Consider the following 288358-nt stretch of genomic DNA (forward strand, 5'->3'; position numbering starts at 1 on the left):
GCTTATACAGTCTCGGAGCCTTTGTCTGGAAACCAAAGCCCCTAAAATTTCATTCAAAGGGGAATAACTCGTGAACAGAAGGGAATTTCTGAAATGTAGTACATGGTTTTAAAATTGTTCTGTAAAGTTTATAAACCCTGAACATTTGAGCAAAATCCATGCAGAAATGAGCGAGATATGAAGCTTCAAAGTTGGCGTCTAGGAAAAAGAAGAAAAGAAAAAAGAATAAGAAGAATAATCTTAACCAGCACAATCAGTAGAAGGTCTTCCATTGTTACGGAAGACCTTAACAATGCATATAAAAAAAACTAGGACTTCTAAGGAAACTCAAATTCACTTTATGTAGAAACAAATTATTTAAATTGTATATGACTTTTGTTAGACCTATGCTAGAATATGCTTCAGTCGTATGGGATGGGTGTTCTTCTGCAGAAATTGAAAAGTTAGAAAAAGTACAGCTCCATGCAGCTAGAATTGTAACGGGACTGCCAATTCTGGCATTTAAAGAATCATTATATCTCGAAACAGGTTGGGAACCACTACGTAAAGACGGAAAATCGCTAAAACAATGACAATACATAAAATTCACTCTAATCTTGTCCCACAATATTTAGGCGGTATCATTTTCTAAAGGATGCATCGCGCTACAATTCGTTACGAATATGACTATATACCTCCTAGAACTAAACAAGAAATATATGATAAATCATTTTTTTCCAGATGCCACTCGCAAATGGAACTCCTTAGCAAAGAAGCAAAGAAAACAACCTCTATCTATCAGTTCCGCCGAAACTTTCTAATAATATCAATACATCAAAAATGCCTAAACATTTTCTTCTTGGCAAAAGAATAGTAAATATAATTCACACTAAATTAAGACATAATTGTTCGCTTTGATAAACCATGATTTACACCGAAAAACATTGTCAATTCTACTAACTGTGATTGTGTATGAGAGAAGATGCATATAATTTTTTCTTTGCTTGTAAAAGATTTTTGTTGGTAAGAAATGTTATGTTTAACGAACTCTTTCAAATACAAGAATTATCTATTATTGAAACACGGGTATTCTTTGGGGCAGTGACAATTTGGGGTATACGACATTAACAGCAAAATCTTTTATGCTGTTCACAAATTTATATTGAATTCAAGGAGATTCTCATGATCGTAATTCATTCCATGCTATATGCACATTTATTTAGTTTGTCTATATACATATGTATATATATATATATATATATGTGTGTGTGTGTGTGTGTGTGTGTGTGTGTGTGTGTGTGTGTGTGTGTGTGTGTGTGTGTGTGTGTGTGTTTGATGACAATTGTTATCAATTACTCTAAGGTGAGAACCTCCTAAGTTGTAGGAACTTGTGTTCAAAGCTGATGTATATTATAACGTCAATAAAATATGTTCAAATCAAATCTAAAGTGCTTTTTGAAATAATTTGTAGACAGGTTTTAACATTTTCTCCAAACCAACAGTTCACTGTATATTTCACTATCCTTCCTAATTCACAATTAGTAAATTGAACTATTTTCAATAATTTGGAAAAAATTTAATTTCCTTATTGCTATTACGAAATCGACAGTAATAATTTTCAGCCTAATCAGAACGTAAATATTAAGTCAAATAAATCACGGCCGATGTCACGAAATTTTGAATGTGCCAAATCAAACTTTGAAATATGAATTTCTAACTGTATATTAAGAATGCATCAATGTCATGTATGGAAATGATATTTTAAAGAAATTATATGACTTTGGAGATAGTTTTATTGTGTAACAATTAAGTGTTAAAAGCAATGTTTTTTGGAAGGATGTTTTTAATGCTTGGTTTTTTTATTTGAAGACTAGTCAAAATCTTCCAAATATTAAAAATAATTTTCATAATATTCCAGTGTGGTACAATTCTAATATTTTAATTGTGGGAAAACCTGTGTTTTATGAGAAATGGTATGAAAAGGGGATTAAAGTTGTTCAAGATTTTTTTGATACTGATTGTAACTTCCATACCGTAGAAAAATTTCAGTGTTTATACAATCTTCAAGAAGTAATGAAATACAATAGCATTATTACTGCAATTTCAAAATATTTAAAATGTCTGTCAATTGATAGACACTCAACCAAACAAAATGTTAATCCATGCATGCCTATATTTTTTGAACCAGTTTTATTGCATGAAAGATGTTCTAATATTATTTACAATATTTTAAATGCAAAAGAAGATATCCCAACCTCTATGGGCAAGTGGAAAACTGAACTATCTTCATATGGAGTAGATTATATTTCAGTGCAAGATGTGTTTAAAATTTGTTTCAAAACATCTCGTGATTCTTCTGTTCAGTGGCTACAGTTTAGAATTTTACATAGAATTCTTCCTGTTGGTTATTATTTGAAAAACATTAGTGTTAAAACAAATGATCTCTGTAAATTTTGTACAAGTAATATTGAAACAATAACACATATTTTTACTTCTTGTAATAAGACCCAAACATTGTGGAGTGAGTTAAGTCTTCATATATATATATATATATATATATATATATATAGACAAATTATTTAAGAAAGAATTGGTTTTAATGTGTCAAATATAATATTTGGTGAAATTCCACTGTCTTTAAATAATAAAGCTATAACCTTTATAATTCTATATGCTAAACAATACATATTTATCTGTTTAATGCAGAATAAAGAACCAAATCTTGTTGGATTACTATGTCACTTAAAGTTTAAATATCATGTAGAGAAATATGCTGCAATTCAAACATTTAAAATACATAACTTTGATAAAATATGGATGAAGTGGGAAAATATTTTTGCAATTGATTAATTATTACTACATGTACTTGTCATTATTTTTAGTACATGTATTATTGTTATTATTATTATTTTCACTATTGTACAGCAAGTAACCTAAACCACAGGGAGATTGAAGCATGTATGCATGTGTGAAAGGTATGTTTGTGTAAGTGTCTGATGTATTGTATGTGACCAAAAAAAACAAAAAAAAATTATATAAAAAAAAATAAATAAAAAAAAAAAATAAAAAAATGCATCAATGTGAGAACTATGCAAATGTTTATCCCATGGAAAGCATTTGTCGAAAATTGTAAGTAATAATCTACGTCATGTAACTGTTTGTTTATTGAGTCTGAATAATGTCTGACACCGGTGTGTTGAGGTCAACTCAACCACTCCAAATTACAAAATATTGTTCAGGACAAACACGCAAATATTCAAATGTATTTTTTTTAATGTTTGATCATCATTTATGGAGAAATAGATAGGTGAATTTTTTCTGCATCCTGACTCGACAGTCCATAAATTATTACATTTTTGTGAGCATTTTCTTCCTGCACATGTAGCAGATAAAGTGGGCGTAAAGTATAATACGCACAACTCCTTAGTCAGGACCCAGACCGGGGTATATTCTAGTATAATACATCGTGACAGACACTGTGAAATCACAACTCCTTAGTCAGGACTCGGACCGACCACTAGTATGAATAATACATGTATACTGAAAACGAATCGCATCTTAAATTTTTTGAAAATCTGTATACTGGTATCTTGATATATGAAGGACAGCCTGGGTGTACCCTGTCTGCGGTTCTGTAAATAAGCTTTGGTTGGTATATAGCCTAGGCGTCATCCCATTTTACGTCGTCTTTCTTCTATAGTCTTGCTTGGTTACGGCCAGACCAATTTGTTCATGGTCCCAAACCAATCTCACATGACCATGTTTAACATTTCTATCCGAACTATAACTTTGTAATGAAGAAACTTATACTTAGCACAAAGTTTGTGCAAAGTTATGACCAAATACTGTGACATAACCTTAAGTCATTTGGTTAAACTTACCATAAGAAAACCCGCAAAGATATACATGTAGTTGGACTTAGTCTTCATTGTCATGCGCTCACATAGGTCATTTGGTCAAGGTTTCTGATAGAAAAAGATTTAATCATTTCTTTGCACTGGAAAGACGACGGAAGCCCATGTTTGAATCAAAGTTTGCTTACAAATATACGGTGTGTTATGATCCTAGACTAAGGTCATTTAGCCACTTGGCTAAATGACCTTAGTCTAGGATCATGAGCAAGGTCACTTGTATTAAAACGAATAAATAGTTGTTCCTCGTCATGACTTTGTAACAAGGTCATTTGTCTAAGATCAAGTTCATAGATCAAAAGTAAAATAAACATTTATTGGACCATATACATGTAAATTATGGTCGTCATTTTTTTTTTATTTCGAAAAAAAAATCTGTTTTCATAGTTTGAAACATACAAAACTGCGATTTCAAATTCTAATATTCATTTTGATTTAAAAAAAAAAATAGAAATGACAACTCTTTCAAATAGTTACAGTGAAATATGAAAGTCTCTATTCGTAAATGCCATTTTCCTTTAAAATAAATATTGCATAAGATTTCAAAATAATTTTTTATAATTAAAGTTTCTTTAAAGTTGTGTTGTATAGCTTTAAAAGTTATTTGTGTAATTCATTAGGTCGTGATTAATGTGAACAAATCGCAGGTCAGCATCACTTCCCCATACCGTGATTAATGTAAACTGTCCGATTATGATCCGCTACTGAGTAGTCTGCGACGAAAACGAGAGGAAAGTGTGGCTGTTTTTGAAAAGTAACCTGAACCGTACGTATCATTTTGCATCATGGATATTTCTAGATAACGAATCACCTTTATTATTCGGACAACAGAGTTTAAGTAGGCTGCAAGCTGGGCATATATAGGAAGTATTTCATTACTCAGAGATTCAATGAAAATGAGTAATTCGATCAGATTTCAATTCCGAAAATTGGAAAAAAGATGGGGAATTTTTGCTGTATATATACTAGCATATGTGGATCAGATATCATTGATTCACATATATCCGTCATTTTTTCTTGGTTTGTCATATCATTAATTATTAACTTATCGGCAATTCAAATGTCACTCGACAATTCTAGTGTCTGATTGTGTTGTCATGACGCAACATTTCTGAAAATAGTAAGATTTGTAAATCCTATGAAGGGCCGTCACGGGATATCGGAACTAGAGAATTTTGGAACTCTTCAGAAAAAGAAGTTACGAAAATTATGCGTCACTTGGGCCACTCTTGTATAAAAATTAGTGATGGCTAAAGACGACTCATTTCTGATATGAAAATATATGCCTGGTTTAAAGATTATTTTTCAGAATGTTGCAAGTGAATGCCCTTGTACTAAAACATGAGTTATTGGATTAAACTTCTGATGATTGGTAGCAGAGATAAAACAAAAGAAAAAGTATATTTCCTACACCGTATTCACTTGTATGGATATTTATTTTATGAGATTTTCTTGAGTCAATACAACTGACCGCTATGAAATGATATAATTAATCACAATAAATTATTTAAAAATCGATCTCCAGAAACGTACACATACATGCAGCCCCCCCCCCCCCTCACAAATCTGACTTCTGCCCCCCCCCCCCCCCCCCCCTCCCCCCGTTTTCCTCAGATTGTGTTAAATTATCACATACAACATTAAAGTTTGTTATTAGTACATACAAAGATCGAGTTATTAGCTGGTCACTTGATATAGTAGCAGTGAATGGTACTGGAATTGCAAGGTTAGATCGATGAGTTCAACTCATGAACTGATGAATACACCCCCCCCCTTTTTTTTTTTTCCTTTTTTTTTTTTTTTACGATTTAGGGGTTTGAGCAGAACTGCTTTTCTTGCTAACTAAGATTTTTCATATAGTATAACGGCACTTTTTTTCTTCACTTGTTTCCCATGCACCCCTCAACTTTAAAAAACGGTGCTAAAATGTGCCTGGATTCACTATATCTGTTAGTAACTTGCTAACTAAGGTTTTTCATATTACATGTGATATAATGGCACATTTTTTCTTCGTTTGTTTCCAACCCCTCAACTTTAAAAAACGGTGCTAAAATGTGCCTGAATTCACTATATATGTTAGTACATAAGTAAAATGTGCTTGTTTACTGAAAAGTTGCCCAAGTTCTGCGTGATCTAGTTGAACATCCTAAATATTAAAACCAGGACGGAATCGGAGACGAAATAATGGTTCCGATATTCCGTATTAGCATGTGCGCGAGAGGAATCCATTCCGCTGTTTACTTTACTGATATAATTTAAAGATTTCGATGATTTAAAAGCCTAGCCCTCCTCAACCTCGAAAAAAAAGAAAAAAGAAATGCTTCATTGGTTTTGAAATACTCGGAGACTCGAGTGGAGTTTATTCAGACATATCAGGGTTAGTAGAATATAATCATACAACATAGGAATTTTTCTTTTGGAAGTGGTTATCATAGTGAAAGTCCTACCCTGAATTTAAAAAAAAAAATCAATAAATAGGACTGGACAACAGTCTACCTAATGTCTTGTAAAGTTGATAATGACAATAGCACCAACATATCAGTTTGTATCTCGTTGTTTTATTAAGTAGAATTAGTGTATCTCGTTGTTTTATTATGTAAAATTAGCGTATCTTGTTGTTTTATTATGTAGAATTAGTGTATCTTGTTGTTTTATTATGTAGAATTAGTGTATCTTGTTGTTTTATTATGTAGAATTAGTGTATCTTGTTGTTTTATTATGTAGAATTAGCGTATCTTGTTGTTTTATTATGTAGAATTAGCGTATCTTGTTGTTTTATTATGTAGAATTAGTGTATCTCGTTGTTTTATTATGTAGAATTAGTGTATCTCGTTGTTTTATTATGTAGAATTAGCGTATCTCGTTGTTTTATTATGTAGAATTAGCGTATCTCGTTGTTTTATTATGTAGAATTAGCGTATCTCGTTGTTTTATTATGTAGAATTAGTGTATCTTGTTGTTTTATTATGTAGAATTAGTGTATCTTGTTGTTTTATTATGTAGAATTAGTGTATCTTGTTGTTTTATTATGTAGAATTAGTGTATCTTGTTGTTTTATTATGTAGAATTAGTGTATCTTGTTGTTTTATTATGTAGAATTAGTGTATCTTGTTGTTTTATTATGTAGAATTAGTGTATCTTGTTGTTTTATTATGTAGAATTAGTGTATCTTGCTGTTTTATTATGTAGAATTAGTGTATCTCGTTGTTTACAAGTTTCTTTCCTTGGAATACGTGTACGGATATACACGAAAAACATCAGCGTCAAAATGAAGTGCTCGCAAACTCGCCCATTTCTGATAAACTTTGAAACCCTCAGTCCACACGAAATAAATGAATTGTAAGATCCAACCATGTATTGTTTCGATAGATCGACGGCTCTTACAAAAAATGAGTTAATCGTATTAAAATTCGGGAAAATTGATGGTAAATAATCATTAGAATAATGGTAAATAGTCATTAAGATAATGGTAAATAATCAATGAAATAATGGTGAATAATCAATGAAATAATGGTAAATAATCATTAAATTGAACATGTAGTTAACTATTTTTTTCGAAGAGGAGTCAAGTGAAAGCATTGTTCTAGCGTAGATTGGAAAAAAATAATTACATTTGTAATGAATTTGTCTGATTTTGTCAGCATTGGGTACCATGATATACCCCATGTCCTAGCTATGTCTCTTTTGTATTATAATTTATAATTAAATCCTAATTCAAAATAATTTGTTTTGTTTGTCACAAACATCTTTTTGTAGAAAGACTCCATTAGATATAAATTTTACTAATTATTTTCCCTTTGTTGTCCTTGGGTATTATCAAAGTAATTACTGTATGACCTATCTTTTGAAATTATTATAGGTTAATCATCGAATACACTTGTATGTTAACTGCTGTTCCTGTATCGTGGTGTATGAGCTACTTATGCAAAAGAGTTGTTACAAATGAATTAAATCGGACCAAAGATACAACTGTAATATTCTAGGTCAAATGATAACAAAGGTTTCGAACAATTTGCCAGCTGGTGCTATACAGTCTATAAACACTAGGTAAAGCCCACCCAATGTCCCGGGGTTACACCGGGACGTTAATAACAGTCGACTGCGCTACCCACCAGATGGGCCGAGAGCTTTCTCTGGAGGTCCATATTTACTTAATTTTATAATAGTCCGATGGGAATTATTATTATTCTTGCAAGTAAAGCTGGTGGCGTTTCAACATTAATGAGAAATTCACGTGGAGAATAAAAAAAATTATGTAGATCTCTAATGCTGACTCAAATGTTTCCGGTCCCCTTTCTTTTTTACTCTCAAAAATGCACGCGGAATTTGAAGATATATGCCTATATATCTTGGCTTTGTATTGTCAGATGGTACTAAGCTCTGTTTTATTTATCAATGGAAATATGACATGTGCAATCTGGCTACGTCAACAAAACGTACAGGATTTCATTGAAATCTTCGATCACGAGCGTAACAGGTGTGTAACCGGACAAGGTGATGATCGATGCAAATCTGAATTCGTTGTTGGATAATCGATAAATCGATCCTCTATTTTTATACCTCGACCTATATTGGTCTTCCCAGCCACATGAAATAGTACGGAATATGAACATATTGAATATTTTCCTTGCATCGTTAGGGCTCGTTGATGCTGAATTCAGACGCCATCGACACGAAGAAGCCCGCCATTCCCCCGAGATAGGCAATTCCACAGTCTGTCATTATTATGTTATAATATGCATATATTGACGGTTTGAAAGAATACGTTTGCTGGTTGTATACATTAAACAGAGTCTCAATGGACTAAGGGCGCGATAAATGAACAGAAATCGATATCCTCTCTCCGACTACTGCATCCACAGAATTCGCCAATATCTTGACGTCACACACATCCTGCAAGATGATTGGCGGTCTTGACATAAATATTTAATAAGTGTCGCATAGCTAATGTCGCGAAATAGATTACCGATATTTCACGAATGATCTCAGCTACCGTTTTTCATCTCGCTGGAGGTCATTTGACAAAAATGAAAATTATTCAATATCAATAATAAGAATATTCTAAGCATGAGAGGGAAAAAAATGTAGAAAGTGAGGAGTAGTTGAGGGACGTCGCTCTAGCACCTCGCATCCTGCTTGGAGATATATTAATGTTGAATCTAGTGTTTCTAAGCTTTACATTCATAGCATCTGTATCGGGATTTACCGGAGGTTAGACCAAACTCTGGAATGATGTCGACCACCAGCAGGCGTCCCTCCCTGCCCCCGATGCCGGATCTGTCTCATCTAGACGAGGCAGAGAGGAAGCAAATCGAGGAGGTTCTCAGGAGGCAGCATGAAGAGGAGGAAAAGGAGCAGGAGATGATAAGGTGAGGAGAGACCAGCCGCCATTTTGTCTGCACTCACAGAATATAGACATTTGGTGTCCTCAGATGCCATAAGCATATTGGTTCACTTGGACATCTGTTAACATTAAATTCTTGTAATTTTTGGCATTTATCTAGTCGGGAATTTAACGAAACCGTATGATATAGGTTTAATTTGCAGGATGTATCGATTAAGTACTTTTTCCATTTCCAGGTCTATGGTACTATCTAATTTAGAGACATCTACATCTCAAAAGTGCAGACGTAAACTATATCACTGTGTAAAATAAAAATGCATGGGGCTATGTTTATTAGCAAACCTAAGGCTAAACACATCATAATTTAATCAACGTGATAACTGGAAATATTTTTAACCTGATGCAAATATCTCAAAAGACATTTTATTGATAACTGTTCTTGCAATAATTGATTGTATTTTTAAAATATCTACATTTTCGAAAAAGAATTATCATCAAAACTCTCATTGGTAACAATATGATATCCTTTTATAAAACGTTCCGATTACTTCCCTTTATTTGACTCTCTAGTTGGGGGAAACAACAAAAAACAAAAGAAGCGTTTTACGGGGAATTTTATGGCAAGTCAGTGTGCATGTGTCTTCTCAAACTACTTTGAACGTTCCTGTTTTGCTTCATGGACCTGTAAATCATGGTTCTTGCAGTGCAGATCAAGTCTAGATCTGGAGTAGAGCTGAGTGCGATTATCTTCGTCTAAAGACTTTTAAGCACTGGATTCACTCTGAAACATTTTATTTGATGATACGTTTTATCTCAACAATGATTTGATTTAGTATCTTTAAAAAGTTTACGAAGTTTTAGATTTACAACCACAGGGACATCTTATCCGCTCTGTTCTCTACCACACTGATATAAATACGCTTATATATTTGTGTTAGAGAACAGAGCGGATAAGATCCCCTGTGCTACAACCAAACACAAATGTTCCGTCATCAGTTGGAGTACATTCTCAAGATTTTTCGAGTATGCTTTGGAGCTTTCTCAGAGTTGTACTCAAAACAAACATGGCTGAGTATGAGTATGGTAAAAGTTTTATAACCTCTAGGCCAGAAATGAAAAATTACTTTTAAAATTGTGTAAATACATACAATTAATTACCGAGAGAGTATACCCTCTGACTTAAATGTATATAGTGTATCATTGTACTTATTTATTATAAAGATTGTGATATATATTCATATGAATTACTTATGCATGCGTGAATATTGTTTTTGAATGCATGTATAATGTATTCTCTATGTTTTGTTAACAGTGAATGAGAAAAATGAAACTTGAAACTAATTAAACTGTTTTAGTAAACAGAGTACTCTTGAAGCACGTTGGAGTATGGTGGTAAAATTTCATAATTCAATGCAATTTAATTGTTTATTCATATGCATATATTATATTACCACTTAAATAAACATTTTTTAATAAAATAATATTGCTGTATTTGTCAAAAGTATTTGTTTATAGCAATATAAATTGGACCAAACATTAGGTATCTATGGAATCCTGAAGTTTTTTATTGTTTTGTTTTGAGAAAGTATTGAAGGACATATTTCATCAGTAATTAATTTCATCTATGATTGATAGTTACTCAGATTTTAAATTCATGTAATTTCTTAAAAAAATTTTAACCCAACTTTTTGTGTGTTATTTATTCATTTATGTTTTGTTTATTTGGTTTTTAAAATAAAATAAAAGCATGATCTTGGAAATTTAGACATAATGCGCTAGCCTAGTATTTTTATGTGAATATGTATATACATATAGCTAAATTTCATCGAGATTGGGGTAAAACGATAAATTGTAACGTGAAACAATAAATTGAAATATTTCCTAAAATAATGAAAAGAAAAAATATTATACTCCAGATATATATTTATTAGATTAAACTAAAGTAACAACAAGGTCTACAAAGCAGTTTAATTCCATTGAATTATGAAATTTTATCTGTGTACTCTTTTCGTGTGACCGGTGAAATTGCGTCTGCTATTTATGCTTTAAATATTTTTGTGCCAATGGATTCAATTGCCCATTTTGATTAACTATATGTAACACATAAGTAAAAGTGTGAGATAAGTCCTAGGTGGAAAGTGCATACACGTGATCAGATTTCAATCAAGCTATGAAATCCAGAGAGTTATAGAAGTTTAATTTTCTGCATGTACGTGACATTTCCTTGACAGTCCAGAACCTTTCAAAAATTATTTATTATTCATCCTTGGCAGACAAAAACTGCAGAAATAATTTACTGCACCTGGCTTTTGTCCAGACACCTGGAATGACTGCTGGTGCTTGTTTGCTCTGTCACTAATGGTACGCATCTTTAACATTTGACTGCTTTGATGTTTTCCATCGATGGTCCCAGATGCATGGATTGGTGAGGCCATGGTGCACATGGCTCGTGGGCTTCATGTGTGATTGACATTGTTGGGGTGTTTTGATTTTTACATAAGTAGGACCGCCTACAATGATTTCACGGAGGTAGAATTAATGACCTCAATAGATTGAATATCATTTACAAATACTTTGATTGCCATCTTACGGAAATCCATGAGATTATTGTCTCATGCTGTTGGATTTTTATATCGACCTATTCGATTTTACTTTATATTTATTGTGAATATAAAAAATAGCATCTAGAAAAAACACCTCTCACTGAATGCATGTGTTGTTAGACTTTAATGGTTGAGAATGATACATGACTACAAATCTAGTAAATTTTAACTTCCACGTTTTTATAGCCATTCTACATGATGAAACCTTGAAGTATGTACCAAGACATTGGTGTGATGTCCTAACTGATCTGCAATGCATTAATTAATGTTTGGGAAAAGTGATTAGAGCTATATGGACCGTGGATATTGGCCTGGGTAGCTTAGTGTTTAGAGCCCACCTTGGGTCAATTATTGGTAGGGAAAAAACGAATGTAAACTTTCGACGTATAACTTATCGTTATTCAGTCATTAAATGTTATCACTACATGAAATTGACTATAATAACATTTTTTTTATCTTGTTAAAGGGTTTATATTACACATAATGATTTAAAAGTGGGTACGAATTATAATAATTGTTGATCATAATCTTGAGAAATCACTGAATGTCCTCCAAGTGTACAGAAACACATACATAATGTACACTGAATTTATAATTCACAGCAGAATATTGTACACATTGCATACCAAGCATGCCACACACTAGTGATGGGACATTGGTTCACTTTCATAATCGATCATCGGTTGGAATCGGTTGCTGCTTCCGATGCGATTTTCCGATTATAATCGGATGTTACATTTTTACTATATAAAGCATAATCTTGCAAGTTTTTTTTTAAAAAAAAATCTTCAATTCTATATCAATTAGCTAATATCAATAACTCAATATGATGTTTTATATGTTGTCTTGATGCTTTTGCACTTTCTATATAAGCACCTTATAGTTCACAATCACCTTAGCTTTGTGCTGGTTGGATAGTTGGATATATAACTAGCTCATAATTATGATGGATGCCATTGGAAGGTGAGATGCATATCCATATTGAATCTTACACAGAGATCAGAGACGGAAATTTAACTATATATTATTCAAAATTAAAACATAAAAAAGTACTAGTGCAGATTTGTTTTTTATTCAATACAAAGCATTACATTTCTTAAACAAATAGTTAACAGCTCTTTCTAGGAGAGAAATAGCAAGGTAAACTAAACACCAGTATGATGTAAAACTCAGCATTTTAATCTAAATCTCTACTGTCTCTGGCTTAAGCATAATACCATTTAATCTCTCACCAAAATTTACTCATGTTTTTGTTCAAGAAAATAAACAAATCTACATTATCTGCACTCAGCCTACTTCTCTTTTTTGACACCAACCCACTAGCAAGAGAAAATATTCTCTCTGATGGCACACTACTATCTTGAACACATAAAATCTTTTTTGCAAGAACTGCTATTCTGGGGAAAAACATTTCATTTTTCTGCCACCACTCTAGAACTGTGAGTCCTTTGTCATCTTCTTTCAGTGCCATCCCCAGGTAACGTCTGGTCTCTTCATAGGCCATATCATCTTGTGAAACTCTGCTTTCTCCTACGCACATTATATCACTAAGCCAGTCTTCTGTGTCTGCTGTTTACATGTATGTTCACTATCCAGATGTGCACAGAAATTTGTAGTATTTCCTGTAAAAGGAACTTATCAATTTACTAAGATAAAGGGAGTTATATTAAGAAAAAGATAAAAGATACTAGGTATTTAATACTAGAATATAGTAAAGTAAGTTCAAGAAAATTCGGAATTTAATATCAAGTTGCATATGATGCGATCGTAAGAAATGATAGTTATGGCACACTGAATAAATCAGCAACGTATATGATAGAAAAGATATTATACATTTGAAACAAGAATATCGTGCGCATGATTCTGGTGTGTTGCACTAAAAAATGCGCGCCATATGTCAAAGTATGAAAAAATAAACTTACCAGTGTTGGTGTATTCCTTGTAGCATATACGGCACACGGCTTTATTTAGATTTAGGTTCGTTTTACTTGGAGGTAAATTGATATCTACCTTCCGAAATCCGAAATACTTTCATACTTCTGACTTCTTTTTCATGCCCGGGTGATCATATATTCCATTGTTTGACGCCATTTTTGTCCCTGGCACAGGTAAAACGATAACGGAAATGGTCTAATTCCGGAATGCGCTCTATGAGATGTGTGGATCCGATGATCGATTATGAAAAAAAATAATCGATCATCGGAATCGGTAGCTTTTTTTCGTTGTTAATCGATGTTTTCTGATTATCAGTACAACACTACCACACACAAAATTGCAAACATGTATATATTCGCTGGGTTTTTGTGAGAAAAAGGGGATGATGTTGAAATTTTGCAAAGAAACATAAAGAAAACCCTGGGGAATGATGTGATTATATGAAAATAATTAGAAATTGACAACATTGGGGGGAGGGGGGGGGGGGGGGGTCAGTTGGTATCAAGTACCTTTTATCCTTATATGTGAACTCCTAGAGTTCCTCATTGACAATATTTTTGTGGTCTTTGGTGATCAGGTCTTCCAACAGTCTGTCAGAGTTTCCATGGGCACGAATTGCACTCCTTTGTTAGCTGACCTGTTTTTATATTTATATGAAGCAGAATTTACATGTATTCAGAAATATCAACATGAGAAGAAAAAATCTCTTGCTGTGGCCTCCAATTAAACATTTAGATATATCAACGATGTTTTATCTATTAATAATAACTTTCATTCATATGTCAATTCGATATATACCTGCGAGCTTGAAATAAAAGACACCACAGAGTCGTCCACTTCTGCTTCAGTCTTAGATATTTTATTGAAAGTAGATATTAACGGCAAACTAACAACTCAACTTTATGACAAAGGGGATGATTTCAGCTTCTCCATCGTCAACTTCCCATATTTATGTAGCAATATTCCATTATCACCTGCATGTGGAGTTTATGTCTCTCAACTGATTCGATATGCAAGAGCTTGTTCTGCGTATGGTCAGTTTTTGAATCGAGGCAAGCTACTGACAAGCAAGTTGATGGTACAGGGGTTTCAACAGTCTTGTTTAAAGTCAGCATTTCGCAAATTCTATATGGTCGTTATAACGATCTGGGTTAAATGCTGTCTGACGTGTTTCATGCCGATTGTTAGACCATTCGTGGCACACTGATTTTGACTACGGATAACTCCATTTACCTCATCAAGATATAGGGCTCACGGTGGGTGTGACTGGTCGACAGGGCACTTGATCCCACCTCTGGTGTGTCCAGGGGTCCGTGTTTGCCCAACTATCTATTTTGTACTGCTTATGGGATTCACCTTTCATGGATACACGCTACTGTTGTTACAACATGCAGGGTAATGAAATTAAAAGAAATATCATATAAATGGAATTTTTAGTGTGACACAATTTATGCAATTTTGCCATAAAAGTGGGTATCTATATTTAGCAAAACTAATTTTAAGCAACTTCATAATTCCAGGAAAGACAGCTATTACCTCCGATATGGAATAAATTGTTAGCGATATTCAGTTTTAGTGACCTCATCACTCTCGTTAATAATGACAAAATTAAATCCTCGCTTAAAATTCTGCTTATATGGTATGATTTGTCTACAAAGTAGGTCATGTTAATAACAAGGTTTCAAGTTTATGCTTGGTCTGACAATTTTCACTACATTGCAATGTTAGTTAAGAGGTTAAGAATAAGGAGGGGGGGGGGGGGGGGAACTAAATCACTGGTGGGAGAGATAAAAATAACTTTTTGAACCTCAATTTGCTAGTGGGATCACTTGCCTGCCCATTTCATATATTAATACTAGTATTGTGTTGCAAATGTTGCAGGCATGAAATGGGAAGTTTTAATTAGCAGCATTTTGTTTCATTTGATTCCTCATTTGAAACATTCAGGAAGTACTGGTGATGAAGAACTGGTTATGCAAAACACAATCTAATTAAAGATAAGATTAATTCTCTGATGTTGTCACTCCTAAGTGAGGGGACTAGGTGATGCGGTAGTGAGATGTTCCTTGCCTCAGTGATGAAAAGTATTAGTAATTTCTCAGTTGAAAATGAAAAGGAGAGTGTAATATGAAGGTCTGAGTGTGACGAGGTGAATGTTTTAAACTAGGAAGTGAAAAAGTGGTCAGTGACATGTGTACTGTACATAGTGGTCAGTGACATTCACATCAGATGATGCGTACTGTACATAGTGGCCAGTGACATTCACATCAGATGATGTGTACTGACTATAGAGTGGTCAGTGTATGTAGTGGGTTTTGTTAAAGATGCCAGATTTCATGGAGATCTATATTCTTTATGCATGCTATGAGTAAAAATTGTCATATGATTTTGTGGTTAGAATGAAAATTGGTATTAAAAAAAAAATGATGAAGTCTCAAGTATTTCCCAGAATTACCAAATGAAAAGTCTTTTTGCACTTCTATACACTTATCCTGAGTCTTCGACAAATCCCGTGTGCCCAATGCCCAGGACCTGGTAAAATTGGAAGCGGTCATGTGGAAATTGCATACTTAAAAGCCTGAAGGGCATGTATATTCCAAGGCTTAAACCTCCTTAAAATTTTATACCGGTGTTCAATGTACTTTTGCTTTTGATTCAAATAATCAATTCATTCATCAGATGTTTCATTTTCATTCGTGAATAATTTAACATATTAAATTAAATTTCATCAGCATTAGATATACTTAAAGTGTTCATTTATTTTATTCTTTCAAAGTGAAGCAGAAAATTTTAACGACATATTACTCTACCGCGATTTCTGAGAACTAGCTTTTCTGTATTGGAGACACAAAAAATGTACAATAGATGCTCTAGGAAATGTGGATTTCCTTGGAATTGAAAGGCAAATCAGAATAAAATTACTTACTAAAATTCTGGGCATGTAAATATTTGTTCCGGCTAGTAGAATTAGTGGATATACCTGCCTGAATGGCATGTGCTGAAAAAAGATCTGGTGAAGACTGCTTATCAGAAATACTTTAAGCAACTACTAGAGCAATATATCCTTTAGAATTATATATATAAAGAATCCATCGAGAAGTATTTTTATCTATAAGGCTTATTTTAATAGCAATAAAAACATATCTGAAGTGCTCCACTATTAAGTCTGAAAAATATGTAATTTTTTATAAACCAAAATATTTTGAAACTTTGGGAAACAACTTTGGTCCCTTTCGAGAATTGTTCACTCATATGGAGATGTCCCCACTGCCAGTGAAGGGTTGCAAAATTTAGGCCTATGCTCGGTGCTTACGGCCATTGAGCAGGGAGGGATCTTTATCATGCCACACCTGCTGCGTGACACGGGACCTCGGTTTTGGCGGTCTCATCCGAAGGGCCACCCCATTTAGTTGCCTCTTTTGACAAGCAAGGGGTACTGAGGACCTATTCTAACCCAGATCCCATGGGACTATTGTCTATTGTTTTATTGCATTTTAAGAAGAAACTATCAAATTATCAAATTACTTGGTAACATGTTTAAAAACATTTTGATAGTACTATCTAAGGGCAGGTAATCTAAGCACCAAAGGTACTTCAAGCAAATTCCATTGTTCCTGCTCTCTGTTTTTTATTTTAGAAAAATAAATGTCCCACTTTTAATGACTTGATATTAGCTAGGTAAATCTATTGTTTGATATGTAATGAAAAATACACTAATTAGAACTCTATAATGCACAATGTGTTAAAGTTTCTTAAAATTAAAGGACATTTGTGCATGATATTCATTATGAAATGGCAGTATGATTATCATGATGTATGTGTGCATTATGAAATTAATTTTTCTGATGTATGATATGCATTACGATTTTTGTGATGTATGCATGCATTATGAAATGAACATTTTGATAAAGATTTAAAAAAGGATAATGGAGCATTACCTAATTTTATTTTCTTCAGGAAAATGCAACATGAGTTTGATACTTACCGCCAGACTGTCGACAAAGTTAATGTAGAAGCCAAAAAACTAGGCCCACAAGCGCAATTAGACACGGGTGCAGTGTGCCAAATTTGTCACAAGACGAAGTTTGCAGACGGTGTTGGACATGTTTGTCAGTATTGTCAACTGAAGTCTTGTGCCAGATGTGGAGGAAGAATGACAGTCAAACAAAACAAGGTACAGCTAGGCCTTAATTATACTGCTATATGTAGGTGTAACTAGGCCTTAATTATACTGCTCTATGTAGGTATAACTAGGCCTTAATTATACTGCTATATGTAGGTGTAACTAGGCCTTAATTATACTGCTCTATGTAGGTATAACTAGGCCTTAATTATACTGCTATATGTAGGTGTAACTAGGCCTCAAACATACTACTATATGTAGGTATAACTAGGCCTTAATTATACTGCTTTATGTAGGTGTAACTAGGCCTCAAACATACTACTATATGTAGGTGTAACTAGGCCTCAAACATATAGTTATACAATATACACACCCTGTAGTTATACAAAGTACACACGCTGTAGCTATACAGTATACACACCCTGTAGTTATACAATATACACACCCTGTAGTTATACAATATACACACCCTGTAGTTATACAAAGTACACACCCTGTAGTTATACAATATACACACCCTGTAGTTATACATTATACACACCCTGTAGTTATACAATGTACACACCCTGTAGTTATACAATGTACACACCCTGTTGTTTTACAATATACACACCCTGTAGTTATACAATATACACACCCTGTAGTTATACAATATACACACCCTGTAGTTATACAATATACACACCCTGTAGGTATGCAATATACACACCCTGTAGTTATACATTATACACACCCTGTAGTTATACAATATACACATCCTGTAGTTATACAATATACACACCCTGTTGTTATACAATGTGCACACCCTGTAGTTATAAAATATACACACCCTGTAGTTATAAAATATACACACCCTGTAGTTATAAAATATACACACCCTGTAGTTATAACAATATACACACCCTGTAGTTATACAATATACACACTCTGTAGTTATAAAATATACACACCCTGTAGTTATACATTATACATACCCTGTAGTTATACAATATACACACTCTGTAGTTATAAAATATACACACCCTGTAGTTATACATTATACATACCCTGTAGTTATACAATATACACACTCTGTAGTTATGAAATATACACACCCTGTAGTTATAAAATATACACACCCTGTAGTTATAAAATATACACACCCTGTAGTTATAACAATATACACACCCTGTAGTTATACAATATACACACTCTGTAGTTATAAAATATACACACCCTGTAGTTATACAATGAGCATCTATGTACTCAAGCTATGTGTATAGATAGGTGATAATTTTTGTACGGGTTTTATGCACAAATTGTAGAGATTCTTTTAAGTACGTGACATGCATATAAAATCTTAGTAAGAATGGAACAAGAAGGAATCCATCCCCCCCCCCCCCCCCATCTGTGTTGGGTTGTGATAACTCTGTATAAACTTTGCACTCCATCCACCTGACTAGATGCTCAGTCTCAGGTCGAATCAGCTGATCCTTTCCATTAGTCACTGACAACCAAGCAGGGTATTGTAGATTGCACATCTGGGATGAAAAGCAATATACTGCGCTATTGTAATCCTGTGTAAGTTAACTCTCCGGATCAGCTGGTTAATAATGTATCCTAATATTGATAACTGTAAACTTCAAGCTTCAGCTACTCAAAAGAATTTATAACAAACCTATTTTTTATGTGTGCAATCAGATGTTGTCAAAAATCAAGGAATATCTTTGATTTTGTGTGGTGTTATCCAATACAATGTTTGACCATGCTGATTAAAAGACAATGAATTATAATAATAAAAAAAGAAAGAAAGAAAGCTATCTTCAAAATGATTTTTGAAGATTTTTTGGTTTGAGATTTTGAATGTGTGTTGTTTTTTTTAAAATTATTGTGAGGGATCTATAAGTCTAAAAGGAGCTGATCCCAAGTACACTGTATATTTGATTGTCTTAGAGCATGGTAACGAGATTTTCTCAGGTATAGAATTGGTTTGCTGGAGTTACAAATGGCAGACATTACATTCATGCATTTTGATATTTCATGGTCGTAGAGTCATTGAAGAAAGAGCCACTCGCACAAGGTCACATCTGATTAAACCCTAGTGCTTAGAACCCTGTGTTTGCTTACTGGTACGTTCACACTTGACGGACCGTTCTGAATGTTGGTTCTAGCTTAGCATATGTGTAACTGCAGTTATCTCTATTCAAGAAATTCTCCAATCAATATGACGCCATCCAGAGCGGTACACTCTGGGAGAGTTGGACTGGAGGACAATGCTGTGTGTTGTTTGGATAGTTAAGCAGTCTTGTAGTCTTGATGTTTTTAGTCCCATACACAAAGCTTAAAGCTCCTCTGTCTTAGCTACATGGCGCAGGTATAATCTTGTGCAATTAAAAAATTCCAAATTACTTTCTATAAGACCAGCTTTGTTGTACCTGCCATTCCCTGATGAGGGTCTGTCATGTTTTTGCTATTACTAGTAGATTGAAAAGCAAATTCTGTCAAAGGTCTCCCATCCCTCATTTTTATAGCCCAAATTTGTAGACCAAAAATTGATATCAAAGTTTATTACAACTCTTACAAACTGAATTAAGAGATGAAGTAGTTTATATATAACCTGAAGATTTGTCAGGGTCCAATTAGCCATCAGAGGAACTGGTGAAATAATGTTGTTGGGTACATAACTTTCCAGTGCAGAAAATCGGAATGGTAGGACCTGGTATGTATCGTGAATATTTGCTGAGAATTGGAGTGTTTGTCAAAATCTTCAGTCAAAGTCATTTTGAAAAGGTGAAGGTTACAAGGATTTCAGTAGAAAATTCTAGTGTAGAGTATTGTGATGTGGGGATTGTAGATGCTATTACAGATATAGGTTAAAGGTCATTTAAACAGTACAGGGCACACATAAAATGTTAAGTTCTAGCTTGCAAGATTACAAAAATGCTGTTTAGCAGGTGCACCCTCCCCCTCGAGTATTAACTTTGCTAGGCCAACCTCAAGAGTCTTTTAAGATTTCAAGCTGTCAGGAATAAATTAATAAATGTTCAATGTGCTTTTGTGAATATTTTGAACTGTTGCAGAAATATGGATTCTAGCTGTGTACTTTTTCAAGAAATTTGAAACATGATGCAGATTTAAGCGGTTTTTGTACTGTACTATCTTAATTAAGCTATTGATATTGTGAACACAGATTTCATTGTTCTAGATTTTGATGTAGGGTTTGTCGAGTACAGTTATCATTAGTTTTTCCATTTGTTCTGATTTGCTTTTTTCTGTGATGATGTACAGTTTTTCTTCCAAAATTCATCATAAAACACTGTGCAGATATGACTTATTGGCTATTTTTCAGAGACTTCAGTTATTTACATTCACAATGGCTGATTGGTGGGGCTTTGAACATCATCAGAATTGGATCAATACTTGTCATGCTTATGTTGTGTAGTTTACAGTGCAAACACTCAGCTGCACATGATCGTATCTGGCAGGGCTCCATCACATTAAACTTATAATCTGCATATATGACAAAATGATATAATATTGGAAGTATTTATATGACATTTGAATAATGTGAAATCAACCAGAGACCATCGCGTAGGCTTAATTTGACCATATATTTGGAATTTTTAAGCAATTGATATATACCATTTATAAAAGCAGTAATGACAGATTCTGAAAGCTATTTCCATATTTGTTGAAGTATTGGATGGTACAAGTAATAGGTCAAAGTTCATCTACAAAATGTTTCTTGTTTATGTTTTGATTTACATGCAGATCGCGATTTCTGAAAATCAGATCTGATCTCTATTGTGAAGGAGAATTCGTAAAATGTTTACCATTTATATAAATAAATCAATACAAGTGCTCAACTTAAAAATCACCTTAGGTACTAGACATCTATGTGGTTTGATAATCTGTGTAAAAAGTGGGTGGATTTTGTATGAATATGCACGTATCCAGCAACTTCCATTAAGTCCAGATTTGTGTGAACATAGCAGTACCAGTCCTCACTGCTGCAGGTCATTTTATGGAAATTCCTATTTTGTATTGAACAGCATTGTTGTGCTCACTTTGTCCTGTTCAAATCTATACTAATTGAAGTTTTAAAAGCAGTCATGAGCTGGGTTTAATCATTAATCATATTACAAAAATAATTTGGATACCACTGCCCACTGGTAAAGGAGTTTTCCCTGAAAGATTTTGTGTATTGTTCAGATTCAGCATCATAAAATAGACAGTGAGATTGTGAAGTGTAACAGTTGGTGAGGATTTGTTACTTGTTTGTTTGGATTTCATTGACAAGCTGTTCTTGTTGACTTTGATGCACAACTCTTCCAGTGAGAGTGCAGATAAGGCATGCTTCATGTGACAGTTACCAGTATGTAAGAGATACTTCGACATGTGTTTTTCAGTTTTAAGCATATATACTCACTGTAAATCAGCTTTTATTCGCGACAACTTTGTCTCGCAATTTACCAAGTGATAAAGACTTTACTGATTTTCGTGACCAAGAATAATCTTAAGCAAATACGAGGCATCAAAGGACTTATTCAAGGTGAGAAGAGGACGTTCTCGCAAACCTCAAGAAAATTTCTCCCATGTAAATAAATGTTGGTTTACAGTATTGATTTGTAAAGTATGTCAGCATCTAATTGGTGCCTTTCCACTAATTTAAGCTTACAGCTGCACGAGTTTGCTCTGATTGCGCAGGCGCGCAATGATACGGCAGTGTAAAATCGCCAGTCCTGCTAAAGTCAGGAATACTTGCACAAAGCCATGTCCCAGATTCTGTGATTCTTAGCAGAGAAGACATAGCATCCCAGGCTGATGCTTTCAGTGAGGACCTGAAACTAAATGCCGTTTTACAGTCAAGTGATGCGATGAAGATTCTTGTTTATCTAATCAAGAAATGCATGAGGGTATGAACTGCGATGCTTCATTAACCGGCATGCTTCATGAAGTGTGTTGGCGCGCCATGAAAAGTATGCCAGTGTGAAGCATGCAGTTCGTGCATACCCTCATGCATTTTCAAAAATGAATTTATATTACATATCTTCATTAGAAGATACTTTCATTTGTGTTGGAATTCCCAGTCGTTAAAATATAGGCACACTACATTTCATCAATACGCGCATTGTTCACAACTGCAGCCCATTCAAGAGAAAATGGCCACCATTACAATTTGTAAAGATACCAAAGGCAAAAACATTGGAAATGTGAATATATAAGATTGTAATAGCCATGATTTTTGTTGTCACTGTGCACCAACCAGTGATCTGTAGGTTAGCTGTCCTAACTGCCAAACCGCTGAGCCTTTCTCTCCTCCGTTCCGTCGTGGGATTTGTATCAGAGCTATGTTAATAACATTACCCAGAATTCCATCCAAAAACACCAGCATCTGAAGCCAACAGAAACAAATGTGTACATGTACTATATTACATGTATTTAGTTAGAGAAAAAAGGCAGTGTAGAGTTGTTAGTTTGGCGGATGCTGTGTTGTTTGTTGGAAGTGTACAGAGTTGTTAGTTTGGCGGATGCTGAGTTGTTAGAGTTGTTAATTGGAAGTGTACAGAGTTGTTAGTTTGGCGGATGCGGAGTTGTTTGTTGGAAGTGTACAGAGTTGTTAGTTTGGCGGATGCTGAATTGTTTGTTGGAAGTGTACAGAGTTGTTAGTTTGGCGGATGCTGAGTTGTTTCTTAATTGGAAGTGTACAGAGTTGTTAGTTTGGCGGATGCTGAGTTGTTTGTTGGAAGTGTACAGAGTTGTTAGTTTGGCGGATGCTGAGTTGTTTCTTAATTGGAAGTGTACAGAGTTGTTAGTTTGGCGGATGCTGAGTTATTTGTTAATTGGAAGTGTACAGAGTTGTTAGTTTGGCGGATGCTGAGTTGTTTGTTGGAAGTGTACAGAGTTGGTGAGATTCTAGGACCTATGGAGGCTGCAGTATTTTCTTGTTAAATGAAATACATATTATATCACATAACTTTTATACATTATGCATTGTCATTAAACCATGCATCTTTTGAACGTTTTTCTTGAATTTCAGTGAAATGTGTACATGTATCATGAATTTGAAGTAATAAGAGAGACATCAGATACTAGCTGTTTTACTTTGGTCTGCACACTCGGTATTCCATGTTATCCGACAACTGGAAATTCTGTAGATGTGTTACAAATCAATTATGGCATCAAGACTAGTGATCAAAGTATTGAATATAAGTTCAGGTTCACTTGTATGACCTTTAAGGAAGTGAAATGCATCATTTTTTGGTGTGAAATTTAATGCATTTTTTAAATAACGTCATCTGGTGTGTTGTGGTTGTGTTAATTGTCGGTATCTCGGAGCAGTGTGCTCTGTCAGAGAACGGATCAATAGTCTATATGTAGATAACAAAAGGAAGCGAAATTATGTGGTTGACTGGGTCGATGATGACACCATGCTTCTTATCGATCAATGCGGGGGAAGATCATCTGAAAACCGAGCACAGGTTTGGTTGCAGATCGAGACTCATCAGGTTTATTTTATTTCAGAGAAAAAAATCTACTGTTACATCACATGCACACCCCCACTGTTACAGTACATGCACACCCCCACTTTGCAAACTACACTGACGACCTGAGCTGTGAAGTACTACAAAAAAGTGCCAAAAACTTGTTTTCTATATGTTGTATTGTGATACTGCGTACACTGCAGTAGTGCGATATTGCCTTGTATATAATTGTCTATTTAAATGTTTCCATGCATATATTGCAATTATTACGAGATTATGTACATTTTATGCATTTCAAATCCTGCAAAAATTCTGACCTTGATGTTTCTTTTTCCTGTCTGTTAGAAATTGGATGATAAAACTGCGCCCCCTGTCAACATATCTCCTCCAACAGTAAGTGTAGATGTTTGTTGTAAAAGTAACTCTCATTGGTCACAATCATCATCATTACCAACAGGGGACAACTAACTTATGAATAATAAGATCATGCTAATACCCGCCCTTGATGAATTATGTGTATTTAGAGAGCTTATAGACATTTATAATGAACTGTTTATATCTGCAATCCATCAATATAATAATTGGCTTGATTTTTTATTAAATCTTAATCTGATTACAATGTATATGGCAAACAACTGTTTTCACGCCTCACTCAAAGTCGTGTATGACATCATACACAATGATACACACAATCTCAAGAGTAAAGATGCATATTGAAAGGTTTGGAATTTTTTGCTTTCGAAATCAAATGCTATTCAAAATATTTCCTTTCAAACATATTTAATTTTGGATTGAAAAGATTAATGGCATGGCATGCGTCATGTCCTTTAAATGCTCACTGCATGTGGGTTCAGTAAGAGGCCTTAATGTGAAGTGAAAATTGATGGGATTTCTCCTCCCCCTCCATCAAATTTTGGTTATTAAATATTTTCCAAATGACATGAACAACTGTTAAATTTTAAGATTTAATGCATGAATGATAAATTGTTATTATGGCTGCGCTAGATCCAAAGTCCATCACTCCAGACTTGTGTACAAATATGATTATCACAATTACCCCCACCCCCTTCTCGAATTGGTCATGCACTTTTTGACATGATTATTCCCAACTGAAAGAGATAAAGCACCTTTTAACAATACTTAGATGATTAAGTGTTGAATTATAATATCCTTGCTTCACAGTAACCGGTGCTAGACTTTACCTGTTGTGGGCATCTTCATCATTATTTCATCCATTAAATGCATGGAGTGTTTTGTTCTCATTTGCATTTTATAAAATTTCCTCTATAGTCTTAGATATGATTAACATGGCATGTTTAGTTGCTAACATGAAACAGCTTCCTTCAGGACAAATGGAGACTTCCCAGTTGGTTTTTGTGTTAGGAATGCATTGATTGATTGAATATTGTTTAACGTCCCTCTCAAGAATATATCACTCATATGGAGACGTCACCATTACCTGTGAATGGCTGCAAAATTTAGGCCTATGCTCGGCGCTTATGGCCTTTGAGCAGGGAGGGATCTTTATTGTGCCACACCTGCTGTAACACGGGGCCTCTGTTTTTGTGATCTCATCCGAAAGACTGCCCCATTTAGTCGCCTCTTACAACAAGCAAGGGGTACTGAGGACCTATTTTAACCCGGATCCCCACGGAAGAAATGCATTGAAAATTTGCCATTATGTAATACTACTACACAAGCAAAATTAGAGAATGTTTGTCATTTTCTTGTTGAAAACAAATCAAACTTTATTTAACTGGAGATTTAAGAGCTGTATGCATGTCCTTAACATGAGACTTTTATTGTTGGTTCACTCAGTATGGAAGCTATACAGTTATATGTATAGTAGATGGGGAATTTTTCATGAAACTTTCTTGAGATAGGCATTGTCAATTCATACACAGAAATTTTTGTAAGGAGTTGAAAGTGTTCCAGTAATTAACAAAACAACAGAAAATGGATTGAAGAGGATTAATGCTTTCTCCTTAATTTTATTATTTTTGCATTAATTTATAAGATAAAGTTCTCGTTAATCAAAACTTGAAATAGTATGAAACCAATGCTGAATGGTTTTCCTTTTATCATCTCAGTGATTCCCAGAGTTCTTACTTACAAAGAGACAGACTTAAAAGACAAAATACAGATTAATTGTATATTCAAGAGAATTTTTCACTCATTTGGAGACATCAACGTTGCCAGTGAAGGGCTGCAAAATTTAGGCTTATGCTCGGCACTTACAGCCTTTGAGCAGGGAGGGATCTTTATAGTGCCACATCTGCTGTGACATGACATGGGGTCTTGTTTTTTTTTTTGGGGGGGGGGGGGGGGGGGAGGGGGAGTGTCTCATCCAAAGGACCTCCCCATTTAGTCGCATTTAACGACAAGCAAAGGACATATAGAATTGACTCCTATATTCTCATCCAACAGACAGGGTATATATAGAATTGACTCCTATATTCTCATCCAACAGACAGGGTATATATAGAATTGACTCCTCTATTCTCATCCAACAGACAGGGTATATATAGAATTGACTCCTATATTTTCATCCAACAGACAGGGTATATATAGAATTGACTCCTATATTCTCATCCAACAGACAGGGTATATATAGAATTGACTCCTTAATTCTCATCCAACAGATAGAATAGGGACAAGATGGGATATTTAAGAACTAATTTATAAAGCAATGATAATGATATTGAGGGTTGCAATAACAGATAAGAAAAGACTGAGACAATAAAAATGACTCTTCTAGTTGAAAGGTACATACGACAACTGGATTCATAGAGCTGTGTTGATTCGATGTAGAATGTAAGAATTCCGAATCACATTGAAAGTTTGTATGTGAGTGGAAATATGAATCACTCAGGGAATAGTGGGAGGGGAAGTCAGTAATTGAAAATTTATTGGTTGTTCCTTCATAAAATATTCAAATATTGACTGTCACAGGAAAGCCAGCACTTATCACACCCACACCAATTGCTAGGCACTGAGCAGAGATATGCAGAATGGATGACAAGAAGTCAAAAGTACCAAATGGCAATATAAATTGTTCAAGGAATAGTGTTATGTCAGGCTTGGTGACATTTCATGGCTTCTCACTGGGTTTGTGTAACCTGTCCACCTTCCGAGATGTTGATCGGGGGAATTTGTTCTGTCCACTTAATAAGTTTCCTAGAAGTTGATTATATTCTTAGATTATTTCAAAAGAAATATATTTGTTACCAAGTAATGTTGAAGAAGTTTTTGTGCTGTGCATTGTTTTAAAATGATGCTTACCTTTTTATCAGCCTGACTGTATTGATACATAAGTATATAAGTTATGTCATCAATTGCCCGCAGAATTAACTGAGACTTGTCAGGTATGTATGTGTCGTCTCTTCCTTCCAGTTCAAGGGATCAGTCACATTCTGTGGATAAGTGATGCATAACGGTCAGAGACATTTGATTGCCCTTGATTAAATTGGCTGAGAACGGCTATACATAAGTAATTGCATCAATGTAAATTGGTTATGTGCTTTTGCATTTTTCTACTGTTTTATTCTATATACAAGATAAAAGTATTGTAAGAATTGCAGCAATTTGGTCTCACAAACTCAAGTGTTTTATTCTCTCTTCACAGACTGTGTGGGCCTGCAACCTTTGTCGCAAGAAGCAAGATCTGCTAGCAAAAACAGGGGCGTGGTATCATGGTGGAATGGCCAAACCTGTGCAGCTTGGTCTAGATACACAGTCTGGCAGCGAGACTGCCTCCATTAAGGCAGATATCAGTCCTCCTAATGAAAAACGACCAAAAATTTATGAAAAGAAACTGGACGGAATCCCATCTGGGTCTGATAAGGAGAATATTATAAATTCAGGATCTAGAGGATCACATGCCCACCCAAAGGAAGGCATTAGGAGGCAGTCGTCATTGGATACAGGAAGTGCACAACATGGCCGTGGTAGACTTAATGAACAGTATGGTTTAGCTCCAGAAGATGGTGATAAATTACGTGAACATGGACAAGTGACAGAGCGTGGACGAAATCGTGATCGTTCACCTGCTTCAAGAAGACATTATAGTGAAACTAGGGCATCAGAGACAGACAGAAGATTTGCTCAAGAATTCCGGCATGGTGATAGACTTGGAAGGGGGGAGGGGCAGTCTCGCTCTAGGGACCCATCCAGGGAAAGGGGAGGACCACGGGATGACATGAAGAGGGGGCGTGATACTCACTCAGATAAACGAGTTCGAGATGGACCCAGAGATCTCAGGTGGTAATCTACAAAGAACTTGGTTCACTGATAGCTTAATTTGGCCCAAATTCTTACCGTGATTTCAATACATGAATTAAAAAAAGGCGTGAAATATTCAAAACTAATTATAAGAAGTAGAGATAATATGGAGCACTTTTATCTAGAATATTTAAGTACCTCACTTCATGAAGGTTTTCCTTTATACTTTCAGAAAAAAAATCTATAGGTATATATATTGGCTTTAAGAATCTTTGAGAAGTTGATCCAATTAAAGTTAAATGTGAAGTATGTGGCATCTTAATAAATAGGATATATTTTGATTCTCTTCTTCAAACAGAGTATATTAGATATAAAAAGTTGTGTAATTTGAAAGTTTTGTAGTGTTTGCATGCTGCCACGGTTAAGTTGTCAAAAATATGCTGTTAAATTACACTTTCTGCAGCAAGTTTTGAAAATCTGAGTGTAATGACACATACAATTTAATTGTGACATCATACTAATACAAATAGGCATACATGTATATCGTCAGAAGCATGCAAGTTCATGGTGTTGATGTTCTTGGTTTCAGAGTGTAGTGGGAGTAGATTTAGAAGTATTGGTAAACATTGGACTAAAATAGGGCATTTGAGCCCTCAACTCTTTAAGTACTACTTTTACAATGCATGATGCCATATAACATGTGAATTTCCCACCATTTTGTTTTCAAATGGTCTTTCTTCACTGTTTTTTGAATGCTGTATGAGTTAATGTTCACTTTCAAATTAAGATATGATAATGTGTGCATTACAAATACACGAAACCAGTTATATATTAAGTAACATTTATATTACAAAAACATGAATCCAGTTTTCTATCTTAAAAATTACATGAAAAGTTTTATTTTTTGGACAAGATTTCAGGAAAACGATTTTAAAAGTGACAACTTGTGACATCATATTGTAGAATATGCATATAATGAAGAAGCCTATGACAAATTTATGCTTATTGCGAAGTGAGAGGAAAATGAAAAATATATGGAGTATAACAGAGCCTGATTATAATGAACTGTATTTTGCTGGCCCAGAGATTCGTCATAACCATGTTGTACAGTATTCCAAATTGGGAATTATTTTGCATGATTATTACTTTTGTCTGAATTGGAAATATTGATGAAGAAAAAAATGATGTAAGGTGTACTGATCTATGTGTTGGTGTGATTGCAGGACAGAATAGTGGAAGAGAAACATCTCTAAGAAAAAAAATTTTTTTTTCAATAAAACAATGTTTACATCAAATTACTAGCATGAGGAAAAGAAAATGTTAGATACAATGCCAGTTTCTTCTCTGACTGGCAGCTGAGTCACACCAACATCCATATATATACATACATGATACAATGAAAATAAGTCATCAACAGAACTGATAGTTATAGACTTAGTGGCAGATCAAGTAGACGAAGGCAAATAAAAATAGCACGATCAATATAATGCTGTACTTAATAATGACCATGTCTTATGATTTCCCAAGATGCAATTTATAGTCTCCATAGTTTCTTTACCAAAATGTAGTCAATCCTTTACATTGATTATAGTCTTGAAAAACATCACGATCATTTCATTACAGTTTTATCTGATATGGAAGTACACTTAGGGGAGAAAGGGAGGGGGGGGGGGGGGGGGTGTGTGTGTGTTATGGTAATGGATGTAATTTATCTTTTTAAATTTAAGCCATAAAATGTTTTTGGGACAACCTGTTGTAATGACAAACAAATCTGTTGACAAATAAACCTGTTGACAGATAGAGACACACACCCTTCAGGTTTAATTAAGTAATTCTACTCCTACAGGTAAATTTTAAGCATCCCCGCACCCCTTATCTTTATATATACCTCAGACTCTGGTATCCACTTGCTATTCTTTAAGGAGATTGTTATTACTGGATTTTGGTCAGAAGGATTTGTTGACAATCGTGTCTTACGTACAGTGTACCATTCTTTCGTACGTATATTTTTTTTTAACAAAGCTTAACATGTTTTCAAGTCAAAGTTTGCCTTCAGTGCTGTTATACATGGATTTTGAATAATTATTTTGTCTATTCACAAAGTTGACATTTTTTCCCACACATAATAGATAGATACATTACACTAGCTATTAATTGCTAAAATTTATCACCTATTTTCCCAGAATTATTTCATTGGTTTTATCAATTTACTGTTTACAATACTTTTAAATTCAAATTCATTTTTGAAAAATGTTTTTCAAAAAATTAGGTGTCTAGTAGGCTTATGACAGATGATGAAGTTATTAAAATTCATACTAGTATAATGTTCACAACTACAGCACATTCATGAGGAAATGCTATCGTTACAATTTGTAAAGGTACCAAAGGCAAAAACAATGGAAATGCAAATATATATCATTGAATTGATACTCCGGTATATCAATATCTCATATCAGTAGTTGAATAAAGTTTAAAACCTTACATTATATCAGTGAGTAGTTGAATACTGTAAAACTTCTCATTATATCAGTAGTTGAATACTGTAAAACTTCTCATTATATCAATAGTTGAATACTGTAAAACTTCACATTATATCAGTAGTTGAATACTGTAAAACTTCTCATTATATCAGTAGTTGAATACTGTAAAACTTCTCATTATATCAATAGTTGAATACTGTAAAACTTCACATTATATCAGTAGTTGAATACTGTAAAACTTCACATTATATCAGTAGTTGAATACTGTAAAACATCACATTATATCAGTAGTTGAATACTGTAAAACTTCTCATCAATATCAATGTCATCTTCTCTGTCACTTAAAGCAGGCTGCGTATGAATTTGAGAAAAGTCTGTAAATAGGCAACACTTGTAGCAGGAAGGGGAAAATGCAACAGACTGACAGCGGGCCCCCTGAATCTCTAGTCAGGTTCTTTACTAACTGAAGGAACTGGCCACCTGTCGTCAAACTTGGCTGGCCACACCACGCTGTTACAATACATATCATACTTTATAAGATGAAAATAATGGATTCCTTTCGATGGCGTGAATTAGTTGTTTTTTTTAAATAGATGTATTCATTTCTTCCATTTGAATTTAGAATTATAAAAGCAATAAAAGAATACCTGCAGGGCATGACATATCACGGCTGACAGGCTTTGTAGTCAGTGTTGCTACTGATACAGGTACTGATACTCAAATTGTGATAAAATTTAAAAGTCACCTGAGACACCTGAGTGATGGATTGAAAATTAGTTCAAACAATAAAAGCATAGAAAGAGCTGATAGAATAACCTTTAAGAGCTGCACATTATGTGTACAGAGTGTAATAAGATTGATTTTTAGGGTTAAAGCCACTGTTTCGCCTTACACCTTCTTCCCGCTAATCAATACGCTGCTTTTCTCTTTCCTACTTGAAAAATGCAACAACAAAAAATGAATGCAGAACTGAATCTTCTGCAATTAGAATGAACATTTTCACGAAATTCAATCTATAGTCAATATTTTCTGCCCCCTCTAAGTAAATATGGAGGATTTTATTTTATAGCTACAAAACTTTATTTTACATGTAATTAAGATTTTGCTGCTATCTGTTTAGAGCAATTAAGTTAACCATTTCAATAGAAATGAATTTCATCGCACAAAAATTGTCATTTAATACAATTATCAAAAATCAAGTCATCTACTAAGACTTTGGATGTTAGCGTCTATTATTGGCTTATATCCATGCTATTAATGTAATGACACTTCCTTTTAGAGTCCAACCCCTTTATCAACAGTGAACTTGATAATTATGTTTAGAGGAGGTGCAAAAAAAGGGGTTTACATGTAAGAACAGAATGATGGTAAAAAGGATGAAAGAAAGGTTGACTGTAGGCATGAATGGCCACTGGAGGGGGAGGGGGGGGGGTATTTTGTAAAAGTGCAAGATTTCTGTGTTAGTTGATTAAAAATGATATAGGTAATTTTACATTGGTGGAAAAGCAAAGTTTTTCAGTTTATATTTTATTTATTCATTTATCATTTTGTAGAGATGAAAGACACCGTGACTCTCATCGAAGTGAGCATGACATGGTCTATATAAAACGTAGCAAAGACCCTGATCATTACAGACAATCTCCGGTGGAAGGCATGAAAGGCCATGACTATGCAGACAAAGAGACAATTCGTGGCTCACGAGAGCGTGTGGACATGTTGGATGGTGATAAAAGACGCATGAGAGACCCCTCCCTCTCAAAAGTCAACAATATGCAACCCTCACTGGGAAAACTGGACCGGAGCGGAAGTGGTCGGTTAGCCCGACCTGAGCGGACACCTAGCAGTAGCTCTAGTCGCAGGTCTCCAACGACGTCCGAGAGGGAGAAAGGGAAGGAGGGACTAGAGCTATATCATGGAGAGTCCCCCTCCCCGCGTTCACCAAGTGTGTCCTCACGTCACAAAATTCGAAATGCATCCCCTACACTGAAGGATGAGAGTGGGCGTTCTAATGATGGATCGTATAGTTACTCAAACAGTGTCTCCTCCCACTTAGACCCCAGTACTGCTGGAAAGAACTTAAACAAAAACAATAACAACAATAATCGGAAGAAAATGGAGAACCTGCGGGCGGATTCACTCAGTTCTGACCCCTCAGACTGTGCCCGACCACCCCCACCCAAACCCCACAAGCACCGCAAGGGCAACAAAAAACAGAGACAGCATTCACTAAGTAGTTCAGATGATGAGATTAGATCCACACCAGAGAATTCCAGTTACGAAGGAGAGGAGGAGAGTGAGAGCATCGTTAGTGAAAAAGGTAGGTTCGTTTCTGGCAAAACAAATACATTTCAGCATTCTTTGCAAACACGGTATGTTGTTTATAACAGGAAGGATTAAATTTCAGAAGGTAATGGTATAGACAAGGTGCATTGTAAATTATGGATAATTGAAATAAGTAAATCTGTACATTATGCAATAGTTTATACTGGAGTGATTTTTGAAACATTCTCATGAATGAAATGTATGTTTGCCATCCATATACAACTTCAGTGTCAATATTCGAAAGTTCGATTAAATTGCTACCTCACTCAATATTAAGAAATAATGGGATTTCCCTGCTCTATTTCTTTTTAATTTCCTTCTGTTGATAAAAAAAATGATGAAGTTTTGCAGATGAGTTTTTGGATTCATGTCCTAAAAAGTCACATTTGACATACTATCACATTCATTTAAGATCAACTTCATGATATACGACAATATTTATTTTTGTAAAGTATCTGGTATTATAAGAAACAAAGTGCAGGATTAGCACCATCAGGCCTATTTATAACTTCTCTAAAGTGCAAGTTAATTTCCAGGCTGTTAGAATTCTCAGTGTATGAAAACTTTGCTGAAATATTTCAAGTACATGCATTCCAACAGACTGAATTGCTTTTACTGATAATAAAGAGAGAACTTGTAGAAATATGAATTGTGAATTCTCACTAATATTTGGCCCTTGTGTATACTCATGGCATTAGCAAATGTATGCCTTGGGGAGTTAGAGATGGGAGAGGAAAGATGGAGAAAGGATGAGATTTTAGCAGCTAAGATTAAAAAGTTTCTGTCGGTGAGTTTGCATGCTGTCCGTGTGTCTGTGCATAGACTGGTTGGGGTAGCACACTAGTGCCTCTGTTGCCATGCATTATCATATATATCTAGCTTTGAACCTGTATAAATGCTCCTTGCTGCAGAATTAAAGCTTCTCACAATCAGAGCTTAAGATATCTGCATAAAGGGGTTGTATGTACACTTAATGATTTCTGTATATATTCCACAAAAATTCATCATATTTCCTCATTTTGGGGCGAAAATGGATCAGGGCTACAGGGTCCTCAGTAGTACCTGCACAATGTTAAGGATGACCAGTATATGGTTTGTTGGGTTTGAAGGTTTATTGAGAAAGTATCCACTCTCGGAGACGTGCTGGTGAGTTCGTCAGCTTAATTACATGTACAGTACGTATGTTATTTGTATAAACTCAGTTGCATAGTAATTAAAAATACTATAATATTTGTTTTTATATTTATTCACTGTGAGTAATGACAGGATAATGGTGTATTGTCTAGACAGTAAGGATGGATGCTAGTAAACACTGGAGCACTTGTCTCTCGGGGTCAATGTACTTTGACGGTAGATTTTCCTGAAGAAATAATTAACATTATAGGTAGTTTGCTAGGATTGCAGTTTAATTGCATTTTAATGACAGTAAATGTTCAATCAAAGAGTTCTGATTGTATATGGTAATCAACATTGGACTTTTCAAAGTCGTGCAGGACGCTAATACATTTATATCATAAACATGTGTGGAAGTTGTCATTTCTATCATCAGGCTAGAACTTGTAAGTTTATCATTTTCACCCAATTAACTGCACATGCCCTTAAAGAAAATCTAGCTAACTTTACATTTTCCAATCTCATAAGGGTCCCTTAAAATGTATTCGTTTTTATACATTTGATTCGATTTTTCCAATGCTAATAACACTTCTTTTTATACCAGGAACATCTTCTGTATTTGAAAATGTGTTAAACATTATTTTAATTAAAACAGCGCTTATCGTAGGAAATTGCTGTACATATAATAAGAAATATCACACAACAATAAACAGCAGGGAGAACCAGACACTGTAGGAGTAGGCTGCAAATTGTAGGAGTAGGCTGCAAATTGTAGGAGTGGGCTGCAAATTGTAGGAGTAGGCTGCAAATCGTAGGAGTAGGCTGCAAATCGTAGGAGTAGGCTGCAAATTGCAGGAGTAGGCTGCAAATTGTAGGGGTTGCACAGTAAAACGGCATGTAATTAAGTCATCGGACCAAAGACAATACACAGTGTGCAGTGTATTGTAGAGGAATTTATAACAATATTTGAACAGCTATTGAATTATTAATGGAGATCCACTAGAACATTATTGATTTGCACATTAAATAGCTGAGACATCTTTGAAGCATGTATACCATTGGGTTTTGTTTTTGCTCACTCATAATGCATGATGTTACAAAGATGCAGTCATTAGATACTGGTTCCTCGGAGACAGCGTCCACTCAAAATGTCCCAGTTAAAATGAACTTGGAAAACACTGGAATTACACTGTGCTGTTCTAAGGACTTCTGTTTATACTTACCTCTTAAATACTGAATATAGAATAATGGTCTTTAGCAATGGAAGTACATTTGTACTGATTTATGTCTAAAAACAGCAGAGCTGTTTGTGCCGTTTTCTAAATCTGCAAGCAACTGTCTGAGCTTTTCCACATCATAAAATTGAAATATGAAATTACTTTTGCTTCTCTGTACAAAAGAGGGTATTTGATATAATAATGAGATGACGATTTTTTCCCTAACTGTGTTTAAACATTCACAGAACAGATACCATCCTCTACAAAGGTTGAGTAGATATGTTAAATGTAAATTTGATGAAAGTTTTCTGTCATACGCTTTAATCTCCAAGATAACAATTGAAAAGAACAGCATCAGTTGTATATAATACAGAGCGATGAATGCAAGATTTACACCTCTGTTGTTTACATTTTCATCAACAAATTACTGTCATTTCCAAAAGAGCATAAAAGGGAAAATGTTTTAGCAAAAGATGTAAACTATATGCTATTTCATATGCAAGTGTTCTACTTCCGTCAGAGAAATTAATGTATTGTCCAGATTAAGCGCAGGTATGCCCTGAGATCTTTCTCGTGGTAGGTTGTGTAGTGTGCAGCCAATCATGTATGTATTCACTTTGAACATTATTTTATTTCATTCTTCTCATTAAAAAAGAGGATGATGAAGACCGGAATCTGCGAAATGAGCTGTCTGATATATGTAATATTCCTTATTTAGTCCTCCATTTTCCTCTGACGTACAGATTTGGCCAATTCTGTATTCTTATGATCATCCATCATCTTCAGCTGTCATTGCAGGCCTGACATTACTGAACATTGTGTAAATAGACTGGAATAAGATCTGGGATATCGGAAGGGTTTGAGTTGCCTCTTCTGGTGGGCTCTTCCGGACATTGCAGCCTAAAATAAAGCCCAGTGAACTATCAGGGGTCTAAGCATTCCTTAAAGTCCCCAAAACATGAATTTTTTTGTCAAACATTAATTTTCCTGTCAAATTTTATGGGGAATATGATGAATTTTGTGATGGTGTTGGAACTTTACATATGACTGTGTTCGCTTTGTTGTTTCTTTTATTACATCTTCATTTTAATGGGCATTAGTGATTTTTTGGGTGCTTTTCTTGCCGTTTTTTTTTCCACTATTTTTAGAGCTTGCCATTTTTATGTTTCCAGGGGGAAATGAAAGCAGTTTAAGGCAAACTAATTCCACTGGTAGGCCTGACACCTATCATGGCTGTCAAAAATGTTGCCATGGCAATGTTTGCTGCAAGATGGCTGCTTATGAGACCGAGACACAGGTTTTGAAAGACTCTGGAATAGATACAGGGCACTCCAGTAGTAGCCAAACATTAAACGAAGACAGTTCCAAGGTACTAAAATTCCAGTGCCTCCTTCTGTATTGTGGGGCATCTCTCTTACATAGGCATGCAATTTCAACATTTTATCAAACATAACTTGTTGTCGTATGAATTTGGAAATTGTCACTAATACAATGTATCAAAAAATTACGAAAAAGTGACTGAAAGAGACTTTCAAAACTCTGTTTACAGAGCGCTCTTAATACAGTTCCATGTATTTGTTTTTGAACGGAAATTTGTGTAACAAACAGACAATTCAGAAGACACAGGAAATTTGAAATGTCAAGTTGTTTGCTAGTTGTTGCCAGGTCTGACATTATGACCTATTAACTTTAGAAAAGACGTTTTGAATTTCTTCAATCCAATAGTGCATTCCACACCAATTCCACTGATTTCATTGTCTTGTTAGCTGTTATAGTCTGTCCTAAGCGAAGACAAGAAGTTATGTTTCTATCGTCCCCCCGTTTTTGGATTTGTGGTGTCTGTATATGTATCTGTTACTAGAACATTTTTCTTGACAACAATATTTCACCATTGTTTTTACGAATTTCAATGTACATTAATATTTATCCTCTTTTCTTCTCACAAAGAACTAGGCCTTGTGCACCGTAGTTTTTTTTCTTGTGATATTTAGAGTTACTTATAAGTGTATGATGCACTGAAGACGAGAGATTTAGATCTAAAAAGTCCCAGACTGTGACTTGCAAGACATTAATTGTATAAGGTACAGACCTTGTAGGACTTGATCAGACAGTGAAATCTATTACTTTTTACCCCCTAGGCCCAGCATGCTCTGGGGAATACTCAACATTTCCTTTTTTTATCCGATGGAACTTCATAAAGGAGCATGACTTTCTGTGTGTGTAAAAATTAAAGGTGCTGATTAGCTTTTGTCTAAAGTTGTCAAAGAAATGGAAACGGAAAAGTGTTCCAAGATATATACAACAGTAACATGTCATGTAAACGTGGCATTTGATATATTTCATGTAAACTACCAAACGATATTGAAGACTTGAAACTGCTTTCAGGGGTCCCTTGATGTTGTATGGCTTTAGCTGGTATTCCGTTTCAGTGTTGTGTAATCTGTTGTCTGATTAGGCATGCAACATTTTCAGCTGCTTTTGGTGTTGTATTTGATTTGATTTTTGCCATTATGATGTCTGACTTATTTATCATATTTTGATATCTGTAAGTATATGACAAATGTTGGTGGTATTCTATGACAATTGTTACAATAAAAAATGTAGGATAAAAAATTTTACAACCTTTTTTTCTTTTAAGCCAAAAATTTCTTTAAATTTACAATTGTTATAGATTTTATAAATCGACTTTTAATATTGTAATTTTTTTGTTATGAAATGTGATAGATTATGTTAAGAATGTGGCAATTTGAAGACTTTTAGTCTTTATCTGGGCCATAGTCCAGTACTGCTTTCTTAACCTTTGAAATGAGTAGGACTTCAAATTTTTGTCTACGAGATTCCTTATAACCATATTTGACCTCTTGCTGGGATTTTAGCATCCTGTGACTTGGAAATTGTCATCAGATGGGTCCCTATATGTGGGTCACATGATTCTTAAAAAAACCATCGATGGAGCAAGACAGGATGACTGTGCGATTCTAGGTAAGTATTATATATAGCAAACATATTTAAATTAGCTTTGATATAACTGGTTTGGCTCTAAGTGGACATTGGCCTTAAAATCGTTGGGAATAAAGCTTCAGGGAGTATGGAGGGTTTGTGAGTAGGGCTACGTGAGCCAAACCAGAACCTGTTCACTTATTCACAAACTTCATCAGCTCATGTGGACCAAGTGTCTTCAATGTGAAGGACAAAACTGTAACCTTGGATTCAAACCTCAGACCTTTAGTTGACAGTCTTAGGTCCTACTAGGCCACTGAATCGTAATTTAGTTTTGCTTTGCCCAAGGACAAAAATAAGATGTTGCAATTCATACCAGTGCATCATAAACATCTTGATTTGTCCATTTCCATGGTGACCTTTTATAGTGGCAGACACATACGAAAGGATTTCAAGTTATGGCAATCAATCCTTATTTTACATCCTAACTGTTTCTTATATATATATATAGAGAGAGAGAGAGAGAGAGAGAGAAGAGAGAGAGATTCACTATTATATGGATACCCATTTCTGCCCCTGCCTGAGGTTGAACTCATGACCTGCGGAACTAAATCTCCTAGCAGTGTATCAACCAGCACACTAGACCGCTTGACCCTCTAGGCAAGCATATATATCTTTCTATATTAAAGAGCCATGCCACTACAAGAGTTGTTTGGAAATTATTGAGACACTTTATTTTCCGTTCTAATCAACGTTTTTGGATAAAAATTGAAAGATATGTTAAACTTACGCTAACAGTTACTGTAAATAAAATCAAAATTAATATAAGATACAATTTTTATTTTTTAGATCACTGGATAACAACTGGTGCAAAAATGTATATAAAATGTATATCAAAAGTGGGTAGCACGAATAATGTCCCCACTTAAACCAAGCATTCTTTGAAAAAAAAATAATAGTGAGCAAAAAACGAATAACGTTATAAAATGGTTTTACAAAGCCTGTTAATTGTACCGGGTCAGTTGACATATACAAGTTTGTATTAGGAGCATGACTTATGTAATGATGCAGTTAACTAGAAATTTGGCATATTTGTTTGAGGTGTTCTTGATTAATAGGTGAATTTTCATGAATGGATGTTAAGAAACTTCTCAACAATTTCCAAATAGTCCTTGAATTAGATTTTTTTTTTTTTTTTTAATACAATTTTTACATAACATATTGAATGTATGAGGTTTATATGTAATGTGACATAGAGGATGTTAATTAAGGACTTGACAGAGAAGAGATGATGCTTGTATAACCTTTTCTATGCTAACAAGACACGTATAATTTTGTACTTCAAATAAGAACAATGTAGGTGTTGATGAAGAGGGGGGCACACTTCGTGTTGACTTTCGCTGCATTGATTGATTAAAATGCCATTCACTTAATTACAAGGCAACCTTGATGTTGTTCTGTGATTAATCAGAGCTGGTACATACATCAAGGGAAACCTGTAGCTATATTCACGTAATGAGAGAAATAAAATGGATGGCAGGCAAACATATAGACAATGTAGACATAAGAAAGTTTCAATATTTCTTGGTAAAACATGCAAAATTGTGTCTTTGAAGAATGAAGATAAAATGAATGTTTTTTGTGGTTATTTTTGTTTTTCAGCTTGATTATCGGAGTTGAAAGCTAAATGTGTGGGCTTTCCTATCATCAAAGTGTATCAGTCGTCTTATCTGACATCTGAAAAATAGAAGATTCAATTTCGTTCAAATGAAGGGCTGTGGCCACTTCCAATGGGGATAATTTGGGAAGAACGAAAATAGAGTGGGTAGTTAAAAATACCATTGAATCAGGAAGTAAAACTTGCATGAAAGCTTCGTTACATAATGAAGGTATAAGATAGTTCAAATCATGACCCAAGATAGGCTTAAATAGGAATATATAGAAAATGAAGCTACACCTTTTCAAATTGGTATGCAAGCATCCTCAATAACACCCATAGTCTATAGACAATCCACAATTCTGGAAAATCTGCAATAACACCCATAGTGTTGACAATCTTCAATAACATCCATAGTCTGGACAATTCACAATAACACCCATACTTTAACAATCTCCAGTAACACCCATAGTGTTAAAAATCTCCAATAACACCCATAGTCTAGACAATCTGCAATAACACCCATAGTCTAGACAATCTGCAATAACACCCATAGTGTTAAAAATCTCCAATAACACCCATAGTGTTAAAAATCTCCAATAACACCCATAGTGTTAACAACACCCATACTTTAACAATCTCCAGTAACACCCATCGTGTTAACAATCTCCAATAACACCCATAGTCTAGACAATCTCCAATAACACCCATCGTGTTAACAATCTCCAATAACACCCATAGTGTTAACAATCTCCAATAACACCCATAGTGTTAACAATCTCCAATAACACCCATAGTGTTAACAATCTCCAATAACACCTATCGTGTTAACAATCTCCAATAACACCCATCGTGTTAACAATCTCCAGTAACACCCATAATCTAGACAATCTGCAATAACACCCATAGTCTAGACAATCTGCAATAACACCCATAGTGTTAACAATCTCCAATAACACCCATCGTGTTAACAATCTCCAATAACACCCATAGTCTAGACAATCTGCAATAACACCCATAGTGTTAACAATCTCCAATAACACCCATAGTGTTAACAATCTGCAATAACACCCATAGTGTTAACAATCTCCAATAACACCCATCGTGTTAACAATCTCCAATAACACCCATAGTGTTAACAATCTCCAATAACACCCATAGTCTAGACAATCTCCAATAACACCCATAGTGTTAACAATCTCCAATAACACCCATAGTGTTAACAATCTCCAATAACACCCATAGTGTTAACAATCTCCAGTAACACCCATAGTCTAGACAATCTCCAGTAACACCCATAGTGTTAACAATCTCCAATAACACCCATAGTCTAGACAATCTCCAATAACACCCATCGTGTTAACAATCTCCAATAACACCCATAGTCTAGACAATCTGCAATAACACCCATAGTGTTAACAATCTCAAATAACACCCATAGTCTAGACAATCTGCAATAACACCCATAGTGTTAACAATCTCCAATAACACCCATAGTGTTAACAATCTCCAGTAACACCCATAGTGTTAACAATCTCCAATAACACCCATAGTCTAGACAATCTGCAATAACACCCATAGTGTTAACAATCTCCAGTAACACCCATAGTCTAGACAATCTGCAATAACACCCATAGTGTTAACAATCTCCAGTAACACCCATAGTCTAGACAATCTCCAATAACACCCATCGTGTTAACAATCTCCAGTAACACCCATAGTCTAGACAATCTGCAATAACACCCATCGTGTTAACAATCTCCAATAACACCCATAGTGTTAACAATCTCCAATAACACCCATAGTGTTAACAATCTCCAATAACACCCATAGTGTTAACAATCTCCAATAACACCCATAGTCTAGACAATCTGCAATAACACCCATAGTGTTAACAATCTCCAATAACACCCATAGTCTAGACAATCTGCAATAACACCCATAGTGTTAACAATCTCCAGTAACACCCATAGTCTAGACAATCTGCAATAACACCCATAGTCTAGACAATCTCCAATAACACCCATCATGTTAACAATCTCCAATAACACCCATAGTGTTAACAATCTCCAATAACACCCATAGTGTTAACAGTCTCCAATAACACCCATACTTTAACAATCTCCAGTAACACCCATCGTTTAACAATCTCAAATAATTGTTCTAAGTATGGATGAGGCTATCGATGTTGGGTTCTGAGTTTTATTTGGGAATAGACAATTAGGAACTACAAGGTCTGGAATATAATGCTGTGTTGATTCAAACTGTATGTAAAATCTCTCTCGAGAGACCACTGTTTAAAGGGTTTATCATAATGTATGTTCAGGAAAAAACAACAGCTGCTCAGGTGAACAATTTGGCCCATGAGCCTCATGTTTGAAATATGAGAAACCATCAGATGCAAGCCAGTTCATTTGATGAGCATTAAATCAATATCAGGCCTTATCACAGACTGTTTTATTTCATCTGTAGGTCTGAGTATTGTGGGAGGTAGAGAGACACCCTTAGGACAGCATGGTGCATACATCACAAAAGTAAAAAAGGGCAGTATAGCTGACACTGTGGGCCATCTACGACCAGGTACCGTGCAACTTCAATGTCTGAATCGTTTAATTATGACCAGACACCGTGCAACCTCAATGTCTGAATCTTTTAATTACGACCAGACACCGTGCAACCTCAATGTCAGAATCGTTTAATTACGACCAGGTGCCATGCAACCTCAATGTCTGAATCGTTTAATTACGACGGGTACTGTCCAACCCTCTGTGTCAATGTTACATTTCTTTAATTGCAACCAAGTGCAGTTGAACGAACCCGTGGATGTGGGCTTTTTGGAAATTATTGAGACACGTACTCACAGATAAATTCCGTTATCGTCTGTACTACCGATAACTCATAATTAAAACACGAGAATTATGAAATTGTTATTGTCTAGGAACATATTAGCATGTATGATGACATGAAGGCTCAGAAATAAAAATGAAAGTGCGTAAATCAATGAACATGCAAAAGATGCATTGTGCAAAACATTTATACGTGTTCCTAACCCGAATAATTATGTAAATTATGAAGAAAATCCATTGATAAGAGTTATATTTAAGTAGGAAATATTGATAAAACATCACCTTCCCATGATATGCTGTCTCTAAATACCCCCAAATGACTATATTCTTTATTCCAGAACCTGTTAATTTAAACTGTTCCCGACTAAGTGGTATGGGATATATCCTACTCTTTATACATTATTCATTCCGTTTCTGCCTTGAGGGGATAGTTATATTTCTTCTTCAAGATAGTGGCTGCTTTTCTACTACAAAGGAATATATGAGCTCAGACTACTTTTGCTTCATCAGAAATGTCCTACGGTTTTTTGTTTTTCGTTTTGTTTATGCATAATCATAATTGGCTGGACAATTAAAGCATTTTGCATATTACCAAATACAGGTATGAAGTTGTAGTAAACCTAGGTCAACTGGTGCAGACACAATTGAACTTTTAACAAGATTTACCAGAAACAGTCACATGAAACATATTAGGTTTCTGCTGTTGGTGATGCTTTGAATGCGATAGCTGTGTCTCTGGAAGTTCATTGATTTTTCCTCCCATGTTGTATGGAGAATGGTATCTAGGCCAGTTTAATCTGGGGTTTCTGTGACAAGTTGTACAAATTGTGTGGAGAGGTCAGGTATCTGTGACAAGTTGTACAAATTGTGTGGAGAGGTCAGGTTTCTGTGACTTGTACCATAGTTTGGCGTGCTTTCTTTTGTTAAAAGTGTGGGTTATCTGTACATAACCCACACTTTTCTTCAAACCCCGCCCACATTCTCGAGAAAAAAAAACCCAACAACATCACTGTCCACTGTATGAAGTTCCTCCAGATCAAAATTGCACATATCAAACACGGATAACTGACTCAGACTAAGTTCTCCAAATACATTATAGATATTCGCACTGAATCTCACTTAAACCTTGATACAAGATAATATCCTCCATGGTTTCGTCCCAAAGACTTTTTATTTCCATATTCTCCTCAAGTCAAGAAACACGTGTACGTAGAAATATGGGTATCATTTGTAAAGAGTTTTATAAAAGACCCAGTCATGTGATAAGAACGCGTTTGAGAGATAAACTTGTTTATCGGACAGAGTGAATCAGACTTGTGTTTCTTTTATGGTTTCACATCTTACAAATAATTTTTTTTTCTCTCTTATGTTTCACCATTTTTTTTTTTAATCTGTTATATATACATGTAAATGTTTTTCCAGCCAATTTAGTCAAAATATGTATTTAGAATGAAGGATATCAAATAGGATTTTCAAAAGAGTAACCACCATCATCAGTTGAATATATTGCTAAAATTTTTAAACAGAAAAATGCACGAATATGGGTTCTTAAAATTTTATTTGAATTTTTAAATTTCAATTCTTTAATTTAGCCAATGCCGGTACTAAAAGTCGGAGAATGCATAAATGTTAAATAAAAATATCAAAACCAACAGTCCAAACATTTATATGCACTTTAAAAACGGCCTTAATTTTAAAAACAATTAATGAACATGCATTTTTCGGTGATAGAAAGTCATTATGATAGAAATATATGGTGTACAAAGTGTAATGTAAAGGCATAACAATTGTCATCATATTGTAAACAGGCGACCGCGCTTCCGAAAGCTATAATAAAATATAATGAATAATAGTAAACTATGGAACAAGTCACTTACCCCATATGATATTGTTGATTATGTGCAGATACCTGATGGGCATGGTCATAATGACCACACCCATCGGGTATCTGCACATAACCAACAATATCATATGGAGTAACTACTACAAGTTGTACAAATTGTGTGGAGAGGTCAGGTATCTGTGACAAGTTGTACAAATTGTGTGGAGAGGTCAGGTTTCTGTGACAAGTTGTACAAATTTTGTGGAGACATCAGGTTAATTTCTGTGACAAGTTGTACAAATTGTGTGGAGAGGTCAGGTTTCTGTGATAAGTTGTACAAATTGTGTGGAGAGGTCAGGTTTCTGTGACAAGTTGTACAAATTGTGTGGAGAGTTCAGCTAGGTTTCTGTGACAATTAAGTTGTACAAATTGTGTGGAGAGGTCAGGTTTCTGTGACAAGTTGTACAAATTGTGTGGAGAGGTCAGGTTTCTGTGACAAGTTGTACAAATTGTGTGGAGAGATCAGGTTAATTTCTGTGACAATTAAGTTGTACAAATTGTGTGGAGAGGTCAGGTTTCTGTGACAAGTTCTACAAATTGTGTGGAGAGTGGTATCTAGGTCAAGGTTTCTGAGACAAGTTCCACTACTTCTGATGTAGAATTGTGTTTTGGAATGCTTGTTCTCAGTAGGGAGTTTGGTTCATTGTCACTGAGTAACTGAGAGCAAATTCATTATCCTCAAGTTCAAAAACAAAGGAAGATAACTCTTTTTGAATTTTTTTCTTGCTGTTTAGTGAGAGTGTGAATGCTGTATCTGTATCATGTTTTGTCCGTCTGCCCTGTCCGTCTGTAACAACTAGATGTTGTTATGGTATATCTCCAATATCATTTTAGCTTTTACAATGAAACTTCACATACTTTATTAGAATGTCTCTAAATAATAATTTAGAAATAGAAATGTCTCTAAATAATAATTTAGAAATAGAAATGTCTCTAAATAGTTTAGAAATAATCTCTGTAATTGTTTTATGTCCAAAGGTCAAGGTCATTTTAAGCAAGAGACATCTGAAATCATTTCACTGAATTTGCTTGAATTTGTCTTCTGTTTTAATTACTGTGAAAATTTCCTGTTTTGGTTTTTGCTTTCTAGGGCAGGCCATATCCACAAATTTAAAGTCCTCACACTTGTGACAAGAAATTGCTACAGTAAAGAATAACAGTAAAGAATAACATGTTTACAACTATGATATCAAGTTCCCACAAACATGTTTCTCTTTCTCAAACCGTGAAAGTTTGACCTAAAAAAATAAGTGCAGACTCGATCCACAGTAAATACAAAATATTTCCACTGAAGAACTCCATTTTGAAGGTCAGGCCAGCTCAGTTTCTCAGAGAAACAAGACAGACTTTGCAATTAATGAACTGACTTATAAGCATAGATATGTTGAATGGTAATAGCATTATGTTTATTGCTCAGGTGATGAGGTCTTGGAATTCAATGGCAGGTGTTTACAGCGAGCCACTTTTGAGGAGGTTCGAGACATCATCATGGAATCTAAGCAGGAACCTCAGGTGGAACTAATTGTCCACCGTAATGTTGGGTAAGAATGCAGAAGCGTATATAAATACACAGTCAAGTTTCGTAATGTTGGGAAAGAATGCAGAAACGTATTTAAATACCCGGTAGTTTCGTAATGTTGGATAAGAATGCAGAAACATATTTAAAATACCTGGTATTTTCGTAATGTTGGGTAAGAATGCAGAAACGTATTTAAATACCCGGTATTTTCGTAATGTTGGGTAAGAATGCAGAAACGTATTTAAATACCCGGTATTTTTGTAATGTTGGGTAAGAATTCAGAAACGTATTTGAATACATGGTAGTTTCGTACTTCATTTCTTATGTCATGAATTTTATGAAATTTACATTTACATATTATTAAACATTTTATCCTCAAGATCATAATCGATGAAAAATTGTAACAATTGGTGGGCAACCTGATTATATAACATGATTTTCATTTGTTGTAAATGTCTGTGATATGACATTGATGGAAACAAAATTTTGCTAACAGGAAATTCAGTAACATGCTGATTGGTTATTTTGTGTCTTGTTTCTATGGTTATAGTTCTGGTGAAGTTCCACCAGGATTACAACAAACTGACCATAATACTCGCAGAAGTCCACTGAACCAAGACCAAAGAGGGAAGAGGGTCAGAGGTCAGTATGATTTTTTTTTTTACTACATTCCATCTTAATTTTGAACATAACTTTGGAGATATTTTTTTTTATTTATCATGCAATATCCATAAGAATAGACATGTTTCATTTCTCTGCCTTTAGATTATACCAATGGCCACACAAGGAGACCAAATCTGACTGAAACGACTCCTCTGTCTTCTAGCTCTAGGTCAAAGGCCCACGCTTCCAAATCTATGGGCAAAATTCAGGTAAAATTTGAATTGTTGGACATGATTTAGGTAAAATTAATTCAGTGCATGTATTTATTATATCATTAATTTCCAGGAATCTCTTCATGTTAGTCTGTCTCCATATGAGTGAAAAATTCTCGAGAGGGACGTTAAACAATATATGTCAATCAATCAATCATTTTTGTCTGATTTAGACAGATATCATATCAGATTCTGGATATATGAAGTAAAATTTAAGATTTCTGTATGGTTTAGATCCTAAGCGACAACTTTTTAATGGATATTGAATTAATTATTGATAATGAATAGAAATTCTTTAACATTCTTTAATTTTAAATGGCTTAGAGGATCTAGAAAATTCCCAATGTGCCTGCTATGATATTTTACATTATTTTATGAAAATCACCCAGAAGTAACTTCTAATTTTGATTTGATCACTGTTTACGACAACTCGTCCACATTTGAACTCTGGGATTATGATGACTTGTAGGTGAAGTTGTGGTATAATGTGAAGGGACAGGAACTGATAGTGACCCTCATTACTGCGACAAACTTGCCTACTACTACTAAAGGCCAGTTCAGACATCCCTACTGCAAGGTCTATATGTTGCCTGATAGGAGGTGTGTATTACCCCGATACGGACATTAATGAAACTGTTTTAAACTTTGGAATATTCAGATCGTTTTTCTTTTTAAGTTTTGTTAATGAGGAAGAGCTAATATTGGTCTTCAGTGGTGCCAGTGTGATTGTATCTGTCATACTCTGTATTCCATTGATATGGTGTGTTAAGGTTACGATTTCCAATTTCTTTCAGTGAAAAGAGTAGGAGGCGGACGAAGACAATTATGAATAGCAATGAGCCCACCTGGAACCAGACCTTCATGTACGACAACATCACGATTGCTGACCTTCGTAATTCATTGCTGGAAATAACCGTTTGGGACTATGATCGCATGGGGCCAAGTGAATTTCTTGGAGAGGTCAGTACAGCATGTTTGGATTAGAGTTCAGCAATGTTAGAATAAGAATGTGTTTACTGTGGAATACGTTTTTGGCGAGAGTCTAATTTTAGCTTCTTTTTTTTCGATGTAATAGCTATTGATTAATTCGCATCCTCCAGAAACAGGATCAAGTTTACTTTGACAAAGAATGACAACCCTCACACAATTTTAAGACTTGGGAACATGCTATTTTTTCCCCTCAAACTACCAAAATTTTACTTCCCAGAAATAAATGGTATTACAGAATATTTGTTACAAGTTGTCTATTGTGAGAAATCTGTTGACAGGTCCTACTTGATCTACACAATTCTAACCTGGAGGACGATCCCTTCTGGTTCTCTCTGGCCCAACACGATGAGAACAGTATTCCTCTTCCTCAGTCCTCACCCAGAACTGTAAGTAGTGTCGTCACCATACGAGCTCATGTTAGCGTTATGGGACCTATGTTCAACTTAACATTGAAATTAGAATTGTAATATATAGTTCTGCTGTAAATGAATGATTGAAATACAATGTAATTGAGGAATTAAAGTAATTTGTTTTCATTTTTTACAATATAAAGTTGGGGCGCAGTTTACGGATTATAAACTGCAATAGCGTAAACTGTTCCAACTTACTATACACTGTATGAAATGAGTAAAAATTACTTTCATTCCTTATACAGCAACAAAACGGAAACTGAACAGCCAAATGAAGTGAGACGTCATTTCTAGGACGTCATATAGTGGGACTAAATGACAACTTTGTTTATACGAGATAAAGAATGTTCAGATAAAGTCAAATCAACCAATGAAATTGTGTGTTACAAGTAAATTATTATGTCTTAAAATATTCCATTGACAAATCTTTGATTTGCAGAAAACCCACCAGGAAGCATATTATGGAAGGAAAGATCACCTCTCTCCTCCTATCGGTTCTCGTGGTCATAGCGACAGTGACATGTCCGAGTTTGATATGGACGAAAGGTTCATGGGAAATGTCCCAGGTAATCTGATTAATTTTGTGAAGAAGGCAATAAAGAATTAGATGACAGATTTATTCGCAACTCTTTTATACACAAGATTGTTTGTGAAACACTGATGCCCTGGATTATAACAAAGTGGAACCAGGTCAAAGGTCAATATTAAGGTCACCAGATCAAAGATTTTGGTGCCTATGGAAAAGTCTTGCCACAAGAAATACACATACAAAATATGAAAGCTCTCCTTCTTATGGAGTACAAGATATGACCATGGTTAAAGTTTTTGCCACAGACAGGCCAATATTGCCCCCCCCCCCCCCCCCCCCCCCCCCTTGAATCTTCGATTCCAGGGGCATAGAATGTATGTATCCTTTATAGCATGATTAGTCTGTCAAATGATTGTTTATTAAAATGTGCTGTGTTATAATTACAACAGTATATGCACCTTTAAATAGATTTATATCTTGTACAGTATCATGACTAGTTATTTTATATACACTTAATGGTTTAGCAATCACATGTATGGCACGCCAAATTCACAAAAATGAACTAAACATTGTTTCACAGTTGATAAACTAGGTTAACTATAATTTACGAACTGTAAACTATAGTTAACGATTCGTTAACTATAGTTTTCATCCGTAAAACTATATTTAACGGTTGTAAACTATAGTTTACAAATGCTAATCCAAGTTTATCTGTCTTTAAATAAACGTTAACAATAGATTTTGCTGATAAATACAGATTACCATTTGTAAACTATAATTTACATTCGTTAACTATAGTTCACAATTGTTAATCCTAGTTTCACAAATTGTGATACTATATTTATCAGACTTGTAAACCGTAGTTTACAATCGTGAAACCGTATTTATCAGATAAACTATGTTTTGCAATCGCTAATGATTGTTTTCATTGTTAATTATAGTTTACTCTTGTGAAACATAGATTATCTGTTAAATATGGTTTACAGATGTGAAATATAGATTAACGTCGATAACTATAGTTTACGGTCCGTAAACTATAGTTTACAGTCGATAAACCTAGTTTATCAACTGTGAAACTATGTTTAGCTCATTTTTGTGAATTTGGCGTGCCATACACATGTGCAGATCGTACATTTTTAAAAAATAATCACGGAACACTCACAGTTTATATTTCTTTATAAATTTGACCCTTTGAGAGCACTTTTGTGGGGTTGATTTTTCTCGGACTTTCCCGTCTCGTCATTAACTTAAAGTGTGCAGCTGTTGCAGCTCTGATCTATTAGCGCTGGATTGTTTACATGGAGGATTCTGCACTGTATCATTAATTACAAAGAGATTTTTTTCTGAACAGAATTTTGAAGTGATTCAATTAATGGTGTTATTATCATATAGGGGGAGTGTATGATAAAAGTAGAATACGAGTGTATCTAATTCAGAAAACAGCTGAAGAACATTAGCCACAATATGCAATGTGATACTAGCACAGGTATTGTATTACAAAAATTATGTAATTGAAATTAATTAATAATGAATTGATTGCATGATAGTCACATCACATTGCCCCAGGGCAGTATTCATAGGCCCCAAAACATTTCATGCAGGAATTCGCTAATTACCCCAGAATCAAGCTCGTTTATTATATTGAGAGCGGTACATGTTATAACAGTTACTATGTTCTTCATGTCTACAAAAGATATCACATGTAAGGAAAAAGCTAAGATTGATTATGATATTTCTATCTGCATATTATGTAGAGAGATCAATCAGATCTAACAGAAATGTGACTGGGAGAGACATGTGTTTAGTAACAAGATATATTGTGAAACAGCTGACGTCGGCCGTCGCCTGGATAAAACTAGTTCCTGCAGTTCACATGGTAGTTCAGCAGGCAGTGACGAATACTCTGACCCCACAGATTATAGATACTCACGTACACGCACAAGGCCCATACCTATTATTAAGAGTCCGTTCCGGCCAGCAATTTCTCCCCTGGCTCGGGAAGATCCCGTAGCCAGGCTAAGAGAAGCTATAGGTATTGTTCGATTTGCTGTAGCGCTGTATATACTATATTATGCACAAGGTGATGGTTAGAGATTTTCTTTGGTATATGAGAATAATTTAATTAGTTCTGTAGTCTCTTTGGGAAAACACTCTTCCTTACCTTACACACACTGCAAACATTTTCCCCTTAGGCTTAACTTTGCTATCCTAACTACAGAAGAAATATTGATCCTGGAATGTGTTGTGTAAGGAGTGTTATTCTTGCATGCTGGTGTTGGATATGGTGATGAAGTATGTAATTATGAAGGAAATTCTCATTTCAGTAATTCTTTCATGATGTTTTTTGTTGTTTTTTTTATAGGACAAATGCAGGACATGATTAAGTTTTGTTTTGTACAGAATGTTTTCGGATTATTTCAGTGACCAGTCGGGAGGAGCACGAGCGTTCTCATCGACACCCAAAGACTGCTGTTGAGAAGTTATCTGTTCCTGGGGAACAAAGTCTCCACCAGAGGGCGACTTCCCCCAAACCGCCAGACATCCACTCCAGAAATAGGTCAAGGACACCTTCCTCCTACCATCGTGTGCCTGAAAATGTTACCCGCTCACTGTCCCCACCAGACCTCAGGTACTATGATCGTCGGTCTTCACATCCCTACTTTCTTGTTACATACATGGCTTGACCACTGCATGACTTTTCCGGTCCTTGATACTGTAAATTAAAAAAAATTGATACTTCATGTGTTGAGATGCTCACTGTCGTTCATGTGGAGACTTGACATTTACTCACTTTAAAAGTTCTAGTACATGTGATTTATAGATATATTTCAATTGTAATGCGCACCTGCATGAGCAACAAACCAGAATATTTTCACAATGAACTCAGTCAAAAATCATTTTAACACTGAGGTGTATGCTGAAAAGATAAAAACTTTTAGTATTAAACGTGGCGTATTTTTTAGGAGATTTTGAAAGTCTTGGCTTCTATTATACAATGTAACCCATTGAATAGTACACATGTACATTCAAATACTATCTGAATAGTCAGGAAATTAGAACACAGCGTATCTAACTAAAACATTTAAACTGTAGTATTAGGTAAATAAACATGTAATCATTGTTTGTAGGAAAATGAAGTTTTAAACTACTAAAAGTTCTTTTTAGCTGACATTGTCAAAGAATGAACGTTGTTTACTTGTGTGCTTTACAGTTCATCCCCCTCACGACTGATGGCAAATTCACCCTCCAACACGCCCTCTCCAAAGAAGAGGCAATTGCCTGCAATTCCTTCTGATGCTCAGAGGGAAAGCAGAGATCGAGGTCAGATTATGTAATACATGTAGTGACAAAAATGTCAGTAACGTAAAACGTTTCAATGGGTGGTTGGGAAGGGGGGGGGGGGGGGGGTAGGGAAGACTGTGGAACATTTACTATGAAGTCTCGCTGCGTGTAGTAAAGAAGAATGAAAACAGCTACAAACCAATTCACTGGAATGTTTTTTAAGAAAAATGTTTAGAAGTTTTGCAATTTGTGTGTATAAGCACCTTGATCCTGGCAACAAAAATTGAATTAAGACTACTAAAGGGAAAGAATTTGAATATGGAAAACTAAATGCATTGTAAAACCAAATTTGAACCCAAATGCAAAAAAATGAAGGATAAAACATCATGAAGAGAGAAGTTTGTTTATATTTTAGTTGTGAGAGATTTAGAAGAGAGAGCTCGTCAGATAAAGAGTCGGATGCGACCGGGCAGCGTGACTCCAAATCTCTCCGACAGTGAAGCAATGAGGAGCCGTCACAGTAGAGCTTACGACAGATCAGTATCTCGAGAACGAGGATATCCGCCATACGACAGGGACCCCTCACGGGGACGTAGGAGAGGTAACAGAGGATTAGCAATCTTAGGACGGACTTTTCATGTCTTTTGAAATATACTAGTAGAAAAAAAATTTATGTCAATGTTTTAAAGCATTTCAGTGCATTGAATGATTTAGGTGAATGAAAGATAATGTTATATAAGAAACATGGTAAGATTACTCTGAGTAATATGTTTATAATTGATCTACAAAGTCTTTAACGCTTTTTAGATTTGGGCAATGAGTATGATATTCCTAGTGATGCAGATAGTGACATCTCTGAAATCTCCAAAGTCAGCACCATAAGTGTTCGCTCCACCCAGTCTGAGAAACCCCATAGAAAATTTAGGTCAGTTGCATAATATTTTATATCTGTTAAAAAATTCTGTTCACCTCACGAACTCGGGTTGTGATATTTTGCCTAAATTAGACTTTACTGGTTCCCACAGATGACTGTTAAATACAGGACTAGTTCCCACAGATGACTGTTAAATACAGGACTGGTTCCCACAGATGACTGTTAAATACAGGACTGGTTTCACTGTATAAGTGTTAAAAATCAGATGCAGCTAGATTTCCTTATCCTGCCTCTGATAAAAATCTTGGAATGGCTGAAACCAATATTACATACAACGATGTTATGTCTTTTACTAACCTAATATATTCAATATGCCCCTTCCACGTGGTTTACTGACCATATATGTGTACTATGACATCATGAGAATACATATACCCTGTCACTGGAGTCAGCGCATATTATGTCGTTGTAGGTGTACGAAAACAAATGAATTCATTTCTAAATTTACAGTTTGTTGAAAAACTTGTTTTTATCCTGTTGATGGTTTAAATGTTTTCATTGTTGTACGTTTGATAAAGTACCTCAAGAATACATATATTGCAATCATTTATTATGACAGTTGTCATGTACATTAGAAAAGCATCAAGAATGTACCTTTAATTAATGTATAGGTAAAATCATTGATAGGATAAATTCGTTGTGAAGACAGTTAGAGGGGTAATACGGAAATGTATGGGGTCCTTACGCCTCTCCCAATATGATTTTTTTCAAAGTGTCTACATAACTAATAATGTCATGCTATCAAATTAAAAATAAAACACAGGAACTTGCATGCACTGGTTTACCATTGTAGTACTTGTTGGATTGTAGTGATAGTACTGTATGTAACTAACAGGAGAGGGGAGACCACCACTTGTTATTATTGTACTCATTAGTTCTTCCATAACTTTCAGTCAATTTAAAGAGAAAATAAATACCAAGTCCACAATTCCCCGACAACAGCAACCGACAGTGCGCACCCCAACCAGTGATGGTCAAGGCTTCCAGAAACAAAACAACAGTGGTAGTATGTCAGACTCGGAAGTCGGGTCATGTGTCACGGAGGGTCGTCGACGGCGACCAAGTCTGGGTCACAAGATTGGGTCGCTAATCGGACTTCAGCGCAGAAGTAGCAGTGCTTCCCAACTGTCTGACGGAAAGAAAAAGAGCTCGATCCAGCGTAGCGAGGAGGTGTTGTCGGGGAGAGGCCTGGTTAAACAACCCAGTAAGGACTCCACAGACGGCAGCATTGGGAGCATAAGCAGCGACTCTGGCAGTGTGTAAGTGTGAGATATCAGAAGTCATAAGCAGCGACTCTGGCAGTGTGTAAGTGTGAGATATCAGAAGTCATAAGCAGCGACTCGGGCAGTGTGTAAGTGTGAGATATCAGAAGTCATTAAAAGCGACTCGGGCAGTGTGTAAGTGTGAGATATCAGAAGTCATAAGCAGCGACTCGGGCAGTGTGTAAGTGTGAGATATCAGAAGTCATAAGCAGCAACTCTGGCAGTGTGTAAGTGTGAGATATCAGAAGTCATAAGCAGAGAGTCTGGCATTGTGTAAGTGTGAGATATCAGAAGTCAGTTTGATACACAGAAATAATGAATGCCTGATGTGAAATGATACTAGGATGTGTTAAACACTGACAAGAGATAATTAACTAGAGTGCAAGAAATCAGTCACTGGAAAGATTGAGAATGGTACCCCTACAAGTGGGGGTAGTACTGGGTTTCATGAGTGTGAAAAATCAAAGCCTTAGAAAGTCGAGTATATGATGTATCATTGTAGAGTTGTTTAAAGACCCATCTCATGACCATATGGTCAGTGAAAATGTAGGCGGAGCCTAATCTAAACAGATGTTATTTACCTGGAGTGGCCAGGGTCTACCAAGGTGTTAATTGCTATATCCCATGGCACTCAAAGAAATACACAGAGACAGAACATGGTAGAAATCTACCTGTCCATGCTTTTTTTTTTAATATAGTTTTAATATACACAGGACCTGTCTCAGGGACCTCTGCAGAGTTTCTTTGGACATAGTGTTTGAATAATGGTTGTATTAATCCTAAGGGTAGCTGACACACATTCTACACCCACCCCCTCTTTCTCTCTCTCTGTCATTGACTCAATGAATAATTCCTGTTATAATATAGAGGTATCATAAATTGATGACAAATTATTTCAATAGGTTACAAGTTTTAGAAATTATTGTGCAAATTATTGTTTGGTTTTTGATTGTGTAATTTATAATACATATACAGGTATTTAGAGGGGGGAAATTACAATTACATTGAAATTGCATTGTTCAGGAGCCTTTTTAAAAACAATTGAATTACAAGAAAATAGCAGATGTGGACAGGTCATTGCTATCAAAACTCAGGTATACTGGGCTTCCTCAAGATCTAAAGAATGCCTGTAGATACTGGCTGTTATTGTTATCAAAACACCTCTCTGGGGTAGCCCCAGACCACAGTGTCTGCAGATGTCACTCCACCTGAGATCTATTGTTAAATGTTTGATTGGCAGGCAGCTTACAATTTGGGGGTGTCAACTTAAAATTGTATAATAGAAATATAGTCATTCTCAACCTAGACTCTGATTTCAATTATTCTTAAATGCCTACAAGAATGAAACCCAAGTGATGTTTTTGAAATAGTCATTACCTCATATCTCAAATGGAATACCCACTAATCTCACCAGCGACACTTCTAGTTTTAGTGTCTCCTTGTACAATACTTAGGTGACCATTAAGGACCATGGACCTCTTGTTCACACATATTTTGTGGCATGATTGTAGCTTTGATAATGTACTTTTATCTCCTTAGCCTCTGGCTGAATCCCACAGGAATGAGACTTGGACCGGAGGGACAATTTGGAGACTTCATTGAGGGTCTGGGGCCGGCTCAGCTTGTTGGTCGCCAAGTTCTTGGCTCTGCCTGTCTAGGGGAGATCCAGTTGAGCTTGTACGACAGGAAGCACCACCTGGAGGTGGAAGTCATCCGAGCACGTGGCCTCATTCCAAAAGCAGGAGCCAAAATACTTCCAGGTTCATATTTCATTATTTTCTACAAAACAGACTAAATCCATGATATGGTTTGTGTAATTCACTGATAACATACAATCTCCTTGCTTACATGTATCAAGAAAAGTGCCTCATTTCAAGATGTTAAAAGGTCAGGGTCTCCACATAACATGCCTCATTGATTTTAAGATGCAGGAACGTAACTGCATGTTCCTACCGGTTGCATGTTCCTACCGGTAACTGTGTAAACAATGATCAAGTATGCAGAAGTTTTTATGGAGAATTTTGTTAGGTTATCAATTCATAAACATTTTTATGTAAGAAAAAATTTCCAAATCTTCCATATTTAAAAAATTGCCATGTTTTGGACAGCCCCATACGTGAAGGTGTACCTGATTGACGGCAAACACTGCACAGAGAAGCAAAAGACAACGGTGGCGCGTCGCACCCTGGACCCCCTGTATCAACAACAGTTAGCCTTCACCGAGGACTACAGAGGGAAGATACTGCAGGTAAACACACCTGTCACCCAGATTCTTATCCCACTAGTTACAATTTAACTTCGCAGTTGTGTTAAGTAGGGCCATAGAAATATGTCAGGAAAAAAGCGTTAATAAACAGATCAATTTGTGACAAATTCTGTAAACACAACCCTTTTATACAAAAACAATATGTATATATCATTAAGTGCACATTGACCTCTTATACATTGTTCACCACACCGACAGTCTCTACATCAACTCTGTATCACGTGATCAAATATCAAGATAAAAACGTATCGTGTATGTATAAATCGTTGAATTGGCACGATATCCAGATATCAATGCAAGTTGAAGTTAATATAACTTCAAAGCATATTAATTTCTTAATTTGAAAAGTGCTGAGAGCAAGTTTATTGTGACTTGTAACATGTCTAATTTTTGCATTGAATATGCAAGATGCAGCGATTTTTGCACATACGAAGTTGAATCTAGCCTGAAAAACATATTTTCTGTTGAAGCCAGAACTTCCTCCCCCAACTTTCCTTTGGCACTGAAGTTCACATGTCACATAAATCAAACATCTTTCACTTAAAAACCTCGGAGTGTCGTGCCAATGATGAAATTTTTATGTACGGAAACCCTGTTTATGCAAATGAGTCCATTGTGAAAGTAACTATACGTGTAGATTAGGGGTGATATCAAGATCACAATATAATATGGATATTACTTTAGCATGTATGCTATATAAAGAAGAAATTGGAACTTTTTCAATATTAAAGAGAATTAATATAACGCATTTGACAGAAACTTTTATGCGGTTGCAGTTTACCGTTTGACAGCGGTGGTAAATAACGAAACAATATTTTGACATTTCCAACCACAAAAGGACTGTAGATATGTACGTCATGACCTTCGTCATGACGTAATTTTCATTGTGACGTCGTGCAATGTGTCAGTGCGGTAAAGTATATTTATGTACAGCACTGGTATTAAATTTTTTATAGGGAAAGCCTTAACTCAACCGCGTTGTGTATCTCGAACATCAATATCTTGAATTCTTTGGATATGTTGAAGTGAGTTGGAAGTCCCAACCTACATTTTGGTTATGTATTTAAACCTTAATACCTCAAACCCTGACAGAATATTTCGGTAGTATTTTTGGGGCCCCATCGAGTTTGAGATTGACTGTATATACAAATAGGGATGGTTTTAGTATAAGAAAAATTAACTTCTAGCAAAACTTTCTTCATCAAGTTAACTTTTAACCCTGAGCTGTCTACTGCACACATTATTTTGATGATAGAATTTGTAAGAAGAAATACGGCATTAAAACTGAGAAAACTTTGATGTTTCAGGTTACTGTGTGGGGAGATTATGGAAGAATGGATCGTAAAGTATTCATGGGTGTGGCACAAATACTCCTAGATCACTTAGACCTTTCAAACATTGTCATTGGCTGGTACAAGTTGTTTACCAGCTCCTCATTGGCTGGTCATCATTCATCATCGTCGACGATTGGTCATTCTCGTAAAGGCTCAACAACCTCCTTAGATAGTGGTTATAATAACAACAGCCCACGAACATAGCATTAGTTAGGGTTTAGTATGTTAACTTTCTCTATGTGATTAACCTTTTTCAAATTTATAGTAGAGTATGCAATTTTAAGTGAATGTATGGTAGAGAAAAGGGCACGTTACTCATGCATAAAGTGGCCTGCTGCATTAGTTGATAATTTAAATGAGACATTTTTGAATAGTACATTTAATCATAAATGTTTTCATCTAACTGTATTTTTCATGTCACACTTGTTCTGTAGAATGAGGTAGATTTCCAATTTTTAAAAAAAAAATGGAGGAAGATATGAAACAACAGTGTATGTAATATATCCCTCATTGGCTGTAGAAGCATGCATACTGTCTGAATGTGTTATATTGTTGTGTTCTCTGAATAGTGTTATATTTATGCATGTATCATGCAAAATATGCAAATCCTGTAAGAAATGTGCTAGACTGTTTCATGTAGTGCAAAGTATGCCCACTGACAGAGTGGAGCCTACGAAGTGACACCATTTATTTCAAGGATTTTTCAAAATTGAATGAAATTTCTGCACATTTTGATCCCACAAACAAATCAAATCTTTTTAAAAAAGGGAAGGATTTAGCTTAAATGGGCATTGAAGGACAGAAATTGATAAAACACAAGCTGTTTCGTCCTACCCATATAACCACTACATGTATATATACCTGAAAAAACTCCTATAGGCAAGACTCGGCATGTTATTTTGAATGTTTGAAAACTGTTGACAAGTTGATGTACAGATTTATCTGCACATGTTTGTAATGATAGGTTTTTACGGCAAGTTTTGTTACGTTATTAATTTGTGGACATTTTTATGTGAGTAGTTGTATTTGTTAACAATTATGCATAGAGTATACGTCAATGTTGTAAATTACGTGTAGTTAAAGTGGCATGTCATGCACTTGTGTTTATGTTAAGTTCTAGTCCAAAAAACGGTGTTAGCTGAAGTTTCAGTTGTTTTTATATTATGACTGTTTTTCCTTGTTATTGAAACAAAAATCTGTGATCATTTTAATTTTCCTCTTTGATTAGAAATATACATTATATATGGATAATATTTCTATATATTTCTTATGATACATTTACATGTATGTTGCATATTTAGAATAGGTATGTAATTTGTTTCCCCATAGAAGTTATAATTACGAAATATGTACATATGTTTTGTTGTTATTTATAGACTTTCTTAATGAACGATTGGTTTACATGTTTGTGAGTGGAGTGACAGAGGACAGGAATAATGACCTTAAGGACTGTAGTGAGAGTTTCTCAAGGCAGGAAGCTGCACTCTATAGTATATTTGCCTCATTCTGTTTCAGGTTTAAAATTATCAAAAAAAAAGTTTTACGATTGGTTTGGGATTTTAGGCCACACACATAATTTTTACCCCCTCAAACATGTTTGCATCTCTTAATCACAAGCGGGCACAGTGGTCTGTAGTGTTTCAAATCTAACATACCTTTTTCCAGAAACTGATCAGAAGTTTAAAAAAAACAACAAATCTGTATAATGGAGGTCACATTTTTTATACAGAGGACAACAATGTATTGGAGATGCTGGCGTACTTTCTGTTCACATACTTGGCATTGTGCCCCCGGACAGATCAAAATTTCAGTATGTCAAATTTGGGGGGGGGGGGGGGGGGGGGGGGGGGGGGGGCAGGGTCCAGACATTTATATACATTTATAAAAACAAAGAGATTATTACTTAACTGTAAATGTAGCAGGGTTTTTTTTTTTTTTTTTGTCTTGGATTGTACTTCCAGCTTAACATCCAAGTAGCATGTAGAGCAGAGCTTGTTTATCTTATTTTACTTACACTATTTTGCACATGCATTGTCAGAAGAGGAGCCAGTTTTTGTCTTCGCCAGATGTACAATGTAGAAGCCATGTCTACTCCTATAGCTATCATCAATTTTATACTCTAATGAAGTTGTACGTTGATTCTGTAAGGAATTTTACAGTTAATGTGTTGCTTAGATTTTCATACCACACAAAATCTGTCCCACGGGAGCACATTTCGGTCATTTCCACCAAAGCGTGCTTTATGGATCTAAGATAGACAGACTTTTGCTTATCATTCTGTAAACTGAATTTTGAGTAGCTGAAATTTGTATACAGTAGTCTTGGCAGAATTCAGTTTTGCTCTGAACAGATTGAGTTTTCTTTGTTACGACAATTTCATCAAGGCAAAGCACCATTTTGTTGACGTTAGGAATGGAATCAACTTTACACTGTTACAATCAAATAAAGTCAATATAAAATCTCTATGTTCATTTGTGAATTAATGTGTTACCAAGTACTGTATTGCAATACGATAATATATTGGGAGGAATAACAACGAATATTGAAGGCACGAAATGCGATCAGGACGAACATGTAGGACAAATCGTGATCAGATTCCTTCTGTTGACAAATTAATGAAATTCTAAATTCAATTTTTAAAACAACATGATTTGAGTGTTAGACCTTCAAACATACAGTATATGGATAATATTTCTATATATTTCTTATACATTTACATGTATGTTGCATATTTAGAATAGGTATGTAATTTATTGTTCTCCTGTTCTGTAATTTAGGGAGATCAGTTGTTCGGTTATTGTTTTAAAATAAATAGGTTTTAGATAAACTGCATTGCAAAAGCCTTAATTAAAATTACCATTGTGAAGTTAGTATATAGTATAGTAATATAAAAATGATTGATCTAGATATAGGACTCACGGCGGGTGTGACCGGTCGACGGGGGATGCTTACTCCTCCTAGGCACCTGATCCCACCTCTGGTATTTCTAGGGGCCCGTTTGTCCAACTCTTTATTTTGTATTCCTTTTAGGAGTTGTGTGAGATTGATCACTGTTCGTTATCATGTGGGTGTAACCGAGTAAACATTTTCTTCAGCCGTCTTTGCTTTGTGATAGCCGACGTCAGATCAGCCATATGTGCATTGTGATAGCCGACGTCAGATCAGCCATATGTGCATTGTGATAGCTGACGTCAGATGAGCCGTCTCTGCTTTGTGATAGCTGACGTCAGATGAGCCATCTGTGCTTTGCTCGTATGAATTTTAATTGATAAATATAGTACATATATATACGAGGGCTATTCGATATGCAATGTGTATTGTACCACAACGCGATAACGCTTTGCACGATTTCGTGGATGATGATACTCTTGAATTGCTCTATTCAATACCTTTCCAACCGTATAAACACGAGCCTTCAGTTCCACATAGTTTTAAGCTGTGGTCATTTCAATAGATCCAGTCGTTGACCACTTGTAAAAATGTGTTGAGAATATTGAAGAAATTAGAGCTTATATAAAAGTTCGCACAAAACTCGGTCATTCGGTAATGCAGCTTTTTACTGAATTGGGGGAAGTTTATGGGTCTGATAAAGTATCTTATGAGACAGTTCGTAGGTGGAAAAGAAATTTCTGACTGGCACAGAGACCGTCAAAGATGGAACAGAATCTGGCCGACCTGTGACTAACAGGCAAAGCAAATGTCTCAAAGGCAGGGAAATAATTCAAAGTGATGGCAGATACACGATTCGTGATATTGACAAAACTGTTGGCATATCGCTCAATCTAATTAAAATCAGACTTCTTAAATCCGTGCCGCACACTCTGCATTGCGATTGTGAACGTATACTAGGATCTGATTTTAATTAGATTGGCATATCGGTTTCGCGGGTGCATTTCATTTTGAAAGTATGAAAGATTTCTGCCAGATGGATACCACATATACTAGTATTGAAATATGACCAAAAACGGGTACGAGTACAAACCGCTAAGCAATTGATCAAAATGTTTCCCAAATTCAATCAAAGACAATTTGCAAACATTGTTACATGGGTTCACTATTTCGAACCAGTAAGAAAAATTGGAAACAAAATATGGCTAATTAAACACGGTAGAAGGCCTGTAGTTGCCAAAAGAACCATAAGCACAAAAAACAATTCCGGTGCCGAAGGGCAAAGGTGTTACAAGTCGGTATTACCAAGATGTTATACTTAGAAAAGCTCAAGAAATATTATCATAAACGACGCCCTGTGTCAGGATTTAGGCATGTTCGTCTACTTCATGAAAATGTTCCATCACATACATTTGAGTTTGTGAGGCAATGTTTGAAGTCGGAGAAGGTTACCTTCTTGCCACACCCACCATATTCTCCAGATCTAGCCCCATGCGACTTTTTCCGTTTTTCAAAACTTAAAAAGTTCCTATCTGGTCGTCCTTACGAGTCCCAACAAGCCCTTGGCTCAGCCACAGGGGCTCGGTTGTCAGTTATTGAAGTTTTGTATTATTTGTTCCCGAATAATAAATTGAAGTTTTGCATGATTTGTGTCCGAATAATAAATTATATAAATAAAACCCACCACCAAAATCCGCCTTTTTCGAGGTTTTAAAAAAGGTGTATCATGTGTACATTAAAAAAGTACTTTTTTTTAATTCGGGAACAAATAATACAAAACTTCAATATCTGACAACCGAGCACCTGTGGACTGGCCCCGTGAAAGTGGATTGTAAATATCATAGGATTAAACTTTCTTTAAACGAAAGGACAAGGGGCATTAAGGGCCAAAATTTGCCCAATGTCAAAACAATCTATTTTACTGTTATTCTGATCAATTGCGATTAGTGTCATCAATATTAGCCATCTTTAGATTGATTTTCGTACATTCTCTGAATTTAGGAGCAAAATAATGAAACAAGAGGCCAATGGGCCACATCGCTCACCTGAGTCACCTTGGCCCATATTTAAAGATTTTTCCTATATATTCGCATATAAAACTTTGATCCTTATTCTGGCCTCAACCTACCGCCAGGGGGCCATGATTTTTACAAACTTGAATGTGTACTGTGTCAGGAAGCTTTCATGTAAATGTAAACTTCTTTAAAACAATAGTTCTTGAGAAGATTTTTAGAGATTTTCTCTATATATTTGTATGTAAAACTTTAAGCCCCTATTGTGGGCCCAATCCTACCCCTGGGGGCCATGATTTTAAAAACTTGAGTCTGCACTATGTCAGGAAGCTTTCATGTAAATTTGTATTTTCCCAGCCCAGTGGGTCTTGAGAAGAAGATTTTCAAAGCGTTTACCTAGGCATTCGCATGTAAAACTTTGATCCCCTATTGTGGCCCCATCCTACCCCCAGGAGCCATGATTTTAACAAACTTGTGTCTGCACTATGCTAGGAAGCTTTCATGTAAATTTGTACTTTCCTAGCCTTGTGTTTCTTGAGAAGAAGATTTTTAAAGATTCGACCTATTTATTCCCATGTAAAACTTTGATTCCCTATTGTGACCCCAACCTACCCCCGGGGACCATGATTTGAACAAACTTAAATCTGCACTATGTCAAGAAGCTTTCATGTAAATTCCAGCTCCTTTGGCTCAGTGGTTCTTGAGAAGTAGATTTTTAAATGACCCCACCCTATTTTTGGCATTCTTGTAATTATCTCCCCTTTAAAGGCCTGTGTTAGAATTCATAATATTATAAAATTACACTGAAAAAAAATATGACCAATACTTGTGTTAGAATTCCTCATTTTGGGGGAAAACGACGGGTTTTTACAACCAAAAAAGTAACAGATTTCTGAAAACAATGAATAACTTTTATGTTAAACAGAACATGACAAAATAAATAATTCCATATTTTAGAATTCATCATATAAGATTACACTGAAAAAAAAATCATGGCTAATGGATGTGTTAAAATTCCTCATTTTAGGGGGAAACGACGGATTATTACACACAAAAACCACAGATTTCTGGAAACAATGAATGACTTTTATTATGTCTCCTCTCTTCCAGGGGAGACATGTTTTTGTACTTTCTGTCCGTCTGACTGTCACAAAATCTTGTGAACGCTTCTCCTCCTACATGGCTCATTGGATCGACTTGAAACTTTGTACAATGCTTCATTGCCATTAGCAGATGCGAATATTGTCGGGACAAGGGGATCCAATTATTTCCCTCTAAGTTATAATGGATCTAAGGGGGTGGACGGTGTAAAATAGTCTGTGAACTCTTCTCCTATGTAGCTTATCGATGTCCCGTGGGTATCCGGGTTAGAATAGGTCCTTAGTATCCCTTGCTTGTCGTAAGAGGCGACTAAATGGGGCGATCCTCCGAATGAAACCGCAGGTGTGGCACGATAAAGATCCCTCCCTACTCAAAGGCCGAAAGTGCCGAGCATAAGCCTAAATTTTGCAACCCTTCACTGGCAATGGTGACGTCTCCATATGAGTGAAAAATCCTCGAGAGGGACCTTAAACAATATACAATCAATCAATCATAATGTCTTTGTTCCTGCCCATTCTTTCTCCTCCATGCCATGCAGTATATTAAGGGGAGGTTTCATTTGTAGCACATCCAATTTGGGGATACGTTTTTTTCATGAAAACAATTTCTAGTATCAAAACAAAGAATTCCATATTTTAGAATTCATTATACAAGATTACACTGAAAACAAGTTATGATCAATAAATATGTTAAAATTCCTCATTTTGGGAGATAACAATTGATTTGAACACCAAAAAAAATCACAGATCTCTGGAAACATTTGGTTTCATTAATATACATTTAATACCTTAAACTAATGATGTTATGATTTCCACAACAATGGTTGAAAATAACGAAATGCTTATGATATGAAATTGAAACTGAATGCAACAGAAATCCCTTTGCCAAAATTGTAAATTTCATGATCCCAGGGTAGATGCAGATTAAAAATCGTTATTTTTTTCTTCAAATTTTGGAATTTTTAACCATGGCAAGTGGCAACCAGGACCCATAGCAACAACCAAAAAAAAAAAGACAACAGGAACCATAGTAAACAGTCATTGGTATATTTGGGGCATTCTTTATATGTTGACCGCAAAGATACATTGTGTATACAATTTGTATCATTCCAGCTTGTTACAAAGATGCATCAAAGAGTCAAAGGTCAAGGTTAGGGACAATGAACAAGGTATCGGTATATGTTGCGAGGGGATGCCTCTCAAGGTCATGCCCTTTGTTTCACAATTAACTAGAGATAGTAAAACTAAGTCTAGTTGGGTTTTGTTCATCACCGATTTCTTGTTGGTGGCCGACGATTGAGTCATCGGAACGGATGTTTTTGAAGGACGTAGTTTAGCGGAATGGTTAAGACTGATAATTTAGATATGACTACCGGGTTCATTTTCTTTTGACTAAGTCGAGAACAGTCAGCGCTCGGACAGAGGCCAACGACTGCTTATCTCGTGTTATCTGGATCGTTCTGACGACATTGAAACATTATCTTGTTCTATATAAGTCCTAGTAAAGACACCACGATAAAATTGCCGAAAGTAGCGGTTAGAATACCAGGTATTTCTTACTTTAAATCTGCAGGGATTAAATTCTAAGTTTTAAAAAGTGACCGATTTAAAAAAAAAAAATACAGTGTATAAACAATGGTTTGTGTTTAACGTTGGTACACAATGGCGGATCCAGAAATTTCTGACCGGGGTGAGTGGCAAGGGGGGGGGGGGGGGGGGTAAGCGCCCTATATCTACGCACTGAGTTGTGACGAAATTAGACGTATACATTTCCATATTTCTATACAAAAATGGATAGTACTTCTTTGAATAATAGTATTGAATACTTGACGTACACGTTATTTGAAAATAGGGTGGTACTGGATCCGTCACTGATGCAAAATTGATAATCTTGTTTTTCTTTTAGAAGTTCTTTGCATATCTAAAAATTGACTATCAGATCATAGATCTAAACATATGCATAATGTTGGATTCGGAGGTCCTCCTCTGATACGTCATTAGGTACATTTCCAAGTGAACAAATCAAAAAAGTATTTCTATTCTAAAAATAATGTCACAGTTCAACAACGAAGCAGACAATGGAGTATCAAATTAACAAAAGCGTAATTAATTCAAGATATTATTTACTCAATTGCGCGCGCACAATAATAAAATGGATATGCGCAATTATTGATTTGATGCGCGCATCAATTGAAATAATGCGCACAATAATTAAATTCATGTGTATCGATATGCATGTGGAATTATTGTTTGCAAATTTTGATTTGGAGTTCGGTATAAATGATTTGATGATCTCTTTAATTATTCACAGCAATTTTGTATTAAGGAATTAATGGGCGCATCAATTCTTCTAAAGAGTGCAGCAATTTGAATTGAAATACATGTATCATTAATCCAATTGTGGATATGTTGAATTGAATATATCTCTTATCAAATAATTGCTCGCTGTAAAAGAATTATTGCGCTCATCTTTAAATCAATTGAGGGGGGGGGGGATAATTCAATTATTGCTCACATTACTTCAAATAAAAAAGCCTATAATACTTCTCATTACCAGCACATTAGAGTTATCGCGCTTTGATGACTCTTGTGCGTCATTGGTAAGAAAATGCACAAGTCTCGCGAACAAGTGCGAGATTACTGGGACATAAACGAAACGTTCATAGCACCCCCCCCCCCCTTTTTTAAGTTAAAGTACATGGTGTACTTTTAAATAAAATATCCATTGGTCAAACTGCATTTTAAAAATATTCTAACACTAGTTTATCAAGGATGTTACATGTTTTTTTTAAACTCTACTACACCTTTTATAAAAATTCCAAACAACGATGTTCTCTGTCCTAAGTCAATCAATATTTTGTAATTTTCAAAATAGCTTACATGCAGTTTAGAAACGCATTTGTTGTGTTAATTAGTGTTATAAACGTCTAAAAAAAATTTGCAGTTTGGCAAATATATAACTTATTCTAAACAAGAGGTACTGTGAGCAATACTCACTAAGAATACCCGCCGCTCACCCCAATCTCCCAAAGGGTGTTGGTAATAGGTAAAACTTCAGTATTATGATCCAAAAGGTATCTAGGAACACAGCATCTCCATGCGATGAAAAAAGCCATTAAAGAATTTAAATGGAAACCATATTGCTACTTCGATGTCCAGTGCGCGTGACCGTTGACCTTTTGACCCCAAAATCGATTGGGTACATCTTCATCCCATGGGTAGTCCATATGTATGATATGGTGACTGTAGGTGGAAAGGATAACGCTTTAGAGCCCGGAAACCATATTGCTACTTCAATGTCCAGTGCGCTTGACCTTTGACCTTTTGACCCCAAAATCGATAGGGAACATTTTCATCCCATGGGTAGTCCATGGCATATATATGATATGGTGACGATAGGTGGAAAGGATAATGCTTTAGAGCCCGGAAACCATTGCGTCTACAGACGGACGGACGGACAGACAGACGGACAACCCGATTCCAGTATATAACCCCCCCCCCCCCCCCCACAACTTGTTGCGGGGGGTATAAATATTTGAAAATGAGAGAGAGAAAGAGAGAGAGGGGGGTACATTAACGATTACAAAGTCCATGCCATATGAACCTGTCCAAATTGTATGGTAAAATAGAATGTCTTCATAATCTGACAGAATAATTTTAATAATATATGAATCCCATTAATTACAAGAAAAGTTATTGTGTCGGATGTGCATATTGGTTTTTCCCTTCACAGTTCTTCTTGCGACTGATGCTTTATATCGGTCAGATTTGGCAGATTTAGTACCTGCACTCCTTTACATAGTTTAATAAGTTCGTCTGTTTTCTTGCAAGAATAATCAATTCCTTTTGCCTTTAGAATTTTAATCAGTGTCGTGGTTTGCAGTCGGTTATAATATGTATTCGATACCATAATTTATATTACGTATGCCTAAAGTAATGTTTACGTATGATGTCCCAGTAGCACGACTTTACGCGCCTTTAATTTGAAGAGTTCCACTAATGGAAATGATAAGTATTGGTATTAATTTGATTGATGCATGCATTAATTGAATTGTTGCTCTCTTCAACTTAATTATAGTGCGCATCAATTCACTTGTTGAATACTATCGACAATTCAATTAATGCGCGCAATAACTTAGATTTGAAGATAGCATTAATTATTTGAAGAGATCTTTAATGGAATATCGTTGCGCGCATCGAATGAATTGATAATATCTTCAAATGATTAAAGATATTTTCAATTATTCGAGTTTATGTTAATTTGGCGCTCCATAGCAGGCGAATATCACTTTTAGATCACCTTTCTTGGCCATGTGAAACAAAGTTATATTAATTAAATAACAGTTGTGTATAAGTTAAAAACAATGTTTCTAAACGTTTTAGGCTAACGATGTCTGTAAAAGTTTTTCTTGGAGTCCTGATGATGTCACTGGCTGTGGAGGTGATCCTAAGTTGCAGGTCAAGCTACCAACACAGTCACTACAAAGAGTGCTACTGCGCATGCGACGACAATCTTTTCAATCCATGTATTAACAACTGCACGCAGACATACGCTGCAGACGACCACATCCACCTCAACCACTGCAACATCCGGTGCCACGACCACCTGGCACATTGCCTCCATGTGTGCAACCACCCAGACCTTGTTGTTGGCTGATCATTCAGATCTGATTGTAATTGAATCTAGCTGCAATTGTATAAATATATAGCGGTGGGAAACAGTTATTTTTTATTTATCTTTTTTCGGAGCTTCTATTACTATGATGTGTTAATCCTATCAATCGACGTATCCGTGGTGTCCTTATTAAAGTGTTTCTCATCGAGTATTCAAACATCATTTCAATGGGGGCGCTAAATTAATGTAAACTCAAATAAATGAAGATTTCTTAAATTAGTTGAAGATATCATCAGTACATTTGATGCATGCATCAAGTCAATTTAAAATCTCTTAAAATGATTAAGGGTATCTTTAAATATGAATTACTAGCATTGTGCGCATGACTTGAATTGTTGCCATCATTAATTATTCTGCGGAATTGATGCGCGCTATAATTCAGTTGAAGAGAGTAATACCTCTATACAAAATATCCACAATTGAATTAATGTTCTCTTTGATTGAACTGTTGCCCATCTTTAAACAAAATTGATGCTGGCATTAATTTCCTACATAAAATAGTCTTCAACCCTGAATTATCCCGCGCATTACTTGAATTAATGATACCATTGATTGATTGAATATTGTTTAACGTCCCTCTCGAAAATATTTCACTCATGTGGAGACGTCACCACTGCCGGTGAAGAGCTACAAAATTTAGGCCTATGCTCGACGTTTATGGCCTTTGAGCAGGAAGGGATCTTTAGCGTGCCACACTTGCTGTGACACGGGACCTCGGTTTTTCGGTCTCATCCGAACGAAGGACTGCCCCATTTAGTCGCCTTCTAAGACAAGCAAGGGGTACTGAGGACCCATTTTAACCCGGATCCCCACGTGATTGATACTATTGATTCTTAATTCTTCTTAACTGATGCGCACTATTAATGGCAATGCCTTAGTATAGCGGCCCTTCACTTTGCACAGGAAGAAGAAGTAGTAAATAATCAAAGATATTTTCAAATGAATAAAAGAGATCAAGTCATTTTACCGAGCTCTAATTTTTAAATTTTGCGAGCAATAATTCCACCACATTGATGCGCGCATCCATTCAATATGATGAGAGCAATAACTAATTTGATGCGTGCATCATGCAGTTCAATTATTGCCCTCAATAATCCAGTTGATATGTGCATCGATTGAATTATTACGCTCAAGAACTGAATGAACGATTTGTTCAAATAATTAACGATATCTTCAATCATTATAATATGGCGCGTCATACATTTCTGGAATATATCCCTCAGATATAAATGTTTCTATGACATACAAAAGTTGCCTTAAAGTTTCCAGTTTTGTACTTAAATCCAAAATTCATTGAATTTGCCAATGTATTACCAAAATGAAAAACAGGTATAAATTTAAAGTTGAATATTGGAAGAAGAAAAAGTTTTGATCGTGTGATCTATTTGATCGTGTGGTCTATTTGATCGTGTGATCTATTTGATCGTGCGATCAAATATCTATTTGATCGTGTGGTCTATTTGATCGTGTTATCTATTTGATCGTGGGATCTATTTGCGCCTAAGGTTTAATTGAATCGACGTTAAAGATCTTTTCACACAAAAATTAAAACGTTTCTGAAAATTTCTCCGCTCTAGGAAATAAATGTAGTTTACTTTATCTTATTATGAAATTCAAAAATCACGAAGAGACTATTGGAGATGAATAGAGAATTCTGAAACGTATAAAGGATGAAAAAAATTGAACTTCTAAATTTACCTAAAATCAGATCAAGGTATTCAATGTACATGTATAACGACCATATTTGATATCTAGTAAATGGATTGCTGTAATCAGGATATAATTTTGAAGGGTTCATCAAATAAAAATAATCTACCATGGGAATATTCCAAATTTTGTTTACCGCTTGATTTATCTCACCTAGAATTTAACATTGAAGTCTATGGGGAGAGAATGATTTATCAAAATATTTTAAAAGAAATTTTATTTTCAAACAAATCTCTTGGTAGAAAGTTATCTATACACTTTCTCTTTATGAAAATATGAAATAAAATTAACCATTTACCACACATTTTTAGGTCACCTGAGTAAACTCAGGTGACCTATTGCAGTTTGTTGTCGTCCGTCGTCGTGCGTAAACAATTGCACATTTTTAACTCCTTGATAACTATTATTCCAATTCTTTTCAAATTTCGTATGAAGCATCTTTTGGACAATGGGATCATAAATTGTAAATTTCAGGACTCCTGTACCCCTGGGGCCTTAGAGGCGGGGCAATAACTGCCAAAATTGACCAATTTTAAAAAATCTTCTCTACAACCGCATATGTGTAAAAAAAAAAAAAAAAAAAAAAAAAAAAAAAAAATTTCACGATCCCCGGTGTAGGAGTTCTGACCCCAGGGCGGGACCAAACTTGGTATATAGTGTTTATGTGTAAACCACTTAAATAACATCTTCTTTAGTTCTATTGATACTAAATTGAAACTAAATAGATATTTAGAAAAAGCAGATAGTACTTTACCAAAATTGTAAATTTAATGATCCCAGGAGTATTGATTTTGATATCAGGGTAAGGCCAAAATGGTCAGTTATTAAATGTGTGAATATAGCATTTTTAACTTCTTGATAAGTACTATTGCAATTCCTATCAAATTTGTTTGGAAGCATCTTTGGGACAAGGGAGACATAAATTGTTTTCAGAACTCGTGCACCCCTGGGGCCTCAGAGATAGGGCAAAAACTGCCAAAAATTGACCAATTTTTAAAGATCTTCTGTCTGAGTATATTGGGATTGGATATGATCAATTGTTTTGATATGATCATAGATGCAAAACAAGGTGTCTAGCTTGTCATTTCAGGATAATAGTATTCCGGTGGTGTACGAAGGTAAATTCGAATCCTTCAGAGTGGTGGCTAAAGAAACAGTCAGCATACCACCTCGGAGTGAATTAATTGTACCAGGGAACGTATGCACCTTGAATGAGAGACAATTACAACCCAAAGGCATTGTAGAGTCTAAAGAAAGAGACCATACAAACAGACCATTGACCGCCAGAACATTTGTCCAACCCTCAAATGATATTGTACCAGTAAGGTTGTTGAATGTGGACCCTGAACCAAAGGTGGTGTATAAGAACACCGGGATTGGAAAATTCCAAGGAACAGATGAGGTAAACTCGGATGACTCCTGTTATCTAGCAGAGCGACCTGATATCGAACAATTGTATCAAGACTCCAACAAAGAGGCAAGCGAGGGAAGTGAAATCTTTTCTATGGAAGTACGCATCTTTGTTTGCCAAGAGTAACAATGATCTTGGGAAAATCAATGAGAGGTGAAGATAACGAACAGTGACCAATCTCATAACTCCTATAATGTGAAACTTATACGGTACCAATTTTGATGCACCAGATGCGCATTTCGACAAATAATGTCTCTTCAGTGATGCTCAACCGAAATGTTTGAAATCCAAAATAACAATGAAGTTTTAGAGCTATTTTAGGGAAAAACAGTGTGCTAAAAAAGTGGAGTCAAATTCGTCTAAGGATAAGAGCTATGCGTGAGGAAGATAATCCTTAATTTTGAAATGAATTTCTAAATTTTATAACAGCAATTAAATATACATCCGTATTTTCAAGCTAGTAACGAAGTACTTAGCTACTGGGCTGTAGAGACCCTCGGGGACTAACAGTCCACAAACAGAGGCCTCACCTATTGTGTTGGTGAAAAAAAAGATAATTCATAGCGGTTGTTTGCACAGTTAAAGGCGCATATCCTTTGCCCAGGATTAATGAATCCTTGGAAGAATTATCTGGATACAGCTGGTTCTCTACCTTGTTTTCTGGATATTGACAGGTGGAACTTGACCTTGCAGACAAACTTAATACAGCTTTTGCCACACGAAGAGGTATGTTTCAGTTCCGAGTAATGTCCTTTGGACTTTGTTGTACATCCGCCACATTCGGAATATTAATGGAAACAGTATTGGCTGGATTACAATGGGATGTATATGGAGCGCCAAATTAACATAAACTCAAATAATTGAAGATATCTTCAATTATTTGAAGATATCATCAATTCAATTATTGCTCTCTTTAATTGAATTAATGCGCGCATTAAATCATTTATTGCTCTCATCAAATGAATTAATGCGCGCTTCAATTCAATTATTGCTCTCATCAATTGAGTTAATGCGCGCATCAATTGAATTAATGAGAGCAATAATTGATTTAATGCGCGCATTAATTCAATTATTGCTCTCTTCAATTCAATTGATGCGCGCATTAATTCAATTAATGAGAGCAATAATACATTTGATGCGCGCATTAATTCAATTATTGCTCTCTTCAATTCATTTGATGAGAGCATCAATTTAGTAGAAATAGTGCTCGCAATAATTGATTTAGAGCTCGGTATAAATAATTTGATGATCTCTTTAATTCAATTGAAGATATCTTTAAATCATTTACAATGCCTTTGTATAAGGAATTAATGCGCGCATCAATTCTTTTAAAGAGAGCAACAATTCAATTAAAGAGATCATTAATTCAATTGTGGATATGTTGAATTGAAGATATCTTTAATTATATAGTTACTCTCTCTAAAAGAATTATTGCTCTCTTCAAATGAATTAAAGATATCATTAATTCAATTGAAGAGAGCAATAATTGAATTAATGCGCGCATTAAATCAAATATTGCTCTCATCAAATGAATTAATGCGCGCATCAATTCAATTATTGCTCTCATCAATTGATTTAATGCGCGCATTATATCAATTATTGCTCTCTTCAATTGAATTGTAGCGCTCATCAATTCAATTGTTGATATCATCAATTCATTTGAAGAGATCATTAATTCAACTAAAGCGCGCATCAATTCAGCTGAAGAATTAATGCTATCATCAATTCAAGTAATGCGCGCAATGATTCAGAATTGAAGATATCATTAATTATTTGAAGAGATCTTTAATTCAATTGTTGCGCGCATCAAATGAATTGATGATATCTTCAAATAATTGAAGATATCTTCAATTATTTGAGTTTATGTTAATTTGGCGCTCCATAGTATGGATGTATACCTGGATGATATCATCATAATGGGAAAACATTTGATGAAATGATGGTTAATTTAAGACGAGTGTTTGACAAACTTCAGTCAGCTGGGTTGCGATTAAAGGTCAAGAAATGTAATTTGTTCCAGCGATCTGTAAAGTTCTTGGGCCACGTTATTTCTGAGAAAGGATTGATTGTCACGGACATCGTTCATATAAAAGACAAAGTATAAATGATGTCACGTTTGATTCGCCTTTACCTTACGTCACCAGACAACTACGCCCACATCATATTCTCACAAAACTTTACTCTGTTCCATTGAGAATTTTAATACATTATTTCAAGAAGCCTTAGCTAGTCTATACTTGGATTTTCAACACCTGAATATCGACTGAACTGTATGATTATAGATGTTGCCAATCACAGGCTCTTTTGGCCACCACGGGTCATTGATGATATTCCTTCAAAATCATGTTGCCAGTTTCGTAAACAAAGGAATAGATGCCGTCAACATAAGCAACATTCTTAGTCATAAAAGAGTTCAGTCGTTCCAAGTTCAAATCTACACCCAGTATTTCCTACAGATATACTTCTACTATTGCATCCAAACTTCGTAATTATAGACAAGCTTTGCAGTGCCTAGATATAGACCATCTTGTACTTAATCCACCAACATGTTCTTGTTCTTCATCTTCTTTCAACTATAGTCCAGCTGGACATGTCATTACTGGTGATGTTGATATAGTTGAAAATGAGGACCTCAAACCACTTATTCTAAAAGGTCCTAAATACAGAGAACCTCAGTCTTTGAATTGGCGAGAGAACCTCATCTCTATTATGAATTCTGTCGAGGATTCTGCCAGACGATGGCTTAAATATGAAAAAGAACTTGATACATTGTCAGAGTGGATTAAAAGTATAAGAGGAATATTAAAACCCCGTATTAGAATATTACAACAAACATACGTACCATCTATCCTTCTGTGTTTAGTAAACCAGAAGTGATACAAGAATTAGATAGGTTACATGAGGAATATGTTTTGGTTCCAGCTGACAAAGCTAGTAACAACATTGTCTTTGTTAGTAAGACTAATCATTACAACTGTCTTTTAAACGAACGTTGCATTAATTCCACTTTTGGTAATCTTACTTATATTCCAACTGCCCTTTCAAAAGACGAAATTCTTCAAAACCATGCTTTGAACAGTATTAGACACATTTAATATCCCAGTCAATGGGTCGGGTGAATATGAGTTACCGTACCTATACTGGATTCCTAAACTACATAAAAACCCTTACAATAAGATACATTATTGGATCCAGTAAATATTCTACCAAGCTCATATCTTTGCTCTTCACGTAAATATTAACAGCTGTGAGGGAGAAACGTAAAATGTTCTGTGCGACTACATACATGTATGGCAGAAGTGGTGTAAATCAAATGTGGATCCTAACAAGAGGCCCAAGGGCCTAGAATCGCTCTTCTGATAAATTGTACAACCCCACCATTTCTATTCTTAGCCTCTTAGTATTCTAAATCTTTAGTTAAATCCTAAGAATTCAAAAAAAGTAGGTCAATGTGACCTACTTTTTGGTTTACACATTTTGAGAACCCAAGAAATATCAACTGACAAAGTTTGATGATTTTATGCCAATTAGTATCTGAATATTGAAATATAGCTGCCAAATTCCAATCGTAGGTCATGGTGACCTACTTTTTGGTCAGCGAACTCCGAACATGCAAGACCCATCAACTGACAAAGTTTGATGACTGTAGGTCAAATAGTATCTGAAATATATAAATATAGCCGTCAAATTCCAAAAGTAGGTCAAGGTGACCTACTTTTTCGTCAACACCCTTCAAACATGCAAGACCCAACAACTGACAAAGTTTGATGACTAGGTCAAATAGTATCTGAATTATATAAATATAGCCGTCCAATTCCAAAAGTAGGTCAAGGTGACCTACTTTTTGGTCGAAACCCTTCGAACATGCAAGACCCATCAACTGACAAAGTTTGATGACTGTAGGTCAAATTGTATATGAAATATATAAATATAGCCGTCAAATTCCAAAAGTAGGTCAAGGTGACCTACTTTTGGTCGACACACTCCGTTGACTCAAGATGCATCAACTGTCAAAGTTTGATGATTGTAGGGCAATTAGTGACTGAAATATATAAATATAACTGTCAAATGCCAAAAGTAGGTCATAGTGACCTACTTTTTGGTCGATACACTCCGAAGACTCAAGATGCATCAACTGACAAAGTTTGATGATTGTAGGTCAAATAGTGTCTGAAATATAGTAATTTAGCTGTCAAATACCAAAAGTAGGTCACGGTGACCTACTTTTTGGTCGACACAAACCGAAGACTGAAGACGCATCAACTGACAAAGTTTGATGATCCTAGGTTTTACAGTGCCCAAAATATGCATCTAAAATTGAAAATGTGAAATTTGAATATCTGCAAAATTCAAAAAGTAGGTCACTGTGACCTACTTTTTTATAAATATGTTTCAAGGCCTCAAGATGCATCAACTTACAAGATTTGATGATTCTAAACCTCTCGGTATTTGAAATAACAACTTAAAATATATCTATAAATGATAAGCCATAAAATTCAGAAAGTAGGTCACGGTGACCTATTTTTCAGTTGACGCATTTCAAGGTCCCATGATCCACCAACTGACAAGTTTTGATGATCATAGGCTTCAAAGTGTCCAAGATATGCATCAAAATTAATTTTAAAATAAATACCTGCAAAATTCAAAAAGTAGGTCACCGTGACCTACTTTTGAGACAACTTGACACAAGGTCCTAAGATGCATCAACTGTCAAAATTTGATGATCCTAGTCCTTATAATGACTAAAATATCTAAGATTTAAGGAATTTAAAAAATTTTTAAATTTAGGTCAACTTTGAAGTGACCTTGAGACCACGCCCTTTGCCCCAGGGTAATGCCTTGAACAATTTTTAATCTACAACATATCCTCATCCTTATGTGTAAGTTTGGTGATAATCTGCCCTGTGGTTCTTAAGAAGAAGATTTTTTAGCAACCACTACTTTTGTTTGTATTTTCCTGATTATCTCCCCTTGTTACAGGGTCACATCCCTCTATTTAGTATGTATGAAAGCCCTTGGGCCAATGATACCCTGTAACAAATTTGAAAAGAATTGGCCAAGGGGTTCTTGAGTTATAGCCCTTTTTCTAAAAAGTTTACGCACACCGCACAAATGGCCATAGCATTAGCTCTTTGAGCCTTTGGCTCAGAAGAGCTAAAAAATTCTAACGATCTTTTAGTTAAGTTGAAATCGCAAAACTTTTCTCAAATCAGCAACATCAAAACTGCTTACTCCTCCTAGGCTTCTGATCCTACCTTTGGTATATCCAGGGGTCCGTGTTTGCCCAACTCTCTATTTTGTATTGCTTATAGGAGTTAGGAGATTGATCACTGTTCGTTATCTTCACCTTTCATAGTGTGAAAAATTGGCCGCTCCCCACCAATGCAAGTGAGGTAAGATCTTTCCTTGGGTTGTGTGGGTCCTATAGGAAGTTTATAAAGGACTTTGCAAAGATCGCTTTGTGATTACACAGGTTGACTGTAAAAGGTAGGCCATTTGTCTGGGATAATGATTGCCTGGATACTTTTGGTTTATCAAAACAAAAGCTCATAATTTCTCCAGTGCATACGCCATGTTGATCGAACACCGACCTGGAGCGCAGCATCAAAATGCTGATGCCCAAAAGTAGGATACCGTGCAAACAATGTGTTTTATTTTCTTCTTAGGATTAAGAAAAATGTCTGGGCCTGTCAATACAATTAAAAAGAATGAGGATGAAACTCAATTACCAGAGAATAATTATTGTCCGAGTTATTTGAAGGACTTCAACAACTTTGCAGATATAGTATAAAATATAATAATAAATTACCCCATTTATGGCAAGAAATTATCCCATTAAGAAATTACCCCATATAGTAAGAAATTATCCCGTATATAGTAAGAAATTACCTCATATAATAGGAAATTACTCCATATATAGTAAGACTGGCTGACTGTATATTGTTTAATGTCCCTCTCAAGAATATTTCACTCATATGGGGACATCACCATTGCCGGTGAAGGGCTGCAAAATATAGACCTATGCTTGGCACTTGCGGCCTTAGAGCAGGGAGGGCTCTTTATTGTGCCACACCTGCTGCGAAGGACCGTCCCATTTAGTCTTACGACAAGCAAGGGGTACTGAGGACCTATTCTAACCTGGATCCTCACGGGATCCATATATACATGTAGTAAGAAATTACCCGATATAGTAAGAAATTACTCCACATATAGTATTAAGGAACTACCCCCATATAGTCAGTAGGAAAAAATTATCCCTTGTAGTAAGAAATTACCCCAATTAGTAAGAAAATACTCCATACAGTAAGAGATTACTTCATATATAGTAAAGATTCGCCCATATTGTAAGAAATTACTCCATATAGTGCAAGAAGTTACCCATACAGTAAGAAATTACCCCATACAGTAAGAAATTACCCATACAGTAAGAAATTACCCATTCAGTAAGAAATTACCCCTTATAGCGAGACATCACATCGGGACACAGGTTTGAGATCAATAATGGTGGTAATCAACTTCTCTATAAACATTTGAATTCCCTAGATCATTCCATCTTGTCCAAGAGGTTCAGAGTTCTAGAGAAAACAATTACCATCACACAAACATCCCAACTTTTAAGTTTTAAGAAAACGGGTACTTAAAGTTGGATTGTTTGTATGATGGTATGGTTTTTCTAGAATCCTGACCCTTATGGACAAGGTGGAGTGGTCAGGAGAATCAAAATGTTTATAGAGAAGTTGGTTACCACCATTATCTGATTGAAATCAGCCCTGATATTCTTTTATAAAGTGAACACTTAGTTTCTCCCACACAAATTAAGTCACAGAGGTTGCACTCAATAGCATAGACAACGTTAGAAGATTTACAGGTCAAATTCTTAACCGTTATGGTACAGAAACTATGTCCAGTGAGATTATTTGTAAATGAATTTCTAGTGATCAGTATATCACAAGTTTTACAATTTTTACAGAATATTTTGAGATTGAGCCCACGAGATCTGAAAAGGAATCATAAAAAAAATCTCCTAATGGAACATGGCAATCTTTAATTTGGGTATACAAATTTTTTTCTGTACCAATTAGCTGACTATTTGACGACTGTACATATGACAAATACATGTATCATACTGATATGCAAGTATCCAAATGTTATGTAGATTCAACTCATGGCTCCCGCGGCTAGGGGTGGGTCAGTCGGCACATAAAACTTTGCATAATATATAGGAAAGACAAAAAGTCCTTTTCCCAGATCCATATAGATACTAATTGTTAGAATGATATGCAAGGATACTTGTACATATATTTACTCTGTATATAATTGAAAACACGTGAAGCATAATAAAACAATTTAAATGTGTTATGTACACGTACTGATTGTATACATGTATATTTGTGCAGATACATACGAGGTTTTGTCTTAATCAGTATGAGGATGTGATTGAACACATACAGGTGAATCTCTATAACTCGAAGTTCGAGGGACCTAGACAAAACTTTGAGAAATCGAGAGTTTGAGGGATTGAAATTCGGAAATTGAAGGTCCGCCTATATGCAGTAACTGGAAATGCTTACCAACAAGATCATATCGTTTTGACATGTTTTCCTTCATATTTGTCAGGTAGTTAATTTGATATCAAAATAAAGAACCTTATTTTGCATTAATAAAAAGATTTCAAAGTTAGTGTATTTATTTGCTCTTTAATCATGCGTACAAAACCAAGTTCCGATAAAGTTTTACTATCGCTAACTAAACAGAGCACAATGTTATGTCGCTTTACACAAAGCAAAAATTCTAATGAATGAGTAAAACGAAGTTTCAAAGTAACTTTACACAAAGAACAATCTCCAGAAATTTAACAGTCAGTAGACCTCTAAATTAATGTATAAAACTTACTCTCTTGTTGTCAAGTCAAAACAAATTATAGATTTTATTCATAGCTGGATTATATATAATTCAATCTAATTAAAATTAGATGTTTGATCCGCTCGCGTTATGTATGCGAGTACGCGAGCGGATCAAACATCTAATTTTAATTAGATTGATATATAATTCTAATCATCACAACACCCCTGTGTAAGGTGTAAACTGACCAATTAGCCAATTATATACTCAAGTGTGTCACCTCCACAATGAAGCACAGGGGATGTTTCACCCATGTAAACACCCAATTACCACAGCCACACTATCCTCCACAAAATCCAGGTAAGGTCCAAGGGGGAAATTACAGTGGAACCCCGTTATTACGTTTTCCATTTTGTCACGATAAAATAACGTAATAACGGGGGCAACGTAATAAACGTTCCCAGTGAAATCCATTAAAAATATCATTTGGAAATTGTATATCGTCCGTTGGTACTCCGTGAAGGGGTGTGTGAATATATGTTTACTGTTTCTTTGTTTAAAAGACTATGATACTTTGTTTTATTTACATCTTATCTTTAATGTCCGTAATTCTTCATGTTCTTATCCCTTTTCTTTATTTCTGGTTAAGATTCATAAGGATGTTTTGATAAACGTTGCTTTTCTGCATTCGTTTGGACCGCCATTTTGTTCAACTTTAAAACAATGCGTTCATGTAAATTTCTCTCAATAACTCGTTCCGGTTCGTATTCAACATTCGTATTAAAAAAAATAACAAAACATCGTTTTTATTAAGTTCGCGAATTACACAATACACAACGCAATAAAAAAAAAATCCCATCCAAAAAACAACAAAACTATAGACACAAAACGCACACGATACCCAACACTTACACACTTTTCTCACCAACGATAAACACGGAGAACAATTTAAGCGCAATCCACATAAAAAAAAATATAATGATGCACGAAGATTTCATTTACAACGCTAAATGATGGCACTAAAATCACGTGCGCATCAGGGGATTTTAGAATATTCACAGAGGTAAATGCCGTGCACGAATCGGCCGATAACACAAGACAGTTTGGTCGGTGTATGTATGGACGAGATTTACGAACACCAAAGCTGCATGTCGAAACAACGGACAATTTTTTAATTGAACACTTCCTTTAGTCACCTATGTCCAAGAAGTTACCCAAGCGGTTTTAACATTGCTACGATAAATCTTGTCTTTCATGTTTGGTACCAAAGCTGTCCGTAAATAGAGTTTTAATAGCGAAGGTAATCACACAATGCTGAACACGCAGGTAGTTGAGAAATTATTTCTTTGATTATCAAAATATGAAAAATGAAGTAACTTTCATAGAGTACAATTTCTAAATAAACATTATTTAATTGTTTATCACTGGCTTCGATACGGGGTATTCACCTGTATTGATGTCGCAAGATCTATCGAAGCGTGATCAGTCAAGCGTCTCTAATCCCCAAACAGACCAGGAAATTTACGTGGTGACTGCCTCAGGCAGTCAAGGTGTGAATGGCTTATTATTTTGAGAATCACTATTGAATAATTAGGGGTTTATTACGTTTTCGTCGGAATTTTTACAACGTAATACCGAGTCCCGGCATCTTAGGACAACGTAATAACGAGGTCTATTTTATATAGGTTTGTTAAGAAATGGTTTTGTGCTTTGAAATTCCAACGTAATATGCGGACTAACGTATTAAAGGGGGAACGTAATAACGGGGTTCCACTGTATTACATGCTTGGGTAACGGTGGGTATACGCTACCACCACTTCACTTCTAGAGATCGATAGTAAATTTGCTTTGTTATATAGAGAAAAAAATCGGGACCATGATTTCACTTCGAGAGATCGAAGTTCAAGCCATCTCGAGTCGCCTGTATTTTCATTAATGAAAAAATAAAATTAGATATCAAAATCAGAGTCTTCAAGATCGCCAACAGAGAACAATGCTGAGTCACCAATTTTAAGAGACCCCGACTCTCCATCTTTGTTTCCACTCCTCTCCCCTCGACATAGTTTGTTCTGTAAACTTCCAAACTCAACATCCTGTGGCGGCACACCCTCCGGGATCTCCCCTCGACATAATTTGTTCTGTAAACTTCCAAACTCAACATCCTGTGGCGCCACACCCTCCGGGATCTCCCCTCGACATAGTTTGTTCTGTAAACTTACAAACTCAACATCCTGTGGCGGGATCTCCGGACACTCTTCATCTGAATTCTCTGGTTCTCTGTCTTCCTTCTCAATAAACTGGTCCCACTTTGATCCATTAGATTTTCCTTCCTGGTTGGAAAAAACCAGTTTTGTTGTCTTGGGTCTTGGCTCTGCAATATTTTCAAAATTAGTCACATTTGCTGAAGGAATTCTGTTTTGATCAACAGTATCTAACATGTGATCTCGTTTCTTGAAGGTTGCAACATTGTTTTGGATCGGGGTGATTTCAGCAACACATTTCTCTTGAGTAGAATTTTGCCAGGGTTTGTTTAACTGAGTCACAGGATAGCTTGGCTGTGATGGTTGAGGCCTGTTGTAATTTTCGTCACTGTATTGTAGATTCTTCGTGTGTGTTTTCCATGAAATTTCACTGGAATCATCAGAATCATACCGCGATCTCATCCCTTTTCTGTTGTAGCTAAAATGACAAAACATACATGTAAATGACAAATACAGACTGTAGGGCTTTTCAGCTACAGATCTGAAACTACATATAAACCAGAGATTGTTATGAAAAACAAATGTCTCCCCAGCTCCCCAGATTGGAAGTGCTCCAAATGAAACCTCCTCCCATTAATGTACATGGTATGGCGGAGCATGAGCAGGAACATAGACATTATGAACTCTGATAAGCCACATAGGAGAAGTGTTCACAAACTATTTTACACCCTCCACCCCTCAGATCCACTACAACATTATGGAAAACAATTCGATTTGCAAAATGGCATTAAAGTATTGTACAAAATTTCAAGTCCATCTTATAAGCCATATAGTAGGAGAAGCGTTCACAGGCTATTTTACATCCTCCACCCCTCTTAGATCCATTATAACTTTTACAAAAATAATTGGATCCTCCCGTCCCACAAATATGCACATCTACAAATGGCGATGAAGCATTGTACAAAGTTTCAAATCTATCTGATAACCCATATAGGAGGAGAAGTGTTCACAAGCTATTTTACATCCTACACCCCTCTTAGATCCACTATAACTTTTACGAAAATAATTGGATCCTCCTGTCCCTAAAATGTGCACATCTACAAATGGCAATGAAGCATTGTACAAAGTTTCAAGTCTATCCAATAACCCACGTAGGAGCTAGGAGAAGCGTTCACAAGATTTTGTGACAGACAGATGGATGGACAGACAAATGGACAGAAAGTACAAAAACAATGTCTCCCCCTGAAAGAAGGGAGACATAATTATCTCAATGTTATACTACAGTTTATAGAAGGGATGATGGTGATAAACAAGGCATCCACCACTCCTTCCTTCAGCCCCTTTCCTCCCTCCCAATGCCCCCTCTCTGTTTTCTTCCTACAGATTCCCGCTCTCTCGCTTCCCTCTCAGCCATGTTTCTGTTACCCTCTCTACCACTAGAAACCAGAGAAATTAAGGCATGCCCAATCCAACATCCAGAAGATATTCTTTTTGACAATTGGCTGATATACTAGTGGGTCCTTATGGAACTCAATTAGTGGAAAAGGCTATATCACACACTTCTAAATAAAGATTTTAAAATTCACGATTTTTTACGAGCTTACTAAATAATGCCTATCCAATCACTATGCCTCACTATTTTGTTGGTGTAGCTGCATCAAACTAATAGATTGTCAAGAGCAGAGCAGGACTTTGTTTTAAAATTCCCTATACCTGTTCCCATTTTCTCTTTTGCGTTTTCTGCACCCATAAAACTGGTTCCCATCAGTGGTATATTGCTCTTCCCCAGGTTGGAGGATTTCATTGATGGAATCTTCAGCGACTTCTTCTACATATTGACTCCATTTACTCCCAGAGTTATCATATGGTCTGATGATCATCTGCTACAATAAAAAAAACCCAACCAAATCTCTCTCACAGACCAAGAATCCATTGGTTTATTAACATTCTCAAAGATAAACTGAAAAATAAAGTATCGTGATGTGAAACGTCCATTTACAAAATTTTGTTTTATAGAAAATACGCTGAATAACAAGATTTTTTAAACCCTTATTTTTGCCAAGAAGCATTGCAAACTAATTTCCTCCTGTTAAAACACCATTTATTACTGTATTACTTTAAAGTAATGAGTATATTGAAATTCACACAGGCTTCGACTTTGCCCTTTTAAAATTGAAGTAAATAAAATTGAAATGAGGATGAATACATCTGTACAAAAATAAAGCTGACCTCTTCATGTTCCGTGTAACCAGACCCTAACTCGTCATCTCTTACTGCGGAGTGACTAGCGTCACAGACAGCAGTGCATGCATTAGTTATGTCCTGTTCCTGTCTTAGGGTATTTAGCCTCTGTACATGACATCTACAATCAGCTCCACTTCCTCTGCCAAAAACCTACAATTAACAAAATTGTTTCTCTTGAATGTATAAGAATACTCTCCTGTAGTTTCCTTATCTATTGCAATTTGATATCTTGCTATTATAATACAATGTTTTCACATGAAATCATAAATATAATTCCAGTGATTAATCTGGGTTTGGGGGAAAGCTATCCATTTTGTGTACTAAACAGTAAATGACTCGAGGATTTAAGGAGCCATTGCAGGTACAGGAAGTGTCCTACTGGAAGGACAGCCACTCGGTGAAACAAAGCTGACCCCTCGTCTGAAATTTATTTGAAGAGAGGGTTCCTACTAGGTTTGCTTCAGCAACAAATATTCTCCAAATCTGTTTTTCCCCCATTTTATTTCTTTGAAACAAGTGCATTGGAATTTCATTTTTAATTAGCATTTATCAATATTGGGCCTATATCAAAATTTTGTTGGTTTCGACTTTCCAACTGAACAGTAAAAAAAAATGTCCTTATTTATTTTTTCTTATTGTCCTTTTCTCTCAACATATTTCCCCCCTTAAATTTCAAAGCATGAAATGTCCAGTTTTGTAAACTAAAAAGAAAAGCAGATCAGATGTATCAAAATTTGGAGAGTGATTTGTCTGTGTAATCCAAAATACAATGTCTTTCCCCACCGAACTACTGCCATGTTGTAAAGGCAAATTGTTTAAAACTTTTTACCTATTATGTAAATACTTTGAATCGAGTTTCTTTCATAGGAAATTATTAAATTATCAATGAACATTACCAAGACTAATCCTTAAATTCAGAGAATGAACAAGTATATCCCAAATTTAATATACAACAAGCATTCTGAAAGTATTGCAGAGCATTACAACAGCCCCATGGCAAGTTGTCTGCATAATACCATGTGTGAATAATCAATGTCAAAAGTTTATGCACAAGAATAACCAGATCCCATAAAATAAAAGTCATATAAGAAAGATTCCAATTTCTTGAACTTGATCTGTAACTTTTCATGGTAAAGTATTGTACCGAAACATCTACAAGCATGACCAAAACAAGTGCAGAAAACTGAGTATTTGTCTATTTGAGCTAAATTTCAAAGTTCAAGGGCCATAACACAGCCAAAAATCAATGGACAAGAACAAAATTCAAACTTGATCTATAACTTGCCATGGTAAAGCAATGTACTAAATATCAAATGAATATCAGAAAGATTGAAGAGAAAAAATGTGGTAAACTGATTTGCCAGATGGACATACATATTTTACTGTATATCTACGAGTGTGTGTGTGATAATCATGTTTTATTGTATATCTATGAGTGTGTGATAATCATGTTTTACTGCATATCTATGAGTGTGTGATAATCATGTTTTACTGTGTATCTATGAGTGTGTGTGTGATAATCATGTTTTACTGTATATATATGAGTGTGTGATAATCATGTTTACTGTATATCTATGAGTGTGTGATAATCATGTTTTACTGTATATCTATGAGTGTGTGATAATCATGTTTTACTGTATATCTATGAGTGTGTGATAATCATGTTTTACTGTATATCTATGAGTGTGTGATAATCATGTTTTACTGTATATCTATGAGTGTGTGATAATCATGTTTTACTGTATATCTATGAGTGTGTGATAATCATGTTTTACTGTATATCTATGAGTGTGTGATAATCATGTTTTATTGTGTATCTATGAGTGTGTGATAATCATGTTTTACTGTATATCTATGAGTGTGTGTGTGATAATCATGTTTTACTGTATATCTATGAGTGTGTGATAATCATGTATTACTGTGTATCTATGAGTGTGTGATAATCATGTTTTATTGTGTATCTATGAGTGTGTGATAATAACGTTTTACTGTATATCTATGAGTGTGTGATAATCATGTTTACTGTGTATCTATGAGTGTGTGATAATCATGTTTTACTGTATATCTATGAGTGTGTGATAATCATGTTTTACTGTATATCTATGAGTGTGTGATAATCATGTTTTACTGTAAATCTATGAGTGTGTGATAATCATGTTTTACTGTAAATCTATGAGTATGTGATAATCATGTTTTACTGTGTATCTATGAGTGTGTGTGTGATAATCATGTTTTACTGTAAATTTATGAGTATGTGATAATCATGTTTTACTGTGTATCTATGAGTGTGTGATAATCATGTTTTACTGTATATCTATGAGTGTGTGATAATCATGTTTTACTGTGTATCTATGAGTGTGTGATAATCATGTTTTATTGTATATCTATGAGTGTGTGTGTGATAATCATGTTTTACTGTATATCTATGAGTGTGTGTGTGATAATCATATTTTATTGTATATCTATGAGTGTGTGATAATTATGTTTTACTGTATATCTATGAGTGTGTGATAATTATGTTTTACTGTGTATCTATGAGTGTGTGATAATCATGTTTTATTGTATATCTATGAGTGTGTGATAATCATGTTTTATTTTATATCTATGAGTGTGTGATAATCATGTTTTACTGTATATCTATGAGTGTGTGATAATCATGTTTTACTGTATATCTATGAGTGTGATAATCATGTTTTACTGTATATCTACGAGTGTGTGTGTGATAATCATGTTTTACTGTAAATCTATGAGTATGTGATAATCATGTTTTACTGTGTATCTATGAGTGTGTGATAATCATGTTTTATTGTATATCTATGAGTGTGTGTGTGATAATCATGTTTTACTGTATATCTATGAGTGTGTGTGTGATAATCATATTTTATTGTATATCTATGAGTGTGTGATAATTATGTTTTACTGTATATCTATGAGTGTGTGATAATTATGTTTTACTGTGTATCTATGAGTGTGTGATAATCATGTTTTATTGTATATCTATGAGTGTGTGATAATCATGTTTTATTATATATCTATGAGTGTGTGATAATCATGTTTTACTGTATATCTATCAGGGTTCGAAATTAACTCATGTCCGTAAGTCCGAGACTAGTAAAAAACGTGTTGGACTAGTGAACGCTCTAGAGCACTAGTCCGTACGGACTAGTGAAAATCTGGAAATCAATCTTGAATATGGTAAAGATTTTTAGCAAGATTTGTCTGAGTCTCTTAGATGTTTGAACTTATGGTCGATTAATTACCTGCATGGTTAAGTGTTTGCGTGACTATGACATCCTAAGCTTCCAAACACATGGAGTGCATTCGAGACCGCCGTTCTTCGAACGTGCACAAATTGTTAAATTCCTGCCGATTCCGAACGCCGAGTACACATCACGAGAACGTATTCTAGGTGCAAGAATTGCAAGTAGTGTGGTCTGAGAACATGCACGTTTGTGCGCACATGTTCTCGTCATTCGCGACTCTAACCATAGACATATAACGGTTATATGTCTATGCTCTAACACAGTAGTTCATAACACTATAGCTCATGACTTGGTCAATCGAGTGAATTTTATTGACTTTATTGATAAAATTTCGAACTCCTGTGGCTCTAAGATCTGAGCACCAAAACCACAGGAATGTCGATCTCGAACGCACTTATGGATGTTTATAAAAGGATTAACTCGGAGATTAATATTGTATGCTTCTGAAGATCTAGAATGCGAAATAAAATATGGTGGTCTCTTTCTTCTGTATGTGTCAGAAATTAAATTGATTGCAACTGTGATGTGTTTGGTATCATTAAATACTGTTGAATAAAATGCAGATCATTTAATATGATGTACTGGACGGACTAGTGAAATGTTTTGCGGACTAGTGAACATCAACAGTGACTAGTCCGTACGGACTAGTGCTTGAAAAAGTTAATTTCGAACCCTGTCTATGAGTGTGTGATAATCATGTTTTACTGTATATCTATGAGTGTGATAATCATGTTTTACTGTATATCTACGAGTGTGTGTGTGATAATCATGTTTTACTGTAAATCTATGAGTATGTGATAATCATGTTTTACTGTGTATCTATGAGTGTGTGATAATCATGTTTTACTGTATATCTATGAGTGTATGTGTGATAATCATGTTTAACTGTATATCTATGAGTGTGTGATAATTATGTTTACTGTATATCTATGAGTGTGTGATAATCATGTTTTACTGTAAATCTATGAGTGTGTGATAATCATGTTTTACTGTATATATATGAGTGTGTGATAATCATGTTTTACTGTATATCTATGAGTGTGTGTGTGATAATCATGTTTAACTGTATATCTATGAGTGTGTGATAATTATGTTTACTGTATATCTATGAGTGTGTGATAATCATGTTTTACTGTAAATCTATGAATGTGTGATAATCATGTTTTACTGTATATCTATGAGTGTGGGATAATCATGTTTTACTGTATATCTATGAGTGTGTTTGTGATAATTATGTTTACTGTATATCTATGAGCTGGAATGATGTACTTTTTTGATGGACTGTTTCTCTCCACACAGTTTACAGCTCCATTTGTTGCTGGATTTCTTGACTTGGTGTACTTGAAATGTTGAACAACTGTAGCACTGGAGGACATGAAATTCTTGAGGCATCTTCCACAATTATACTGCATAGATCCAGAATCTACAATTCGTATCAAGAATGTCTTTGTTATTAGAACATTGCTATGTATCCCTAACCATCCCCCCTTTTTTTAACGTTAAACACATAACCCACAGGGAGCCTCTAAAACCTAATCCAGGTCATTGATTTACATTCAATGAGACTAAAACCTAATCCAGGTCATTGATTTACATTCAATGAGACTAAAACCTAATCCAGGTCATTGATTTACATTCAATGAGACTAAAACCTAATCCAGGTCATTGATTTACATTCGATGAGACTAAAACCTAATCCAGGTCATTGATTTACATTCGATGAGACTAAAACCTAATCCAGGTCATTGATTTACATTCAATGAGACTAAAACCTAATCCAGGTCATTGATTTACATTCAATGAGACTAAAACCTAATCCAGGTCATTGATTTACATTCAATGAGACTAAAACCTAATCCAGGTCATTGATTTACATTCAATGAGACTAAATGGTTTGGACAGTGGACCTTATTTGATCCCTTAAAATGCAAAAATTCAAGTAGTCTTTCAGATATGAAATACTCAGAGCTCATATTCTATTTAAAAAAAAAAACATTCAGCAAGGCTAGCTATTTTCTTAAAGGCCGGCAATTGGGTATAAAAGCAGCCAATCGGTGAAAATGGTGGAATATATGAATTTTCTGGTCACATTCAGGTTGCAGCACTTATTTTGCAAAAATAAAGATTAAGCTGTTGTACTGAAATTTTAAAATGGGTATGCTTGTTCCCCTCATAACTGTGCATATATTGGTCATATCTATTTTAGATATAAATTCTCATGAAGTTTTTATTTTAGCCTCAAAAATCTGAAGCAGGGCTAAATTTGTATTTCAAACTAGAGATTGGCAGTTTGTGGGTGTGATTATCTTTTGTTATTGTTTACACCGGATGTTGACTCACATATTGCACGAGCATGTTTGTCTAGTTCTAGATAAGGGGGGTTGCACCAAAGGAAACATGTAATCAAATCACTGTATAATGTGGAAAAAAGTACTTACTCATACATCATTGGTAAATCCAGATTTTATTTTTTAATTATATATAATCACATTCCTTTAAAAAAATTGTTAAACTTTATAAAAATAACTCATTAGGACTGTTCAGTCTGATCGCTGTTTCAGAGTTTTGCAGGATTGCTGGTACCTTTTCTAGAATAATGTCAAGCATGATGTTTGTCTGATTAAGCAACAATCTCCTAGGCCAGTTGTGCAACTCCCATTGTCTCTCACCAATGATGACAAATGTCCAATTGATCAACCATCACTTTAAAATTACTCTCAATCTGGACTCTTATGTGTGAACATTACAATGTCAAAAGAGACAATCACAGATAGTAGGTCTCCAAATATCATAATGGACAAAGTGTTTCTTAATAATCCTTCAATGCACATGTCCTCCATTGCACAGCTACAATTTCCCCCCAAATTCTTCTCATAATTGAAAGGTACCAAGAGGAAAATCATAAGTATTATTATATCATATATACCAATATTTTGTGTATATTATCAAAAAACTACATGTTTTAAAAGACATGGATAAAACAATGATGAATTCATTTTGTAATTCCTAGGGTGAAGTTTTGTTAAAGTAAAAACCTATCCTTTCAGTGCCTCACAGATCCAGAAGAGTGGTAGAAAAATTCGGGAAAACTTTAGTTTATTTTGATAAATCATGCCAGTCTCCCTGTTCAAAATATCGTCTGCTACAGAGCACGTGTAGAGTCAAGCATCAGACTGCTGCTTATTCTGATAACACTGCTAAGCCCTGCCCTCTTGCCATATATGCTTAATTGCTGTAGGGGTGTAAATTTTTCTAGGTTACTCCCGGCCTTTAATTAAACATAGTGGTACAAGTTAGGATTTGTGAATACATAGATCTGCAAGCGAAAACAATTAGGTCTAGCAAACTAAAATTTATTTACAGTACATCTTATGTGTCAGACAAAGAGTATACATGCGTCTTTTTTTCTGTACCAATAATAGGAAGAATTGAAAACGTGTCTTAACATAGAATCGAACCCAGGACCTCAGTATTAATGTTCTCTACTCAGTGGCGGATTTTGGGGGTTGATTTTTTTCGGAACACGGTACCCACTGAGTATTCTCTTTAGAGAAGTCGAGAGGCATAGCCAGGTAGCCTTCATTGACTTCCATTCGCAAGCATTCTTGTTTTGATTTTCAACATGTTCCCTGTCCCGGGTTTACGTTAACTGGTCTTGGGAGAAGCGATGTCACAATAGGGGACCAGTTCAGTTGCGACATAAACCCAGGACAGGGAACATGTTGATTGAAAATGGATTAAAAGCCAGTAAGTGTTGATTTCCTTGTGACAGTTTTATGCATTACTGTTAAATGTTTGAAAACAACTTTTTTATTGTGTAAATCCAGGCACATCTGTGTCGAAAGGTCGTTCGAAGCAAAAACCGTCACCGACTCCGGCATTTACATTTTTTTCAGAATTAAAACAGGAATGATTGCAAAGAGAAGTCAATGAAGGCTATGCCTCTCAACTTCTCTAGAGAGAATACCCACTGAGCTGTGTATTGGATCACACTGAATTTCTATCAATGTGTATTCATAATATAGACTGGAGGGGGTAGAATTTTTCAATCCTGGCTTTATTGAGCAACTTATTGATAGAAATTCAGGTGCTTGTGATTGCCATAATAGGATATGCTGAATAATTATCAGACAGAACAGAATTTTGTTTATTTTGGTGAAGTTTACCAGTAATTTCTGTGGAAACGAGGGGGTTATTTATAATAAATAGGGGGTTATTCATAATAAATAACCCCCTCGTTTCCACAGAAATTAGTTTACCAGGTACTATCACCAATCTTAATATTAAAATGTAAAATCTGGTAGCCCTTTTGGGAGTCAATACCACATACACTATAGTCCTTCGCATGTTCGAATGAAATTTTCATGATCCATATATAAGGCTAATTCTGAATTTCCCACCAATTTTTCTAACTAATTTTTTCTAGGATTTATTCGTTTAAAGTTTTTCAAAACAAATTGCGTTTAATATCACGAATATCTTATCAATATCGATTGATTATAAAAGTTTTCATTAGGCCTATTGTGTTTTATGGGAGTAAGGATTAAATTTGTAAAGTTATAAATGTGTGCGAAACATTAAAGATCGAGTTACTACATTCCGACACTCCAGTGTGTTGATTTTTTATTGGTACTTTAATTTTAGCAAAAAGAACGGTTGTATTTGTAATATTGCACAATATTTGGTTGAATTGGTGAGCAGAATAAGTTTACCAAAACTATTCTGAATAGCCATGCCACGGGAAAAGTCGTATTCACCAAGGGGAAGCTACAGAAGGTAAAACACCAACGAGTATTTCGAATTTCCTCAGTTTAAGTCGCCGTAGCTTAGAAATATACTGACATTTCATTTTCAGAAAATAATGATAATAGGCGACACGATTTTTTTATTGAACATTTTTTTCTTCACATCATTTTGTACTATATACTGATGTGTGTATTTTAGAAAAGTTAAAAAGTTATATTACTAACAGACTAAGTACTTTCACTTTATCAGTTTGGGAGCACTTCCCCTATAGCAAGATATTCTCGCAAAAATGCGATTATACCTCTCTAGCGAGAGGATTTATATCCCAAACAATTGAGATAAACACCCATGGAGAACATCTCTTTGTGTTTCAAGTGAAAGGAAGAAAAAGTGCTAAAATGTCTGATACTTCTGCAAATATATGAACTCACGATGTGCATCGGATTTCAGCCTCCTTCTCTCTTATGCAGAAACGTCGATATGAAATTTCTTGACTGTGTTGGAAAATTTATAGAGACAATGCAGTGATTCATTTTGGCGTGCGTCCTGTGTAAAATACGCATTAAATTTGCTCAGGACGCATGATTTCAATAACTGTGCATCCCAACAGACAAAATGTTTTCATTTTCACCCCGGTAATAAGTACGAATTCTAAGTTCCAGAACGTACTACACACCTGAGATATCCGAATGAAGAATTGCATTAACCAATGGAACCAAATGATATATATGGCATTACGGGTAAACAAAAGTGGGAACTAAAATTTCCTCGCATATATCCCGATTCTACCAAATTTTTTTATTCTATAAAACTTCCTACTCAGGGAAAGATAAAAACGTGTTTGCAAAGTGATGGTGAATGATAATATTGCCAGTAACCACGGGTAAAAAAACAACAAACAGGGAGTCCCCGAAATCAAACTTCGGTCCTGAAATTGAAGTAGAGGTTGAGAAAATTCGAAAGGTGAAAAATTTCAACAAAGATGGCTTACACCTTATTCTTGGCTAAGATTTGAGGAAAATGGAGATAAATTGATTTATTGCAGCATTTGCACAGAACATCAAAAAAATAATAAATGGCATGATAAAAGTAGCTAGTAATATAAACTTTCAGCATTCAACTTTAAGCAGACATGGAAACTTGGCGGATCATAAACTTATTTATCATTGTGTGTGGATTGGATGGTTTCAGAAAACTTACATTGTACCATTCTCAAAATTCAAAGCATTATGTGAACTTGATCTTGAAATTTTTTTTATCTGAAAATTATTTTTGCAATATGATTCAACTACTAACTAAGAACTACAAATAAGAATTTTATGCAAGAAAATGATTTGATGGCTTGTAAAAAAAAAGCGAAATATTTATTCTCTAGAGGGGGTGACAACAGTAAGTCTGTTTATACCTATGATTGTCAGACTGTTTGAAAGAATGGAATTTGGACTCGTTGATTTTAGCATGGGACTCATTATTTTAATCAAGTGGAGTCCGCTGGATTCATGATAACCATTTTCAAAATGAATCACTGACAATGCTGAGTGTGTGTCCCACTTATTCAGCATTGCACTGAATTTTCCAATATTTTCAATAAAGACACGAAAACACCTGTTCATGGTAATGTTTACTTTCTTGCTAAAGAGGGATAATCGCATTTTAGCGAGAAGATCTCACTATAGGGGAAGTGTTCCCAACCTATTTATTTTTTATGAAACAAGATTTTTTCCTGTTCCCAACTGGAATACAGTGTTCTTGAAATTTACCATTCGTAAGGATTTGACTGATTAAGATTTCCTTTGACTGATAAAGTTCAAAGTACATTTTATTATTTGGACAGATAAAAATCTTAAAATGTCTAATACCACAGAAGAAAATTTCAAGAACTCTCTTAGCAAACAAATTTGTTACTGTGCAACAATGAAGTCAAGATCTTCTTGAAGCAATTCAAATTTTTCCACTAGAAAACTATGTGTTGCATCTAAATCTAGAAGTGGGTTTAGTCAGTAGTCTATGTCTATAAAGGGTGTATATTTCTTTGACTTTTTTTTTTTTTTTTTTTTTTTTTTATACAAAATATGTTTTAAATATAAAAACTTCAACAAAGTGTTATGTAGAAAGACATTCTGGACAAGCAGTATGGGATTCATGAATGATGAAAGTTGTTGTATTGTATTTCTGGGTTATATGAAGAAATACCTGACTTCACATGCGTACAGTCAGTCCTAAATGGATCTATATGAACCACAGCCACTCCACGTTTTAATATTTATAATAAAAAAAAAATTGTCTTCCTATAAACAAACTTTTCACAAGGTATATCACACTGCCATCTTGGCTTAAATTTCTGTTTTAGAATATTAGTGAGTCATTTATATTGATTAAAGGTTATGAAATCAAACTTTAAAGAGGTTCGCACCTGAGATTTTGAATAATGTCATTTTTTGGGTGTGTGTGTGTGTGTGTGTATTTTTGATTTCTACATTGAAGGAGAATTAGGAAATTTAAAAGTAAAACTGGGGTTGCAAATAATACTTGTTATTGAGCTACAGTGTTCTAAACATGGCCTTTTTGCACTTAAAATTGACTCAAGATTTATTCAATTACACTTGATTAATACAACATAAGCAACACAAATCAATGATTGCATAAAATAGATAATCATGTCCTCTAACAATACAGATAAAAAAAGTTTAATACTAGTATTAAATGAAAATAAATAATGACCTTTTGCACTTGATTTATGAAAAAATTAGGACTGTCATGGTTCCAAAAAATTTCTGGTCGTGTCGGTTCAGGGTTTTTCAATTGGGGTTTTGGGTATTTCGGTTCGGGTCTATATAGCTATTTTAAAAATCCAGGGATTTTTTTAAGGGTTCTAAAAAGTCAAAATTTCCCCCTATTTTTGTTTTAAAATCCCCAAACAATGAAAACAAATCAAGCAGGGTACCCATATCATTAATAATTCATCATCCCACAAATTATAATTTTTGTTTCAAAATTGTTAAGTAAACCTAATTTTTTTGGCTTCTGTTTATCTAAATGAGGTAAGCTTTTAACTAAATGCAAGTCAGAAAGAGTCTAATTATTCCTTAACCCTTTAACGTCCAGTGACGCCTTAGATCGATGGTATTTTGTTAATAATTGGAATATAATGAAACAAATCATTTTTTCAAAAAGTAGAGTAAAAACCAAACTATTTTTCTGCTAAAACTTTTTCTGTATGATGTTGGGAACTCGTTGAAAACACGCATTTAAAATCGCACATCGTTGCCGGAAAGTAAAAAAATTAGCCGAAATGACAACTATTGTGTTACCTTCTGTTAGTAAAGTCTTTTCTACAAAACACAATAATCAAAAACATATATCATGTTCGGAAATTTTGAAACGTATTTTGTTACAGTCATATTTAGGTACGGGTCAGTGTCATAGGCCTATTACTTCATGAAAGAAATACATTTTACAAGTCAAAAACGAGAAAAATGCACTTTGACGTCATTTGACATTAGCGTGTGTGTTTATTGCGCAAATAGATTATAAAAATTTATAACGATACTTAATTATATTTACATGGAAAAAGTAAATAATTTATGTCAGTAAATGTTTGAATGGGTTTTTGTTTTATGAATCAGAACTACTGTTGTACAACCTAATTATATTTATTTTCCTATGAAAGCGTGTCCACCTTCAGCCTAAGTATTATTCTCTTTAGAGAAGTCGAGAGGCATAGACAACTTTAGACTTGCTCAAGTCTCTATGTTTAATAATCATTGCTCTCTTTAATACTTTTAATAATGCCAAACATGTTTGGTGACATTAAGTATGGTAGAGAGCAGATATTTAGACTTCTGAAACACAGAAAAATTTGAACGAAATGATAAAGTAATAAAAACAACATAAAGACTTGAGCAAGTCTATCCGTTACGCTACAACTCCAATTATTCGTAGGGGAAAGTAATCCCGGAGAATTGACACTGTACGGAGTTTGAATCTAGTACTGTGTTGTAAATACAAAAACCGAAAACGGACACTGATACAGGTACGGTTAACAAACATAGAGATATAACACAATATGATTCAAAGAAAAATACCATTAAAATGGAAACAAATTACTTTTAAAATTAATAAAATTTACCATTATAAGGCATTCTTCGTGTTTCTAAATTATGGCAGAACTCTTAGCCACATAAATTATGTGTTTCTCCGATTCTACGACGTGTCAGGACGTAGTTCTACCGCAGAGCCCTCATTACTAATAAAATTTGATTTGATGAATTTCTGAATTTAATTACACATTTGTTACTAATTGTCTTGAAGAAATATTCCATTTTAAATATTGCCCGATTTGTTTTTTAAGTCAAACGTACTAAATTATGTGTTCTGTTTTGGTTCAAGCACTGTGGTTCAAGGTAATTTTATTTATCGCAAAAAAATAATTTTATTTAATTAAGAATAAAAATAAAAAATTATTTTTTGAACAGAGACTGTCTTGACAAATCAAATATAGAAATCTGATGATATATTGTATTTTTGGTAGGACGCCAGAAAAACGGTTTGACAGAAGGAAAAGGTCAGGGTCTCCTAGAAGGTCAAGGTCATTTTCGCCAAAATATAGAGGAAAAAAACACTACTCCCCAAAACGCAGATCACCAGGATACAGCAGAGGGAGAGGCAGGGTGAGAGAAAGAGAGCACAACTTGTCTTATGAAAGGTAAAAAGAGATCAAAGTGGTTTCCATGTTAAATTGTTTTCTTGTTATCAAAATTCAAATTGGTTTCATGTTTACTATTCCTATTTAATTTCAATAGAACATTCATATGTATGTATTATAGAAATGTTTTTAGCTCACGTGAGCTGAAAGCTCAAGTGAGCTATTCTGATTGCCTGTTGTCTGTCGTCTGTCTGTAAACTTTTTAGCTCACCTGAACCGAAGGTTCAAGTGAGCTTTTCTGATCGCTTTTTGTCCGTCGTCTGTCTGTCCGTCTGTCTGTTAAACTTTTCACATTTTCGACTTCTTCTCCAGAACCACTGGGCCAATTTCAACCAAACATGGCCAAAAGCATCCTTAGGTGAAGGGCTTTCAAGTTTGTTCAAATGAAGGGCCATGTCCCTTTGAAAGGGGAGATAATCACAAAAATGCAAAAATAGGGTGGGGTAATTTAAAACTCTTCTTCTCAAGAACCACTGGGCCAGAAGAGCTGAATTTTACCTGAAAGCTTTCTGACATATTGCAAATTCAAGTTTGTTCAAATCATGGCCCCCGGGGGTAGGATGGGGCCACAAGGGGGGGGGGATCAAAGTTTTACATACAAATATATAGGGAAAAACTTTAAAAATCTTCTTCTCAAGAACCACTAAGCCAGAAAAGCTGAGATTTACATGAAAGCTTCCTGACATAATGCAGATTGAAGTTTGTTCAAATCATGGGCCCCTGGGGTTGGATGGGGCCACAATAGGGGATCAAAGTTTTACATACAAATATATAGGAAAAATCTTCTTCTCAAGAACCAGAGCCAGAAAAGCTGATTTTTACATGAAAACTTTCTGACATAGTGCAGATTCAAGTTTGTTCAAATCATGGCCCCTGGGGGTAGGATGGGTCCACAAGGGGGATCAAAGTTTTACATACAAATATATAGTTAAAATCTTTTTCTCAATAACCACTGAGTCAGAAAAGCTGATATTTACAAGAAAACTTTCTGACGTAGTGCAGATTCAAGTTTGTTCATATCATGGCCCCCAGGGGGTAGGATGGGGCCACAAGTGGGGTGGGGGGGGGGGGGCTCAAAGTTTTACATACAAATATAGGAAAAAGCTTTAAAAATCTTCTTCTCAAGAACCATTGGGCCAAGAAGTTGACATTTACATGAAAGCTTACTGACATAGTGTAGATTCAAGTTTGCAAAGGGTAGTTTGGGCCATAATAGGGACTAAGGTTTTATATGCAAATATATATGGAAAGTCTTCAGATATGGGCCAAGGTGACTCAGGTGAGCGATGTGGCCCATGGGCCTCTTGTTACATTTTCGACTTCTTCTCCAGAACCACTTGGCCAATTTCAACCAAACTCAGCCAAAAGCATCCTTGGGTGAAGAGCTTTCAAGTTTGTTCAAATGAAGGGCCATGTCTCTTTCAAAGGGGAGATAATCACAAAAATGCAAAAATAGGGTGGGGTAATTTAAAACTCTTCTTCTCAAGAACCACTGGGCCAGAAGAGCTGAAATTTACATGAAAGCTTCCTGACATAGTGCAGATTCAAGTTTGTTAAAATCATGCCCCCCCCAGGGTATGAGGGTGGGGAGGGGGGTTGTATGGGGCCACAATAGGGGATCAAAGTTATAAATGCAAATATGTAAGGAAAATCTTTAAAAATCTTCTTCTCAAGAACCACTGAGCCAGAAAAGCTTAGATTTACATGAAAGCTTCCTAACATAGTGCAGATTGAAGTTTGTTCAAATCATGGCCCCCGGGGGTCGGATGGGGCCACAATAGGGGTTCAAAGTTTTACATATGTACAAATATATAGGGAAAATCTTTAAAAATCTTCTTCTCAAGAACCACTGAACCAGAAAAGCTGATATTTACATGAAAGCTTTCTGACATAGTGCAGATTCAAGTTTGTTCAAATCATGGTTCCCGGGGGTAGGTTGGGGCCACAAGGGGGATCAAAGTTTTGCATGCAAATATATAAGGAAAATTTTTAAAAACTTCTCAAGAACCACTGAGCCAAAAAAGCTGATTTTTACATGAAAGCTTTCTGACATAGTATAGATTCAAGTTTACAAAAATCATGGCTTCCAGGGGTAGGTTGGGGCCATAATGGGGACTAAGGTTTTACATGCAAATATATATGGAAAGTCTTCAGATATGGGCCAAGGTGACTCAGGTGAGCGATGCGACCCATGGGCCTCTTGTTTAGATAACTCTTGCACAATATGTGTGAAATTAGCAGTCTGGGTACTTTTCATATTAATTGCATTGGCAGATGATGACTCACAACTCTATGTAAAATATATGCACATGTATTATTCCTTGAAATCAACATAATCTGATTTTTTTCAGCAGAAAACCATCATTTGAGAAACGCAAATGGTCTCCATTAAGGAAAGATTCTGGTCATCGTTATTCAAGATCTTGCTCCCCGTCACCAAATAGACGGTCACGCTCTCGATCACCAAGGAGGAAGTCTCCAGAACTATCAGGAAGAGGTTCTAGACCTCTGAGTTTGTAAGTAAATCTGTTAAGCATAGTTTTATGAAACTTGGTTGGTAACTTTGATACACATGGATGTACTTTTAAGAAAAAGAAAAGTGAATTGTCCAATGTTCTTTTTGTGTGCGACAAACTGCTGCATACCTACCTGTTTATGGTATAAGAGAAGGTTCAAGCATAGGTCTTGATTATTACAATTCATAAAAACGACTTAACACCAATTGTATTGGTTAGTACAAACTTTGATAAAGGTTGCTATTCTATAGAAGATGTAAAAGAAATACCACCTGCTAGGATTATATAACGGTGGGTACTGTTTTTTTTTATATAGTGATGAGAAGAGAAGAGATTCATCCAGTGTGGGCGTGGCTCATGGACGTCCAGAGACATCAGCATTATCACGCAGAGATCCTCTCACTAAATCGGTGTCCTCTGTAGAATTGGGTGGATTTAAATCCTACAGGGATATGTCTCCTGTTAGTTCTCTGTCTGCGCTTCCCCCTGGTGTCATCGGAACAGTGACAGTAGCTCCCCCTAGTGCCAGGAGGCCGCTTTTATCAGAGAGATTTGAAAATACTGACCTGGATTTTGTAGGGCCAGTTAGAATCGATGAGAACATCACGATAGGAATCCATCGCACGGGACCTAATCTACGTAACACTCCAAATAAGCCTGTAGTTCGGGATTTCGATCCCTATAATTTTGTTATGCTACGGAGAAGAGATGAAGGGAAGAAAGCTATTTTTGATCGTGAAGAAATCAAAATTTTTGGATTAGATAATATATTAGATGAACAGATATATGATGAAAAAAGAACAATTAGTGTTGTTCCATCAGACGACCACAAGAGATCCATCCGTTCGAGCAGCAGATACTCCCCGGACCGGTAAGTGTTAGTTACAGACGTGTCCGAACACATTCTGAGAACTTGATCTTTTGATATTTAAAATCTTACTGTAGGGCATTTAATAATTTATTAACTTAAGGTATCTGATCCATAATTAGCCCAAAGTGTATTAATCAAATGAAACCTTGATATAAAAAACTCTGGTTTTAAATTAAAGGGCATCAGCCAAGATAGGGGAAAAAAAATTATGTAGTTTAGAAATACTTGTTTAACATTGAATCCTTTGTGAAATACAAAGGACTGTTTCTCAAGAAAATTCCTAGTTTTTCTTATCTTTATATAAATATTATGGTCGCCAATTAGTCTTTTGAGTACATATATGTATAGTTACATACATTTGTATATGAGATTTGAATATTACTTTTTTATTGTTTAAAACATATTAAATAGTTATTTTCTGAAATCATATCACAAATATTTCTCTGATCTCTTTCATATTCTGAATCTGTTCTTCATCCATGGATGTGAAATCTTTTGCTTTGAGATATTTTTACTATCAGATATTGCCTAGGCCCTGATATAGTACTTTTGAATAACTTTTATTTAGTTCGGCTATATCCATATGTCGGAAGAATTAAAACAACAAATCAAAAATATTGAAATAAAGAGATAAAATGGAAAAAGATATGGAATTATTTTACCAATACATTTGTTTTTTTAAAAAAATGAGAAAAGGTATTATGTATTGGATACCTTAAAACGAGTTAAAACTAAAAAGTAATTTGTCATTTGAGTATTCACATAGTTTCTTGTGTAAGTAATCTGAATATCTGAATGTCAGTGATGATTTTTTTTAGACAGGACACAAGAACTGTGAAATCAGCAGACCGATCAAGGGAACCTACTATACGGTAAGACTCTCGGCAACATTACTGTATCAAGTTACTTTGATTACAATTTCCATTAATGGCTGACATCTGAGTGATAATTTTTATTATTAACGAGGATTGATGCAGACTGGTGTTGCTACTTTGATCATAATTTTGCAAGATTACCAAAGAGGTAGTCCCATAAACTGACTTTTGAACAAATACATTTCAAAACAATATGAAAACAGAGTAGACTGGTTTGTGGAAACCAAAATGGGTGTACTCTTTTAGAAAAGCACAGATTTTTCTTTCATGGAAAATGTTTTTAGTTGAAAGAAATATTTTCCGTTGAGAATCAGTCAACAGAATTCATTGTGTATTGTAATTAAATATATAATAGTGTCTGTTTTATATGTTAGCTCTTTTCAGTACTTTCAGTACTTTGATTTATATGTTATCACAGGTTGAATCCAAAGCCAGATCCTCGATATGAAAAATTGTTCCAGAACACAGAGGCTTACGAAAGTAAAAGCATCAACCCCAATGATTTACGTCATAACCTAATGAAGCGGAAATATGACGACGACGATAGCTTTGATGCGAGGTAATAAATATCAAGGCCAAAATGATGTTAACTTCACATCGCTGGTATTTTTAGTGATTTGATTTAGGCCTATATAGATCTTGTGTTTCCCCTTTGCAGTCCATCTTTCTGGCTTATGGGTAGATAGGTAGGAAAATAATTCAGTGGCAAGAAATTATTAGAAGTCACTTTTAACATTTACAAGACTGATACATCTTGAAAGGAAGACATGCCTCTCGGTAAAATGTCATTTAAAGACCATGAGAGATATGTACAAAAATAAGTCAATTTGCATAAGAAAAAAGATTTAAATGAATTTGAAATAAAATAGTTCATCTTGAGAAAAAAGCATGTAGCCAAACATTAACAAATGAGCATTTTTAACTTCTTGATAACTACCATTCCAATTCTCTTCAAATTTGGTATGAAGCATCTTTGGGACAAAGGGACCTTAAATTGTAAATTTCAGGACTCCTTCACTGCTTGGGCCTTAGGGACAGGGCAAAAACTGACAAAAATTTACCAATTTTCAAAAATCTTTTCTACAACTGCATATGTGTAAGAAAAAGTAGTGGTGTAGAGCAGGAAGGATTCTACCAAAATTGTAAATTTCATGATCCCGGGGTAGAGGTTCTGACTCCTTGATGGGGCCATACTTGGTACATGTATATATAATGTATATGTGTAAAACATTTAAGAATATTTTCTTTAATGCTATTGATACTAAATTGAAACTAAATAGATATTTAGAATGAGTAGATGGTTCTTTACCTGAATTTTAAATTTCTTATTTCATGATCTTAGGGGGTAAAGGTGTGGGGCAGAGCCAAAATTATTATAGTGATTATTAGTCTTTATTATTTGAAAGACTTCTATAAGTTTGCTGATACAGTATAAAAACTAAATGCATATTTAGGAAAATCGGAAAAGGATGTACCAAAATTGTAAATTTCGCAACCCCAGGGTTTTTACTCTAGGACGGGTTCAAATTACAGTGGAACCCTGTTAAATATTACGTTTTTCATTTTGTCACCATAAAATAACGTAATACTGGGAGCAACGTAATAAACGTTGCCCGTGAAATCCGTTAAAAATATCATTTGGAAATTGTATATCTTCTGTTGATACTCCGTGAAGAGGTGTGTGTGTGAATATATCTTTACTGTTTCTTTATTTAAAAGACTATGACACTTGATTTATTTACCTTTATCTTATCTTAAATGTCCGTAATTCTTCATGTTCTTATCCCTTTTCTTTATTTCTTGTGTAGGATACATAAAGATGCTTTAACATGATGCGTTCATATAAATTTCTCTCAATAGCTCGTTCCGGTTCATATTCAGCATTCGTAAAATAACAAAACATCATTTTTATTAAGTTCTCTTTTTACACAATACAATAAAAAAAAAATCCAGTGCCCAAAAAAACAACAAAACAAAAGTATGAAAGACACATGATACGCAACACTTCACACTTTTTTCATCAATGATAAACACGGAGAACAAGCGCAATCCACATAAAAAATAATGATGCACTAAGATCACATTTATAACACTAAATGATGGCACTAAAATCATGTGCACATCAAAAGAAGATATCAAGGGATTTTAGATTGTTCACTGAGCTAAATGCCGTGCACGGATCGGCCAATAACACTGGCCCAGCAATTTGATTGCCGTATTTATGGACGAGATCTAACTACCCGGTACACCCAAGCTATATATGTCAAAATAATTGAATTTTTTTTTAACTGAACACTGCCTTTAGTCACCTAACTATGTCCAAGCCATTACCCAAGCTGCTTTAACATTGCTACGATAAATTTTGTCCTACATGTTTGGTACCAACGCTGTCTGTAAATAGAGTTTTCATAACGAAGGTAATCACACGATGCTGAACACGCATGTGGTTGATAAATTATTATTTCTTTTATCATCAAAATATGAAAAATGAAGAAAATTTTACAGAGTACAATTTCTAAACAAACATCATTTAATTGTTTATTACTGGCTTCGATACACGGTATTCACCTGTATTGATGTCACTAGATCTATCAAAGCGTGATCAGTCAAGCGCCTCTAATCCCCTAACAGATCAAAAAATTTACTTGGTGACTGCCTGGGGCAGTCAAGGTGTGAAAGGTTGATTATTTTGAGAATCACTATTGAATAATTAGGGGTTTGTTACGTTTTTGTCAGAATTTTTACAACATAAGAAATGGTTTTGTTGTGCTTTGAAGTTCTAATGTAATATGCAGACTAACGTTATAAAGGGGGATCGTAATAACAGGGTTCAACTGTAGTCATATTGTATTTAATTGTGTCGCCTGCGTTACGCAGTGGCGACATATAGGGATCACTATCCATCGTCTTGCGTCGTCCTGCGTCGTCGTCTGGCGTCGTCGTCGTCACAAAAAATTTCTGTCACAGTTTTCTCAAGAACCACATGGGGCAACTCCCTGATATTTGGCACAGAGCATCAGTGTGGCCAACTGTATTGTGTAAGACATTTTCGAATCTGTCGCTTATCAACTTCCTGTTTGCCGGGACTTAGAATTTTTTACAGCAAAAAAATTTCTGTCACAGTTTTCTCAAGAACCACATGGGGCAACTCCCTGATATTTGGCACAGAGCATCAGTGTGGCCAACTGTATTGTGTAAGACATTTTCGAATCTGTCGCTTATCAACTTCCTGTTTGCTGGGACTTAGAATTTTTTACAGCAAAAAAATTTCTGTCACAGTTTTTTCAAGAACCACATGGGGCAACTCCCTGATATTTGGCACAGAGCATCAGTGTGGCCAACTGTATTGTGTAAGACATTTTCGAATCTGTTGCTTATCAACTTCCTGTTTAGTGACAAAAACCATTTCAATAATTTACTTTTTCAACATTATACGTGATATATTACATATAGAATGAACTAGCAGGCGACACATGTCTTCCGGGGAAGACTTAATACTGCGTTTAATGTTAAATTACATCTATGTAAAGCCTTTCATCAGTATAGGCATTTTCAAAGGCATTTAACGTTTAAAAACATCTTGTTTTATGCTTTTGTTGGATATTCAAAACGAAATTTTTTCCTAGGTTTTGTAGCCTTTGGGAGTAGTGATACTTTTAACTAATATTTAAGTAACTGACAAGACCTGTGGGTCTCTTGTTTCTGATTAAGTTTTGCATTTTTCATGACCCGTTGGCTTGAGGCTGGTAAAGCACAAGTGGAACTTTAAACAAGTCACAAATTTAGCAATTTTCCTATACAAATGGATATATATATATATTTAGCAAGAGCTAATTTTAGCAACTTTATAAATCTAAGAAAGATAACTATTACCTACGATGTGAAAGAAATTATTATTGATAGTCAGTTTTACCGATCTCAACACTCGCTAATGCCAAAATTAAATCCTTACTAAACAATCAGCTTATAGGGTATTGCTGAGCAATACTTATGAAATGATTGTTTTGTATGGCTGTACAGGAGAAGATTAGAGGACAGACGAAAGGGCTCAAGTCGAGATTACTCCGAAGGACTAGAGGACAGACGCAAGGGCTCAAGTCGAGATTACTCAGAAGGACTAGAGGACAGACGGAAGGGCTCAAGTCGAGATTACTCAGAAGGAGACAGAAGAAAATCACTAGGTATGCAAAACACTGTGTTTCTTGAAAGCAATACTAACTTCAAGGTACGAAATTGTGATTTAGAACTACACAGAATCTATGACTTCATTTAGAAATTTAAAAATTTCAGATGAAAGGTTGGGAAGGAAGTCTGATTCTGAGGAACTTCCAGATTTTAAAAACCGTCCTGGTAAGTCTGAGACTTTCAGGTATCGGAGAAATTCTCTTAAAATGGAAATATCAGTACGCTTAAACAGATGTTATTGCTCTAGTATCAGTTTCATGATATGATATCTATGGTGATGTGAAAAGGTATGTTCAGTCTTTGTTTTGCCCCTGTAATCAGAGATTGGGAGGTATATGGTTTTTGGTCTGTCCATTTGTCAGTCTGTATGTCATAGAAAACATTAACCTTACCCTTAAATTTTGATGGTGAAAGGGCTTTCATATTTCACATTTTTATTCCTTGTGACAAAGCCTTTCTTTTCGTACCAAAATTTTTGACCTCATAACCTTCACCTTGGAGTTGAACTTACTTTTTGAAAAAAACTTTAACCTTGCCCATAACTTTTGAATTTTTAGGTCACCTGAATTCATTCAGGTGACCTATTGCTATCTGTTTTTGTCCGTCGTCGTTCGTCATGCGTCGTGCGTTAACATTTGAACATTTTCAGCTTCTTCGCTGAAACCCCTGAACCAATTTCAACCAATTTTGGCATACAGCATCTTTGGGTGAAGGGGAACAAAAATTGTGAAATTCGTGGTCCCTGCCCCCCTGGGGCCTGAGGGGTGGGGCAAAAACCATCAAAATGAGTGTAATTTTAAAAAATCTTCTTCTTTACTCCTGGACATCAAGAAGCCAAACTGTGGGCATAATTATAATGAGCATTGAGCCCTCTACCAAAATTGTGAAATTCATGGCCCCTGGGGCAGGGGTTCTTGTGTTAGGGTGGGGCTCTATTGGTCATATAGTGAAAATGTAGAAATTCTTTGAAAATCTTCTGTCTCTGGGTATTAAGTAGACAAACTAATAGCATGGTAATGATGAGCAAGGATGCCTCTTTATACCCCCCGCAACAAGTTGTGGGGGGGTATACTGGAATCGAGTTGTCCGTCTGTCCGTCCGTCTGTAGATGCAATGGTTTCCGGGCTCTAAAGCATTATCCTTTCCACCTACCGTCACCATATCATATATATGGACTACCCATGGGATGAAGATGTTCCCTATCGATTTTGGGGTCAAAAGGTCAAAGGTCAAGCACACTGGACATCGAAGTAGCAATATGGTTTCCGGGCTCTAAAGTGTTATCCTTTCCACCTACAGTCACCATATCATACATATGGACTACCCATAGGATGAAGATGTTCCCTATCGATTTTAGGGTCAAAAGGTCAAAGGTCAAGCGCACTGGACATTGAAGTAGCAATATGGTTTCCGGGCTCTAAAGCATTATCCTTTCCACCTACAGTCACCATATCAAACATATGGACTACCCATGGGATGAAGATGTTCGCTATCAATTTTGGGGTCAAAAGGTCAAAGGTCAAGCGCACTGGACATTGAAGTAGCAATATGGTTTCCGGGCTCTAAAGCGTTATCCTTCCCACCTACAGTCACCATATCATATATATGGACTACTAATGGGATGAAGATGATCCCTATCGATTTTGGGGTCAAAAGGTCAAAGGTCAAGCACACTGGACATTGAAGTAGCAATATGGTTTCCGGGCTCTAAAGCATTATCCTTTCCACCTACAGTCACCATATCAAACATATGGACTACCCATGGGATGAAGATGTTCCCTATCGATTTTGGGGTCAAAAGGTCAAAGGTCAAGCGCACTGGACATTGAAGTAGCAATATGGTTTCCGGGCTCTAAAGTGTTATCCTTTCCACCTACAGTCACCATATCATATATATGGACTACTAATGGGATGAAGATGATCCCTATCGATTTTGGGGTCAAAAGGTCAAAGGTCACGCGCACTGGGCATTGAAGTAGCAATATGGTTTCTGGGCTCTAAAGCGTTATCCTTTCCACCTACAGTCACCATATCATACATATGGACTACCCATGGGATGAAGATGTTCCCTATCGACTTTGGGGTCAAAAGGTCAAAGGTCATGCGCACTGGACATCGATGTAGCAACACTCAGAAAAGAGGTAGTTTATACCTATTACCAACACCCTTTGGGAGATTGGGGTAAGCGAGGGGTATTCTTAGTGAGCATTGCTCACAGTACCTCTTGTTAAAAATTGTGAAATTCATGGCCCCTGGATCAGGGGTTCTGGTGCTAGGGTGGGGCTCTATAAGTCATATAGTGAAAATGCATTATTTCTTTGAAAATCTTCTTCTCTGTCCTTGGGTATTAAGTAGACAAACCAATAGCATGATTATGATGAGCAAGGATGCCTCTTTCAAAATTGTGAAATTTATGGCCCCTGGGTCAGGGGTTCTGGTATTAGGGTGGGGCCCTATTGATCATATAGTGAAAATGCATTTTATTTCTTTGAAAATCTTCTCCTCTGCTGCTGGGTATTAAGTAGACAAACTAATAGTATGATAATGATGATCAAGGATTCTTCTTTCAAAACTGAAATTTATGGCCCCTGGGTCAGGGGTTCTGGTGCAAAGGCGGGGCTGACCACATAGCTATTCAATGTTTCTTCCATCCAAAAGTAAAATTCTTATATTTAAACACAAACCTAATTCAAACATTGGAAGGTTGTTACATGATACTCAGGTGACCTATAAGGCCCCTGGGCCTCTTGTTAGTGATAGGGCTTTCATATTTCACATGAGTATTGCTTTTGACAAGACCTTTCTTTGGGTTCCAAAATGTTTGACCTTATGACTGGGATAAATTTCAACCTTTGACATATTTTTTGAGTGATTAGTGATATGGCTTATATATTTCACATTAATTTTGTGACTTTGGGTACTATCATTACTCTGCTGCCATACAGGGCATCAGTGTCTCACAAACACATCTTGTTTCTTGAAGTTCTATTTTGCTTAGAGTGATTATGCTATTTAATTATTTCCTATGCTCATATTTCATTTTAGGGAAGTACAAATTCGAAGCGTGGAAGGAAAATCCAGAAATGATACCAAAGCATCCTATGTACTTCGAGGTAAATATCAGAGAGTTCATCATTATACAGTACAAATGTGTTTAAAGATGAAATGTTGCCTTTAGACCTAAGCACAGGTCTGGCCCACAAATACATTATTACAGCTAAAATCTTCCTGATTTCATATTAAAAATGACAGAAAATAAATTAGGTCCATGTGTGTGCTCTATATGAAATTTGGGCATTTAATCACAAAAATGTAATTTTAAGCAAATTCATGTATTTCATGATGTTTGGTGCAGTAGATCTCGGACACACCAGTGCATAACTCCAAAATTTTTACCACACTGATAAACTAAGGGTTGTTCCAGAAATGATCAAATGGGGGAGTCGGGCGGCAAATGATATTTTTTTGTGTGGGTGGTCGTATTTTTTCATATTTTATTTGGTCCATGGTTGGACTGTTAAAAAAATATTTATTATGGGTAGTGGGTAGTTTCTATTGTTTTATTTTGTGCCACGTGGGTGTTGAGTTTTCAGAATATTTTTATTGTCGCTCTTGTCGTGTTGGTTACAAAACGTCGGAGTGAAAATTGAAAATGTGCTTTCGAAATCGGAAGTAACATAGAACTATTCGAGTTGTCGCTCTTTGCAGCGCATAACTTTCCATTACGGCACTCTTCAAATTAGAGGCGCGTTTAGTAGGGTCCCTTTGGACGGGATGGCAGCGAACTCTGTTCTGTAGATTATTACAGTTTACAGTGCATCGATTTTGGGAATATTTTGAAACCAATAGGTATTCCGTTTTCTAATAAAAATAGGGAAACCTTAGTTGATTTATACGAGGGTACCGATGCGTTATATTTATCAGTCAGTGTGATGGTGATATAGAGGGCTCCGGGCGCGGGCTCCATTAGAAGACGAACGATTCGTGGAAAAACATATCCATACCCATTTCATGATAATTGGACTCCCAATCTTTCCAACATTCCCGCCATAGATGCCTTTGATTGTTGATGTGACATCATTTCTTCAGAACTACTGTGATACAATGTCGCACAGGCATTACCGCGTCATTGACTAGAATGTTTGTCCCGAAAACCTCGCGAGATTTGTACCGTTTTCATTTTTAAAAATATTTTTGTGGTGGGTCTGGTTAGTTTTTTTTTTTAATTAGATGGGTCATTGTAAAATGAGTTTATCAATTTGATGGGTCATGGGGTAATTTTTTTATTTTTTTTTATGGGTGCTTGGTATATACAAAAGGTGCCTCCCGACCCCCCCCATGTATTTATTTCTGGAATAGCCCTAATTATACATAAACTATCTTTTGTACAGAAAATAATTCATCGAAACTTCAGTTTAAATTTTCACAGGGCCAATGTACATGTATGTGGTGGACAAAATATTTTAGAAATGATATTAAATGTAGCTGTATGGAGATTGATGTTGGTGACCAGTCAAATTGCCATCCGGAATCTGTTGTGAAATGGTCTCCCTAGAAAGTAGTTTTGACCCAATCTTTAGTGCAAGTGTTGATTACTTCTGTAAGCACTATTGATATACATCTGTACATGTAGGTGGTTGGGATATTAAAAAAAGATGTAATATTAAATTTTGTCAGCTGTCTGACCAAGTAGTCAGTACTAGTCACCTTGTTTTATGCTACCGGTGTGTGTGTGTGTTTGTTTTACTTACACGATTTGAACCACAGCCATTGGATATTATGAGTGCATTTCAAACTAACCACTTGTCAATTGATCCTATATTTCAGCATGACAACAGAGACAAGGAACTGGCCTCAAGAGGAAGGTTCAATGATTCCCGAGGATTTCGTGGGGGATTCCGCGGAAGTTTTCGAGCAGGTTTTAGGAGGCCCTTCAGAGGAGGTTTCCGTGGACGAGGCTTTAGAGGCGGGTTTAGGGGGCGTGGCTTCAGTAATTACAAACCCACAAGTAACTACTATTCCAATAAAAGGGATGACGATGAAGATTACAATAAAAAATACGGATTTCATTATCGAACAGGTACCTGGTACATGTAGTATATAAACCGTCATTTATTTCCCCCATAACACACTAACAAAGAACTGTTAATATGGAAAGGAAAATTTGAAAAAAGCAAAGTCCACTAAATTGTTATTCATAAAAATTTGCCTATTTAAGACTTGACTCGGTGTATCCAACATATACATGTAGTTATAGACTACAGTGCATTTTCTTTTAAAGAGTTTGGAGGATTTAAACTTATTGAATTTGAAATTTCACCCAGATGGTGTCTTTTCAATAAAGTTTTGATGTAAAACATTATTAGTACTGTGTACAAGATTAATAGAATCCTTCATTGGTACAAGTGTGGGATAGGGAAATTCCACCGAGGGGACAAGATTTGCAGTCTAGGACGAGGCTTTGCTGAGTCCTAGACAGCGAATCTTGTTTCAGTGGTGGGATTTCCCTATATCCCACATGAGTAAATAATGAAGGATTATTTTTCTCACATTTTACCTACAGTTTAGTCCATAAATTTAGGAGCTTTGAGAAAATTTTAGATTATCGAAATCCTTATTTGAACTTCCTTGCAAAAACTAATTAGATAGGCAGAAAGAGCACACCTGAAAATGGTTTACACTTCAAGTGTAAACTAAAAAACCCAGAGTTGTCCACCAGAAAGTATACTGCATTAAGATTTAAAGAAAACAATGCAAAATATTTTACTTCACCGTGTAACGTAAATCTTCACCGTGTAACGTAAATCATAGAAAATATATGACGTCACAATCAAATGACATACATGTAGCAGCAGTGTGAGACAGAAAAATCTCAAATGGCTGTCTCACATGGGTAAAGTCGATTTCACACTGGTGATAATGTGAGAAATAATGTTCATTAGTGAAGGGCCTTTTATTAGCTCACCTGCGCCGAAGGCTCAAGTGAGCTCTTCTGATCAAAAGTTGTCCATTGTCTGTTGTCAGCGTCAGTGTAAACTTTTCACATTTTCATCTTCTTTTCCAGAACCACTGGGCCAATTTCAACCAAACTTGACACAAAGCATCCTTGGGTGAAGGGCTTTCAAGTTTGTTCAAATGAAGGGCCAAAGGGGAGATAATCACAAAAATGCAAAAATAGGGTGGGGTCAATTAAAAATCTTCTCAAGAACCACTGGATCAGAGGAGCTAAAATTCACAAGAAAGCTTCCTGACATAGTGCAGGTTCAAGTTTGTAAAATTCATTGCTGGGGGGGTTTAGGATGGGGCCACAATAGGGAATCAACATTTTACATGCAAATATATAGGGAAAATCTTTAAAAATCTTCTTCTCAAGAACCAATAGACCAGGAAAGTAGAAATTTACATTCAAGCGTCCTGACAGTGTGAAGATTCAAGTTTGTTAAAATCATGGTCCCCCGGGGGCAGGATGGGGCCACAATAGGGGATGAAAGTTTTACATACAAATATGCAGGGAAAATCATTAAATATCTTCTGAAGAATCACTGGGCCAGAAAAGATTTACATGAAAGCTTCCTGACATAGTGTAGATTCAAGTATGTATAAATCATGGCCCCTGGGGGTAGGTTGGGGGCCACAATAGGGACCAAAGTTTTACATGTGAATATATAGGGAAATATTTAGATATGAGCCAAGGTGACTCATGTGAGCAATGTGGCCCAAGGGCATCTTGTTTAGTTGATATTTGTACATGTAATATTCTATAAATGACTTTAACATGCTTTGACTTTATGTTTATTGTAGAAAAACGGTCGCGTGATTCTGACACCTGGAAACATGACTTGTACGACACCATAGAAAAGGAGGAGAAAGGGATCAAGTCCGATGACAAGTCTCATGATGATAACAAACCCACCAGTACCACCACATAGAGACAGGTGTCTCCAGCACCACATGACAGTAACAAACCCACAAATACATGTACCACCTCATAAAGGCAGTGGCTACAACAACACTACATCAGGGCCATTAGTATCATTATTCAAAATACCCATACAGTGTCATTACCGCTTAGACCGACACAGGGTTCCATTACTACTTAGATAGAGGCAGCGCTCCATTACTACTTTAGTAGAGGAGGGGCTCTGTCTCCATTAAATGCTTCAGTTACATTTCTATTGTCATTCCACAAATCCAAACTACTACCACATAGTGGTAAGGGCCCTGTTACCATAGAAAGATGTACAAACCATTACCACATGTAGTTAGCCACCGACTTCTGAAGTATTTGAGGTACTAGCAGTGTTTAGTTGCTGTAATATTTTGCATGGAGTCAGAGATCTTGGTTATTTACAGTAATACCCCCCTCCCCAAACAACAAAAGAGCTGTACTTGTACATTACTATTACATATTATCCCCTTGTCGTTCAGGTATACATAAAGCAAGTAAACCCCCCCCCCCCCCCCCCCCCCCCCCCAACTCGTGATTTATCTCAACATTTGCAATGATCATCACATTAAACAATCAGTTACTTGTGATGCACCTGGTGCTTTGAACATTTCATCACCCTTGTATGGATCTCTGTAACTCCTTACACAAAATTAAACTGTTTTTGATACCAGTTGTTAAATTGATGATTTTCATCCAGTATCATCAGTTGTGTCCATATTTTTAATAATATGTGTTGTATATGTATGTTTTAATGAATAGGTATAATGTATATGTTTTAAACATTAGATGTCCAGATGTTATTAGTAGAATGCATGTACAATATACAGAGGAATGTTCTCTGAGAGTTGATACACAAGGTCTAATTTTATACTGCTTGTTTTATTGAAATTACATGTACAAATTCTACATGTAAATGACAATGTTGTGCATGTATATATATGCATTGTAAATTTCATTCCATGTACTAGAATCAAAATATCCATATTTTGAAGAAAAAAAATAATCTCTTGAATGACAGAATTTAAAACATGGATAGTGTACTTCTGATAAAGGAATGTAAATAAAGTATGTATGTACTAGGCCTTTTCTTTCTTTCTTTTTTTGCTGTATATGAAAAAAGTTTAAGCAAGTGGTTTAAAATCAGCTGTTTCGACATCGTCGCACGCCACGGCTAAAACATACGCTCCTCTTCCCTTTCACCCGTGGCTCTATCCATGACAATTTCTTTGTTTCTCATAAATATGCATGACGTGATTTGGCCAATCGCTGAGCTTCCGAGCAAGACTTAATCGGAGATTTAAACTGTTTATAGAATGCGGTTATATTACTCCAACCAATCAGAACGCTTGTTCTTCCACTAACAAACGCAAAATCATTGTATACATGTGTGTTTAACATTGGCAGTTGCGAAGGTATGCATTTAAGAGATTTTTTATCATAATGATTTTTTCTGTCACTAAGAACAGGCGTACGTGAGAAGTCTTTATACTATCGGGTGTTTCTAATGAAATATTCGGAGACTTATGAGGACGAGTGTTGTGTATTGGTAATTAACCCCCCCCCCGGAACAAGTGGACATATATATAAGAAATATTCATGAAACTCTTTAGAGAGGTCATTGATCTGATTTGTTTACTATAATTTCGGTGCAAAAAAGAACACGTTTTCATTGCCACATCCATTACAGCTGTTTTACTACTGTTGATAACGGATTACGTCATTCTCATCATGCATATTTATGAGAAACGAAGAAATTGTCATGCAGAGAACCATGGGTGAAATGGAAGAGGAGCGTATGTTTCAACCGTGGTTTGCAACGATGCTGTTCTGATAGGCACTGTAATCTCGACTGAGATTCGGCTTGGCTTAATTTTTGGACTGATACCTTCACCGTCAGTCCAAATATAGCTCAGCCAAGCTGAATCTCAGTCAAGATTAATAGGCACTGGTATTGAACAGTAGATGATATTAGAACAGCTGATTTTAATTTGAGAGGGATAACGTAATAGCTTAATGTTCATGGTGAATTAACAGTTGTATTGTCACACGAAATGTACTTACAGTTGTATTGTCACAAGGAATGTACATACAGTTATATTGTCGCAAGAAATGTACATCCAGTTGTATTGTCGCAAGGAATAACTGAATTAACAGTGCCTGTACCAAGTCATAGACATTCCATCTGATGTTTTCTTGTTGGAATAATTTGTGTGGTACAGTATTGATTCATATTCTTCAGAATGTCCAGAGCAATCATTGCAAAAATCGTGGAGGGTGGTTGTTACACATGTATGTAGGTGATTTCTGTAACGTTTCGACCTATTAAGGAGGTATGTTACACCAGAGAAATTTGATTTGGATGAAAAGTGGAGGATATGTACAATATTTTGAAATCTTTCAAATTTACTTTATTTAGTCAAAAATTGCAGTTTTAGTCATAGAAAGCAATCTGAAAAAAATTCAAAACACTTGCTAAACTCAAACCCACGATCTACAGTTCAGCGGTCAATAGGCCAACCTATTCAGCTATGCATTGAAATTTGAAATGAATAGACAAATATAACTGCTGATATTTATATTTTGATCCATGTTTTAAAAGGAAGTCGGGCATTATGACGATGTAGAGTACCTCCTTAAGAATAGAAATAGTCAAATTAGTCAGAGGAAGGGACATAGATATTGAGATCATATTGTCAAAGGTCACGGGATGATTATTTCAGATTTTCATTTGTATGTTTCGGTACGTTTTTTAATGGTCTCCTGCTTGGTAATTTCAGAAGTTAACAAGGATATCACAGTTCTGATAGGTTGTGATGGCCTTGTGGCTGGGGTGTGCACCTTGCAACCAGGTGGCCTAGTCTCAATTCTGGTGCTGTATCAAATTTAGCTAGTGACTGTTCCTTCAACAAATGCTTGGCATTATGAGTGAAAATGGCTCGTTTTTTGTATATGACCTTGAAATTGGAGATCGTGTGTCATGGTATGCTTTGGCACAATAAACAACCTGCATTGCTATGGCCCTGAATGTCTTGCACAGATGAAATTTCGTGGCCCTTTTGATGTTTTTCTCCAAGTGAAAATTCTCAAATGGAGGTAAAATGTACAAAATAGTTACTCAAAGACACCCAAATCTCATTCTTTAAGGTTGTAAGTGAAGTCATACATGGGTATTCATATTTTCAAGAGAGATCATAAATATTTTTCCAACGATCAAGATTGCAATATACTCTGGATATTTGCCACTGTGACTGTGTATGAAAAACATGAAATGTTTAAGAAACATATACAAAATCAATAGGAGCATCAGTTACTTTCTATGGGCAACTTTAGATATTAAGCATATAATATTTAATTGATGTCAAAAATGGTTTGACCATTGACCTTTGACCTCAGAATCAGTAGGAGTCATATATGAATGAGGTAGAACCAGTATACCAAATTTGATTCTATAGAGATATTGAATGGACAATATCTTACTATGTTCAGTTTGACCCTTGAACTTGTAACCCGAAAATCAATATGTGTCATCTACTCTTTAAGGACAAAGTTCTACTCTACCAAGTTTGGTAGCTGTCAAGCAAATCTAGGATTCCTTAGATTAGCAAATTGGGGACAGTGAGTTTTTAGGAAAAGCAGTGTACCATGCTAGATTGATGTGTGTCTAGATATTGAGTGGACAATATCATAGTTATGTCCAGTTTGTCCATTTTATATCTTTCACCCTAAAACCTAAAAATCAGTAGGGGTCATCTAATCTCCAATGTACCATTAAGGTTTGTAACTGTCAAGAAAAGTTGGGTGGACAAGACTTGGTTGACAAACTGACTGACAGGTGCAAACAATATGCCTCCTTTTTTTCAAAGGTCAGGTGGCATAAATATATAATCAAGTAAAATATCAACAAGATGTGTTTGTGAAACATTTATGCCCTGGATTACAACAAAGTGGAACTGTTAAGACATATATTTTGAAAATTTGAAACTAGGTCAATGTCAAGGTGAACAAATCTGGAATCATTAGAAAGGTAATCTCACAAAAAATGTATACCTGCATGCTTAATATAAAAACATTACCTCTTACAATTTGAAAGATATGTATCGCTTGTATTCAAATTTTCTAAAAGTAGGTCACCAGATCAAAGGTTTTGGTGTTGATGGGTTTTGCCACAAGGAATGCATACGTATAATACCAAATATGAAAGATCTACCAGACCTATATTAAGGTGTAAAAGATATCATCAAAATTAAAGTTTTTTGGAATTTTTCAAAAACTAGGTCAATGGTCAAGGTCAACAAATTATCGTTGGAAAGGTCTTCTCACCAGAAATTCTAAAAGCAATGCCTCTTATGATTTGAAAGATATAGTTTATATTCGATTTTTCTTTTTAAAGTACGTCAATGTTAAGGTCACCAGGTCAAAAGTTTCGGTGTCAATGGAAAGGTCTTGCCAGTTGCCACAAGGATTACACATACCAAATATGAAAGGTTTACCTCTTAAAAGATGTGATTTGAAAATATAAAAAAAAAAAGGTCAAGAGGTTAACAAATCTAATATATGGAAAGGCCTTCTCACAAGAAATGTACATGCTAAATATAAAAGCAGTACCTCTTATAATTTGAAAGATATGGCTTAAATTCGAATTTTCTAAAAGTAGGTCAAAGGGTAAGGTCACAAGATCAAAGACTTCCTACAAGGAATACACATACCAAATATGAAAGGGTCTACTTCTTATGGTGTAAAAGATAAGACCAAGTTTAAAGGTGTTTTTTTTCTTGCCACAGACCTAGATGCCCCCGAGTCTTCGATTCCGTGGGCATAAAAAGGTCATATATATAGGCTAGTTTTACCCCATTCCCCCATAATGCATTTACTGATGAATTGACAGAAGGCAGTGCGCGTGCGTAATGAAAATGGAAGCAAAACATTCGTATGTCACTTTTCTGCTTTTATTTATATTTTGCACTACCGTTGAAAGTTTTCTGGATATGGAAGAGCTAAGGAATATAAATTATGGCATAGATATACTCAATATACCCGTTCTATTATCGGCACAGGTATGTATCTGGAAGCCGTATGGTAGTAAATTTTAGAGTTCGAATTTTCTCAGGTGTATACCTGAGCTGCTTTGCCACTTTTGGGTTGTTAAAAGACATTTCCGGTCGTCTGCCTGTTCATCATCTGTAAATTACGCTGTATGACTGATCCGCAGGCAACACGGGGATGTGACATACTATTCTAATTTCGGATATTTCATATTTTTGGTAACCTAACAGCCTAACGGTAGAATAAGATGTGTTAATTTACTATTCGGGTATATATGAAGTAATTTCTGTTGACACTGCATTTAGAACTTATCTTTAACATCACCTTTGATATCCGTAATGAATTTGCTAGGATGACAATAAACACAGTGATACAATTGATGTGACATCAAAGCATGGCCAGACATATCGCTGTACCATACCCAATCAGGTGGAAGCGGAGAAACAGAAAGAGGAGGAGGAGAAAATAGCCATGGAAACGGGAGTGCCAGAGTTGCTGAAAGCTATGGAGTCAGGACCTTGTCTTTTTAAGGTTTGTTATATATTCTAGATTGTTTGATCTCTCAAAATCTGCCCCCAAAAGGATAATTTAGATAAAATAATCAATTTTGAATTGGACATAAATGATAATTATGAGACATACCATAAAACTTTGAACAGTAACATTTGTTGGGGTTTTTATAGCTTGTTTTAAATGTGCTGATAAATTCAGTTTTCGACAACTCTGCAAAACCTGCACTTTTTGTGAAAGTTATAACTAGGTATTAATGTTAATAGCAGACAAATTGTGCTTTTGTATTTTTTTGATGGAACAAAATATGACAGAAAATTCTTCCATTTTGCTCTCCTAGTTTGTTTGAAACCAGCATTCAATGTGATTCAGAACTTAAAAAACATTTAACATCCTTTATTTGTCCTGATAGTAAGAGAACAGAGTTATATGTATAGATTATCAGAAAAATAAATTGAGCTATAGGCTGGCCGGGAAATAACCATACTACATGTACAACTCAATATTATAAACATTAGATCAAATAAGCAATAAAAACTTAAGTGACCATACACAAAACAATATATATCAGCATGATCATTACTGAATCTTAAAAACCCACTGTGTTGTTACCTGGTAAAATACTTACATTTACGTGACCCTTTGAACATCTGATGTCACTTGTAGTGGACAAATCTCACTGATGTCATGCTCACATTTCCAGTGAGATTGTTGTGCTACCTGGATACATTGGTTTATTAAACCTCTCTACTGTGTGATGATAAACCAGATGGTTGAAATGTCAATTTCTGGACCCTTGAAAATGTAAATTCCCAATCTCTCAATTTTGAAAGTTTTTATGCGATCCCGTGGACTGTTTGTTGAGAGTCGTCTGTATTAATGTTCTCTAAGTTATAAAATCATAGCTAGTACATGTACATGTTATGATATGTTTTATAGTGGCTTGTTTAATTTCATTATATATGTCAGATGTGCAAGATTGGTCTTTTGTTGTAATTAATCTAAACATATAGTGTACCTGGTAATCATGCTTTATTTCAGACAAGAGACTGGTGGAGTTATGAGTTTTGTTATGGAAAACATGTACGGCAATTTCACATGGAAGGTAAAACCAACAACTGTGAATTATTTCATTATCAAAAGTATTAACTGTGCTAAAATGGAAATAAATTGTATATCTCAAGCCATCATAAGTGAAAGCTTTTCTCAATACAAGTCATTTCTATTATAATCTCTTCTATTATTCCAATGATTGACTATTGGTCTGATTAAAACCCCTCCCTTCTTGTTACACTCATCAGGAATGTAAAGAGAAGGGGGGGGGGGTGTAATTAGACTTATTGACTATTATAATTTATTTTTTTATAATTAGACTGATTGACAATTATAATTTATTTTTATACGCCCGTCATTAGACGGGACGTATTATGTTATGGCGCTGTCCGTGCGTCTGTCCAGCTGGCTGGCTGGTCGTCCGTCCTGGGTCATGTTTTCCGGACTTTTTTCCATAACGGATGCATGTACAACAAATTTGGTCACAATATCTCCCTCAAGAATTGTAAGAGTGAGTTTGCATTTCAGCTGGATTGGTCCATTCTTGACCTACTTTAGGGCTACATTTATGAGTAGGTTAAACAGTTTTTCGGACTTTTTTTCGTTACAAATATAGATATTGCCCTGAAATTTACAAATAAGCTTCCTTTCAGAGGAATACGAGTTCAGTTTGCATTTCAGCTGGATTGGTCCGTCCATCGTCCGTGACCTACATCAGGACTAAAAGTATGTCAAATAGTTTTCTGGGATGTTTTTGATTATGGATACAGATATTGCCCTGATATTTAGTCATAGGATTCCTCTTGGAGGAATACAAGTTCAGTTTGCATTTTAGCTGGATTGGTCCATCCTTGACCTACTTTTGAGCTAAAAATAGGTCAAACAGTTTTCTGGGCTTTTTTTCATTACGGATACAGATTTTGCCCTGATATTTAGTCAAAGGCTTCAACTCAGAGGAATACAAGTTCAGTTTGCATTTCAGCAGGATTGGTCCATCCTTGACCTACTTTTGGACTCTAAATATGTCAGACAGTTTTCTGAGCTTTTTTCATTACGGATAAGATATTGCCCTGATATTAAGTCAAAGGCTTCCTCTCGGAGGAAGACAAATGCAGTTAACATTTCAACTGGATTGGCGCACTACGACCTACAGTACTTTAGGGGTGGAAGTAGGTCAAATACTTTTTCAGATTTTTTTTTGGTATGGTCACAGGTATTGCACTGAAATTTAGTCACAACCTCCCTTGCAGAGAAATACATAATCAGTTCACATTTCAAACAATTCAACATAATTGGTGCACCATGACCTACTTTAGGGCTAAAAGTAGATCAAATGGTTTCCTGGACTTTTTATCATCATAAATAGATATTGCAGAAACATTTTGTCACAAGCTCACTCTCAGTGAAAATTTAATACATAATCAGTTCACATGTCAGATGGATTGGTGCATCATGACCCACTATAAGGCTTTTCTATTCAGAATGTGTGTGTTGTATCAATTCAGAGTGCACAATATGCTTCCAGGTTGAATTTCACTGTCTGACGGGCGTATATTGTACCGTTTGCGGTACTCTTGTTTTATAATTAGACTGATTGACTATTATAATGTATTTTTTTTATAATTAGACTGATTGACTATTATAATTCATTTTTTTATAATTAGACTGATTGACTAATAATTTATTTTTTTATAATTAGACTGATTAACTATTATAATTAATTTTTTTATAATTAGACTGATTGACTATTATAATTTATTTTTTTATAATTAGACTGATTGACTATTATAATTTTTTTCTTTTTCTGTTTGTGCTTCACTAGACTGACATGATTTTTTCAGATGGCAGAATCTTAGGAAATGTCATCATGTTAGGATATTATGAGTCGGAGTTTGATTGGAAAAATGAAACAAATATGGTAAGTGACAAGTGTGTACTTGGAATTATAAGTGAATATTACTGGAACAAATCGGTGTATGTTGCTGACTGATATATGTTTGAATATATGACAGGAAATTAAATCAAGAAACAAAAACCGATTGAATCGCTACCACAGTCAACAGTACATCAATGGCTCCAAGTGTGACCTCACAGGAAAAGCCAGGAAAACCGAAGTCAGGGTACGTAATAGAGGCAAAATTTTTACATCTCCAGGGTATGTAATAAAACACTGACAAAATGTTCATACAGTGGAACCCCGTTATTACGTTTTTCATTTTTCCACAATAAAATAACGTAATACCGGGGGCAACGTAATAAGCGTTCAAGTGAAATCCGTTAAAAATATAATTTGGAAATTGCATATCTTCCGTTGATACTCCGTGAAGGGGTGTACATGTGTGAATATATCTTTACTGTTTCTTTGTTTAGAAGACTATGATACTTTGTTTTATTTACATCTTATCTTAAATGTCCGTGATTCTTCATGTTCTTATCCCTTTTCTTTATTTCTAGTGTAGGATACATAAGGATGTTTTCATAAACGTTGCTTTTCTGTATTTGTTTGGACCATCATTTTGTTTAACATAATGCGTTCATGTAAATTTCTCTCAATAACTCGTTCCAGTTCGTATTCAACATTCGTATTAAAAAAACCCACAACAAAACATTGTTTTTATATTTAAAGTTCTTTTATTACACAATACTCAACACAATAAAAAAAATTTCACCCAAAAAACAACAAAACTATAGACACAAAACGCACACGATACCCAACACTTACACACTTCTCACCAACGATAAACACGGAAAATAATTTAAGCGCAATCCACATAAAGAATATAATGATGCACGAAGATTTCATTTATAACACTAAATGATGGCACTAAAATCATGTGCACATCAAGGGGTTTTAGAATGTTCATTGTGGTAATTTATGCTGTGCATGAATCGGCCGATAACACTGGACAGCTTGATCGGTGTATGAATGGACGAGATTTACGAATGCCCAAACTGCATGTCCGAACAACGGACAATTTTTAATTGAACACCTTTAGTCACCTATGTCCAAGCAGTTACCCAAGCTGTTTTAACATTGCTAGGATAAATCTCGTCCTTCATGTTGGGCACCAAAACTGTCCGTAAATAGAGTTTTGATAGCGAAGGTAATCACACTATGCTGAACACGCATGTGGTTGAGAAATTATTATTCCTTTGATTATCAAAATATGAAAAATGATGTAAATTTCATAGAGTGCAATTTCTAAATAAACATTATTTAGTTGTTTATCACTGGCTTCTATACGGGGTATTCACCGGTATTGATATCAGTAGATCTATTGAAGTGTGATCAGTCAAGCGTCTCTAATCCACAAAGAGACCAGGAAGTTTACGTGTTGACTGCCTGGGGCAGTCAAGGTGTGAATGACTTATTATTTTGAGAATCACTATTGAATAATTAGGGGTTTATTACGTTTTTGTCGGAATTTTTACAACCTAATACCGAGTCCCAGCATCTTGGGACAACGTAATAATGAGGTCTATTTTATATAGGTTTGTTAAGAAATGGTTTTGTGCTTTGAAATTCCAACGTAATATGCGGACTAACGTAATAAAGGGGGAACGTTATAACGGGGTTCCACTGTATCCCCAGGGTACGTAATAAAACAACGACAAAATGTTCACATCTCCAGGGTGCGTAATAGAACACAGACAAAATGTTCACATCACCAGGGTACGTAATAGAACACAGACAAAATGTTCACATCTACAGGGTATGTAGTAGAACAAAATGTTCACATCTCCAGGGTACGTAATAGAGGCAAAATGTTTACATCTACAAGGTACGTAGTAGAACACTGACAAAATGTTCACATCTCCAGGGTACGTAATAGAACACTGACAAAAGGTTCACATCTCCAGGTTACGTAATAGAACACTGACAAAATGTTCACATCTACAGGGTACAGTCAACTCTCGATAAACCGCCACCTTTTGTTCTTATGAAATTATGGCATTATAACGAATTTGGCGATGAATTGAATTACCGCCATCTTGAAGAAATAGAGTTACCGTTCTTTTATATGTAAGAGTTATCTTTTGACCTTACTTGCATAAACCACATACACAATGATTTGCAATATCCTGATGGGTACATTTTGGATGATGTTCTGGGTACGTAATGATTTGCTTTTTTTTCATCGAAATTTAACAGGACCCTCTTTTGTGGCGAAACCATAGCTAAATTGAAATGTGTTTCTATGATGTATAAACAACTTGACTACAGTTCATCTCCAGTAATTTTCTTGTTTATTCAATACAGCAATTACTGGGATCCTTCTGTCCAGGTGTACGCCGGAGATCGATAATGACCAATTTACTGCTTCACTGACCACGTGCACCTATGGCGGTTTATCGAGATAATTAACACGGTGAAATATACTTTTGTAATGAAAACACTGTGGCAAATGGCGATAGCGAATTTGGCGTTTTAACGAGAGTTTTAAGTAACAGGAAAAATGTTCCTAGAAAAATGCGGCGTTATAACGAAAATGGCGATGAACTGAGTGGCGATAATTCGAGAGTTACCTGTACATAATAGAACACTGATAAAAAATGTTCACATCTCCAGGGTACGTAATAGAACACTGACAAAATGTTCACATCTCCAGGTTACGTAATAGAACACTGACAAAATGTTCACATCTCCAGGTTACGTAATAGAACACTGACAAAATGTTCACATCTCCAGGGTACGTAATAGAACACTGACAAAATGTTCACATCTCCAGGTTACGTAATAGAACACTGACAAAAGGTTCACATCTCCAGGTTACGTAATAGAACACTGACAAAATGTTCACATCTCCAGGGTACGTAATAGAACACTGACAAAATGTTCACATCTCCAGGGTACGTAATAGAACACTGACAACATGTTCACATCTACAGGGTACATAATAGAACACAAAATGTTCACATCTACAGGGTATGTAGTAAAACAAAATGTTCACATCTCCAGGGTACGTAATAGAACACTTTAGGGTATGTAGTAGCTGCAGGATTGTAGTAGCTGCAGGATTGTAGTTGTCTGGAAAAAATATTGGGACAGATCAGAGAGCTACAGATTCATCTCTTATAAAAACCTTTTGGGATTGAGCCTCTTTAAACTCTACTAGTACTCTGTTTTTGTTTTCAGTTTCTTTGTGAGGAAGGATCAGGTGATTTCATAGCCAGACTAGATGAACCAGAGACATGTTCATATGTAATGACGATTCACACTACCAAGATCTGTCACCATCCGTACCTCAAACTCCCTACCTACCAGAAACCTGTCCCCATCACGTGTAACCCAGCCGTCTCAGAAGAGGTCTATCAGGGCTATCTTAAGGAAGAGGAAGGTACCGCAGTACTGAATGAGATAGTTATTAAGAAGATATCGTTGGTAGTACATCTTTATGTCTCCTGCAAAATATTTCAGACCATAGAGATTTTATGCCTACAGATTATTTGAAAGTTTTGTATGAATGTTGCATTTAGTGTATTTTGAATGTACCCTAGTTTGGATAAGCTGTGAGAAGGGGAGGGGGGTATTAGATTATTTTCCATTAGGACAGGTCTAGTGTTGATGTATGTGTTCTTTTATGATACAACACCTGCTGTGCTCTAGAAATATCCTGCTGTTTTATTTGATTAACAAATCCAACCATAGATATACTTAATACTTAAGATTCATTCAGTTTTGAAATGTGTAGTACATAAAAAGAAATTTTAATCTTGTAGAAAAGAAAATCCTTAAAGAAAAGTTAGCAGAGGAACAGAGAATAGAAAAAGGTAGGTTGTACATGTATTACTATTGCTACACGTACGTATTTCGACTTTTAAGTAGGTTTGATATACTCCTGTGTGTTGGCACATCCATGACTTGGAAAATTATTTTATGTACATGGAAAACTTGATATTCATCTGTATAGTGTGCAAAAAGATGTTCAGAAAATCAAAGTTTGAACAGAGTATTTCAAAAGGAAATTTAAAAAGCAACTTCCAATTTTTTTTGTGATTACTTTTATTTTATGAAAAGAGATCTTACTCATGTGTAGGTCTAATCATCTTCAGAAGAAATTACATAAATTGATTGACAAAAAAATAATTCAAGTTTGCATAAATTCTTTTCCATACTCAGTAGTAAAGGTCATAGATTTGTTGCATGTGTAACAGCCAAGAAATATTGTATACAGTCTAGAAGAATTTCATATCAAGGAAAGTTGATGAATGATATATTTAATTTTCTCTGTGTACAAACAAGCATCTTCACATTCATAGAATATTTATGGTACATGTATGAAATTCAGTATAGATACAGGTGACTCTCAATAACCAGAAGTTCAAGGGACCTTGATAAAACTTTGAGAAATTGAGAGATCGAAATTCAGAAATTGAAGGTCCGACCATATGGTTCAGGTTTTACAGTAACCGGAAATGTTTACCAACAAGATCATATTGTTTCGACATGTTTTCCTTCATATTTGTCAAGTAGAGTAGTTAATTTGATATCAAAATAAAGAACCTTATTTTGCATAAATAAAAAGATTTCAAAGTTTATGTATTTATTTGTTCTTTAATCATGCTAAGATAGGCATACAAAACTAAGTTCCAATAAAGCTTTACTATTGCTAACTAAACAGAACACAATGTTATGTCGCTTTTACACAAAGCAAATATTCTAACGAATGAGTAAAACGATGTTTTAGAGTAACTTTACACAAAGAACTTGAGAATTTAACAGTCTGTAAATCTCTAAATTAAAGTCTAAAACTTACTCTCTCATCGTCACATCAAAACAAACTATAGATTTTATTCACAGTCAGATTATATATAATTTTAATCATCACAAGACCCCAGTGAAAGGACCAATTAGCCAATTATATACTAAAGTGTGTCACCTCCACAAAGAAGCTAGGGTGATGTTTTACCTACATGTATGTAAACACCTAATTACCACAACCACACTATCCTCCAGCCTTCAACAAAATCCAGGCAAGGTCCAAGTGAAAATTATTACACGATTAGGTAATGGTGGGTATAGGCTACCACCACTTCGAGAGATTGAGAGTGAAAAACAATGAAATATGTTTTACGGGACCCAACTTCACTTCGAGAGATCAAGAACTTTGAGAGATTGAACATCTGAGAGATCGATAGTAAATTTGCTTTGTTATATAGAGAAAAAATTGAAAGCATGATTTCACTTCGAGAGACTGAGAACTTTGAGAGATCGATGTTTGAGCCATTGAGAGTCACCTGTACTTTAAACTTTACAAATTTTTAAAAATTCTCCATTGTTGTTTATGGTATTTCTTTTGACTTGAAATGTAACGTAGTGATGAGTATGATGTAGTGATAACTGATGGATTTGTATCCATGGAGATATTTGCAGTATCTTGAAATAGATTTTTAAAATATTCTGCTTTACTATATTTTCTGCAGAATTGAGAGATGCAGAGGTATTGTTTAAATCAGATGAAAAAGTGATTGATTCCAAAGTTCAGAAAGAAATGCCCTTGCCAGATTCTGTTAAAAAATCTTACAACAGTCGCACATTTGAATTCAAAGATGTGTCAGATTTAGATGCTGGTCAGGACATGTCAAAGATAGAAAAACTGATATCAGCAGGGCTGAAAGATGACCTGGTCAAAGTCTCGGATCAGTTGGGAGGTAAGGCACAGTTTTGATTTGGAAATTACACACTGATATGTTGACATTCTTTACACACTGATATGTTGACATTCTTTACACACTGATATGTTGACATTCTTTACACACTGATATGTTGACATTCTTTGACAGACATGTAGAACAACTACACTGTTCTTATGCTTTATCATGTGGATTCAGGAGAGGACGTGAAAATGAAAGTAAAAGTAATTACAAACATGGATGACTTAGAGGACATGTTGAATGAGGCACAGGCAGAGGTGGAAAACTTGATAAAGAAGAAAAAGAAGGAGGACAAAGAATCAGTCGCAGAGGAGAAAGAAATTACCTCAGAGGGTGAGGACGAGGAGGAGGAGGAGGAAACACAGAAGGAGGAGGAAAAACAGAAGGAGGAGGAAAAACAGAAGGCCACCACACTGAAATTTGAAAAGTAAGAGTTAGGTGTTAACTCATCTGAGCTGAGTGAGTTTTTATGAACTTTAATTGACAGTTAACTTGCCATTAACTCTTACATTTGATTGAACACTAATTAGATGTTAACTGTCAATCAGACGTAAATAACTTTTGTGAAAAAATTTTTCCCAGCTTCTTTTTATACACCCGTCTTTAGACGGGACGTATTATACATTTATTGCATGAATGTTCGGGAGATATGAAGATTTATTCACCCAAAAAAATCATCTTCCCCGAGGGCAACATGATTTTTCTTGGGTGAATAAATCTTCATATCTCCCGAACATTCATGCAATAAATTGTTTATTATACCGAAACAAAGCAAGACTACAAAAGTACGTTTGAAATTGGAGTCTGCTCATCTACATGTACATTGTATGTAGCTGGGATCGTCCTAACGGTAACACCGCGCTGTCAACGTATTACGGTAGAAGGTACAAACAATGAAATACAGTGATATAATAACCAGTTTTTGTATTTCCATTCTCCTTGAGTGCTGATTTACTTGCTTGTTTTTGTATCAACCAAAACCAAAACCATCCGATTCAACTGTGTATCAGAGACCCGCATATTTTGTGCCTTGCGAACTATGAAAGTAGAATGACTCGGACTTATTGTGATGTCACAATACACTTCGTCTACCTTGACGTTAAATTTATGGAAAATGCACGAGGCTGCCCAAGGGGTAAATATGATAGGGAGATATGATGTCTGAGAGGGAGATATGAAGTTTTGTCCTCCCTGGCACGTGATCGTCTAGACCAATCAAATTACGCGTTGCATGGCATTCTCATACTTAGGTATAATAATATGGTACAGCGATGTCTGTCTGTCCGTCCGTCCGTTCGGGGTTTTCTCTTTATAAAATCATTTCCTTTTCACATATCATGCTGAAACTTGCTGTGTAGCTTCTTTGTGGGTCACTCTAGATCATACTGCAATTTTGATCCATTTCGACCTTTTTTATAGGAGTTTTGCCCCTTTATTTGGAAATAATTATTATATGGAGGGTACATAATTTGTCTGCCCAACTCCTCTCACAGTTTTCAAATGAGAGCCTTCTTATTTTGTGGAGTGTTTTTATGGGTATTGAAGATGTGCATGTGGGATGGATTTTGATTTTCTACAATTTTTGAGAAAATTACAGGTTGTTGAACTTAGTCTATTTGGAAATTAATATTCTATGGAGGGCACATAATTTGTCTGCCCAACTCCTCCCACAGTTTTCAAGTGAGGACCATCTTATTTTGTGGAGTGTTTGTATGGGTATTGAAGTTGCGCATCTGGGGAAGGATTTTGATTTTCTTCCATTTTTGAAAAAAATTACAGGTTGTTGAACTTGGTCCATTTTGAGGAAATCTCAATTTTTAAGCTAAGACCCTTTGTTCATATGAAAGTTTGTCACAGCCTCATGATGGCTGATACTACCTGAAGCAAAGTTATACAAATTATAGCACAAGAAAAACACCCTATGTAAGCATTTCACGGGCGTATTAGGTACCGTTTGCAGTACTCTTGTTTATCTCTGCATTACTTTCAGTCTGTCTGGAATAAGCTTTCACATTTTCTTCTTAAATTCTCCAAAACCACTTTGAGGGATTTAGGTTTGTTAAAATGATGGGCTGGAGTAGAGTATTAAAAACAATCTTCTTTTCAAGAACCACTAGCCAAGGTCTGAAAAGGCAAACCATGCTTAAAGTCTCCTTATATAATAAAGATTCCAGTTTGTTCATCCCATGTCATGTGGGACTAGGATTAAGCCACAATAGGTATTGAAGTTTTGTCTAATTAGGGATGAGATCAAAAGATCGCTGTCGGATAAAAATCTAGATTCAAATAGTTAGGGGGAGGGGGGTGAAACTTCCGTTAGTTTCTGTCATCCCACATCGATTACACATTTATAGTTGAAAAAGAAAAAAATAGTGACTGCAGGGTTTGACACTAAGGCACGTCCGACCGACTGAGTCTACTAAATGATAGGTCCGGTCGGGTAAAATGTCGATTTACTAGTCCGACTGGTCGTGTTGAAAAAATAAACAAGAAACTTTACTTTAAACCATAAGATATTTTATTCTTAACTAAAAAAGAATAACTGTAGACTTTGCGAGCAATTTTGAACTGCATGATGACACAATTTCTATTTTTAGTTCTATAATAAGTCGCGGTTGGAAGTGATGTTTTACGACATCTACTCGATGTTAATGTTTGCAAAGTTATGTTTTATATGAATTTATTTTCATTTTGTTTAAAAAACCCAGTTTATTTGAATCAAATATAAGAAAGTATTTATCAAATTAATAAATTGCGTCGTAAACAGCCATTTTTCGGTGTTGACATGTGCGGGAATGTCTATATTCAAATACAACTTCTCGTTCTCAAGGAAAGATGTCCCAAGAGAAAAAAAGTTCAAGGTTGGGAAGAAACAAAGCAGGGCTTATGAAATAGAGATTTAAAAAAACGGTTGAGGTCATCTTATTTTATAAGGACTAGAGAATTTCCATGCCGGGTAGAATTTAAAGAAACAGAAAATGTGTTTGAAAATGAAAGCATTAAATTAAATGACGAGACTAAAGCTCTTTTTTTGAGACAATTAAATACGTTTTAGTTCATGCAAAATTTAAATGTTTGTCATTTGAATTAAGTACATTTAAATATGGAAAAACTATCAGTTTCTGGAAAGTTGGTTGGGGCTGGTGGATGTAAGGTCAGGTCTAACAAAAATCATTTGAAGTAGCCCGACTGGTATAGTGCTAAAAAAAAGTAAATGTCAAACCCTGGACTGTTAAAAACACATGATAATATTACATTTTAATGAACATTTAATAGTTTTAATGTACATTTATATTTGTGAATAAACAGTGGAAAAGGTAATATACAGAGTGTTATTTATACTCATTTGTTTTTACTTGTTCATTGATTAGCTTCAACAGTCATCATATTTAGTTTTATAGTTTTAAGGGGGGTGGGGGATCTTGGTGAAAAAGATGTGAATTTAGTTTTTTGCCAGACATTGAACTTTTGATCTCTCCCCTTACTAGATAGGAAAAAAGAAAAAAAATAAGTTACATTGTCAAGTGTTGCTGTGTTTACGGGTTAAATCCATGAATTCAACAAAACATGAATTCATTTACATGTGATTCATATAAACATTTTATTATTTTGTATGTCAAGTAAATTAGAATGTAGAAACAGTTCATATACAGTGATTTTAATATACTTGTATTCTTGTCTTCTTTAAATACTCATGTAAATGTTGATGTTGAAAATTCAATATACTGTAGATGTAGTTTTTTTCTGCATGTTCAAAATTTATGCTAATCTCACTGTCACGGGAAATCAGCGGAAATTTTAGTTCAATTTTTTTTAACAGCATACTAAGTTCAATTTTTTTCCTAAAAAATTATACCATACCAGAGTGTATAGAGTATTGATGATTGATTGGACACTGAGTTTTATTATTATATTAATGACAAGACATAATATACATGTACCTTGAAGCAATCATGATGTATTTATATCTGAAATGGCTGGAAGCAATCATGATGTATTTATGTCTGAAATGGCTGGAACGCTGCTTGAATTCTGTTACAAATTCATAATATTCAATAGTGCTTTTAGGAAATATTACACCTACTTATAAATTCCACTTGTGTTTTCTTTATTTGGCCGTTTAAATAATACGAAACAGTAATCAGTTACTCTAAGTCTGCCATACACTTGTCATTATCTCTTTGGCACCAGACATTAGAAATATACTGTACAATAAAAACAATCTGTTACCTGTAAATAAACATCTGCCAAATTCTGTAACTCCCAAGTCATTTTTAACACACAGAGTATGGAAAACAACTTCCTGTAAACCAACTTTTATTCACATGTGAGAAAATTTCATGAGATTAGCGACAACCTTATTGTCACCAAACAGTCCTTAAATGCCTGTCATCTATAATGAAAAAGGCCCGATTGTGAATATTGCTCGCTGCGAACCAGTTCACCACAGGTGAATTGTGAAATAAAGTAGCAGCAAGTAAAAGTTGGTTTACAATATACAGTATTGCACATCAGTTAAATAGTAAATAAAAACAATACCAGTTAAATTTAAACATGTAAAATCACCATTTTAACTCTTTGGATAATGCTTGTCATTTCATTTGATTCAAGAATGCTGATTTTGGTGTCATGTCTGCATACAAATCTATGGATTTCCCTACTCGCAGACAAAACAGAAGTCATCATGAATGATTGAAATTATACATTGTATGGTTTTTTGCAGGAAATCTATCACAGAAAAAATTGAAGACACCGTTAGTGATATAGACAAGGAACTAGATGACGTGGATGAAAGGGTTCATCAATCATTCAAAGGTTAGCACTCTACCTTTCTCTAGCACTCTACCTTGTCCTTTCTCTAGCATTCTACCTTTCTCTAGCATTTTACCTTTCTTTAGCATTTTACCTTTCTTTAGTATTCTAGCTTTCTCTAGCGTTTTACCTTTCTTTAGTATTCTAGCTTTCTCTAGCATTCTACCTTTCATTAGCATTCTACCTTTCTTTAGCATTCTACCTTTCATTAGCATTCTACCTTTCTTTAGCATTCTACCTTTCATTAGCATTCTACCTTTCATTAGCATTCTAGCTTTCTTCAGCATTCTAGCTTTTCTGCAGTGTGCCAGCTGTTCTTTAGCTGTGTAGCTAAATCATTTTAATATGAATGCTAGTCTGGCATCTGTATATCTGTATAATAGTCCAGAACCCACAGGGTCAAATTTCACCCAAGCATGGCACAAAGCATATTTTGCGGAAAGAACAAAACTGACAGCAATTCCATCCCTTGTAAAAAAAAAAATTCGAGGGGGGGGGGGGGGGGGGGTGTCCAACCAATGACAAGGGAGTAACACTTATTTTTTGGCTACTGAAACTGTATGAAAATAGACGAATATATATATTCATAGCCAAGTCTTGACTCCCAGTCTGCAAATTGATATGCATGTATTCTCATTTAATGTGCAAATCACGTTCATGATCCAGGGTTCAATCACAAGTCAATATAGAAGTTAATGAATTAAGGAGGTGTGCTACACCAGAGAAATTTGATGTAGATGAAAAGTGGAGGATATGTACAAAAATATTTTGAAGTTGAAAATTTTCAAATTTACTTTATTTTGTCAAAAAATGCAGTTTTAGTAGAAGTAAATCTGAAAAAAAATTAAAACTCCTGCTGCACTCGAACCTGCGACCTACAGGTCAGCAGTCGGTATTCTAACCTACTGAGCTACTCGACTAGGTATTTAAATGGAAAAGTCAAATATTGCTAATATCGATTTTTTCATCCATGTTTTAAAAGGAAGTCAGCCATTATGACGATGTAGAGTACTACCTTAAGAAGGAACGTATAGTAGAAATCTTTAAGGATATTCTGAGAACAAGATGGATGCAATTTGTTAAATTAATATATGCAAGCATTCTCTTGAATATTCTCCAAAAAAATTTTTAGGATGAAGGTAACTTAAACAATGTTGTACATGACTTTTGATTTGTACTTTGTAGATATCCAAGATGATGAAATTGACAGTGTCAGAGAGGAATTGACTAAAAACAGGAATAATTTAGCTTCTATCAAAGAATCTCTGCGTAAAACCATGGAAAATAAATTTGATGACATTATAGAAGAGGTTTGTAGAGATCAGATTTGTTTCCAATGTCATGTTTTTTAATTTGTGAAGATAAAACGGTTATAAATAATCTCAATCTGAAGTGATCTATTATGAGGAAATTATTCCATTATGTTAGTATGTACAATTCAAAAAATAAATTTCATTTTTGAAAATACATGAGAGTACAAGAACTGCGATGCTTCACGCCAACATACTTAATTATGTGCTTCATGAAAAGTATGATGGTGTGAAGCATTGAAATTCATACCTTCGTGTATTTCTAAAATATTTTAAAATTTACATTCTACTTTCATTTCTGTAGGAATTACCAGCCATTAAAACAGACATACTATGTTTATCAAGGTTCAGTTGTGCATTCATACATGCCAACTTTTAAAAATCCCCATGGGGGATTTTGCGTGCGACGACCTTTTTTCAAAGCTCAAAATTCACGACATTTTACCATGAAAATAAATATTTGTCTTTTCAAATAAAATACCAATCAAATCATTGTAAATTTATCATATATTAACACAACATCAAGTGTGTTTGACCATTAACTATAATATATTAAAAAAAAAAAAAAACTTTGAAAGATATACATAAATATTTTATTAAAATCATCTATTCAGCAAAAAATCCTCTCTAACAAGTCACATACATATTATCAAATAATACTTTTAAAAAAGTTGCATCCTTTTACACCATACAATAAACATTGGCTGGTCTATATATCAAAATTTAAATTAAAGCACAAAGTCATGCATTTAGGTACGACTACAAAGGCGATCTTGCTTGTCTGTATACAGAGTCCAGTGGAATAATCTGCATTGCAACCAGTAAAGGAGTGATCTGCCCTGCTATGAAGTTTGCGAACAAAACCTTTGCACCTATGACATCTGAAATAATTACCAGGGAAAAAAACACATCAAAATATACGATTTTACTTGTAAATTAAGGCTACTTGCTAAACATGAAATTCAGTACAGACTTGTGCGAATTACGCATCACAAAGTCTGTTTATTGAATGCTACACTATATAATACATCGCTATAGATGGATAGATTTGGATAGCCTATATTATTATAGTTGGAAAAAATATATATTTGACGTACCTTATTGCAAATTTTGGATGCTGTCAGTGAGAGGCAAAAATCGGGAATATCCGATTGTTTGGTGGTTGTCATTCACGTTTGTGTAAAGGATATGTCAATTTGAAATCCGTCTTCCCGATTAATTACTATCAAAACATGCTTCGCACTGTCCAATAAGCACCCCGACACAGGCAGACCAGGTAAATTACACAACCCCGATACCATTACGACACAGGTAAACAGCAATGGTTGACTATTGTCCCGATTTCTGATTGGCCAGTTCAGAAATGACGCGGGATTTCAAATTCCGGTTGGATATGGGGGGTTGTTGTCGTAAAATAGGAGATATTTTTAGAAAATCAGGATTTCGGGGTATTTTTGCAATCCCGATCGGGATATCGGGATTTGCCTTTTCAGTTGCTTCAAATCGGGAGAATCCTGCACAAATTGGGAAAGTTGGCATGTATGTGCATTGTTCACAACTGCAGTGCATTTAAGAGAAAATGTCTATCATTACAATATGTAAACATATCAAAGGCAAAACAATGGAAATGTGTATATATACAGTAAAAACTTGTTTGTGTTTAAAGTATAAATAGCTGATATTTGAAAGGTTGAATGCCTACAGTTACAAAAAATTTAAAACTGATTCATGAAGATAAGATTTATATAAGTTTTACCTTGTAGCAGGAATTTTATAAGCGTAGATTTCATATACACTTTCAAGTCCCTGATCAACGAAAAAGTTGTGATGCTTAAAAATCCCATGTATGGTACATTTGCATATAGAGAAATGTAAGAACATTATTTTGATTCACATTTCACCTTTAATAGTAATAGTAATTTTTTTTTTCAGGCAGAGAAAGAAACAGGTATAGAAGTAGAGGACAGAAAGGGAGCCCACAAAGAGCTGAGTAAAACCTTAAACAAACTGGTGGATAGACTAGATAAAACAGAGCAAGGTGAGGCTCACATGAACCCCTAACAAACCGGTGGATAGACTAGATAAAACAGAGCAAGGTGAGGCTCACATGAACCCCTAACAAACCTGTGGATAGACTAGATAAAACAGAGCAAGGTGAGGCTCACATGAACCCCTAACAAACTGGTGGATAGACTAGATAAAACAGCAAGGTGAGGCTCACATGAACCCCTAACAAACCGGTGGATAGACTAGATAAAACAGCAAGGTGAGGCTCACATGAACCCCTAACAAACCGGTGGTTAGACTAGATAAAACAGAGCAAGGTGAGTCTCATGTGAACCCCTAACAAACCGGTAGAAAGACTATACAAAACAGAAAAAGGTGAGGCTCACATAAACCCCTAACAAACTGGTAGAAAGACAAGACAAACAGAGAAAAGTGAGTCTCATGTGAACCCCTAACAAACCGGTAGAAAGACTAGATAAAACAGAATAAGGTGAGGCTCACTTGAACCCCTAACAAACTGGTGGATAGACTAGATAAAACAGAGAAAGGCGAGGCTCACATGAACCCCTAACAAACCGATGGAAAGACTAGACAAAACGGAGAAAGGTGAGGCCACACCAATTCACCTTGAAGGTGATGTTCAGGATATTTGATCTGTGATACAGTTAGCGGATGGGAGGTGATGTCCTCATGATCATACAAAACTGTGTAAATACTGAAGTTTCTCTCCTGTCAAATGTGAATTGTGAAGAGTTTTATAAGATCTCATGAACAAATCTGTGATGAATGTAGGAAAATGTGAAATAAATTCTTTCTAAAATTAAGTTTTGAAGTGTTTTGCTTTGTTTTCAGATATTCTGAATGTTGATGAAGAGTTGGAAAAGTTATCTAAAAGAAATGACAATCTGCAAAAGAAACTGGATGAGGAATTAGATGACATGGCAAAGGGTTAGCAAACCATTTAGCACAGTCTTGTGATATGCTAGAAAATTGATTTGAAATGGTGAACATTGAATCGAAATATTTTTAGGGTCATAGGATACCCAAGATTTTGGACACGGCAAAGGAAGTAGTATTTTGCTGTGTTTACATGATATTTTCTATCATTTGAACAAACAATGATGTACATGTAAAAATTAATCATTAAAACATTAATTACGCCAATCAAAACATTTTTGAAGGATTTCTATTCAGTAATATTTTTCTATTGAATTTTCAAGAAAGAATTGTGCATAATGCAAAATCAAGGTGGTTTCATTTGAAACTTTTGTGGTTAATATTGGATTTCTATTTATTTGATCAAACAACAATATAAATTGGTCATAAAAATAGAAAGACAGTTTTCAAGGATTTCGATTTCGGTAATTTTTTGTTTAATTATTGAATTTTCAAGAAAGAATTGTGAATAATGCAAAAATAAAGGTGGTTTCATAGGAAAATTGTGGTAAATATGGGATTTTCTATTATTTGATCAAACAACAGTGTAAATTGGTCATTAATATGTGAAATGTACCAATGAAAAGGCATTTTAAAGGATTTGGGTAATGTTTTTCTATTGAAATTTCAAGCAAAGATTTGTGAATAATGCAAAAATAAAGGTGGTGTCATAGGAAAATGATGTGGTAAATATGGGATTTTCTATTATTTGATCAAACAACGATGTCATTAATGCATGAAATGCACCAATAAAAAGACATTTTTAAAGGATTTCAATTTGGGTAATGTCTTTCTATTAAATTTTCAAGTAAAGAACTGTGAATAATGTAAAAATTAAGATGGTTTCATAGGGAAAAAAATTGTGGTAAATATGGGGTTTTTAGCAATATTAAAACATTTACAAGTACTTTTATAGAATTCTGTTACAATTTTTTTTTTGGTATCCTATGTGATATCCTTAAAAGATGAAAATCTTGATGAATCATCACTATTGTAGGTCCATCTAAAACAGAAAAATCATCATCGAAGAATCAGCCTGCAACGTCTTCATCGTCATCTTCATCATCATCATCGTCATCAAAAGATCGCATCAAAATAAGAGTGACCAAACTAAACAAGGGAGAGTTTCAAAAGAATTCCCTGAAGAGCACCACCCAAACTCAGAAACTGGAGGAGGACGTACAAGCCCAGCTGCAGAAGGCGGGGCTGGATCTGGGAAGTATGTAAATAAGGGGCATGTGGTCATTCTTATTTTTGTATGATACATGTATTTTTTCTTCTTCAACCATGATTGAATTTTAGCTTTAAAAATAAAGCTCTCGTGAAGAATTTTAATTGGTAGTGTTGAAGAAATTGAATTTTCAGAATTATGCCTTGCTGATGACATCAACAAGGCATAGAAAGGATATAAAGCCTTGGAGAAATAAAATGGACAGTTATAGACTTCACTTTATAAACAGTAGAATAATGATTTTCCCCCCATATTATTCTTGGTTACTTAATGACTTTTTATAGCCAGAATGAATTATTATACTGTGGTTCTGACCCATAAAAAATGTTAATTCTGAAGAATTGGCAAAATGTGTATGTAACTATTCAAAAATGAATGTCTGTACAGGAAGCAAAATTCATGTTCTTTGAAGGACTGAAGGATTCTAAATTGATGTCTTGCATGCTAGTCAATGATAATGTTAATAGGTTGTTTCTCATTAGTTTGACTGTATAGTATTGATGATGATATATACTGCTATTAAGCATCAGTGTTCCATATCAACAAAACTGAGCAATGGTCATATAAAATGAAGAAAACTCCTTCAATCCACAAAAAAGGGATTTAGGAATACTAAAAACTTCACAGCATTATACATTTGTAATTAGCAGTCATTGAGTACAAGTAGTTTATTTCATACAGACATAAAATGTGCAATATATGTAGAAAAATCAGTGTGTGTTTCTTTTTATGTCAGATGGAAAAATTCAGGTGAAGATTATAACAACAGGATATGTTGATGATAAAGATGATGTTCATCTCCTGTCATCAGAGGATACCAGTGCATTCAAAAATATGATCGTCTCCATTTTGGTAAATACCCAAAGTTTTATTCTTACATACATGGTGCAGTGTACATGTATTTTGCTTGCTTGTCATGGAATGATAATGAGTGAAAGCGTGGTCATTATTACTCCCCAGGAAGTAGAAATAAATCTTCAAAAATGGATGTTTCTGTTATAATAGTAAATCTCGTAAAAATATTTCAAGAATAATCAATGTTCATGAAAGTCTTTAGAAAAGGAGACAAATGCAAAACCTTTTTTTCAACTCCAAAAATTAATTTTTTTGATAGAATAAATGGTATGTTTTTTAGGGAGGGGATGATGAGGCTGCTCAGGAGGAAGCCAAGCATTCAGAGCTGGAGATGAACTACAACAAGGTGTGGGGGAAGGACCAAAAGAAATCTCACGACATTCCATAGAGCACCTGCTCACCGCCTAGGTCCACAACCTCCCAATGCTCAGTGTCTTTCATGGATATATTTTTGGTGTTGTTTTTATTTATATTTTGATTGAAGTCATATAATAGGTTGAAAGGTTGGCAGTTGTTTATTTTGAAGTCATTTGATAGGTTGAAAGGTTGATAGTTTTTTTTTAAGTGAAATCATTTGATAGATTGAAAAGTTGATAGTTTTTTTAATTGAAATCATTTGATAGGTTGATAGTTTTTTTTAAGTGAAATCACTTGATTAGTTGATAGATGTTTAATGGAAGTCATTTATTCAGTTGAAAGTTGTTTTCTTGTATCACCAAAAATCAAGCTTGTTGATTAAAACTTAAAATGAGAGAGAGAGAGAGAGAGAGAGAGAGAGAGAGAGAGAGAGAGAGAGATGCTTTAGTAATGGACTTAGGAGTGATTGTGGTATTTTTGCATGTCTATATTATATACTGTATATATGTAGCACCTCTAAACAATTTGTAAATGTAAAAAATAAAAAAGAAAGTTTTTTTTAAGTATGTGCTATGCCCTGTTAGATACTGCCTTCTTTTCAAGATCTTATTCAATTTTTGCTTGTATTGTACAGATGTATGTAAAAAATATATTGTATGTGAAAGGTATATTGTATGTGAAAGGTATGTTTGTGAAAGATATATTGCATGTGAAAGATATATGTGAAAGGTATATTGTATGTGTGAAAGATATATGTGAAAGGTATATTGTATGTGTGAAAGATATATGTGAAAGGTATATTGTATGTGTGAAAGATATATGTGAAAGGTATACTGTATGTTAAAGGTATACTGTATGTGAAAGGTATAATGTATGTTAAAGGTATATTGTATGTGAAAGGTATATTGGTGCACATGGAACATCATATTGGTGGATGTTTGTACAATTTATTTGACTGAAATCTGGAGTTAGTCGTAATAAAATCATAAACTCCATTTTGTGATGTGTTGAAAATCTTTTGTTTAATATTAGATTCATTGATATGACAATTAACATGTGTATATGAATATTCGTATGAGAAACATTTCAAAATGTTAAAGGGCTTAAGGTCATGTGCAACGTTTCTGATATTTATTTTTCATCTCCTTGATATGAAGACTTCTTGTTTGATTTCTGAAAGGTATAAAGTTGTAAAACTATTACAGTACCATCCTTCATATATTGGCTTGGTTAGCTCAGTGGTCAACTCATCCAACTAGTAATGCGAAAGTCTTGTGTTTGATCTCCAATTGATCCAAAGACTTTTCTTTGCTTATTTTCCTACGATAGCCTAATAATGCCCATGTATTTACAACCTTCCTACGATAGCCTAGTAATGTCCATGTATTTACAACCTTCCTACGATAGCCTAGTAATGTCCATGTATTTACAACCTTCTTTCTTTGCTTATTTTCCTACGATAGCCTAGTAATGCCCATGTATTTACAACCTTCTTTAATACAGAGTGGACTTATTTCTATGTTTACTTGCTGTAACCAGGAACTATCAAAACATACTATAAAGGGCTATTCCAGTAAATATCGGCTGCCGTCCCCCCCCCCCCCCCCCCCAATACGTTGTTTGCTGGAATAGCCCTAACTCTAAAACAACCTGGTAATGTACCGCAAGTTATTTTGTAGAAACAAGATAGAATGCAAGTGAATTGTACCGGAAATGTCATGAAAACGTTATATATTATTGAGAAACGTTGCATACGACTACAATACAACATATTGTAAAGAAATTGTATGAAATTAAAATTGTCCAATTTTGAATATGTGAAAGGGTACCTCGCACCAATCAATCTAATCTTGAAATATTCACTGCATTGCAGTGCACCACCATGGCCACATTTATTGACAGCACAAAAGCAAAATCTTTTTTCAAGGTTTGATAGAATTGTCCATAAACAAGACACGGTTACCAGCAGCAGAAAGTGTAATCAAATACCTAAGACACGGTAATACCAGCTGTAGAATTTCTCATCAAATACTTAAGACACGGTAGTGCCATCTGTAGAATTTCTCACGAAATACCTAAGACAGGGTAATGCCAGTTATAGAATTTATCATCAAATACCTAAGACACGGTTACCAGCAGTGGAAAGTCTAATCACATACCTAAGACACGGTAATGCCATCTGTAGAATTTTTCACCAAATACCCAAGACACGGTTACCAGCTGTAGAATTTCTCGTCCAATATTTAAGACACAGAAAGTCGCAGTACAATGTTTCATTAACTGCACCCGACAAATAGCATGAATATCAAAAACCATCATGGGCTTATTGAAATATAAACAAATATTAAACTTTGTTTAGACGTTCCTTTTTCTTTTTCTTTTATTTTTTGATTAATTTTTGACAACGTCGATTTTCAGTCATGTTATTTATTTTAACATGCAAAGTAAGATAATTGACTGATTGTCCCCTCCTCCTTTATAGTAAAATTAAATGGTACACTTGAACTGATGAACCGAACCCAAGTACTGAAGGACGAACGCTCGTTTCAGACTTACAATCTCAAGGCTTTGTAAAACATGAGAAAATACCACTACTTCCGGCTCTCCATTGAAGACCCAAAATATGTTTTTCTTGAAGAGAGCGTTGATTTCTTAAAGAGCAAAGATGCCTATTCTTAAGCATATGCCATCACTAACTCTCACGCAAGACCGAGACTATTGATGTGCACCAACTCGGCTGTCTAGAGGTCGACAGATGTACGCAACCCTCAGCAGTATGTCTGTCCTCAACATCAAGATAAGGTGTGCCCAGCTCCAAATGAGGAAAACGAGTTAACGCAATCCAGATATTTTATCACATGCATTACGATTTTAAAGAGGTATGCTACACCAGAGAAATTTTATATGGATGAAAAGTGGAGGATATGTACAACAATATTTTGAAATTCAAAACTTTCAAATTTTCTTATGTTAGTCAAAAATTGCAGTTTTAGTAGAAGGCAATCTGAAATCTTTTTTAAACCCCTGCTGGACGCGAACCCGCGATCTACAGTTAAGCAGATGATGCGCATCATCCGCTGATCTGTAGATCTAGAGTTCGAGTCCAGCAGGGGTTTAAATGTTTTCAGATTGCCTTCTACTAAAACTGCAATTTTTGACTAAATAAAGTAACCTACTGAGCTACTCAGCTGGGCAATACAATTTAAATTGAATAGACAAATATTGTTGATATTTATATTTTCAGCCATGTTGTAAACGAAAGTCGGCCATTATGACGATGTAGAGTACGTCCTTAAAGGACACATCTCGTGTTTTCAAAGTATACAGAATTATATGCATTTTGTCTTCCTTATGCTTATAGAAATTAATTGTAATAGTTCGTTCGCTGAAGTATTGCGATAATTAGCCACAATACGGACTTAAATCTAAGCCCCGATTTCAAAAAGCCTAGTTAATTAGATAGGTAGTCACGTGGTACAGTGACGTCATATGCGACCTTCGTCGATCAACTTGTTGTAAAAGTAGTGTTAGATATTTTTAAAAACTCGGGTTTTAGGGGCCTAATTTATTTACCATGGACAACATTTATTTCGATGTTGACAAATTTCCCGAGTCTTATATCTTTTAGCCACCAGTGCGAGAAAAGCGAGTATGAAATCTGCATAAATTTGCGAGTAAATAATGTTTACATGGGATCACTGTCTAAACACAATTTGGTAATGCCATTTCTGTAAACAACTGTAATTAGCGTTGTTGCTTTTCTAAAATAAACAGTGCAATAATTATTAAATTTATTTTTGGAGAAGTTAGATAGGCCTAAATTATGATACGATTATGTATCATTGACAACTAGGCCTACTGTCACGGGTGCATTTCGGGGGGGAAAATAATAATGATCAAACTTATTGTGAAAATCACAATACTTTTAAATTATTTTATTAAAGCAATTTTATTAGGCCTAATAATTATTTTTTATTATCAACACGTTGTTACTTACGAAGTGGGAGCGCGGCGTGCTGTTGTTGTAAACACGTACGCGTTTCTTTAAAAACAAAATGAAAGCATTAATTATAATTCAATTCAAAAGTCGGGAAATATATATATTTTTTTAATTTATAATTGAAAGTTCAATTATCTTTTATCTTTAAATTTCTTTTTTAAAACTACCAGTTGGTAGACGTTCTGCCTATATGTTGTTACAAGGTGAAGGTCAGTTGGTGCGAGTGTGTATTGAATTCGAGATCGAGCAGAACGGAAAGCATATGCCGTAGGCCTATATGTAACAGTGCGTAGCTTCGATAGAACAATTTTCTTGCAGTTTATCTACGTCTTTGTCCAAGTGCTTGTTTGGAAAAGTACAGGGACAAATTCTACTGGGAGTTTTTATGGCAAAGTCGTTGTGCCGACAAAAAATATTCACGGCTTGTCCCTCATACCTTCCTTCGAAAATTTAAAAAAACACAGTCCAAATCCTCTCTACTGACAGCAAGTACACGCTTAAACGGCACAAAACACCCTAATGCAGTGTTATTTACAAGCTGTTAATGTGATAATTGTTTGTTTGTCAATTAAATCTAATCTGTTTATGAAATGGCTATCAACTGTTTTCAAATCTTCTCGCTCGAGGTCGCATATGACGTCACAGATAATAGCGCGTAAAATATCGAAGAAAATATGCATATCGCAAGATTTGAATTTCATCGCTTTCAAATTCGAAAACTACGCAAACTGTTTCATTTAAAACACATGTAAAGTAGTTTTAGGCATGGAATGAATTAATTTTGCTGAAAAAATTAAAAACTTTAAAAACATGAGATGTGTCCTTTAACTGGACACTCGATGACATCCGTTTGTAGGAAGAGCGACATTATTCCGTTTAACTGGATTAATGAAGTTATTTTGACAAAACATTTTTAAACACAGTTCACAGCACAGCTGTCAATAAATGTATAAAATAATTCCACTCAAGCGAAACACGAGAAATGCGTCCTGTTTTTGTGCATTATGAAATATATATTAGGATTTTTCCCAGTTGTTTAGAATTCTTCGAGATGGATTAAAACGCAGGTGTATAGGGTAATATCTACTACACGTAAACAGAAAAATTCTCCTCAGTCTGTAGAATATCGATTTTTAAGTGAACAGATATACTAGAAACCCTAACAACTGCATGTACTTGTGAGAATAACGAAGTAGACCTTGGATTGACTATCACCCAACCCTTCTACAATCGGGATTGTGACAACGGCTGTTTTCTTTACTTTAATAATTCAAATTATCTCAGGGATCGAACATCACGTGCCATTACAAGGAAGAACTAACAGTCGTGGAATATATGAACATTTTGTACTTTAATTTCTCCTCATTCTAATCATTTTAATTTCCGCTCATTGAAAACATAAAACTCACTTGAAGAGAATTTCCGTCGCTGATTTGAAATAGAAATTAATCTATTCAAAGCGATGTGAACATTTGAGATTTCATCTGCTATTTTTGTTTGAATTGTAGACAACAGAACGTCGAATGTTACTGTCGTGGCGTATATAATGCTTTGTATTTCATTAAATATATTCTCTAAGTACGAAGGTGACATACGTCACAACCTTTTCTATATTGGTTTACGTTGCACATGAAGGTAGGTATTGCGTGTTACGACAAGCGATCAATCGGAGCATCACTCGGCCATTTCCGGGGATGTTCCGGTTGGACAGGCGATAGTGCGATGAAGAACTCTCATTGAGCACTGCGACCCTAAGCGCCACGCACGATTCTAAATTTGTGGAACTACACGTAAAGCTGGATACATCTCGCTTTGACTGAAATATTCTTGAACGGACGTTAAACGAACAACAACTCGTTTTTCCGCTCCCCTTGTGGCGTGTCCGTGCATTTCCCCCCTGGACTTCTCCAGAACTACTGAACCAAATTAAAATAAACTTATACCACAGCTGACATTATATTTTTATTTGCCATAATCAGGAACCATAAAATCATTTGGACTCTAGAACACACCAGGTAATATAAATAGTTTTTCTTTTGTAGAAAGAAGATAGGATGCAAGGTTTATTGTACCCAAAATGTAACGAAAAATTAGATACATGTAGTATTGAGAAATGTTGCATGTTCTTAAATCTTATCACTAGTATCGATCAGGTTATTACAGTGAGTGCAAGATATCTATCTGGTTATCTCAGTGAGTTGATATGATAGATTTATCTCAGCGAGTAAAATGTGCGAGATATCTATATGGTTATCTCAGTGAGTTGATATGATAGATTTATCTCAGCGAGTAAAATGTGCGAGATATCTATATGGTTATCTCAGTGAGTTGATTTGTGATATATCTATTTATCTCAGTGAGTTCATGTGAACTATCTATCTGGCTTTCTCAATGATTTGATGTGCGAGATATCTATCAGGTTACCTCAGTGAGTTGATGTGTAAGATATATATTTATCTCAGTGAGTTGATGTGCGAGATATCTATCAGGTTATCTCAGTGAATAGATATGTGAGATATCTGGTTATCTCAGTGAGATGATATGTGAGACATCTATCTATCTCAGTGAGTTGATACATGAAATATCTATCTCAGTGAGTTGATATGTGAGATATCTATCAGGATATCTCAGTGAGTTGATGAGTGAAATTGTAGATCGTGAATCTCACATGGTTGCCATGTAACCTACTGCAGCTGTGTTTCTCCTAAAATCAAATATATTTTAATTTTTTAGTTTCAAAATTCCCTTGTACATATTATCCACTTTCCACAAATATCAGTTTTTGCTGGTGTGTTATTCATCTTTACAACTACAACTTTGAATATATGCATGTTTTTCATTTTCGGCTCTTCCAGTTGCAGTTGGTCTTTCTTAACAAATTTGGCATCGAATATCCTTAGGTCAAGGTGAATCAAGGTTTATACTTTATTTTCAAGGGAGACAACTTGGAAAAATCACAACGGAAATACCACATGGAGGATCATAAAAAGTCTTTGATAAGCCTTTTATAGGATCTCTGAGTTGATAACAAAACAAGAGCCCCATCGCTCACATGAGTCACCTTGGCTCATTTTTTTTTTAAATCCCTATATACCGCATGTGAAACTTTGATCCAAATCATGGCCCCACCCTAACCCCAGGGTCATGATCTTAACAACCCTGAATCTGCACTATGTCGGGTAGCTTTCATGTGAATATAAACTTTTCTGGTCCAAGGGTTCTTGAGAAGATTTTCCCTTTATATTGGTATGTAATAATTTGATCCCCTATTGTGTCCGCACCCTTCCCCCCGGGGGCCATGGAATTAACAAACTAGAATCTGCACTGTGTCAGGTAGCTTTCATGTAAATGTAAACTTTTCTGGCCCAGTGGTTCTTGAGAAGATTTTCCCTGTATATTTGTAGGAAAAACTTCGATCCCCTACTTAGGCATGATTTTAACAAACTTGAATCTGCACTATGTCAGGAAGCTTTCATGTAAATGTAAACTTTAATTTCTGACCCAGTGGTTCTTAAGAACATTTTTAAAGATTTTTCCTATATATTTGTATGTAAAACTTTGATCCCCTATTAGGGTCCCATCCTACCAACAGGGCCATGATTTTAATAAACATGAATCTGCACTCTTCGGGAAGTTTTCAGGTAAATTTGTACTTTCTTGGCCCTGTGGTTATTGAGATTTTCAAAGATTTTTTCCTATATATTTGCATATAAAACTTTGATCCCCTATTGTGGCCCCAACCTACCCCCGGGGGTAATGGTTTTAACAAACTTGAATCTACATTGTGTTAGGAACCTTTTATGTAGATTTCAGCTCTTCTGGTCCAGTGGTTCTTGAGATGAAGAGTTTTAAATGACCCCACCATATTGTTGGATTTTTCTAATTACCTCCCCTTTGCATGACCCTTCATTTGTGCAAACGTGAAAGCCCTTCACCCAAGAATGCTAATTGCTAAGTTTGGTTGAAATTGGTTCTGTAGAAGATGTCGAAAATGTGAAAAGTTTACATACAGACAGATCGACTCGCGACGGACAACATGTGATCAGAAAAGCTCATTTTAGCTTTCAGCTCAGGTGAGATAAAAGAAAAACTTGCGATACATTTTGTATATTCTAGTAATTTATCGGCTTCTCGGTGTCCGTCTATAGTACAGTCCATAAGAGTTTCTGTAGAGATCGGCCTACAGTACAGTCCACAAGTGTTTCTTTACAGTCCATAAAAGTTTTTGTAGAGATCGGCCTACAGTACAGTCCATACGTTTTCTGTAGAGATCGGCCTACAGTACAGTCCATAAGTGTTTCTGTAGAGATCGACCTACAGTACAGTCCATAAGTGTTTCTGTAGAGATCGGCCTACAGTACAGTCCATAAGTGTTTCTGTAGAGATCGGTCTACAGTACAGACTATAAGTGTTTCTGTAGAGATCGGTCTACAGTACAGGTTATAATTGTTTTTGTAGAGATCGGCCTACAGTACAGTCTATAAGTTTTCTGTAGAGATCGGCCTACAGTACAGACCATAAGTGTTTCTGTAGAGATCGGCCTACAGTACAGTCTATAAGTGTTTCTGTAGAGATCGGCCTACAGTACAGACTATAAGTGTTTCTGTAGAGATCGGCCTACAGTACAGTCCATAAGTGTTTCTGTAGAGATCGGTCTACAGTACAGTCTATAAGTTTTCTGTAGAGATCGGCCTACAGTACAGTCTATAAGTGTTTCTGTAGAGATCGGTCTACAGTACAGGTTATAATTGTTTTTGTAGAAATCGGCCTACAGTATAGACCATAAGTGTTTCTGTAGAGATCGACCTACAGTACAGTCTATAAGTGTTTCTGTAGAGATCGGTCTACAGTACAGATAATAAGTGTTTCTGTAGAGATCGGCCTACAGTACAGTCCATAAGTGTTTCTGTAGAGATCGGCCTACAGTACAGACCATCAGTATTTTTATAGAGATCAATTCGTTCTATGGTACAGTCAGTTGATTTTTCTGTCGAGATCAGCGTGGGTCCAATATACACACCACAAGTTTTTCTGTCGCTATCAGTGTGAGTCAAATTAGTTTTTCAGACCATATGTGTTTCTTTAGAGATGGCTATCGTTCTAGAGAGATCAGCGTCGATATATAGTATAAACCATAATTGTTTCTGTAGATGTCAGTGTACAGTACAGTCCATAATTGTTCCTGTCGAGATCAAAGTCGTTCTTCAGCACATACAAGTGTTTCTGTAGAGATCGGCCTACAGTACAGACTATAAGTGTTTCTGTAGAGATCGGCCTACAGTACAGTCCATAAGTGTTTCTGTAGAGATCGGCCTACAGTACAGTCCATAAGTTTTCTGCAGAGATCGGCCTACAGTACAGTCCATAAGTTTTCTGTAGAGATCGACCTACAGTACAGACTATAAGTGTTTCTGTAGAGATCAGCCTACAGTACAGTCCATAAGTGTTTCTGTAGAGATCAGTGTCAGTCTACACTACAAACCATGATTGTTTCTGTAGATATCAGTGTGGGTCTACAGTGCAGACCAGAAGTGTTTCTGAGGAGATCGGCCTACAGTACAGACTATAAGTGTTTCTGTAGAGATCGGCCTACAGTACAGACTATAAGTGTTTCTGTAGAGATCGGCCTACAGTACAGACTATAAGTGTTTCTGTAGAGATCGGCCTACAGTACAGACTATAAGTGTTTCTGTAGAGATCGGCCTACAGTACAGACTATAAGTTTTCTGTAGAGATCGACCTACAGTACAGACTATAAGTGTTTCTGTAGAGATCAGTCTAAATTAAGACATCAGTATTTCTGTAGAGATCGGCGTCAGTGTACATTACATACAATTAGATTTAGTTCGTTATCGTCACCTTGCATTTAGTCCTAGAAATCATTTGAAGTCTTCAGCTGAGATCCAAAACGCTTCTCTAGAGAACATTGTCAGTCTGCAGTAGAGATAATGTTACTCTTTTGTAAAGCTTTCTAGAATTTTCTTAGACACCGCTGTTCACTACAGCTTCTCTTCATCACTATCACAAACAGTTGATAAAAATGAAATGCTCATTAGGACAATAAACTTTTTTAAATTGAACGTGAATTTTCCAAAAATCATTGAAGAAACCCCATATACATGCCTGTGTACAGGAATATACCTGTGTATCACGCACATTCACACTAACAGACCACTCAAAATGTCCCTTCATCGGACAAATTGTGGTCAATGTTTTGATATTGAAAATGATTAAAGAAGCCACTTAGGACAGGTACGCTGATAGATCGGTGGTTCAGGTTTTAGGAGCATTCCTCTCCCCCCACAATCATTACTCCGTGAATCCAGTAAGTGCTGATTAAGTGTGGTTGTGTCGAATAATATATGGTTTTATTTTTCCAACTTCTTTGTCATAAAAATTATAGCTGTAGACCTGTAGTTCTCCGGAATAAAATTAGGATATTTCTGGTATATCCAAATTTCCCCCAGACACCTTCGGTTCTCCAGCTAAAATTTTGTGAGGCAGCCCAAACAAGAACTTGACCTTTGATCAGTCTCAGTTGGATATCTAGGTATACGTAACTTGTGTAAATCCTGGTCTTAAATTTATCCATTACAAAGTTTGACGTGAGTACAAACAGAAAAGTTTCGTTATTTCTATTTCCAACTTAAAATTCAGTTGCACCTCACGATTTATATTTAAAGTACACAGCGGATGTAACAGCGTACATAAGCGACTCAAAATCATCAGATTTTGGATTTTAAGGATCTTCAAGATTGACAAACTCGTTGATTGAATTACTCTTTAATTTCTTTCTTGACCTGAACCAGTTCTTTTTACAATTCACAAAACAGTATTGCAGCTACCCATCTACATGTATGTTCTGAGACTCTTTGGTAACATTTCTATTATTGATCATAGGTTAAAGATCTGGGAATTGAATCGTATCCAAGAAGAGATCTTTGTTTATGCTTGGGTCGGAGTTTTTACAGCTGCGGTACATCCCATCCCAGTATTTTGCCCAGTTCGCATCCATAAAGGTTGCCAGACTGTAAGCTTGGTAATAAGCCTCACGGATGTTTAACTTTTCGCAAACTATGCGCACAATTTCAAAGTAGTGTGTAAAACTGTCCTCTTGCTTCTGTCTATAAAGAGCAGAGTAAAGGTAAACCAACACCTTATACAGGGTTCTCTCGTTGAAGTCCTGATATTTTTCGATGGTTTCTGGTGGGCATTCAGGATTTTCTTCATAGTGTAATCTCTCCCTATAGGCCGTGATACATAAAACTAGATATTCAATCGCTTGTTGGGTCCTGTATTTAGAAAGCAAAAACCATGCAAAATTCGTCAAAAGCTGACATCTATTGTAAGCCATGGCTTGCGGTATGAGGTGACATGCGTAATCTTTAGCAATAGCAGGATCCACTATTTCTCCAAGTGTGACTGGTTGTAGATTTAAACTCATGTCCGATGACATGGTCATCCCTAGTTTTTCGTCTGAATACAGAAAAAACCACCATTGGCTATCGAGGGGAATTCCTTGGACAGCTTCATTAAAGAACGACTGGAATGGTACCTGATCGTCACACGTGGCTACAGTCAGTCTATCCTCATACGCAGTCTGTAACGTGTCCATGGCAGTCTTGAAATGTCTTCGTAGTATATTATCTCGTGCTAATTTAATGGCATGCGGAACGAAACAGTTCAAAACACTTTCCCGAACACTGTGTATTACTTTGAATTGCTCTATGTCTTGAACTATAACTTGCAAAATTTCAAGTCCCAATTGATGGTCTTTGGTTAGACTTACTACATACTGAAGTGGATTCACACGCAATATGTTAAGTTTCTCCACAACTTCTTTGATCTGAATTTCTGAGAAGTGATCAATTGTGTTGTTCTGAGAAATAAAGTAACAAGGGATATTTTTCCTCTCGACGTGAGCAATAAGCGAATCTAGAAGATAGAATATGCACGAGCCTAAGTTGGACGTCCAACATTCGTCTGGAAGCTCTTCACATGCATAGAAGAACACCCTCTTTAAGTGTTCTCTGGTAATCAAGGTACTTCCCTTTAGTTCCTGAGTACAAAGCGCCATGAACACCATAAGACAATATCTGAAATAAAGAGACAATTTTTACCTTTCTTTACATTCTTTGGTATGGAAAAAATGAAAACTTCTGTAGAATTTTGGAATTTTACATCCACACACTGAATAAAAAAAAACTGGAAAAATATTTGGATAAAATCTTACCGCTGGTCTCTGCTGAGAGCTTCATTGCACAATGTTCTCTCTGCCAAGCCAAAACAAAACTTAAATTCGTCGTCTGGATTGCAACTATTTGGATGTGCGCCACTGATTACGTGACATCCGTCTGCTTGAATTGAGCTAATGATCGGTGCCGGCGGCCATTTTGATGGGCGTGTCCTTGTGATCCACTCTAATGCTTCCTCTGGCCACTTACAGTGGAGTGCTGGGACGCATTTGTGGTAGAATATTGATTGATAAGGAAGTGATTTCATGTCTTTGGTTTCATTACGGTGTAACCTTTCCTGAGTCCGGAAGACTTCATGTTGATTAGTGATATATACTGGACCCGTCTGACAGTATTCTCCGCCCCATTGTGTTGGATAATAAGTCATCAAAGTGGCATATCCAGGATTAGTTTCATCTGTCTTTATCACTACAGGACATTTTCGTGGATGATGTGTCTTATTTCTATCAGTAGGTATATGGTTATAAATGTTTAATACTGGTACATCTTTCCAGTCACAGTTCGTTTCATCATTCTCGTTCCCGGTGGTTTCTCTCCAGTATATATTGCTCACATACAACCCATTTATTACATCTCCAATGGCTTTATATGTTGGTAATCTATCATCTCGTTCATTATATTGACCAGTTCCTTTAGGGTCGTCATCCGCCACGTTGTCTTCCTGATATTCCAATGAAAAGACTGTATGCATGGATCTATCAGCCTCGTTTAGAGCTACATTTACAGGCAGCAGTTTTTTCAGCAGAAAAGAAAGATGGAGAGATGGTATGTCACTAAATGGATCGATGTAATCTTCAAAGAAAAACATCTCCTTTTTTCTTTCTTCTGAAACATTTAGAGAATTGATAATAATAAAAAGAAAATACATGTAAATAGCATACGTGAAGTCTAACCTCAAAACATTCTAGTATTATAATAAAATATCAAGACTATTGAAAAAAAAAATCGTCATCATAATAGAACTCATTCCTCTATTACAGGTGCGTGGAATGTTACCTGAAAATATGCAATACTGTGGAATCATTATTGTTCGTAGGGGATTAATGTTCGTGGATTTCATGGGTCACTCTTACCCGCGAATTAAATTCGCGGGTAAGAGTGACCCACGATGTTCAAGGACACGTAAATTCAATTTACGTCTCTTTGGACATTTTTTAACCAAGTAGAGTTATCTCTCTTAGTGACATCGTATCGCTTACCCACGAAATGACGTCCCCACGAACCAGCAAAATTTTGCTTACCCACGAATTAAAATGATTCCACAGTATACATATATCATGACATGAAATTTGTCCATGCTAAGAAAAGGAATGCTGAAGAAGATGGGTGAACAAGGCGAGAAAATAACCTGTGAGTAAATGAATAGGAAAAGACAAACATAAGACCAATCTCAAAAGGCGTTAGAATTTGTCATTTAGTTTAAAAGTATGCATACTTATAGATTGTAAAAGAACCACACGAACAAGTATTGGAATGTGAAAATGAGAAGACAGTCAGAGTTTATAGTAGAGTATGGTTAAATTTCAATGTGTGTGGTTCGATTTTCCATATTTTGTAATCAAATACTTAAAGAAAAACTAAAAACGTACATTTTTCAGTGTTAAATAAGATGGAACAATGACCCACTATAGATGAAAGATGTAAAATTTTAAAATAATAAGTCCCTTACATTGAAGACGGAATATCATACATAATTTAAATCCCCATGAATATTGTTAGCAAGTCGAGTGGTCTAAACCGCTAGACGCAAAGGCGATTTATAAGTACATGTAGATCGTTTTGAGTAATGGGTTCAACACCTCTAGCATCTCTTCGATCTCAGAAGGGTTTTAGTGGCTAATATATTCTATTCTATCATCAATTTTCATCACTTATCACAAGAGAAAAATATATGAAAGAAAATATGTTTATGGTATGTATTTCGATGAATAGGCATTTTCTTTACCTTGTTCACCCGTCCTCTTTAATGAAAATTTCTCCTATGAAAGATTAACATTCAAATCTAACCTTGAAAGGCTGCTGGGTAATTTAGAGCCAAGCTATTGAGACTATTAAGCATATCCTCATCGTCACTGGAAAATTGATCTACAACAGCGAAATAAATCTATACGTTTGTACTTGAGTATATTTTACCGAGATGACTTATCAGATTGGTACCAAAAATATGATGGACATTTTTCTCTCCTTGGGTTAAAATGTAGAATGAAACCCACCGTGATCTCCCATTGACGACTCCCACAGACTAACGTAGTGAAACTCTCCAACATGTCCCAGGTGCAGAGCCTGCTGGTTGTCCTTTGCTGATGTCGTGGTGATTCTGGTAATCTCCTGTTTCCCCCCTCCTTGTAGAACTTCTATGCTTCTTCTAGTCACCTTATATCAAAGATAAAAGAAAGTAAATCAGACTCAAATGGTACTAAATGATACTCCAATAAATCATATTCGTTGATTTTCGATACAATACGTTGGTATAAGTGATCCAATAAAATAAAATACACGCAGTGTTTTGTCAAATATTAGAAAAGAGTACCTACACAGTAGGTACTAAAAAAGACCTAATGTTATTAAATTTCATGAAACTATGTCAACCTTATAAAAAACTCTGTATGTTTATCTAAAAATCTACGAGTTAGTCTGTCCTCCTAAACATAACTTGTAAATTTCACTGCATGTATATTATATTTGTACATGTATATACTTTGACCTTATTCGTACTCAAATGTATATTTATCTAATGTACCTCATGTACCATATGAAAGGTGAAGATAACGAACAGTGATTAATCTCATAACTCCTACAAGCAATACAAAATAGATAGTTGGGCAAACACGGACCCCTGGACACACCAGAGGTGGGATCGGGTGCCTAGGAGGAGTAAGCATCCCCTGTCGACCGATCAAACCCGCCGTGAGCCCTATATCCTGATCAGGTAAACGGAGTTATCCGCAGTCAAAATCAGTGTGCCAAGAACGGTTTAACAATCGGTATGAAACACGTCAGACAGCATTTAACCCAATGATAGGTTGTATTGACGAACTAGATCGTTATAACGACCATAGAATTTGCGAAATGCTGACTTCAATCGAGACTGTTGAAACCCCTGTACCATCAACTTGTTTGTCAGTAGCTTACCTCGATTTAAAAACTGACTATACGCAGAACAAGCTCTTGCATATCGAATTAGTTGAGATATATAAACACCATATGCAGGTGATAATGGAATATTGCTACATAAATATGGGAAGTTGACGATGGAGAAACTGAAATCATCCCGTTTGTCATACATATATATGATGTGGTTTGAGTGAATTGAAAGTAATGGTGCTACAATAGCATGATGCACGTCTCCTTAAGAAAACAACTTCTTACAATCATTCAAGGACATGGGGTACTCAAAAAGAAAAAAATCAGTAAATTAAAAAATTCTATACAGGCTTTACATGTACCATCACTAAAACACATATTCATTATGACGAAATGTTCCTATATTTGCATTTCACCCTTTATATACTTATCTCCATATTCAAATTCAATTAAATCATGAAAATATTGAAATCCATCCAAAATATCCGTAAAGTCTTTTGCATGTATTTACGGTTAATTCACATCGTTGTGTGATCAAATTATGGGGATCAAGTGTGAACTACTAGTAAGAGAAAAATTCTTAATTCATCTTATTTGGGTTATCCAAAATCTTTCAGATAATAGAGAATCTAAGAAAATTATCAATTAGCTTCAAAACGAGGATGGGAAGGGGAGACCTAAAGCAAGTTGTTTGTACTGCCAAAACTTTGTGCATATAATGTTATTTAAACAAATAAAACGATGAAACAAATTAAACTTGTATGAAATATAAATAATAATGTGCTTTAAAAAATCTTTTTGTTAGTATAAGAAAATAAATGTGCTTTTAAATGATAGATATAATGCAGCACGTCTAATCTGTTTAGACATGGAAAAATATTCGAAACACCTGAAAATGTCAAAATATTTTTTGTACAAGTTGGAGTTTTGGAGTATCCACGTTGCACCAACTCACTTTTAATTTGGTTAATAATATATAACAATTATATGAAATATATTTGTAACAATTGGACGTGAAATATAATGTGGAAACGTTATCAGATCCAAATCTTTCAAAAATAAAATAGATATACTGTACTGTACATGAATGTTTCTACATGTAGAAGTACCTATAGGCTATACTTTATTCATTTATGCATTTGTCAAGCAAATTAACCATTGATCAAAAAGATGGGTCCGGATTAATTCTTCCAAGGGGAAAATTCTATACTGGGTCCGTTTTTCTCGATGAGAAAGTTTACCCAGGCCCATTTTTCCGTGGTGGATTATATACCACAATACAAGGATCCCCCTTCCATTGACACCCCTACATACTACGAATGGAAGATAGACGATGGATCACGATTCATTTCCTACCTGTGAAATCGCCTGTAACATGAGATGATCTCCCCACTGTCCTTCCTGCGTCATACGATTCAGATAATCAGTCCAGGACTCCCCATCCATGAACATCTCGTAGTGAGTCCCATCGTCCGATTCAGGGTTTTTCTTTAAGTGCTCAACACAGGCGAGACGGAGTGACTTTGAACTATAAGAATAGTCGCCATTGATTTCTAGTTGGTCCACAATGGCGGCAAACATGCAGTTTCCGTCTGGTACTACATTGTGAATGGAATAGTTTTTATTTTTCGCTGCAAGTGTCATTGCTTTCATCATCTTCATGAACTGACCCTCACAATCTCTTCTGCCACATCCTACAAAATTTCAGTTTCAATAACCACAACAATCACTCAAATAACCCATCAAATACGTTACTTCAACAATCACTGAAATAACCCATCAAATACGTTACCACAACAATCACTGAAATATCCCATCAAATACGTTACTTCAACAATCACTGAAATAACCCATCAAATACGTTACTTCAACAATCACTCAAATAACCCATCAAATACGTTACCACAGCAACTACTGAAATAACCCATCAAATACGCTACTTCAACAATCACTCAAATATCCCATCAAATACGTTACTTCAACAATCACTGAAATAACCCATCAAATACGTTACTTCAACAATCACTGAAATAACCCATCAAATACGTTACTTCAACAATCACTGAAATAACCCATCAAATACGTTACTTCAACAATCACTCAAATAACCCATCAAATACGTTACTTCAACAATCACTGAAATGTCCCATCAAATACGTTACCACAACAATCACTCAAATAACCATCAAATACGTTACTACAACAATCACTGAAATATTCCACCAAATACGTTACTTCAACAATCACTGAGATAACCCATCAAATACGTTACTACAACAATCACTGAAATATTCCACCAAATACGTTACTTCAACAATCACTGAAATGTCCCATCAAATACGTTACTATAACAACCATTGAAATAACCCATCAAATACGTTACTTCAACAACCATTGAAATAACCCATCAAATACGTTACCACAACTATCACTGAAATAACCCATCAAATACGTTACTTCAACAATCACTGAAATAACCCATCAAATACGTTACTATAACAACCACTGAAATAACCCATCAAATACGTTTCTGTTAAGCTCACGTGAGCTGAAAGTTGAACTACTGCCACTTTGAGAAAAAAGGAATGAAGTCTTTAAAATTAAAGGATTTATAAGATTTTCATCTCAAGAACAAGTTTGTTCAAATCATAACCGATTTTAACGCCTTCATAAAATGAAATAAGAAAATTCTTCAAAAATATATAGATTCTTGAGAACCAGAGGAGTAAAATTTATGATAGTGATATGCAAGCATCCTCAAGTAATCTAAATTCAGAATTCTCCATACCATGTCCCTGGGTGTAAGGACGGGGCCAAAGAAGGGGTTTAAAATCTACTAAGGAACATTAAGGAAAATTCTTTACTAATTTTCTCAAGGACTCCATGGTCTTGGCAGCTGCGAGGCCACAGGGGTTTGAAGTTTAACATAGGAAAATACTGGAAAATCTTTAAAATATCACGAACCGCTAGAGTGAAATATATCAAATTGATACACACCCATATTCATATAGCGTACATTTGAGTCTTCTCATACGATGAGCCCTAGGGACTTGGTAAGGTCACAAGAGAGTGTCGAAGCTTTACATAGGGATGTGTAGTATTTGTTTCCTTTTAAAACATTATCTTCACAAGGGTAAGATACGTGAAATCAATATGATTGATTGATTGATTTGTTGTTTTCCGCCACACTCAACAATTTTTCAGTTATCTGGTGGCACCCAGTTTTTATTGGTGGAAGAGAGAGTCCAGATACAATGTACCTGGGAAGAGACCACTGACGTTTCCGAAAGTAAACTGGGAAACTTTCTCACTTACCGGCGCGAGCGGGATTCGAAACCGCGCCGACAAGAGGTGAGAGGCCGTGTGATTTTGAGCGCGATGCTCTAACCACTCAGTCACGGAGGCCCCCTCCTCATTTGATTTAGATTCCATAGTCAAGGAATGACTAAAGGGTTTTGAAAGTACCACATAAGAATGTGTAGAATGTTTGTTTTCTAAATCTTCTCAAGAACCACACGTGTTAAACATATTGATAAACCTCCATATGTAATTTACACGTAGATTCAAATTTGCCCATACCATAACTCTCTGGGCTAAGGTGGGGCAATAAGAAGGATCCCAAGCTTCAGGTGAGAATATAAGATATTTTTCCTTTTAAAATAGTCTTAAGAACCTCAAGGGTACAATATATATCATGTAAAACTGATACGGTACCAATTTGGATGCACCAAATGCGTATTTCGACAAATAATGTCTCTTCAGTGATAATCAAGCTGAGATTTTGGAAGTTCGAAATAAAAATAAACTTGTAATAGCTAAAAGGAAAACTAGAGTGCCAAATACTGGATCCAAATTCGTCCAAGGATTAGAGCTATACATGAGGGAGATATAATCCTTAATTTTGAAATGGATGTCTAAATTTTATCCCAGCAATTAAATATACATCCGTATTTTCAAGCTGGTAACGAAGTACTCAGCTACTGGGCTGTAGAGACCCTCGGGGAATAACAGTCCACCAGCAGAGGCCTCGACCAAGGGGTCATAGTGTAAAACTTATACGGTACCAATTTGGATGCTCCAGATGCGCATTTCGACAAATAATGTCTCTTTAGTGATGCTCAAGCCGAAATTTTGGAAATTCGAAATAAAAATAAGCTTGTAAGAGCTAAAAGAAAAACTAGAGTGCCAAAAACTGTAGTCAAATCCGTCCAAGGATCAGAGCTATACATGAGGGAGATATAATCCTTAATTTTGAAATGAATTTCTAAATTTTATCCCAGCATATTAGATTAATCCGCAAACAGCCTCATTTAACGTACATGACATTTATCATTACAATGGTCCCCGGGATCAGCGAGGGGTCACATGAGAGTTTAAAAAGTTTTAAGAATTAATAGGAAATTTATTTTCTTACAAATCTTCTAAAAACCACGAGGGTGCAGTTTTTCAAATTGATATGCAAGCATGTTTTTAAAAAATAACATATAGAAAACATAATTTTTTGACACTAGTATAATGAATATTTAATATTTGTTTAAACCAGAAGTCCCTACATCAGACTGGGAACACGAGGATAACCTACGTTGTACAGTGGGGAAACCTCCTGGAAGATTTTCTCAAGAACTGCAAGGGTTCAATGTTGTATATTAATATTAAAGCATCCTCATTACGTATATGTAAAGTTTGTTAACAATAAGACAATTGGGCTGCAGATGGGACCTCGAATGAAGTCATAGGAATATATAAGAAAATTATTTTGAAAATCTTCCCAAGAACCACAATAGTGCAATTTTCAAAATCAATAATGCAAGTGCAATGTTTCTATTTGTAGGATAGATAAGTTTTGTTCACACTGTGACCCTAGATTCAAGGTGAGATAACAAGAAAGGGACATATTAATTTTTTTTTTACAATAGCTTTGGTGAGCGACGTGGCCTATGGGCCTCTTCCTCCTTACTTACCTGCACAAGTATGCTTTGATAATTTCCTTTTAGATTTCGTAGATGGGGATGATGGTTTATCTTTCTTTACTTGGGCAACAACCGTCATTTGCAAAAGCCCTAGGTCGTCTGGTGACTGCGATGCACTGTGCTTCAGAGAGTCAATAGGAACCTCTTTTAGAGCGTCTGTAGGAACCCCTTTTAGAGCGTCTGTAGGAACCTCTTTTAAAGCGTCTGTAGGAACCTCTTTTAGAGCGTCTGTAGGAACCTCTTTTAGAGCGTCTGTAGGAACCTCTTTTAGAGCGTCTGTAGGAACCTCTTTTAGAGCGTCTGTAGGAACCTCTTTTAGAGCGTCTGTAGGAACCTCTTTTAAAGATTTATCTGATTTTGAAATTTTCTGAGAACGAAGTCCACTTTCAGAAACCTCTCCAATCGACTGCACATAGTCTCCTTTTTGTATACCGATGGGTGGCAACGCTTCATATTGTAACCGATTTTTGAAAGAGTCCTCTCCTTCTTGTGCGTCAATGTCTACGTCTACTTTCTTGCTTGCGGTGTTACCATTTGGTCTGCTTTCAATATGCTTGGAAACATTCGTTGTCTTTTCTTTTTCTTTGTGTTCATTGGGCTCACAGTTGATATTCGCAAATTTTGTTTGATCAGTTTTAACAATATTCGGTGTACTTCGTTTTGAGACGATGTCAAAATGACCGCCATTTTCGTGAGAGAACATGCTTTCTGGTGGTGTTTCCTTTTCATGGCTTACTGAAGAGGTTTGCTTTTCGGGATTCTGTCTTTTATCTTCAATGTCTTTCACCTCAGGTGCCACTACATAATCAAGATGTTCTTTAATTTGGTATGAGTTAAAGAATCATTACATGCATTAAAATAACTTATGTGTGGTATTCTTTGTAATTTGCATAACAATACCTATTTCCAGACCGGTCGTGGTAGCTCAATGGTAAATCATTGGCTTCGTAACCACAGGCCTGTGGGTTGTAAAACTTTTTGAGCACGTTTTCATTCTCAAACTCCGTGCTCTAAATCTTACTCATACTCAAAAGTGAAGGTTGTAAAACTTTTATAAAATTATTCTTATATTTAAATGGAGAACATGCTCAAGATTTTTCGAATTTGCTTGGAGCTTGCTCAGATTTATACTCAAAACAAACATGTCAAGTTTGAGTATGAGTATGGTAAATGTTTTATAACCTCCAGACAGGTTGTGAGTTTGAGCCCCCCTTTTTATGATTTTGATATTTACCGTGCCAGGAAAACGTCAGAACCGGCGCCATTACGTAAACTGGAAATTCGCCACCTACAGCTGAAGGCGGCATTCTCGGGCCGATTTTAAATACTTGCCAGCCGAATTTAATGTTAAACTTATAATTAATCAATAAAACGATGCTTCTTATACTTACTAATATCGATTTTATGTGTTCTTTAATCACATAAACAGCCTCATCAAAAGATTTTAACAAACAGTCGAACTGTTTTGAGTCACGCGACTCGTTCGCTCAAATGACAGCGAAAATTCGGTTGACTACAATTATGTGCTTATGTTATCGAAAAAGTGGAGGCGGCGAATTTCCAGTTTACGCAATGGCGCCGGTTCTGACGTTTTCCTGGCACGGTAAATATCAAAATAATAAAAAGCCAGGAAAACGTCAGATATTTCGGACTAAGGCAGATATTGCGCTCGACATTCACTGGTATTTCAGATATGACCTTAAAAAATGGAGGCGTGTCGAGGCAGGTGCACGTGAAACCACCTTCACTGCTGCGGCCGTAAGCATTAGCATACGTCTTTTTCACTCACATTGAGACGTCACCATTGTACATAATAGTCTAGTCAATCTAGCAAATCACCTCAAAGTAATTACAACAGAAACAAACTCGACGGAATTTAATAAACAAAAGCGTGATTAACAACATACAGAAAATCGGACAAAATCGGACAATGGGAAATATTTAAAATTTAGACTTAAATGTTTCAGTAAACCATCGATATTTTGTGGTGTTTACGGCACGCCGTACACGTTGTCGTGTTCGTCAAGCAGACGCCATAATAACCGGAACTCAAAACTGCTTTATTCTACTTTTAGAACCAACAACATAAACAATATAAATCCGGATAACAGTCGACTGACTGTCGAATACACAATACATGACATCCTCTCTTTTCAAATTCAAAGAAATCAAGTAAACTCAATACAAGTAATGAAAAAGTTCTGAATCAATAAGTCACTTAACACATACAAGAAAGCTGCAAATGAACTACATGACATTTAAGAATGTCCATGACAATTATGCCCGTTTCACAAGAAATGATAATTCACATTAAACTGTCTGCATAACATAGTCTGCGTATTTGCCAGGAGCTTTGATAGTACGTCCCGATCGCGTTTTGTTCAGTTCTTGCGGTGGAGTTGGAAACGATAGAGTTTGTTTTGGACGGGTACATCGAGCTTGTTCGGTTTCGCGGTCACAGTTCGGATGTTCACTAGCATTGTCGCTGTTCGGACGAGTAGTTCCTGGAATCTGTTGAGAAACACTGTCGGGAAGCTGAAAGTCAAATCCTTCGACTTCGGATGTTTCTTTAATCGATTTTGTTTGTTTCATACTGCTTCGGTTGCGACGGTATTGCTTTCCTTCACATGACACGATAAACGATTTCGGTTGGTGATGTTTTGACTCGATGTTGGCATGTTTCCACGAATTTTGTACTTTCAACATTACACGGTCTCCTGCTTGCAGATCTGGTAGGTTCTTGGTTGCATTCCTGTCGTGAAATCTTTTAAAGTTTAGCTGTCTAGATTTCAATTTCTCATGAGTGTCATTGTTCATGGAACGCAAAAGTTTTGCCGTTGTCGGTAATTTTGTTTTCAGACGACGTCCTAGAAACATCTGTGCTGGTGATTTTCCTAGTCCTTGAATTTCCGTGTTACGGTAATCCATTAGTGCTATGTACGGATCTTTGTTTTTCTTGAGAATCCGTTTGACGGTTTGTACCATCCTCTCCGCTTGTCCATTTGATTTTGGATACAACGGACTTGATGTGGTGTGGGTGAATCCATATTCCTTTGTGAAATCCTTGAACTCCTTGCTTGTATACTGCGGACCATTGTCGGATACTAGTTCATCCGGGATTCCATATTTTGAATACATGCTTTTGAGCGAGTTCACAACTTGACATGATGACAAGTCCTTTAGAATCTTGATCTCCGGCCACTTAGAGTAGTAATCGACCGCAATTATGTAATGATTTTGCTGGTATGCAAATATGTCGGACGCGATCTTGGACCATGGACGGTCCGGCAACTCTGTACATATCATTGGTTCCTTAGGATTTGAATTCTGTACTTCTGCACAAATATGACACTTTGAAACTTTGTCCTCAATCTGTGCTGCCATACCTGGCCAGTACATACACTCTCGCGCTCGGCTCTTGCATTTCACTATTCCGAGATGTGATTCATGCACTAAGTCCAACATTTTCTGTTGCATCGACTTCGGAATCAAGAGTTTACTGCCTTTGAACAGTAGTCCATCCACATGTGATATCTCATCACGAAATGACCAATACGGAATAAGAGTCGATTGCAAGTTTTGCTTGGCTTCAGGCCAACCTGACAATACTGTGTGTAGAAGCTGTTGCAAAGTAGAATCACGTAGTGTTTCTTGTTGAAATTCGGTATAGCGGTCTTTCGACATTGGTAGATGTTGGTTAAGCGTGATGCTATTGACATCAACTTCGGGTACCAGTTCTTCTGTAGTTTCATCTAGGTAGTGGCGACTCAAAGCATCAGCGATAAACATGAGTTTCCCAGGTTTGTATTCTATCTTTAAGTCATATTTCTGGACTGCAAGAAGTAGTCTTTGTAAACGCATAGGAGCTGCTAAGAGCGGTTTACGAAATATTGACTCCAATGGTTTATGATCTGATTCCACAGTTATCTGTCTTCCATAGATGTAATGGTGAAACTTATGACATCCAAATACCACTGCTAAGGCTTCCTTCTCTATTTGTGCGTAGTTCCTTTGGGCCGCTGTGAGTGCTCTTGAGGCGTACGCGATGGGTCTACCCTGCTGTAAGATAGTAGCACCAAGTCCTTTAGAACTAGCGTCCACAGAGAGCGTCAATGGTTGTTTTGGGTCATAGTATGCCAAAACTGGAGCTTCTATAATCATTGCCTTAATGGTTTTGAAACTGACTTCCTGTTCCTTGTTCCAGTTCCATTCAGATCCTGCTGCTGTTTCAGTCAACTTCCGTAGTGGAGCACTGACATCTGATAGTCTCGGAAGAAATTTTCCAAGGTACTGAACAAGTCCTAAGAATGTTAATAGTTCCTGTCGATTTTCTGGTTTCTGCATCATGGAGATGGCACGGACTTTTTCTGGATCCGGTTTTACTCCTTTCTGGGTGAGTACTTGTCCTACATACTTCACTTCAGTTTTTCGTACCTCACACTTTTGTTTGCTGAGTTTCAGGTTGTACTCTTTAGCGCGTTGCAACACTCTGCGTAAACGCTGATCGTGCTCTTCAATCGAAGATCCCCATACTAAAATATCATCAATGATGACTTCCGCACCGGAAATATCTTCCAGCATTTGTGACATGATTTTCTGGAATACCTCGGACGCTGACTTAATACCAAAGGGCATCCGCTTAAATCGGAAACGTCCAAATGGTGAGTTGAATGTACAAAGTCTGGAACTTTGCTCATCTAGTTGGATTTGCCAAAAACCACTTACGGCATCCAGCTTTGTGAAGTACTTTGCTTGAGACATGTTCTCGATCACATCCTCAACGGTTTTCAACGGGAAGTGTTCACGCTGTATGGCATTGTTTAGATCTCGAGGGTCAATACAGATTCGAATTTTGGATCCTTTGTTCACAACTATCATGCTGTTTACCCATGGTGTAGGTTCTGTTTGACGTTCGATAACTCCCAGTTCTTCCATTCTCTGGAGTTCTTCGTACACTTTGTCCTTCAGCGAAATCGGTACCTTGCGAGGTGGGTGTATAGTAGGCGTAACCGATGGATCTAACTTAATGGAATACTTCCCGGGTAGGCATCCCAATCCTTCAAATAGTTCTGCATATTGAGGTTCACTCAAAATGTCACTTCCTGTGGTCTGAAGGTTGTCCTTGACGATTTCAGTTTTCGACGAAATAGCGTTCATCGGTCTCACCAATTCCAGTTTGTGACAAGCATCTGCTCCCAAGATGTTTGGCGCATTTCTGTCGACTATGTAGAATTTCATAGAATGAGTTTGACCATTGCATTTCAGTGGAATGGTGAGCATACCATCAGCTGTGATTTTGTGTCCTGAATATGATTTCAGTAACGCCTCCGCTTTCTCCAGTGCTGTTGTGATTTTAAGCCTTCGATAAGTGTCTCTGGTAATCACGTTACACTTTGCACCTGTGTCCATGAGAAACTGTACATCTGTGTCTCCTACTCTCAATGACGTAGTCCAATTTTCTATCGTGTTGATATCAGCATCAATCATTCCCATGAAAAAATAATTTCCATCATCTAAGTCATTGTCATCAGAATCAGTTTCTTGAATCATATTCACTGGACGATTCTTTTGTCTCCTTGATTGCTTTCCATAATATTTCCCACGCGAATTTCCTCTGAAAGCACCTGGTTCACTTCGCTTTGTTTTCACACTAGATTCACATACTCGCGCAAAATGGTTTCTCTTACCACAACTAGAACATGTTTTCCCAATTGCGACACACCTTTCTCCGGCTTCGTGTTTCCTATTTCCACACTGTCTGCATTTCGGAAAATCTGACTGCTTTCCTTTGTAGTTTGTTGTGATACGGTTCACTTCGTTTCCTACGAGGTCGCCTTTACTGTCCTCACTCATAGTTTTCAGTTGAGCTCTAGAGAGTTCATATAAATTCGCTATGTCTATTGCTTGATTTAATGACAAATCACTTCCGGTAGTAATCAGTTTTTCTCTAATTTTCGCTGAACGCACTCCGAACACTATCCTATCTCTCAGCATTTCTTCTGAATTAGCGTAACCACAGTCCTTAACTAGAACTTTCAATGCTGTTAAGAATTCCTCACATGTTTCATTTTCTTGCTGTGTCCTACAGTTGAATTTGTAGCGTGAGAATATTTTGTTACTTTTCGGTTGAAAGTAGGCCTGGAATTTTGTGTAGTACGTTTCTAATTTCTTTCGTTCCTCATTAGTAATGTGCCAAGTGCTGTAGATATCCCTACCTTTTTCGCCAACCCAGATCATGAGGTAACTGCATTTTTCTTCCTCTGTTTTATCTTTCAGTGGTCCATTGAACATAAATTCCGTGTGTGCTTTGAATTTTTTCCATGTTCCCGGCAGGTCACCACTTTCCCAGTCCACCTTTGGCGTAGCACCAGTAAGAGACTCCATCTGTTTTCTTTGAGTGTTTATGTCAAAGAATATTCACGAAATAACTTTCGATGGCTTATCGTAGACGTGATTTTTTTTCACATTCTGACACCATGTCGTGTTCGTCAAGCAGACGCCATAATAACCGGAACTCAAAACTGCTTTATTCTACTTTTAGAACCAACAACATAAACAATATAAATCCGGATAACAGTCGACTGACTGTCGAATACACAATACATGACACACGTAAAGGGGAGTAATTTAACTGTGACAGTCATCAGAATAAAGTTATACACGACGATCTAAAGTGCATGTAATAAAAAACGCGATTAAACAGATTAACAGTTGTATTAAAAAGGTGATTTTAAGACCTTCTATATACATACAATATTGCTCAGCATCTCATATTCTTTGCCGACTTCCATTCCCGGGGAACTTTCGCGAATAAAGCTTCAAAATATTTTGTTTGACCCTCTACTGAATTAATTTTAATTATAAAACACAATATTTACTTTAAAAGTTATGAATAATCAATTATAAATGAAATCTTACAGAATTAGTGTCAATTTACAAGGGGGAATTACGGTTGTTAAAAAAAGAAAGTATGGAAAGCCATTCGGGTTAAAAGTTTCAGTTATTTTGTATCTTCATCATTTGAGCAAGCGTTTTGTATTAAAAACTTTTATAAAACTAAGTAAGTAAAGTATTTTTGCTTTTCTTTTTCAAATTCAGGTTTGGGGAGTCATTCATGGGTAATAATAATGATAATAAAACATTGATAATATAAATAATAAAAATCAATGTAAGTAAACACTTGCGCATAGTATCATGATTTGATGTAAAATCGAGTAGTTACTCTTTCTAATTAGTCTTGGGCTCACGACCTGCGGAACCATATCTCCTAGCAGCATGCGAACAGCGCGCTAGACCCCCCGGCCATCTATTCAAGACAAAACTTGTTTTCGATGACGATGAAATTCTCGCCACGCTGGCACACGATCATTGAGAATGGAAATGGGATACAGTTATTTATCGTAAATTTTAGAGGATCATACAAAATGCACATTGTGTTTGAAATGTCTATATATAAAGCACAGAAATAGCAACGAACTCTGAAATAAACATAACTGCCCTAAGGGACGAAATCAATGTCGGATGAAAATTTAAATTCAATTAGTTAGGGGGAGGGGAATAAAAACTCCCGCAAGTTTCTGTCATCCGACATCGATTACACTTTAGTGGAAAAAGGAAAAAGACAAGCGACTGTTGAATACCACATAATATTTAAAACATATTAATGAACATTTAATAGATTTAATGTACACTTTCATTTGTGAATAAACAGTAGAAAAGGTATACAGAGGTATACAGAGTGTTATTTATAATCGTACGTTTCTTTTCTTGTTATTCGATTAGTTTCAGCATTTGTCATATTAAGTTTTAAAAAGGGGGGGGGGTTCTTGGTGAAAACTATGTGAACTTAGTTTTTTGTGAGACATTGAATTTTTGATCTTGCCCCTAATTTAAGTGAAGAATATCGTTAAAACCAGACGTCTTTTTAGGAAACGAAGTTAGTCAATCCTTTCCCTTTCTACATGCAGTCACAGGATGCGACACAACGTCAAAAATGTTCGGCATCGGAACAGGTCCTGTATAGTCAAAATGTAGAGAAATCGCGAAAAAAATTCTGTATATGATTAGATTTTAAATGGAGGCAGGCTACTGACAAACAAGTTGATGGTGAAGGGGTTTCAACTGTTTCGTTTAAAGTCAGCATTTCGCGAATTATATGGTCGTTATAACAATCTACTTTGCCAATACAACCTATCATTGGGTCAAATCTGCCTGACTTGTTTCATATAGATTGTTAGGCCGTTTTTGGCACAATGATATTGAATAAGGGTAACTCCGTTTGCCTTATTAAGATATATAGAGCTCACAGCGGGTGTAACCGGTAAACAGGGGGTGCTTACTCCTTATAGCCCATAGGCATCTGATCCCACTTCTGATATATCCAGGGGTCCGTGTTTGCCCACCTCTCTATTTTGTATTGCTTATAGGAGTTACGAGATGGATCACTGTTCGTTATCTTCACCTTCCTATATGAGGATTTCATAGAGAAAAAGATATATTCTGGTGTCGATGTCATATCGACTTTGTACGATGGAATACCATTTAGACACTTATAGGAGATTTGCTATGTGAAGAATTGTCTAACACAATATCATTTTTATAAGTTCAGTCATTGCCACTAACTACTAACTACAGCTGCAGAAAAGGAGCACTGCAAGAATTTTTTAAGTCATAGAGTGGACTAAAGAAATGATTAATTTGGATCCTTCTAATTGTGGCTTATCACTGCTTTCAGCAATTCTTGTATCCGTTAAAACTAAATTACAAGTCGCGCCAGATAAACTTTTGAACGTTTTTCGCTGTAAATGTAAGGCAAATTGTGACACTAGCCGTTGTACTTGTAAAAACATGGACTGAACTGTACTGCAATTACTCAAATGATCACTTATATAATTATCAGGCACGTAGCAATAATGGCTCTACACCTTTTATCATTACATGCAAAGTTGATAAATTTTTACGTACAGAGGTCGATTTTTAGACAGATTGGTTGCTCTCCCTCCTCTTTTTTTTTTTTTTTTAAATAGCATTGTCGTGAACGGTACACAGTGGAAGTGTAAAATTGAACTGAGAGAACAACCTTAGACCCCCCCCCCCCACACCAACACCAACACCACACACACCATCAAGTATTTTTATAACTTTGGATTAAAATTTACTTGTAAATTTTCAGGTAATATTGTGAAATTATCTTCACACCCCCCCTTTTTTTTTTTTACGATGCTGCGTGCCTGATTCAATTTGCTTTTAATTCTATGTGTCCATTGTTTTTAAAACAGATTACTCCTGAAATTCTCGGTATTAATTGCACAATAATTTGGATAGAACTAAACATCAAATACGGCTATAACCCCCCCCCCCCTTTTCCCAAACTCTAGAACTTGACGAAGTGCACATATTAAAGATTTCTTTATAAAATCGAAGAAACTGAACCTTGTTTCGTCATAGATGTAGTACAAACTGTTAAAACTCAGCTTAATAAAGAATTTGGTAACGTAAGCTTTACTATACACTGTTTGTTTTAAAATACTACATGTATTTATGTGAAACATAGGACCGGAATGGTAAGCACGCCTCCAACTTCCGATGTAAGGGGGGTATCTGCAAAAATGTAGGTCATCTTTTACAGACCATTTTTGAAGGCACACTTGTTTTGTGTTAACAGTTTATTTTAATGTATAAATCTTCATGTGGTAACTCATATATGCCTAATGGACAGGAAAAAGTATTTTCTTCCAAAATCCAGTTTTTAACGATTTTTGTTGGAAAATGAAGATTTCAGCCCAAAATTCGGCAAGAGAAAATAAATTTTGGTGCAGAAAAGATAAGTTGTGCATTTGGACGTTTTATTCTTAAATTTATAAGATCAATGCCATCTCTTCTATAAAACAGTCATTTCCTATCATTTCCAGTTTTTCACTATTTTTGTTTTAGAAAAAGGTAGGTTTTCCTACCTAAAATGGTATTTTTCATATATATTGCCAATAATCTATATATCTTACTTGTTGAGCAATTTTTAAAATAAATCCTAACTTCATTTTTTTTATTGTTAGACTCAAATGTATGACAAAATGTGGGTTTTTTTCTTAAAATTTCAATCTTTAACAATTATATTCAAAAAAGCAAGATTTTACCCAAAAATTACAGTCAAGGAAAGAATATATTCTGCTGTAAAAAAAATTAATCGAACATTTCCAGGTTGAAATTTGAGATATGAAACTTATTTTCACTGTATGTTACATAAAATGGACATTTTCTTCAATTTCCAGTTTTTAGCGATTTTCATGAAAAAACACATCCTTTTACCCCAAAATTCCAATTTTCCCATGGAAATACAAAAACCGATTTTTAATATGTTGGTTGCATGTGTTTTCTTGCATGAATAATCAAAATTTCATTTCTGTTGCAATTACTTTGAGGTTTTGCTCATTTTTGAGCTAGATTGACTAGACTATAAGCACTTCACCTGCATCTGGTAACGTCTCAATATGAGTGAACAATTCTCGACGTGGCGTAAACAACAAACAACGTACCTATTTCCTGCAGAAGAATACAGCCACAGGAATCGCTGTATCTAGTTGTCATCAAAAGTAGTTTCGTTTGGAGTTCAGCGCAGCTGTCACACAGAAACTTTAGGAAAATGAAAGTGAATAAAACCAATTCCAAAACAATATATGATTATATAAACAGATCTGAAATAGAAAATGATGTTGAAAAATGCAATAAACATTAATCACCCTTTTACAGGCTGGACATTGCATCCGTCTTCCATTAGAATTCAAAACTGATCGACACAATTCGCAAATTTCCATTGCACTTTGTGGTTTTGCTGTTGTTATCTGTGAAGTGGCCTTTCAGGCCTATGATTATTTACTTCTCAAGAAAACCATCCACATAATCACGGGTCTTTTGTCGATGCAAAGAAAGGTCACAAACGTTGAAAAGGATATTTAACATTATATCAACATTTATTTCCTGGTGGGAAACGCTTAAAATAGAATATTAAAACTCAGTAGAAATTTCCTAATACTAATGTTACTTTCGGTTTATCATATCAACATAAATATGTCTCTTGTTTAACTTTAGAATAGCGTCCCTAAAGTGGTTTTTATCATTTCACAATATTTAGATTTTCAAATAGTTATTTTAATGTTTTGTTCCCGTACATTTTAATTATTTTCGGTTTAAACGGCAACATGTAGTTGGGGGAAAATTATACCTATATTTAGAATAATCATAAAAAGGGAAATAATTCAGTAATTATCTGATACATGTATTTTTTAAGCATGGTAACAGCTGCAGGTACGGGTGACGAGAGGACTGGACTATCCCCTTAAGATTGGTAGCAGATATTTATATTTGTCCATTTCCAAGCAGTTCCAGTTGTAAAACACTAAGTGTTTGCTAGCAGTGGTGGATCCAAGATTTTAGAAAGGGTGCAAGGTGTCTTAAATTTCTGAACTGACAAAAATGATAATAATTTGAAAAATAAAAAAATAAAATAAAAACGTAAAAAACAAGAGATTTTAGAAGAACAGTTGGAATTTTCACAGGGGATTAGTGAATTCCCCACAAATCAAAGAATTTCACCTCCCTACCCCAGATCAGTCCGTCTATGGTTATATAGTTCCTATAGACTAGTGGTATACATTGGACACTTCCTTGAAAAAAATTAAATGGGATGGACCCCCTCCTCTCCTCAGAAACAATCTGGATCCGTGCATTTAAATAATATGTGAGGTTTAAGTTTCAAATTTTTTTTTTAGGTCCACATATATGTATATGTTTGATATATTTTCCCCCCTTAAAGGGACTGGTTCAAGATTTTTTATAAAAATATTTTTCATTTTTGATTTTAAACATTAAAAATATAACTCATTTAATGTTGACAGCCAATATTGTGACCTTCTGAATGTAAGAATAAAAGCAATATTTTAGCCCTAAATCTGTGTTATGTACACAAAGACTCGAGTCTTTTTATGTAAACAAACAAGTGAAATATTGATTTTGCAATATAATGCATCTTAATTTTGCATAGTCACAAATTTTAAATTTTAGCTGACACATTTTATCCCAAAAATGCTTGAAATGTGAAAAGTATGATAAACTTAGATCAATATCCATTTCTTTTGAAAATTTTGTAAACAATAGCATTCCGCAATCTTTGTTTACAAACCAAATAATAAATTCTCTAAAATGAGCTTCTGTGATAATATATAACCTTAATTTTCATGTGAAATATTTCAAACACAATAGACAGTAGATTTTTATCATTAAAAGTGAAAAACAAAATTTTGGGGGAAATCGTGAATCAGTCCCTTTAAAAGATTGAAGTAATGCAGTCAAATGTCCCATAGCCTATATATAATATACACTCGTGATGCGGGAAAATTTAAGATTGATCGATCCTCATGTGATGTCATAGGGTTTTGCGAAAATCTTAATAATTTAAACTTTGCGCATGATAGAAATATATCTTTCTTAGGAATATTATTCACTGGATATAATAAAAAATCTGGTAAACAATTAATACTGAAAAAGTTTATATTTTCCATAGATAATCAATTATTTATGATTAAATTTTTTTTGTCAAGGGCAATAACTCCTATGCTGGAATTTCCTCTACTGGATGTCTATTATACATTAGTTTCCCTAATATCCACAATTAATCTATACATATTTAGGAATTAGCAGTGTTTTAAAACGATTGATATTTAAAAATTTTGTCATTTCAACAAGTTCTTACATATAATGTATTTATTTTTATTATTCTGTTTAACGAAAATGTGTGATTTTCTGATGTTGATGTGTACTCCACTTTTAACCATTAATATATTGATAAGTCACATGAGGATGGAGCGACCTTAAGTCGATTTCTACTTGGAAATCATACCACAGACATATAATACAAAACCTTTTAATATATATATATATATATCACATGTATCGTTTAGATCCTAGGGGTAAATGTAAGGTTGGGTGTTATAATTGTTTGTTTGTGCTTTATATTAAATATTCTATACAATTGCATCGAGAGATCCACTCTCCTTATAAAATATCTTAAACACTGAATGACACAGCGACTGTGTGAGATTGCATCAATGTGTATAAGTAGCGCTTTAGGAGCATAACAAAACTTCCTTTTTTAGGGAAGTCGTTGTGGCCGAGTGGACTTACGCACTGGTTTGACAGTCTTGCTAGGCGGTGGGTGCCGCAGGTCGCTGGTTCGACCTCTGGCTGGGGCGAAAATTTTCAGTACCTAGTTGTGATAATTTAGGGCTTTATATTTTAATTAATTGATATCACATGTATCGTTTAGATCCTAGGGGTAAACGTAAGGTTGGGTGTTATAATTGTTTGTTTGTGCTTTATATATATATATGTATATATACATGTTACTAAATGTAAAGCTTCTGAATATTTGAAATGAAAGCGCTAAAGCTTTACTAAACGTCTTCGTGTTTCATTTTTATTTTTTACCTATACTTTTACCGATCATTGCGAAAGGTAACTATTATCTATCTATATATTAAATGTTAGGGTGTGAACTGTGATTAGTATGCCGACGTTTTTAGCGATGCAGTTCATACCCTCATGCATTTTCGAAATTGAAATTAATCTTTCGTATTGAATTTACATTCTACTTTCATTTCTGTCCGAAATCCCAGCCGTTCAAATAGACTACGATTACGCGCATTGTTTTCAACTGCAACGCATTCATGGAGAATTGGCTACCATTACAATTTGTTGTTGAAAATGTAAAAATTTCACTATATAGCTACCTGTATAATACGTGATATATTTACTTAATTCTGAGAGAGAAAAAATAATTCAAAGGTCACGAAAATATATATGCATTTATGATTTTAAAATATGAGACATTTACACACGAGGACATTTTATTCCTACTTTAATCTGGTTTTAGATCAAACCATCGTGTAGGAATTTTCATGATATTTATAACGTCAATAGATGAATCAGCTAAATAGTGAAAATTTTCAGACAACCTAAACTATAGAATGATCTCAATATTTAAACCATCGTTTACATGTAGGCTGTTTCTTTATCTTACGTTCCATCTATGATTTTTTCACTCATATTAACCTCATATCAATATTCACTCATGTTAATATTCACTCATGTTAATATTCACCACCTATGCTAAGCGTTTTTTGGTAGTCTTAATGGTATATTAGATTAAACCATCGTGTGGAAATTTTCATGGTATTATTGTGTAAATGGATGATATCACATCTACCACATTAACTTTTATGAAAATCATTCAAAACCAACTGTCATTTCAGTTTGTTGTTGAGAAAACTTTTAAGTCACCTTTATGTAGTGGGTATCATTAACGAGCTGAGCGTATGAAAAGTCCGGCCTTCTCGTGGAGTCACAGTCACGTGATACATTGCATCACTCCCTGTACGATAGGTACAGTTCTCACAAAATGTGCACTCCCCTCGGTCGAGCGACAGATATATTAGTTGACATTAATATAAATTGGATACATGATTTATTTCGGTTATATTTGGAAATTAAGAGTGCGAGTTGGACCCAGCCCTACTTGATCCATTTCCGATCCCAAACGATGCTCATTAGCTACTCTTAATATTGTCATTTCACGCACTGCACTAGGGTGTCGTCATAGGTTTTATTTTTCTGGGGGAAAATGTTTTCTTCAAGACTCATGACGGTGATTTGCGTAAAGAAATACTTTTTTTCTGGAAAATATTTTCAATAGATGTTTACACTTGTTACAAAAAACAATACTGAATTTTACATGGTCTTGCTAGCTAAGAATTTCATCTTATTCTTTGTAAGAAATATGTTAAGTAGATCTATCATTAATCTTATCCTCACTGTCACCATTTTCTACATTCCATTTAATCTAGTTTTCTGTGGTCTAATACAAGTAGAAAGGAATGAACGTGTTTGAGTATATGAAAACCGCGAGTTATCTGAGTTTCTAGATTTTCATACGACCGATTCCATACCCCAGGGATAAGTAAGATTGTCCGTAAGACCAAAAAAAAAAAAAAAAAAAAAAAAAATCTTCAAAATTGATACATTATCGTTCTTGAATTAATTCAACTTGGCAGAATTACAAAGATCAAATGAAGGAGAAGTCGGGTGTGAAGAAATGTCAAACTAATCATTGCATTATTCATATTTTGTCTTCTGCACCTTTTTAACAATTTTCGTCAAGGAGGACATATTTCCAAAGAGCTTGTATGTATATTATTGCAATATATAGTAAAAGGCAGTTCATTCGTAACCTTTTTATTACAACAAAACACAGACGTTAGAAAAAAGCTTTAAAATCTACAACAGTTAAATAATTTCTTATCTAAATTACATTAGAATTAGCAATGCTTATGTTCGTTTTTTTGGGGGGTATACCATCACATTACAAAAACAAAATGAAAATGTTAAAAATTAGTAAATTTTTTTTTTACAACAAACGGAGAATTTCGTAATTTGCGATGTTCATAACATTGAATACACCTTAGCGTACCCACAATTAATGCACTTTGCATCAAAGCATCTTTCTAACCCTTAAATACTGAAAACGATATATGGCAATATTTGGAGGAATGTACTTGGCTTTCTAATGTGCCTTTATGAACACTAAGACAAAGACGGGCCTCTGCTAAAGAGATCGGTGACCGGATATAAAGAGCATGTGTAAAAGTCATTTTCCCTCTGGAGACTTTTTCAGTCAGATAGATTTGTGAAACATAAATCACTTTCCTAAAAGCTTCAGTGTATGACAAGAATAAATCATCCGTCAAACAAAGATTTAAGTCCCTCCAAACATATTGACAATCTCCTCACGCACGCGGTCAGTTTATACCCCTTTTTGTTTCATTCCTTTCACTTCAAAGATTCTTTACATCATTAAGTAGATTAAGCTACGAGCAAATGAATCTAAGTACGGTCAACTCTTATCAATAACTATTTAATTTGATTTGATGACGTTGTCTCATTAGGGAATTGCAGGTGAAACAGTCGGCTAGGACTAATTAGCGTTCAGCCTCAACATGCCTTTTAACGAAGTTACGCCTTTTCTTGAACTTCGCTTAAAGGCTTGGCTCCTAGGAATTTTACATATATAGGAACGCGCTTTTGAATAAACTGCAGACAGAAAATCAGCCAAGAAACAGAAAGGTAAGACTATACTAACACAAATTATTCATATTTCATAATTATAATTATATTACATTTTTGTTATCATGGGAAGTATGTAATTTAATAAGGAGACTTATTTGATTATTTATTACCAATTTGTAGTAATATAATATAAAGTAAAATCATATTAATATAAGAATTCCACAAAAATAAACTTTGAAATGTCACTTAGAGAAACTATAAATCATTGCTTTGAAAAATAAATATTTGATATCTGAAGGCTACGATAGAGCGCTTAGGGCGTTTTGTAAAAAAAAAAATTATATATAAAAAATGTTAGTTATGTATCAAACACGAATCACAAAATCAAAATATGTGTTTATGTTTGATATAAAACCAAAGGAAGATAACTGTCATCCAATCGTTCTTATGGACAGTATACTAACATGAATCGTACCTATATATAGTATACTAACAGGAATCGTACCTATATATAGTATACTAACAGGAATCGTACTTATATATAGTATACTAACAGGAATCATACCTATATATAGTATACTAACAGGAATCGTACTTATATATAGGATACTAACAGGAATCGTACCTATATATAGTATACTAACAGGAATCGTCTAATACAGTACACAACTAAACATATTTTTGAAAACTCGCTATATTATTGACGAGGGTATATCAATCCCTCAAAATTTAAAGATATTTTTCGACAACGATTGGAAGATGATGTTTGGAATCCTTTTTGAAATTTCATTTTTGGTCTCCTGTGTGTTCGCTGGTCAGCTTTTATTATTATTTTGTTTTTGGTATAAAAACATATAAATTGAAAGTTATAGTAATTTATGGGAAATTTTTAAGGAATTCATTTGTCGTAAAGAAATAAGAATTCTTAATTACTCACGGCGGGTGTGACCGGTCAACAGGGGGTGCTTACAACTCCTGGGCACCTGATCCCACCTCTGGTATGTCCAGGGGTCTGTGTTTGTCCAATTCTTTAATTTGTATTCCTTATACGAGTCATGAGATTGATCACTGTTCGTTATCTTCACCTTTCATTTTTAATGTATTCTCACAAAACTTTGACATTTTCGTATCTTTTTCCATGAATTTCACTCCTGGCTTTTTAACATTTTACCCAACTTTCTATATAATACTGATGTGTACGTATTATTTCTATCACTCATTATAAACACGTTTGTGATATGCCATGCACTGAAATGTCTTTATATATACTCCATTAAAAAAAAAGCAAATCTGTATTCTCTACATAAAAATGTGCTTTCATTTACCCTTTATCCACTGTTTTATCAAATTGTTATTTTTGCATTCTGTACCCTAATACAATTCATGGTGGGTTTTTTTTCTCAGAGAAAATGAAGACATATGCTATCATCTCTATTGCTGTTGCTTTGGTGGCGATCACGGTTTTAAAAACATCAGCATCCAAAGAAAACTCCAGAGGACTTACGAGGTTAGTCGGACAGCAGCCATTACTCTTCGGAAGGCGGGGGATGAACCCTAACATGAACAGTCTATTTTTCGGAAAACGAGCCGTGGATAGGTCGACGTTAGATGATATCATTGTTGACAAATGCACACGAATCATGACCGCCTGCCAAGAGTACGCACATGAAAGAATGGGGGAGGACGACATCTAGATAACGGTACATGCTATTTTGTATTATTCTATTCCATGTACCTTGAAATACATGGTAAATTAGATAACCTGTTTAAAAGTATGCATCATCTTTTCACAAAAGACATTTTAGTTTCGTCCATCTTCGTATTTCGTGTATGTTTTTGGCTTCAGATTATCATTGTGGGTGGCTTTCTCTCATACTCATACCACATGTTTCATATTAACAGGTTAATAAACTCTTGATATGTACCCATTGAATAGAAAAGGAAATTCTATTTAAACAAAATTGATCAAATCCGAGGCTGTTTTTGAAGATTTACAGGTTGGCTTTTTTCTTCGTAATTCCTAGGGTGCATTAGTTCAACATGAATAGTTATATGAATAAGCGTTCCTCTCTAATATACAGTTAGTCTTTCTTACAGCTGTTAGGAACGACCGACTTGAATTTTGTTTGGTACATATGTATCTTTTGGGGTTTTTTTGTAAACAGATGACTCAAATTATGTAACTGCAATGAAAGGGAGAATCAATGAAATGAATTCACGAAGACAAAAGTAAATTAAATCTTGGACTAACGAATTCACCTGAAAAAAGTAATGTGAATAAATAGGCTGAGTTTATGGACTAACTCACATACAAAATATAAAATAAATCAGCGGATTAATTCACTAACAAAAGTATATTACACCATCGGATTAATTCACAAACAAAAGCAAAGTAAATCTACAGATTAATTCACAAACAAAAGTAAAGTAAATCTTCGGATTAATTCACAAACGAAAGCAAAGTAAATCTGCGGATTAATGTACTGACAAAAGTAAATTAAATTTGCGGATTAATTCACTGTCAAAAGTAAAGTAAATCTGCGGATTAATTCACAAACGAAAGCAAAGTAAATCTGCGGATTAATGTACTGACAAAAGTAAATTAAATTTGCGGATTAATTCACTGTCAAAAGTAAAGTAAATCTGCGGATTAATTCACTGTCAAAAGTAAAGTAAATCGATGATACTAATGAGTAGCAGATTTAAACATTTGAAGTAAGAAATATTACAGTAATATGGTCTGATGAAACCAAAGTGATCAGAGCACAATGATAAGTCTCATGTGATTTGTAAATATAAATTCTCTATATAGGTTGCTTGCATGAAATATATCTATATTACCATGGGTGAATTCATAAAACTGTGGTGGAAAGATATGTTTGCTTCAAAGATTTCTACTACTCACTACTGTTTCACGGCTTTGGAAATTTTCATATCAAAACAGCTATCTAATGCGTGACATTTTGAGTGAGATAAGGTCACAGCTGTTGCAAAAAAAATCCCACTCTGTTAGCTCTCCTTCCTCGTAGTTTAATGAGTGAAAAAAACCTAATTTGACCTGACTATTGAAAATTCAAGTTCAAACCTTTATATTTCCACCCCACCCCCCAATGTAGTTGTTCGTGAATTCTGAAATTCAGATTTCTAAATTATATGTATTGTGGTACCGTAAAAACTGTATAAAGTTGTAATAATTGGAGATAAATAGAAATTAAGCGTTTATTCTGCAGAAAAAATATGTTCTCATTTTTAAAAAGCTGATATTTTTTGTGTGTGCGGTTTTTTGTTGTTGTTTGTTTTATTGGTTTTTTTTTTTTTTTTTTTTTTGGTTATTTATTTTTTGACGTTTGCTATAAAATTTTGATGAAATGAAAACAAAATGTTTACTACGAGAAACGGCCGTTTGTGTGCTGTCCGTCTTCAGGATTCGCAGCACAGATTAGATTCCCACAACCATTAAAATATTTACAAATACAATGAGACCTGTATACTGTAAGAGTACAGACATGCTACATCTCAAGTCATTGTCGGAACCCCACGATCTGTATCGCATCCGTCTTACTACCACTTACAAGCGGTCAGTGAGTGGTAGCGAGACGGACGTAAGACAGACCGTGGGCTTCCGACGATGACCTCAAGTATCCGAGAACTGTAAATTTCTTGCTTGAATTTCAACATATTCATCAACTAATTTTCAAATGAATTTAAACTGTTTTCAATATTTTAGCAAGTTTATATCGGATAACTTACTAAAGAAAAGTTGATGTAAATCCTTCCAATGTAATTTAACAAGATGAACACTAATTCATAATAACACTTTTCATATTCAATTCACATGAAGCAGATAGACAAAATTTGAATCAATCTTTTAGTGATTTCCATAGCAACGGCCTGCAGAACTCTGTCACATATATTAGATTTTATCGAAGGCACAAGTGCTGCATATATATTTTTTATCATTATCGTTTATATTTCATTTCTTATACATGTATCAATTTTCCTTCATTGTGGCAAAAGTGCTTGAAGTTTTATCATAATTGTTACGTTTTGCTTTAGGAAAAAAAGTCTGGATGTTGAGGATGGGCGTGTCCTCACTCCAAGCCAAATTATACAGTATACGTACGAAGATGATGAACATGGATTTTGAATCCAAAAACACTAAAATTATATTATAAAGACATGAATGTAGATTGCGAAAATAAGTTTTTTTTGTACTTTGATCTAATTACGTCATAACATCAATCTATACATTATTGATAACATAATGTTTACGTTAAAATATGTACTCGGAATAGAAATCGAAGAATGAGAAATATTTTACGCTTACAAGTGACAAATCCGCTGGTAGCAGCGTCATGAAAATTTTATGGTTGAATTCTTGCGCGAAATCCTACACGTTGCGTAATTTTCTTCACGTATCTATTGCGCAATTTGACTGTCACCCATTTTTAATCTCAACACTTTTTAACAATAGAGTTAAGAGGTTCACATACAGCGCTTGTATTCATAAAGAAATAATACTTTTTGCAAGCACAGATGCGAAGACTGGAGATAACGAATTCGTCATATAGAATTTCCCCCCAATAAAACACACAATTTTTGTAGGTTATATTTTAGAGGTCGAGCGAGCTTAGTTCTCGCTATATCGGAGAGCAAGGATTGCAATAAATGGATGTGTGTGAAGCTCATTGTTTCAAACTTTGATAAGATTTTAGCGTGATCAGAACAATTTGTCCGCAATTTAATACTTTCATGATTGCCTTTAGCCGACTTTACAGAAATCACAAAACAGATTTTCATCAAAGACTTAATTGTTTGATCAAACGAATCATCGATAAAAGAGCATGTTAGCTTTTGTATCCGAGTGAACAAATTTTCAGGTGTTGTCTTTCAAAGTCGGTGACAAAAAAGATCAGTCTAGAGTCACGTACAATTACAAGTATCCCAGAATGATCCATACTTCCGCCTTGGGATTTATGGTTATGTCTTTTAAATGATATTCTGACACTAAATTAAGACCGAGATAAGGGACACGGAGCCTTCATTAGGAAAATCTAATTTATGATGACGTGATTGTTCATAGATATTATATGCCGGAAGTCGTAAATTGCAAATTTTAAAACTGTCACTTTAGCTTTAAGGAAATGAGATTTTTCCGGATTGTATCTAAATTCATTCGGTCTACACGAAGTAGGAGATTTTGTCCTCTTTACACAGGAATTGGTTGAACCATCCCCCGAAATAAGATATGTAGGTAGAGTGGAGGATTATAATTAAGTCTGCAGTAGACATGCCCACTGTTGCGACAAAATTGTTTTAAAAACACTGTCTTTATTAAGAATTATAGACATTAACCGTAGTCAATACCCGTACCAAATAATCAGCAATAAAACGTAAGACTTGTTGATTAACGTAACATATTCGCTGTGGCAAAATCCAAATGCCCGCAAAAGAAATAGATAGAAAATCAACAATCGGTAAACTAATTAAATAGACTCATTATATTATGATGATGAATTCAAAACCCATCAATGAAACATAAAAAACAAAAATCTATTATATATTTCCTATGCATCAGACCCTTTAAAAGATTTTTTTCAAAAAGGCAATACCGGTATTCTTATTTTTACTTTAAATGAGGATTCTATGGATCAAGGGAATAAAACATGACAAATCATAAACTGAAACATCAAATCGTTACTTGGAATTCGCAGAGAAATATCGTTAGTGAAAGAAAGATAAGTAATAAAATATGGAATGTCGTGTCTCCAAGGAAAGCTGTAAACTATAGTAATTTCGGATCTTTTTCTTTTCTTTGCAGATGTGGTATTAACTTCACGCAATCAAAGTAGAAGAAAAAACCAAAGATAAAGTTGTTCTATGACCATACTTCACTTTTACAAATGAAACCACAAACATTTCTAATTCGATATACTTACATAATTTTAAATCACAATTGTATAAGTTTATGATTTCAAGAATATCATCGAATCTTCATATGACATGATGTACTTCTGCCAGAATGACTTTCGAAAATAAAGTATTAGTAAAATTCATTTAGCTTATGTGATGGGACTTTGGGTTTTACCCGAGTTAAACAAATAAATTCTTGTTTTCTCAGTATTTTGTCTTTGTTATGAGAGAGAGGAGGGAGGGAGCAGTCAGTGTTGATTTTTCAGAGCTTTTCCTTCGTTGAGATGGGCATAGCGCAAGGAAGAAGAGAACAACTTGATGATGTCAACATTTTCGAATGTAATGTTATTTTCAGTCCCATACATTTCTGTAGTAATGTTTAACAAAACATATTGTGTTATGGGTTAGAATAACCCGAAATCCCAGCAAAAATCCATAATACAATTCAAAAAGTTAATAGCGCCGCTACATACTATGTAATGTTTAGGGTTTTTATCGGATTCAATTTAAATAACATTTATTTATCAAATACTCCGTACATATCAAACTTATACGGTACCAATTTTGATGCACCAGATGCGCATTGCGACAAATAATGTCTCTTCAGTGATGCTCAAGCCAAAATATAACAATAAACTTGTAAGAGCTAAAAGGAAAACTAGAGTGCCAAAAACTGTAGCCAAATTCGTCCAAGGATAAGAGCTATGCATGAGGGAGATACATGAATGGGATTGGGCAGCAGAAACAGCATATTCTAGCTTTCTCCCAGGATTTTGCGTTACACCATGAACAATTAAAGTCCTGTTATCGAATTTTTGCTAGATAAAGATCACTCTAAATACCCGACATCTAATAACAATCATATACATGAATGTGGATGAAAGATTTGTACATTTATAATACTTCTGCTTTCGTAACAGAATCCTAAAACGACTGAAATCTTTGCCCGATTATGTTCCATCTTAGTCATCCTGAAATAGTAGTTTTTGATCTAGTCATTTATAAATAAGGCATAGTATCAAGGACATTTATACTTAATCTGATAGGCATAGGTTTATCGAGGAGATTTATGCCAATCTTTGATATTGACAATATCAATGCTTCATTTCTGTAGTTATGCTTCCGTTAGTGACTGACGAATAGTCGAGTGACAAGTACTATTCGTTTTCTAAATATGACTAACTGTACTAACCCTAACTCCAAATATAACCTTGACCTTAATACCACCCCTAACGAAAGCCAAACCAATCCTAGCCCTAGCGTCAAATTCAAACCTTACCGTGCGCTAAATTTCAAAATAACAAACACGTAAATGGAAGGTATATATCCTGGTATATAGAATTCCACAAATCGATCTTGTAGACTTTTATAGCTCTTTGTCAACTGCTAACAGTAGATTTACATATTGTCAGTCAGGTAAAATATACCAGAATTAAGTTACAAATAATTTTTCTCTCACGTAAAAGGGACTACAGAGGTTTATTCTTACGCAAGAAGTGAAAACAATTCATGACAATTTGTTGATTAGAGAAAGATTTAATGGATAAAAAATATAAGAGGAATATTACAATGCCTATTAAACACATCAAAACAAAATTCAATGTTTAGTAAACCAGAAGGGATAAAATAATTAGCTAGGTTACATGCGGAATATGTTTTGGTTCCAGCTGAAAAAACTTGTAACAACATTGTCTTTGTAAGGTTCATTACAGCAGCTGTATTTTAAACAAACCTGGCTTTAATTCCATGGTAATCCTACTTATACTTGAAGTTTCCTTTCAAAGAATAAAATTCTTTCAAATCACGTTTCAATTTCAAGCACATTTAATATCCCAGCGGATTGGAGGAATGAACATAATTACCGTACCTATAAAAAGGTGAAGATAACGAACAGTGATCAATCTCATAACTAATACAGAATGAAGAGTTGGGCAAACATGGATCCCAGAGGTGGAGTAAGGTGTCGAGGAGAAGTGAGCATCCCCTGTCAACAGGTCACACCCGCTATGAGTCCTATATTCTGATAAGGTAAACAGAGTAATCCGTGGTCAAAATCTGTGTATAAAGAACGGCCTAGCAGTAGGTATGAAACCATCTTCTCTAGCCAAGGGTGACACTCTACGGTGTTTCTTAAAGAAACACCGTGGAGCGTCACTCTTGGCTAGCGAAGATGGCATAAAACACATCAGAGAGCATTTGACTCAGTGGTAGGTTGTATTGGCAAACTAGATCATTATTATAACGACCATATAATATCCGAAATACTTACTTTAAATGAGATTGTTGAAACCCCTGTAATATCAACTCGTTTATCAGTTGTTTGTCTCAATTCAAAATTTCAACAGATTGTTGGAAGACCTGATCAACAATGACAACGAGGAACTCCAGTATCTGTTTAAAATCAACTTCAGAGTATTTGTGCGTCAAATCAGAGTGGTGTTCAACAAAGTAATTGTTTAAGAAGCAATTGTCTATGATGTCAAAAAGTCTAGTCTTTAATTTATCTTGAGGAATGGTCGTGTAGAGTGTTGAAAACTCACACGTTTTGATATTGTTGATTTGGGGAAAGTTTTGTGATTTCAAATTTACTAATGTTCTTAAGAATATTTTAGAATCCACATTTATTTACATTACTTCGGGCATATGTAGTCGCCCAGTACGTTTTACATTTCTCCTTCTCAGATGTTATTTTCACGAGGTGCAAAGATGGGGCTTGGTAGAACATTCACTCGATCCAGCATGGTATCTCTGTAAGGTTTTTGTGAAGTTTTGGATTCCTGTAAAGGTACGGTATCTCATATTCTTTCGTCCCATTGACTGGGATATTAAATTTGCTTAAAACTGAAGCATGGTTTTTAAGAATTTAATCTTTTGAAAGGGCTTTTGGAGCATAAGTACGATTACCAAACGAGGAATTCATGCTAAGTTCTTTTAAAATGCAGTTGTAATAATGAGCCTTACAAAGACAATTTTGTGAGAAGCATTGTCAGCTGGAACCAAAATATTTCTTATGTAACCTATCCAATTTTTTGATCACTTCTGGTTTACTAAACACAGAAAGATAGATGGTACGTACTTTTATTTTGATGAGTCAAAGACGTGATCCCTCTTATGCTTTCAATCCATTCTGACAAGGTATCAAGTTCTTTTTCATATTTAGCCCATCGTCTGGCATAATCTTCGATAGAATCCATGAAAGAGATGAAGTTCTGTCACCATTTGAAAAACTAGGTTTCTCTGAATTTATGACATTTAAAAATAAGTTATTTAAGGTCTTCATTTTCAACTATATCAACATTATCAGTAATGAAATATCCATCTGGACTCAGTAGTTGAAAGTAGACGAAGAACAAGAACAGGGAGGTGGATTATGTATAAGATGGTCTATATCTAGGCACTGTAAAATATGTAATTTAAGAGTTTGGGTGCTATAGTAGATGTATATTTGTAGGAAATACTAGTGTAGAATTGAACTTGAAGTATGCTGGAATACATATTGGATTCCGAAACTTCACAAAAACCCTTACAAACAGAAATATATATCTGGATCCAGGAAATGTGCTACCAAGCCCATATTTTTTCCTCCTCACGAAAATATTAACTGCTGTGAAGGAGAAACTTTTGCTACAACATATGCGAGAAGTGGTGTAAATGAAACATGGATTCTAAAAATTCGAAAGAATTTTTTTGGGTGAGTAAATGTTGTTTATTGGCATTTTTGGGTTAGGATTTTACACACCCCTACTTTCCAACCTAACCAGTGGATATGGGGTAATTAATATGTAAAACAATATGTATACAACAAGCACTCACAAATAAAGAAAGAAGAAACGAGGACAGAACAGTATGAAAAAAGTGTTACAATTCTCTGGCTACATAATCATTATACAAAAAATAGGCCATGGTTTAAAGGTATAGGACAGTCATATAATGACAGTCTTTGCATGTAATTTACTAAACTGTGTCCTTGACAATATCCATACATACAGCATTATAAATTCATAAAATGTTATTTATGTATACTAAGTTGCTTGAATAACTTCCATTTTTTGATTTATTATCATATACAGCTTTTTACATATATAAAATAAAGATGAAGTTAAGATATGAACATGAAGAAAATATCAATTACATTTCCTATTTTGTAAAAACAAACTTAATGTACCAATATGAGACTTATAAAACACTAAATTTCAACTTCAATTATAAATGGTTTTATGATATTTCTATGACTTTGTGATGATAATAATTAAAAATAATCAGACTATCTGAAGGGGTCTGTCCTTCAGTAGCGCTGCCTGAAGGGGAAAATATGGACATTGTTTGTTTAAGGTTGTTCCCCACAGACAGCATGGCTTATAGAAAAATATCTCTACCATATTTGTATATATTTGATATAGTATAATAATAATAATAATAATAATAATACCATATTTATATAGCACCCTTTTCATACACTATGTACGCTCACAGGTGCTTTACAATGCATATATACCTTACAAGAGAATGTTATACACATAATACATAGAAAATAAATAAAACATTAAAAGCTGTACCTATCCTCATTGTACATATAAAACATGAAAACACAAGATACCATAAATATGCTAGATAAGAATAAACATCAGTTTCAGGGCGTATTAAAATAATAATGATAATGAAATACACACACGCACACACAGCATATAATGTCTCAGGTATAATACATTAAAACATACAATTTCCTCCCCCCCCCTTTTTTTAATAAAACATCACAAAATGGCACTCGAAAGCTAAGACACACAGTCTTTAGTTTTCACAGTTTTTCACAGAATCTAACCTACACGAATGACTGAAATGATAGAAACTAGTCCTGGAAAACTTTATGGAAAAATGTGTTTTCAGTGACTTCTTGAATGCACACAGTGTTCTACATTCCCTTACATGTTCTGGAAGGGCATTCCACAGTTTTGGAGCTATTGTTCTGAAACAACGATCTCCGTATGTTACGGTTCGACTTTTTGGAATAACTAAAGTGACTGATTGTTTTATAGACCTAAGATTTCGGGTAGGCTTATATACCTCTAGTAATTGTTTGATATAAGTTGGGCACTCATCATGTAAGACTTTGTAAGTATAAGTAAGTATCTTATATTGTGTCCTATACTGCACAGGTAACCAGTGTAGTTCTCTTAGTATTGGAGTGATATGGTTGTGACGAGAGGTCCTGGATATGAGACGTGCGACAGTGTTCTGAATATGTTGGAGCTTGCTCAGGACTTTCTTTGGAACACCAACCAGGAGAGCGTTACAGTAATCTAACCTTGATGTAATTCGAGAGTTCACAAGAGATTTAATGGCTTTTGTTGTTAAATATTTTCTTATGTGGCCTATTTGCCGCAACTGTGCATAACAAGATCTGCTGACAGAGTTCACTTGTTTCTCCATATCCATCTTGGAGTCAAACATGACACCAAGATTTCGAACGCAGGTTGAAGGATTAATTTGTGAGTCACCTACTGTCATATATATTATGAATATCGAATTTATGTATATGAATGTGTATCTATATGTATGCGTATATATATGTCTTATATATTTATTTTCTGAAAAGTAATATCGTATATATATATATATACGCATGTAATTAATACCTGTATACCAATTGTATCTTGTCAACTCAAAGTCAACCACTTTGTCATTTTAATACCATGTTTTACTTTAATTCTTTCTATTGTTTTATCATTTTCTTTATAGCTCTTGCAGGTCTTTTATTTGTACATTATCAATGATTATTAACACAAACATTGTACAGAGCATAGAAACTATAGGTAATTTTGTGCTTTATAAATGAATTAAATAATAATAATGATAAAGATATACATCCAATCCAATGGGCCCCTGGCACCATAGGTGAGGAATAAGTGGGGATATCCTAGGATATTTTATCCCAACCAAAATTGTATGTTTCCAAATAAATATATATACTATAAAAAAAACCTTCAATTTCTTCAACAAAAATTTCATCATAGTCGTTTCTTATAGCTAATTTCAATTCTATATTGTATACACTTGATAAAGTCAGCTTAAAGCTATTTAACACAAGTGTTTTGTTCTGACATCTACAACAAAATATATAATATTTAATGTGGTAATTAATAATGTTACTAATTTCATTATCAGCACATCCAAGAATATATTCTTTTTTACAAGTTACAACATGAAAAGAAAATATGTTACTGATTCATTCAAATACGTTCCTTATAAATATGTTGATCTCGTTCACATTCATACAATAGATGTTCAATACTTTCTCTTTGTTGGCTACAGAATGTACATAAATCTGTATCTGACTTGTGAATAATTTTAAAGAATGTGTTAGTAGTCAATATCCTATGGTTAACACGATAGTGAAACCATAGTATTTTGTCTTTCTTTAACTAATAAAAATCCATTAGTATTAATGTTTTTCCATTCAGCTTGTAAAATTTGAAACCTTTCATTCCATTTTAATTGGCCTTTATGTTATACTTCATTATTATATAAAAAAAAATTATTTCAATTTTTGTCTAAAATCAAAGGAATTAAATGTTAGGAGTTATGAGATTGATCACTGTTCGTTATCTTCACCTTGCATGTGTTGGAATAAAAGGTTCTGTTAATTTACCCAGTTGATCAATCTTATGATGTTTCATTATTTGCTTTACTACTTTGGTAATACTTAAATACGATATTCTAAAAAAATTGGTTTTTACTTTGTTATATGTAAATCATTGTCTAATAATGAATTAAGAAAGTTGATACTATTTTCACTCCATGCTTTCAAACATATTACTTTATTATTTACCTTTACGTTCTCGTTATACCATAGAACACTATAATGCAATTGTTCTTGAGTAATGTTATCATCATGTGCATAACAATTAACAAGTTTATTCCAAGATTGAAATACATCAAACCAAAACTGATTCTTAGATTTTTCCACTTTCTGTAAAGCATAAAGTGGCTTTAAAGTTATAACTTGACTGATATCAATATCTGCACCCATAACGGACTGTCATTTGACAGAACACTCGAGTAATGTTTTAACCCAGGATATTTTCATGGTGTCTATGAAATTCTCAATATCAATCATTTAAAGTCCCCCCATTTCATAATTCTGAGTGAATACTTTTTTCACAATTTTAAAAATAGGACTTTTCCACAGGAATTCAAACAAGAATCTGATTTAGTTGTTGAATAATATCTTCAGATGGATTGGGTAAAGCAATAAAGAGATATACCAGTTTAGATATAACTGTTGGCCCAGATAGCATTAGCCATAAAATGTTGAAATCAACAAAAACTACCATTATCAAACCACTTACTATGCTATTCAACAGATCATTGTCAGAAAATATTTTCCCATCTTTTTGGAAAATTGCTCACGTCATTCCTCTTTTTAAGAAGGAAGACCCGTCAATAGTATCTAATTATAGACCTGTCTCGCTATTATCATGCGTTAGTAAAATTTTGGAGAGAATTATTTTCAAACATGTATATAATTATTTTCATAGTAATGATCTATTTTATCGATATCAAGCTGGATTTTTACCAGGTCATTCTACAGTTTATCAATTATTAGAAACTTATCATAGTATTGTTCAAAGTATTGATGAAGGGAAATCATGTTGTATGATATTTTGTGACCTGTCAAAAGCATTTGATAGAGTATGGCATAATGGTCTTATTTTCAAATTACAAACTTATGGTATATCTGGTAGTCTTTTACATTGGTTCAGAAGCTACTTATGTCACAGATCACAAAAAGTAATGTATAAGGACCTTTTATCGTCTCAACTTGATATATTTGCTGGTGTACCCCAAGGTTCTGTTTTAGGACCTTTACTATTTTTGATTTATGTTAATGATGTTGCTGTAAATATGCTATCAATGTGTAGATTATTTGCTGATGACAACTCACTCCAGCAGTCCTCATATAATATGCTAAAAATTGAATACAAGCTTAATTATGATTTACATATACTAGAAAAATGGTCAAATAAGTGGCTACTCAAATTCAATCCATCCAAGACTAAAGCTGTTTATTTTTCGAAAAAAGATAACTCTATTTTACCGAAATTATTTTTCCAAGGTGATAGATTGGAGTGTGTTCCAGTCCATCGTCATCCAGGCTTATTATTGTCACATAACCTCAGTTGGTCTTTATACATTGATTCCATAGTTCATAAATCTTTTAAAAAATTAGGGCTTTTAAAAAGGCTTAAGTTCAAAATTGGCAGAAAACATCTGTCAAAATTGTATATAGCTTTTATTAGACCTACTCTTGAATATGCTTCAATTGTTTGGGATGGCTGTTCTGTTCACGATACTGATAAGCTTGAAAAAGTACAATTACGTGCAACTAGAATTGTTACTGGTCTTCCTATTTTTGCATCTAGAGAATCCCTTTATTCAGAAACAGGCTGGCTAACTTTAAAAAGTAGACGTTATATTGCAAAAATTACTACCATGTTTAAAATTTGCAATGGTAGCGCCCCTGATTATTTAAATGAAATTATTCCACATAAACATGAAAATATATCCCTTTATAATACTAGAAACAATGATAAGTTTTACATTCCAAAATGCAGATTAGAGTTATTCAAAAAATCATTTGTACCTGACTCTGTAAAACAGTGGAATTTATTAAATGTAGAAACCAGAGAAGCCATCTCAATCAATTCATTCCGCAAAAATATAATAACAGACATTACAATACCACCATCATATTACTCTTTTTGGAAAACGATATATCAACATTATTCATACAAAGCTAAGATACAACTGTATACTTAATTATGATCTTTATAAATTAAATATCACAAATTCTCCGTTTTGTACATGTGGACATACTAATGAAGATATATATCATTTCTTTTTTGCTTGTAAAAATTACTCCAGGGCTAGAAATGATCTTTTTAATCGCCTTTTCATGCTTGACTTGGTTAATATTGATACAAAATTGTTATTATGCGGTGATGTCAATTTACCTCTGCAAACTAATATAACTATTTTTTCAGTTGTTCATAAATTTATAGAAGAAATTTGTAGATTTGTTTAATCATTGTACATTATACCTGTTAATTATTACCTTGCATGACATATTGTAATATTTTAGGAGAGGGACTTGTAAGTTGTCAGAACTTGTTCCCAATCCTTTTGATTTCATCAATAAAATATGTTCAAAACAGATATAACAAGTGACTTAATTACAGTGATATGACCGATAGGGGTAAGATTTTTGCCTCTCCCAATGTTTTAATAGAGTTTTAATGCTTTTCATTTTTTCGGTAAAATTAGCTTTAACCATATCTTGTAATCTAATATCAAATTCCATGCCCAATACTTTAAAAGACTTATTTCCCCATGTCAGATCTGTGTTATTTATTAATATTTCTGTGCTTTGTCTTTATAACTTGTAATTTAGAATAATTTACTGATAATACTGATATTTGTTTGAACACATTTGATTCATGAATAGTAGCCTTCAAAGATTCCCTGGTTCCATCCAGAAAGAATGGTATCATTTGCAAATTGTGATATTAGATGTGTAACTTCCCCCATATTTATTACCTTAATATTTTTAGCACCTCTTAATTTGATAACAAGAATCTCTGCACATAATAAAAACAAATAAGGAAAAATCGGATCCCCTTGTCTACAACCTCTTCCATTCTTGAACCACCTTGATAAATTCCCACCTTGGTTAATTGTTGTTATGATATTAGTAGTAAAATATTTTTACCCAACTAATTATTGAATTACCAAAATTGAAATATGTCAACACTTGTATCATAAAGTTCCATGACACTGTATCAAAGGCTTTTGCAAAGTCTATAAGTAAAATTAATCCAGGAATATTTTTGACTTGTGTATAATTCATAATACATAACTGTATCATAAATTAATCTAGTATTTTTTGCAATATTTGGACCTGATATAAAACCTGTTTGATCTCCATGTATAAGTACTGGTAAGACATATTATATTCTGTTGGGAATTTTGTAAACAGTATTCAGTAATGTAATCGGTCGCCAATTTTTTTAAAGTATTGTTATGGCTGATCAGGTTTCGGTATACATACTATTATACCTTGTCTTTGAGTCACAGATAAATTACAATTTCTAAAAGAATAATTCAAATGTCTGACAACGAAATGTCCCAAATCCCTCCATTTTTTTTTTTAAAAATTCAGTCGTATATCCATTACTTCCTGGACTTGTATTATTATTTAATTTTTCCAGAGTGTATGCTACCTCATTATAACTAACATTACCCTCCAGTCTCATTTTTCCTACTGATAATTTCTAGTGTTATCAAATACATATCATGTTCCCATTTTTGTGAATCATCTTTTAAAGCTTTACCATGCCATATAGTTTCATAAACTTCACATATGCCATCTAAAATTTCATCCTGTTTAGTAATAATTTGCCCTCCCTCAGTTTTATTTCTTTTGTGTATGATTTTACTAGTATAGTTTCTTTTTTCTAAGTTACAAAATTTAAAGTATTTCGTTGGTTTTTCACCTTCATCAATCCATTTAACCTTTGATGTTATCATGGCACCTTTTAATTTTTCAATTCTTATAGCTTCTATTTGTTTATCGAAAGAAAATTTAGCAAATTTGAAATTTCTAAATTGTTTCCATATCAACATCATTAAAACGTACGACTTTTTAACACTTTGCACCATCATTCCTCGCGAGGTTCTCTTGACAATATCCAGCTAATCTTTGGTTATCAGGCCTACTAACAGTCAGATGAAATTATCATTGGCACGGATTGTGTTAATTTATCAGATGATCTGTTTTTGAATTCTTACGGGGCAGAATTTATTCAAAATATTCTACATGAGAAGAAAACATCTCTTGCTGTAGTCTTCAATTCGACATTTAGATATATCGACAACGTTTTATCTATTAACAAAATAAACTTTCATTCATATGTCGATTCGATATATCCCTGTGAACTCGAAATAAGAGACACCACAACGTCTTCCACTTCTGCTTCATACCTAGATATTTTATTAAAAGTAGACATTAACGGCAAACTGACAACTCAACTGTATGACAAACGGGATGATTTCAGCTTCTCCATCGTCAACTTTCCATATTTGTGTAGCAATATGTCACCTGCATATGGTGTTTATACCTCTCAACTGATTCGATACACATACCGATTGTTAAGCCGTTCTTGATTTTGACTACGGATAACTCCGTTTAACTAATCAGAATATAGGGTCCACGGCGAGTGTGACCGGTCGACAGGGATGTTTACTCCTCCTAGGCACCTGATCTCACCTCTGGTGTGTCCAGGGGTCCTTGTTTGCCCAACTATCTGTTTTGTATTGCTTATAGGAGTTATGAGATTGATCACTGTTCGTTATCTTTACCTTTCATCGAAGACGTTTTATCTATTAACAATACTCAGTTTCATTTCATATGCCAATTTCGATACATCCCAGTGATCTCGCGATAAAGTCGTCCACTTCTGCTTCATACTTTGACAATTCACTGAACATAATAGAAATTAACAGCAAACTAACAGTTTTATGATAAATGGAATAACTTCACTTTTTCCATTGTCAACTTTCCCATATTGATGTTATGTAGCAATATTCCATTATCGCCTGCATCTGGTGCTTGTGTCTCTCAACTGATTCAATACACACGAGCTTGTTCTGCGTATGATCGAGACAGGCTACTGGCAAATAAGTTGACGTTACAGGAGTTTCAACAGTCTCTCATTTAGCAAATTTTATGGTCGTTATAAATATCTAAACAACTTGGCATTAGGTCGAATCCTGTCTGACGTGTTTCATACCAATTGTTAGACCATTCTTTTCATAATAATTTTGACAACGAATTACTCTGTTTACCTGATCAAGATATTGGTCTCACGGCGGGTGTGACCGGTGAACAGGTGATGCTTACCCCTAGGCACCTGATCCCACTGTGTGTCAAGGTGTTCTTGTGTCAAGGTACTCTTAATTTCGTATTCTTTATAAGAATTAGGAAATTGATTACTGTTACTGTTAGTTTTGACTTTTAATCAGCAAGATATTTTACGAAACATATGACAAATGATAGGACAAAGCTTATTATCAAACATTTCTAGACACGATTTAATAATAGTTTCCATTTGTTTGGTTTTACAAAATAAACACATGTATGGTAAAATATACCGGCTACACAGTTATAAATTACATCTTTCTAAGATTATGCTATAGCTTTTGGTAGTTAAAGTATGTTAAATATCTTAAATGACTGTATCGTAAAACCTTATTAGATCTAACAGACTGCAGGGTGAAAGTTCAAAGACAATTTAAAACATTCAGGTAGTGAAAAAGGAACCAATACACTCTCAGACTTATAAATCAAATTTAAACATAGTCTTTTTCTACAACCAAAAGTGTTACATAGTCCCATCAGTTAGAAAATCAGATTTCTCAGAAAGTCGAAGAAATGTGTAAATGTATGTTTTTTGAAGAAAAAAAAAATATTTTGAGGTTTATAGCTTTTTGGCAAAGATATATTTCTTTATTGAATGAAGATCATTCATTAGCATTTCCGTTATGAATTGTTGCGAATTTTTTTTCTAGAAGTTGAAACTTTTTTCTATTAAAAATCCTTTGGTTAACAACAGCAACGGTTACCACAGTAACACATAATACATACTCATTATGAATACAGAAATGGGAATGAGTTCCTATAAATAATGTTAATTTCCTATAAATAAAGTTTATATATATTCTATATTTTATTAATATATATATATATATATATATATATATATATATATATATAATGTTAAAAAATAAATGAAAAAATCCCCACAGTTAAATAATTTAAAAGAAGAAAATCCAAAAAGATCACATAATAGTCAATGATCAGTACCTGCACGTATTTAATTATATATGTATCAGCTCAATCCCCGATAGTCAATGATCAGTACCTGCACATATATAATTATATAGGTATCAGCTCAATCCCCGATAGTCAATGATCAGTACCTGCACATATTTAATTATATAGGTATCAGCTCAATCCCCGATAGTCAATGATCAGTACCTGCACGTATATAATTATATAGGTATCAGCTCAATCCCCGATAGTCAATTTTGATATGGAGCTGCACTTGACAATTGAATTGATATATTTTAATAGCATCATGCATGATTTTCCCAATATTGGTAACAATGACGAGGTGCTAGTATTGCTTTCTGAAACAAGCATATGTACATGTATCAACAAGTGCACTTCCTGCAAATAGCTTAAACAAAGAAGATCTCTATCCAAAAGGAATGTTCCGCAGAAATGAATAATTCACATCATGTTTTTGTGAATTGTACATGTGGTTTCGTGGAAATCCGCGTTTTTGTCAAAAATGCTGTTTCGTTGATACGCCATTTAGTGGAAAGCAACTTTGTTCCTCCTGTAGGCGCACAAATTTTGACTATAGCGAAAATTGGTAATTAACGAAAAATTACGAAACCACATGAAATGGTTAAATGACTTGCTATACACAGGAAACGTCCCGTAGAATCAGGAAACAAAACGTGTGTCCATAGTGAAATCGTAAGGAAAGGTACAATGAATAATAAAAGCTAGGTATGATATTCACCCCATCGGAAAATACGTTTAGAATATGTCTCATTGTGATGTGCATGCTGTACGTATGCATTACATGAACTCCGACATCATGCGAACACCGGACATAATATAGTTGAAAGGCCTGGTCATGTATTGAACATATCCGCCTAATACGTCATTGACGTCCGTAGGCATTGTATATTGATATACAAATGTATTTTCCCGATCAAATATGAATCCGTCTGTCCAAGAAGTCTGGATATTTATTGCAATTTTCAGCCTACATCATGCCTCTGCTGGTAAGTTCAGAATGAGAAGAAAGCAGGTTTGATCATGCTATTGAATTCCTGTATGAATCATATTTTAAATGTTGATAGATTGTGCTTACGATCGTGTAAGTTTAAAGACCAGACATGTCTATATCGATAAACATGTTGAATTCAAGCCATCGTATTATGCATCTGAGGAAAATGTACTTTACAATGCTTCTTCTCTGCAGCTGCTTGTGGTGGTCTATTGACAAATACATCCGGTACTATCACGTCTCCCGGGTACCCTGGTGAATATGGGGACAACCTGTCATGTGACTGGGATATCAGCTGTCCAGCGGATAAAAAAATAATAGTGACCTTCATAGACATAGACTTGGAATATTATGGTAGTAAATGTTTTGACACAATTCAGGTAAGATTCACAAGCTAATTTAGAAATGGTTTGTTTTTAAAGGACGATTGTTTTATCAATGAATAAGCCTGACCATTTAGTCTCCATGGCAACGACCCATCGAATCAAAGCACGGTTTCTTACCGGATCACGACGTTAACTGTCATGTTTCTGATTGGCATTGTTTAAAGTTTCCCAATTTACATTTCCATTTATAAGTACAAATAGTTATATTACATGTATACTAGTTTCCTTTTTTCTAAACACAGGTTAAGTTGAAAATGTTTATTTCAGATATTTGAGGGAAGCATTAACTCGACGTCACAGTCTTACGAGTTATGTGAAACGGATGAGTCGTTTTCCTTTAGGTCTACCTCGCAGTTCGTCAGAATTCGCCTAACTTCAGACTCCACCGTGAATAGGCGAGGGTTTATGGCCAACTACACCTTTGTTGACAGTAGTAAGTACGGTAGTAATGTCTGAATTTCACTTTTCCGGAAATATTCAATTCATGTCCAGAGTATAGCTACGGTGTGTTAGATAATACTATGTAGCGATCTCTGTAGCGTATGTTGCCATTCATCTGTATATATGTAATTTATGATGCATCATAATGGGTGTATGCATGTACTATTAACAATTGACGATTGATAGAAATAGTGATAGATCGCAAACTCGCCGGTATAAAGAACATCTACTTAAAAACTCATTGCCCGACTATCTATTTTGTATTGCATATAGGAGTTATGAGATTGATCACTGTTCGTTATCTTCGCCTTTCATTAATGAAAAGTCCCAAAACCTTCTCTACATATGAACAATCAATAGATACAATGTAGCTTGTAATTTATATCAGAAGTTTAATATGATGTATATCACATGATTTATTGATAATTTCCAGGTGACAAACATATATTTAAAAAAGAAAGCTATTACATTCAAATAAAACAATTAAAAGTGAAACGACTTAACCAAAAAATAAATAAAATTAATGTATGCAAAATTATTGATGGATGCAAATATACTCTTAAAAAGTATTTGTCATATAAAAGTTTTCAAATTACATTACAGACACAACTTAAAGAGAATCTAAAGACCACTATGTTCAATTTTCAAAATGATTTTAACTCGTATCAGCCATTGCCTGTAAATACGAGCATTTTATACATTATCTGCTTTTATTTCCAAGTTTAAAACAATGATAATGTTCACATTTTTGCTTCCTAGACATACCATTCATCTTTTTAAAAATGTTTCAATTCGAAGTCTGATCAACGTGTAGTATTCGAATTTAGGGTAGTACTTATGGCAATATGAAGAACCGATAAATATTCAGGAAAACGTTCTTTTATTACCATTCTTATGGACGAACGAATCACAAATTATTGACTTCGAGCATAATATCTTCCTTTCAGTCTTACCTAGAAATATGCTACGAATTCGAGGTATATCTTTTTTAAACATAAAGTATCAACCAAATGTTAAAAACATAATGCAAAATAAATAGTTCCACGTTAAGAAATATACTGAAAATTTTCTATTTACATTGGAATCTCTTATCTACATTTGCCAGATTGTCATTATGCTGTAAGCGGGAAATCGGGGTTTGTAACGTCACCAAACTACGGCGGGAAATACCCATCCAACATGCAATGTTCGTACAGCTTTTCATTCAATGCGGATCAGCGTTTGTCCTTGAGATTTCTATCATTTGATCTAGAGGAGGAGAGCAAAAGTGGATCTTGTTCCGATTTTCTGAGGGTTGGTTGAAATTTTTTAGTGCTGAATTCTGAGGGTTGGTTGAATTTTTTAGTACTGAATATTTTAGTACTGTTCAAGTGTTTCAAATTTAACTAACACACGTTAAACACCAAAGAGTATCGCTATGAGAAAGTTATAAGATAAAGTAATACATCATGGTTAACATGAGCGCTTGTATTCTGCGTAAACATCATGGTTAACATGAGGCTTGTGTACTGCGTAAGCTTAACCCATGCAGGCTTTTTAAGGGGTTTTGTAATCTTTTTGGTAATGTAATGAAATTCCATCAAAATTAAGGGGGTAGTTTGCATACCTACAAGAACTGTTATATTTATATCCATCATCAGGCTAATAAAAAGTAGGGCAGTATGAACGGCGAGTCAATCCAAATACACAAAAGATGGAATATCTTCTTATTGGGATTATCAAGTCTTTCCTTCTCGGTAGAATGCTTGGATATTTTTTTTTAAAGAAGTCCTTTTATCAATGCTGACATCATTAGTAATTCTCTCTTAAAACCTATGAGATTCGGGAGCTGGTTATTTCTTATCTTACACTATTCTATAGTTGCGGAATGCAGACTTCAAAGTTTACGGTGAATATTGTGGAGATTCACTACCGCGAAATTTCTCTTTCTATCGTGGTGCAGCGGTGATGTTGTTTGTCACCGACAAAAGCAAAAACAAAGATGGATTCAGACTGGCATATCAAGGTATTTAGAAACGAAATCATCATTCACGGTGATTTCACATATTTTTATTAAATACTTTTAAAGTGGTTTCATTGAAACGCCCTAGTTTCCTTTCTTTTTGGTAAAATCTCAAACCATAATACTCGATTGTAAATTTTCGTTATTATGAATGAGTTTTTCTGCATGTATATTTTACATTTGAACAGTTGACAACGTCACTGAATGCCTTCAAGATCCGCACGGATTAAGTTATGCTGGACATGTGAACGTCACTGCAAACGGAAGCGCATGCGCACGATGGGACAGTACACTGGCAATGAAGAATGGGTTCAATTCACTTCTGGACCAAGAAAACTACTGCAGGAACCCAAATAATCAGGCAATACCCTGGTGTTTCAGTGTGGATAGCGAATCTCCGCAGGATTGCAACATCTCCCTCTGTGGTGAAGATAATATACTACTCATTACGTCTGAATAAACGTTACGTCATCATGTCATTGTTTACGCTTGTAATAGAAAATAAGTTAATGAGACATAGCAGATTTACTTTTGATACAGTAACATTTTAAGTGCGCTACAGTATTAACTACGTGTTTCATACCTATTCTTAGGCCGTTCTTCACACACCGATTTTGACTACGCGTTACTCTGTTTACCTGATCAAAATACATGTATAGGGCTCACGGCGGGTGTGACCAGTCGACAGGGAATGTTTACTCTTCCTAGGCACCTGATTCCACCAGGGATCCGTGTTTGCGCAAATCTCAATCTTGTGTTCCTTATAGAGTTATGAGATTGATCACTGTTCGTTATCTTCACCTTTTCATTCATATTATATTCTTATAGAGGTGATTGTTCAGGAAATGTCATGTAACCTCATGGATTGCTTGCTGTATGTAGATACTAGCCAAACAACAGAATATACAACAATATCCAGTACTCTACTTCCAACAATGACATCAACTACTACAAGCACGTCCACAACACCAACAACAACACGTGTTACAGTGTCAACATCATTACTGACATCTACTTCTACAAGTAAGTATCAGTCAATTAGTGCTAGTTAGCTGCAGGTAAGTAGTTCTATGCATAATAAAAACGGACCTCCTGAGATGGTTTATTTTCACTAGCCAAGGGCGAAGATGCGCTCAATTTTAAAAGTTTTTAAAAGAATTTATAAAACAACTTCCAAAAGAATAGGTTTTAATGTACTCAATATTTTATTAGGTGAGCTTCCATTGTCGAAAGGCAACATAATTGTAAATTTCCTTATCCTATATACAAAACAATATGTTTTTTCTTGTTTGAAAAAAAAACACCAAATTGCCAAGATTCTTGGAATTATTGTTCTATCTATACAACAAATACAAGGTTGAAAAATGTATCGCGTATCAGAATTTAGAAATACAAAAATTTGAAAATACCTGGCATGTATGGAAAACACTTTTTGACAACATAAAAAAAAAATTCATAATTTTGCTATTTCAAGCAATTTTTTTTAAAAACTTTTGAAGCCACATGTACTTTTATCTATTTACTCGAGCTCTGTATTGTTATCATTTTTCTCTTACAATTAAATTAAAAATGCAAACACTTACCAACAAATGTATGAGTGTGAGTATGAAAGTGTGTGAAAGTGGTTAGGAAAAAATGACAAATGTTCTTGTGTCTCATGTCAATATTTGTGAAAAATTTATAAATAAAAAACAATTCTTAAAAGAAAAAGAGGAAACAAGTGGAACATCTTCCTCCTCGTCAATGAAAAGATGAATGAAACAGATCGTAACGCTAATGTAGATTGCATAGCATACAACTGCACGATATAATATCTAAGAATGTTTTATAAAATAAAAGTAGAGTACAATGTGGAATAGGTAGGAAATGAGACTTTCAAAATTACCAGTATATAAGCAATCTATTGTAACGGAAATTCTTGATAATTATCAGAAACCATTACTGCCACGACAGCACAGACAGACACACCGACGACAACACCACAGGAAGACACACTGACGGCAAAACCAAGCACAACGATGGAAAACGGTAACTGGCTTTTAATGGAGCATTCCTCTTCTGAAACGTTTGATTTAAATAATTTGGGGATTAGCATGGAAGACGTAGACAACAAAATATACGTATGCGCTAGAGGAACCGTCGCTACCGAATTTAAACCTTTTTAACTTGAACATTTCAAAACAAATGTTTTACGTTTTGTTAAATTTGAACAAAAGCGTATTTCCTCTGTCAGAGTGAAAAATTTCACAATAACATATATGGTTTTCTCATTGCATTAAAATCAACAAATTGTGTGATATCATTTGTAAGGGCACAAACATACAGACGCACAAAGTCTCTTATATTTTTACTCTTTACAAAACGTTATATATATATATATATATATATATATATATATATATATAACCTCTTTTAACTCATCAAAAGTGGTGCAGTCGTGTTTTAGTTTTAAGTGAGGTTTTGTACAAGAATCCCGATGCAGTTCAGTTATTCTTCTCAAATTTACATAGAATCAGAATTGTACCTTCTTAGAAGTAATATTTCTTCACCATTTTTCGTGTTTGCTGGTAAAAATGGCTATTGCGCGCGCCGTTTATATTATCAAAGAACAGTGAGCACATTCAGTAAGCCAAATGGATCGTGTATATTTGAAACAATTACGTCAAATTCATTTGAAATACATCATCCATGCAAGATATAATCTTTCATTAAGGACCCTTAATACAAAAAAAAAAAAAAAAAAAAAAAAATAAAGAAAGGGATGCACGGATTGATCCGTATATTTATTTGTATCATTGAAATAAGTGCAAATATGAAGTTATATCAAAATTTAGGACTGTAATTTTCTATAATATTCAAATGTTGAAATATATTACTCCTCACTGTATACATCTATACGACCCCCTCCCCTATTACACTATTTTGAACTTAATTAAGATAATCATGGAAATAAATTACATAAATCGCAAATTGTATTTTTTCTTATGAAAATACAAATTTAATTTTCATTTTTATCATTTCTGAAAAATGTGTGTAGCAAAGATCGTTAAATGTTTCATTTTTCATTAGTTTTATATGGGGACCAAACAGGTTATTATCATATATACATGAAAGGCAAAGATAACGAACAACGATCGATCTCATAACTCGTATGAGCAATACAAAATAGAGAGTCGGTCAAACATGTACATGTTTATCTTTCTTTGAGAAAAAACTTGATGTTGAATAGATTTCCCAAGTTGACTGTTTTCCTTATGGCTTTTAAAATAAAATAAAATTCCGTTGAAATTGATTTCATATTAACTTGTTGGTGTGGTAGTTCTCATCAATCAAGGGCTTTCCAAAGATACGACCTACATTCATATCAGGTTATACACTCGTATATGTGCACAAACGCAATTCCAGTATTTTGGCCTGAACATTATATTTTAAAGATAATAAACACACCCATTGATTTACTTGTATGTTTATCTATATTGTACAGTGTATATTTGAAGAATATTCTGTAATACATATCAATTGTAGTCATGTATATTTGAAATATATTGTCATAGCTCTCACATACATTATCTGTATTACAACATATTCTGGAGCATATCTATTATGAACGAGATTGCTGTTGCTTCATTTTTTTTGGGTAAATTTCAGATTCCATAGGACTAAATTCAACACAAGTATCTACAGATCTGCTAATAGTCTTTATAAGTGAGTAACCAACACGGTATCTACAGATCTGCTAATAGTCTTTATAAGTAAGTAACCACCACGGTATCTACAAATCTGCTAATAGTCTTTATAAGTGAGTAACCAACACGGTATTGGACTGCCTTGATAATCTGCAATGATTGTACAATGATGGGTTTGATTGGATTGTTTTCTTCTTTCAGTCACCCCTATCCTCCTTCTGATTATAATATTTGTCATTGCAATTTGTATCGTCCGATTGATAGTCAAGAAAAAGTGAGTAGAACACTAGAATCAGCTGTTTATTTTTCTCTTTTAAATAAATTTTGCAACATATTTACACGAAATCGTTTGGTTTTCCAGAAAAATGAGTCTCCCAGTTTCGCAACTTAGATCTATTGTTAATCCAAATTACGTATCCAAGAACAGCGTCGCGGAAGGATATATCGTATCTTATGAAAATGACGCCATTTCTCGGCAATCCATCGTTGCTGCGCGTGAGTCTGTGATTCGTATGTCGCGTAAAAATTCTAAATCCCAAGTGATGGAATCTGTATACTATTCCCTAGAGGATATAAACAATACCAGCATGAAAGACAAGACAACAGCAGTGAAGAACGAGGAGAGTCCATACGTGGAAGCCAGCGATTCGTACGATGTTTTACGACAAAAGAGAAATAAAAAAGTCGATCATAACGAATACAGAATGTACAGTGAAGGTTTCATCCTGGAAGAGGGAGAAGAAATGTACGATCACACGAATACCAGCAGTCGAGTTCTGAACGATGAGTCGGTTAACGTCGAAGATCAACGGATTGATGACAAGACTGATAAAGAATCAGACGATACATCTGTTATTCAACAGAGCAATGTAACGAATGCCCCCAAAAGAACGAGCAGTATAAAATCAGACGAGGCACCGGTTTACGCAACTGTACGAAAAAGCAGAAGTAGTTCACTCAAAGATCGAAAATCTAAATTGCCAGAACCGATAGACATGGCAAATATAATTTTGTCGACTGATGAAAAGAATTTGTCAGAAGCAATGGATGAAGCATGGAAAAAGCTTCAAGATAGTTCAGATCCGATCTCCGGCACTGCAGACCAAGAGGAACCATTCTATGAGGAATCTGACGTCGCGTACGACCAACTGCGTCGACAGCGCACTCGTCGGAATAAAAACTTAGGAGTTAGCGTGTCAATATATAGCGAAATAATACCAGACACACCAAATTATGAAGAGATTTATAACACGACAGAGAGTGCCGGAAGAATTCAAGAGGAAGAACCAACCACTCCTACCAGAAGCAGTCAGTCAGAGAGAAATTCGAAGGATGATGACGAAATTAACGATTTGGATGATGATAAAAAAAACGTGACGAAATAGACAAAAGTTACTGTTATATCCAAGGTTCAAAAATATATGTAGCTATTATTCTTATTCCAGATAAAGCAAAATGTAATCTATCGGGTTATAGCACATTTTAGAAGTCATTAAATAGATACCCATCCAAATATATTCTTCGCCCATATGATGAAGAATAATATGTTACTATTACTCTGTGAACCAACTGTTATTCGTGTCTACTTTTAGTCGTGATTCACTGATGGGAAAGGTGTTGAGGAAAAGACATATTGGTGAGTGACCCAACATTGACTGGTTCGTGAAGACAAATATTCGCGATATAGTAGTGTCAGTGAATTCTTCAAATAATGTAGCCTTAATGTGTTTGGTTAATTATAAAACCAAATGAAAGGTGAAAATAATGAACAGTGATCAATATCATAACTCCTGAAAGCAATGCAAAGTAGAGGGTTGGGAAAACACTGATGATGCATAAATTTCCCAAACCATTAAGCATACAGATATCAACCTTTTCAATTATAATGGTAAAATATTGTTTATTAGTAAAATAAAAAACATTATATGGGCATGCCCTCAAAGATTTATTTCTTCAGAGCCTACTACTTGTTATGGACTGCTCTTTCAAATGATTCAGTGTTAATAATATAATTTCCAGGGTTAGGGTTAAAGTAACCGTAACACTGATCAGAGTTTGTAATATTCACCTTTGCATGAATCAATACAGCGAAAGAACGGTATTGGGTACATTTTCACATATTTAAAACCATCAGAAATTTAAAATGATTTAATAACCGGTAGCTCAGAGGTTAGTATATACTGGTGTAGAGATAGATGCATAGAGATTACTTCTTCGCCAAACGCTCAGCATTTTGAGGTGAGAATCACGGATCTTTCGGATGCGACCTTAAAAACGGAGGTCTGTGTCGCTGCAGGCGTTGACACGTTAAATAACCCTCACTGTTATGACAGTAAGTCTTAAGCATAGGTATAAAATTGTGTTGTCTGCAACTGGTGACGTCTCAATATGAGTAAATATTCAAGACTGGACGTAGAACAACCAAACAGCCCTTTATTCCGATTTTCCATAGTAGATATTTTCAAAACTACAAACCCATTGTGTGTTTCATCTTTTAAAATTAACATTTGGAAGTAAGGATCAGGATACAGGAGAGAGTGTTGGACTTACTTACATTTACATCAAACATCTTTTTGGCCATTAACCTGACCACATAATATTATATAGAACGAATAGATATGCATTTTGAATTGCCATGCAATTGTAGCAGGTCTGGTGTTCGTATAGTCTGTACTTCGCGTTGTGTTTGTTTTAATTTATTTTATTAGTGGCGACTTCGAAACGACCCAACTACACTCTGATTAGAAACTTGAAAATAAATTCAAATAGAAATGAAAATAAGATAAATAACACTATACGAATTTATTACCAGTATGAATGTGACAAATACAAACTCCTAAATCCTAGAACTATAAAATCAAGAAATTCTCCCAACCAAAAGGTAATATGATAATTTAGTAAGTAAAAATGAGCAAAGTAGACGAACAAGACGTAATTCCATTATAGGAAGAATAGAAGGAGAAGAGTAGCTAGCAAGGCAAGCTGTCTCGCTTCAATGAATAGTAAGCTGCATGGCTTTATATAGCAAATTAGACAATAGAAAATGTCATAAAAGTTATTGGCTAAAAGATAGAGTGGGCGTGGTCAAATACAACGGGTAAATAATTTACATCGGGATCGAAATCCAGAAATAAAAGTAAAAGTAAAAACCCAAACTACCACACTATTGTAAATATACTACTAGCACAGCTCGCATTGATACATTTGCAATTAGGTAGATTCTAGGCTCAAGCATTTAAACACTCTTGTCCAAGTAGCCCCTCAAAAGCGTTAGACACGTCCAATAGAGTTTAAACATTGCTGCTCCAGTGAACACAGATCACCGTCACAATGGTCATGAATTTATCATTGTTGCCTAATTATTGTGGTAATCTTCGTCGCCCTTGTCCCCAGTTTCTTGTAGCGACGCAGCAGCTTTCAACAGCACATTATATCGCGTTTCAGAACTCGTACTACAACTACTTGTACATTTTTGTATACCGTCTGCACTGAAAGTATCGAAGGTCATTAAAGTTTTGAAATCACTCGGTTGCAGTGTGTAAATTCAGAATAAAACGCTATTCCGGCAGTAAACTGAAACTTTCCAATTAAACGCTGCCATTTTGCGAAGTTACCATGAATATTGGATACCACATTCATGGTAGAAGATGAATTTCAACTATGTTTTAAACAAACAGTTTTACAATCCTTATTGATCAGTGATTATATCTGGTTTGGATGCCTTTATATTTTACTTTTAAAACTGGAGGAAAAGTGGCGTCGGTCGAAAAATGATACAAATTAGCGCGATATTCATTGGAACGATGACAACAGCAATTCATGTTCTGTATGAATAATGCAAGGTGAAGATAACGAACAGTGATCAATCTCATAACTCCTACAAGTAATACAAAATAGAGAGTTGGGCACATACGGCCCCCTGGATATACCAGAGATGGGATCAGGTGCCTAGGAGGAGTGAGCACCCCTGCGTATGATTATTATTTTTTTTTTTAGCTCAAATGAGCTTTTCTGATCACCCGTAGTCCGGCGTCCGTCCGTCTGACCGTCTGTAAACTTTTAACATTTTTGACTTCTTCTCAAAAACCACTGGTCCAATTTCAACCAAAATTGGCACACAGCATCCTTAGGTAAAAGGAATTCTAAATTCTTAAAATAAAGGGCCAGACCACCTTCCAACGGGAGATAATTAAGAAAAGGTAAAAATAGAGTAGGTTAATTAAAAAATATTCTTCTCAAGAACCACTTAGCCAGAAAAGCTGAGATTTATATGAAAGCTTCCTGATATAGTGCAGATTCTAAATTGTTAAAATCATGGCTCCGGGGGGTCGGATGGGGCCACAATAGGGGATCAAAGTTTTACATACAAATATATAGGAAAAATCTTTTAAAATCTTCTTCTCAAGAACCACTGAGCCAGGAAAGCTGATATTTACATGAAAGCTTTCTGACATAGTGCAGATTCAAGTTTGTTCAAAGCATGGCCCCCGTCGGTCGGATGGGGCCACAAGGGGGATCAAAGTTTTACATACAAATATATAGGGAAATTTTTAAAAAATCTTCCTTTCAAGAACCACTGAGCCAGAAAAGCTGATATTTACATGAAAGCTTTCTGGTATAATGCAGATTCAAGTTTGTTAAAATCATGGCCCCCGGGGATAGGATGGGGCAACAAAGGGATCAAAGTTTTACATACAAATATATAGGAAAAATCTTTTAAAATCTTCTTCTCAAGAACCACTGAGCCAGAAAAACTGAGATTTATATGAAAGTTTTCTGATATAGTGCAGATTCAGGTTTGTTAAAATCATGGTCCCTGGGGGTAGGATGGGGCCACAATAGGGGATCAAAGTTTTACATACAAATATATAGGGAACATCTTTAAACATCTTCTCAAGAACCACTGAACCAGAAAAGCTGATATTTACATGAAAGCTTTCTGACATAGTGCAGATTCAAGTTTGTTCAAATCATGGTCCCTGGGGGTAGGATGGGGCCACAATAGGGGATCAAAGTTTTACATGCAAATATATAGGACAAATTTACTTTTCAAGAACCATTGGACTAAAGAAGTTCACATTTACATGAAAGCTTTCTGACATAGTGTAGATTCAAGTTTGCAAAAACCATGGCCTCCAGGGGTAGGTTGGGGCCATAATAGGGACTACGGTTTTACATGCAAATATATATGGAAAGTCTTCTGATATGGACCAAGGTGACCCAGGTGAGCGATGTGGCCCATGGGCCTCTTGTTATACGGCAGGCTACGGACACACAAATTGATGTTACAAGGCTTTCAAAGGTCTCGTTAAAGTTAGCATTTCGCAAATTCAATTGTCGTTATAATGGTCTAGTTTGTCAATATAAGCAGTCTGATGTCATTGGGTCAAATGCTGTCTGAGGTGTTTCATACCGATTGTTAGGCCGTTCTTGGCACACCGATTTTGACTACGGATAACTCCGTTTACCTGATCAGGATATAGGACTTACGGCGGTTGTAACCTTTCGACAGGGGATGCTTACTCCTCCTAGGCACTATCTATATTGTATTGCTAATAGGAGTTACGAGATTAATGACTGTTCGTTATCTTCACCTTTGATATTTGTTATAACCAGTTTTTGTGAAATTTTGATAATGCTGTTTAAGGAAAATTGCAATCCTCTGACGTTAATAACAGGTACATATTTGCTAACTGATAACAGTTTTATTAATACCACAACATACATATTTTATCATTTTTATTTGTTACTAAGATTATTTGAAGAATCAACAATCAAATGTAAGATTGAACCTATAATTCTAGAGGGGTGGAATTACCTGAAATAAAGATATTATATGGATAAATTTGCAAATTTTGCTCCTTTTCATTTTGAAATACATTTTTCACTTGGAGGAAAATTGCTTGATTCACATCTCAAAGCATAAAATGCGTCAAATTTTACCACGTGACGTCACGCCACATTGAATTGATTGACCTGTGGATCGCAATTAGTCACTTTGATATTTCAATATATCTGATTTATTTGGCGACAATTGTAAGTAGGATTAAACTTTTATAAAATCAAAAATAGCAAATTATTGCATTTTCAGGCACATATATCTGTACACGTGTTCTGTGTAGTGTAAAAAGTAAACCAATCCCCCGTACGTTCAATCGGAACGACTTCAAAGTCGATCTTAAAATGTAAGTTGTGAAGTAAACATCAACTCTAGGTATGTAGCCTACTCGTGTGTTCTATTATCAAGATTCGTTGTAAAATCCACCTTCAATAGCTTCGTTTTCAAACATACGAAGAAACAAGACGGCTTGTTACACCCCAAATCATCGCCGACGACGATTTGGGATGGGCGACGATTTGGGGTTTCTTTTGTAACACCCCAAATAGTCGCCCGTCCCAAATTGTCGCCGGCGACGATTTGGGCATACTCTGTAACCTCACACCCCAAATTGTCGTCCCTCTTGCTGCAACTATTTGGAAACATCATTTACATACAAACTGGCCCTGTTTGTTAACTTCTCCTCTCCAACTCTTTCTTCTTCTGCTGCTGCAGCTGCTGTGGTCCAGCTATGACAAAAAAGGTTGTCTGGACCTTAAAAGCATTTTAATCTTCTACTTCGTCTTCTACTTGTTCTGTTGTATATCTTTTTTAAAAGATTTATTATGATCACAGTATTTATTATTGTTGTTTTTGGTTGGTAGTGGTTTTATTACTATTGAAAGAATTGTATTTGTTGTTGGTGGTGGTGGTATTGGTGTCATTGTTGTCGATATGAATTTTTTTCGTCCAGTCCTCCAGAGAGAGAGAGAGAGAGAGAGAGAGAGAGAGAGAGAAATGTCCGACAATACATCGTTTTGCATTTTGTTGGAGGGTCATTCTGCTGAACATGGAGTTGTTAGGTGTTGTGCCCCGCAGATTTGTTAGTGACCTCAGATTATGTTAGATTGCACCTGCTAGCCGGCGTTTGGAAACTCTCCCGCCGTTTGGACACTCGTGAAAACCTCGAGAAACACCCACCCTTCCTCTTTATTTCTCAATATTTTTGTTTAACTCGTTGCGCTATCCCCCCTCTCTCTATCTCCCCCTCTCTCCCTAAATAAGTAAATGAACAAACAAAAAACAACAAATAAATGAAACGTATGTGCTTAGTCCCAAATAATCTACATACAAAATATTAGCTCAATCGGTTCACAAACACCAGAGCGACAGTCGAAATTACAGCTCGCGGTGCTTTGAGATCGTGATCAAGAGAGTTAATGTTACGGGAAGCACATGCCAGGGACACATGTAACCCACATATCGGTTCACAAACATATTGCAGAGTTGCTGAAAATTGTGCACAGCTCGCGGCACTTTAAGCTCTCATTCCCAGAATTCTCATTTTTGGGGAGGCATGTCAGAGGGTCACTTGTAATCTACATACAAAATTGCAGTCCAATGGTTGACAAACACCAGAATTATGGGTGCGGACAGACAGATAAACAGACCAAAGGTGAAACCTATGTACCCCCATATAAGAAGGAATATAATAAAATAACTTCTGTGTAATCTATCCTACAAACGTGAATAAAATATTAGCGGCCGCCGATTTAGGAAGGACGACGATTTCAGGTGTACAATAGTACGTCCTAAATAATCGCCCCTAATGATAGTGCAATCTTGTACCAAATCGTCGTCGGGGCGACGATTTGGGATGCCGGGCAACGATTTGGGAAAGGACGACGATTTGGGGTGTAACATGGCTACCTTCACGTTCCACGCTTCGATAGTATTTGCCGTGTGCGACGCTAGTGATTTCTACTTTCAGTGTTTGTTTCCAATTTTGCAGTTTGACCTTACTATTACGATATACAGTAATCTAACTTGTGGACGGTGTTCGCAGGTTGTTATTTTTTCACAGAATACGCTTGCGGAATATAAAATTAAACAGAAAGCTGCCCTTAATTAAGTTTTATCGTATAACATACCTAAAAATATCTTTATTCATTAACTACCTAATATTGTACTTCTCAAATTCATTTAACCATTAATGGAAATTAAAACTTTTCCACTCATCTATCCGTTTTGTGGCAGAAAAAAAATATTCGGAAATACATGTATAGATGCACATCAATATTTATTTTTGATTCAGATTTGATGTGAATTTCCACTCACTAATATTACTATATCACAAAGCATTTTCTCTGAACAATCACCGGATAAACATACATCAACTGAAACTCTAGTCATTTTCACATACGCAGCAATATGAACTTTAAGGCAAGCAAATTATACAGGAGAAACGACTCGCCCTATGTACATCTTTCACCCTTCAATACGATTATTCACAGGACACAATATATAATCAATATCCTATGGATAATCCACTTGAAGGGTTATCTAAATCAGTATGATGTAATGGAGATTAAAATCAAGAGGATAACGGTGAACAGTAAGTCGTTATGAAGGAGCGGATGTGACGTATACCACGGATATAGCGACATGCTTGAACATCATCAACTTTATCCAGCGAATACACGCACTGTTTATGTTACAGCATTATGTTCACAACATGCTTGACGTATGAATTCATCATGATAATTTTTTCCCCATTCTTCAATGTCCGTTCAGCTTGATTGTGTTATGGTATGGTAATGCCAGTCAGTGGAATTCTCCTCTGTTCAGCTCGTCTGACTCGTAGGCGGGATTAACTACAGCAAGTGACTGTCTTGTCTTATGCATTGAAAGCAATTCTAAGCTCCCTGTGTTGCTTTTGGATATTCTAAATCGATTTTTAATAATTAGCAATATACATAAAATATTTCGACGAAAAGAAATCAATCCAAATATCGATTCTATATGATTGGTTTTAATTGATTTAAATCTCTTACTTTGTTTTGATGATGCAGATAACAGCAAATACCAACAACATGACACTAATGATGATAATGGCAACGACTGAAAGAAAGTTTTCATTAAGAATTAAGTATAATAGTATATTTACTATCGTTCTAATAACAGGTTTTATTTTTGTTCTTGGTGACCAACAACATGGAAAAATGGCATGGCATGGTCATCCAAGCACACTATCATTAAATACATACGACCAATCGGTAAGTGATGTGACAGTTCACGAGTGTTTGTTTTCAAACGCGAAAAGACACGCTGTTTCTGGAATGATAGTATGTAATGATAGTATGTAACGAAGCATTGCCAAAGAATAATTCCAAAGATCCATGATATTTGTTTGATGTAATGTTTTATAAAACTATGTGATTAAATTCAGAAAATCGTACGTCATAGTACCAAATAATAGATAATACTCTGAAACTTACCAGTACTCGTTTTTATCTCATAAAAAGTCTAATACACTGTTCACATGGTAATCGTAAATATTAGCATAAGTGTAGAAAGGAGTTTGCAACATGTATAATAAAGATCGCTTTATGGATTTACAATACACTCAACTCTAAAGACAAAAATATTTTATCGATTAAAATAACAAAATTGAACTTACTGATTGGCACACTTAGAGATGAATTGAGGGTGGTCCCGGGTCCCGCACCTGTTAAATGTGAGTATTTACCATAAATAAGGGTATTTGTATGTCCAGTAAAGTTCTTTAGTTACACTATTTGAGTATTAATTGAGTATTAATTTAACCCCAAAAACATTCTGGTTAAGGAAAATGTTGTAGTATTATTTTCTAGCTTTCCGTTTGTAACCAAACTATACTACTACTAATGTATACAGGAAGGTGACCGATGTCTGATGACTCGCAATTACCTCCCACTGTAGTTGTTTCTGGTGGAATTTGTGTAGAAGTGGTCCTCATGGTAGTGGTCGCTGAAGATGACAATGATGTTTAGCATACAAGGTACGTCATTTATATTGAAATTTGCTGATAAAGATACATTTCTTATTTCACATACATTTAAACAGTGTTTCATTTGAAAATCCTCTTCTATACGCTTTACATCCCATTTGAGTTAATGGGTACATAAAACTTACGTATGTCTGTAATGTTGAAGTTCATATTGTAACCGAATGTGTTTCGGCCAAGCATAGATTTATAAGTAATGCTGATCTCTCTGGCTTTGATCGTAATGTTAAAAGGAGCCCTTTTCCCACACAACATAGTGTCCATCATCATATGGCCCCCATTCTCTGTCGTAATTCCTATATCTCCAGAATGTAGGTCATTTATCTGAAGAAGAAAAAAAAACTGATTGGTAAAGATCAATTGTTGCAATATTCTAAGAAAACTCACCAAGTTTTCAGATAAAAAGATGTCGCTTGCTCAGTATTACATGAAAACAAGAAAACGACCAGATATATATTTCTTCTAAGTTTCCCTAATGCTTGATAGACAAAATAACACGTTATGTGTAGACAAAGAAAGCAATACCTTGACGTAGCTTTCACATATGCCATTAACTTTTGGAGGAAGATTGAAGTCTGCGAAATCAATAAAGAACACCCTTTGGTAGGTCTGTCGAAGAGTGTGAGTGCAGGTGATGTTCTCATACACAATCGCTGGATATCCCGGAGACCGAAGAACCCCCGACTCCTCAGTGATGGTAGTGTTGCAAACTATATGGCAGAAAAAAAGTTGCGACAAACGTATTACAATATTTTGTTTTTACATTTGGAAGTTGCGGGAATTATGATAAATAACTGAAAATCAAACACAAAACAAAAACGAATAATAGTTTTTTTAAAAACCCAAAACAATTTGGTGTGAAATTTGATGTGAAACTAAAAAGTAAACAATTTCACGTGAAACTAAAAGTGAACCATTTACCATCATAATGAGCTTGGAAACCTGCAGCTGATATGGTCAAGTCGGACACGAATCTAAACGTAACACTTCCATAGAATAGATACATCAAAGGGTCTTGTTCTCCACAGGTTTTGTCAATACCTATCTATTTTCAAATTTAAAAGAAGGTGTTGTACACAGTTATAAAATACGATTGATAAAGTTTTGCTACACTATTGAATATGATTCCGTTACCTTGGACGAAACCAAATGCTATAATTCCCCACCCCCAGAAATTCTATTGATATGCACAAAATATTTAATGCAGTCATTTAAGGTAGGGTATATTTGTTTCAGACATAAAGATGTTTTCATACAATACAAAGCACAAAACCAATATAATTTAACGGTACCTATGATATTAGCAGTTACTTTTTCCCATAAGTATATCTTTAACTTACTTGATAGAAGATTTGAAATTTACACTACAATAATTTCCATGAGAGTTTGTTTTCAAAGGTTTATTATAATACATTTATCTACAGAATATTTATGTTTTGCTTAAAACCCCAAAATAGCATTAGTCTTCAACAACTTGTAACATCGTTTTAAATTGCCTGATAGTATGATACCTGGAGGTAATCCACACATGTACCATTGTTCGGCTCCTGGACTTCAAAATTGACAATTGTCAGAAAGATGGGTTCATTCTGGGGTCGGATGACCGTGAACGTCTTGTTAGTGTTGTGTGCGTACATTCCTCGGTATAGTGGGGGTGTAATCATACCATTGTAACCTCTGTACAGGGTGTAGGCATCTGTAACAAGATTGATTTATCAGAATAATACATCGGCACCTGATCCCATCTCTGGTGTATCCAGGGGTCCATGTTTGCCCAACTCTCTATTTTGTATTGCTTATAGGAGTTATGATTGATCACAGTTCGTTATCTTCACCTTTCATTGAAATGATATTCCCTAACTTTTCTGTGATTTTACCTGATTTTTAAACAATTTGGTTCTTTTGATTTAAATTGTTTTACATCCTTTGGAGAAGTATTCACTTGTATTGAGATATTCCCAGTTGTAAGTTTAACGTTGTTAAATTAAAGCAGGTAAAAGAGATTACGAAATTTATAGATCTACACATTCTTCCTATGTAGCATCATCAATATTAATATGTACATGTATGAACATAATTTTGTTTGTCCCTTTGAGAATATTTCATCATATTGAGACGTAGATGAAGTAACACTGTAGACGTAGAGCCGTAGCAGTGAGTGTCTTTATCGTGTTAACCCCTGTCGCGACACGGGACCTCAGTTTTTAATGTCATATCCGAAAGACTCGTGATGCCGAGTGTTTGGCTTGGCAAAGGTGTAATCACTACCAATGTCTACATCTTAAGTTTGACGAGCGGGTCTAAAACTCACAGCATCCTGGTCACGAAGCGAACGCTCTTTCACTGAGCTACCGCGACCAGTGGTATACTCAATGTACTTTACCTGTGGCTTCGAATTCCGCCTTGAACCCTGCACGATTGAAGGGAAAATTTGACATAAATTTAATGGACATTGTGTTCTCCGTGGAAATAATACTGAAAGGATCCCTAAGTCCGCAAGAAGCAACCAGTTGACCGGAAGAATCCAATACCTAAAATAAAAATAGGAAATAGCATATACATGTATATAAATCATAATAGAGACCATAAATTAAGGTGAAAGAAATCATATACATGTATTAGAAAACTTAACACGAAATAGGAATTTACTGCACAAAGAATTAGGGTAATAATCTATAAATCTATAAATCAATAAAGAATATCTAAATCAGCTTAGATTTAGAGAATGGATGTAAAACATCGAAATCAATACAAAATATCTAAATCGGTACAAAATATCTAAATCAGTTCAGAGAATAAATATCATAAATAACTGATCCGTTGCCGATGGATACCACACCCCGTAAATGATATTACTGTATTTCGTTATTCATATGTACAATTAATGACAAAGGTGAATTTCATCTGCAATTTATCTATCTAATCTGGTGAAAGCAAGTTGCTTAAATTAATGCTAATCTTTATTAACCTTGAAAATTGAGTTAACCATTTACAATCTACTTTGTATATATTGAAATTCAGGGGACTGATCTTAATTATTCATAATATCCATAGTTCAATGCTGTATATCCGATGTTGTATGAATAATACATGTTACTGGGGATTTAGTTTTAATTACAATATAACATATAGTTCAATGTAAGTGACTTCTATAGAAGTGGGGTAGACTGTATTATGGTTTTCTCCACACCAGAAAAAACCCACAGTAAGCCCAACAACGAAACTGCCAGAACACTCGATAATCAACTCACCTCTAACAGGTCGGCGCAATCCTGCCCCGGCATTGCTGGAACATCCTCCACAGCCTGGTCTTCCAGCTCAAACACTGAAAACTGCAGGAACACTTTCTGTGATCCTGGCAACGTGATGTTATAGACACAGTTGGCATTGGAGGGGTATAAACCACCAAAACTCGGAGAACTGATCATCCCAGTGGTGCTCGTGTATTCATTCGTGCAGTCTAAACATATTAGGATACGTGTCAGCTATAAGACGAACTGTCTGCTGTTGTTTTTTGTCTCTGCTTTAGTATTTGTTTCTCTTTTGCACGATATAATAAAATCAAAATTATATCTACAATTACTTTATCGTCTAAAAATAATTTTTCATCCGGTTTAGAGTAGTAAATGTCTTTAGAAATTGCAGAATAATGTATTTTTATCGATGCAGAAAGGTGTTTTTATATTGCTTTAATTTCAAATGACTACCTATGACGTCCCACACCACGGTGAATCCCTGTGACGTAGTGATGTTGTCAGAGACGAATCGCACCCAGGCCGTGTTCCCGGACATTAATACGCTGAACCTGTCCAGTTCTCCGCAGTACCTCCCTAAATCTATATCACCCGCAGCCTCCTTCAACTAGTACAATTCAGAATTGTTTATATATATAGGGAGGGGGGGGGGGGGGTAAAGACAGTTATTGCTTTAGATCAGACTTGATATAGACTTTAATTTCGTTTTTCATGATTTTCATAATTTGAGGCGAACTTCTTTCAGAAGATATTGGGAATACTCTTGCCTAACTTTCAAATGTGTTTCAAGATATGATTCCAGTTTCAAAGGATGTATGCGTGAAATATACATGCAATAATAATATCCTCCCATCTATTTAAATTAAAATTTGCTAATATCCAAAGGAAGCCATCAGACTTTTGTATCACATATATGTAAAGCAACAAATTGGATGTATTTCATGCATACATCATCTTAAAAATGTTTATACTAAGTATCAAGTTTTGTTTTTAAGTGGAATAAATGACCCCTGGGCTGCGTTCAAGACCGTAGCAGCTATACTAGTACTATTTTTTTCTCTTTTGCCAAAAACAAAACAAAGGACGACAGAATGCAATGTATTGGTAAATTTGCAATATAAGGTGAGATTTTTAGTTAATGGGACTGAATATTAAAAATTCTACTTTCATTAATAGTTAGATTGATATTTACCTCCAGATAATCTGAACAGATGAAGTTCTCGCCTTTGTCTTGTAGAATCAACCTCTCGACTTTGAAGAACACTTTGTACATCGGGGGAACAGTAATCTGATATACACAGTCTGCATTGTTTGGATACATGTTGTTTACATCCGGGGACATGATTGTTCCATTGTTTGTTGTGAAGTTTCCACCACACTCTAAGTGATTCAAACGTTATTGAAATGTACAGTATTTCTGTTAATTTCCATGTAAACGATACTATACAAATGGTAAACTAAACTGTCAGGTGAAATTTTATACTTAAACCTTACAATTACGTATGTAGCCCATAAATTGATTTTACATTCAAAGTGAACACACGATGTTATTATGATTGAGTAATCCGAGCTTTCTGATTGGTTGAGATAGTTCATATCACATATACATTTTCATGCTTATTTTCATAAAATGTGTCCTAGGAAACCAACACTAGACAAATTTTGATACAAAGAAGTATGATTCCATACATTATCAACTAATTTACCAAACACATTATATTAAATCATAAATAGTAAAAAATAAGACATATTTACTTGTTAAGAGAACTAAAATTTTGCAAAACACAAATTAAAATATGAAACAAATAATTTCAGAAAAAATCTACTTTTTAAAATTGTTTTTTTTTTTAATTTCTCAAAATCAAAATTGTTTACATGCCCTTTTCTCTTCAGAAATATTTAGTTATATAATGGGTATGCAAACACATTTTTTCATTATTGTACGTAGAGAGTTTGAGATCAAGTCTATTGAACATGTATACCCCCATATTAGAGATATCAAATTTTACAAAATATTCTTTTTAAACCTAATTGATAATAGTGAAATGTACAAAGCTGGTAGCATTTTATAATAAAGAACAATGTAACATAAAATATATAAAACAAATTCTTGATTTTTTGTCCTGACAGGTTAGACAACTTGGATGGAGAAGCTTTTCACTGATATGTGTTCTTTCTTTGATATGTTTTTCTGGCTGTTCCGTCCTTTGAAAAGCAATTCTATGTTCATGTGAAAGCTATTGAAACATGTTTACATAAACACATTATCTAATCTATAGTCTCATATTCTAATAAATATACATGTGCCCGCAAAAGTAACAAAATATTAATTTTAATTTAAACAATATTTTATTCACTAATAAGTGAATGGGATTGGGCAAGAGACATAACCTACATGTATTTCAGACCCCCTCCTAACAAACAAAATATTATTGTTTCAACACATTACAGTTTATGTGGAATAGCTCTGTTGTTGTTTCCGCAAACTTCACACGTTGATACTGTTATAACATCGTAATATCAACAGATGCATGCATCTAAAACCATGCTGTCTAAGAATAATAACCGGAAGTGTATTTGAAATTTAAACCCGGACGCGTGAAAGGACGGTCCTACCTTGAATTATTCAATCATACAATTTAACCATTATTGGCAATTTCTCCATTACATTTGTAAAATGATGATTTAGCTCCCCTCGAAGTACATTATTCTTCTCCCCTTTCGAATTTTGTGAATATTGTACTTCCAAAACATCGTATCGACCTAAAAAAAGTCAATGGTTTTATATTATTTTCACATACACATTCCTTCTTTACAATCTGTAAGTTTTACGTGAGTAAACGTAATGTATTATCGCTGTCTTTTTTCTGTCTATTTAGATCGTTTCTAACTTGCTATGTTATATGTTATATAGCTATTTGCGTATAGATGTGAAGCTCATAGACAACGTTGTAAACATTTGTAGGTATAGCATAATGAGTGTAGATGTATATCTTATATCTCACAGTGTGTATATATATATATATATATATATATATATATATATATATATATATATATATTAGCTTACTGTGTATAGACATATTAATATTATCAATAGGTTTCTTATAGTTTTCATTGTATCCATGCGTCAGCTATAATTTACTAAGTAGGGCTGTCAAATAACGTACAAGGTGTGAAAACACAGATCTTGACTTTCTGGATGTAGATGTGTATGCCATGTTTTACAAGGTAAAATATATAGGTCTTGACCTACTAGGTATAACTGTGTAGATAGTTACTTACTAGGTATAGCTGTGAAGGTTGTTACTTACTAGATAGAGCTGTGTAGGTTATTACTTACTAAGTATAGCTGTGTAGGTTGTTACTTACTAGGTATAACTGTGTAGGTTGTTACTTACTAGGTATAACTGTGTAGGTTGTTACTTACTAGATATAGCTGTGTAGGTTGTTACTTACTAGGTATAACTGTGTAGGTTATTACTTACTAGGTATAACTGTGTAGGTTGTTACTTACTAGATATAGCTGTGTAGGTTGTTACTTACTAGGTATAACTGTGTAGGTTGTTACTTACTAGGTATAACTGTGTAGGTTGTTACTTACTAGGTATAACTGTGTAGGTTGTTACTTACTAGATATAGCTGTGTAGGTTGTTACTTACTAGATAGAGCTGTGTAGGTTGTTACTTACTAGGTATAACTGTGTAGGTTGTTACTTACTAGGTATAACTGTGTAGGTTGTTACTTACTAGATAGAGCTGTGTAGGTTATTACTTACTAAGTATAGCTGTGTAGGTTATTATTTACTAAGTATAGCTGTGTAGGTTGTTACTTACTAGGTATAACTGTGTAGATTGTTACTTACTAGGTATAACTGTGTAGGTTATTACTTATTAGATATAGCTGTGTAGGTTGTTACTTACTAGGTATAACTGTGTAGATTGTTACTTACTAGGTATAACTGTGTAGGTTATTACTTATTAGATATAGCTGTGTAGGTTATTACTTACTAGGTATAACTGTGTAGGTTGTTACTTACTAGATATAGCTGTGTAGGTTGTTACTTACTAGGTATAACTGTGTAGGTTGTTACTTACTAGGTATAACTGTGTAGGTTGTTACTTACTAGGTATAACTGTGTAGGTTGTTACTTACTAGATATAGCTGTGTAGGTTGTTACTTACTAGATAGAGCTGTGTAGGTTGTTACTTACTAGGTATAACTGTGTAGGTTGTTACTTACTAGGTATAACTGTGTAGGTTGTTACTTACTAGATAGAGCTGTGTAGGTTATTACTTACTAAGTATAGCTGTGTAGGTTATTATTTACTAAGTATAGCTGTGTAGGTTGTTACTTACTAGGTATAGCTGTGTAGGTTGTTACTTACTAGGTATAACTGTGTAGGTTGTTACTTACTAGGTATAACTGTGTAGGTTATTACTTATTAGATATAGCTGTGTAGGTTGTTACTTACTAGGTATAACTGTGTAGGTTATTACTTATTAGATATAGCTGTGTAGGTTGTTACTTACTAGGTATAACTGTGTAGGTTGTTACTTACTAGGTATAGCTGTGTAGGTTGTTACTTACTAGGTATAACTGTGTAGGTTTTTACGTACTAGGTATAACTGTGTAGTTATTACGTACTAGGTATTGCTGTGTAGTTGGCTGAGAATCCACCCAGACCTTCTCCTTCATTGCTTTCGTTCGTTATGAACTCCACTGTAATGGCGTTTCCAGAAGACATGATAGAAAACGGTTTGGTGATCTCTCCACAGTACTTGGCGATCACTGGACTCGTTAAATCAAGGCCATCTCGTACCTGTATTAAAAGGTGGATAAAGGAAATTTTCCTATTGTTTCATATTTATGAATTGATATTCCTTAAAGAGAGGCATTATCTTTTGATTGATATATATCTTACCTGGATGTAATCGCATTCACAGGTTTCACAGTCGTCCACCATTATCTTGTTAAATGTCAGCAAGATTTGATCCATTGAGGAGGTCCGAATTGTCCAAGAACATCTCAGACTCGCACTATAATTCACAGGGTAGCCTTCATTCTGTATCATGCCATTTCCCGCCGTTAGCTGGTTCCCATGACAATCACCTGTGGAATGGTGTGTGATCCCATTATTCATATCGGTTTTCTAGTTTACATCATGACATAGAAATATTTTTTTTTAAATTCCTAAGAATATAAAAACCTGTTTTGCAGAAGATTGTTGACATTAAAAACAGAACATCATTGAAATATTGCTTCCATATTTTTCAATCGATGTTTCAAAATTGTCATTTTCTGATCTGTACTTTAAATCAACATTAATTGAATAGAGACCTAAATTGTACGATGATTTTCATGCATTATAATCATGATTTTTTGAGAATGATTAATTGTCTGAACATTGTTGAGATGACTGTTAATGAAAGAGAAACGCTCATTTAAGCAAAATGTTGTTCCTATACTTCAATTTAGCACTCACCTTTAACGACAAAGGGGTAAAATAACACCAGGAGCAAATACAGGCACATGTCTCTGTCAGAATGAAGGACAATTACATTCAGTTGCTCTAGTCTTAAGTCCGGTTGTCACTTTTTGTGAGTCACGTAATGTGGTCAGTAGGATGTACCAATCACAATACACTATTCGTAGAGTTGAATAATCTAACAATCATAACTCCATTTTCAAAACATCTCTACTTCATCCAAATTCAGAATTTCTTCACACGTTTTTGCAAGAAATTTATACGTTTAAACCTTTTTGTTACTACATTATTTTACGATACTAAAAAAAGTCGGTTCACATTTCTTTTTATGCTTCTGTTCTTCCATTAACGTACGAAGAACCACGACATATTTTTATGAAAATGAAATTGGTATTTCTTTTTATGATTAGTTTCTAAGTATAATTATCATTTATGTATTTCTATATATCACAATATCATCTGACAAATATTCATTTCAAACATCCACGTACAAGTTATTCATTTCAAACATCCACGTACAAGTTACATCAGTTTCAATTTGTTGAATAATTGCCTGCGTCATAAAAGAGAGGTCATATTTTATTGTATAACGACATACTGCGAACATCCTCCGTCTGGCCGAGGAAAATATTAATCATATGTCATATTTAATATATTGGCCTACTTATTGTTATGATCCAATACGTAATATTTTATGTATATCCGATTTATATGATTTGAAATATTGGAAACAATGGTATTTCAAGCCTAGGAAAAAAGCAGCTGCTGTTGGTCGTGTCAGATGGTTTTTCACCTTCGTTCTAACAAGAGATAACCTTTCGCTTCTGTTGATTTCCATGCTTTAAAAATACTTTAATTGTTTTCTTTTTAAAATTTCAATGAAAATGATAAATACATGTGTACCGATAAAATTGAAATTATTCACGAGAAGATTCACATTTCTAAACGATTAAAATTAAAACCTCCGTCTCCCTTTAAATCCACGGAGATCGCGTGTATTTGCTGTCATCTTTAGACGGTGATTCTTGGAAATTACTTCAGAGACAAAAATACATAAAATCATATCTTAAGCGAAAAAGGCTATAAGGCAATGGCATACATAGAGTAATACCAGAAATGTGCAAAACTAAATATGTATATTAAGAAAATGAACATACGTCAACAAACATTCTTGTTATCAAAGCTTTGAGACCACACTCCATACAACAAAGCTAAAAAAAAAAAACAAAAAAAAACCCCAGCAGCTTCTAGGCAACGACAGAATTCCGTGATAAGGGTACAGAAAAAAACATCTTTTAAGAACAAAATATGAAAAGACGTGCACAGAACTACCAGTCGTAGTAGTAGAATGGATTCTAAAGTTTTAAGCTGCATGTATTTGTAGTCCTTTGATTGATTTCCCAGTAGTAGAATGGACTCGAAAGTTCTCAGCTACATGAAGTCCTTTGGTTAATTTCCACCGGAAATGCACTTCCGGACGACACCTCATCTTAAATTAAGATGGATGCTTAAGGCGGCTGTGACCAGTCGACAGGGGATGCTTACTCCTCCTAGGCACTTGACCCCACCTCTGGTGTGTTCAGGGGTCCGTGTTTGCCCAAATATCTATTATGTATTTGTTTTTAGGAGAGATGAGATTTATCACTGTTCGTTATCTTCACCTTTCATTCTATTGCATCCGAACTTTTGATTACAAACAAAAAGAGGCCATCTTAAACAAACGTTTCCTACCTGTTCTTATTCTTCCTTCTACTGTATAGTCCAGCTCAACATGTGGTTGAAAAATGATGATATGAAATCCCTTAGTTTAAAAGGTCCGAAATTCAGGGAGCACCGATCTTTCAATTTGTGACAGCTTTTTTTTTTACCATGAATTATGTCGACGATTAAGCCAGACGATGGGTTCAATATGAAGAACTTGACGCCTTGTCAGAATTTTAATAAAGTATAAGCGGAATATTAAAATCTCGCAATACACACATGAAAACATATTACGTACCATATCTTTAATGTCTGCATCTCACTTGGATATTTTATTGAAAAATGACATTAACAACAAATTAACAACTCACCTTTATGACAAACGGGATGATTTCAGCTTATCCGTTGTTAACTTTCCATATTTATGAAGCAATATTCCATTATTGTATTATATCTCTCAACTGATTCGATACGCAAGAGAATGTTCTGCGTATGATCAGTTTTGTGATCGAGGCAGGCTACTGACAAACAAATTGATGTTACAGGGGTTTCAACAATCTCGTTTAAAGTCAGCATTTCGCAAATTCTATGGTCGATATAATGATCTAGTTTGCCAATACAAGCTGTCATTGGGTCAAACGCCGTTTGACATGATTCATACCAATCGTTAGAGCGTTCTATACACACTGATTTAAACTACGGATTAATCCGTTTACCCGATCAAGATATAAGGCTCACGGCCATGTGACTGGTCAACAGGGGATGCTTACACCAACTAGGCACCTGATCCCACCTCTGGTATATCCAGGGGTCCGTGTTTGTCTGATCCCACGTCTGGTATATCCAGGGCTCCGTGTTTGTCTGATCCCACCTCTGGTATATCCAGGGGTCAGTGTTTGGCATACTCTTTATTTTGTTTTCCTTATAGGATTTATGCGATTAATCAATGTTTGTTATCTTCACCTCCTTTTCATCCTTCTGTGTCAAATAAAGCAGAAGTGATGGAAGAATTCGATAGCTTGCATGAGAAATATGTACTGGTGACAAAGCTTGTAATAATATTATCTGTATTTTAAATTAACTTGGTTTTAATTCCACATTTGGTGATCCAATCTGTACTATATGTTCACTATCAAAAGAGGAAATATGCATTCCATACCCCAATCAATGGGATGAATGACTTCCAGTTACCGTACCTGTACGGGATTGCAAATCTTAATTCACATAAACCCTTTCAAATATACATTGCAGTATGGAGAAAATGCTGTACCAAAACCATATATTCACTCTTCACAAAAATATTAACTGCTGTGAAGAAGAAACGCAAGACTTATAATTCCACAACTAATGCAAAAAGCGGTTTACATCAAATTTGGGATTCTCAAATATTCCACGGACATTTCCGTAAATTTAAAATCACAAAACATTTTGTAAAATCGACAGCATCAAAACATTTGACTGATCAATGCTTGACATCACCATTCTTCGCAATAGTGATACAGAGGCTTGTCTAGGTCTCAGTCAGTAATATAGAAGCTTGTCTAGGTCTCAATCAGTAACACAGAGGCTTGTCTAGCCTCCATCAGTAATACAGAGGCGTGTCTAGGCCTCAATCAGTAATACCGAGGCTTGTGTAGGACTCAATCAGTAATACAGGGGCTTGTCTAATTCTCAATCTGTAAACAGAGACTTGTCTAAGTCTCAATCAGTAATACAGAGGCTTGTCTAGGCCTCAATCAGTAATACAGAGGCTTGTGTAGGCTTCAATCAGTAATACAGAGGCGTGTCTAGGTCTCAGTCAGTAATATAGAAGCTTGTCTAGGTCTCAATCAGTAACACAGAGGCTTGTCTAGCCTCCATCAGTAATACAGAGGCTTGTCTAGGCCTCAATCAGTAATACAGAGGCGTGTCTAGGTCTCATTCAGTAATATAGAAGCTTGTCTAGGTCTCAATCAGTAACACAGAGGCTTGTCTAGCCTCCATCAGTAATACAGAGGCGTGTCTAGGCCTCAATCAGTAATACCGAGGCTTGTGTAGGACTCAATCAGTAATACAGGGGCTTGTCTAATTCTCAATCTGTAAACAGAGACTTGTCTAAGTCTCAATCAGTAATACAGAGGCTTGTCTAGGCCTCAATCAGTAATACAGAGGCTTGTGTAGGCTTCAATCAGTAATACATAGGCTTGTCTATGTCTCAATTAGTAAACAGAGGCTTGTCATGGCCTCAATTAGTAATACGGAGTCTTGTCTTTGCCTCAATCAGTAAACAGAGGCTTGTTTAGGTCTCAATCAGTAAAACAGAGGCTTGTCTATACCCCAATCAGTCATACAGAGGCTTGTCTAAGCCTCAATCAGTAATACAGAGGCTTGTCTAGGCCTCAATCAGTAATACAAAGGCTTGTCTAGTCCTCAATCAGTAATACAAAGGCTTGTCTAGGCCTCAATCAGTAATACAGAGCCTTGTCTTGGCCTCATTCAGTAATACAGAGGCTTGTCTAGGCCTCAATCAGTAAACAGAGGCTTGTCTAGGTCTCAATCAGTAAACAGAGGCTTGTCTAGGCCTCAATCAGTAAACAGAGGCTTGTCTAGGTATCAGTCAATAAAACAGAGCCTTGTCTAGGTCTCAATCTGTAAAGTAAAGACTTGTTTATGTAAATTGAATCCACACTTCACTGGACCGTGGATATTCAGTTACGCCCACTGTTTGTCTCTCCAATGTTAAAAAGAAAACAACATGAGGGTTTGGATACATACTGATTTAATTATAACATTTCCTACAGTTAACAGCCAATATAAATTAATGAGATATTACGATAATGCATACAAGATAATGCGAACTGTCCTACTTCTTAGGGACTGAAGGTCATGAACATATCAATGAGGTCAGTAGAAAGTTCAGAGTGAACATTGTGATGAGAACAGTGAACGAATGTCTGCGGTTTCTTAGTTTTATGAACACTTTCCTGGATGCATTAAATCACATTGAGATTATAACTGTGTATCACAGTTTAGGGCTAGATTTGGGACTGGCATTGTTGTCTTTCTGAGACTTCGGGACGTCGTACATACCCTGAAGAACTGACGGGATCATCGGCGGCCTGTCGTAGGTGGTTTGGCCTGGAAAGGCACTCTGGCTAGATGAAGTTGGTACATCGTAAGTTAGTGAAGTTATATCCGAGTTTTGTTTGGGCGCGTCATAGCCATTCAGGGGCTCGTTGCTTCCCGGGACGTCGTATGTTTCCTGGGCGTCGTGTATTTGGCTCTTTGATGTCGGAACGTCATACGTTTCCTGGGCGTCGTGTATTTGGCTCTTTGATGTCGGAACGTCATACGTTTCCTGGGCGTCGTGTATTTGGCTATTTGATTTCGGGACATCGTATGTTTCCAGAGCTGCTGATTTTTGACTTTGGGATGGAGGGACGTCGTACGTTTCCTTGGGATTCATTTTGTTATGACTGGGTGGTACATCATAGGGTTTCTCTGATCTTTTGTTCTTTTTCCTCAAACTTACTTGTTGGTACGGTATCAGTTTAATTCCCATCGGGGTCGGATGTTTAGCCCTTGGTTTATTTAGATGATCGTATTCTCCCTCAGTTAAAGGCATATACACATTGTCATTTGGCAAATGGCGAGGCAGGGTAGTAGATTTGTTCACCTGATCTGTGGTTTTCTTTTTCGGAGTTTTGTTTACGGTAGAGTAGCCGTATTTCCCGCCTCGTTTAACTCCCATTTGTTGTTTCGGTTCATCTTTCACTGAAAACGCTTGTGTTTCGGAATAATGATCCGCGGAACCCGCCTCTGCATAATGTTGGGAAGGGTCGTCTGTTGTCCGTCTTTCTTTTGTGAGAGGCGTCTCAGCCTCGGCATACAGAGCAGACAACACCGGCTCTCTGTTTTCCTGGGTAGTGGAATTCACAGAAATGGTTGGCTGTGTGCTGTTTTGGCTTTTCGGATTGCTTATGGTTCTTTCTGATGGCTTCTGTCGGCGAACTGGAACTTTCTTCGTAAAACTAATTAATTTTAAAAATAAAATAATAATTCTGTAAACCTTTTCAGTGCTTAGTGATTTACTTGAATTTGTAAACAATGTGGAATGTTTTTCAATTGGTTAATTACGAAGTCTTTATTTTCAAGATTTCTACCCAAATATGCATGCCACGATAGTTGATCATTAATAGAAATCGAAGATCTGAATGTATATCACAAACATAGGATTATTTTCAATCTACACATTTGTTGTACACGACATAACAGATTTAGATACCATCCTGTTTTTATGCCGGAGATCGGATACTGACCTGAGTTTGACCAACATGATGGCGAGCACTGTGACGACAATGATGAGGAGACCCAGAACTCCGATCAGAGCCATCGCCATTAAAGTCAGGCCATTGTCTGTCCAACAAAAACTCAACATTTATTTACTGCGGTACTCGTTTTGTGATCTTTACCTATTACAAAACGAATACTAAATATATAGTATATATTTTTTTAAATTTTGAGAATATACATATAATTTTTTGGGGGGTTGAAATACATACCTTGTTGTGAGGAACAATCACACGCGGCTTGCGAAAGAACTAGAAATGAAAAATGAAATATCTTAGTTTCTTCGTTTCCAACAGTCTTAAACATGCTCAGTAAAAGGTTAGTAGTGTTAATTTGTTTTAACAGGCGCTTACCTTCATGGGTAATTAATAACACCGAAATGAATACGAGCACAAGATTCATATTCTTTGCTAAATAATTAATTTGATGGTGAATGTGGAGGCAGCTCCATCGGAAATGATATTTTGTGATTAACGGAGGGAGGATATCCTTACAATGCGGATATTTTGTAACTGTGAACTGAACGTCAGTGAAGGGGACAGACAAAACCGCGGTGGCGGATCTTATAGGTAAACTGCCTCAAACACAGAGATGAAATTAAACCCCATACGTGATAATGCGATTTTTCACATTATGATTCAAGGCTAATCAAATGGTTTTAAAAACAAAATTTACTAATTGACTTGAATTAGTGTTAGAGAAGGGTGTATTTCCCTGCAAAACTCATCTGCGTAGGTGTTCCAAAATGCCATTTACACATTTAGGCAATTTGTTTGGTGTACTTTAATTTGTATTGTTTATACAAAGTCATATACTTCATAGTTTAAATGACTGATATAGGAGTTACCATACAATGATTGTGTAAATATGAAGTAGCATACATCCCTACATAGATACACAGGAGCCTAAATTATGTAAATCATAATTCATAATAATGTATAATTTATCAACATGATCAATAAAATCGTATTTACATTTCTGTTCTTGTATTACACTTATAAAAATATTTTCTCTATCTATACAACTCTGTGACATTTTCATCTGTTAAAATTGAATAGGTTTGACAGTGTCTACAGGTTGTTTTTATTAAATAACATTATTTCTTGGTATGATTTTTAAGAAGATTGTGAAATGAACTGAACAATGTAAAACAGTGTTCACCTTCTATTCATGTTGAAAAGTTCTCTTTCATTTCTTTGAAAATCATAATGTCGACCTAGTTCAAGTTCCCATTTTTTGAGAAAATAAACTATATTTGCTACTGTATTACATATCGGAATAATATTTGGTATTGGTTTCGTTAAATACAAACGTAGCTTAAATCTATCATTAAACAGATTTATTTAATCTACACAGACTATACCATATCAAACATTTTACATACGACAACCAACATGTTGAAAACTGCATACGTCACTCATATCCAACATGTTGAATACTGCATACGTCACTCATATCCAACATGTTGACTGCTGCATACGTCACTCATATCCAACATGTTGAATACTGCATACGTCACTCATATCCAACATGTTGAATACTGCATACGTCACTCATATCCAACATGTTGAATACTGCATACGTCACTCATATCCAACATGTTGAATACTGCATACGTCACTCATATCCAACATGTTGAATACTGCATACGTCACTCATATCTTGGTATTTACTTTTCATGATTCGTCTACTGGTCTACTTCAATTTCAATCAGTATTTTAAAGATTCTATATTTCCTGATTATAATAATAATAATAATAATAAGACCTTTATTTAACCAGGATTACATATTTAGCGATAACGCTAGTTTTCAATATGGTCCTGCATATAACATACATACAGACAGATATTAGTAAAATAAACACAGATTAAAAGAAGTAGAATACATATAAACTTAAGAAATAATTATGAATGTAAGATAAATAGAATACAAAATGAAGCTTAAAAAGTATGGTGATAATCTCTAAGATAATTTCTCTTAAAACACGCAACACTCGTTGAGTTTCTTATGTTTTGACTCAAGGCATTCCACACTGTGCTCCCTGAAATGCTGAAAGATCTTCTATAATATTCTGTTTTTGCCCTGGGTATATACAAAATATTTGAATAAGAATTTCTAGTTTGCCTCTGACTGACTTCTGATACATATTTAAAAACATTTAAATAATCTGGCATTAAACCATGTAAAACTTTATACACTAAAATGACTTTTCTATAGACAAAGTAATCTGATAGAGGCAACCAGTTAAGTTCTGTAAACATGACATTAGATGGTGTTTCAAAATTTCTGATGTTAAGAATTACCCTTGCAGCTCGTTTTTGCAATATAAAAAGCTTATTCACATTTTCAGCATTTCTTGGATTGCTCCATATAGTACAACAATATGTAAAATGTGGAAAAATCATAGTATTAAAAATCTTCAGCAGCACATCGTTTGACATAAAATATCTTATTCTTCTTAAAATGCCAATTCTCTTGGAAATCTTGGATTAAGGTGTGTGTCCTCATTGGAAGTACAACATAAAAAACAGTAGTCAACACATTAATTCAACTTTTATACAAAAATCTACATGAACCTTCTCTAACTCATTCGCCGAGTGAAATCCCCAGAATTCACAATCATAGTTTTGCTACAATAATTATATGAATTAATTATAAAAAAATCAATCAAACAAAGACATCTTTGAAATTAAATTGAAATGAAACGGTTTCATTTCAGCCAACTAGCAACTTAAACCTTTTACGTTGTGATACTTTGACACTTTACCATCAAACCAAGATAATCAGAATTTTCTACAATATTAATCAATGCATGTAATATGCGCTGCACGTCTCGTTTGATCTGATGATCCACGCCTGTCAACTCGATATGATCCGACTCTTCGGATTAAGTTCCTGTAGTAATGATATCATATATACATGTAGTAGTATGTCCAACAATATAGTCTCGATTTTCTAAGTTTAATTTATCTTAGTCTTGTCTACAACTACTTTTATATTCCATTTATTAGTGTAATTCTGCAAGCAATTTAGCAAACATGTTTCTGTTCCTAAGGATGACTCTGCATCTTCAGCGTACATAGCAATATAAATACAAAGCCATTTCACTTATATTTATTTGCCAACGCATACATGTGTACAAAACCATGTGTTCTATTACTTCCATTTCAAAATCGTTTGCTGAAATAAAAAATAGAAATGGAGAGAGCGATTCCCCCTGGATCAAGCCGTCGTAGCAACTGAAAAGTTCGGACAACTCTGTTTTACACATGATATGATATTAGAATACATTGGCTTTATGACATTTAACATTTTACAGTCTGCTTAACTAATGTTTAAAAAAAATAGTGTTTTCTAATTGATCTTACCAAAATCGCTTTGAAAATATACTAAGTTTACAAACACCAAAATAATGTTATAATTCTGGCAATAGCTCGATTGATTAATCCGTGAAAAACAAATATTGCATCAGTTGAACTAAAACCAACCTTATAGCGAAACTGGGTATCTAAAATAATGCTAGGGTTTTAAAACTAATTACTTAAAGGGGCATGGATACGATTTGAGTAGAAAATTTTCAAATCTTATTTTTTCATTCATAATGTTTAGAATGCTTAACTAAGGTGTTTCTAATGGTCAGCAAAAATTTGAATGTCAGCTGTCAGGTTACAAAGAGAGATACAGAGCTCACAATTCTTTATGTAAACAATGCTTATGTCATGTTTTTGTTTACAAAGGTTTAAAAAAGTGTCGTTTAAAGCAGAATTTTTCAATTTACAAGTTAATCCTGAACACAATTAAATAGTTTCTAGTGGGTATTAACAACTTTTATGTAAGCAAAAACATGGTACGAGCCTTGTTTACATGAAAGGCGAAAATTACGATCGAACAGCGACCAATCTCATAACTCCTATAAGGAATACAAATTTGATAGTAGAAAACCAATACAAATAACAAAGAATTGTGAATGCTGTATCTCACTTGTAACTCAACAATTGACATTCAAATGTTTGCTGACTGTTAGCATTGTACATTGTAAACATTTAAAATGTGGAAAATAAAATTTGAAAACTTTCAGTTCAAATCGTGTCTATGCCCCTTTAATCGTTTGAACAGTCAATATACTTAGTAAATATCTTTTACAATTTTTGAATTCCCCTTTTTAATGCATGTTTGATTTATACAACTGAAATTTTCTTGAGAAGTTATCTTTTATTTTCTTTAACAAAAACTAATACTTCGAGTACTTGATAATATTTTTCAAAATTTGATTTCTTTCAAAAATCTTTTCGCTGATTTCTTAATTTGATAATTTGCTTCAATACTAAAGCTGATCTAATTTTCTTCGATGAAATTTACGCTACATACATGTAGGTAAGAATGATAAAAGCGGGTAACATAGACATCAATTCTCAATCGTAAATAGATTTAAATTGTATGTAATAGGTGCTTAAGCTTAAGGACCAGATGAGATATTGAATATCAAAGTGAAATGACACTCTCTTTGGCTTCTAACAGTTGTAAGCAACATTACTTTTTATATAGATAAAAAAAATCCATTAAAGTGGTGCTGATCTATCTCATTAACTAAAATTTATGGACGCTGTTGTAATCTTGAAAATTTGTTTGTGATTAGTGCATGAAAAAACCGTGAAGATAGGAAAATGTATGCTTTTTATCTAGCAACTCAACTTTAAATTTGACAAACGGGATGATTTCAGCTTCTCCATCGTCAACTTCCCATATTTATATAGCAATATTCCATTATCACCTGCATGTGGTGTTTATATAGATCTCAGCTGATTCGATACGCAGGAGCTTGTTCTGCGTATAATCAGTTTTAAAATCGAGGCAGGCCACTGACAAACAAGTTGATGTTACAGGGTTATGGACGTTATAACGATCTAGTTTGCCAATACAACCTGTTATTGGGTCAAATGCTGTCTGACATGTTTCATACCAATTGTTAGGCCGTTCTTAGCACACTGATTGTGACTATGGATTTATCCGTTTACCTGATCAAGATATGAGACTCACGGCGGGTATGACTGGTTGACAGGGGATGTTTACCCCTCCTTGGCATCTGATCCCACCTCTGGTATATCCAAGGGTCCGTGTTTTCCCAACAATATATTTTGTATTGCTTATAGGAGCTATGAAATTGGTTACTATTCGTTATCTTCGCCTTTCATTAATATGTTTTATGAGAATTTCAATAAGCCATACTTTGAGTTCTGAAAAAATGCTGAATGTTTGTGGAAGTTTCGCGAAAATGTTGGGATGATCCAAAATAGTTACTGTTTAGAACGAACAATTCATCATTATGTCTTTGGCTTTAAATTAATTTAAAACATCATCAATAAAGGGAGATAAGTCATTTGGATGAAATATCTACCCAGAGTTATCGTTCCTTACATTCAGATATGTGTAAGCTTGTAAGGAACAATAACTCCGGGTAGAGATTGCATTTGGGGACAACTTTCCATGGTTTCTTTCAGTTACTTTACGAATTCGTTTGATTTACTTATATCTACATGTATATAAATGTTGGGTAACTAAACAGAAAATTAATCTTAGGAATAACAAAATGTATCCTAAATATTGTCTCCCGGTTTGACCTCTAAAGGTGAAGGTAATTTTTTTTTTTAAAAAAATATAAATTTTCAAAAAAAAAAAAACCCCTTCATCATTATTAGTTCCTTCTCTAGTATACTCCTGGAGTATTGGGCAATTCACCTCCAGTTGATTATTTTTTTTGTCTTTGCTGGCAATTTCATCTTTTCACAGTCCTTCTCCATGCTTCCTGTGCTCTTCCTTACTTCCTTCGTTCTTCACGTGTCCAATCTAGGACGACTGTTCTGGCATGGCTATTTCTTCTCATTCTTATTTCCATCTCCTCGTTTTTATGATGTTACTAATCCTTCCCATGTTTCTCTCACTCTTTCACTTGTAATCTTTACAGGCAATAATATTCTCAATATTTTTATTACACGTGTGAGAGGAAGGTGTCAAGTTGTTTTCATCTCTCTGATCATATCCCAGGTGTTCGTGCCGCTCACCAAAATAGAGATATAACACAGGAATTAAATTCTCACACCAATTAATCTAGTACAACATCATGGTCACGTTTATGGAGAGTACCAAAGCAAAATAATTGTTTGAAATGTTTAGGAAATTTTATATCCACTAATCATCCGTGTTAATTTTATCAATATATCATGACGATAGCAAAGATGAATTGTCGAATATATAGACGCGGTTAAAGGCCTCATTGCTTACTACCGTTGACAATTCATGAGAACCAGAAAGAGTTTCTGAAAGGGAGATTCACGCCTCGTGATGTCATCCATACTACTTTAGAGAAGAAAACACCTGGTATTATTTTATCAATTGATTTCGAAAAAGCCTTTGATTCAACATCATGGAAATTTGTGTATCAAACTTTAGAATTTTTAACTTTGGTCCAGACTTCAAAGAGTGTATTTCTGTTCTATATAAAATTCAAAGTTATGTGTTTTACAAAATAGTATTTTCTCAATGGGAGAGGTTTTAGACAAGGAGACCCTGTCTCACAATACATTTTCAACCTGTGTGTTAAAATTCATAACAAATGTATAAAAATGGGTAAAGAGGAGGTTCGATTACTGCATTGTGCAGATGACACGGTATATTCCTTGATGGAACGGAAAAGTCTCTCATAAGTGCAAAATTTCAGGATTGAAACCAAATATTTCTAAAACTAAGGCTGTGTGGAATGGTTTAAAGGCTTATAGTAATTGCTAAATTTGTGTTGATATTGGACTTCTGAACCATTGACAGTGTTAGTTGTTCATTATACAACAAACTTACCGGATATGGAATTTCTAAATTTTATTAACAAGCTTCTTGACACACAAAAGGCAATTAATAACACACTGGAGCAAGAGAAATATTACACCATTTGGCAAATTATCTTTTATAGTTGTTTAAAATTACACACTACCTAAACCAAATGCAAAATGGTTAAAAACTGCTGGAGACAATTTTTTTTATTGAAATTTTTTTGGAATAATAAAACTGACAGATTATCAAGAAATAGTTTATTTTAGATTATGAAAATGGTGAACTAAGAGCGTATACCACACTTGAATAATCTCATTAAATTACTAAAATTAACATGGATCAGAGCATTATTTCAAACACATTCACTTGGTCACGAGTCTTTAATGAAAATATTGGATATCATATATTTATAGGGAAGATTTGGTCGTGATTATGCAATACAACTTATAGTAAAAAACTAACAACATTCTGTTTGGAAAGAGGTTTATCTGTTTAAGGTGATTTTATAAATACATTTAAAAAATACATACTGCAAGAACCATTGTGGTATAATAACAAAGTCAAGAGACAGAACAAGAGTATTTTATCTAAATCAATGTTTGATAAAGGTTTTCATAGTGTCAGATCTGTTTGATATACATTTCAATTTTATTTTAAATGAACACCTACAAGATTTATACTCGGTGGTTATTCTTATTTTCTTTAATCTGTATATGAAGACTTAAAACATTGAATTTTGCTTCAATGGCCTCAGATAAGTGGGCTCTCAATTTAACTTCAAAAGCTGAAGTATACAGATCATAGGTCATTAAGCTTTTCAAAATCATTCGGGTTCTAAAATAATGTACATGACTTGTTGGTTTTTTTTCCAAATATGGAGCGTAAACATATATGTGAAACAAAGTGGGCTGTTGATCTGGAACTGGATGCCTCATTTGACTGGGAAAAGGACTTAAAATTTAAAACAAAAGATACAAAACTTTTATGGTTTCACTATAGGATTTTACACAGAATATTGTGTACCAACAAATTGTTATTTATGTTAAAAATTAGAGCAAGTCCACTTTCTTCACTAGGCAATCCAGCTGCAGAGATTACTAATTATCCTCTTTTTTTATCGTTGTCCAGTGGTCAGAAACACGTTGATGATGTGTTGAAGATCGGATTCCACAAAGTATATACGACTGCGTTTACCAGGGAAAAAACAATATTAGATTGAATCTGATTATTTCATTGGTTAAATAACATACATATCAAATGGGAAATACTTTTTGACAAATTTTGATTTTGCATGGTCGTGATATAGTTTTAGATGCCTCATCATATCTAAATAACATACAAAACTGTTCTATGTTCATTTTTCACCGTTGCCTTTGAATAAAGCGATTTTTAATTTTTTTTACCCCTTTGACTATGAAGATAATAATTCTTTAAAAATGTTAAATTGTGCACTGTCGTACATGCATAACGTCACTCCCTCATATATATCACCGTCAATATACAATGTGCGTGTTTCAGGGAGGGGAGCGGGGGGGGGGGGGGGTAATCGCATGTAATCTGCAGCTATATTTATAATCTAACAGCTACATAATACTATAGATTTTCTTATATCGATATTGAGAGAGAGAGAGAGAGAGAGAGAGAGAGAGAGAGAGAGAGAGAGAGAGAGAGAGAGAGAGAGAACACCGCGTGTATATATACATGTAAGGTACCATCATGTATACATAACGTCATAATGTATAAGTCAAGACCTGATTGAAATATATTTATATCTAGTGTGAAACATTAATTAAAACGAATATCAGTAAGTGATAACACGAGATTACAAGGATACGACATCATCGTAGGAAAAGCATTTTTTTTTTTTTTTTTTTTTAAATATAAGGATGAACGATACATTACAATATGGCAGAAATTTTGTTCAAAATTTTGAAAGGTGTAAGTTTGAATCCTACTAACACCCCTAATAATGTACACGTTGCTCTTTGAAATATATTCTAGTATAGAAAGCTTGATTTAATGTACAGTACAGTCTGGAAAACTTATGACAATTTCTATATTCTAAAAAATTAGACTTGTCAAAGTTACAAGTTCTTTAATTTAAAGTAATTTTCTTTGAGATAAAACTGCTTGTAACAGAACACCAGGATGGTGTTGCTTTTCTTCATGATAAATAGGTCTTTTTTGTCCATGGATTTTGTAGAAAAATTTTCCGGGCAAATGAAAATCAAGTTGCAACATCATTTTGGGTGGTTTTCTTTTTTTCCTGTTGGCTCGATTATATATTGCAGTAATTTCACATTTCACTGATTTGAAAATATATTATTATACTTTACTTCAATATGACCTTAGGTCTTATGTAAAAACTTACAAGTTTATAATTCGCCCGATACATCAATTCATCACCCACCCCCCACCCATCACAATTTCCCCCTTGTACGCCCCTGATGACCCGTTTCCGTTTTAACCAATGAAAATTCTTCTTACAAACGTTTCCTATAGATCAAAATGTATGTTCTCAGGGTTCTATTTAATTTCGGGATAAATTCATCGTCACAATTATAATCATCTTATAGGATAATCAACATTGTGTTATTTGTATCACATTTCATGAGAGAAAACTAAGTATAACTGTTCACGCTGCCCGAATTAATTTTCCCACTTGAGCCCCATTAGGCCTTCCTTTTAATAAATATTCATAGTTTACAGGAATAACTCGGCAGCCATTTTGTTGGTAGACATTTGCAATATATAGATATAGCAATAGGGACAACATGATCAACATTACCGAAACGATGTGAAGGTATGAGGAATTATTTGATACCAAAAGCGATAGTGTAGAGTGTGATGAAATCGGATATTTCTAACGTGAAATTTTTGTGAGAGAAAAAATTATGATATTAGAATTGATGAAATTATGGGTAAAGGCGAAAGAATATCGATCGATTTTAAGTGAAATCTATTTAAAATTTTAATGATAAGAAATTTTACACTTTATTTAACCTTTGAAATGTTAGAAAATTTAATATATTTGTGATAATGTGTTAAAGATGGGCACAATTTTCGATATTAAATATAACTTCCGGTAGTAATGTTTACATTGTCATTTTGAACATGTGAAGGGTGTTTCTGCAAGGAGCAAGACTGTGACTAGTATATCGTAGATAAGTTCTTTATGCCGTATAAATTCATGCTATGCAAAGTTTGCAATGTTAAACTGCGATTTACCATATCCATTTCTTAGTTAGGAAACAGAGGAAATTCTAGTTGCTGTATAGCATCATCAACGTATCCCAGCTATTAGTCAATTATATAATTATATGATTGTTTTATTTCGAAAGGATGGAAATCAATGTTTGTTAATCATTAACTTTACTTTGGAAATCTTTTTTATCTTTGAATTTCACTTTACTTCAAAATTTACCGTCAGTATGTTTACTTACAAATATGGCATTGGTTGGAAACATATTGTAATTGATGCAATCATTGGTTCACGATATGTATGCAATGCTATCAAGGATAAGAACAACAGAATGCAGAAACTCTAGGTCTGATTGCCTATTATTGTTTGCAATTTGATCCCGAAGGGATTGGGGTTTGAATAGATCCTCAGTACCCCTTGCTTGTCATAAGAGGTGACTAAATGGGGTGGTCTTTCAGATGAGACCGCAAAAACCGAGGTCCTGTGTCACAGCAGGTGTGGCACGATAAAGATCCCTCACTGCACAAAGGCTGTAAGCTCCGAGCATAGCCAAAATTTTGCAGCCCTTCACCAGCAAAGGTGATGTCTCCATTTGAGTGAAAGATTCTCGAGAGGGACGTTAAATAATATTTAATCAATCAATGAGTGATTTTTCAATAGGGTTCTGTGGCTTTAGAATTTGGAAAAATTGTTGACATTTTGGTCAATTGGGAAAAACCTGTATTACTGTAAATAGGCTACAAATTGATGTCATTCTTCCTTTGCTCTTAAAATTTTCAACTACTATTCTATCTAAATCATCTAGATTATGATGCATCTTTGTCACGTCATACATATTTACTATTCCCATCAAACTTATTTTCCAACAAATATGTTCTTGCTAGTTTTTATTTTTGGGAAATGTGCCCGTTAAATTGTATATTAAAATTGGTAAAAAAAATTATGGGAAAAGGCCGATATTCGAATCTAAAATGGGTTTTAAAAAGTCACTGATCACATACTTTCAAGTGTGGACGTTTAGCATACTTGATTCTTAACTATCCAGCACCCTCAGATACACTGGCGATGACTGGCAACACACTTTACTGTGAGCCGGAATTGTGCATGCACCCCGCCAAATGAGCTGACTGAGTCAGGAGATTTTGATAGGGACAGGCAGCTTTCCAGCAGGCGTCCTTGTAGACAGTAGTATCGAGAGTGGCTTATTCTAAAACAATGCTTTTAATCCAGGTACACTGGTGAAATAAACATGATTTGTAGAAGTGTTGGCCTTTTCTATGCCAAATGTTTATTTGATAGAAAGGCAACATTTTATTGTAATTTAGCCAGGTCACTTGATTCGGCTATACCTGGCTTAATTTGATTCGACCAGATTTAATATCAGAATCGAGTAAGTTGTGAAACATCATATATCTGCCCGTTCATGGCTCGGATTTCCAAAGTTTGCATGCTGAAGAGAGATATCATCTTCAGATAACCTGGAAATCTTTTTAATGGGACTGCTATGTACATGTTTTCTTTTTGAGTCAGAAAAACACTATACACTTGGAGAAATTGTCCATCCTTGTGGTAGGCATTGCGAGTGTTATAATTATTACAGCTGATGTGCAGCTGTCTAGAGTACGAATGAAGTACCCGGAATTCCTCGGGTCTCTAGCATCAATTTAACTCACTTTGTGTGTGGCCTTTGGGCCACTTACCGTGTTCACTAATTAAATTAACTAGATTGCATATGGGGGCGGGGCGGACAAATCCCGATGACGGGGGCAAGTGGATTTCCTGGTCGGGCAAGTGAATGTGTAGGAAACATTTGGGCCACTTACTGCATTCATTTATAGAAATAATTAGATCGTATGTATATCCGTGCATAAAATTACAACATTGCATGTTAATCATTGTGTCTACAACAGCATTTTTTGGGGTATATTTTTTCAGAGTTCCTAACAAGTTTCAGCACCCTCCATTGAGGAGATAATGTATGAAGGTAAAAACATTCACTACACGTCCGGAGCTGATCACAAACCTCTATGTTCATTCAGTGCCAAAATATGTAATCAGCACCGCCTCAATGGCTATGGCTTCTGTGTGCGGCACATTCTGGAGGATCCCACAGCACCGTTCAGGCGGTGTGCATATGTGGCGAAATCCAGCAAGCAGATGTGTACACAGGCAATACCACTGCATGAAAAACGAGAGTGAGTATCAATGCAAAAATACACCACACAAATGTTTGGTTGCAGAGGAAATTTTTATTTAATGAATGATATACTTGCACATGTTTATTAGAGCAACTATTTATATATATGTGTACTTTGCATGTGTGTTTTCTACCTGTTTGTTTTCTGCTACAGATACTGTAACAATCACATGCAAGTCCTGGGAATGATTCCAAAGAAAGAGAAGAAACAGAAGCCTCCAAAAACACTGCAACAGGTATCTGCAGTTCCCAAAGAAAAACTACCATTCAAAGACCGGGTCTCCCGATTCAACTCGAGCAAACTGAACAGTAACGCGCTGGGAAACGATTTCAGAAGGCTGAGTAAGGTTCTAAAAAGTGATGTATTTAGTGCCGAGATTGAGGATATAAATGATCCGTACGCTTTTCCTGATCCCAGTGGCGAGGACAAAAAGATTACGACAGTTAATACTCTTCTGCCGTCGTCCAGCCCCTATCATGAGGCCCCCTTGTCTGTTGGATCTCAGGGTTCACACGGCTCTAAGTCGCCAGGAGATGCTGGTATGGGTGTTTCCTCCATTGCAAAGCTTTATCCAGAGCTTGCAGAAAAGCTAGAGAAAATCAAACCGAAGTTTGACTCAGGAAACAAGACCAAGGAGAAGGGAAAGGCCAAAAGCTCCCGAACAATGAATAGATTACAAACCAAAATTGCTCAGAATAGAATCAAAGATAAATTAAAACGAAACCAAGAATCAAATTCGCAATCACAATCTCCATGCTACAACTTTAATAACTCATCCTCATCAAGTGCTGTGAATCACTACGATTTCATTGACAGGACGGTGCCAAGTATTTCTACAGATGTTTCACCACGCCCCCAGACACAAGGAGTTTTAAATTCCAGTAATCATAAAAGAAATTCGCTACCAGTGTATGTAATGCCACATAGTGTGAATGGTCTCCCTGACACGGCAACAAATTTAAACCTCCAGGGACAAGGGTTTCTTCCTCAAGGAATCCCCCATGGGATGCCTCTGGAATTGTTACCTGGAATGCCTAACTCAGTGCCAAAACTACCACAAAACTTAATCAGCTCTGAGATGGTTATGGGTCTTAATAGTTTTCCAATTCCACAGGAACAAATGCATAATTATTTAGGGTCAACGCCGCTACCTCTCACTTCAGCTGTTGCTCATCTGTCCACTCAGAATTCTGTGAAAGAGAAATTATCAATTATGGCAGGGGAAACTCCAAAGCAAAAAAATCTTCAGGAAAAAGAGAAATTTAGTACCATGATACCAAGTAAACAACAACCCCCACCAGTCCCCCCTCCCCCCACATACTCGCAGTCTATAGCCTCTGGGTATTCTCCCTCCGTCACGACTGCGACAGAAATTAAAACGGAGCCACAACCTCCACAGCCGGTGCTTGGGGTACCCCCCAGAGACTTTCCCCCACCTCCCCCATACAAATGTAAGCCTGTAAAATCTGCCAAGTCCAAGAACTCTTTACACGCTGTGTTTGGATCCAATGTGATAAAACATCTCCCAGCATCAGCCATTTCAAGACCTCAGAAATTCAAGATGGAAAGTGATTACACTGTGTTGAAGAAAAGATTCAAGAAAGATCAGGTTGTGAATTATTACAAAGACATAGTAAACCACAAAAAAGAAAGTCATGATCTTGTAGGAGCAGGTAGGATACTTTATCATTGTATTATAGTGTACTATAATTTAAGAATGTTAAGAGTGAAAGTTACCTAGTGCATTTACAAACTCAGTGGTGTTTAAGAATTTCCAAGGCATTGAAGATTGTGTCAAATTGTATACACGAATATGTGGGTTGTTTTTTTTCCAGGCTTTTACTCCTCAGAAGAAACTAGTGATTCTGACAGTGAAGAAATGTTGTCATGGCAACCAGATTGGTTCTCTCCTTCCTCAGATGAGGAAATGCCAGAGGATGAGGAAGAGTAAGCGAATTGAATCACATTGACAAAATGTTTTGCAGTTTTAAGGAAGATGTCCAACCTCTTGTCCAACAAAGAATATTTACATTTACCTGGCATATATTTCTTCCTTGTTATATCTATTATATTGGAAAATGCTTAAATACATTGTAATTATCTTTTTTAATAGGAAGGAAAACAATTGATATTCAAATCTTTATAAGGTGTGAAGTAATTTTTAAGTAGTGTAATGCTTCCTTATGTGAGAGAATCAGTTTACCATTGATGTAAAGATAAGATGTTTATTAAATGCATCGTTGATATTTAGAGCTGCAGATATTCTTAGAACAACCAAACTAGCATTGCTGAGGGCTCGGTTAAGGAGGCGGTGCTTCCAGTACAGAAAGTCCCACAAGGCAAACCACCATCATCACAAGTCTAAAAATAGTACAACTCTAGCACTCATCGAAGCCTCCAGAGAGGGGCCGGGAGCAATGGTGGAAGTTGTGAGGGAGATGATGCACAAGCAGGACAAAATTGTTGACAGGTATATTTTAAGATTTTTCAGGCATCATCAAACATATTACTAGAAATTATTGAAGACGAATCCTGGGCTTGTGGTTTATAAGCAGCTTGAGTCCCATGAAAATTTGATGAGTCCCATGAATATCTAGTGAGTTTCTTTTTATAGAAAACAATTAAAATGGAAGCAGTACAAAACACATAAATTTTAAGATCTATTTTTAATCATTGGCGACTTGGCCTTGGACGACTAATTGTCCACGCCAACAGAATTATCTCCCCGAATCTCCTATCATCACAACAACCCTATTCAAAATTAAACAGCATTTTAATCAAATTATCATTATGATACAATAAATGCGTACTAGTTTTGTTTGCCGATGAATTGAAAAACCTACCAAGTTTACAAACTACGCTACTTTCGATTCCATTAAAAATTGCTACCGGAAGACAAATATTTAAATATAGATCCTGATTTGTAAAACAAACAAATAAATAAAAAAAATAAGAGTGAATAACTGCCAGTAACAAAACGTTCTTCATTTTGCATGTTATCTAATTATCTTTTGAATATTATATTCTAATTCGCACCTAATTGACTGACGCTAAACAAACAAGTCGGATTGGGACACTGAATTTGGTGGTATTATTTCGGTTCACTAAAGCGTAACATTTTACCTAGATTTTTCCTACTACAAGTTTTAATTAATACACAATATCAGGCCTTCTAAAAAATATTATAATTTTCACTCGGAGTCCATGACCGTCACTGACTCGTCCGCGGGACTCGCCATATCAGACAAACTTGCGTCCCAAATGAATTTTCTGCGTCTAGGACGCAGATTCTTGCGTTAGTGACAACCCTGTATATAATGCCAGATTCAAAGGCATTTTCAGTCTATGTTGAACTTTTGCTTTCATGCAGATGCAATTCACTGCATTTATTAATTACTGTACATGTTGTAAAGAGATATGAAAGTTTGCTAAAATTCTCTAATTAAACTTTATACAGAAGGTTACTATGATGATATTTTCTGTCTTTTATATCTTGTCAGCTTTAAGAAGCAAGGGCTGGAGAGACGGCAATGTTGCTACAAATTTGAGGATGATGATCAGTGTAAAAATGCCGTCCTGCCCTACACCAATCACTGCTTGTCTCGTATCCTTAACTTGTATATCATCACCATTCTATTATGTCATAGAGATGTTTCCTTTTAATTTTAATGAAATGTAGAAATATTGAGGCTCTGTTGGGAATAAAGTTTATACAGTGCATTTCAAAAGTTAACTTGGGAAGAAAGATAGCATTACAGAGAGATTTTTAAGTTCTGTCCTTAACAACTATGTAGATATTATGTATAATGTTGATCAGCAGCTCTTTGATTACTGCACAGCTAAATTTGCAGACAACACACAGTGTTGCACACCAGTGTTTGACATACGCCACGAGCTACCACTTTGTATGGAACATGCCATGAAAGCTGTAAGTATAACAGTAAATAAAGTTTGGCTGATAATTCAATACTGACAGAATAACAGGTGTCTGATGCATTTAAGGGGAATTTCTGGTTTTATTTAACACCTCTTATCCTTGTAGGACAATTACTCAAAGGACCAAGATTCGGAGTCCAAACAGAAGCGTACCAGGAAAAAGACAAAGCCATCAGCACTGACCAGGCCACCGAGGAAAGGAAAAAAGAAAAAGAATGCGCGTAAACCCCCCAGGCCACAGAAACCGTCTCCGCCCAGTGAGCCTACTGGAATCATCGGTAAATCTTGTTGACTCAAGTTGTTAAAAAAGTTGATATTTCTTAAATTTGACAGTATTAGCTGGCCTATTGACATGATGGGGGAGAAAACAGTGATATTTGTGTCCATCTCTAGAAGTAATTGAAGTTCGATTTATTTTGAACTACATGTACCCGAGAATCTATTTACTTTGTAGGGATGCCAGTGGCGGTCAGAGCAACAGTTCCAGAGCCTCCCCCGGTCCCAGAGCCTCCCCCAGTGGCTGAACCTCCTGTCGCACCTGTCAGTGGAGGTACCAATCAGTATATCACACCGCAGCCAGAGGAGTCCATAAAGAACACAGTGTCCCCCATGACAGCTCCCCCTAAACCTCAGAACAGCCCCCCAGCAGCAGCTGTGGGCGGGGCAGTACAAGTAACAACCAGACCGGAGAAAACCTCCCTGTCAGAACTGTCCGAGAATATGCTGGGCGGAGTGGATAGCTTTAATACAGGTTTGTACTGATTGCTCTCAAATGTGTTACCATTGTACAGTGTATATCTAAAGTTTAAACTTCGGGTAGCTTTTTCATGTTATCATTTTCTTAACCTTCATACCAACGTTCAGCAAAGAGGGGCACCTTATAATTTCGATAAAGGATATTCATATGGCAGTTAAAGACCGGCAATTGGGTATAAAAGCAGCCAATCGGTGAAAATGGTGGAATATATGAATTTTCTGGTCACATTCAGATTGCAGCACTTATTTTGCAAAGATAAAGATTAAGCTGTTGTACTGAAATTTTAAAATGGGTATACTTGTTCCCTTCATAACTGTGCATATATTGGCCATACTTGTATCTATTTTAGATATAAATTCTCAGGCCAAAATTAAAAAGTAGTTTGTTTGCCATCGCACGACCGACCCATTTTTAACCCCCCGACTTGAAAGTTTTTATTGACATAATTTCAGCCATGTTTTTTTTTCCCCTCGATTTTCCGACTTCCGTTTTTCTTTCAAGTTCCTATCCGCGTTTGGTTCATCTTCACAAGTCAAGGGTTGTTGATTCGTTACCTCGCACTAACCTAGGCCCTTGACATCAGTCACGGTTTGGAACAGGAGATGACGCAATAAGCTAAAATTAAATCATCCAATGAGATTCTTCGTTTAAGATGCAAGTTTGGAAAAAGCAAAAACAGAAAGTAAACAATGGTCTTCGTGGGGTACTTTTCTTAACATCAAGAACATTGCGTGTTGTTTTTATTATGTAACGAAGTAACTAATCAATAGCCCTTGACTTGTGAAGATGCGTTTGGTTTTGTTTCTAGTTTTGTTCTTTGCAGCGTTTTGTAAATCGCCGTAATTTTAAGCGCTCAAATGATCGATTCGGCACATGGCATACTGGTAGATTTTTATCTATCCGACAAGGTATCAGTCGATAATTATGGACACAAACAACAGTGTCCGATGAAAACGTAAATGGGTGCCCCAAATTCGGAAATGCCCGCAATTTACCGAAATGCCACCAGAAATTAATCTAGTTATCGAAATACCACCTAAAAGTACCGAAATTCCCCTCGAACTATATACATTAATGCATATTAAGTTTATATATGTTAATCTTTTATGATAAAACGATATTAAAATTGTGATGGTAAATTGAGGAAATTCAATTCATATTGTGTATTGTGCTGGCATTCACGATGTTTCAAAGAAAGATAACTCTAGCAAAATTACCGATGATTTGCCCCCCATATACAATATTTGTTTGAATTGCAAAATATATCTGAATGTTGATTTAATTCAACTTAAGGAATGTATATATATATATAATGATTAGGAAATAATGGTTGAACACATTCTTCTAAATGAAAGAAAAATAACATGAGTTACCCTCCTTAAATTGACACAAATCCTAATAACATGACTCTTTTTTATGTTATTTTTTCTTCCGACATGGTATTTTATACATTGATGCAATCCCATATCTTTCAATTTAACTTTAAAAAATTGATTCAAAGGGGTATTTCTGGAGGCATTTCCGAAATTCGAGGTACCGCCGAGCAAGGATTTCTGTATCAGAAATCGTTTGACCAACATCATTGAACATGAAATTGTGTTGAGTTTATACGAATAATGTTTAAGTTCAATAACAATGCTACCAAGTTTCAGTTGCATAATACATTCATGTTACATTGGCCATTGAGAGTAAAATCATGGCAACCAAGACTCTAGACAAATTTGGGGAATAAACCAAAACAATAGACATATTCAAGACCCCCACAAAACAAGTAACATATCAGAATAACAAAATGATATATGAGCCATACACAAACTAGACCATGAAGTTAAAACTACACTTTTTAGAGAGGTTTCTGACAGTTCTGCAAGTAATTCACTGTAATGGGATTAATTCATCAAAAGAACACAATATATAAAAACAGAGTTTTGATATTCAATATATTTTCAGCCAAAAAAAAAAAAACGCTACCGACCGACCCAATATTTTTTATGACCCTCGGGTTATGGCAAACCAACATTTTTTAAAATGTGGCCTCATGAAGTTTTAATTTTGGCCTCAAAAATTTTAAGCAGGGCTAAATTTGTATTTCAAACTTGAGATTGGCAGTTAGTGGGTGTGATAATCTTTTGTTATTGTTTACACCAGATGTTGACTCACATATTGCACGAGCATGCTTGTCTAGTTCTAGATAAGAGGGATTGCACCAAAGGAAACATGTAATCAAATCACTGTATAACGTGGGAAAAAAATACTTACTCACATATCATTGGTAAATCCAGATTTTATTTTTTTAATTATATATAATCACATTCCTATAAAAAAATTGGTTAACTTTATAAAAATGACTTATTAGGACTGTTCAGTCTGATCGCTGTTTTAGGGTTTTGCAGGATTGCCGGTACTTTTTCTCGAATAATGTCAAGCATGATGTTTTTCTGATTAAGCAACAATCTCCTAGACCAGTTGTGTAACACCCTTTGTCTCTCACCAATGATGACAAATGTCCAATTGATCAACCATCACTCTAAAATTACTCTCAATCTGGACTCTTACATGTGAACATTACAATGTCAAAAGAGACAATCACAGATAGTAGGTCTCCAAATATTATCATGGACAGTGTTTCTTAATAATCCATCAATGCACATGTCCTCCATTGCACAGTTACAATTCCCCCCCCCCCCCCCCCCCCCAATTCTTCTCATAATTGAAAGGTACCAAGAGGAAAATCATAAGTATTAGTATATCATATATACCAATATTTGTGTATATTATCAAAAAACTACATGTTTTTAAAAGACATGGATAAAAGAATGATGAATTCATTTTGTAGTTCCTAGGGTGAAGTTTTGTTAAAGTATAAACATATCCTTTCAGTGCCTCACAAATCGAGCAGAGTGGTAGAAAAATGCTGGAAAACTTTAGTTTATTTTGATAAATCATGCCAATCTCCCTGTTCAAAATATCGTCTGCTACAGAGCACGTGTAGAGTCAAGCATCAGACTGCTGCTTCTTCTGATAACACTGCTAAGCCCTGCCCTCTTGCCATATATGCTTAATTGCTGTAGGGGTGTACATTTTTCTAGGTCATTCCCAGCCTTTAAGAAAACCTTCTATAGAAACAAAGGCCAGATATATTCAAATTTCATATGTGCAACTTTTATATTATTTTGTTCAAATCATGGTACATATAGCCAGGGCGAGGCTACAGTCGAGATATAAAAATTTTTTTTTGAATGAGAAGGAAAAACTTTTGATTGTGTTCTTAAGAGAACACCATTGTCTGATGGCCAGTTATTTTCATGAATCATAGATTCATGTTTCTTCAATTCATAACCCAAAGAAGATGAAAGGTCCAAATTTGGGATCCAAAATCATGAATTATCATGAAAGCCTTTTCATGTAGTGTAGATTTGTGACTTTATAGTGTTGGGTCTGACACAACAGGATTTGAAATTTAATTTTAATTTAGAACTACAGAGTTGCGTGTTTTGAGAAAAGAGTGTGAAAATGACAAAGGATGATTAGCGTGTTCGTGATGTAGATGTACAGCTGTATATACATGTTAGTGATGTAGATGTACAGCTGTATATACATGTTAGTGATGTAGATATACAGCTGTATATACATGTTAGTGATGTAGATGTACAGCTGTATATACATGTTAGTGATGTAGATGTACAGCTGTATATACATGTTAGTGATGTAGATGTACAGCTGTATATACATGTTAGTGATGTAGATGTACAGCTGTATATACATGTTAGTGATGTAGATGTACAGCTGTATATACATGTTAGTGATGTAGATGTACAGCTGTATATACATGTTAGTGATGTAGATGTACAGCTGTATATACATGTTAGTGATGTAGATGTACAGCTGTATATACATGTTAGTGATGTAGATGTACAGCTGTATATACATGTTAGTGATGTAGATGTACAGCTGTATATACATGTTAGTGATGTAGATGTACAGCTGTATATACATGTTAGTGATGTAGATGTACAGCTGTATATACATGTTAGTGATGTAGATGTACAGCTGTATATACATGTTAGTGATGTAGATGTACAGCTGTATATACATGTACACAGTATATATCTTTCTTTTTTATTATAGAATTACCATTGGAGCAAGCCTCCAAACTTCTTGAGGAACCTGATTTTCAAGATGTCTTCAATAAACTTCCAGATGAAGCGTTTAATTTATTTGGTAAGGACAGATGAGACAGTTTGATTTATTTGGTAACTAAGGACAGATGAGACAGTTTGATTTATTTGGTAACTAAGGACAGTTGAGACAGCTTAAAACATGATAGAATTATTGAATACATTCTGTGAAAATTTCATTGGTTATTTTGTGTAAAATATGCTGCTGTGTAGAGTGCATCCAGCCCCATGTAATGTTTAGTTATGTAGAAACACCCAGCCCCATGTAATGTTTGAGTTATGTAGGAAACACCCAGCCCCATGTAATTTTAAGTTATGTAGGAAACACCCAGCCCTATGTAATGTTTGAGTTATGTAGGGTACACTCGGAATAAAAAATATGGGAGATACAGTAATATTTGTTTTTGTCATGTTTTAATTATATTTAAAACATTTTTGCAGGCAAGAATGGAGACTTTAATCCGTCTAGTGAAGAATTTGAAGAACTTGAAAGGCATCTGGCAGCTGCTAGTATGGATGTAACGAATGCTCAAAAAACATTTGAAAACTTTGATCTGGATTTAGATGAAGAACAATTAAAACAGATTCTGTTCGGTTCTGGGAATAGCTCAACAAACAGTGGGACAATGGGTGGCATCATCAACAGAGAGGACCAGGAAAGTATCAATGCAATCGCTCGAAGCTTGTCAGCTTCTGAGCAGTTGTTACCAAAGACAACTGTGTCGGAAACCAATATTCCATTTTCTGGTGCTAATGTTAACAGTTACCAGACTGCGGGCGTCACATACGCCCAGGTTGCTGGACAGGTAGTGACCCCTCCAAATAAGATGGTCACTCAGAGCAGTGTTATATATACAAACAATTCACAGTACTCACAGTTCCAGACACCTCCTAGTTATGCTGCTAGTCAGGCTATGAACAACTCCACACCGCCAGCATATTCTGTTAGTCAAGCAATGGCGAATCAGACACCGCGAAGTTATGCTGTTAGTCAACCACTGGTGAATCAAACACCACCAAATTATGTTGCCAGTCAAGGTTTGCCAAATCATTCATACCCTCAACATATTACACTACAAACGTCACAGATACGGTCAGCTGGAACTCGGTCACCCATGTCAGAAGTGTTGCCAGAGGGGTCCACTTCATCCGGGACATCAGACATCAAACAGCAAAATAAAGTGGTTCCACAACAAAGTGTAACACAAAACAAGATGGTTCTAAACCAATTACCAGAGCTGGCAAACAAGACCCAGGGTCTACCTGTGTCCCTGCAGGGTTCTGTACCGATGGCCCAAGCTCCCTGGGCCATCAGTTCCGGGCAGGTCCCGGCTTATCAGAATGGTTATCCTATGCCTGGAATGTATCTTCAGGGAACAGCTGATATGATGACGAACTTGAAGTATAACATGAATGCTCAACACGCTGAACACATGAATCAGGTGGGGGAGGGTGTGGCACAGCCTCATCATGTTCCGCACCCTCCCACGGTCTCCCTGCAGGGGATCTCGGGATTTACTCACCAGCAGTACGCTAAATCGTTTACAGCTTCCAGTGGCAATGGCTCTTAACACAGAATTATAGACCAAGAAGTTCATATTTTTTGGTAAAATAAAATATTAGGTTTGTTGACTGGTTTGAAAGTACTGTAGGCAATATAGTTTTTTTTATGGAAATATTTTTAAGAATTATATTTTTCTTTGGGAAAATTATTAACCTGTGAAGGCTTGATATATATATGTAGGTATATTTGTATGTGTAATGTAAGATGTGTTATATGTAAATATGTACCAATGAATTTGAAGATCTGATTGTTTGTGATACTGTTTTAAATTCTTGTGTTGTAGTACATGTACATTTATGTGATTTCATTGTTTGTGCCATTCCATAGATCATCATAGTTTTATATATCCCTCATCTTTCTATTTGTAGTGTCAGATTTTTTTTATACACAGTTTTGCATTTGAACACAAAAACTTAAGGACATAATACAAATGTTGAAAGAGGCTAATTCATGTTTGAACATGGATGTAAGATTACAACTGCATTTGTGAGAGAGACTAACATACATGTTGACAGTGTTCGAACCACACATGAATCACACTGAAGCCTAGAAAATCACCGGCTGTGTTGCAGATAGCAGTTTGATATTGCTCACTCAGATCTAAAATTATGGTGGATAATGTCCCCTGTCCAGTACAATATGAAAGTAGGAAACAAAGAATGCAATTTTTATTACACTGAATATTGTTAAGCAAGCACAAAATATTAATTTTGAAGAACGTTACAAAGCATCTTGAATACCTGTATTTATGCTTATGAGAATATGTGCGTAAAACAGGTTTATATATACTGCAGGTGTAAAACCTGCGCTGATGAAATTAATACTGCTAAATTGACAGGTATGGAGATAAATGCCACCTTTGTCAAATATTTCTGGAGAGTATTATTTTGTTATTGTTGTTTGTTAAATTGTGTATTGCCAACAAGAGTCTGAATTCGCAATGCTTGTTATAGTATTTCTGTTTTACGTTGTAGCGAGTTTATTGTATTTAAAGATATTGAAGCTAAAACAATTCGGGTCATTAGTACAGGGATAATTTAAAACCAATATTTACTCTGCTATAATTGTACATCTGGCTTATCTATTTAACGTATTAATCAAATATAGGCAGCTCTTTGTTATGAAATGGTTGTAATATTACCATTGCATTGTATTAGTTGAGTAGGAAAATCGTGTAATTCTTGTGATAGCAATGTGATGGAACACATTTAGAACAGCTGTTAAGAAATGATTTTGTTGGTAGATGGCAATTAGCACAACGTTAAATTGACTGATTTGCACAGATAACATATAGTGTATTGTATTACACTCAGAAATTGTGATATTTCTTAAGACTGTTACATTGTTAAAATTTCAAAATCTCACTTTTTAAAAGTCTTAAGTAGAAATCTTTTCTAAATTCCATAATTTGAATTTTTTCTCAAAACTTTTGAAGGTTTTGGTAGAGTTGAAGTGTTTGAACTGTAACATGCATACCGGTATACAATGCGACGAAAACGTGGCGCATAATGCAGGAAAATGTAGCATAGAATCATAAAAGGATCAAGTTTTGCGTGCAATCCTAGCAACCATGTTTTAGACTAGAATCTTTTTTGTGGAGTGTGCCATTATCTGCATTTCAAGTTGCTGACTTTTCTTTTGGGTCTTGTCAATAGATTTTTGGGCAAAATTTGTGCATTATTCAATACATGTAGATGGAGGGGAAAAAAAACAAACTTCGTTTGAAAGGCATTTATTGTTTGAAGCTAGTGTTAATTAGTACATGATTGAATTGTACCAAATACAGCACTTAATAGTCTTTAATCAACATGCTTATGATAGGTAGAACTTGTTCTATTGTAACAGAGTCAAGTGGGGGAAATGAGCAATTTTTTGATCATCATTCATCATGGTTTTACATACAAATTCAGTGCAATAGCCTTTTGTAGCTTCTTTAGTTTTTGTCTTCTTCACAGACCATGTCATGATGTACTGCGACCGTCTTAGGCATCTCTTTAATAATAGTGTGACAATTTTCTTTACAACAAAATATCAATATTACACCATACAATGCACAGAAGTTGTCATAGAATTGACCCCTTAACACAAAAATCTCTAACAACTTACAACTTTATCTAAACAATTTTAAAACAATTTTTAGGGACAAAATTCTGAATTTAAAAAAAGATTATTACTAATAGTTCATATACTATCAAGCTGCATAATGATTAGTGATTAACACCTACAATGTGTACTGTCAATGAATAAAACAACCCGGGGCACACTGATAATATCCAATATGGACGTATGATTAGTACATAGCAATTATGTGATTTTCAAATATTTCGATCTCACTTGATATATTACCTTTTTTATTTTCTGTACAATTCCTTTAACATATTACTAGAATTTACATGTACTATGGCAGTCAAGTATGCTTATCAAGATTTCAAATATTTTTCATTTGTTTGTAAAAAGCAGATTTTATAGCATATAAAAGCAGTGAAATTTGTTTATAGAATGGGCTCCATGTTAAACTCTTAAATTTTTTATCTTTGTAAATTTCAAGTAACTGGGATATTACTAGTACATTAACAGCATGTCGAAAAGGACTTTCCATGCTGCAAAACATAAATTTTAGTAAGTTATTTTGGATTATTATATCGGGTATATTTGTAAAGTGGGTTAGCTTCAAAGAAAAATTTAACAACGCATCTTCCGACAAGTTTGGTAATATTTTAGCTCCAGTGTTTAAATTTTGAAAGGGCTCGTGTCGTTTTAATTGGGTGCATGTGTGTGTTGTATTTTTGAGACTGCAGTTTGAGAGATGAATGCATAACATAGATGTAGATTAGAGTTTTGTACATATCATTGTTGAAATTCATAAAAAAAGAAATCATGAACATTTTACTTCAGTATCTGATCAAGTGGAGACCAGGAGACTTTTTTTTTTGCTTTGGATTAGAAACAAAGGGGAGCTGCAGCCCATTTTTATATTGTCATTTTGTGATCTGAGGTGTTTCATGTGAAGAAATTTGTATATTGTGTGAATGTTTACTTTTCTGTGAGTGGAGAATATTCTTGTTTTATTGAAGTTGTTATAAAGTTGTTGTAATTATATAAATTATAACATTATTGTGTTCAAAACATGACCTAAAAATCTAATAACAACTCTGAAATATCTATACATCTTATTTATAAATCAGTTGATCTACCAAGTAGCTGTATATAAGGAGAATTCTGATTGGCTAGAATTCGGTACTATTCATGCAGGTTGCAACCAGAGGGCATATACAGTCAAACCTTGTTATCTCAAACTCAATGGGGCCGAGAAAAAACAAAGGATTCATGGATGAAATACTTAAAGAATAAGTGGTTGGGATTTTCAAATCACTTTGACATCCATGGTATTCGAGATACCGGAGTTCCACTGTACTTCCATTTAAAATCGAAAACTTTACCCAAAAGTATTGAGATAACATACACTGTACTTTGATTGAATCCATAGTCCAGGGCTTATACCTTTATGGAAGGTACATAGAGAGGGTAGAGTAGAAGTCAGCCAGCCTAGTCCGTCTTCTGTTTAATGATGCAGGTTTCCAGTTAGTCTAATGTTGTCATGGCCCAGTGCCTACAGGCTGGAGCCTGTGTGTAGTTAGTCTAACATTGTCATAGGCTGGAGCCTGTGTGTTCATGCATTGACAGTTTTCCAAACTTGTTTTTTTATTCGTGCAGCTATTGAATTAAAATTTATATCAATGGGTTACAGTTTAAGCTTTGTTGTCCTACTTTTGAAAGTTATGACCTTGAACTTAATCAATTTTAGGGATTGTGCAGGTTTTTTTTTAGAGTTATTTCCCTGCAGCTTAATATCAATGAGTTACAGGTAAAGTTTCAGTTTGGGCTTTGTTGACCTTTCTTGAAAGAGTAATGAACTTTGAAAATTATACCACAAAAAAAAAAAAGGGGGGGGGGCTTTGTGATGCTTGTCATCACAATATCTAGTTTGACTTCCACAAGTGTTAATATTTCCCATTGCATTTTCACCCTTCCTTTTACATTTGGTGCCATAGACCAGCCCCTGGAACTGACGGGTGAAAATGCCTGCCACGGGATAAAGATCCATGGTTGATATCTTCAAGGTGTGAAGATATTTAAGGAGGGAGGAATGTGGCGGTCAGAGGGGTTCAATCACCTGTGGTCAAATAGCCAAGTTGGTATAACACCCGACTAAAGATTCAAGGGGCTCCAAATTCAAATTCCACTCTGTTCCGTTGCTATTTCTTCCTTATCACACACAATTCGAAGATACAAGCTTGATATTATAAATAATTTCAAAAACTGTCACGGGCCGAGAGAATCGCAAAGTCAGTGATACACAGGAGTTAGTGCCCTTGTGCTTTGCAATTTCTAAGTGACATATATGCATGTAATAAAACCATTTCTGGGAATATAATGCTAGAATTTATGATATTCTTTAGAGTTATCAAACATATAAATGTTAAAACTTTCATCACTAAATATTAAAAGGGTTATCTTTTTTTGCACATTTTGAGGTGAGCTACACACATTGTACCAGTGTCTCCCCTCTCCTGATATTTGACAGTGGTCTAATATATGTAGGTATTTTAGCTCACCTGAGCCAAATGTTCCAGTGAGCTTGATTGATCAAAATTTGTCTGGTGTCTCATCTATAAACTTTTTACATTTTCAACTTCTTAAGAAGCACTGGACCAGTTTTAACTGGGAGAGATTTTTCTAAGTTGCTAGAACTTGTCACCAATCTCTTTGTATATTTAATATGTTCAAATCAAATCAATTTTAACCATGCTACAAAGCATCCTCGAGTGAAGGAGTTCAAGTTTATTCTAAAGAAGGGCAATGCCCTATTCCATGGGGGAGATGATTAAGAAAAAATTAAAATGGGGTGAGGCATGTAAAAATAATCTTTTAAGAATCAACACAAAAGAAAAGCTGAAACTTGTTTAAAATATTATCTATTTAAGATTTAAGTTTGTTCACACCATGGCCATAGTGGCCACAATAAGAGGTTCAAAGTCTATCATGGGGAATATCTTTGAAGAAAAACAGACTGTCAAATCAATATGCAATTTTTTTTATATACAATTACTTGGAGTACTACAGATTAACACATTTAGTTCTAGTCAAAATTACAGATTACCTGTGGAGGTATATTTAATGCATACTAAAACTAAAAGTTGACTGTCAATACTGCACAACACAAAAAAGTTTTGAATTTTAGAACTTTATTCGGCATAAAAAACGACAAGTTCTCTCTTTCCTTCCTCTCATAGTTTAATGAAACCAGTAATGTTTAACCATGATGATTGTGGTCTAAAAGACTTGTTCCTTGAACATATTTACAATATAACATCACAGCACTTATAACAACTATCACACTGACTCTCGTACAGATCTCGGGAATATAACTCACACCATTACTAAATATCAAACACACTGATTTTTCATTAAAACCCAAGTCTCTCTCGTTCTGCTTTTTCCTGTAGTTCTGTCATTCTTTCAGCTTCCTTTCTTTTGTGTTCTTCAAGGAATTTTGGTTTATCAACTGAAATACACAACAGAAAGATGCTATTAAAACCATGAACAACAATTTCAATTGGCTTAAATTATATCTACACAGTAAAATGTTTTAATATATCAGAATATGTTTGAATCTCATTTTGATAAAGTCCTATACACACGCATCTTTTTTTCAGTTAGAGTCGTGCCCCTAATTCCAGTATATGGAAATCATACACCATCATACTGAGAACTAAGATAAGACTCTCAGTCCAACATCAAAACTGTATGAAACCTAGAGAATATGTTAAAGGGCTCGTAAAATAGAGAAAAGTTTTCATTAACAACTGCTTAAACAAATTTTGGATATCAGATGGCTTGAGAAAATATGAAATGGTTGATTGGTTGGTTGTTAAATGTCCTAGCGAGAATTTTCCCCTCAAATTGAGACGTCACCACCTGTAGGTGAAGTGCCACAAATTTAGACCTATGCTTAGCGCTTACAGCCAAAGGACCTCTGTTTTAAGGTCATCACCCAAAGACTGGTTGGTAATTCCCACTTCTAAATGCTGACCGTTTGGCAAAAGAGCAATCACTACATGTCTTTGACGAGGTCATGAAATGAGCAGAGGCTCAAACTCACGACTCCCAGTTTATGAAGCGAATGCTCTACCGCTGATCTACCGCGACAGGTTCTATGAGAAAAAACAATACCATCCCCAAAAGAAATAGAAGCTTGAGGAAATGGCGATGGATTGAAAAGATAAGAAAGCAGGCAATTTCTATCAAGTGGAGGCACTTCAGTGGAACCCACAGAGACAATAAAAAATACCTTTAGAAATGTTTAAACATCGCAGTGAAGAACATCTGTAAATGACACTGTGACCCTGAACATGCTGAATGGAAACATTCACGATGTGTATGTAAGGTGTGAAAAAATAACTCCAGGTATATGTCGAGACAAACCTTTTACCCTAATTTGTAAAAACATTCAAAAATTAAAATCTACATGTATGCACTATTCATGTACAGGTACATATCTTTAATTACCAAAGACTGGTAGCCATGGACAAGTTTGTCAAGGTATTGTCAACCTTGTGTCTACAGACATATAGACAATCCCCCTCCACTACCTAACACAATCACAACTTCATTGCAGGGAGTATAAAAACCACTGTAAAACTGAAGAGTACATAATGCCTGACCTTACCTACACTTTTCAATATCTACTTATCAGAGCCACAGGGTTTTGACACAATCAGAGCAAACTTGTGTATACATACATGTATAGTGTAATATTTCTATTATACATGTACTATATATACACAAGTTTGCTCTGGTTGTGTCAAAACCCTGTGATCAGTGCTATCATCTGACACTAGTCATCTCATGATGAAATTCACCTACACTGACAAAAATCCTGTTTGTTTTGATTTATTAAAAAAAATATATATTAATTTAAACATTAAAAGGATTTTAAATGCATTACATACCTTTCATATACCCAATCACTCGTAGAACTAAAAATCCAGTTAAGAAAACGTACGACACATGCAATGCTCTGACAGATGTGTGAAAAAGTACATCATACACTCTATGTCTCGTCCACTTCCTCGGAGGTCCAATTCTTTTCATCCTTGTAAAAATTACTGATCTCCTGCAATAGTAAATCAGTGAAAATTCACTAAATTAAAGAAGGGTTGGGCGGTCAAAACCGCCCCCGGTTTTAACTAGTGGTTTTAACCGTCCCGGTCAATACTCCCCAAGTGGTCAATACTGGTCAATTGTGATTTAAACTGTCCATTTTCCTATTTTTGTACATTTCTTATAAAGATAAATTAAGTCTTTTCATTATATGGATCAATTGTTGATTAATATTTTTCATTAGATAATCAAATGTAATTTCATAAGTTTAATATATTTGGTTTGCTGAAACTGACCTAAATATCTTCAGTACCTACCAGAGGTTCACAGTTCTATAGCATAGCTTGAGGATTGGGAACAGACCTCTTAATACATGTACCTAGACAGATTAAGAATAAAAGGTAGCTGGACATTACCTGAGCACAGGAAGCAGAGTTGACAGGTGTTAATAAGCATAGGCTGGGACCAGAGATGACCAGTGTGCCTGTTATTGTTATAAAAACATCACCAACACACCACCTCAAATGTTTATTCAACAGTTAAAATGAAGATTGATGAAACAATACTTATATAGGTACAGTGTAGTTCTCTTGTTAAACTAAGGAATTTGAACAGAAACTTTTACATCTTCCCCAATTCAACAGAGTCATTTGTACATTATTTATTTAATATTATGACTTATAAGCACAATTATAAACTGATAGTGCATGTTATGAATTACTGTGACAGTATTTACCATAATGGTCACTTAAACATTTAAAATAAATAATACAGACTATAATGACCAAATAATCTTCAATCGACCAGTATTAACCAGTATTGACCAGTATTGACCACCGGCCCGGTCAATATTCATATTGACCACATTTTTGCCAACCCTGGTTAAAGATTAGATTTACGGGTTCAACTTGATTGTATCAGAAGAGAAACTTCCATGAAACTTGATAATTTCCTAGAATGGATAAGACCAAGAAAAGTTCTGACAGAGATATATATATATATTTGTGGATTTGTATAGATTGACCGGCTAGAATCACAGAAAGGTTCTGACAGATATATATATATATATATATATTTGTGGATTTGTATAGATAGACCGGCTAGAATCACAGAAGCAACAGCAGCATGGATGTTTAAGTAAGCCCATGGATACCTACTTAATTTACATATATAGAATAAAATTACTAAAAAAAAAAAAAACCTTGCATCCAATAAGGAGCACCAAATGGGTACCCACAGGCTTTAGTATGTGTTGATGCTGCTAACAGTAATCATGCTATACAAATCTAGCCTACAAATCAGTACAAGTATCAGTCCACAATACTTCCAACCTGTCAGAATCTCCCGGCACTTTTACCCTGAAAATTACTGTAAATGTATTACATTTGGCTGTGTATTCTATTTAGCGCCTTTGGCGGAACGCAGCTTCCGCTAAATCAAGTACGCGTTAAATGCCATCCGTAAATCTAGATGTTTAAAGTAATTCAGGAATGCGCTAAATCAAATCTACACTAACTTGTTGAAAAAACGATTTCCGCCAAATATCGTACACGCCAAATATAATACGTTTACAGTATCTCATACTACTTGAGTCACTCTTCTCTGTACTAAAAAAAACTTGATCCACAACTACTAGAGAAGACATGATTGAGACTACAGGCATACTCTGTCATACCATGTATCCCTGTACATATCATTAGCTGATTATTGTGATTTGTATCACATTGTGAGGTACTGTACTATTGCAGCTCTACAAGAATCTTGAATAGTTAGTGTAATTTGACTTAGTTTAAGGTGGATCACTTCACTCTGAAATAGTTTCTCAAAACAGTACGAATTGATTTATTCATAAAAGATATGATGATATAAGTATTTATGTCAAAATGGCAGAAAATGTGCAAATTTGGATAAAAACATGTCAGATTTTTAAAAATATATTTCAACACAAATGAACAAAAGACTCTAGCGGATTTGAACTCGAGATCTACGGTTTACCAGCCCAATGCTTAACCACTGAGCTATGATGATTGACAAACAAATCGATTGATACAAATAATTTCACAAAACATTTAAATCTTTTGACGTAGTGTCTTAAAGAGTATAAGCTTTAGTGTAGTGAGCTACTTTAAGCACGTATTTCAGAAATCCTATTTAACACGTAGAGATTTAGTGTGTCACATTGAAACAACAATGGTAGTTTTTAATCTGTTTATGAACATTCCTCCGATTGCATAATACTAAACTGCTAACAAGCCAAGAAAAGAAAAAGGAACGTGTGCCTCTAACAAAACCTTTTACTTTTATACCGTAATAAAACCCATGAGAATTCATCCAAGTCTATAGCCTATGAAATTTGAAACGCAGTAACTAGTCATCAATCTATTCCGAATTATCTCTAGTATTATTTATTACAAACTGCCATCTCCTGACTGGGATTCAAAATCGCAGTTATCATATGGTCAAACTAAAGAGAGAGAAACATTATTGGTTTTTTAAGTGAGCAGATAACTGTGTATTAGTTAGGTACCTTGCTTCGAAATCCGTGTGCTTGTTCGTTCTTACACAACAATCTGTATCATGACAGCGCTTGAACTCTGGACCACATAAACGTTTTTCTAAATATGTTGACTAAATAACGACAAAAGGAATATATCCTAAGATTACTCCAAGTTCATTCAAATAAAAAATAATAAACTTTTGAGTGTTGCTTTGATATTTTAGTCATGGATTGCTTTATCATTTTAATCAAGATGGTAAAGTTTGAGTTCGCTGCTCACACGTTCCGGAGGGTTCTTTACACAAATCACCTGTTTAATTAAAATTTAAAATGAATGATGAAACACGATCAGAAGTTTAAGCATTCAAATAAATAGTCAACGCGATGTACAGGATATCCATTTTATCTCAGTCACTGAAAATTATAGTTTTTTAAAAATGTTCATATACCTTTGATAATACATCGTATTTTAGCATAACCATTCCACAACTAACGTAAACAATATGGAGTATGCACTGAAAACGCAATTTTAGGCTTACAATTGGCTAGCCTTAGAATGAGTGGAAGAGAGAGAGAAACAGACCCTCTTCCCATTCTTGGAGAAGATGGTGCAGTGTTTCAATACGGAGACCCGAGGAGGTGTGTCTATTCTACCTTTGATGAAATTTTTCGATATTAAACATTATTTACCCCTCCCCCCTTTAAATGGACAATTTTTATTTCTTTAATCAAATAACAATTTTTTTTTTATTCAGTGTGATTTTAATCTTCAGTACATTTGATTCACGACGCTTGGAATATAATCTTTCAATCACATTATAAGTAGTTATGTAGACCCCTTTATTCTCTTTGTAGGGTACCCCCTCAAGGTTCAAACAAAGCTCAATCTAGAAGAACCCCCACCCCCACTAAACAAGTCAATCTCAAGGTCGTCAGTCGGAGGGGTGACTCCCCAGAATGTGAAGATTTTGTAGATATGGAGGAACTGAGACAATCTTTAAGTCGGGAAAATTCTAGGTGACCATGCATTTAGATTACTGCGTTGTAAGGAGGTTAAAAAATTCATTATTGAATGTTTTACATTAGAGGTATCATATGATTCCAAACTGAGAGTGAAAATCAAACTAAGTTTGTGCAAATTTTTGATATAACTAAATTGATGTGAACTATTTGGGGATTTAAGATAATTTCATATAACATGTATTTATATGGTATGTACTAAATATATTGTATTGTAATATGTGATTTAACTTAGCTATCTAAAATAACCTTATTTTAATAAAAGAATATTTGAACCGAAAGAAGAAGAGAAGGTTATTCATGGAGCCAACTCAAAATCAACAAGGAGAGGTCATAGTAAGTGTTTTTCACTTTAGAGTCCAGGCAGCTATGTATGTCTAACTGTAATTAAACATTAAATTAAATCTATGGTATAATGATACTTGAAATGAAATATCTAAGTACTTTTAAATTTTATATGGTAATTATTATGAGGTGCAATGGGTCATGAAAAGCAAAATTAAATATGAAGTTTCATTATTTTTTTAAATCACTTTTTGTGATGTAGAAAATAATATGTTCTGTACTTAGAAAACCAAACACACACACACACACACACACACACCAAAAAAGCTCATCTTTTGTTGTTATACAGTCTTGATTTTGAGATCCAAGATTCTAGAAGAGTTATAATGATAATATTGAATGCCAATGTCACTTTTTTAATATATATAGGTTGTAGTCATGGTGATGGATATGAAAAACCTTTTGTTGTACCATCCAAGGCACCCAAACCTCAACAGTAAGTTTTAAAGTATACCAAAAGTAGTACTATGTTATTTAAATCATATTAGATGAAATAGATATCATTATACTTTCCTTTGAATGTGTAAAAGAAAAGTTTCCCTCAGTGAATAAAGCCATACATTCAAGTGACAACATCTAGCAATGGAAACATCACTTGCTGGGCAACATTAAGAATGAATATCACCTGCTCAAAAACTACTAGCATCTGTTAGCTTTTCATGAAATTACATATCAACAAAACTATACTTTTTGAAAAATCCATGAACTTTGATGCCCATGAAAATTTATTAAATCAGTTCTGTGTATGTCTGATCTCTGTCCATCTGTCTTTTGTTGCTTTTAACTTTGTAACTGTAAGTGGTAGGACTTCAATATGTGTATTCCTTGTCATTTAATGTAAACACATACATGAGGTTCTGTACATTTAATGTCAACACATAATGAGGTTTTGTACATCTAATGTCAACACATACTGAGGTTCTGTACATCATTTAATGTCAACACATACTGAGGTTCTGTACATTTAATGTAAACACATAATGAGGTTTTGTACATTTAATGTCAACACATATTGTGGTTCTGTACATCATTTAATGTCAACACATACTGAGGTTCTGTACATCAACACATACTGTGGTTCTGTACATCATTTAATGTCAACACATACTGAGGTTCTGTATATTTAATGTCAACACATACTGAGGTTCTGTACATCATTTAATGTCAACACATACTGAGGTTCTGTACATCAACACATACTGATGTTCTGTACATCATTTAATGTCAACACATACTGAGGTTCTGTACATCATTTAATGTCAACACATACTGAGGTTCTGTACATCAACACATAATGAGGTTCTGTACATTTAATGTCAACACATACTGAGGTTCTGTACATTATTCTGTTCATTCTTTCACCTCCAGGAAACATGTGCTCCTTGAGACACCAAAGTTGATTTTTTTTCTAATAAGAAATGCTTAGTTTGATTGTATAATGGTGATGTAAAAATGGGCTTTACCCCAATACCTATATAATAAAAACAAACTAGACATTTATTCCTTATATTTATATTTTGTGATTCAACGTGATTTGTAATGAATATAGATTTTGAAGTTGAGTTGAAAGGTGACTTATACATCACTGTACTTTTAGTGAGAAATAAAATACCAGGAAACAGCTAAGGTTTGTTACTAATAAAATATCTAAAAATATTTTATTTGTTTTACGTCCCCTCAAGATTTTTTCACTCATATAAGACGTTACCAGTTGTAGGTGAATTACCACAAATTTAGATCTATGCTTAGCGCTCAGGGCTGTAGCAGTGAGGGTTCTTTAACATACATGTACCAACAACTGCCCTGACACTGGACTTCCGTTTTATGGTCGTATCAGAAAGACCTGCAATTCTCACTTCTAAATGCCTAGCAAAGGAGCAATCCCAACTTATGTTAACATCTTAGGTTTGACACCGCAATGGCACAAGTGGGGCTGGAATGCATGACCCCCTAGTCATGAAGCGAACACCATACCACTTAGCTACCACGACCGATGTAGATATTTGCATTTGAAACTGGTATATATTTCTCATGCTCAATTAAGTATAAACAGCTGTGATAGTTTAGCAGTTTGATTTTAAAGTATGTTTCAGGTAAATGCTTTACAGTTATGTTACATAATGCATTTATCTGGATCTATGTGCTTATGTAGAATTTTGTCTTCTTTTTAAAGAAAAAAACCTGTGAAAGCCCCACCAAAGGTAGTAGAGAAGAAACCGCCACCAGAGGGCGCTGAAGGTGGTAAGGAGGACAGCAGTAATAGTGATAGTGAGGAAGAGGAGGAGGAGGAGAGGAAGGCTCCAAGTGAACTCTTGATGGAGGTAAGGTTAATTGCACTAGTAATGATCAAGAAATTATTATAATGATAATGTGTTTTGATGAAAAACTAGCAGACCTTTCCAACATCCTTTGAAATCTTATTCAGCATCATTTGGTACCGTTTTCTTTGTCAAAAAAGGTACACAAAGCCATATGTGACAAATTTCAACACTCCTGGCCGCTGTTCATAGTATTGCTGACAAAAACATACAACTGTCTACATAACTTTTTGGCATGACTGTTCATGTAACTTTGATTTGATTTTGGTGGGTTGCACCAAAATGATTTCCATTGCATTTTTAGCTCACCTGAGCTTAAAGCTCAAGTGAGCTTTTCTGATCACCTGTTGTCTGTCGTCTGTCTGTCTGTCCATCCATCTGTAAACTTTTTGCATTTTCGACTTCTTCTCCAGAACCATTGGGTCAATTTCCACCAAACTTAGCCAAATGCATCCTTGGGTGAAGGGCTTTCAAGTTTGTTCAAATGAAGGGCCATGTCCCTTTCAAAGGGGAGATAATCACAAAAATGCAAAAATAGGGTTGGGTTATTTAAAAATCTTCTCAAGAACCACTGGGCCAGAAAAGCTGAAATTTACATGAAAGCTTCCTGACATAGTGCAGATTCAAGGTTATCAAAATCATGGCCCCCGGGGGTTGGATGGGGCCACAATAGGGGATCAAAGTTTTACATACAAATATATAGGAAAAATCTTTAAAATTCTTCTCAAGAACCACTGAGCCAGAAAAGCTGAGATTTACATGAAAGCTTCCTGACATAATGCAAATTCAAGTTTGTTAAAATCATGGCCTCTGGGGGTATGATGGGGCCATAATAGGGGATCAAACTTTTACATTCAAATATATAGGGAAAATCTTTAAAATTCTTCTTCTCAAGAACTACGGAGCCAGAAAAGCTTATATTTACATGAAAGCTTTCTGACATAGTGCAGATTTATAAGTTTGTTCAAATCATGTCCCCTGAGGTTAGGTTGGGGCCACAATAGGGGATAAAAGTTTTACATAGAAATATATAGGAAACATCTTTAATAATCTTCTTCTCAAGAACCAATGAGCTAGAAGAGCTGAGATTTACATGAAAGCTTCCTGACATAGTGCAGATGCAATTTTGTAAAAATCATGGCCTCCAGGGGAAGGTTGGGGCCACAATAGGGACTAAGGTTTTACATGCAAATATATATGGAAAGTCTTCAGATATGAGCCAAGGTGACTCAGGTGAGCGATGTAGCCCATGGACCTCTTGTTTAATTTCTCATAAACTACTCATATGGAAGTTAACTAAATCATGAATTTGAGCACATGTACTTAAATGCTTTAGATATTTGTAAAAGCTCCACAATATTGGTTTAAAGAAAGTGGATTTTAAAAAAGACTAAAACATATGGGATAAGGAACAGAATTATTAGTACGAAATCTAATATGTGTATATTTTCTGTCTACATAATATATATTGTGTTTTGTTTTTGTAGTTTTTGGAGTGTTTGATGAAGAAAGAATACACCATAGCTGCCAAGCTGTGCAAAATGAGTAAGTCGACGGAAAATTCGGATTTTGAATGTTTTACCATAATGTCATTTGTACAACGTTATGAAATTTAGTTTAAGATTATGTAACACTCCATAGTAAAGAGTGGAGAAAAGTTACGATAACGATTTGAGATTGAACCCCTGTGAGACTCGAATTCCTGATCTACAGATTGACAGCCTGACATGTTAACCTACTGAGTTATCCAGCTTGCCAGGAGGAAAACGTGGTTATAGCAAACATGTTTATAATGAAATCACACTTACAGCGAAGTTATTTTCATTACCTGAAGTTTTAAAGCCTGTTTTGAACTTACTGGATAAAACAAATAAGTTGATACATGTACCAATCAAAATTCTTCATCATCAGTACTTCGCTATTAGTGTATTTTACTGTATTTAAGATAACAAGGAGATATATTACCAATATTCATTTTGCCATTTGTATTTCAAAAGGAAGTCAGCCATTATAAGGAGATGTGTTATTCCTCCTTAAACAAGAGTGTACAAGAAGTTATCCCAGCCTGTACTTTTATAGTACCCTAAAATGCCATTTGAAAGAACAAAGAATGAGATGAAACACAGGCTTTGGGATATTCCTGTACAAACATGACATGAACAAAAGAAAAGAAAAATATTTTGTAACCTTTTAGCAATAACATTTTTTTCATAAATTCCATAAATGAATCATGATTTTTAGTACACCCACACCCATCAAAATACAGTTAACTTGCACATGACTGTTAGATATAGGTGTACTACAATCCAATTTATTTACACTGGTTTGAACCAAAGAATAAGTAAAAGTGACATTTGTGATACACTGGCTCGGTAGCAAATAAAATCAAAGTACTGAAAGTACTGAATAGTGAATTCTTACATTTACTAGATGAAATACAGCTTTTCTTTGGTAACATATACTAAGTTTTCTTATACCAGCTATTCTAATCCATTGAACAAAAGGAGAAGAAATAAATACAAGATTATGTATAAGTATTAATTAACACATTGCATATAAGTGAATGAACTAGTTTTGAAAAATGATCATAACTGGTTCCCTGTAATTGACAATGAGACCAGTCTGCACTAGTAGCACAGTCAGCACTAGATGGGATTGGGGTTGAAGCATCTGTGAATTATTTGGAATTTAGCTGATGCTAAACTAAAGATTGCATTGTTGCTTATGCTCAGCACTTAAAAATCAAAATATGAATAATCCTTTTTAGATATACACACTAAGATAAGAAATACATTCTTTGGTAGGTTTGTTGTAGTAGCTGACAACGGAATTCTAACTGATTTTGTGTATTGAGTAGGGGATTATATTTTATGAATTTTTACAAAATGCTAGCATGTTATTTTATGTTTGGTATTTCAGTACTAATTTATGAGCCTAATCATCCAACTGCCTTACAGTTCCAACCAGTATTAGAGGATAAAATTCTTATAGGTAGGGAATACAAGCATACATCTTCATGTTTCTAAAAATAACTTATATCAATTGTTGTTTTTACATCTTGTTTTCTTGAATGCAAAGTGAAATTAAATGATGTTGTGTTAATTTGCCTTTTCAGAAGAAGAGAAAGAAAAGGAATCAGGAAATGATGAATCTGGAGATGATGAATCTGATGATAGTGGTGAAGATTCAGATGATGATGATGATGATGATGAAGATGATGATGATAAGAGTGAGAGTTCAGAGAGTGATGAAGAAGAGGAAAGAAACAGGTAAAAAATAATATTAACTTTATTAACTATATTACTTTGGGGTGTTCAAAACAATTCTTTGAAAATCATATCCAAAGACATTTGGAAGACCCTTAAACAGCAACAACAAAAAAAAAAAAAAAAAAAAAAAGAACAAACAAAGCAAGTGCCTATGCAGTCTTACACAGATAGATTGAGCCTTTTCTTGAATTTTCTACTACACAGCTAAATACATTAGGAAAGATTTAACATCATTGAAGATCAGTTGGGGAATATGACCTGTGTACATATTACAAAGATCTACTCTGTAATGAAAATATTGTGAAATTTATTGATTTATCTTAATATGAAAACACTGTATTTTCTTTCCAGTGCTGATGAATTTTTTGATGAATTCAAACAAGACTCTGGTATTGCATCAGCATCATCTGACTGATAGAAGCAAGCCATCTGGTAGTCATGTGATGTGGTTTTGTTTGTGCCAAATTGGATATATTACAAATCACACAACATTCCTAAATTTGTAAATAGTAGACTATTATACATTTTGAATCTTCATTATCAGGAGAGTTCTAATTTGTCCCTTGTGATTTTATTTTACAACATCCCACTGTTTGTTACCACATTCCATACAATGCCTTTTTATATTTTTTGCCTGGTTTGTTATGTTAAATGATGTTTGTTTTCTTGTGTTTATCATATATAATCTATTCATAAATAAATTGAAAGCCTTATCATCACCTGGGATTTTTTAAAAAGTGTTCTTGTATTCTCTGATCCAGTGCATTGACAATGACTGTGCACTTCCAAGTCCTCAGTACCCTGCATGTGTATTTGTAACCAGAAGCAGTGCTTAGTTACCATGGTGTCCAAGAGAACTTTGGCCCATTTTGTGAGTGTTTGGTTGCTGGACAAAGTAGGTGGAACCTAATCAAAATAGGTTTCTTTTTTATCTGGAGTGACCAGGGTCAGCTTAGGTACTAACTGCTATACATAAAGAAATAATCTACCTATCCATTGTTAAGAAATAAGAATAAAAATACAACGTATATTTAAAAGTCAGTTCTTTAAATTAATTATATGTAATCTAATTTGAAATTTTCACTTATTTTACTGAACTATGATTAGTTTGAGGAAGCTAGCCATCGAAAGATGGATCTTTAATTGTAAATGATTCTAGAGCAGAGTAATACTATAATGAAGGTCACTGAATCAACAAACATCACAAAACGGGGAAGAGTCACCTGTTTAAGTTTATAGAAACATTACTGTATGGAGGTCAAACTCCCAGTAATAGTTCAGTGAGGTTATACCAGGTTCACGGTGAATAGGGACAGAAGTCGATATACAGATGATAAAGACTGACATCTTTTCTTTTTTTTGAATTTTAAAGTTTACCTCAAATGGTTGTAACTTTGCAAGTTACACACACACATATGATAAAAATATCACAAAGCCAATTGAGTATACTGGACTAGTTTCTGTAATTCTTCAGGAGTATGATCATAGCCAATTGGATGAATAGTACGTGCCCTAATTTATTGAATAGATCAGCCCATTAGACGAATAGTACATGTCTAATTTTCTCCCCAGGAAGCATTGATTAGCAAGCCAAAACCAACAAGAAATGTTAGTAAATCAGGTATACCCCAATGGTGCAAAATTGAAAAGGGTTATACACATGCATCATTTAACTGATAGTAGTGCAAACCATTTCAAAATATTGAGCAGACAATATCTTCCTATGTCCAGAGTGGATTGACATGTGACATAAAAATCAAGAGGGGTAATCTATTCCTTATGCTGTACCATTGTACCAAGTTTGGTGTCAATCAAGCAAATGATTCTTGAAATATAGGAGACATTATATTACTATGTCCAGTTTGACCTTTGACCAGGTACTCTCAAAATCAATATGGGTCATATACCCATTAAGATGTACCAGTGTACCAAGTTTGATGTCCGTCAAACAAAGGGTTCTCAAGGTATTGATCAGGCAGTATTTTGCGATGTTCAATTTGACCTTTGACCATGTGACCTTAAAATCAATATGGGTCATCTTCTAAAGATGTACCAGTGTACCAAGTTTGATGTCTGTCAAGCAAAGGGTTCTCAATATATTGAGTGGACAGTATATTCCTATGTCCAGTTTGACCTTTGACCATGTGACCTCAAAATCATTAGGGATCATCTTCTCTTGAAGATGTACCAGTGTACCAAGTTTGGTGTCTGTAAAGCAAAGGGTTTTCTAGACATTGAGCAATCAGTATGTTCCTATGTCAAGTTTGACTATGTGACCTCAGAATTAATAGGCGTTATCTACTGTTCACAATGTATTAGCACCAAGTTCAATGTCTGTCAAGGATATCGAGCAGAGAGTAAATAGCTATGTCCAGAGTGGATTGACCCTTGGCCTTTGGCTTTTTTACCTGAAAAAACAATAAGGGTCCTTTCCTACTCATAACCAACTCACATAGGAAATATTACGATCAAGTGAATAATTCTCAAGATATTGAGTGGACAACACGTGGTCTAACGACCAACATATCGATCGAGCAACATAATGACCGACCAACATACCAACCGACCGACAGGTGCAAAGCAACATGCACCTCTTCTTTGAAGGGAACAGAAATATTTGAAACAATGTATTACTATGTCCAGTTTGACCTTTGACTATGTGAACCCAAATTGTATAGGGGTAATCTAATCCTTATGATGTACCAGTGCACAAAGTTTGATGTCTGTCAAGGAAAGGGTTCTCAAGATATAGAGTGGGCAGTATATTCCTATGTCCAGTTTGACCCATGACCATGTGACCTAAAAATCAGTAGGGGTCATATACTCCTTAGGATGCGCCAGTGTAATAAGTTTGATGTCTGTCAAGCTAAGGGTTCTCCAGATATTGAACGGACACTCACAGTATATTCCTATGTCCAGTTTGACCTTTGGCCATGTGACCTCAAGATTAATAGGGACCATCTACTCCTTAGGATGTACCAGTGTACCAAGTTTGATGTCTGTCAAGCAAAGGGTTCTCAAAATATTGAGCAAACAATATCTTTCTATATCCAGAGTGGATTGACCCTTGACCATGTGATCTCAAAATCAATAGGGGTCATCTACTCGTTAGGATGTATCATATCAGTGTATTAAGTTTGATATCTGTCAAGCAAAGGATTCTCAAGATATTGAGCGGACGGTATATTCCTATGTCCAAAGTGACCTTTGACCATGTGACCTCAAAATCAATAGGGATCATCTACTCCTTTGGATGTACCAGTGTACCAAGTTTGACGTCTGTCAAGGAAATGGTTCTAAGATATTGAGTGGACAGTGTCAGAGACCTCAATTTTAACCTGAAAATCGATAGGGACCCTATTCTACTCATTGCCAACTTGCATATGAAATATATCATTACGATCAAGTGAATGGTTCTTAAGATATTGAGCGGACAACATGTGGTCTACCGACCGACAGGTACAAAGCAGTATGTCCCTCTTCTTTGAAGGGGGCATAGTAAAACAATTGCAGTGTAAATACGTTTGTAGATTTAGTGTAGTTTTAGTGCTATTTTGGGGGGGGGGTGTTTTGTATATCTTTAGCCATCTGATGTTAGCCTTTTTATTTGTCACAAGTTGTCCAGAAAGTGTGACAATTTGACCTTGTGTCCGTGTGAAAATAAAACCTATAATTCTCTTTTTTATGCATATATCAAACGGAAAAGTGGACGGACAACTTCATCAATGCTAAATGTATCACGTAATGATAAAATCCTAGCTTGGAAACAGGAACAAAAATGGAAAATCATTGTAACAAATTACGGGTTTAGTAGAAAATACTGATTAATAAAACAGACATTTTGCGTAAATCATTACACGCAGCAATGTATCTTTCAAGTCGGTTAAATCAGAGACATTTGTAGTGCGTTATCATGTGCAAGTGCATTCAAAATAAAAAGGAAACGCGGAAATAAAAAAGAAAGATACAAAGAGTTTATTACTAGTACAAAGGAATGTCCTTCGGGGAGAGTCCTTTGAAATAATTCAACATAAAACCTACATCTTGCAGGATGAAATACGGTCGCATTACTCATCTTTATGGGTAACATTAAGAGATCAGGCTATCACCGACTCCTTCAATTGGCCAGGATAATTTGATTTTGTTTCAAGAAAGGAACTGAGGGTTCTCTGGAGAGTGACTTATATAATGCACACCGAGTTTTGATAGACCGTTAACTGAAGGACTACGGACTGAATGATTTATATAATGCACACCGAGTTTTGATAGACCGTTAACTGAAGGACTACGGACTGAATGATTTATTTCATGAATGTAAAACGAGGTTATACAGCATCGAATACAGAATGTTACTAAACTTCTGATTTTATCTTATCTGGGCGGAACAGGAAATGTTCTAATCGAACTTGTGTTGATCTTTACCTTGGATATACATGTAAAACCTTTGTTTTAAAAAGAAATCAAGGCACAGAAAGATGTAATCTCAGCGAGATTCGTCCAGGCTGCAGATTAAAACAGAGAGGAAGATATAAACAACTATCTGTGGGCCAAATTAAAAATATATAATGTATTATGTTACATAAGTATGTTTTCTGTTTTTCTCGAAGTAGTTTTGATATTGACCACATGGCTTTGGTTCAAAATCACGAGACATACAGTGATTATCAACTTCTGTGTAAATCATAGCCACAAGGCTTTCCTGTTCTAAATAAAATCACGAGACATTCAGTGATTATCAACTTCTGTGTAAATCATAGCCACAAGGCTTTCCTGTTCTAAATATATGTTTGGAAATGAATTTTGAACAGTGACCTTGACCTTGTGAATGTGACCTCAGTTTATAGGACGGTTCCACTATTTCTGTGGATGGTTTGGCGTTTGTTGTTTTACATAAACATACATCAAGCGATGCTTAGGACCAGACAGATCGTCCGATTACCGTATAAATGTGTAAAATGTACAGTACACGGATATGGCCATTTACGCAAATTTCACAATTTTACCCAGATCTTGATAATATACAAAATTTCGGTCACATTTATGACACAACCTAAGAAGTGGGAGTCACTTTTCAAATTGTGGATATCTAATGTTGCATTATTTTTAAAGAGTTACTGTTCGGTCGGGATGACACTGAAAGACGATGTTTCTAAATACACCAATTTCTGGAGGGGAAAAGCTACCGTTTTAAAATAGCTGAAAGCTCAACTGAGCTTTTCTGATCGCTTGTTGTCAGTTGTCTGTCCGTCCGCCTGTACAGCTTTTTCATTTTCAACGTCTTCTCCAGAACCACTGGGCCGATTTCAACCCAACTTGGCAAAAAACACATTTTCTTATATAAAAAAAAATATAACACATTGATTATATTATAATAGCTAAAATTATCCATATGAGACTAGTCCTTTTGACTGGAAATATTGACCCTGCTTGAATTTGCGTGCAACTTTGATAACTCTTTTAAACAAAGTATGCATGCTGTCATTTGTCATTTGAGAAGAATATATCCAGAGGCGTGGGTGATGTAATGAATGTCAATCATGTTTATTCATTATTATTGTTGAATCAAACGTTTCAACCGTAATAATAGAGTGATCTAAAACCCTTTTCTACTTGGACTCATCCATTCTATGGACCAGTTTGTTGATCGAACCGAAGAAGTTTACATACTAAAAAGGCATAAATTGTAGAGGAAAGTATATTTGAATTATCACCACAAGGAATCACTGCAGGTATTACAATTGTTACAGTAGAACCGGTCATTTGACCCAGAATGTTTTCCCTAAGGAACACCTGATACCTGAATGGTCAACTTTAGTGACAGGTCATAGTGATTGGCCAATAATCCGCGTGAGTATCCGAGAGTGTCAAGCAGAACTAACCCACCCTGGTACCCATCTGCTTAATTACATGAACTGAAAAGATCCATCAGGTGGTGGTTGATTTACGACACCATTTATAGCCAAGAGAGGGGCCTTTTAGGTGAAGTTTTAACAGAGAGCAAATATAAATCACCGACTGCGGGCACTAACTGATATTTTGTTGATACGTTTCTGTACTTTTAGTGTCCATACTTTTTTCCCCTGTGTAAACGCCATTCTCCAATATCAGTGGTTCCAGGTTTCCGTAGTATGGCGGTTTTTAAGAGGTTTTTAGCATGTAGTACGGGTACAATTAATCATCGGCTATTTCGGCAAAATATGTAACCGTTACTATAGAAGTTCGATTATATCTGTATTTTTTCGTCTTTCGTTATGTTCGTTTGCTTTTTCCTTACAAGCGTTGAAATTTTCCAAGTTGGTCATGGTTTAGATATTCAATGTAATTTCCATTACACCAGTTGCATGAACTGTGCCGCTTTACGTCAGCATACTTCCTGTAACGCGTCAGCGATCGGCGTGATGTATCAGCATACTTCCTGTAACGCGTCAGCGGCCGGCGTGATGTATCAGCATACTTCCTGTAACGCGTCAGCGGCCGGCGTGATGTATCAGCATACTTCCAGTAACGCGTCAGCGGCCGGCGTGATGCGTTGGAGTTCATACCTGAGGTATTTTCAAAATTAAGATTCATTATTGTTAAAATAGACACACTATATATTTATCAAGATTCAGTCCTTAATTGTTCATATCTACATTGCATTTATAAGGAAATGAATAATTAAGTTGATAAGGTATCAAAGGCAAATATATTTTGATGATTCAGTTGAGCGAGGCAAATTACTTTGGACCATCTCGAAGAAACTGCTCGCTTATTGTATGATTGGGATCCACAAATAAAGGACAAATCCGCTCCTTCTTTCTTCACACTATCACCTGCTGCATTTTAAAGAGTCGAGTGCGTGAGATGTTTCTCTCATTATTTTTTATATGGGGATTGCAAACACTCCCATCCCATTTAGTTGAACATTTTTATCAAAACGGATCATTCTTGCCATCTTAGGGTCTTCTCCCACGCCCCTTTTAGGGCGGAAAAGGTACAAAGTTGGATTGCACCCCTTTGAAAATTATCTGGATCCGCCCCCGATTCCAATTCTCTCTGCCAATGACTGATTTAAAAGTGTGCAACGCGTAAACGTAATATTATACGTTACTAGCTTGAAAATACGGATGTATATTTAATTGCTGTTATAAAATTTAGAAATTCATTTCAAAATTAAGGATTATCTACCTCATGCATAGCTCTTATCCTTGGACGAATTTGGCTCCACTTGTTTGGCACGCTGTTTTTGGCTATATTTTGATCTAAAACTTCATAGTTATTTCGGATTTCAAACATTTCGGTTGAGCATCACTGAAGAGACATTATTTGTCGAAATGCGCATCTGGTGCATCAAAATTGGTACCGTATAAGTTTTACATTATACGAATACGTAACAAATTAATCTAGACATTGAAATTGTGATCCGTTTTCTTTACGGGGTGTTAATTTTCTTCACTATATTGATATTCCAGTGTGTTTTGAAAATAGGAATTTCATATCTTGAAAGAAAACGGTTTAAAAGATTTGCCACTATAACAAGACACGACTGTCCCTTTTTCCCCACACCCCATATCGAAATGACTTGCACGTTTTGCACGGTCTGTAAGTTTCGAGGGGCATGGCGTGAACGATCTGCACGTTAATATTGCTTGTTCTCTTGCACGAAACAGTTTGTGCAGCACGATGAACGATGACACTCTCGGTACATTTTCCGTCCAGTAGTGATATGCACACGGTTAATTTCTGTGAAAAGGAGGGGTTTATTTTTATTTGGTCTTTCCTATCCAAATTTTTTAAAGTGCAGACCTTTCAACGATTATCTGATATTCGAGAATCATCTCTCTATTTTAACTCAATATACGCACTAATTTTATGTAAATTTAGATGTAATGATTTGAAACTACCCATTGAGTGTGGAAGATGGAATAATACTCCTAGAAGTCAACGTTTCTGTTATTTATATAATCAAAACCAAGTAGGAGACGAACAGCATTACATTTTTGAGTGTACACAACATTACAGCACAATTTTCACTAACATATCAATTGCCAAAAAATCTTTATTGTTTGAAAATTTAACAAAGAATCCAAATATTATACAATATCCCTGTAATGAAGTTCTTTTGGATTTTTTGTAGGCAAGAGAGAAAATGATAAATCGTAGAATAAATAAAAAGAAAATTTATTTAGCAATAAGATAAGAAATATAAAGATGTTTGAAAAACAAAGAAATCACACTTTCACATACACACATCCATACTCTCTCACCGAGAAAGAAAATATAAATTGGTATAATAAACCTGGCAATATTGACAATCAATATAACGTATAACTGTCAAGACAATTCAATAGTCAATACAACAAATATGTCATTCCAGGCTGAAAATGTAACTGGTAATAAATGTATTACAAAATGGTTCAAATAGTAGTAAATTTCGCTAACTACAGAAAAAGTTAAACAGTAGTAAATTACGTTTTGTAAATACAAAATTTCTCAATTTCCTTTTTGATAAAATGTTAATTTACTGAAACTCAATATGAAAGTTTGGCTACTCAGCACAATTCAATTTAACGCCACGTCACACTTGGCACAATCAGGCCTCCATACAGCGCGAACAACCCCTCCACTTCCAGTCCCGGACTCACAGGTCTCTCACTGAACAACGATACTGAGTAACGCCGACTTCAAACCAATGCCAACACTAGGCCCACAAAATAATTGCCGAGTCCACCACGTGGAACACCCATGTACAGCGCTGTCTCACGTGTTCTGATTCTCACGCCGAACACCTACTGAAACACTGAGAGTACTGCCTGATATGGCTCAGATAGCTTTTTAAATCCCCTCTGCACTGAAATAGCAATTACTTAACCTAAAACCTATACACAAAGCGACTTGGGTAACAACAAAATTGAAAACACAATACACGAGAAAATTAACCCGAAACCTCGCAAATATTTCACACAAAAAATGCCCACACAGTAAAATGTTTGTCTCTCTGGCTACCCATTACCCAGACTAACTTCTGGAATTCGCCAAGAAAAGACCCCTGCTGGACAGCATGAAAACTTGGCCGCACGCTTGACAAACAGCCGCTACTCTGACTGACCAAACCGGTATACTAAAAATAGCCTTATCGACCAACACTCACACTACGGAAACACCTTACAGGCATAAACAACTATTTACAGACAACACCACAAAAACTAACTAAAATGAAAATTAACTTCATCACAATTCCACAAACTATTTACATCAACAAACCTTACACTGCTTCAAAGTTATGTAAATTTCTATTTGTTGTACAGAACATTATGGACCTCGCGTAGTTTTAATATTCTCATTAGATAAAAACTTTGTCTGGTGGAAATGTTCATTTGCTCAATTAATCTTTTTCTACTTTATACATAGTATTATAAAAAATCAAATCTGTACATGTATATGCAGTACTTCGTATTTTCCAACCTCCTCTCTGTAATGTATGACTACATACATTTATGAGAATAAAGCATTCATTGATTGTAAAGAAACAATGTTTTGCCCTGGGTTTAGGCCCCAGGTCGGGCTAACAGAAAAAGATGCATTATGTTTAAAAATTGTATTTAGTTCTGGACTTCTAACAGTCAAACTAGTTTTGTATTATTATAGTATTGAGCATGTAATGATCCAATCTTCTGAAATCTATGTGACCAGGATTGAGACCCAGATTGGGTAAAAATTGATCATATTTTGAAAATGAAATTATTGTCATTAATTAAGGTAGCTCACTACACTAAAGCTTATACTCTTTATGACACTACGTCACAAGATGACGATTTAGATGTTTTGTGAAATTATTTGTATTGATCGATTCGTTTGTTCAGTGGTTAAAGCATTGGGCTGGTAAACCACAGATCTCGAGTTCAAATCCGCCAGTCTTTTGTTTATATGTGTTCAAATATTTTTTTTTTTGAAAATCATGTTTTTATCCTTTGCATATTTTCTGCCTTTTTGGCAAATATACTTATCATATATCATCATATCATTTATAATTAAATCAATTCGTACTGATTTGAGAAACTATTTCAGGGTGTAGTCAGCCACCTTAAACGTCTTCTGTATATCCAGCAGAAAACAATGTGCATTGTTTTAATGAGCAGCTGTCCCAACTGTGCATGTGTATAACTATACACGTGTACAGTGTATATGTAAGTTGTATAACTGTACACGTGTACAGTGTATATATAAGTTGTATAACTATACACGTGTACAGTGTATATGTAAGTTGTATAACTGTACACGTGTGCAGTGTATATATAAGTTGTATAATTATACACGTGTACAGTGTATATATAAGTTGTATAATTATACACGTGTACAGTGTATATATAAGTTGTATAATTATACACATGTACAGTGTATATATAAGTTGTATAATTATACACATGTACAGTGTATATATAAGTTGTATAACTATACACGTGTACAATGTATATATAAGTTGTATAATTATACACATGTACAGTGTATATATAAGTTGTATAACTATACACGTGTACAATGTATATATAAGTTGTATAATTATACACATGTACAGTGTATATATAAGTTGTATAACTATACACGTGTACAATGTATATATAAGTTGTATAATTATACACATGTACAGTGTATATATAAGTTGTATAACTATACACGTGTACAATGTATATATAAGTTGTATAATTATACACATGTACAGTGTATATATAAGTTGTATAACTATACACGTGTACAATGTATATATAAGTTGTATAATTATACACATGTACAGTGTATATATAAGTTGTATAACTATACACGTGTACAGTGTATATGTAAGTTGTATAACTGTACGTGTACAGTGTATATATAAGTTGTATAACTGTACGTGTACATATATATAAGTTATTAACTGTACACACACACACACACACATAATATATAACTGTACATGTGTATATATAAGTTGTATAACTATACATGTGTATATATAAGTTGTGTAACTGTACGTGTGTATATATAAGTTGTGTAACTGTACATGTGTATATATAAGTTGTATAACTATACATGTGTATATATAAGTTGTATAACTGTAGGTGTGTATATATAAGTTGTGTAACTGTACATGTGTATATATAAGTTGTGTAACTGTACGTGTGTATATATAAGTTGTGTAACTGTACATGTGTATATATAAGTTGTATAACTGTACGTGTGTATATATAAGTTGTATAACTGTACGTGTGTATATATAAGTTGTGTAACTGTACGTGTGTAAATATAAGTTGTGTAACTGTACGTGTGTATATATAAATTGTGTAACTGTAGGTGTGTATATATAAGTTGTATAACTGTACGTGTGTATATATAAGTTGTGTAACTGTACATGTGTATATATAATCTGTATAACTGTACATGTGTATATATAAGTTGTGTAACTGTACATGTGTATATATAAGTTGTGTAACTGTACATGTGTATATATAAGTTGTATAACTGTACATGTGTATATATAAGTTGTGTAACTGTACGTGTGTATATATAAGTTGTGTAACTGTACGTGTGTATATATAAGTTGTGTAACTGTACGTGTTTATATATAAGTTGTATAACTGTACGTGTGTATATATAAGTTGTATAACTATACGTGTGTATATATAATCTGTATAACTGTACGTGTGTATATATAAGTTGTGTAACTGTACGTGTGTATATATAAGTTGTGTAACTGTACGTGTGTATATATAAGTTGTGTAACTGTACGTGTGTATATATAAGTTGTATAACTGTACGTGTGTATATATAAGTTGTGTAACTGTACGTGTGTATATATAAGTTGTATAGCTATACATGTATATATATAAGTTGTGTAACTGTACGTGTGTATATATAAGTTGTATAACTATACATCTGTATATATAAGTTGTGTAACTGTACGTGTGTATATATAAGTTGTGTAACTGTATGTGTGTATATATAAGTTGCATAACTGTAGATATGTTCTTCTATTGTGAAATTCATGTCACATGGTTTAGGAATTAATGTCTGGTCCCAGGATAGAACTGTGTTGATCACATGTCGACAAATGCATGAACTTGATTGTAAACTTTCCTCTTCATTCCTGTACACTAAGTATACAAACTATGTGTATCTTTATGAACATTGGGTTGTCTACTAACTACTGTACATTAAGTATACAAACTATGTGTATCTTTATGAACATTGGGTTGTCTACTAACTGTACTGAAAATGCTTGCTTTTAGAACTCATATTATCGCATTTCCTATTTAAAAATTTGTAATTTATCAATTATGTATGCTAGTTATACCAATATATCCACCATCTAGTACAAAATGAAATATTTAAAACACACAGACAACACAATGATTCCTAAGCCCTATGAGCCTCTGGTATTCATCTCTGGAATTAATTTGACCCAGGTGAACACATCGTCGGAAACCCACGGTTGATTACGCTTCGTTCCTCTCTCCATCCGTGGGTTTCCGACGATGAGGTGAACATTGCGGCCCATGAATCTCTTGTTTCAAGTTGAAATGTCAGAATTTTAAGGAGAATTACACATGAAGTACCCTGAAACAGCAAGGGTTTATAACTAAGATGGGTAAGTGTAAAATACATTTTCAAAAAACTATTCACGATCTTCTGTAATAATTCAATGAATCATTATGAGGTGATATATGAATTTTCGGATGTTTTCCTCATTAACTACTACTAAGGAGGACATATCCTCCCTGCTGATACCTTCATTTCAGTGACAGTTCAACTGCTTGTTGTGATTGAGTACATTTTGACCCACATTTTTACCGGGACAATGGGAGTTCTACTGGGGTTAAAGTGATACAATTTGATTGTGTAAATAGGTATTTGAGATTTATAGTTACAATACTTTGTCTATGAACTTTTGTGAGCTTGCTTTGTTTTATTGCTATCGTTAATTCTCAGCCTGTTGATACTTGATAAAATACACAGCAACTGACAGTGTTCACTGTATGATGTAATAACAAAAAGGAGTTGAAGAATCGGCAGCATTCTTACACTGACAAGTGTACATTGTATTCTAATCTCTTATGTAAATGAGCCTTACTACAATCATTTAACTTTTTAAAAACCACACTCCTCCCACGTATAGAATGGTTTAATATTGATAAGTGCATGTCATATTATGCTATTGAAGAGATTGCATAAGTATTTCAAAATAGAACATATATTTATTTTTCTTAGATTTGGGGGGATGGGGATGATGTGTACCTCTTTATACTGATGGGTTGATTAAGATTAGAATCATGAGAAAAAGAGACCCACGGGATAAGCAAGCTGGATTTGGACTTTTCCCAAGCATACACGGTTTGGATCCGTAAGACACATGCAACAAAATTCTGCTTAACTGATCGATCACTACAATAATGGGCACATAAGAGTTTTCGCTCTTTGCACCTTAGTAGAATAAAAATAATACGTAATCGTCTCTCTCTCTCTCTCTCTCTCTCTCTCTCTCTCTCTCTCTCTGTAAGTGATTAAGTCGTCATTTACTTTATACTATACATGTATCTTTCATTAAAATCTGCCATTTGAAAAAAAAACCCAACTTATTGCAGCATTACTTGTAGATCATTTTAAGGCACAAATTTGTTACGAAATCATAGTATTTTGAGGTTAAAACTTTTACCTCTATGATTGCATAAGGATTACGGTATCACAAGATACTTAGCATCATAACAAAAGAAAATCTGAACAATTTTGCATAAGTGAAAAAAAAATCTTGAAATTAGGACTAAATTGACCTCACAATAAAAATTTGTAAAAATGCCCCTTTCAATGCAATATATATTGACAAAATGAAATGATAACTCACTTAAAGCCAGCTACTGTATACATGTAACTGTACGTGTGTATATATAAGTTGTATAACTGTACGTGTGTATATATAAGTTGTATAGCTATACATGTGTATATATAAGTTGTGTAACTGTACGTGTGTATATATAAGTTGTATAGCTATACGTGTGTATATATAAGTTGTATAACTGTACGTGTGTATATATAAGTTGTATAACTGTACGTGTGTATATATAAGTTGTATAGCTATACATGTGTATATATAAGTTGTATAACTGTACGTGTGTATATATAAGTTGTATAACTGTACGTGTGTATATATAAGTTGTATAACTGTATGTGTGTATATATAATCTGTATAACTGTAGGTGTGTATATATAATCTGTATAACTATACATGTGTATATATAATCTGTATAACTATACATCTGTATATATAAGTTGTGTAACTGTACGTGTTTATATATAAGTTGTGTAACTGTACGTGTTTATATATAAGTTGTGTAACTGTACGTGTGTATATATAAGTTGTATAACTATACATCTGTATATATAAGTTGTATAACTGTACGTGTGTATATATAAGTTGTATAGCTATACATGTATATATATAAGTTGTGTAACTGTACGTGTGTATATATAAGTTGTATAACTATACATCTGTATATATAAGTTGTATAACTGTACATGTGTATATATAAGTTGTGTAACTGTACATGTGTATATATAAGTTGTATAACTGTACGTGTGTAAATATAAGTTGTGTAACTGTACGTGTGTATATATAAGTTGTATAACTATACGTGTGTATATATAATCTGTATAACTGTACGTGTGTATATATAAGTTGTATAACTGTACGTGTGTATATATAAGTTGTGTTAACTGTACGTGTGTATATATAAGTTGTATAACTGTACATGTGTATATATAAGTTGTATAACTGTACGTGTGTATATATAAGTTGTGTAACTGTACGTGTTTATATATAAGTTGTGTAACTGTACGTGTGTATATATAAGTTGTATAACTATACATCTGTATATATAAGTTGTATAACTGTACGTGTGTATATATAAGTTGTGTAACTGTACGTGTGTATATATAAGTTGTGTAACTGTACGTGTGTATATATAAGTTGTATAACTATACATCTGTATATATAAGTTGTATAACTGTACGTGTGTATATATAAGTTGTGTAACTGTACGTGTGTATATATAAGTTGTATAACTGTATGTGTGTATATATAATCTGTATAACTGTAGGTGTGTATATATAATCTGTATAACTATACATGTGTATATATAAGTTGTGTAACTGTACGTGTGTATATATAAGTTGTATAACTGTAGGTGTGTATATATAAGTTGTGTAACTGTACGTGTGTATATATAATCTGTATAACTATACATGTTTATATATAAGTTGCGTAACTGTAGGTGTGTATACATAAGTTATGTAACTGTATGTGTGTATATATAAGTTGTATAACTATACATGTTTATATATAAGTTGCGTAACTGTAGGTGTGTATATATAATCTGTATAGCTATACATGTGTATATATGAGTTGTATAGCTATACATGTGTATATATAATCTGTATAGCTATACATGTGTATATATAAGTTGTATAACTGTACGTGTGTATATATAAATTGTGTAACTGTACGTGTGTATATATAAGTTGTATAACTGTACGTGTGTATATATAAGTTGTGTTAACTGTACGTGTGTATATATAAGTTGTGTAACTACGTGTGTATATATAAGTTGTATAACTGTACGTGTGTATATATAAGTTGTGTAACTGTACGTGTGTATATATAAGTTGTATAACTGTACGTGTGTATATATAAGTTGTATAACTGTACGTGTGTATATATAAGTTGTGTAACTGTACGTGTGTATATATAAGTTGTGTAACTATACGTGTGTATATATAATCTGTATAACTGTACATGTGTATATATAAGTTGTGTAACTGTACATGTGTATATATAAGTTGTGTAACTGTACATGTGTATATATAAGTTGTATAACTGTACGTGTGTAAATATAAGTTGTGTAACTGTACGTGTGTATATATAAGTTGTGTAACTGTACGTGTGTATATATAATCTGTATAACTATACATGTGTATATATAAGTTGTGTAACTGTACGTGTATATTAATGTATATATATATATATATATATATATATATATATATATATATATATATATATATATAAGTTGATTCGGTACAGTTGTAAATAAATAATGAAAATGAGAATGACACACTCCATAAAAAACAATCATTAACTGCTAGCGCTTTCTCTATGTCTACATGGTTCATTAGGCAGTTCAAATATACAAAAATTCTTTTGCAACGTGTTTATTATGACGTCAATTAAACGAGTCCTTCATGACATCATAATAACGTTAACCGGTAGCGTTTGGTAATTGTCTATAATTCCCACATATTTTGTAAAAATATTATGCTAAATTGTAGTTCAATTGTTCAAATAATTATTTTCTATTAAGGCTTTGATTAAAAAGTTTAATAAAATAGTCCTCTTTGGCTTTGCGAGCTATTTCATTTTCAGTCCACATTTTAAAGAACGGGAACACTTTAAATTTAGCACCCCCGCATTCCGCAAAATGTTCACTACATGGGGTGTTCCGCACACTAGGATCTTTTACTTGTTGTTAATGCACCCTCACTCACGCATTAAGTTTGTTCGTTTGCCCTATGTAGTTTTCTCCACAAGTTGAGCAAGTGGCACAGTAAATAAGATTCTCAGATTTACAGTTCATGATGGCATTGACTTTCAATATTTTCCCGGATTTTAAAGTTATGGAATCACCCTCTTCTATGTATTCGCACCCCCCCCCCCCCGCAGCGTGGGTCACCACATTTTTTTTTTGACGTATTTGACCTTATTCAGGGATAAATTGGGTCTAGTTAGGAGGTTTTTTTAGGCATGGTGCCTGACGTCGGCTTTTGATAATTTGAGATGAATTCACATTTTTCATTGAACTCTGGGCACACGATGTTGCCCACGAAGAGGAAAAATCAAAGAGAATATGGAAACTAAAAACATTTGGTTTCATCTATATGAAAACAATTACGGCTACGAACAAACAAAACCAAAGAGAAATCAAATACCTTCCTGGAAAACAAATACATGATCACAGAACGGACAAAACCACTTTGATCTCCGTTTTAAAACACGACCCTCACATAGGTCAAGATCAGAAACTCCACACAGAAAACAACATACGTCTTACGCAGAAATCGTAAAACAGGGAACCGCAATGGTCCACGTATAATGAAACGCAGGGAACCCCCAATATCCGAAAATAGAGTATCTTATGGGAGATAAAGAAATTTCAATCCAACACCTTTTATTAATATCCCTTCATAATCAGGAACACAAAAATGCCTTTGAATCATTTTTAGGCCAAGGCTGAACACAGAAAAAGAGAAAGAAAAAGGGAATGACTTACCAGAAAAGGTGGAAGAAAGAAAAATAAACGAACCAAAAATCATTAATATTTCTCAAAGGGATTTAAACAACGATGAAATTGAATTACTGGAACATGGTTTAAAATTTACTCCGACGCCAAGGTCGGACAAAGTGGATCTAATTAAAGACACAGAGGAATTTTGCCCCAAATTATGCCTTAGAGAATTTTTCAAAAATAAATCCTATGATGACGAATCTCTATTGAAAAATAGAAAAGGTTTTAAACCACCATTAAATCGAGATAAACACTCGGAGGATTATATTGCATGTCTCCAAAATTCAGCCAATTCTAATGTAGTTGATAAAAATGTGAAATCCAATATTTCCATCAATCAACAAAAATCAATATAAAGATTGAGAGGGGATCAATCCATTGTCATTCAAGAAGCGGATAAAGGAGGAGCTATCATAATCATGGACATTGAACATTACAAAGAAATGGTGTTAGATCAGCTCCAAAATGACCAGTTCTACAAGAAACTTCAACAAATTAAAGATCACCGAACTATCCCAAAGACTGATAAAATTCAATAACTTCACCAAAAATGAATTAGACTATCTAACCAATTTTGAAATTAAAACCAGCAACTTCTATGGTTTACCAAAAGTTCATAAATCCAAGAAAATATAAAAAAAAAAAACTGTAAAGAAACATACATCAAAATTCCAAGACTTACTGATCTCAATTTACGCCCGATAATAGCAGGACCCTCTTGTAGCACACATATACTGAGCAATCTTCTAGATATTATTTTAAAACTTCTATGTAAGAAAGTCTCTATTTATGTTCGGGGTGATATGGATTTCTTGAACTACATCCCGAAAACAGTGCAACCAGAAACCATTCTTGTCAGTTTTGATGTTTCCAGTTTATACACAATTATTCCACACGATATAGGCATAGAAGCAGTAAATTTATGGATTGAGAAATACCCCACAGAAATTAATGAAAAAGTCTCAAGGGACTTTCTCTTCGAAGGTCTAAAACTTTTACTAGAAAATAACCATTTCCAATTTGATGACCAATTTTACCTCCAGACTAAGGGAACTGCAATGGGTACCAAAGTAGCTCCTACTTATGCCACTCTCTTTATGGGATATTTAGAAGAAAGGATTTGTCATACACTACCGGAAATATTTGATGCAGACTTTGGAAAATACATACGTGAAAACTGGAATTGATGCTGGAATCCAACAAGCAGACAAATACCCATTTCAAAACTTCGGAAAACCTGCCAAAAGTATACCAAAAAGAACAATGTGCCTTTAGTCATCACATACAATCCAAGGAATCCCAATATCTTAAATACAGCTTAACGATTTTTTTCCAATTTTGGAACAATCCAACAATATTGTAATAAGATGATGATTTAATCCTATTATTATTGCCATTCACGGTGAAGGTACAGTGCCATATTTTACGCTCATCAGTCTTGTCCCGTTGACTTTGTTTACATTTGTTTCAGCGAGCCATTTTCAACGTGATCATCGTTTAAATCATGACTTTGTTTATTTGATCAATTATATGGGTTTTTATAATTACCGAGTGAATCTCATCCATCTTTCTGTGGACTCTGTATGCCGTATTTCTGCTGTAAATCATTATTTACCGCTCTCAAACTTTCTCGTGTGCTGCCTGTATTGACGTCCGACAGGCCGATTCACTCCAGACTCTGACTGCCTGCATTGTGTTCCGGTGTTTGATTTTAATGCAAGGTGAAGATAACGAACAGTGATCAATCTCATAACTCCTACAAGCAATACAAAATAGATAGTTGGGCAAACACGGACCCCTGGACACACCAGAGGTGGGATCAGGTGCCTAGGAGGAGTAAGCATCCCCTGCCGACCGGTCACACCCGCCGTGAGCCCCATATCCTGACTGCGGATAACCGGTATATTATTTATATGCAAGGTGAAGATAACGAACAGTGATCAATCTCATAACTCCTATAAGCAATACAAAATAGATATATGAATCGTTGTAAACAGATGCTGAATTTTATCCCGATAAAACCATTTATCTGTCTTATTTTTGCCTGTAATCCGGGTCCTAAATTTTTGTATCTCACTTCCGTTTTCTTCGATATTCCTACGCGCATTATTCACAGGGCGCTTAAATTCGAAATGTTAGAAGTCTAATAAATACTATGATAATGAACAATTTCCAAACATGAATTTTAGTTATTAATTAAGGCTTTATTTAATTAATTACATCCGGACAAAGCTTTGTATATATCTTATATGGTTTTATTGTCATTAAAATTCACATGTACGGAATTTATGATAGTCCTGTCTGGAATGTCCGTATCCGAACAATTATTTCATTGGATAACTTTTATCCGGACAATAAGGACAAACAGTGATTGGTTGGACAAGTCTATATAAGGAAGCTCAGTCTCAGTATCCATCATCTTCTCCTAGAGAACACATCTCATTAAGCAGAACAATCAAGGTAGATAAAAAATGAACTTGGTAGTTGATGACGCTAATTTCTATAAGGACTTTATTCGTCCGGACAGTCCGTATCATTATTCAGTCATGAATTTAGATTTCACTAACTAGGAAATTATTATAGTTCTTATTAATATTTTAGTCTATTGAAGACTGTGTTACGAAGTTTAACTTGGATGATTAGTTGTCCGGAATGTTGTCCGGAACGTTTTACAACGTTTAAGAATCACCTGTTTGGATTCTAGTTCATAAGAGTCAAGTTGTATAGATAAGATGTCAGAGTTTATGACCACAGGAGTAGTAATTAAGTTACTGTTATATTCACATCAGGTTTTAGCTGGTGATGTAGGAGTTAAAGAGAGGTAGTAAAACAAAAAAAAGGGGGATCAAATCTGTTATATCACAGTTAAACTTTCGACTGTCCGGATCGACACTTTTAATATTTCCTTTTGATAAACTATTTAAAGTATCTATAGTAAATAACCAAAGCATAATTTCAGTCTGCATGTTTATTAAGCTGAGAGCGTTAGGCCGCAGAGATATACGTTTTAGGATTTTTCAGCCTAGATGTCACGAGTCATTCCCCTTTGGTCATGCATTGTTGAAGGGTCAGCATCTCGGTCTATGTGTTGTTGTTTTATCCTAACATATTGTATTTGGAGTTGTGAGCCATCCTGAATAAATTGTTGGTTGTTTTTAACTTATATATGGTGTTTATTTCTTTCTTTCTTTGTGACAAGGAACCGCTCGACTTGTTACAATATGAAAAATGTGATGAATTCATCTCAAATTATTAACAGCCGACGTCAGGCACCATGCCTAAAAAAAATCCTAACTAGAGCCAATTTATCCCTCAAAATGCAAAAATTCAAATACGTCAAAAAATGTGGTGACCCACGCTGCAAGACGTGCGAATACATAGAACAGGGCGATTCCATAACTTTAAAATCCGGGAAAATATTGAAAGTCAATGCTATCATGAACTGTAAATCTGAGAATCTTATTTACTGTGTCATTTGCCCAACTTGTGGAGAAAACTACATAGGACAAACGAACAAACTTAATGCGTGAGTGAGGGTGCATAAACAACAAATTTAAGATCCTGGTGTGCGGAACACCCCATTTTGCAGAATGCGGGGTTGGTAAATTTAAAGTGTTCCCGTTCTTTGAAATGTGGACTTAAAATGAAATAACTCGCAAAGCCAAAGAGGACTATTCTATTAAACTTTTTAATAATTGTTTTAACAATTGAACTACAATTTAGCATACTATTTTTACAAAATACATTGTATGTGGGAATTATAGACAATTACCAAACGCTACCGGCTAACGTTATTATGATGTCATAAACCATGACGTGCTTTATGGGGAAAAAAAATACCGGTATGAAGTCTTGCAGTTCATACCCTCGTGTATTTTCAAAAAATGATATTCATTTCCTATATTTACAAATAAAAATACTTTGAAATCGAGGAGTACAATGCAATACTTAAGATGTAATGGATTACTTTAGCAATCACGTCATATTCTCATTCCTTGAGGATGTCAATCCAGCAACAGAGATCTTGCAGATGTTGTTCTCGTACGAAACCACATGGGAAACATGTTATCAAAATACATAGATTTCATTCCAATTCATATTTTACCGACTTAGTGAGGTCTCAAAAAGGAGAACGTAATCAAAAGTTAAAACGCATTGTTTATTTATTTAGTTTTTTGCTGTTCATTAATAAGAGTACATACAGTTATGAAAGCAAACGTTCCTCTTACAATACATGTATTGTGAACTTGCCATAATGTATGTTTATTGTATAATTTGTGAAACAGGTTTCAGACTATGGTTTTATATAATCTAGGGGTGTAGCATAAGAATCTGCCTCTCTCCGTTTCTGGTAAATATTTGCTCTCCTATAAATAAACTTTTATTCTGATATCTGGTAAGAAAATGGCCGTCTATACATATATAAAAGCTGCGTAGAATGAATTTGCTGGAGAATACGGTAAGTGAATAACCTTGATCTCGATATTTTGTCGGAAAATAGATAACGAACCTGAAAAACAACTCACTTCTTTACCAACACACTATCGTGTGACCAGACAGGGTATGTTTCACGAATTCCAACCACCACGAGGGGCTTATTTCTATCCTACTATCGTGATATGAGAGACAAGTACAAAGATCAACTACAGTACTCTTACATCAATTACAAATGACGGCAAAGTATAAAATCTTTAATAAAATCCTTAACGCAGTTCTACGTCAAGGAGTTTATTGAAAACTGACACAATGGTTGAGGTAGAGAGGTATAATCAAGGTAGATTATAAGGGTTGTCAGGAAATTATTAAGACACCGCAATTTTGTGAATGAAGATACATGTATATATTAACGGCAAACTAACAACTGAACTCTATGACAAACGGGATGATTTCAGCTTCTCCATCGTCAACTTCCCATATTTATGTAGTAATATTCCATTATCACCTGCATGTGGTGTTTATATCTCTCAACTGATTCGATACGCAAGAACTTTTTTTGCTTATGGTCAGTCTTCAAATCGAAGCAGCCTACTGAGAAACAAGTTGATGGTGCAGGGGTTCCAACAGTCTCGTTTAAAGTCAGCATTCCACAAACTCTATGTTCGTTATAACAATCTAGTTTGCCAATACAACCTATCATTGGGTCAAATGCTGTCTGACGTGTTTCATGCCGTTCTTGGCACACTGATTTTGACTACGGATAACTCCGTTTACCTGATAAGATATAGGGCTCACGGTGGGTGTGACCGGCCGATAGGGGATGCTTACTCCTCCTTTGCACCTGATCCCACCTCTGGTTTATTTTGGGGTCCGTGTCTGCCCAACCCTCTATTTTGTATTGCTTATAGAAGTTATGAGATGGATCACTGTTCGTTATCTTCACCTTTCATAAAACACCTATTGAAAGTTAAATTCAATGTTATGAAATTCTACATGTGTGCGGAATTCTATGCTTCTAATATTAGTAACTTGGTTGCATTGTTCAATTATGAATCACCTGGTGCACCCCGATAGAATCAACAACGACGTCATACACAAATATGTGTGTATATCGTTGAATTTCATGAACAAGTTGAAACTATCGCTTATTTATTACTTTTCAAAGTAAATTCCATACAAACACTTCAAATGATGAAAATCAAACCGAGGGATAAAATACATTTAGACCAAATTTCACCCATTTTGTATGTAGATTAATATTTTTTTTTAAACCAGTGCATTCAAAAAAGATTCGCAGAGAGTGGTTAGCTCCAAATATCAGACACATTATTTCTTATGTTCCTTTTGTCAATTCAGACTTCTTTCTATTGTTCTGAAAATCTATAATTATAGTAATTTTGTTCTGTTGAAAAACATCTAGTATTTTAATTTATTCAAATGGGGGAAGAAAGTGAAATGAAAATAAAATGCTGTTGGTTCCATAACAAATATTGTCCATGATA

At 34.9% G+C, this 288358-nt stretch overlaps 10 protein-coding genes and 4 long non-coding RNA genes across 25 annotated transcripts; 8 read left to right on the plus strand and 6 right to left on the minus strand.

Annotated features, from left to right (window-relative positions):
• The first annotated feature begins 8710 nt into the window (after nt 1–8710).
• Nucleotides 8711–59790, plus strand: LOC125645909 (regulating synaptic membrane exocytosis protein 2-like). Of its 6 annotated transcripts, none has more exons than XM_048871907.2 (24): nt 8812–9259; nt 17730–17946; nt 24705–24752; nt 27985–28619; nt 32614–33377; nt 36885–37081; nt 38589–38694; nt 42782–42889; nt 46455–46578; nt 47107–47198; nt 47322–47428; nt 47901–48031; nt 48226–48391; nt 48700–48807; nt 49271–49397; nt 51189–51392; nt 51782–51989; nt 52572–52681; nt 53058–53243; nt 53450–53567; nt 54470–54835; nt 56378–56598; nt 56947–57086; nt 58412–59790. In XM_048871907.2, the coding sequence occupies exons 1-24, from the start codon at nt 9120–9122 to the stop codon at nt 58640–58642; spliced, it is 4854 nt and encodes a 1617-aa protein (XP_048727864.2). In that variant the 5' UTR covers nt 8812–9119; the 3' UTR covers nt 58643–59790. The 6 variants fall into 6 exon arrangements, with proteins under 6 accessions (XP_048727868.2, XP_048727864.2, XP_048727865.2 ...); XM_048871908.2 differs by lacking the exon at nt 36885–37081 and adding an exon at nt 34081–34169 and having other exon boundaries at nt 8813–9259; XM_048871909.2 differs by lacking the exon at nt 51189–51392 and having other exon boundaries at nt 8816–9259.
• On the minus strand, nt 21410–24795 carry LOC125645911 (uncharacterized). Its single transcript, XR_007359488.2, has 3 exons — nt 24677–24795; nt 23141–23269; nt 21410–22721 (listed from the first exon to the last, which is right to left on the minus strand). It is a non-coding gene; the product is annotated as an uncharacterized LOC125645911 (long non-coding RNA).
• Nucleotides 59791–65804: 6014 nt separating the features above from the next.
• LOC125646387 (uncharacterized) lies at nt 65805–69164 on the plus strand. Its single transcript, XR_007359701.2, has 2 exons — nt 65805–65988; nt 68823–69164. It is a non-coding gene; the product is annotated as an uncharacterized LOC125646387 (long non-coding RNA).
• An 11613-nt stretch (nt 69165–80777) lies between these two features.
• Nucleotides 80778–92189, minus strand: LOC125646947 (MRN complex-interacting protein-like). 4 transcript variants are annotated; one of them, XM_048873610.2, is made up of 5 exons: nt 92113–92189; nt 89052–89205; nt 84505–84669; nt 83989–84158; nt 80778–82753 (listed from the first exon to the last, which is right to left on the minus strand). In XM_048873610.2, exons 2-5 carry the CDS (start codon nt 89172–89174, stop codon nt 82024–82026), a joined length of 1188 nt encoding a protein of 395 aa, XP_048729567.2. In that variant the 5' UTR covers nt 89175–89205; nt 92113–92189; the 3' UTR covers nt 80778–82023. The 4 variants fall into 4 exon arrangements, with proteins under 4 accessions (XP_048729567.2, XP_055997512.1, XP_048729569.2 ...); XM_056141537.1 differs by lacking the exon at nt 92113–92189 and adding an exon at nt 90221–90809 and having other exon boundaries at nt 83989–84155; XM_048873612.2 differs by lacking the exon at nt 92113–92189 and adding an exon at nt 90366–90808.
• Nucleotides 92190–92361: 172 nt separating this feature from the next.
• LOC125646945 (uncharacterized) lies at nt 92362–113710 on the plus strand. 4 transcript variants are annotated; one of them, XM_048873606.2, is made up of 11 exons: nt 92362–92558; nt 97060–97233; nt 99585–99749; nt 100066–100620; nt 101439–101492; nt 101914–102054; nt 105516–105676; nt 105786–105845; nt 108726–108793; nt 110508–110760; nt 112482–113710. In XM_048873606.2, the coding sequence occupies exons 1-11, from the start codon at nt 92515–92517 to the stop codon at nt 112607–112609; spliced, it is 1803 nt and encodes a 600-aa protein (XP_048729563.1). In that variant the 5' UTR covers nt 92362–92514; the 3' UTR covers nt 112610–113710. The 4 variants fall into 4 exon arrangements, with proteins under 4 accessions (XP_048729563.1, XP_048729564.1, XP_048729565.1 ...); XM_048873607.2 differs by having other exon boundaries at nt 99588–99749; XM_048873608.2 differs by lacking the exon at nt 105786–105845.
• A 3784-nt stretch (nt 113711–117494) lies between these two features.
• Nucleotides 117495–139397, plus strand: LOC125646941 (protein OS-9-like). Its single transcript, XM_048873602.2, has 16 exons — nt 117495–117683; nt 118024–118203; nt 119224–119287; nt 121077–121153; nt 121248–121355; nt 124373–124574; nt 124957–125007; nt 126661–126888; nt 127069–127318; nt 131615–131706; nt 132889–133013; nt 134946–135051; nt 135873–135968; nt 136954–137175; nt 137924–138039; nt 138323–139397. Exons 1-16 carry the CDS (start codon nt 117534–117536, stop codon nt 138428–138430), a joined length of 2175 nt encoding a protein of 724 aa, XP_048729559.2. The 5' UTR covers nt 117495–117533; the 3' UTR covers nt 138431–139397.
• A 9769-nt stretch (nt 139398–149166) lies between these two features.
• LOC125646953 (uncharacterized) lies at nt 149167–173749 on the minus strand. The gene is made up of 8 exons (XM_048873618.2): nt 169445–173749; nt 169241–169337; nt 158700–159506; nt 155095–155432; nt 152868–153027; nt 152662–152739; nt 150633–151479; nt 149167–150495 (listed from the first exon to the last, which is right to left on the minus strand). The coding sequence occupies exons 1-8, from the start codon at nt 169517–169519 to the stop codon at nt 149301–149303; spliced, it is 3597 nt and encodes a 1198-aa protein (XP_048729575.2). The 5' UTR covers nt 169520–173749; the 3' UTR covers nt 149167–149300.
• A 1078-nt stretch (nt 173750–174827) lies between these two features.
• Nucleotides 174828–180942, plus strand: LOC130047132 (uncharacterized). Its single transcript, XR_008796178.1, has 3 exons — nt 174828–174878; nt 176226–176521; nt 180643–180942. It is a non-coding gene; the product is annotated as an uncharacterized LOC130047132 (long non-coding RNA).
• Nucleotides 180943–194581: 13639 nt separating this feature from the next.
• LOC125645520 (uncharacterized) lies at nt 194582–203023 on the plus strand. The gene is made up of 11 exons (XM_056141795.1): nt 194582–194648; nt 194849–195033; nt 195307–195472; nt 196586–196773; nt 197341–197485; nt 197671–197907; nt 198365–198505; nt 199415–199510; nt 201131–201187; nt 201370–201442; nt 201530–203023. Exons 1-11 carry the CDS (start codon nt 194582–194584, stop codon nt 202551–202553), a joined length of 2379 nt encoding a protein of 792 aa, XP_055997770.1. The 3' UTR covers nt 202554–203023.
• A 6260-nt stretch (nt 203024–209283) lies between these two features.
• Nucleotides 209284–215721, minus strand: LOC125646946 (cubilin-like). The gene is made up of 12 exons (XM_048873609.2): nt 215478–215721; nt 214739–214892; nt 214283–214491; nt 213415–213562; nt 212543–212727; nt 211953–212076; nt 211557–211741; nt 211160–211355; nt 210935–210994; nt 210666–210713; nt 210040–210106; nt 209284–209930 (listed from the first exon to the last, which is right to left on the minus strand). The coding sequence occupies exons 1-12, from the start codon at nt 215625–215627 to the stop codon at nt 209810–209812; spliced, it is 1647 nt and encodes a 548-aa protein (XP_048729566.2). The 5' UTR covers nt 215628–215721; the 3' UTR covers nt 209284–209809.
• An 8544-nt stretch (nt 215722–224265) lies between these two features.
• LOC125646949 (uncharacterized) lies at nt 224266–225851 on the minus strand. Its single transcript, XM_048873613.2, has 2 exons — nt 225773–225851; nt 224266–225484 (listed from the first exon to the last, which is right to left on the minus strand). Exons 1-2 carry the CDS (start codon nt 225844–225846, stop codon nt 224476–224478), a joined length of 1083 nt encoding a protein of 360 aa, XP_048729570.2. The 5' UTR covers nt 225847–225851; the 3' UTR covers nt 224266–224475.
• A 9309-nt stretch (nt 225852–235160) lies between these two features.
• On the plus strand, nt 235161–251623 carry LOC125646940 (INO80 complex subunit D-like). The gene is made up of 11 exons (XM_048873601.2): nt 235161–235429; nt 237764–238023; nt 238180–239699; nt 239862–239973; nt 240278–240496; nt 241527–241630; nt 241821–241954; nt 242069–242240; nt 242417–242713; nt 246848–246940; nt 247339–251623. Exons 2-11 carry the CDS (start codon nt 237803–237805, stop codon nt 248466–248468), a joined length of 4002 nt encoding a protein of 1333 aa, XP_048729558.2. The 5' UTR covers nt 235161–235429; nt 237764–237802; the 3' UTR covers nt 248469–251623.
• A 2067-nt stretch (nt 251624–253690) lies between these two features.
• LOC125646954 (uncharacterized) lies at nt 253691–258243 on the minus strand. The gene is made up of 3 exons (XR_007359941.2): nt 258153–258243; nt 255475–255638; nt 253691–254027 (listed from the first exon to the last, which is right to left on the minus strand). It is a non-coding gene; the product is annotated as an uncharacterized LOC125646954 (long non-coding RNA).
• Nucleotides 258244–258593: 350 nt separating this feature from the next.
• On the plus strand, nt 258594–265793 carry LOC125646951 (glutamic acid-rich protein-like). Its single transcript, XM_056141540.1, has 9 exons — nt 258594–258761; nt 258978–259139; nt 259408–259478; nt 259857–259923; nt 261661–261808; nt 263293–263350; nt 264725–264796; nt 264921–265074; nt 265426–265793. The coding sequence occupies exons 1-9, from the start codon at nt 258679–258681 to the stop codon at nt 265487–265489; spliced, it is 879 nt and encodes a 292-aa protein (XP_055997515.1). The 5' UTR covers nt 258594–258678; the 3' UTR covers nt 265490–265793.
• The last annotated feature ends 22565 nt before the right edge of the window (nt 265794–288358 follow it).

Source organism: Ostrea edulis, chromosome 6 (assembly GCF_947568905.1).
Source record: "Ostrea edulis chromosome 6, xbOstEdul1.1, whole genome shotgun sequence".
Classification (NCBI taxonomy): domain Eukaryota; kingdom Metazoa; phylum Mollusca; class Bivalvia; order Ostreida; family Ostreidae; genus Ostrea; species Ostrea edulis.

Excerpts from the sequence above, each read along its gene's own strand:
- LOC125646951 (XM_056141540.1), top strand. The coding sequence starts at position 258,679 with ATGAGTGGAAGAGAGAGAGAAACAGACCCTCTTCCCATTCTTGGAGAA. Across the intron at positions 259,479-259,856 it reads ATCAACAAGGAGAGGTCATA|GTTGTAGTCATGGTGATGGA; the intron begins GTAAGTGTTTTT and ends TAATATATATAG. Across the intron at positions 265,075-265,425 it reads GAAGAAGAGGAAAGAAACAG|TGCTGATGAATTTTTTGATG; the intron begins GTAAAAAATAAT and ends TTTTCTTTCCAG.
- LOC125646945 (XM_048873606.2), top strand. The coding sequence starts at position 92,515 with ATGCCACGGGAAAAGTCGTATTCACCAAGGGGAAGCTACAGAAG. Across the intron at positions 97,234-99,584 it reads CACAACTTGTCTTATGAAAG|CAGAAAACCATCATTTGAGA; the intron begins GTAAAAAGAGAT and ends GATTTTTTTCAG. Across the intron at positions 105,677-105,785 it reads AGACAGAAGAAAATCACTAG|ATGAAAGGTTGGGAAGGAAG; the intron begins GTATGCAAAACA and ends TAAAAATTTCAG.
- LOC125646953 (XM_048873618.2), bottom strand. The coding sequence starts at position 169,519 with ATGGAAATTTGCGAATTGTGTCGATCAGTTTTGAATTCTAATGGAAGA. Across the intron at positions 153,028-155,094 it reads TGTTACAGGCGATTTCACAG|GTGACTAGAAGAAGCATAGA; the intron begins GTAGGAAATGAA and ends CTTTGATATAAG. Across the intron at positions 151,480-152,661 it reads TTACCCAGCAGCCTTTCAAG|AAGAAAGAAAAAAGGAGATG; the intron begins GTTAGATTTGAA and ends TAAATGTTTCAG.
- LOC125646949 (XM_048873613.2), bottom strand. The coding sequence starts at position 225,846 with ATGGCTCTGATCGGAGTTCTGGGTCTCCTCATCATTGTCGTCACAGTG. Across the intron at positions 225,485-225,772 it reads ATCATGTTGGTCAAACTCAG|TTTTACGAAGAAAGTTCCAG; the intron begins GTCAGTATCCGA and ends AAAATTAATTAG.
- LOC125645520 (XM_056141795.1), top strand. The coding sequence starts at position 194,582 with ATGAATCCGTCTGTCCAAGAAGTCTGGATATTTATTGCAATTTTCAGC. Across the intron at positions 194,649-194,848 it reads CCTACATCATGCCTCTGCTG|CTGCTTGTGGTGGTCTATTG; the intron begins GTAAGTTCAGAA and ends TCTTCTCTGCAG. Across the intron at positions 198,506-199,414 it reads ACTGACATCTACTTCTACAA|AAACCATTACTGCCACGACA; the intron begins GTAAGTATCAGT and ends GATAATTATCAG.
- LOC125646940 (XM_048873601.2), top strand. The coding sequence starts at position 237,803 with ATGTATGAAGGTAAAAACATTCACTACACGTCCGGAGCTGATCACAAA. Across the intron at positions 241,631-241,820 it reads CACCAATCACTGCTTGTCTC|ATATTATGTATAATGTTGAT; the intron begins GTATCCTTAACT and ends ACAACTATGTAG. Across the intron at positions 242,241-242,416 it reads TGAGCCTACTGGAATCATCG|GGATGCCAGTGGCGGTCAGA; the intron begins GTAAATCTTGTT and ends TTTACTTTGTAG.
- LOC125645909 (XM_048871907.2), top strand. The coding sequence starts at position 9,120 with ATGATGTCGACCACCAGCAGGCGTCCCTCCCTGCCCCCGATGCCGGAT. Across the intron at positions 24,753-27,984 it reads TCAACATATCTCCTCCAACA|ACTGTGTGGGCCTGCAACCT; the intron begins GTAAGTGTAGAT and ends CTCTCTTCACAG. Across the intron at positions 51,393-51,781 it reads CAGGCTAAGAGAAGCTATAG|TGACCAGTCGGGAGGAGCAC; the intron begins GTATTGTTCGAT and ends GGATTATTTCAG.
- LOC125646946 (XM_048873609.2), bottom strand. The coding sequence starts at position 215,627 with ATGTCCCCGGATGTAAACAACATGTATCCAAACAATGCAGACTGTGTA. Across the intron at positions 213,563-214,282 it reads ATTGCGCCGACCTGTTAGAG|GTATTGGATTCTTCCGGTCA; the intron begins GTGAGTTGATTA and ends TTTTTATTTTAG. Across the intron at positions 211,356-211,556 it reads TATGTGAAAGCTACGTCAAG|ATAAATGACCTACATTCTGG; the intron begins GTATTGCTTTCT and ends TTTCTTCTTCAG.
- LOC125646947 (XM_048873610.2), bottom strand. The coding sequence starts at position 89,174 with ATGCCTCAAGAATTTCATGTCCTCCAGTGCTACAGTTGTTCAACATTT. Across the intron at positions 84,159-84,504 it reads GTTACACGGAACATGAAGAG|CAGATGATCATCAGACCATA; the intron begins GTCAGCTTTATT and ends TTTTTATTGTAG. Across the intron at positions 82,754-83,988 it reads AAAAGAGAAAATGGGAACAG|CTACAACAGAAAAGGGATGA; the intron begins GTATAGGGAATT and ends TTGTCATTTTAG.
- LOC125646941 (XM_048873602.2), top strand. The coding sequence starts at position 117,534 with ATGAAAATGGAAGCAAAACATTCGTATGTCACTTTTCTGCTTTTATTT. Across the intron at positions 121,356-124,372 it reads CCAGGAAAACCGAAGTCAGG|TTTCTTTGTGAGGAAGGATC; the intron begins GTACGTAATAGA and ends TTTTGTTTTCAG. Across the intron at positions 138,040-138,322 it reads ATATGATCGTCTCCATTTTG|GGAGGGGATGATGAGGCTGC; the intron begins GTAAATACCCAA and ends TATGTTTTTTAG.